This window comes from Pleuronectes platessa, chromosome 4 (genome assembly GCF_947347685.1).
Source record: "Pleuronectes platessa chromosome 4, fPlePla1.1, whole genome shotgun sequence".
In the NCBI taxonomy this organism is placed as follows: domain Eukaryota; kingdom Metazoa; phylum Chordata; class Actinopteri; order Pleuronectiformes; family Pleuronectidae; genus Pleuronectes; species Pleuronectes platessa.
The window spans coordinates 17292354-17509853 of record NC_070629.1 but is presented as its reverse complement, the minus strand read 5'-3'; the positions used below and the strand labels follow the sequence as shown (position 1 = coordinate 17509853).

The following is a 217500-nucleotide window of genomic DNA, read 5'->3' as shown; positions in this document are numbered from 1 at the left end:
ATATCCAACACACACACACACACACACGCTAACGCTCGCATGTGCCTGGTAGAAAACCGGTCTGTTTGGACGGGACACACAATGAGAGGGTTATGTTAGCCGTCCCCGATCCCTCGACCCCCCCCCCCCCCCACACACACACACACACACCAACAACAACAACAAAACAACACACAAACAAAAATTCTGAGGGGACGTTTGTCGACAGGCACGCCACTCTGGGACATAAAAAAGGCATTGTTAACAAACCCTCCCAGCTCCACAAACAAGAGCCACTGATTCCCTAACAATACAAGCCCCTGGATGCACTCACCCACCAGCTCTGCACAACCTCACACCAGCACAATAAATAACCTGCACAACAAAAGGCCATTGTCTGTAAAAGCCTACAGTTTAGGCATTATTGCCATGATATACAGTGTTGGAATAACATATTGGCAGCTGAGCCTTATATATACGATGCATCATGCCGGCGTTATTGGGGCTTATACAGACTCGCATGCAGTCATATTTATAAGAGCTTTCTGTGCAGATGGGAGGCATCTTGGCAAAAACACTCAGCTGTTAGCTTTCCATATTCCAGTCAGCTTCAATAGCTTCACCCATGGGATGAAGGGTGAGGAATGTCTGGCAGTCCAATAGCAGCGAGTCGTCTGTCATCTCTAATCAAAACATGCCTGCCTAGACTAATGTCAACCCTGTAATAGCAATAAGGACTAATTGACTTCACAGCCAACTGCTGCATCTTTGTGCCGGGCTAGGTTTCATCAATGGCAAATAACAGGCTAACAAAGCGCTGAGCCATTATGGCTATTTGGCAACCGCATGCAGAACGTGGAGAATGCAAAGAGCTGAGGTCAAGCAAATATAAAATTTTGATATAATGTTTTACCGAGGCAGGTCTGAGTTTAAACCTTGGATGGATGTGTTCCAAATGCTGGAATGAGGGGCGTTGAAGGTCTTATGAATACTTGAGGATATTATGCGGAATTAAACCATATGTTTTCAGCCACTACATGAGCTGCATACTACCAGTGAAGTTTGGATGGGCTGGAGATGACCTGTCAGGTAGAATTTAGTTAACGCTGTTAGATACAAGTGGTGGTTAAAGTGGCCACATTGACCATTTACAGGGTAATAACTTTGATTTGGGGATCTACAAGGATAAGCTTAGCTGCAATGTCATGTTCAAAATATGCATTTGTCTCACACAGTATGCTGCTTCTTCACCTCTTCACACCTTCTGGCTGAAATACTTTGTTTGGGTATTGGCCGGCCTCCCGAAGAGCCATTTCTGCTCTCATTAATAAGCTGGCCAAATCTTCTGTGATTGGTCAATTGCTTAGAGCATGTGTTACCTACAGGCTCCATGATCAGCTGTAAACACAGCTGTAGCCATGGTAGCAATGGCGTATGTGCTGATGCGCAAATTCTGGCCAAACTCTCCGGAAGGCTGGTGTGATAGGTGGTGACGCAGAATCTGCACGGAAAAAAGTCAGGAATGCAAAGAAGCCGTTTCAGGCAACTGGGAGGAGTAGGAGGGAAGGACTCCCTGTGCCTCTGACTTTGGCTTTTTTACGTGCACAAAAAGGTTCTGACACACTACAGAAAAGGACCAAACAGAATGAAATGGGCACTTTAAGGTGGATTGTGCCCTTAGGTGCATTTAGAGTCTGTGTTTGTCTATTCTGGTGAGAGAGACAGGATCGTTCCTGCAGTTCGGCTCTCACCTGGTTCTGCTCTTTGCACAAGCACCGGGGACTCATAACCCACTCTGCTCCCTTGTGAGATTTCGGAATAAAAGAAATGCCCTCAAATACTGTGGGAGGCGTGTAACTCTACTACCACGGCCACGCAGGTCAGTGAGGAAAACAATGCACCGTCCACTGCAGTTCTCGGAAACAACCAGAGCCTCCACTTCTCAGAAGCACTGGTTACGTAAGGTTCTAAATTCTGCTCTCTTTACACCTACACTACAGGTGAACAGTGCAGAGAGGCAACAGTGAGCTGAGGCCTGATTTCTGACTTTGACACCACCTGGTCACATGACATTTACATCTGATGTGGTATTTTAAATTAAATAAATGTTTCACTTATATCACAGAGCCTATCACAAATGGTGGTAGCAGAGGCTTTGAGTGCTGAGTTTATTGAAATGTAGCTGTAGCATGTTTAATTAAAAAGTAATTCAGATTTAATAGCAACACAACTATAGAGCAAGCTATCTGTGTGGCAACCACAAGTCTACAGCCCTTAACAGATAAGAACTCAGGAAAATGTCCAGACAATAGTGTCCAGACCTTCTCATGAATGAAGTGATGAAAGGATAAAGATGAATGCAGCAGGAGACTCTCCGGGTTACACGCGTTCACAACAACAAGACAGTTCCCGGGGCGGTCAGGTGAGAGGTGGCGTCTGGGTAGAGCATGCAGGAGGCAGGACGTACTGTATAAACCTTGTTGAGCGAAATTGTGTGTTTTTGTTTACAGCGCATTGACAAGGACGTCGACCCTTAGCCCCAAAAGCTCTCAAATCTTATCGTATTTCTAAGTTGGCATCTTCGTCTGCATTTCCTACATGCACGGCTCCTCTTCCTCAACCTCAGATATTTGTATTCTTTTTGGTTTTTGCAGTTTTGCGGTGGTTACATGTGCCTCCTGTGAACTAACCCGCAACCTGAAACCCATCTCATGCCTGCGTTCACACTCGGAGAATCCCTCGGCTCAATCTGTTTGTTTCCTGCACTGCACAACCAAGGTGCTCTTACAACACGCCTGAGTCTTTGTGCTCCCGCTGATGCCAGCGAGGGACTGTGAGCAATGAGAGCTTGGCTTAAGATTGTCAGACAAACCGCAGGGGAAACACATCCTCTCCTCCTCTTATTGCCACAGCCTTTGTTGTATTGTTTTGCACAGTAGCAGCATCAGTTGTCATCTAATACTTTCACACAGAAACCCCTGCGAACACTGTGACACGCTGAACAGATGTGACGGGTAGAGCTGTGGAGTTCATCCCAGATGTTGATCACAGATACGCAGCCGCATTAAAAACTAAATTCCGCTCTTTGAAAAAAACAACAACCATTTTCCGATTTTTTTCCCCCTGCAGCAGATGCCGCCTCGCCAGGCAGGACTTCGGAACATAAATCACAAACCCTCCAAACTCGCTTCAGCCAAATGTGAAAAATTAGCGGTACTTTCTTGGTTTTCATGCTAGGATTTATATTTTCTGAGTAAACCTTATTACACACCATTTGTTAAGCATTGTTGATATTGCAAAAATTTCTTATCCAAATGTGACACAATCCTTTATTGTCCTCGACAGGTCCATTCACAGCTTAACGCAACAACAATAAAACAAGGGCTCCTTTTTTCCTCTACCCATCCTGTGGTGGCTCACTTGAATATTCAAACAGTGTTCATTGTCTTTTTGTGTTTTGTTCATTGTTTGTTGTGCTGTCATTCCTCTGCTTGGCTCCTGAACTTCAAAGAAAGGCTTATGTCAATTTATGATGAAATGGAGTGAGCAGGCGAGGGAGGAAAGAGGGAGAGAGCGAGCAGCAGAAAACCTTCACGCTAAATGGCCCTGCCTCGAAATGTATGCTTATTAATGGGTGTTCAATAAATCAATGGAATATAATTAAATTCAAACAATGTGATTTCTTCTCTCACTTGCCGAAGCCCGACTCCGAGCATCGCTCTCTGCGGGGCCTAAGGTGACCCCAATTCCCATGGTCCAAAGGACAACGCTGCCGTCTCTCACTGGAGGGTGTCACAGATCCAATAGTCAGTCATGCATAACATTAGTGTGTTGTGAAGCCCACGAGGCAATCAAATAGTGCACCGTCGAAATGTTGACACTGATCTCATTTGATATATTTGAAGTGTGACAAAGTCATTTTTGCTCTGCTGGATGTTAAGAAGTATAAAAGGCGAGGATGACACAACTGCTCACAGCTAAGCTAGCTGGGGAGGAAGCAGACATTTTTCTCTGCATATTTTCCTCCTCGCTGCGGTTTCCATCGATGAGACTCGGCAGCCTCTCCTCTCCCTCGGTAATGTGTGCTATCCAGCTGTTGTCTTCCCGCTCCCTCTTGAAGCCGGCCCTGACCGTGCCAGCACAGGGACTCCAGTTGGACGGAGTGGGAGGTGAGCCTGCGGTTGGTAATCACCTGCTGGCTAAAGGCACAGATGGCACAAACACCGGCAAGATGTTTGTGCAGCAGCAATCCAAGAAGTCTTCCTGACAGGCTGACAGACAAAAACACAGAAACCTGAGAAGCCCACAGCGAGCTGAGGGATTACCGCGTGCAGATCTGGGATGCAGGAACCCTGGCAACCCGGCAGCGAGAGAGAGAGAGAGAGAGCTACCCAAAGTGCAAAGTGTTAAAGCATCGATCTCTTGTGTTCACGGGCAAGGTCTTGGTGTCACTCAACGATTGGTGAAAGTGAAAAAGTGGGCAGGCCGTAATGATTTCAAATGGTCGAGGCTTTCCATGACAAAAGCCAACCTGATAAGGGCTCCTGTTATCAGTCAGCCAGTCCAGCCATGGATAGAATTGAGAAGCGAGGTCATCGCGAAGATAACGGCGAATGCAGAGCTTTGATTATCTCCTTCCTCCCAAGGATTTTGGATACCTTTTCGTCGCTCCTATGATTTATTGGGTAGAACAAAGACTTGCATGCTGTTACAGGTCTCAGAACTACGCCTCAAGGAGAACACGGCTGGTGTGCACCTGTTAAGATTTATTCTTGAGCCGCCATGACTTTGAATCTCCCGACACACCGACGGAGCCAGTCGATTTAAGTTTCCACCAGGATTAACAGAAGATAGACGCTGATGTACATGTATTTATTAAGAAACAGTTTGAGTGAATGTGCAACTGTCACTGAAATCAGGTGCAAAGCCTGTTTGCTTTTCTCTCTGAGCTCCAGATGAAGGAAGTTTGGCGAAAGTCATTTAGTTTATTGATGTTGCTTGCTGATTTTTTTATTTATTTTTTATCCTCGCCAAGTCTACCGACACTTCAACCACATCAGAGTAAAAATACCCCGGAGACATCCCTCTTCCTGAAGACCCCCCCGACAGATGAGCTCCTTCTGCTCCGTGTTACTGCTCGGTGCCTTGGTTTGTCCTTCACAAGAGACAGGTAATACTGCCAAGACCCAGTAATTAGTGCAGATGGAGACTGTAATACTCTCTTCCCCTCCCTGCAGAAATGCCAAGAGAGGCAATCTATAAATTCCTGCATATTAATGCAATTTAAAACCACTCCAGACACCTTGCTGAAGGCAGGTGATAAAAAGGTGAAAGGCACACAGCTGCTGATATGTCAGTGACATCAGTCCTGTCTCAGCAAGTCGCTCATCAGACACACACACACCAAAATAACTTGATAATTTATCTCTTTTCCAGTAAATGCTTTCCCAAATCCATACCTTAGGCCGTACAACCGGGCCTCTATCAATAATTAAATGGTAATCTGAAATCCCATTTTAGTTGGGTCATCTTTCTGCGCCATTGTCCCTGCTTCTCCTCTTCCTCCATCTATTTTTTCCCCCTCTTTCTGTAAGATCTAGTTAGAGATTCCATTAGCATGAGAAAGCAGGCTGGTAATTGTCTTCACCCTACTGAGTGATCCCTGGATAGAGGATTAGGCGGAGAGAAAGCCCCGTTTCAACTCGGAGCACAGATGCTGCCCACAGCTATACCCACTCCAGATTAGATTAGACTGCACAGGGATGAAACTGACTGGAAACTTCAAGCCACGCTAAACATGAACTGTGGACAGGAGGTTAAAAACAATAAACTTTAGTTCACCTTTCACCGCCAACTGTGACCCCCTTTCTTTTCCTTTTTTCCAGGGAAAAATTATTTTAAATCTACTAATATGCTTTCCTGCTGAAATCAGGTCTTGGGGGAGGCAGCTTACATTCTCTCTCTCTCTCTCTCTCTCTCTCTCTCTCTGAAATACACAAAGTATTTAGAGCTGAATCTCCCTAAATCATCCCCCTGGGCCACCCTGTCCGTCACTAATCTGCACGCCACCGCCCCCTCATATGGAGGTGTCACATTTCTGGCACTCCTCGGTGGGATAAGCACTTCAAACACAACAGCTTCTCCTCTTGACCTTTCCATGATGATGATCGATTAAGCTCATTGGATTAATTCCATAAACACGCAACCATTACATCAAAAAGGCAAGGAATATACCTCCGAGGCAGAACTTGAAATCCACATAAGCTTCAAGAGGGTTTTGCTTTTTCAATCCCCTTCTTGCAGCGCATTAATAGGCACGGAGCCTTTTCCGAAGCTGTTTAGGTATCTGAATCACCTCAGTTCTCCCTTCCAGTAATTATCGAGGTGAATTGAAGTGAAGTGAAGTGAAGAGCAATGACAACAGAGAGAAATTCAACCGCTATCAGTACTCCATAAAACCTGCCATGCAGAAAAACTGTTTAGCTCGCTCCCCTGCCCGGGTGCAGCATTAAACTGGCAACAAAACAAGTGAAAAGTTTGCAAGTCAAACAAAGCAAATATGGTTGTTTATGCTTTAAAAAAAAAAAAATAGCAGAACACACTGCAGAGAGTCAGACAGGGACGACTCGACCCGGCTCTTCACCTGTTCAGGGAGCTCTGTGGGGTAGAGCAGGGAGCACTGAGGCCAAGGTCTGCGTCTTGCTTGCTGCATGAGCCATTAAGTTACAACACAGCAGGCTTTCTCTTTTCATGCTTGAACACCTTCTACATGCTTTCAGCAAGGACAAGACTAAATCATCTAAAGTGAAACACCAGGGAGCAGAAACCCAAGAGGACAGCAGAGCATTTCAACACCGGAATGCTTTTAAAACACAACAAATCGCGTGTCACTTCCAATCCCGTTTGTGGAAGTTTAAACAGGAAATCTAAAAACCAGTTTCATTTCAATGGGAAAAATGGGATATCTCCCTTCAGGGAGCCCAACTGGACTCCTCCTGTTTGTGATCACAGTGGCCAGCGAGCTCTGCTGCAGCTCTGAGGGACTCCTGCTCTATGGTAATCATATCCTATTTGAATAATGAGGCAGTACCACCACTCCTGCTGCCCGTTCCCCCAGCATCCTTGACTGGAGTCTTTGATAGACACTAATTCCAGCTCCATCTATAAAGCTCCTCTCATGCATTTTTAATAGATTCTATTACTTTAGGATTAAATTATAAAAGACTGTCCTCCTTAAATTTTTAATAGTTTGCATAATTGGTATCAGGGCCTGAATGCGAACCATAAAAACCCAGTTTGTAGTGGACTGAGCAAGACAAAAACCACAGGACAGCAAAACTGACACACGGGGAACGACACTATCGCAGGACAGCACGTATCCGTACATGCACATGCATTGCTCCGTTGCTCTGGAGAATAAGGTGGTGTGACCTCGGTGCTGTGAATGACGGGGACAATAAGGTCAGGGACCATGAGAGCTGCTTTTCACAGCTGAGCTACTGGAGGAGACAGAGGCAGGACGAGTCACCTGATGGAAACAGGAGACACGAACCAGGTGTCCACAGACACCTGCTGCCACTAATACCACAGCAGTCACCGGGGCAAACAGCAAAAACTACTTAGTGGATGTACAGCTTCCCTTTGTCCCCACAGTCACTGATAACTGTGTTCAGTCAGCTTAAATGGAAATGTATTTCCCCTCTGTGTTCGCACTTCCTGGCAGATCAGCCATGAGTTAAATGTCATCTGCACCCGCTCACTCTCTCTGCATCTCCCGCTCGGCTCTATCCAATAACAGACAGAGCGTACAGGAGAGCAAATGTGTCTGAGGCATCTCCTGTAAACTAGAACCCCCTTAGAAATCTATGCACGTCACCATCCCCCAAATTAGCACCGCAGGGACACCCCCCTCACCGCCCCCGCCTGCTGGCGGCAGCTCTTTGGCATATCTGTACCGGGGAAAATATTTCACACTGTATGAATTATTAAGTGTGGGGCCAGTGCTAAGCAGTGTGGAGATAGACCAGTTATTCACAGCTCTATTGGGACGGATGCGTCGGGAACCCGGGCCGCTCGCCTATCAGATCGTTTGTCATGAGCGATAGACAATTTACAATGAGAGAATTTTTCAATTTATTCATTCTGCTGTCACTGCAGTTTTCTACCTCCACTCATTCCACTCAACAACCCCCCTCCTCCTTTAACTCTGTCTCGTCTGGTGCGGGGGCTCCACGCCTGCACCCACCGCCTGCTTCTCTGTCTGATACCGACTGACTTTTCTTCAGCCTAAGGAGAAAGGTGGCAGTGAAATACATGTGCAGGAGACATGAGGAGAGCAATCCAGGAGCTTTAATCATCTTCACTTCTGGAAAGGTGCATGTGTTGGGGACAACCTGTCACAGCTGAGGGGTTCAGGCCCCAGAAGTGACTGTGGCTCTGCGATAAAGGAAAGGAACAGGAAACGAGGGGATGAGGGGGCTTGATTGTGCCTCTTCAGGACTAAGCTCCTGGCTAGAGTGTGACCCCCCATTACTTTCAAACAAAAGAACAATAACTGAATTAAACTGCAGCTGACTTTATACTGTCAGAGGCAGAGAGAAAAGAAGAGTCTAAAAGCCTAAACATGATCAATATCGTAAGTACAACTACTTCGACCTGCACTGGAATAAAATAATGGGTTTCAACAAGAAAAATCATCTTTTGGTTGATGGGAGTTTTATTCAAGAGAAAGAAAAGGGTCCCAGAGGGAATGGCTTATTTCCACCTGAGAGAAAATACTAAATAACAACAAGCATGTAGATAAAAACAATATCTGGCAGACTGGAATTTAGACATTAATGACTGAAGGCGAAGCAACTCTCAAAACAGCCACAGATTTAGGTTTTTCACCGTTTCCCTCTGTTTAATAGGACGATCCACAGAACAGACTGGCCTCAAAAACCCTGAAACAGAGCTCCACCATCAAGAGACCAAACGTGGATTGTGTCATAGGGATTTTTTTAATTATAAGCTATAAAATTACATCAGCAGCTTTGTTGATCTGAATCCTCAGCAGCAGCAGTTTGACCTGAACAGCAGCCCAGAGTGCTTCTCTATCGGTTGTGTCTTTTGAAAGCATGATGCAGAAGGATTGCACTGAATAGGCCTTGATTTGAAAGGCAGAGATGTTAGATAAATCCTGATGATGCATTCTTATACTCAAATACCCACAGCCCCTCCACACACACACACACACACACACACACACACACACATGAAAACACAGACACACAGTGCCAACAATCCCACTGAGGGCAGCATTTGTTTGGGGACAAGGTGACCCTGTTGCCTAGGGGCCTGTGAACAGGCACAATGAAAGCCTCTCATCCTGCACAAACCCAGCCGGCTGTGTTGGGCTGACGGCGGGTGGAGGGGAGAGGGGAGCAGGGTGGGCTGTGAGGGGCATCACAACGCCCTGCCACTGCAGTTTTTAAACCCTATTCAGGAAGCCCCCTGAGATAGCTCCTTTCACACCCTGCACAGACGGAGCAAAATCCCCGCTTGTAACCCAGAGTCACGCAGTCAACAGATGGAGCCGCTATTGAGTGAAGGATCGCGCCGACTGGGGCGGCTCCCCATCCATCCCCGCTGGAAACAATGGGGCAGCAGGTCAAGAGTGCTGTCTCTCAGAGGAGGGGTCAGGGAGGAGGGGCGTGCTCCGACACAGTCGAGCTATGCGAGCGCTTTGAAAGCAAAGGGACTGGGAGAGAATCTGCTTTGGATGATGGGCAGAGAGGGGGGGGGGGGGACTCATGGCTGGTTGCAGGGGATCACGCTCAGGTGGAGGGGTGTTAGCATGTGAATCTGGGGCAGAGGCGTTTGTGTTTAACCTGCAACCAAGATCAAAAACACATCCCAGCGCATACAGTACACACGTTGAGAGGAAACACAGAGCTGCAGTTTAGCACACGTTTAAAGGGCCAACTGAACTGAACTCACTCATCTTTGTGCACAGAAAAAACTGCATAAAGCACAGAGAACTTCACTGTGGATATAAAGCACTGCAGCGATGCTATACACACAGAGAGCAGAGAAAACCTTCACCACTGCAAAACACATGCAGCGCCCTGAGGACATTTTTTCATATAATACTGAAGTGGACAAACTTAAAACCGGTGTCAACTATCAGAAAACTAGGCCAAAATTCTGTCAAGTTAATGAATCACATGATTAAAATAACAAATGCGTCGCCTCGACATTTCTTTATTGTTCAAACTATCAATATTCTCCGAGCAGCAGAAGCAGCATGAGAGATTACAGTGAAGTGCCCGACTAAAGCCAATACAAAAAGTGGAGTTATATTGTTCTGAAGTCCTTATAAATGGATTGGCTACACAACTGTGAATAGCTCCGTGCACACATGGGTTGTGTGCTTGCACCGGGTGTGTGATCGCACAGATGAGCACAAAGCAGTCTTTGCTCCCAGTTGGAGAACCTATATCCATTTCCATTGACCAGAAGTCTTGCGATCATGTGACCCTGACCTGGTAGTCAATTAGTCATCGGAGTTGCCCGGCCTCACTGGGTTTCCATGACAGGAGAGCAGACAAAGACATGAGGAGGGTAATGCCCAGATCCCATAACTTCTATCTTTATATGGTGGGAACGCCCCTAGTGCTGAAACACAGAACACCGTCACCACGTGTTCCCCGTCCTTGAAAAGTTTGGTTTATGGAGCTGTTCTACACGGGAAGGCACTCATTACAAAGCAGGATGTGTCAGGAGCATTGCAGTAATTCTCTATTAACAACTACTTAAAAAAGGAAGTACAGAGACTGAAAAAAGACTTTCGGCCACTTGGGATATCTTCCCAAATCACACCTAATTAAAGGCAAAGGCTGAGTCCATGAAACCAGAGTTCAGAAAGCCATTTAAACACAGAGACGAGGCCGATACTCTTCTGGGTTGTAACAAACTTTGCGTCTCCTTCAAACAAATTGTCAGATAAGTACAAAGGGACAAAGGCTTGACTTGTTATTCTTCTTTATTCTACTGTTGTGCTGTCTGAGCCCAGAACTAGAAGGAAATAAAGCCTATGCTGAATCACGCCGAAAGGAATCAATAAGTGCAAAGAAAGGGAAAATGGCCATAAACACAGAGGCTTTTATTCAGAGTGCTGGGATGCAGATGAAAGCACCGAACGCACCTGCAGAGCAGAGCCGAGAGCGGAGGAAGACAAGAAGGCCCACAGCGTTAACAGGTGGGGCCAGAATCTGCTGGTTATATTCAGACCTCAGCACCATCCATCTCCACAGCCGCTGAAGCACAGCAGATTTATAACATTGTTGGTTTTACAGCGGCTCGACTTCCCTGCCACAACGAGAGGGATTCAGGCCCGGTCGCCCCCTTTTTTCTTTTCAGTGTGGTCTTACAAAGTCTTCTCACTTTTCTGCAAACAACACCGCTGGGCCGCAGCCCTTATTTAAAAGATTAATAGGATGCTGTCTGGGCAGAGGGGCAATCAGCGAGGTTTCTGTAGCCCCCATTAGAGGGAGAGCCCGCTATCTTGGCGTTAAGGAGACCCCTCGTTATGCCACCGTTGCTTATTTACACTGAAGCAGACAAGCCGGTATAAAGCGTTCCCCCATGTGTGATTGTACAGAGCAAGCCTGAGGCGCGACGCGGATCATAGTGGCGCTGGCATCACTCCCACTGTCCCTTGAACACATACATCGATTTAGCTGTGCGACGACCTCGCTGCCAGCAAAAAGGTGAAACATGCTTGTGCCCTTTTTTACAGAGCGGCAAAGAAGGATAAAGGCACAGCATTGAACAGGCGTAAGAGGAGCTTGTGACGGAGGAAACTGTGTGAAAACAAGGCGAAGAGGAGAAACCATTGTCACAGTTACCAACTGGCTCCGCAGCTCAGCTGAGATGTCTGTGGCTTTCAAGCCCAGCTGTCAATCACAGCGGCGAGCATCAATGGGGTAAATTTGAATGATAAAACGATAAGTCATGAGCAGGCGATTTCCCTGTCACCGGGGACAGAGGCTGTTTGAGAGTAACTCAATATGGGTGGAGGGATTTCACCGCAGCCATATGGAATTTGGTTTTTGCCTCGAGTTGTTGCTGGCTTCGCCCCTCAATCATGACAGAATGTGTAATCACCAAATGTCTTCCTCTCAAACCCTGTTACAATTGGCAGCACAGCGCTGTCACGGAAGACGGGGGAACAAAATGGAAAGCTGACTAAAAGACAAGCTTTAAGTGACACTTAATTTGAGATACCCAGGCATTCTCTCAGCTCCAGTAAACAGGATCCATCAAACTTTGCCCAGAGCCTGTGTAAGTCTGCAGCTGTCTGTGGGGAGCGGAGCAGTATGCCTGAGAGGCCCCTTAGTTATCAAGAGGACTGATGAAGAAATCACCTCCTTTAATAGTTCCCAAAAACATCGAAGAAGACGAGGCACAGGAATGATTTTAACAAGTGCAAATTTTCATCTCTCTACTGCTACACGGTAAAAGCGTTTCCTCCTTTAAAGACAAACCAGACCGGGAGGAAAAAAAAAAAGCACGACAGAAGCTAATGACGGCCTCAGAGAAGAGACGGAGAGAGAGAGAGAGAGAGAGAGAGAGAGAGAGAGAGAGAGAGAGAGAGAGAGAGAGAGAGAGAGAGAGAGAGAGAGAGAGAGAGAGAGAGAGTAAAAACAACACGAGTGAGCCGGTGAGGGAGTATATGAGGGAACTGTGAACAGCTGCTTTCTCCCCTCTTCTCTTTGCTCGTCCCAGGAGAGAGTCCCTTGCGATCTCCCTGATCCTAGTTTGTGGCTGACAGAGGGGACCGCAGCTCTGTTCATCTCCCCGCTCACACGGCTCTGTGCACCCCCCCCCCCACCCACGCCGCTGCCGCTCGCCTCACTGTCGCTCCAGTGCCAGGAGGAAAAGATGGTGGGGAGGGGGAGAGGGGGGGCTACATCAAGGAGAGACTCTCCCAGTGGGTTCTCGTCAGTTCCAGGCCATTGCACCTTGCTCGCTGGGATTTTGTTTACACACACACACACAACACACACACACACACACACACACACACACACACACACACACACACACACACACACACACACACAGACACACACACACTCATATCCATACAGAGGCAGATGGCTATTAATGGACACGATAATGTGCCGGAGGTTTTTTTTTGTTTCTTCGGGGCCGTACAGTCACGTGTTTTGATTTTTACGAACTGTTGTGATAGTGACAATCGCTTCAGTAACAGATCGCCGGGAGTTGGTGACAAAAAAGACAACACAAAGTAACAGTCCGTTACCTCTCGGAGTTTATTTGAGTGGCACAGGAGCAGATCACGATGGAGCTGGTTGATGTGGTCAGTGATAATGTGCAGCCAAAAGGCCTGACACACTTCCCCGGTCTTTGGGGACGGGAAGAGAGTGGCAGGCTGCCCTTGTGCATTCAGTCTGTACAGATGTTGCCTTGGAGAGCGGCTGACTGGCTGGCTGCGGTGACAGCTGGACAGCTGTTCCTATAGATGCAGCCACGGAAGCATGCCATGGAGATGGGGGAGGTGGGGGGGGGGATAGAGCTGTATGTTTAGTTTATCTGTATGAAGTTCCCAGGACGTGCAAAGCTGTCACTTTTTAGCGATGGTGCATGAGCCCGGATAAGGAAAGATGGCACTGAACAGGATACGGAGAGAGAGCACAGATGGGTAAATATCAAACGCGGCTGACGTTAGTTAAAGAAGCTCCAATAACAAAACTGATTTTCTGTAAACTGTAATTTGTCGATCTGAAAGTGAACAGTTATTGCAATAACCAATAGGCTACACTGGCAGGAGTCAAAACATTTATTTTTGATCCGTGAGCCCTGTGATGTTTTATCAGCAAAAGAAATAAAAGTTTAATATGAACTTCACAGGGAATTTCAAGTAAATTTTTTACTTCTTCCTTGAAAAGAAGGGGGGGGTTGTCTATTTTCAAAAGCAGAGAGGATAATTGGCTCAGAGTTAAAAACCACTCTGGACTTTGTGCCAACATCAGTGACTGCTGGTGATGAAAGGCAGTTTAAATTGGGGTCATGTTCCGATATCATACTTTTATTCTGCCACTTAAAAACACAGTTGCCTAAAATTATAGAGACCTGCAGGAGAAGAGTGTGATTAAAGACAGCGTATAGATTAACGTCTTAACTCAGGGCTGAGATTTGGAAAGACAAAAAAAAGAAACTACTGGGTTGGGGGGGGGGGGGGGGGGGGGGGGAACGAGTTTAAATGTTGGAAAACACTCAGCTGTATGAAATGTTTTTCACCTGCTGAATAAACAGGCAGCAAATCAGGAGTTAAACAGCTTGGATTGACGCCAGTCAATTCTGCCAAAACGCTCATTTTTCCTGAGCGAGCCAGGCTATTCATTATGCCACAAAAGGTCAGCAATTTGTTCAACTCAATAAAAATGTTAATAAAACTAAGAGCTCACAAAACCAAGCACTCAAAGGCTCTGCTTCACCCCAACATAAAGTGAATATGTGAATGTGTGCGGTTGTGAGGCTGCGTCTCTTTAAGCACGAGGTCGCCGCTGCAGCGTGACGTAGGTCAAAGGTTGAGCAGCAGCAGCGATCGAGCAGGAAGTATATCTTTGGCCTGGTCGTAATCCCGGTCAAACTCCACCAACTACTCAACGCAATACACACATGCTGACACACACACATCCACACACACAGTTCGGTAACCTACAATAACCTAGAGTTTGCACCCCCGCATCAAAATCTCCAATTCCAGCTCGTACCCTCAACCCACTCCTCTTAATAAATGAAAAGACCCATTAGGCAGATTTCAAAGGCCGCCAGTGAGCTTATAATTACGTACAAAGTCTTTTAGAGGAAAAAGTGATTACTCTGGATGCAAGTCTGGAAATAGGTGGGGGTGGGTTATTGCTAAGCAACCAGTCATTATCCTCCAGACTGGAGCACGGTGACCGGCCATCCGTCTAACTCCGGTGGCTCGCCTGGCTCCTGTGCAAAACCCCCCTCCCTCCTTCCCCTCCGCCACTCTCTCTCTTCCCTCTTCCTCGCTCCCTCTCTCTCTGCCGTCTCCCCGTCCAAATACAAACAGAGATAAAGAACGCTGCAATCGCTCTTGACACACAAATAGGTTAACACAATAAAGCCGGCTTTGCCTGGCTCACTCGAGGGAGGAAAGCAATTCCAGCAGCAGGCAGGAGGTAATAAAACAGGGCTAGGAGTGCGGGTGTATGTGTGTGTGTGTGTGTGCGCGTGTGTGTGTGTGTGTGTCCATACATGTCCTCATGTCAGTCTTCCTATGATTTTGTATGTGAGTGGAGGCAGGCGCACAGAAGCTCTTTGGCCTCGGGGCCTAATATCCCACGGATTTTCAACCTTTCCTTGACACAAATAATAACGGGCTAGAAAATGATGGAAATTCCAGGCTACTCCTCCATTTAGATTAAGGAAATGGTGGCTTTGCATTAACAATGTAGCTGACCCGCACCCTACACAAACACATAAACATCTCCCTATGGGTCACATATCCACCAGCTCCCTTGTAAACGGTCTACAGCGCGGTTAAAATTCAACAGGTAGATTTAATGAGTTTTATCTCTGCGCGCCTCGGCTTACGCTCCCTGATGCGGCTGCCAGTCCCGGCAATAAATGATCAAAATCTCCAGAGTTATATTAAATCGTGTTGCATTCACGCTGAAGTCGGGAAAATGGCAAAGTGGCTTTTGCAATTACAATCCGGACCAGACAACATTGTTTTCTCCAGTCAGTGGAAATTTCATTACCTTATACAGCAACCGCCTCAGAATTAGGTAATAGCGTCTTTTTGTCAGAGACACAATCCGTCTGTGGGAGGTGGGACACCCTGCGAGTCTTATCCATTTTACAACAATATGCAGCCACTGCCAGTCAGCGTCCAGATGCTGGTCAGCATAATGTGCCGTGTTATTCAGCGATATGGAGGAAGTGAATGAAGAAAAGAGCAGTCAATAGCTAATTCCTGGATTGACTGTAGTGTAATCAAAAGCATTGAACCTTGATACATCCATGCAGCCAACGTGTCTCTCCTCAGGCTATTATGGACTGATGACGTGGGTCACACGCGGCTCCATCGCTCGCATGTCAATAAACAGAGGGCGGGGCGAGGCGAGAACATTTTCCTGTGGAAGGACTGAACTCTGAAGAAACCCCAATTAAAGCTTCTGGGAAAGTTTGGCGTGTTCAGGTCGCGCAGGACGGCCATTTGTACGTGTCAATCAATTCTCCCTGCTTTTACCCGCTGTTCCTTCCACCAGGTAATCAAACAGCGCAGATGTAGAGTGGTGGCCATTGTCAACAGGGAATAAATTACCAAAGCATGAAGAGAAAACATCTTATCTGTCTGATGTATTTCCTGCTTCTGCAGAAAGCTCCAAAGCCCGAGGGAGAGCAGTCAACCAAAATGCAGGGGGATGGAGATTAGGATGATGTGCGGCTCCTTGTTCCATTAAAGTTTGATCTTCCTCAATAGCCGAGGAGAATCAGATATCTCCCATTCAAGATTAAAGTACACCAGCATAGAGGGAGAGATTAATCAGAGGCCTGCATGAGATAAAAACAGCCCCGCTTCTGGCATGGAAAACAGTGGCAATAAAGAGTTCAGCTGATAATGTGAAACATGGCGCGGCACAATAGCAAATCAAACAGCATGTAGGGGCCTGCAAAACAAATCAAAGCGCCGACTAGACTGCGCTACAGAGGCTGGAGGAGTGAAGCAGAGGCTGATCTGATAGTAACCCAGGCCTTCATTTTATTACTGGTTGAGGTTGGAGAGGGCGCGCTGAGAATTTCCCCATGTTGCTCACTGTCGCCAGGCTCTCATTCCCTCTCCTCCTCCTCTCCTTGAGATCAATGGCGCTGGGGTGATTTCACAGCAGCCTGCACTGTCACCCAGAACAAATCAATGTGACCATGAGGAAGGCAAGAGCGGCATTGTTTTTAAGGAGAGCAAATTCGCTGTTGGAGAGCTTGTCAGATTTGCTTTATTCTCTTTCTTCCCCCAAGAACACTTTGGAAGGAGCATGCCTCCACTCAGTTCTTTTTTTTTTGTTTGACTGCATGGGTTATGGAGCTGCGCAGCACTCAGGCTCCCCACACCTAGAGCACTCACTCGCCACACATGTCTGCAGACTATATTTCACTACATGCTCGAGAGCATTTTCAAACAATAAAGAAAAATGGACTAACGGCCGTAACCTTTCCAAATTATAGGCTGTACATTAACCTCGAGGCCTGGTGAGACGTGACTTCCATTCAACCTGACAGAGGGCGAGGGGGGGGCGGGCGCGGGAGGGGGGGGTCGGAGGATCGCCGCTGTCCGTCATGCACTAAGTAGCTGCAGATAACCCCGGTGAGGAGCTGCCAACGTCTGCCATCGCGGTGGATCAGATCACATGAGCAGAGCGGTGGTCAGGTAAACCTTTTACTGCAGCCAGAGGAAGAGGAAATCATCTGTGGATTAACCAGCGGACACACACACACACACACACAAATACACACACACACACAAATACACACACACACAAATACACACACACACACACACACACACACAGTCGTGCTACCGTAGAGCCGTCATCACACAAACTTAATTATTATATAGTATGAGTGGAATCTCATCCAGGCATCGCGCCACGAAACTTGTATTCATGAAAGTGCGGCGATTTAGCTGCAGTTTTCATTTCATATAGAAAATAACAAACTGAATCCTCAGAATCCATCTTGAGAGTGACCCTGAAACATTTGTGTTTGAGTATTTGACCCCAAAGTGGTCCAAAGATCAGGAAGCTGGGGAGAAGATGAGAGCTTTCCCTCTGACAGAGTCAGCACGGTTAGAAAGACGGAGGGTCAATGGTTCTCTGCTAAAATAGATATCATGTGCAGTTGGATGAATGGTAGCGTTGAGGTAGATAGCTAAAGCATTAAGTCCCGGTTGTGTTCCCTGTAAAAAGGAATAAAATCCACTCCCCCTGTACTAATGATGTCAGATCTCATCAACACCACCATCTTCACTGGAAACTAAACGTCTCCTTCGCTTCACTGAATTCCCACTGACTGTCTGAAGGCTGTGTTTGTTTCCCCACTATCGTCTGTGTGTGTTGCTTTTGTTTTATGTTGCTTTCTTCATGCTCCGTCTCCACATCCCGGACACTGATGTGCCAGACAAATCTCGCTGCAGGGACAAGGGTTTATACTAAATCATGTAGTATTGCAAAGTACAAGAAAGCCGGTGTCATTTTTGTTTGCCTGCACATGAAAAGTGTTGAAATAAAGACGCGATGAAGAGACTTTTTTCCTGACATGAGACACTTTGATCAGGTACCTAATGAGCCGCTGTTGACACGGCTTTGAGAGAAAACGATCCCGTTCGTTAAAAGTGTCCCATGAAATTTCCAAGTATAGGAATCTTTGAGTGCCTTTCTAGAATATCAGATAATCTAGAAAGGGTTGTCGGGAGAAGAAAAGTGCATTTCAGAATTATTTACAGCTGCAGTCTATCTTTCTATAAATGGAGTATGAACGGTAGATCTGTTCATTTGTGAATAAAAAGCAGAACTTTCAGTAAAAAAATTACTCTGGAACCGACCTGCATAGATAAGGCTTCTGACGTGGGGGTAGATCTTGAGTAACACACTCTCACACACACACACGCCCACACACACACACACATACACACATATACGTGTGTATCTACTATTTTAGTCATCTTAAGTGCCAAAATGAGTTTTGCTGCCTCTGGGTAAGTGTTGAGACAATCAAGCCATGCACGGATTAAAAAAGATTAATACTCAGCGCAGGAAATTAAACTTCAGTGACTTTAACGATATTCATGAGTCAAGCTCACTGATTCACTTCGGGCAGGCACTTTAATAAGCAAAGAATACAGTAAGGGGCCCAGACGCTATCAATCAATCACACTGATAGGCAATTTGAGTTGCAAATTGATAAAATGCCATGCTTCTCTTAGTGTATTACTTTTGTTAATGCGATGCTAAAATATGTTCCAACTGTTGGCAGTCTGAATGAGTCCATGCAGCAGCAGACTGGATTTTGACTTTAAGGTTTTTCTTAATTTTCATCAGTAAGGAGAGAAAGAGTGAAGCTAAACAGAAGTTTATAACAAACAAAGCTCGGGGAGGGATCCAGGGGCCAGTTGATCCTTCGGCACCCCAACTTAAATCTGATTGGGCCCCTGGCCTGTCAGCAGACTTTTAAAAAACTAGTCACTTAATAACAATATTAAATTAAGTTTTTTGTTTTTCTTAAGTACACAATGGACTTGAACAATTAGTTATTTTCTAAATACATTCAATGAGTTTAAAGCTATAGAGCTATCAAGGAATGATTTAAATGTGCACCTTACTGAATCAGGAATTGAGCTTGGATGTTGGACATATAGTTTGGTCACTCTGTGTAAATTGTGGCCCCTATATGCCCCGCCCCCCCCCCCCCCCGATTAAGAGAAAACCTTGATGCACCACTGAGTTAAGGTTAAGAAACATTTTTTCACAGTACACGGTGGACTTTTGTCAGTTTTGCCCAGCGCAACAGGAAACATGGTGAAAGTGAGAGGAAGGCAGGGGGAGTGGTGTTGAGCCTGCAGCGGGACACTTCCTGGGTCCAGAGTTGCAGAAAAAAAGAAGATCCAACATCTAAGCCAGAAAATAAAGAGGCAAACAAAAGCTACCAACTCCAAAAGGTAATTCAGTGACCTAGATATTAAAGCCTTTCTGCCGTTGCCTTCTCCCCTGCCTTGTCCAACCATCATGTTGAGTTAAGGGGAGCATTATGCTGGGGAGACTATTTGTTTAGGTGAGGAGCAGCCGCAGAGCTAATATGAGCACAATTTGCTCAGCAGGTCATAGGCGCAGAGTGGAGGAAGTAAATGAGGCAGTTCTGCCCCCTCGGGTGCAGCCCCTGCCTCATACATCACTGGATGTTTTATTCAATACAGCCAGGAAGGCTCCATGGCAGGTGCCCTGACTGTGGGGGCGCCTGCCCTGCTGCTGCTGGAGGGGCCCGGATTACATTCAGCCAGCAGCCTGTCTGAGCAGGACCCGGGCTGGCGAGGAAGATCAATTTTGAAGATGCTTGTAGTCTAATGATAAAACATTCCGTGTGCAGCTTTTTTCTCTCACTGCACAGTCAGCATAAGGTGCAGGGCTCATTTAGGTGCAGTGTCAGCGATGGAGCGCTGCAAAGCCAACCACAGCACAGGAGAGGTTCAAAGTTCACCGTGGTCGGGAAACAGCCCAAAGTTTTATGAGCTCGCATTTAAATAAAACATGAACTTTGCTTCTACTCAAAGATATTCCGACAGGGATGCATTTGCATTCACGGGAGATTCACGGGACAGTGACGAATTGCCTCCAGAGCTCAATGCAGCATCATCAACATGTCGCCGAGCGCAAAGTGAAAAGTTTTACAGCGTTACGCACACGTCCCCGTGAATTTTACGAGTCCTCTGATAAAAGCCACTCACGATATGTATGCACCATATAAAAGAGAATGTCTATCATTAACATCCGGGGTGGAAATAATCACTAATTGCAGCAGACACTGAAGTCACCTTCCCCGCACACACACGCACGCTGACGCACGGGGGCCCACTGAGGAGAAACTCGCACCTTCTGCTCTGACTCCTCCATCGGCACACATCCCTGTGTGCGGTGCCTGCGGTGCACTGCCCCTCACTATACACTTAATTGCCAGCCATACTTGAGAAGACCAGTATCACACATGAAAGCGGCTCCTGGAGCCATTCGGGAGCGCCTCCGTAACAACTCGGTTTTTTACAACACTTCCTTTATTGCGGGTCACGCATGGAAACAAAGGCTTTAAATCCTAGACGTCGTTCAGTGAGCAGCATCCCGGGAGAAGAAAACGGAGCATTTACAAACAGTCATTATTTTCCGCTGCGCCTCCGCTTACCATCCCACAGGATTCAGACCGCGGCCACGTTAATGGCCACAGAACCGACCCGACACATTCAACACATCTGCAGCACTCGGAGAAATGTAGATGGATATTTACCATAAATTGCTCCGTGGTGCAGACTAGAACTCCATGCAGATTGTAGTGTTCACTGAGCAATCTGCCTGACACCTCTCCGGTCCAAATTAAAAAGGATTCATTCTGTTCTCCAAAATCCAGCAGGCGCTTCGTCGATGTCAGACGCTGATTAAGTTTATCCTCCTCCGACGGGATGCAAATATGCCGGTAACCATGCGAATTAGATTCCACACTCTAGCTTCTGGCATGCAAAGTTAATAAGCTTCGCTTTCTCTCTCTCTCGACTCGGCTGCCAATTTTTGCCGAGTGCAAAAGCGCAGGTCGACAATTTCAGGAGCGTCCTCGGAAGGATTGCGCACCAGTAAGTGCGCTCCTGGGCTTCTCGGTGTATCCTCCGGAGCAGAATAAAAGGTCCTGTGGTTCCTCCTCTTTTATTTCCAAATAACAGAGGTGTCGGTAGAAGCACTGGCGGCTCGCACTGCTACGCAGTATTCCAAAATGCTCCGGCGTTACGCATGGGTTTAAAGTGGTCCACCCGCTCACCATACACGACCTTATGGGCACTGGATCATGCAAGTGTTAGTCATGTGTTGTTATATAGGCAATAGGTACCCTGAAGGAAATCAAGGCTGGGCCAAAGCAGCTGCCTGAAATATCCGAAACTGCTGCGATGCGATGTAAAGAAAAGCCCCGGCGTTCAGGCTCTGCTCCGTCCGTCACTTTCTCCGCGGTGTCGGCAGCCTCTCTGAGCTCTTTCCCCTCGATTCACACTCCGGTTCCCCGCTGAGGCAGTGGCCTGACCCTGGCAGCAGAGCTCGGGGACGCTCTCTTTGGTGTGCTGACCGAATAAGAAGTGGTTCAGTGTGGATAACGAGCTGGCTCCTGCGACCAGCTCCGGGATACGGTCCTGCCCTGGTGCCGAGCTGCCGAGACTGACAATAACCCGGAACGCTGCAGACTGTCAGGCAGCACAGACCGCCCACCGACCAATCACTGCACTCAGGGAATAGAAACATTCCCACGGGTTGGCCAATCATCGGTAATTGAGGACTGTTTCCATAGAGATGCGTCCAAGCGTCTGAAACCACGTTGTTTATTCGCGGAAGAAGAAAAGAAGCTGATCTGAATCTCGCTGGGAGGATGCAGATTGAGATCTTTAATCATTCTTTTATCCTTTACAGCGTCTCAGCCTCCCCCCCCCCCCCCCCCCCAGCTGCCTTGTTAAAGGTTAAAGACACCGTCCTTTAATGAGAAGACATGGGTTCGAAACCTGCAGGCGGAGCAGTGCCCTTGAGCAACGCGCGGAATCACACTCCAAGCTGCAGGAAATTCTGCTCCTGAGCCAGCTGCTCTGCGGGGAGAAATAAAGTATAATTATGCAACCTGAATAAAATTAAATGTGATTAGCATGTGGAATGAATCTACTGTTTATGAATTGGTGCCTTGAAAATGCCATTTAACTTAATTGGTTTGAAACTCCTATAGGACAAACATTCCGCTCGTATAATAAGCCTGGCAATAATCAGTTTATAATATCAGAAGTCAGAGAGCTGGGTGATCATCAGGGAGCCGTCTCGGAGACACACAGATCTATTCAGGGATCTATTAGGATGCATTAATGGCACGTTTGTCTTAAACTATGACGGGTGCAGTGTCTATATCAACAACCTCCAAAGGTAATTTACTAATATAGATGTGTAGGGTACGGGCTAGTAATTATTAGTTACCATCTAAACACACATTAAAAGCTCCCTTCAGAGGGCAGTTGTGCTAATGATCCCTGGTGACACCCACAGCCCTCTCTGTTGACTGGAAACACCACTAACTCACACCTTTATGGAGCAAGACAAAGGGGAGAGAACATTGCAGCAAGAGAATCTTTGAAGAAGTACGACATATCTGTGGCCACTTGACTCTGAAGGATTCCATCACTGAGGCCTTCAGCTTGTATAAGTCACAGGAAACCTTGCAAGACGTGCGTGCTCTTCTGCAAAATGTCATTACAACAGTGAGGAAGTGGAGGGTTCACTTTGACTGAGTCCTCTTCTTCTTCTTCTTCTTCTTCTTCTTCTTCTTCTTCTTCTTCTTCTTCTTCTTCCTCGTCTTCTTCTTCTCCTCCTTCTGGCCGACTGTGTCCGGCGCACCCAGCACACAGACCCCGCGCCACACAAAGGCGGTACAAGCAATCACACATCATGGACTCTCATAATAAGCTGACGCTGGGAAGTGGGTGATGCAGCACTCAGCTTATGCCAGTGCTGATAAGAGCCTGAAAGTATTACCTCAGTCTGGCAGCCCGCTCCAAGAAATCCATCCTGAGCCAGGTCATCAATTCTGCCCTATCTGATTGCTCACCAATCCCCGGCAGCTCCATGTCGCTGTCCTGGCTCCTGCCTTTGAAATACTCTCTATGACTTGCACTTTCATACTAGGCCCTTTCACAGAAATATAGTTACAATCTGTGTGTGCATGTAGGATCTTTTAGGAGGCCTCGCACCGACAAGACAAATAACAGTTGCTCTCAGAGACGTAACATTTCCAGAACAATGGAGCGCAGGGCTTAATCAATCGCTTAAATGTATTAGCTCCCTTCACATATCCCCCCCCCCCCCCCCCCCCCCCCCAGTGCTGCAGTGGACCTACAGAGCATACATTAAAGTCTCTGGAGTTCAATCATATCACCTACACCACGTGGCTGCATAGTCAATCACACAGATGAACAATTAATTGGAAAATACTCCACCAGAGCTGTGTTGTGCTCCTGTGAGGCAGGCAGGCGGGCAAATAAGCCATTTGATTAGCTGATAACCAGATGACTCAACAAACATTCAAGGCATGTTTACTGTGGTTTGATTAGAGCACGCCCAATACGCAGAAGATTGGACACAAATACTTTGTGAAAACACTCAGCTGTTCCAATCCCCAAGGCAGCGCGAGGGCACATAAAAACAATGAATTATTTATGGGGGAGACTAGCGAAATATCACAGTGGATAATTTTCTGTGGGCTATATTAAATGCAGTTTTCAAAATGATATGTCTGAGTCTGTGCATTTCCCAGGAATCATTCCCAGTGACAGGATCCAGAGGCTGGAGATTGGATATGAAATCATAGCAGATATTTCCCTGCCAATAAAGCTTTGAGCGTTTAACTGAAACACCAAAGCAAGGTTTATTCACATGGTAATTGAGCCTCCTTCTTTCTTCTTAAACATGATCAGAGGATATTTGCTTTGTCTCTGTTCAAGGTATTAGCTCTATTTCAAAATGAAAGACCTTGATATCAAGGCAAGCCTTCGGCATGTCTCATCTGAAAGAGGGTTCACAATACCAATAAATTGGTTTGGTTTCAGTGGCAAAAAAAAAACACTTCAGCCTCTGTTTGAATGGGGCACCTCGTAAATAAAGCTCTGGTTCTCCACCTCCAGAGTGACATTAGTGACTATTCTCCAAACTGAAAGCCCGATGCTGTTACAATTTGTTCCTGAAAGTGGACTCAGTTTAATTGAGCAAAGTTTAAGTCTCCACAAACAGCAAAGTAACAGGGGAAAAAAAATCAATGGCAGCAGAGGCATGGAAAAAAGAGATAGCATTGATTTATCTGCCATTGATCGGTGAGGATCGCTGCATTGTGCCCTCCGGGTGAAATGCACGCTGTCTGCCAAGTGATGGGGATGAATCTGAAAAGGTGTCAAGTGGTTAGAGGACACAGAGGTGGAGGATGAGATCGGGGGCAGCCAGAGGTGGCAGGGGAGGACGAGGAGGCTGGAGAAGGAGCGAGGGCACGAGGTATCAAACAGAAGAAACTCAGGAGACAAAAGGCTTGATAAGAGAGGATGATGTTACATGCATGACACCAGCACTATGCAGGGTTGAGTCTCTATAGCGTTCCGCTAACCGTATTTGACACAAGCGAGAACAGATCGACATGAAAGCAGAGAGCTTAGTGAAAGAGCAAAGGGCCCGAAGCGAAAAACCCTCATATCAACCAAGACATCCGGTAAAACCAAGAGCTTCTCTCTGCCGCTGACAATATCAGCATTCAAATGAAAATAACTCCGCTGACCCCTGTTTTAACTGCTGTGAGCACAACAGTGTGGACCATCCTCGATTTATTCGCTGTGAAGGCGAAGGCTGTTGGCTACAATAATACTGGGTGAGTAAGCATATATCAAATCCCACTGTTGCGAGCGCTTGACAAGACGAGCATCTTTTGCAATATTTTAAGTCTCAGCAATTGGCAAATGGATGTTTCCCCGGAGACGTTACACTGACAGCCAAATGTTGTGGAGGAGAGGGGAAGCCAGGACAGAGATCAGAGGCCACAACAGAGCCAGACGAAGAAGTGTTACTCCTGAACTTTGGTATCTTTACGACATCACCCCCCCCCCCCCCCCCCCCCCCCCCATCTCCTCTACGGCTGAAATCCGTTACTGTCTACCCTGTCTATACGTCTTTGACACCAGAGTTAGCAGCTATATGCAGGCTTCCAGACGTTGTTAAACTCACTACACAAAGGCGATTGACTCCTGTCCCGTTAAGTGTCAATTTTGACGTAATCTCTATAAACAGATTCAGGATGTGAATATATACAGAATCTGCTGATTGGGGATACGACTTTGGAGTTGCAAGACATCCGCAAATGCATCATCTGCTTTTAATATATCTACATTTATGGCTTGAGATAAAGATTAGCTAAAATGGCCTCCGGACTCGTCTAAATGTAAACAATGTACAGTGAAAGTGGAACTATACTACTAGAGTACTTGTCTGGAGCCTACACCACCAGAGGCTAATTCATTGTCAGACGATAAGTGTTAGGCTCCAAGATTGTGTTGGACGTAACCATCTCGCCATCCGGCCCTGTCATCCTTGTGTTGCATCTTACACAATAAATAGGGTAAAAATCGCGGTCGCACACTGTTTCCAAAATTACAAACTGTTTACGCACAAGTGCTGGAAAAGGTGCTGCGTCAATGTGTCGACAAAATAGAGAAAAAGAATAAGTGATTAACATCTTCACCCGGTTGTAATGATGGGAGTAAGCACTGATAGAAGTCCACTGCAGAGTCATTTGACTGGGGAGTGAATGCAGATTGTTCCCATTGCAGGCAAAAGATCTTAGTGAATTGGTTTCAGTGGGTTTTTTGACCACTGAACAACATTTTGCTGTGCAGAAACCTTCAAAAAAGAAGAGTGAGTGGTTTGGTTTTTAGAGACAGTGAGACATGTTTTCTATCCCGTGACCTTGCTATTGTGAAAAATTTCACTTTTTCTTTGTCGTCTATTTTTTGAGATTTTTATTCCTTCTTTACTTTAACTTTCTTGTGTTCTTTATACGAGTGTTTTGTGTTCAAGGTGTAATTAAATGTAGTGACTGTCACTTGTTTTTTTGCGCTTCAAAAGGACAAGCTGTTCCTTCACAGCTTTGGTTGAGAGCGACTCTCTGTGCTTTGTAACCTTGTTTTTTTTTTCAAGGTGCCGTTTGAGGGAAGCTGACTTGACTCCACACTAAGATCGTCACTTGTTTATGTCTTAGAAGGCTCTTTTTTTTTTCTTGTTTTGGTTCAGCCCTCCGAAGCATCTGGTTTCCTGCGCGTGACCAGTCACAGACGTCTTCATGAGACACACATGAGTTCACACAGAAAGCTGTTTGCACACAGGTTGAGTTGAGTTTATGTTGTGAACACAAATGTTTGGGACGAATTTGCTTTTAGGTGGTGACTGTTGTTTGTCATCACAGACTTTAATAAGGCATAAAAAGAACAGCAAATTGTAATTACAGAAATAGCACAAGGGTGTGAAAAAGCAGAAGTTGAGCTGGTAACTTGATGTTACAATGTCGGTTTCCACATTTTGGAAGTTAAAGCAAATATTTCCGACAAACGTTTTTTATTTCACATTGTCAGACACGGCTTCAACACCTTGTAAACCTCATGGAAGCCCTTCCTCCACAGAAAACCTATTTGAATTTGTAGCATCTAATGTGAGGAATCACATTTCAGCAAAAAACATAATAACACTTTAAGACACCTTTCATGATGTGTGTTGTGTGAGCAGCTGCTCCCAGCAGCATATTGAAAAGACACTCAACCATATTCTTTTATTTATTCAAGACACATGTATAAAAATAAAAATTAAATCTAAAATCAACTCGACCTATATTGTATATTTTGTTGATTTGAGTACTTACATTATCCAAAATGTATCCAACAATGTTCCAACCCAGAGAAATCCACAATATTATGTGATGTAACAGGAAGTGTTTTTTTTACTCCCACCATTTATATTGGTTACTCGTAATGGATCCAATTGTTGTTCGTAGCGTATTGTGAATAAAACATTAAGACATTACCTCATCGGTGAACATGATTTGCGCGTCCCATCATTCTTCATTAATTGATTTTCCACACACGTGCTACAGATAAATCATATATTACACAGAATTAAAGTGTTTGCATTATAATCTAACGACAAAATAAAGCACAAGATATTATCAGCGGAGGTCTATCAGAGAGGCCTTCTGGTGACAACGCACCTACAGCTCACATTGTGTATTGATGCTCCGAGCAGCAGCTGCTTCAGGCAGGTCTGCCAAGAACACAGGTATCCTTCCTGTTGTCTGAGAGCTTCACATGTTGCATCTCCGCCCTCTCCACACAATGCAGCCTCAGCTCAGCACTGGTGTCCGTGACAGGCGAGGGGCCACTCCGTTAAGTTAAGACCTACTTTAAAAATAACTGCCAGGCTATCAGATATAATCAATATGTGTGAAACAACTGTGACGTGTAAAGGAAAACCGTTTTAGGTGAGTTTTTACCTCTGCTCTGCTCAGCGATGATGATCTCGGCTCTAATTAGAACTTAATCTTCTTAAAAAGTGACTGCAATTTCAATAGACCTTGATTAAAGCCCTTCGCTGTGTCCTAATTCCATAGCCTACTGCATACTAACCACATTTCAAGTGTGTAGCGTGCTCACAAAAGTATGCATAAGCAAATAGCTAAGCATACAGCTCATACACAAAATGAATACCAGGATTTTGTAGCTCTGAAGGACACTTTGTCCCACAATGTAACACAAACTGGAGGCACTGAGAAGAAGAACAGTGAGAGAGCTGCAGGAGTGTTTGTAAAGAAATATTAAAACTGAAGGAAAATAGTAATAGAGTGAACCGCCTAACTCAAATCCCATTTGAGAATTTACAAACATATCAGTTTGACAAGGTAATCCCAAATCAAGATACAGCTACTAGCTTCTGTTGTTTGTTTGCTTTTACATCATAGATCAATGTATATTTCATAAAATCATATTACACTATCATTTAACAATATTAATGTAAGTTTTATTCCACCAAAATCTTTGTTTGTATTGGGTACATTGCTTGAAATCTGAAATTACCACCTGATTGCCAATAATCCATTTTAAAAGAAAAGTTAGACTTTTTGGGAATAGCGTTTGTGTTAGTTAGTTGAAAAACTCTATATCACTTAAAGTTCTATTCAGAAGTTGTACATGTGTACCCAGGAAATTGGACCTGGTTGTGTTTCCTATGTACACTTGTACAACTTCTGAAGAGACCAGGTTGACGGAGAATCTTCACAGACACTCAAATGTCCGTCTGTTCGGTAACAAGTGAAAGACAGAAAACCAGGAAACAAAACCTGACCTGTGCCTCTTTGAAGTTCACCTTTTGACGCATTATATCAGGTATAAAAACAAATGAGGTGTAAAAACAAGCGGTGGTTTTATGGGGGGGTGGGTGGAGTCGTCTGGCACGTGGTCTGTTATGTCTGTGATGTGTCAGTCTTTTAATGTGCGACACCTTCCAGCGAAATAGTCAGCGTTATGATGTGAGAGCAGAATCTATCCAACAAAAAAAAACAAGATTTCTAAATACTGTTTAAATGTAAAAGGCCCATTTGTAAAGTAATGGAGGAGACATTCTTTCACCCTTCATTCACTCTGACGGTGGCTGTGTTACTTCTGTCGAGGTTATGTTTTCAGCTGTATTTGTTTGTTAGTTGTTAGCAGGATTACGCAAAAACTACTGAAAGTATTTTCATGGCATTTTGTGAAGAGGTGGAGCATGACCCGACCGATGACATTTCCTGGCAGATTTGGCGAAATGAGTGGATCCTGGATTTTTTTTAAACCTTCTTTAACATCTAAAGATAGGGTGTGAGTATTGGTGGAGGCAAACACTCTCCTAGCCTCCTTGTAGTTTCTAAGCACATTACAAAGAGACGTGACGAAGCCAGTATATTAAACTTGGTCAGTTTGTACTGATCCTTCCATAACTGATGGAAATGAGGACAACAGGTCAACATAGCCTATAGCGTATTTGATGAGCTCGGCCTTTGCCTGAATTGCAACTTTTTGCTAATTTTGTATGAAGCTTCAGTTTATTTACCTATATTGCTAAATGTTTCATTACAATCCACTACATCCATGGTAGTGTATAGATATGTGACTGTTTCATAATATTCTCAACGGGATGAAAACGTCATAAAGTCGTGATAGGTGGACGTAAAACCTGATTAAGTCAAACTGTTGATCATCAGCTTGGTTATAATTGTACAAAACAAAGGGAAACCTTAACGATAACCTTTTAAAATGAAGCACAGTTCAAACATGTGTCCCATAGTTGGCCTTTGGTACTGAAACAAAGAGCACTGCATGTCTGGATAAACATTTGAGAAAATTCAGTGAGATTTAGTCGTCCATGTTGTCAGTTACTGTAATTTGAATTCCTCTTGTTGCATTCCAAATTGATTCCGCTTGTTCATTTCAACTTGTGAAGGCAGCTGGTTGAACACTTTCCATGTCTCCCCATCTCAGCCAGTCAGGCTCCAGTGGACAGAGGGACGATCATCCTCTGCTTTGCGCCGAGCTCGGCTCTGCCCAATTCTGCACCTCCGTTCGCGAGTGATAGAGCACTATCAATTCTGACAGCTCCCCAGAGCCACTGAGAGTTGAGTGATCCCTCCTTTCACCCACCCTGCAACCCCAAAGCGCACACGAACATGCACACACACACACAAGTACAGTACACAATCACACACATCCACCTCTTCCCTACTGTCTGTCTCTTAAAAGCACGAGGGCTGGAAATGAAAGGCGGAACAAAAGCTGTCAAAGTAAAGAAAGAAGGGCAGAAGTGAGGATATCTGCAGGGATGCTGAGGACAAAGAGACACTTTGTGCCTCGCTACATCACTGGCTTGTGTTTAATTTGAAACAGACAGCTAATCACATTACAGACAACACTTGAGCGCCGCTGTCTACTGTAAACAATCACCACTCTGAAACTCTCATTGAATACTCCGTCCAATTACTTAACGCCATACAAATCGTCCTCCATGCAACTGAATTAAGAGGCTGAAATGATTACAGCATTAATTTAAAATGAGGAGTCTTAACTACAGGAGGTAATGACAATGATGACAATAACAAACAACATTTATGATGATAATGATGACAGTGATGACATCTCAGCTTGTTAGTTTTAGTCTTTATTTAAACATTTGCCATTTTTACAATAATTCTGGACCTCTCATTGAGAAAATATAAAAAAAAAAAAAAAAATTATCATTAACATGAGTGAGAAGAAATAACATAGTTTAACCATTAAACACAATCTAGCTCATCTTCCTTTTGTCCGGTATGACCAGAAGTTTAAGGTAACTAATGTTTATATTAGCAATCTGAATACATTGCTGACAATACAAAGGCTCATGCCTGTTAACCCATGCAGCCGTTACTTAAAGGCCAAGTTCTGTTTCTTTCCACTTTTGCAGGTCAGAGCAGGTCCAGCATTTTCTCTCCTTTTAGCTCTGGTTCGGTTTCCACCAACTCCTCCAGTGATATCTGGCTCTTCAGCTGCTGGATGCTCGGCTATGTTCACCAGCTGGCTGCTAAGTCTGTCTGCTGCGTGGTGCTGGGCATGGTAGTGCAAAGTAGGCTTTTAGAGGTTTCTAGGTCCTTTTGCCTGCTGCTGAGAGTGCTGAGTGAAATAAATCAGTAAAGTTGTGCGTTTAAAAAATCCATTTGTTAAGTAAACTCAAAACAAAGAGTTGAAAGACACAAAAACAACGTATATATTTTAAGTAACAGCAGATTTTTGTTTAAAAGAATCAAAGGTCTCATCACCACGATCAACGCCTTTCATAAACAAAAGATATTAGAAAAATAGTGATGCTTTGCAGTTTTGTAGAGGTGGCGCATCACAGAGAGCGAAGACTGCCATTGCTGTTTGATGAAATTAATCTGAGAGAAAATAAACTGTAGAAAAATGAAGGGTTTGAAAAGTACGACTGACAGAGCAGGTTAAAAGTCTTTGTTGGAAACTTGTTCACAATTCAAGCAGGACATCTTCGGTCCAAACACAGAGAATGAATGAGATCAGAGAAAAACCTCAAACCGAGGTCCCGGGTACAGGAAGGTGCAGCGAGTGAAAGAAACATGCAGTCAACTCACGAGTGAGGGGAAACCAACCGAAATAAGCAGCACGCAATTAGATCAGAGATGGAGGCTGTTTTGTAAAAATTAAATAGTCAATTTCTCATTTCCCCGTGATATAATTGACTCGTGAAGTGCTGCGTGTTTGTTCAGCTAAAATCCCTGTGTAAGAATCTGGATCCAAAGCAGCTCACGGGAATGCAGGTGTTCATTTACATGTGCGTTTACAGCTTGGTGCCTGCGTGCCAGCGGCGGGTTAAGAGGTGCTCACACAGAGGTGAACGCCCAGGCCTGATGGCTGGTGCCGGATGTGGATTAGAATAACACCTTGACCCCGGCCCAGCAGCGCACACTCCTCATTCTCCAGCTGTTCTGTCTCCACCACGCTTCACTTCCCTCACAGATTCTTTTTTTTTTTTTTCCACACCCACCTGACTCCTTTTCATTCGTTCTCCACAACTGCTTCTAGCCTTTGACTCCTTCTACCACTCTTAATTCTTTTTTTTTTGTTTCAGGGAAGGATGTCGGCTGCATTATTCAGCGTTCATATTTCCATCTTCATCATTCCTCCTCACTCAACTCTGACCTCAGAAAGGCTGCCTTTCTTTGGCTCGGTGAATTATTACCCCATCTTCTGTGAGACCTTGCCAATCTATTAATCTAACTTGCCATTTACTGTCTTTTCTCTCCAGCTCTGCTAAAGGTTGGCTGCCTCTCCTCTCACTCTATCTGTCAGTCAGTCTTTGTGTGCAAATCCCACATCTTTCTCCCCCAGACTGAATTATTCAATTTAGATGCCATTTGTTTCACAGTTGGCAATGGGGACTGCGTGCACTCTCCCCTACACAAACTGTGGCTCTAATCACCAACTGCACGCGCCTGCCTCGCCCCTCCGACTGTTAATATTCTCTCGCAAGGCAACCCCATTTCTATTTCACTTTCATTTTCTGTCCTTTTCCTCTGAATTAGCTACATAGGCAGTAGGTGTGAAGAGGGTTTTAGGAGCTGTTGTCACCTGGGACAACTCTCTGTTTCACACGAGGAAATCAATTGGTCGAGACGCACGTTTCACTGGAAGGTGCCATTAGGATTAATTAATTTCAGCAGGGAGGAGGTTGAGGTGTCTGCATCCATGACCTTACGCTACGTAAATGGTTTCCTCTAAAGAGTGAATTTTTGATGATGAACGGAATGACTTATAATTCATGACCGACAAAATAAAATACTACTTTTATATTATTCTTGATAGAAGAAAAGAGATTTAAAACTAAATGAATTAGAACCTCCACCAATGCTCCATTGTCCTCCTGAATTCATCAAGCTGCACTGAATTAGACACAATCATCAGTTCTCTTATTGTGCCTGATTATCAAGATCCATGAATTGTTCTCTGGGAAATCAGGAAAAATGTAAAAAAAAATAATGTAAGCCACATGTCACAATATAATAGAGAATGAATAAATCTATTCAATTGGTTCGTCATAATCCTAATGAATAAATAAACAAATGTAGATAAAAAACATGGTGAAGGTAATGAATAAGGTCCAGTGAAAGAACAGAGGCGATAAACTGAATGCAAATGTGATAAATACATATATCATTCATTACTATTCATAACTCGGACAATCAGATATCCCCTTATTTTCTTCTCAGATATATTTATTAATCGATAAATCAGTTCAAAGTTGGACATGTTCTTGCTCAGGTTTTTTTTTTTGGTAAAAAGTGTAAATGTCCGCAGGATAAATTGGTCAAAAGTGCAAATGCAACAGCAACACTTCAAAGATTTACTCCACCAAAGTTCAGATAAGATAAAATTATCTTCTACTTTGCGAATTTGCAATATTACAGCAACAAGAGTCAAAAGTAGGCACAATAATAAGCAACTTAACAAAACTTAATTTTAAGGCTAAGTGTAGTGAAATGTAAAAAATATAGAAAATTCGGTCAGAATCACTGACAGTGGCTCTTTCTGGTGACTGTAATGCACTCGACTACCGGAGCTCTGACACACGTGTGTCCTTTGGGCCGATCTGATCTCCAGCAGTAACACCTCTGCTCCAGCTGCAAATGGAGGCAATCCGTTGCCTGGGCAACAAACTTCTCCCCTGGCTTCTGTCATGCAAATCCCCCCCGCCCGAAGAAAGGGCAGAAAGTTAAGGAAGCCGATCCAGCCACTTTGCAGAGTGGTATTACAGAGACGGGATTCAGTGCAGGTGGAGAGACTCCTCTCTCGACAGAGCTGCAGGGTTATGTCTCGCTCTCATGTTCTTTCTCTCATGTTTCTTTCAATGTTCCCTTCTCTTCTGGAAACACAGTCAATATGGGATGGAAATATCACCAGTCTAAATTGCTTATTGGCTAACACAGACGCATGAATTCAAATATTCTCTTTTGTAGGGAAAATTTGACATTTTCAAAAACCAAACTGCATTGTCCTTTCATTTAAAAAAAGAGAATTACAAAGAGGAAGACGGTAACAACATTCAAAGCTGTGATAATAAACACAGTTAAAAGGAATGACTAGTCTGGCAAATTAAATCTTTGAGAGCGCCTGTGTACCCAGAGACCCTCGCAGGGGCATTTTCTTCTCGGTGGCCTTAGAGCACCCTGCCTCCTAATGGAAGGGAAGCAGAACAGATGGGACACAAATTGCACTTTCATACACCTCAAGGTTCAAGGCAATTTCCCCTCTGTGCCTGTGAAGTTCTCGGATTGCCTCTCCATCCTTTGAGCCTTTCACTCTTCAAAGGGGTTTGAGTTTGTTCAGTGCCATGACTCATACACACACACACACACACACACCCACACAAACACACACACTAAAACATAGCCTCCTGTAACACGGACATCCGAACTAACACCCACCCACACAGACATAAAGCTACTTATCCCACTGGACACCTCGTATGTTTCATCATCACACAGTCATTTGTGTGAGCCGTTTTAATGACCCCACTGATTCTATCAAGGACGTTGACTAAATAAATAGTAAGATCACTGATCAGAGTACACGCCGACATCATTTAAAATGTAGCTGACATTTTTTTGAAGTCATTACACATGGCAGGGGGTTTTGCGATGTGTGATGGCTTTGATATTGGGCTTTGATATTGTTATGTGTGTTACGATATCATCATGTTAGGTCGCCACCAGCAACCAAGAGAGATGCAGTAGACTTCCTGTCTCTCATGTGATGTTGTGCGTACAGTGTGCAGGGCTGAATGGCCCAGGTGCTGGCGGAGCCGCTGAGGAGGTAATAAAAGACTTCAAGCAGTATTGTTTACTGCCCCATTAACAAACAAACATTAGGGCCCATTTGGCTAAATACTGCTGACAGAGAATATGGTGATCAATCACCATGGCAACCATCCCCATTAATTAATATTGCACTGGGAGATTTAGCAACGCTTGGAGGAGGAGGACAGTGCATGTGCACAGATTTTTGATTGCGTTTTTTTTTGTCTTTCAGGGCGAGGGTGGGGACGGGGGTTTTGGGGGGGGTTGGATTTTTCGTTGACTGGGTTTCCACGGCACCATCTTTCATTTCTGGCCTTTGTCCGACGCCGCCGGCAGAAGTAGCCTTGCTCTGCATACCAACCAAGGGGTTAACCCTGTCCCCAAAGCAATTACAGCCAATTGTGGAGCTAGTTACCAATTAGTGGATTAAACATAATGAGTCTGCCGTCGCCATGGTGACGGAATTTTTCAATGATACTTGTCAAAATGAAGAGCCCTTTAAAAAAAACATCGGCAGTGGTTTTAACAGATGGAGGCAGAGAGGTCCAGTCCATTTAGTACAATCATCACTTTAGTTTGTTATTGAATGTAATTAGTTGGTTTCATGTGAACTTTGAAATGGAACAAAAAATCAAAAAATATGTCAATTAACCTGCAGAAACAAAGCAACCGGTACAGGAGGCAAAGCCTGAGAGGAACCTGAGTGTTTTTAAAGCAACTGCAAACTCACTCACGAGGTCTCCACCTGTTTTATTGTGTTTTTAGCTTTGATTTTAAGATTCGCTGCACTAAGGCAAACTTTGGCTTATATTCAGTAAGACTAATATGGAGGCAGGCTTGTATTCTGAACAAGTTGTGTACCCTCAGCTCGCATGTTGTTCACTCAGCTGTCAGCCATAGTTATTAGACTGTTCAGTCATATGCATATTGCACATATACAGTACCATCTGTGCTTTTGTCCCTTCAGGGCCAGAGCTGACATATTACAGTGGGAAGACTCTTATTGAGTAGTATAATGGATTCCAAACTACAACATTTCATATCCAGTGTAATTTGATCGCTATTTAGTCTGGATATTTGATGCCCGTTCCTCTCCCTTTATGAAACCGTCTGTGCAAACGGGGCCAGAATCCAAAAATGATTTATGACAGATTCATGAAGAGGGGCCAAGGGGAGAGAAACAGATTAGGTAGAAATCTGGAGAGATAAAGATGAGACGTCTGTCTGCTGCTGAGGGCAGCGAGACAAGCCCTGTCTGTATCAAGCTCAGGGAAATGTGCTCAGGGCCCTGACAGACAGCATCGAACCATCTCAGAGCTGACACAGACATCATCTCTCTTTTCTTTTCCTAGGGCAAGGGGAGAACTGTGACATTGCCAATTATAGTCCTTAGGCGGCCATCTTGTACTTTATTAAGCTGTTCCTGTGAATGTATACAACCCTGATGAAGGATCATGGAGACTTTTCTTCTCTATAAACATGTCATCATATTTCCACACAGGTAGGGACACAGGGGACAGGTTTATTGTGCCCAGAAGTGCTGGCAGTTGAAGCTTCTGATAGCAGCTGGAGAAAAGAGGTCTGATCCTCATAAGGAGTTAGAAGGACAGTCTGATTTTCCCAGTGTTTTCCCCGGCAAGACTCAGACCCCCCTTACAGACGGCCCTTTTAAAACAGCAAACATCCAAAAACCCAGCAACTGTCTGTTGGAGTCATACCAACATTACATCACCCAGGGCACGGGGGTCGGGCGGACTTTGACATGTGATCACAGAGAAAGTGTTGATGTCTTCTCACTGCGTAAACTGGCGTTTGTGCTGACAAATCAACAGCCGAACTGGGCTGATTCAGCCCATTTCTACAGTTTTCAGCTTCCATCTCCTTTTCATTTCTCCCCCCCCCCCCCCCCCCCCGTCGCAGGTATGATGACTGTCAGCCATAATGCTGGTCAGCGTGAGCCCGGCTGCAGTTGAGCAGAGTGCTGGAAAGGCTGTGCGATTACCTCTGCCCCCCTGCTGTGAGCACTGCCGCGGCGGAGGGACTGAGAGGTAAGAGTGGTGAGCTTTTAATACCAAGCACAATAGGGCACCTCAACCCCAGACAGGCACCATATTTACACTGGGCTAAGGCTCTCCCTGAGCCTTATGACAGAGCAGGCGGAATGATCACCCCTCGCCTTGCAGCCAGGGATCCATAATTCATGAGAAGAGGTGGATGGGGTGCAAACAGGGCATGCTTACAGAGAGAGGGGGGCCGCCGCCTGAGGAGTGTGTCCTGAGCCCTGTGTGTCTAAGTAATTAAATGGGATTAGGTATGCGCTGAACCCATTTTCAGAGAGATTGGCTGGCAATGCCATTATTATTGGAAAGGATCAGAGGAGCTTATAGGCATTGGGGAGAAAGGTAAGTGAAGAGAGAGGTTTGAGGAGATTTATTAAAAGAAAAACTACTCTCTCAAATGCGGGTGGCAGATTGAAGGCAAACCATTTTTTACATTGCTTTTCCCCCTTTAAGAGACGAAAGGGGGAGAGAGATGGGGTCTCATGGTTGAGCTTCCTGTGGAGAGAGACGCAGATACGTCAAAGAAACCAGGGCTAACTATGTCCACAGACTCTGCACCTCTGCTCTACCCAAAACATCCGTTTCTAATTTGTGTGACAATGCCACTGCGGATGGCACCTGATTTGCAAGAGGGTGCCCGGAGCAGAATTCATTTGAATAAGCACACATCCGAGTTATCAGGGATCAGGAGGAACAGCTCACAGACAGACAGGGTGCTACCTCTTCCCTCAGACACTCAACACCTCGACGCGCTCGGCTAACAATGTGTCTCCATGTGCACCTGGATGGTAATCCCACCAACACAGCTAACAGAAAGGTCCATACACAGCCGAGCATTGTAACCCAAACATCTTATTCCCAATCTGAATGGATGGTAAATCCCAGCTAGTGTGCCCTACCGACGGTTGATTTCTTCTCGCCAGAAGAGCCGAAGCTCCTTCTTGTTTGTGCCTCCTTTTCCCTTAACAGAGAGAACCTTTTGGCGACAGCAACCCTGGGAGATATGCAGAAAGCATGTCCCCTGGGGAGAAAAGCTGCCTCAGGCTTCAGAGAGCCTATTTACAACAAGCTGTGCTTGTTACTTTCATCAAAATAGAGCACTGAGCTTTCTCCTGCCTTGTTTTTTTGTGCTTTTGGCAGGAGGTTGTTATTGTAAAGCACTGACTCCATTGTGCTCAGCAGTGCGTTGAGAGTCTAGCTGTCCACTACCATGGAGAAGACAAGAGAGAAGAGATGGTTGAACGAAAGGAAGACACCTTTTTTTCTTTCTCCCGGAGCTGCCGGTGTGTTTTAAAGACTGAGGAAGAGTCTCTGGGAGGTTTACAGAAACCTGCTCAGTCACCGAATTTTCCCAACCTTTGAACCTCAGCTGTACTCCATCAAGTTCAATTAGAGGATCGGTGGTCTCTGGCGGGCACGTTTGTCATAATCTATTGGGTACGGTGCATTCCAGATATTGAAGGAGAGGACAGAAAATCAATAAACTGGATTGGGCTGCCAGGCCCAGAGGGAGGTCTCCTTACCCTGGCGTGTGTGGCTCAGGCTCAACTCTCCTCCATCAAGCCTCTCTTTTTTACTGCTGTTTGGGCCATCAAATTGAATTTCATCAAAAGGTCTCAACAAAAAAGGGAAGATATATGGCATACGGCCTTTGTTATCCACAGACTCTCCATTTGTCCTCCAGACAAATATGCAATCACACACAGCCGATGGTCAGGAAGGGCTGATGTTTGCTTTGGATTTTATAAAGAAAAACAAACACTGTCCGATTCATCAATCCTGTAGACTTTACACAGACTCACACGTTTGTTAGTCATCAGAGATTTCATGCATTTGTAAAATTCTGAAATATTTCAAACGTGTGTGACGTGTCGGCTGTGTGTAATGAGCCGAGTCGATCTGACGGATCTTTTGATCCCGCGTGTTTCTGTTTGCTCTTATCAACCATGAGCAGAGAACAGAAAGGAACTCAGGCAGGAATCAAGGTCAACGACTCCTTGACAACCGTTCCATCTGTGAGGTATTATCATTTCATTACCTGCCCCCATCAATAGCCACTGCTGTTTTCTTTTTGACTCCATTTCCATAGTAACTACAGATTTATTGTTTGTAAGGGGCCAATCATTCTTGGACAATTGCCTCCTAATGGTGCGATATCAGTGGCAGTGTTCAGCTGTGTGTACGTGCGTGTGTGTGTTTGTGTATGTGTGTGTGTGTATGTGCGTGTGTGTGTTCGGAGGACTGGGCTAAAGGTGATGCATGCTGTGTATTGTTCCTGAGAGGTAATAATCATTGAAGCTGTGTGCCGTTGTCCCACCAGGCCAGAGATTTTCATATACATGACCGTGGAGCTGATCTGGGTATTGTCACTGTCACCGTCTGCCCCTGCGCTCACAGCCACTCTTACATCTCTCCACCCGTTCCCTCCTTTACCTCAAGTATGTAGAACAAAAGAGAAAAGAATTATCACCCAAAGGAGGAGGTCCACCTAAAAAATCTATAAAGTCCTCCATCAAAATCAGCTCCCTCGTTTTATGAGGACATTAATCTGCTGCTGCAGAGCTCTGCTCTTCAAAGCACCTTGACAGTGTGATTGCCCCTTCTTTTTTTTCCTCGTGGCTGCTGTTTCTTGTGTGCTTTGTTATACAAAATCTCAAAAGTTTATCAAACGGAGGGGAGGCTGTAAGGAAGCGACAGTGCCTCAGAGAGAAATAAAGGATGGAGATGAAGAGAGGACAGAGATAGATAGAGAGGAAGAGAGGAGGGAGGAAAGAGCAGCACTTCTGAGTAACAGACCTGCCAAAATAAATTCTCCACGGGAAAAACAAAACATCCTGTGAAATAAAACTCTAGCATCCCCTTCCAAAAATGCTGCAACCTTCATCTATTACTCTCAAGTGTCAGATAAATGTCTGGGAGAGATGGAGAAGTCGTCCTTGCAGCTGTGCCTTCTCCAACTAAACTCTGCATCTGCCCTCTCCACCACCAACACGCCACAAACACACACATCGTACACACACACATCGTACACACACACACACACATTCACCTGCATCATACGAGCTGGGTCAGTCCAGGGAGAGCATCTAGGTTAGACTGTACACCAATTTAATTGGCTGTCTGTAGGTGGGGAATGAGTGATATCTGTCAAAGTAGTGAGCACGAAGAAAAGGAGACAAAGTTAAAGATCCATCTGTCCTGCAGGACTGTAGTGTGTTCCTGTAGGTCATGATAAATGCAGCTCACGGACGCTCCCCATCCGATATTACAATCTGATTCATCCCTGGCTGTGCTCAGTGGGTCCTGGAAAGTCTGCCGTGGAGATTATTTACGACACTGCTCTGTTCTTTAACAGCACTGTAGTGTGGAGAGTGTTACCAGGGACATGAGCGACACTGCTCTGCTTAGTGAATGAATTAAAAGAGTAAACGAGGGCAGTAAGCAGAGAGCGTCACGAGCGGGACTCCACTCCACTTAATTATGACCTATTGGCCGTAGGGCCAGGACTACTGAGCTAACAGGTGGGGTGAGCTGTTTTCAACTCTGGACCATTTCCGGAGTGTATCTTTTACGTATGAAGAACGCAGCAGGAGATTGTCCTTTCACAGGTACAGAACATTTTTGGGAAGATTCAGGTGAGGGAGGACGTCTGGGTAGAGCACGCAGGAGGCATCAAAATCCAAATGCCTTTGCGCACAGCACATTGACACAGGCGTCGGCCTCTAACGCCAAAACCTCGCAAATGTCATTGTCTTTCCAAGTCAACATCTTCGTCAGCGTCTTCCATGTAAGGACCTCTTCTTCATCCTGAAATATTTGTTTTCCTCCGGTTCCATCACGTATTAGAATCCTCATCAACAAGCTGTGACTTTCCCCGAAAATGTTCATGCTGGGATTCTGACATTTTACAAGGGGGGCCGGCATGAAAAGTTCCAGAAAATATCCAGAGCAACTGAGTCGGACGTTTCAATTCTCACACACAGCCCCTCCAGGAAATTTCCCAAAATGTCCAGACTTTAGTACGTGTGAGAGCAGCTAGAGGGACGCTTCCAGGTGGTGTCTGCTGTACAGGGAGTGTGCGGAAAGGATCTCAGGCTCAAGTTATGTGCTGTTGATGGAGAGAAGGCAAATAAAATGTGTGCAGAATAATCTTCGCTAAGGAGGCTCCACTCCAGTCGTTTCATTTAATAGCCTGTGCTTTTTTTTTAAGATTCACTTCGTAATCACAGATGAGAGATGTGCACATCAAACAAGACGAGCGACTTTGGTCTACACAGCTGCCTTATAAAAAGCAAACAAGCTATAAATAAAAGAGAATTTTATAGAGGGCCGTCTGTCGGGCATGTGGGGTTGAAATAGGGAGAGAGGAGTAGAAAGGAGGAGGAGAGGAGACGAGAAGAAAGGGAGAGGAAAGGAAAGGGAAGGAAAGGGAAGGGAAGGTAAGGAGAGGGAAAGGAGGAAGTGGTAGGGAGAGGAAACGGGAAATCTGGGATCCGAGACATCACAGAGCACAGTGCATGACATTACCTATTATGAACACAACGTCATGCTATTTAAATGTGATGGCAGGAACAGGTTGGCTCAGGGTGGGGCTGGTTTTACTGCTGTAATGAGATCTTTTGATGTGGCTGATAAGGGGGGGACTGAATTGGGGAGAGGGCCCTCTGGGGGGAAGGGAGAGGACACCCGACCAGCGCAGCCACAGCACCGGAGAGGAAGAGGGGTATAAAGGAGAGACGTGTGGGTGGAAGCAGGAAGCAGACAGGACACAAAGGGGTTTTATAAAGCCTGTTTCTTACTAGTTTCACACCAGAATTAGCAGCTGTTTGTGGATAAACCCACTAAAGAAGTCAAACGACTCCTTTCCCATTCCAAGTAGAGACATTTTCTGTTCTTTGGGGTTGTTTTCTGCCAGTCAGACAGTTTTGACGTCATGAACGTGCTGCATATTGTTCCCGAGAAACAAAGTACGCGTTCGTGGCTATTTGTGCGGCAACATCTGCAAGTTCAATGCCGTGCCGTGGAAAAGGTTCAGCATCAGCGTCTAGACTGACAAAACGCCGGTTTCCACCAATGCCAATCAGAGCCGGATAAATACTTGTGTCTACTGCAGATTTAAAGTCTATTTCCACAGGTCAAAAAAAACGCTAACGCCAGCTAACATCTGTTTTTTGTCTACAATGGGAATGGATTCAATCGGCATTCCGGCTCAGATCAGCGGTAATTTAGCGTCAAGCAAGGTGAGAGAGAGCCTCTGTTTTGGGCGTGTTTGTGATGTCGATCATGACGCAAAGAGAAAAAAAAAACAGAAAGGCCAACGCCTGTACTGGCGGCTGAGTTTGCCCGCTTCTAAAAATCCCATGTATACCTGCTAATTTCACCTTAAAAAACTTGTACCTTGACCTTGGAGTTAATACTGATTGTATCCATTCCCATTGGCGGAACAAAAAACAGATGGTATTGGATGTTTTTTGTCCAGTGTAAAAGAAGCTTTATATTTCTGTGTTCAAGGTGTTTAAAGAACGCTCAGACATCTTAATTTTATTCAACAAATGTGAATAAAGAAACACATCCTGTATCAAACATCATGCTGTGCTGCTTTAGCAACTGTTGTGTGTGTGTGTGTGTGTGTGTGCGTGTGTCCGTGTGTGTGTTCAACATTTAAAATACACACACATGCGCACACTGTGTCGCTGACCTTAGGAGTGCTACACTCACTCCAGGTGTCTGTGTGGAGTCTCGCTGGGCCACTCTGCCATTAACAGAAACCTCCACCTGCTGTCTCTGTGCTGCCTTGGCTCTCTGGATTTCAGACAGAAATCAATCAGGGCGTCCCGTCAGCCATCATCGGCTTTACAGTGTGTCTGAGTGCACACCCCCCTGTGCACGTGAAACGCACACGCTCACACAGTCGCATATACCGACACAAACTAAAGCTTGAAAACAGCAAACAGGCGCCGCTTGATGTTTCAGTTATTTATTTATTTCGACGGAAAAAACAAAGTGCAAAGGCAGAGAGGAATAATTTGACAGAAAGCAGGAACGCGGCGGCGTGTGTTCCGAGGCCTTGTACTTTTGACACCTGCGAGCGAGGCGGTGTTATTGAAGCTTACTTTGAAGGCAAGGCCAGAACAATAATCAAGGCCTGTTTCTGAAAACACAGAGGAATCTCGGCGCAAGATGTTCTTTCTGATTGAAAACAAATTGGTTTTATTAGCGATGTCACCTCACATGATCTTACATACCGGGAGGCAGAGGTGGTCTTTGATTTTTTTTTGGGGGAGGGAACGCACAGAGATAGACCACTTTCATCTCTAAGAAGTTTGTTGATTTTAAGCGGGGGAATCTTGAGCTGATCAAGGCTCCTTTTGTTTTGTATCTCCCCATCAGGCCAGGTGTGGGGTTATCGTGGAGCCGGGTGCCCAGCACAGCTCGTAATCTACTGGGCCGCTGAAGACGAAGCTCCAATATCCTAATCAATTATCAGCGCCCTCGAAATAATCTGGGACGATCTCCTCCTCCCACTGTTCCCCACAGACGCTCCAGAGTGCACAGAACAAAGGATAATAATCTACTGAGCTGTTGCTTTGAAAAAAGCAGCAGCAGCACGGAAAGTTCTCAGGAAGAAGCTGCGAATAACACATAAGGTGAAATAAAGACGAAGGGCGTGAAGGGAAAGTCAAACCCGTACTCGTGTGGTGTTGACAACACGAGGATATTTACAGTCAACGTCTGGGACAAGGAGCTGCGTTCCACCTGGAGACCCATAAGCTCGCAGGATCATCAAAGCAACAACTGCCTCAACCTGGCGTGTGTGGGCCCGTGTGTTACACCTCATTTCCCCCGAGTCCTCGTGTCTGTAGGCAGGAAAATGACTCGGGGCAAACATTCACATTTACACAGCAGAGGTGACGTGTCTTCCCTTAGTTCACATCAGCAGCCCTCCACATGGAAATCTGACTGACACTGGTAGGAAATCTGGTAGTTAGTGCTGCGGCTCTGATTTACAAATTGTATTGATGACATCATCATAATAAATATGATTTTTAAATCAATCAATCAATCACATTTTATTTGTATAGCCCATATTCACAAAATGAAAGCGATGTTAATGTTTACCATAGAGCTTTGTTTCTCTTGTTGTAATAATCATTATTTAAGGATTTCATTGTGCTTGTTCATAAAACGACACAGTCCTTGTTTGGCTTGTAAAATAAAAGAGCTTTTTGTGAAACATGCTTATTTGCCCCCACTGAGATGTGACCCTTGATACCAGTGTCATGTTTGTGCCTCAACTATAAAGCTACATCCTGCAGGCGATAAGCAGAGTTTATCAGAAAGGCTGTAAATAAACTGATTCTTAAAGTTTGGCTCATTAATAATAATTTATGACATCTTTATTTATTCTTTTTATCAAAGTTAAATGGAAAATAAGGTTATTTGGCTGAGCTTTGACTTTGTGTTTACACAGGGGGATTGAACAATTGTGATATACACTCAAAAAAAGAATTCCTTGAATTTACTTAAAAAAATCATGGAAAGAATTTCCACATGATTAAATTGGTTTCTTTCAGTATAAAGCAATTATGTTGGTCTAACGTAATTTTCTTAGGTTGGGTTAGTGTAATATCTTAGAGTTGATTCAACTTAGTTAGTTGAATTAGATCCCACTTGATTTAATAGTTAGTCTAATTAGGACTAACTTAATTCAATAGAGTTTATCCAACTGATTTCAAATTAATACAATTTAAACTATTAAATAGAGTTAATCTATCCCAAAAAAATTAAGTTGGCCCAACATAATTGCTTTATACTGAAATAAACCCATTTAATCATGTGGAAATTCTTTCCATGATTTTTTTAAGTAAAATCAAACCATAGCTTTTAAGTGCAAACAATGTGAACAGTAACAAAACCAAATTAAATGTTTAAATGGCTGGAAACAAGACAAGACAAACTGTGGATGAGGCAATCAAATTGTATTTCTTAAAAAACACAAAGTTCAACACTTTCAGGTGCTTGTAAACAACATTAAAAAAAATACTTTCTCTTAATATCAACACATTGCTTCCCTTATTATTCAAAGTGCAAAAAGTAAGATAATGTTAACACTTTCAGGTGCTTGTAAATATAAAAAATAGACTCCCATTTTTGAGAAATTGAAAAAACAGCACATTGCAAGTCCAAACAGAATGGATCTTAATATTCACACACACACACCAAATCCAAAACAGAATGGATCCTAATATTCACACACACACACCAAATCCAAACAGAATGGATCTTAGTATTAACAAAATAAAGAAAATTTACAAAAGTATAGTGATTTAGTGAACAGTAAAGTGCTGTTAAGAAATGGGGCACTGTCAAGTAGCCATCACATATGACAGGATTCCATTAGAATTATCGCGGCCAAGGGAATGGTCAGAGATGGAAAGTTTTGGAGAAGTCTGATTCAACAAATTTCTAAATTGTTTTACATTATCGGGGAACCCCGACCCTATATGAGCTGATCAAGGCTTACGATTAATCTGTACCACACTCAATCAAGACTGACAATGTCGCAGACCAGATTTTTCTGTTGATTGTTTGGAGGGGCCAGGGCATAAATTTGACGAGAACCTTGCAGTGTGAGGCCAGCATTAGACTCACATTTCCCTTGAAACATTTCACATTCCACATCAGTACAACATATTTAGAATGTAACAGTGAACATAACATCAGAAACTGAGGGTCAATGAATTCTAGAGCCTGCTCAATGTCAAGACTTGAACATTATAAACAAAACACTGCTTAAATTATTTTAAATTTTTTTGTGCCAACAAAAACATTTCACAGTTAGGGACATTTGACATAAAAGCCAACAGTGGTAAATCTAAAACATTGTGGAAGACAGTTTTTTTTAGTATTTTAACTTCACTTATGTTAGGATCGAACAAGAGTTTAACTGATTTTTAGTCACAAGGTGTTTTTCCTAAGGTGAGGATGAGCTCAGTCATGTACTTGATCTTCTGCAGAGCTTCAAAGGTGTATTTTAGCTCTCTGGGGTAGCTACGGTTTAGAGCATACACAAGCGCAAGCAACTCTGCCACTGCAATAGGCACATACCTCAACTCATGCAACACCTTTACACCCTCCAGAAGAATTCTGACATCCTCTGGGTTCTCACTGGGCCCTGCACCGTTGTGTCGAATGACAAAGACTCCAAAGACCGTCTCTGCCATAGCCTCCAGACTGCTTTTATCATCGCTCTGTAATTAAGAAAAAAAATAATGAATAAGATAAATTATTTTTAAATTTATGTGCATTATATTTCATATCTTATAGCACGAGTCATTTTTACACTATTAATGTAAAACAGCTTTCACCAACTATCTTCAAATAATCAAAGTACATACATTCCAATGTTTTTGGAGCTGATGTTTCAAAAGTTTTAAGGGCTATGTGAATTCAAAGGAAAATTAACAATGATCATCCCCAGTGAAGATTAAGTTAAATCAACATACCAGGTATTCTTTCACCAGCTTCTCTGGATCTTCATCAATCCAAGGTCACAGATTAGAGAGAATATGTGAAAGAAAGAAAAACACATTAGGAAAAACATCTTGACCAACCAGCAGTTGTTTTCACACACCTGATGCTAGATTCACAGGTCATCACAACATGAGACGGCTTTAGAAGCTAGAGTAGATGTGAAGATTAAGTTAAATCAACATACCAGGTATTCTTTCACCAGCTTCTCTGGATCTTCATCAGTGTAAGGTTGCAGATTAGAGAGAATATGTGAAAAAAATAAAAACACATTAGGAAAAACATCTTGACCAACCAGCAGAGTTGTTTTCACACACCTGATGCTAGATTCACAGGTCATCACAACACAAGACGGCTTCTGAAGCTAGAGTAGATGTGTTTGCAGGAATTATTATAAATATGAGTATATAACATGAGTCACTTTTCCATTATCATACCTCAGTCATGGCTACCATGATGCTTCTGATCCGCCCCCCTTGAACTCTGCCTGTCTTGGCAAACAACTGGATTAGGTCTGCAGAGTGAGCATCCAGCTCAGAGAAGAACGTTAACTCTAAATGGATTGTTGTGATTCTCTTGAGTTCCACACACACCTACAAATTGAGAAAAAGACAACAAAAAAAAAAGACAAAATTAAGTTTGGCTATTTTGATTTCAGTGGTCTCATCTCATCATCTCATCAGTGGTACATATCAATATTAGTTTTCTCCATACAAATTCCACTGTCAGAGCCAGTGAATCCTTAACAGTTTATGAATTACATCAGAGTCTGTAAAAGGTAAAAGGGGATGTTCCTTAACACAGTCATTTACTTACCTCATGCACATGGAAGAGAGCAGGCCACCTTGTTTTGAAATCAGCTATCATTGGTGCCTCCCGAACTACTTGTTGCCTCCTGTAAGCAAAGGTCTTGTCCATCATTTGCCACATTCTCCTCATCGTTTCTTTTCTTCACTTCTGAGAGGAGGGCCACTCTTGGTCCTTCTAGTGTCCCGGCTGTTTCACCAGACGGGTAGGCAGGGCAGTAATTCACTTCTGCTGGACTGGTTGTAACTACACCTGGCTTGAAGTTTTTCATGGTATGTGGTTTGTGCTTTCTGTTTTTGTGAGAGTGAAAGGTTCCATATACATTTGTTTTAAAACTGCAACCCATAAACATACAATAGACAGTTTCATTACTCTTCAAATGAGTGCCAATGTGTATGAAATAATCCTTTTCAGTAGACAGACCTCTGCAAGTGCATAACGTACATCTGAATGTTGACAGTTCCAGCAGCTCCTGGGAATTTTGTTTAGGATGGACTCTACTTAAATGAATATGCATAGCATTCCATGTCTTAAAAGTACATGGGCAGTTTGTGTGTGGGCACGGGTAGCGCTGCCTTTGACGGTGTTGTAGTCTCAGATGTTTCAGTAGGTCATATCTAGAAGATGTAGATTTGCTACACAGCTTACAATTCCACATTGCCCCACCCCAAAAAAAAACACATCAAAGTTTTGATGATGGACTTGCAGTCTAAATGACCTAGAAATGGACAAAGGTTTCTGCTGCTCTAGCCAACAAAAAAACCAAGGGAATTTGGTAGATATACTTATATAAAGAAACTTTATGATGGCCCCCTTTACCTGCATTCACAGACAGGTTGGACAACAGACATAGGTGCAGTCAGATAGGAGACTCTTGTGGTCGGACAGCAGTCACAGCACACTTTGGCATTCACAAATTTCTGTAATAGATTTAGAGAGATTGATCAGTTAACATGAAGTTATCATTAAATAATTAGAAAACACAGCCACATGGGCACAGACACACACAGGAAAGAGCTAGATGCAGAGGTAGAAAAGGGTGAGTGTATGGGGAGAAATTGAAACAGACGAAGGGAGGAAGAGACAGACAGAAAGGCTAATGCAAAGCTGAAAAAAATATAAATACTTAAACATACTACATAGACATTTTATTTACCAGGCAAGAAACTGTTCCTGTATAGTTATTATAATTCTATGGGAAGGTTGAGTAACACAGCAGGAGCTGGAAACAATGATCAATCTGATTCACCATTCAAATAGAGAAGAAAAAGAGCTGATGTTTAGTTTTACTGACAACATTTAGCAATGTCATATTCTCTGGTTTAACGTGTTCAGATGCATTAGCTCATTTTTTCCCCTAATGGATCATCGAGGCTGGAAAGACAAAAACGGGAAAACGTGACATTATACAGATGTAGACAAATTCCAATTAATAGAACACAATATTGCTAGGACACGCAGCGTTCGTGGACGGGACGTTTCACGTGTCTGCATGCATGAGTCACGTGCTACGCCATGCTCGACTCGTTTTTACTTCAACTCGTTACTCGTCACACTGTCCCCATGCGCTGACGTTACTCACTATTTCTGCCAGCAAATGTTCCCTCGTGATAAAGTAAGCCGAGTGTAGCCGTAATGGCGCTCTGCTCCCCGGAACCGGAGTTCACACACGCCGCGTCTTCTCTGATGTAGCCGCTGACTCATCAAGTGTCTTGTGTGTCCTTCTCACACGATGTAACGTTATTCTTCAGTTCAATGCTTATATGAAAGTCTTTGAGTAACTATCTTTCAAGTTATAGAGGCACAACTAGCAACACAAAACACCGTGTTAACTCGCCATGTGTGACGGACGACTTTCTAAGTTTGATAAAAACAAATAAACCGCTGCGTTCTAATACCGTGGAAAATGAACCGACTAACAGCTGATGAGATTTCTGAACAATATTTCGCTCGCATATGATTGGATGGAAATTGATTTTCCCTTACCTTCTCCGTGTGCCTGATGTACACATCCGGTAACGTACCTGACTTCCGGTATTTTTTTTCTCGCGATGTCTCATCGAGGTGTGTTCTCGCGACGAGTGCCGTGCTTCTTGCGCGGAAACTCGAACATATCAATTCATATCAACGTGATTTAATCGTGTTAAAGCGAAGTTGTTGAATATTTAGCGAATCCAACGCAATTGTATCACGTTCATCTTGCAAACAGGAATTATTTAATTCAAAATACTCTTTTAATTCAAGTAAATAGGACAGCCAGCCAATATCCTTTTTTTGAGTGTATACACAATGTCCACTGGTGGGTGTATTTCATATTTCTTCTATCTAACTGTTGACCTCTTGCTGTCTTCAGTCCTTATGATAAGCTTTAGATTGAATGTGGAGATGAGACGATGGTATTTATCATCTAATCTACGTCTCATTTGTGAAACATGTTATTTTTGTATTTTCCAAAAATGTGAAACAACTCCTTTTGTTTGAGCATACAGACTGGAAGCTGTGGGAATGTAGCCTGGCTCTCGTCGAAGTTACCAAAACAAAACACAGATAATCTCAAATGAACCTGCATCGGGCTCATTTAATCTGTGCACAAACAGAAACTTCGATGCATTGTACTGGTTGGTTCCCAGTCTTGATGCTAACATACGCTATAGACCAGAGTCCGTCATTTATGCATCACTCTATGTATGCTACATATATATATTATCTTTACATCTCACTGTCAAGATGCAGAAACATATTTTTCACAATTGTAAAGCCAGGTGAAAAACCTTCATCCCAAATGTTCTATCTTTGTCAGGCACTATGCTAACACTACCAGTATCTCTTTACAGAACCTTTTCCACTGGTTTCCATCTCAGTAATTTGCTGCTCATGCAAGTTGTTTTCATGCTTTGTGAACACCACAGAAACCTGCAGCAGGAGTCAGTGGGTCACAGAGGGGGAGGGCGGGGTCCTCCAGCTGTGAAGCTCAATTTACCCACAGGCCTCTGCCATGGCCTCTGCTTTGGTACACGTTTCACTTCCTGCCCTCCACCATGACAGCAGGAGAGATTCTTCAAATCTTCCTTTCTACAAAAACCCTTCTCTCAGGCCCAGGTTTCCACCCGGCCTGCCCTGACATCCCCCGCATGCACGCTGCAGCTGTGACCTCAGAGCTCTCTGCACCACATGGTGGGAGGAGGTTACAGCGAATGGAGAGCATGGCATGCGGGGCTGGTTTGTAACTAGTGAAGACTATTTTTGTACATTCACTCTGTGTTTTACCGAAATGTCACTGATATGATCCTCTGATGTTTATGAAACTTAGGAAAGTTCAAATCCAACTTGTTCTGTATATGGTTTTGTGGAATGCAATGTGATGTATGGAAGTGGTTATCCACACATCGACATAACTGCAATAAATCAGATGACGTATGTGGCTAAAAGGAGGCGAGTTTCCAGTATGAGCTGTAGGACTAACTCAGAGTTAGTGACTAAAAACGTGCATAACTGTTTAACATCGTGAACAAATCTAAAAGTGATGAAATTCAGATGATACCACTATCATCTGTTTTCTCTTTATACGGCAAACATCGATATTTCAGCTTTGGCCAATGCTTGACAGCACCTTTCATTTCAGTGCAGTGTAGTTTATCTGCCATAAGTGTACAGTACAGGTTTATGTCTTCTTTTATTACTTAATTTTTTTCAAGGAATGATTAAATACACTTAGCATAATTCATAGTAACAGAAATGTTCAAGGCGTTGTTTCTTCGGACACGTGTAACCAGTGCAGTGAGTCAGAGGTTTAGAGGTAGAAAGTAGAAACCTGTCTGCTCCTCCCTCCGTGACAGTGTTTCTCGAGTTGATGACCTCTGCTTCTTAATTTACTGTGGTGAGGTGAAAACAAGCTCCTCCAATTCCCAGTAAACACCCGAGGGCAGCGCTCGCTCCTCTCTGGCCCGCGGGGTCATGACCTCTGTATTTTTGAGGTAAACACGTGGAAGAGCACAGAGGAAAAAAAAACAAAAAACATTTAATCAAAATTAGGTTTTTGAGGTTTTGCATGCAGGACGAAGGGCTCTGTAAATCATTACCAATCAGACACCGGGAAGAAAATTAAATCGGCGGAGGAATCAATGGACTCAGATCGATCAGTGCAAAGGACAACTGATTTGGCCCCGGAGAGCTGTGGAATTCCAGAGGCCGTGCAGAGGGCCACAGATCGGTTTCCACTTTATAGCCACAGCTGCCAGAGCTCATTCCCATCAAGACGGACCACCGTTTCTGAAGGTAGCTCAGCTGGGCTTAACTAAAACAAAACCTTAGAGGGCAGAGTAATCTGGGGCAGAAAGCCGTCTGATGGAATCTGACTGGATAGACAGGAGATTAAGGTGAGCCCCCCCGTCTGTCTCAGCCTCAGCGCTCTGCTCCTCCTCTGGACATGGATGGATCCACAGTCTGCAGATGTGCAACAGATGGCTTCAACTTCACTTATGGCTCATTTCCACATCTTTAAAGGTCACGGGCAACCGCTCTAGCAACACCAAGTGAAAACATTTATCACCACGAACGATCCCATAATGGTGATAAAACCTAATTTAGATCGACTGGTCTGCTTTTTCTGGCCGTGCACAAGCATAACATTATGATTATAGTAAAGATCCAACCAAATGAAAAATATATAAACACCCATTTGCCAAATTTAATGTAGGTCCCTGTGTTAGTTGTTTTTTTTTTAAATATATATATGTTAGATATATTCAAAAATAATGTAAAATGTCAAAACCTGTCTTTTCAGCTGTTTGACGACTCATCGTCCACTCATGGGTGTTTACCACCACTCCTCCCTCCCCCTGACTGTAAATTATCCCAGTTACTGACTGGAACACGTGAAACTTTACAGTCCAATTCATGTGTTGTGATAGCTTTACTGTACATGTTAAGCCCTTCCCTATTAGCTACTGTGTTTTTACCACAAACACATAAATACTTTGAAATTAAAAAACGCCCTGTCACACGTTAGATTTGTTCATCCATCCATTCCTGTTTCTCTTCATCCATCTGTACATCCAGCCATACCCTCCTTTAGCCTATAGACCAGGGGTCTCCAACACGTCGATCGCGAGCTACCGGTAGCTCGCGGGCAGGTTTTCAGTAGCTCGCCTGATAGGTTGACCGAAAAAAATAAAAAAATAAAATATATTCCGACGACAGTAAATGCACCTCATCTCACTTACGTTCACATATATGTCACATTGGTGTCCGGTGTAAATGTAGCCAAAGTGACGTTGTGACGTTGAGTGACGTTGTACGCTCGCTAAGCTAAAGTGAGGAGTTTGGTGGTATTAGCAGAACTTTACACAAACAACAAAGATGGAAAACCAAGGTGGCCAAGTCAAGAAAAAGCAGAAAACATACAATTTCCATTTGGAGTGGGAATGCGAGTTCTTCTTTACTAGCGTGAAGGACAAGTGTGTGTGCCTCATATGCGGGAGCAGTGTTTCGGTCGGCAAAAGAGGTAACGTGGAGCGCCACCACACTCAAGTCCACGGTAACTTTGCACGGGATTTTCCAGCAGGCAGCACTCTACGGACTGAGAAAGTGAACCAGCTGAAAACAAACCTTAAAAAACAGCAATGTTTATTCATCGGACCGACGAAGAAAGCCAACGCGGCCAAGGAGGCATCATTTAAAGTGGCGCACATTTTGACAAAGCACAAGAAGCCATACACCGATGGCGGGATGGTGAAGGAAGCAATGACAGCGGTGGCCGACACATTATTCAAGGACCATAAAAGTAAGACTGAAATCATGTCCGCTATCGCTGATGTACAGCTTGGCGCAAACACAGTGGCACGGCGAGTGTCTGCGCTCTCTGCCGATGCAGTGGGTCAGTTGGAGCGGGACATGATTAAATGCAAATGGTTTTCAATTCAATGTGACGAGTCGGTGGATGCGGCTGATACCGCTCAGATGGCTGTGTTTGTCCGGATGGTTTTCGAAGACGCTTCCACCAGAGAGGAGTTTTTGACGTTGCTTCCACTAAAAACCACAACCAGAGGAGTCGATATTTACAACGTTGTGAAAAAGTACTTCGTTGAAAATAACGTGCCTATTGAAAAGCTGGTGTCTATTACAACAGACGGCGCACCAGCTATGACAGGACGCCACTCAGGATTTATTGCACTGTGCAAGGCCGACCCGGACTTTCCTAAAATTGTGAACTATCACTGCATCATTCACCAGCAGGCTATATGCGCCAAAGTCATGAGATTTGATCATGTGATGGCACCTGTCATTAAGATCATCAACTCCATTCGCGCAAAGGCCAAGCAGCACAGAAGCTTCAAACTGCTCCTCCAGGAACTGTCTGCTGAACACAGTGATCTCCTTCTCCACACTGAGGTGAGGTGGCTGAGCCGAGGAAAAATACTGCATCGCTTCTGCTCATTGCTGAACGAAATCAAGGCTTTCATGGAGTCAAGAGAGGAGGACACTACACTTTTGTCTGATGCTGAGTGGCTGCTTGATCTTGCGTTCCTGACAGACATGACAGAGAAACTCAATCAGCTCAACACCCAGTTACAAGGTAAAGACAGAACAATTTCTGACATGATCAGTGCTGTTAAGGCTTTTAAAGCAAAACTGTCATTCTACCTCCAGCAACTGAAAAACAAAAGACTGCAACACTTCCCAACAGTAGTTAAGATGTTAGATAGCCATGCAGGGGCTGACTTTGTTTTGGATGTCAATAAATATTGTGACCTCATGTCAAAGCTAGGCCAGGAGTTTGAGGATAGGTTCAATGATTTTGATAAGCTGGAGCCATGTGTGGCATTCATTGCCAACCCATTCATGGAGGTAGACATCACAGAGATTTCAGAAAAGATGGCTGAACTGTTCACTGTCAATCCTGTGGAGATGGAGATGGAGGTTATAAATCTCCAGAATCATGTTCAGCTTAAGTCTCAGCAACACTCACAACATTTCTGGAGCCTTGTAGACCCAGAAAACTACAAGAACATTCACCAAGCAGCACTTAAAATTTCTGCTTTATTTGGTTCGACATACCTTTGTGAAGCTGCTTTTTCTGACATGAATGTCATCAAATCTAAATTCAGAACAAGACTGACAGATGAACATTTAAATGACTGTATTAGAGTGAACCTGAGTGCATACACTCCAGCATACACCTCTTTGGTGGACTCCATGCAGTGCCAGTCATCTCACTAAGTTTTAAAAAGAGTGAGTGTACTAATGTTTTCTTGGACCTTTGATGTTGGGTTATTAAGTTATTGTATTAGAGTTGAGTTATTTTTGATAAGCATTGTGTATTGCAATTTCACACGTGTACAAACAGAAGCTTAAGTCAGTTGATTAATAAATATGTGCGATGTGATGCAAGTAGCTCTTGGCCACTTAATTTTTTTCTAAGTAGCTCTCAGTTGAAAAAAGGTTGGAGACCCCTGCTATAGACGCTCTGTCTTTTGGTTGGTCCAATGGTTAATTCACAGACAGAAATATGTCATATATAAGTATACAATTAGAGAAGACTTTCCATCAAATATGGTTTGAGCATTCATGGTCCCTTAAGGATGAAAACTAATGATTTTGGAGAACAGTTAACTTTTTATTTAGTGCTATGAAAAGGTTGACAGGTTCATCTTTTTGCTAATCATCTTATTAATATTGGTTGAAAGGACTTCAAACTTGTTACAAATATCCATGCTCCCCAGAGGATGACTTTAATTATTATCAGATTTCTATTCTGAAGCTATTATGCTTTACATTTTTAATTTGTGCAAAACTACTCAGTTGTAATTTGTTCATTTTAACAAATATTACCTTTTTACAGTTGATCAATGGGACATCTTATATTTTGTATATGTAATGTCCACGATATGTTAAGAAAATGATTCACTTTATGAACATGCACATTTTATGCTACAATAGCTTTTAGCAGCAATAGCAATAAAATGAACATGTCCATACTTTCCGGTGTTAACTGTAGAGCGTGTGTTTACCCTCACATCTCGTACAGTGCTGCCCTCTTTGCATGTTTTGTAGAAAACATGGCTGTGAATTCCACTAATGTTTCACCTTGTTAGAAGTTTACAATTACTGCACAGACCCCAGAGGCAAACCTAATCTCAAAGTGAGGGGAAATCTTCTATCATATCAAGTGAAATTACTGTGAGCTTTTCTCAGCCTATTCCGATAAGATACCGATCAGCCAAATAGATTGGCTTTTCCATTATCTGCACAGAGATCTTGGAAGGCATCGGGTAGATAATTTGCTAATGTTTCCTGTGACCTCCCCGGATTTAAATTATGTCTTTGGCTACATGTCAACTCAATCCTTCTGTTTACCAGGGAGCAAGCTCTCAAAGAGCCATTAATATTCACTGCAACATATCTGTCTTTTCACATCTTTCTTTGCGGTGTTTACTGACTCAAAAGGAGAGTGGTGTCCGTGCTACTCGGAGGGTATGGATTGAGCCGGCCGAGTGCTTAACAGACCATGTGGGTGTTCAGGAAAAAAATGACGGGGCCGGAGAAAAGAGGGAAAATAGGAAGAGCAGAGAGGTTGGCAACAGGGAAATGATAACATAATTTAAAACGTGGAAAATCACCTTTAGCTGCCTCAGATGTTGAGGGAAACTAGGCTACTGAAGTCCAATCCACATTTCAATGAACAACAGAAATCTGCTCTCGTATTCCTGCATTTTGAAGTAAGATTCAATTATTCTAGGTCTAATTAACAAAATGTAATGAGCTGCTTTGATGTGGGAATTTACCGAAATGAACGTGGTACAATAAATGTAATAATAGAGTTACATTGTCTTTTCTCATTAAAACAGTCACTTAATTCCGTCCCGTCCCGTTTTTATCATGAATACACGGCAGCGCTCCGTGAGCAGGGAGAGAGGTTAGCAGCTTAAATGTTGCTCATAAACAATTCAGCCCCATTTAAATATATGCAAACATGTACACATAAAAAGCCTGGATTTCTTGTTTTGTCGTGTTTAATTGCTGCACCACACCTCCCTCAATATCAGACTGCAAATGATTAAATTAAACTCAGCGCGCAGTTGAAAATATTTACACCACATGGACATTTTGTATCGGATCAGTTGTCGGTTGTCAGAACAGTGTGACCTGCTCATTGTTATGAGTTGCAAACAGTGTTGCAGCAGCTCAGCACCACTGGGAGTGAATGTCCCGGCCCTGCAGAGCATGTTCTCTGCTCCTGGAAAGACACATTTTCTACCTCCAAACAAATCAGCCTTGATTATAACAAAACCCCCCCGGGTGGAAACTTGTCAGAAACATCAGTGTGGTCATTAAAAGAGGACTTGAATTCCCATCGGCCCCGGCAGGAGAAAAGAAAGTGCTGCATTGTCACAAACCTTATCAAAACTGGCCTGACAATGACGGAGTGACAGCTCGGACTACGCTGACTTGTATTACACAGCACAGAACAGGAACACCAGAACCAGAGAGAAATGAGGGCAGCCGTTATTTCATTCTGCAATCATATATTCTAAAAAACCTCGCTCAAATTTTCATTTAGCCCAGCGCCACCCCCTCCTTCTGGAGTTATTAAATCAGCTGGAAGCAGTGCGGCTCTGTCACACACAGTATTAGAACGCCATCCCCCCCTCCTATTACCAGGTGCAGCCCTGTGATTTAAAGCTTTGATTCTGTTCAAATGACAACAAAGGTGAGCCCAGAGCTGACACTCCTAATTCATCATTCTCTGCTTGATAAGAGCGGGATTAATGCTTTTAATGCGACGGTCGCAGGCAATCATCCATTTTAAAGCTCGCTCCCTGGAGGATGCAGCTAAAAAGGGAAAACACCTGAAACACAGGGTGGGGAGAGGGCACATCACAGGGATGTGCTGACTTCCACGAGGCCTCTTTATAGATGGTGCTGCCTGGCTTCCTCCTCGCTACCAGAACCCTGCCCTGTGGCCTTGGCCCGCATCCCAGGAGCAGATGGTTGCAAGACCCATGGTAAAGTTTGACCTAAATGCTGGAATCCAAAATTCAAAAAGCGACCAGAATTGCCCTCCTCACAAGCCGTCCTCTCCCATATCCTCTCTCTTGCCAGGACCACCGCAGGGGCGAGGCTTTCAGATACACTCCTGTGACCATTTGGGATGTGTGTGCAGAATTCAGCCATATTTAGTACAGGTTTTCCTGCCTTAATAGCTCATTATGTATTCACTCCACGCCTAATTTAACATCTGCTGACTTCCACACCCTTGTTCCATACCCCCTAACTTGTGCAAACACATGGGAGTGGGAATGAAAATGATCCATTATCCACATGTGTCTGGACAGAGTGAACCTTAGCCCAGCTGCTTCCTGCTGTAGCTGCAAGCTTGGCCTTAATATGATCTGAGCTGTTTCCAAACCAAAGCACTCGTGGTTCAGGCAACTGTTGATCCCGACAGAAATATATTCGATGAAACCTGCCACTGTCTCTCACCTGCCATCCCCCTTTTACACTCTTTAAGCACGTGGAAACCAAAGTGAGATGTTTTGAGAAAGGTCTGGTTGGGTCTGCCTGAAAAATCATCTTTGCAAAACCTGGTAACACCCACATTGACTTAATATTACTGTCGGTGTAATACATGTTGAGTTGTCTGGTTCGGGGTGGGACAATATATTAATTGTCCTGACTCATGATACACAATTAATAACATGCTGGCGCCAAATATCTACAGTATATTTAGACTTTTGCCAGTTTATAGTTGTTCTACGTTGGAATGAAGGCACATGTCGACATTGACAAGTCACTGTGCTTGTTAAAGACTAAAAGACTCTAAGACAAGACATTGTTTCATCTCCGTTTGTGTAAATACATAAATCCTATACTTTAACTCTTCAGGGGTATTTTGTATTCTTCATCAGTTTGACAGATATTGTGATGTATTGCTATATGATTGTCTTGCAGCCTATTGGTGTATCAGGATATTATTGTTATCACCGTGGGCCGTGTATCGTGTATCGTTGGTTACCTTGCAATTCCCACCTCTATTTCTAGGGGCTGTAATGTTCCTATGGGTTTGGATAAAGTTTCCAGAGGAGGACCCACAGATTATGTGACCTACAGTGACCTGCAGAGACAGAAGTGAGCAGAGCTTTGGTCGACACACTACAACTCAGAGCCTGGACACTATGTGTAAGTCAGCCACCCATTGTACTCTACTCTGTGTCCAAGATACTCTCTTTTGAGCACTTCCCACTGGCTTGCTTCAAGACGCAAGTTGGGGGTTACCAGATAGTTATACGAGACGATGAGAGGAGTCAGGAGATGAGGATGACTCACAGATTCAACGCAGTTTTGTACGTAACTGGCCGGTGAGGAAATCGTGACCTTGGATTCCTGCGATAGTCCATTTCAACTAATGTCCTTTCAGCTTAGACGTAATTGGATGAGCCAGCCAGCCAGAGCCGGAGGCATTTTCTGATCAAAAATGCAAATGTAACGAGAATAAATAGCAGAACAAGAGCCACTCCATCTACTTTTGATTAGAAATAATTCACCGCAAACCCATAATTAAAACCTCTGAAAAGCAGTTGCACATTAGTTCGTGCCTGAGTATTAAGTATTTGAGTCAAGGAACAACCTACATAGTGAGTCTACTCCTATAAGCCAATGTTAGGTGCTGCAGGCCCCGACTCCGTGAGTTTTGATGTTTCATTATTATCCCCCTTTAGCTACATCGACAACACAGTAGGCCGCTTTAATTACTCTCCATCAGTAGGGGAGTCAAAGCCACTTCAGAGACACACTCTAATCCCCCCCCTCCCTTCTTTTTTTCTCTGCAGGGCACTCATTGTCTCCTAAATATCATTTCCCTGAGCTCTGTGCACACTATTGGATTAAAAATGTGGAAGTTTTGCTGAAGGGGTGAGGGGGAGGGGATGGGTGGGTGGGTGGTTAGAGTAGGGGGGGGGGGGGGTTTGGCATTTGGGTATTTGAGCTCAGCCCCGAGGACCAGGCTTTCTCTGTGTTTGCAGCGTTTCTAGTTGCATCTGCTCAGGAGCCACACACAGGGGGCCGCTGACCTGCGTCACCGCTCCTCAGTCAGCCACACAAACACAGATAATGGCCCTTTGCAACACTCCAACGCTACTCACATTTTCACCTCAGTGAAGTCTCGATCAATAGTGTATTTCACCCAGTATAATCAGTACGGATATAACACACACCAGTATTTATATGCATGCGCATGGATAAACTGTTAAGAAAAATTTGGAAATATCAGGCTGTGTTGTGACATCAAAATTCACAGAAGAGAGGCAGCCACCTAGTGTGTGAATTTTGTCGAGCTCGATGTGCGGGAATAAATGTTGGTGTAGCAGGATATTATAAATGTGCATGACAAACAGTTCACTCACATCTCAGCCAAGTTTTACAGGTAAATTAGTTTGTAGGATGGTACAGTTACGTTAGCGCCAATTATCAACATGTCCCGCATCATCAAGCCCTTAAGCTTCACAAGTGAATCTTGGAGAATTAAAAAAATTACTCAGTCCAAACACTGATCCCCCTCTGGGTTTTGAAAGGTGGCTCTAAAAATTGTGTTTGCTCCTTCAAAGATTACTGCCACCTTTCAAACCTGCAGGGGGTGAGTGTTTGATACCAAAAAAAAAAAACTCAGACACATTTAAGGCGGATTATCTCTTCAGTTTTGCATCAAATTCTGCTGTTAATGCTCAAACTTAGTAGGGCCGTTAAGGCACTAAATACAGTAACTATGAACTGTACATTAACAACTCTATACAAGGAGATCCTATTAAAAGGCGAACCATGTGCTTCAGATCTGGACTCGTTGTCTGTCGAGGCACCACCAGCCCCGAGATTAGAGGAGAACCCACTCTTCCTCCTGAACTGGAGCCGCCCACTGAGTAGCTGCACGCTCTCCATGCACAGGGTCTCTCGTTTCGGTTAAAGTGCTCCATTCTGCAGGGTGAGGCTCCATGCACACATCTCATCATGCACTTTTCTGTATGGGTTGAAGAGGGATGAAAAAACATATAACAAAAGTACATGTTTCCATACAGGGCAGGAGGAGTAACCGACTGGTTTTTCTAAATACGACAATTGTGAAAATCCTACGCTGCACCCTGTAGAGTCGTTAGGGCTCAACCCAATCGAAGAGCTATGGATGATTTCATAAAAACACAGAGTGAGATAGTATCCTTCTCAAAGAATGGTGTCCATGGATGCAATAACTGGTTCCTAGCACTCAGTCATCATATTACTTTGGAATACAAATATACGTGGACAGTCTTTGGAGTCGCCAAAGAGTTAAAAGAAAGTTAAAAACTGTTTAAAACGTTCGATGCTGGAAGGCTGAAGACATTTTGACATGTCACCATTGGAAAAGCACAGGTAAATAATACCAAATGAAATGACTGATGTCTGAATTCCATTTAGCTGCCACAGATTCAAGGCCCTGGCATTGTTTGTGCAGTCTTACTGTCACACTGCCATGCCAACTGAGTCATAGGAATATTATAAGAAACACCTCAGAATGTTGGAAGTGAAATTTTGCATAAAAGGATTAATAAGGTGAAAATTGACATTTAGAATGTTTAGTAGAGAGTAATTGGCACCTGCGTAAAAGTGTGAGAGATCATTTTCATCTTGATAAAGTGTGACTGTTGTATGGCACGTCTCGGGGTAACACAAAACATTGCGCCGCTCCACTGACTGATTTCCACTGGAGCTATCAGAGCTGGAACACATACACTAAGCATTCATGCCATCGAAAACCACTTTGGAAAGAAGAAAAAAAGTCTCCTCTCTGTGAAATGACTTACAGGGAGTGTCTCTCTGCAGAAGATAGGGGATGCAAGTGTTCACTATAAGCCAGTTCGGAGGGGACAGCTTGTATTGTCTCCTTTTACTGCCCATGATAAAGCAGTATTAGGATTCCCACTTCCTGCTCCTGTATGCATGCCAAGGCTCTTTGTTAGGCTGAATGCGGAGCCTATTCATCTCCGGGCTCACAACAGAACACAGTAATAACACAGTCATGAGTTGTGACTGATGTCAGTGAGGCGCGGGGCTGCTTCTGTAAGCAGGAACCAGAGCTGGCGTGCAGGCCCCCTCACCTTCTCCTCCTCGCTCGGTTGACCACTGAGGCCCGCTGACCTCTCCGTGGCCCCACTCGAGCCCCACGCTTCTGCGTCTTCCACAGACTCAGAGGGCCCAACAATAACAGGCAGGCTGTTTAATGCCAAAGCCAGGTTAACCTCCTGGCCCCCTTTGGCCCCAGCCTTCTGAGGCCTAAAGAAGACCAGGGTGGATGTTTCTTGGAGCTTTTCTTCACAGTTAATGAGGTGGAATAATATTAGGATAAGTAGCTGTGTGAGGAATTAGCAAATTCCTTTTTCATTTGGTAGTGTTGATCGTTGATTGCCATGCGCAAATAGAGAAATTACTGTTGCCCCAATTCCTCCCCATATACCCGGCACTGCAGTGCATTGTATTCTACTGTGTTTTGTTGCATAAATATGATTGTATGGCTGCTCGGTAGCAGATGCTGTGAGCATCAAACAATGCAGAATGGGTTTGGAGCTGTCATTACATGGGAACTAGGTCACCATTCAAGCCCACTCGCTTGCATTGACTGTTTCGAGTGACTATTGATTTTCTGACTAAAGCAATGACTTCATTAATATCACCATTAGTCTGCCATCTGACACAAATGGGTAGCTTGGCTGCTGGGTCAGACAATAATTCAAGTGGATCACAGATTGGATGAATTAAACATACAGCGCATTTCACAGCAAATGTGCATTACACATTGTAAAATTGGAAAAGGTTGTCGGGCGCGTCCACTCAACCGTGTTTAAACATAAACACCAGAGAAAGAAAAAAGAGGAGAAACAAAGTCAACGTTAGCTCTGCTTCAGTCTGCACGGACTTGAACACGCATTACCGGCAAATTCTCCTTTCATCGTTCAATTTAAACTTAATCTGTCGAAGATGAGAAAAAATCAACAGATCGCTTTTCAGCAGTTTTTCAAAACAAATAACAAAAAGAAAACAACGAAAGAAGGATTATTTCCCCTTTAATCCGAAGGGCACCGGCTTAGCTAAAACAAAAGCAAAGACCATGGGAACACATGGAGGAATGAGACGGCGCGCTCTACACACACCAAAACCCAGCTCTCCAGCAAAACCACAAAAGAAGAACAATGAGCGAGTGTCTGTGTACGAGAGGAAGAGAGGACGAGAGACGGGATTTGAGATCTATATTAAAACTGCAAATAGCTTTTAAAGATTAGTGACGGGCAGAAGGAGGTGACGGCAATGGGATATGTGAAAAGTGGATTGCCCCTCCCCACTGTGACTATTTTGATAGCGGTGGCGTTGACAAGCATCGACTTGATTGTGAGGAGGCAACGTGCGCTGAAAAGCCCTGACAAGTTTCTTTGAGGCATGTACAGATCTTTTGGCGACTGGAAGGAACACAAATCAGGATTATGTATTACATAGCCATATTCAAACAGCTGGCATTAGGAGCACTGAAGTGTCTGGCAAGATACTGTTGCTCAAGGATGTGCCTCCCTCTCTGTGTGCACTGTAATTACCCAGATCTGAGCTTTTACAAAACCATTTCTCATGAAACCAGGCAAACGTGGCTCGGATAGTACAACCTCAACGCTTTGCTGACCGTTTAGTGAGTCAAATATCGTGTTTTTAGCCATTTTCATTCGATTAATTTTGACATTTTCATTTAATTCTATGTTGCGGATATATGAGAGTACATCCCGTCCCCTACATGTATTTAAACCGATCCACCATGGTCATCGCAGGCTGTGCAGTCGCTCTGTTGTCAGAGATGTGTCTCACTCTGCAGCATTTGTCAGGATTAGACAGGAGTAATCCCCAACCAAACTCCAGAGGATGTAATTTGGAGATATGTGCTAGAACTGAAGCTGTGTCAGCTTACTCCCACAAACCCCATCTTCCACCCGATCTGAGCCATTTCACTCCTTCTTGCCAGGCCTCAACCACATAGTTTTAAAATGGTAGAAAATGTAAAATATGGACAAGTGAAAAATAAACAACATCTGGAAGAAGAGGAGCCGCCATGTGCCCTTCAACTCACTTTCTTTCCACTCCTGCAGAAAGCCTCCTCCAGGCAGGTGGGCTGCTCTTAATGCCCGGCCCCATTGCTGTTATCTGTCCTAATATTCCTTTAACACTTGGCTGTCGCATGACCACCCACCATTAAGTCATCGCTTGTGTCCGACACAGGGGGCAATCCGTGCGCGGTGGCCCACTCCCGGCCCTGTGCCTTTATCACACCCCAACCTCTCTGTGACAGACAGGACTGATCTCCCCTGCAGCAGCCCTCCACCCGGCCAGTAAAAGGACAGCAGTGGAAAAGGCCCCCCAGGGCCCACTGAGGATGGACTCATGAATCAAACATGCGCCCGAAGCTTCCTTCTTATCACCGAGGTCAGCCCGGGCATTAATACGCCATGGCTCGAGGGAGCTACCTACTGTGACCTCCCCCGGTTTCCCTGCACAGAAGGGCACAGTCCTCAGGAGCCGGTCCAGTGAGAGAGGACCTCTCTCAAACACAGTCACTTCACATTACGTCCACACACTGAGAGAGAGGGAGCGACAGAGAACAAAAAGAGGTGCAGAAATGAAGCATGAAAGATCAAATAGACAAAGAAGGAGGGGAGAAGAAAAACAATATTCCTCTGTGCAATGCTGGGCAGGGAGTAACATGTGGATAAAATCGACTGTGTATACAGAGCCTTTCAAACACCACCAATCTTCATTGGCCAGACGGGGGTGTGATATATGTGACTGTCTGCCAGCGTAAATTAGGCAGTCCAGCCCGCTGTGTGGTAAAGCATGACGGGGCCGGACAGTGCACTAACTCAGGCGGCCTGGTGCCATGCACACCAGCTTCTCTCTGCTTTGCCGTGCCATAAATCACCAGCTGGGGGAAATGAATCGCTGTCCGTCCGAGCTGGATGCACCAGCTGGCACCGCCATCACCTGACCAGCAGGAGCCCATGCCGACACTGGAGCGGCTGAAATCAAGAAAAATGAGGCATGGAGGCAGACGGAGCCATACCCCTGCGCTCTCTCATTAGTCTCCTCTGGGCTTCCTCCACACTGAGCTCGTCTGAAGTGAAAGGGCAGACAAAATATATTTCAGAGTGTCACCTGAGGGGAGGAAAAAGGGGGAAGAAATGATCACCCATGGTCTCCTCACAAATCTATGTAGAACTGAACTGGCAGACAGTATTAGTGCCTCTGAACCCAGAGCGGCAGGAGCCAGTAGGAGGGACGGCGGCTCGGGAGGAGAGGCTGCATGTGAGTTATTTTACTGAAAGTAATGACTCAACTCAATTGGGGATTCCACTCTGCATTCAGATGTAGTTAACGGAAAAACATGTTGATGAATAGATTTTCACTTTTCAATAGTGCTGAGTTGCTGGTGGAGAGCCCACTTATATGCTGACCGCTGTGATTATGAGAAGCTGTGTGGGCGTCAGAACTGAGGCACTCATCAGGAAAATGGGTCGAAACTCCATCAATACAGTGACACAGAGAGCTGGAGAGATCTGAAATAATATAAACTTGATCTTCTACTGTGGACACAGGGCTGCTGTTTACCTCCGGTGCCCCGAATTGTGGATTCAAAACATTTTCTGCATTCGTCTCAACATCACTTGGGGAGAGCAACAACCCAGCAGCGAGAGGCCAATCTAAACTAGAGATGGATATATTTGTATTATGGAAATAAGGCAGTGTAAATGAACAGATGCGGGTCTGGATTGACATTAAATTTAAAGCCTGAGCTACCACACTGGTGGTGCTGCGTGTGATTGGCAAGGCCAATTTCCTGTGAACCCCCCCCCCCCCACACACACACACACACACACAGCAATTCCATTGGTCCTGCAGCCGTCCTGTGAGGCAGCGAGTCCATCACTGTCTCACATACAGAGGATCAGCTCCTCTTTCCTGCTCAGATGAATTTGCCTGTCATGGTGCGGTGATGAATGACAGGAAGGCTGAGGAAATGTACTGTGGGCTCATTGGAGGTGGCAAGGTGAAGTCTGGCCTGGCAGCCTGCCCCGGGCTCGTGCCCCATCGCGGCCGTGACCCCCCCCCCCCCCCCCCCACCTCCCGCAGATGTCCAGGTGTACGTTCACATATCTGCAGCCAGCTCATCAGTCGACTGGCCGGTCAGTAATAGACCACAGCATCAGTTTGACATCTGTTTTGACAGGGAATCCGATTGCATCAGTGTGTATCAAGGTCCCTGGATACAGGAGATAGTGTCCACTGCTTCTCCTCCATCCATATGAAAAGGGTATGTTTAAAGGTCACACATAGTTAAAGCTCCTGCACCTGCCTCCAGCCTAAAACCCACGCTTTGGATTTCATGGCAGATTACAATCTATTAAAATAAAGTTCAGTTCAAATTCATATTTATTAAAACTGAGCCTTAATGAGGAGCAAAGAGGTTACAAGTTATGGAAATGTAATTACATCAGTCCCAGCTTTATTTCATGCACACTGGTATCAGCTCTGTCTCATCAAAACATTCCCATCATGCCTCTGTGGATGTGGCTCGATGGCAACACAAACAACCGCTCTCCATTTCCTGTCCCCTTCTCTGCAGCTGTTACTGTCACCACCTTCCACCCCCAGCCCGACCCTCACCACACCTCCTCCATTTCAGCTGTAATCATGTAGCCATGCAAATGCTGTGCACTGAGAGGTTCACGCCGCTCTCTCCGGGACATCATTCCCAGCTGCCTGAGCCCTTGAGTTGACCACCCAGGGGAGGGAGAAGAGGAAGTCATTACTGCTATCACAGGCCCAGTCCCTCCACTGCCAGACAGCCCCTCCAACTCAAGGTCCTTGACGACTTCACTAAAACATCCAATTTCAGTCGGACCCCATTTATAATGACAAATAGAAATCAATCACTCCAACCACTGCACACTCCTCCTGAATCTGTCTTCTTATTTGGCTGCACAAAATGGCACAGAGAGAGAGAGAGAGAGAGAGAGAGAGAGAGAGAGAGAGAAAAAAAGATTGAAATCCTTTCCCCCTTACGCTGGTATCCTATCCACATCTCCGGGATATTCATAATTCATCATCTTCGATTCCTGACATCTGCCACTGATTGTGCCGACGGGCAGGCTGGAATTAGCCACTCCTGGGAGCGGCGTTAATGTGCTGGTGGGCCAGCACATGCACCCCGGCTGGGGGGGGGGTGGGGGATTGAGGCCAGAGCGGCAGGAGCCTTTCACACTCCTAATGTGTAATTAGGAGCCATTTTGGAGCGCTGCCTTCCTCCACTGAAATTAGCTGCCTTTTATTAATCAGGCAGACCAGTTAAATGTCACAATGGGTCTCCCTATAATCTAACACAAAATGTTGTTCTTAATTACGGAAAGGGGGGGGGGGGCACAAAGAGGGGCCACAGCTCCCCCCTCGGGTTCAATTTCTGAGCAGCAGGGCAGAGGCAAAATTCAACATCTACTGTAGCGTGACGGTCCACACGCTGGCTTCACAATAAAAGTCAAACATTGTGTCAATCATTCCTCAAAGCTGAGCATTACCGCCTGAGCTAAGCGCGCTCTACACAGAGGCTGTATACTGTACATCATATCAAGTACGCAGAGAGCAAAACCCTCACACAGTCCATGAAATCCATTTGCATTTGCCAAATGTCAGCTCCACTTGAATGAGAGATCATACATATTATGTGATTACAAGCACTGGTCCTCCTTTAGAGAGTTAAGTGCTGTGACCCTGACCACGCTCATCAGCGCTGATGCCCTCATGACTACAGATGAGGACTAAATAGTTTAGTGTTCATCCTCAGTGGTTGTGATTTATTTTTTTTCCCTTCCCTCCCTTCTTCTCACTTCACATTTAATAGAAAAAAATCACAAGTACATGAAAAGCAGAGCAGGCAGGGAAATGTAATCACTGGATGCCTGTTATGTATAATGTACGCTTGGTTACAACACGCTACTTTAAAATGTATTCAGCCGGCGTTAAATCAGTGACAATCTCCTGAAAGCTTGAAGGGATTTTGGATTCATTATTACTTCCTCAAAAATGGATGTTTAACTGCAAAATACATAACAGAGAAAGAAACGTAGAATAGGACATTTCAATGTGGTGCATTTAAACATTTTAAGATACAGCGGTGACATATTGAATGAGGTGGTTATGCTGGTTCGTTTGTGACGAGATTTAAAAAAAAATATCTGACAGATTTTCACAAAACCTAGTGGAAGGATGGGACATTGGTCAAGATGGAACCCATTCAATTTTGGCACGGATCCGTCCATCTTTTTTTTTGACATTTTCTCCAATAATTCATGGAGCTTGATGAAAACAATCAGGCACATGTGAGGAGCTTAAATGAGTGTGTGCAACTTGGTGCAGCTTGACCAGTTTATTAGTGGGTGTTTACACTGTATTGATAATTAACAGGGCATTTATTATCATCACAATGAAAATGCTTCTTGCTTTCAGGAAAAAATCATCAGTTGGAAAATCATCAGATTTTCTTTTGACTGCCATCATTTGATAAACATTTTATAATCACATTACTATTTGCATATAATCCATACACTATAATCTGAACACACAACTTCATATCTTTCCTCCGCAATGATAAACATCCTCTGTCAGTGGCGGTCTGGTATGTTTGCTGCATCAAAAAGTGTCTTGTTTGTTTACAGTCCAACAGAAATCCTCTCTTCCACAACAGTCACAGATTTTGTTTGCGAATCAAAGAGCTTTAAAGCTGCTTCTCCCACAATATGATCCTCCTGTAAGTCAAAGTCATCATGCAGAATGGTCACTTCTCTGCTACTGGTGATTAACAAAGCCCGATGCATATTTATGAATATTGCTGTTGTGCCATCTATCCCTGTAATCCTCAAGACATGTAGGGAAAGAAAACATAATATCACAACATTATCTTGAAAATAAAGTTTGTTTGACGACCAATGAAAAACAGCTGAATAACAAATGACCATCACGGTTGATGATCGACTCCTCCTCGACCTCCTGATGACAGTGCAACAGGACAAGCCCAACCCTGAGGTCAGTCCACTTTAACGTTCAACAGAGCCGCGGTACGAGGGGTTAACCTGCCACTCAAGTGTTATAGATGGAATAAAACAAATTGGATAATGGGTCAGTGAGTGAAAGCCTATATCTGGTCTCCACTGGTGGAACAGCCGCTGTCACAACGTGCTCACACAAGCACAGAAGTTCATAGAAACGGGAAAATGTCAACACAATTTGTAGATATGCAAAACCTGAAGGCCAAACTGTGTCTGATTCATAAATCATTCTTCTGATCATAAGTAAACACGCACAGGGAGACCGACTCTAGAACATGTCCAAGAGTAAACAAGAATACATAATTAACAAAACTACTAATTACTTATAATCAACATAAATTCAGTTTTAACAATGGGCCTTTTTTCCTAATGGATGTCATTAGGACTGAGTGATAGGGTTGTAACTATTTCAGACATGTAAAATAATTAAACTGATTAAAATCAGAGCACTACTATGAGCAAGTCTCATCCTTTTATTAAATAAAAGTATTAACACCACATATTATCACACATGTAAGTCATGACAGTATATCAGAGGAGAGTTATCACTGATCATGAGTAGCATATAGATTTGATGGAGAATTGACTATAAATCAATTACAAATATTTTATAGCAAAGCATCAAATCTTATATAATTTTATTTCTGCGAAAAATTCTAGTAACTATAACAGTTTGGAAGTACATGTAATGACATTAAAAGTACGATATTAATATCTGAAGGTACCTGTGTCAATGTACTTTACACCACTGTGATGCATGAGACTGGGCTCCTAGTACGTGGGACATGTAATAATAACTATTTTCTTTTTCTACTCTGTAAACTATTTAGACTGAATACACGTGTAAAATAGTATCATAATAAGATCATTGTCAGTAAAGGTTAGAAGAGACTTTTCACTCAGCTTTGGATCCTTAAGTTTCTCACTCATCTAAGATTAAGAAAAGTTGCCCGTCTTTTGAAATGACAATCTCACTGACATTAGGTTTTTCTAGACCAACTTCCCAGGCTGATGCTTAAACCTGCAATAGCAGATTTGTTTCACAAGCATCTTTCATGAGTAAGTCTAACATTCAGTCACCTTTTAGATCTGCTTTCCGTCTCCTCTAACTCATGAAGGAAATGTCTGCTAACACTCAACCATGTTTATTAGTTAACCACTAACTGTCTGTCAGCTGTTGCAGGTAAACAACGTTCTCAGGGTGATGAGAGAGAACAGAATCTGTGGAGCTGGGGACCCTGAAGCCAAAACACTGAGTTATTTGATCCACTGTCGTTGGAAGATATCGATCAGTGCAGCTTTAACTTCCTTCACCCCTAATGATCTTACCAACACCATTTCAATTCTCAACCACAGAATTCAACTTTCACTCTCTTATGCTAATATCTTTTGACCTCCCCAGCAGCACCAATCACTGAATCGATCTCTTGTTCATTCAGAGAGAAGCAGCAGAAACAGTTTGAATAGTGGCGGAAGTAGCTTCACTAATTAGCATTCAGAGTGAAAGGAGGATCATGTGACCGTTGGCAGAGTTCCTTAAGTTCTGGCCCAATGGACAGGGAGTAAACTCCACAGGGGATTCCCCCGGGGAGCGAGACATGCTGGGTTATTGGACTGTGCTGTCTCCCTGACTGTGAGCCACCGGGGACCAGAGCCGAGGTGCCTGATGGTGCACTGGAGCCTGAGTGTGACACCTGGGCTGCCTGTCACGGCCACAAACACAGACAATGTGACACTTGACGGGATAGGAGTCGAGGCAGCAACACCACAAGTCAAGACCCGGCTGACAGTAGGGATGAGAGGCGTGCAGTTCAACTCAATAATTTCCCTGACACACTTAAATCCGAGGCCTGTTTGTCTCCGTTCTCTTTCCTCTCCTCTCTCCGGTGTTCATGGCCCTTTAAATAAATGAGGGTCCTGAGGAGGCTGAACCCATCAATTAGAGTCGTCTGATGAGACTGTGTGTGTATTAATCAACAGTGTGAGGCGTGTGACAGGCTGAGAGGAGACAGGATGAAGGCTGCGGTGCCAGGGAGCTTTAAGAGGCGCTCTGACGAACAGGCTCTTAAGATGAATTTCCTAGTCTGCATCGCTAAACTGAACTGATATCCAATTATGTTCCCCACATCGACAAGCTAAGGGAGCAGCTGTGAGCAGCACAGGCTCGCAGTGTCAGACTTGGCCTGGCGCGCGGCAGAGAAACCCAGGACCTTGAAGGAGATGTCACAAGGAGGCCGGAGTCAGCCGCCTGAGTGAGCGATGGTCCACACGCTTGCCTGAAAGCATGACATTGCCGAAGGGGGAAAAACACCATTTTATCATTCAGTGCGATTCGCACCCTCTCTCCCTGTCAAACATGCCATATGTCCTCGTCACAGGTCGTCTTGCTGGCTTATCGAGTGTGACAGGGCTATTCACACACTGCTCCCAATCAGACACCATCTCCTGTGGAAAAAAATTCTCCACCACGGTACAGTGACAGGCTGTCAGGCAGAGGGCACCAACCTCCACAGGGCCTTGGCTGAGAGTCTGTCCATCTGGGGGAGGGGGCAAAGGCCAGGGGTTAGGATGGGAGACACAGCGCAGGCAGCCACACATGCACACACCTCAGTCACACTCATACTTTTCCTCCGTTGTTCAATCAAGTCAGTCCATAAGCATCAGGGCATCAGATAAAAGCTTTAACTACAAAAACATCTTCTATGTGTGAGAACCCTTTAGGTTCGTGATCTCAAGTGGAGTCTATAGGCTCTCACTGTTTACAGAACTCTCTGAGACACGCATGTGACTTGACAATGATGTGAAACAGGTTATTTGCCTGACAGGAACCAAAAGTGATATGTAAACCTCACACAGGGACCCAGCCACCGGCCTATTTTCCTAACCACCAGACCATACGAGCCCTTTACGTGTTGTGCCGGTCTGCGGCTGCAAGTCAGGACAAGCAGAGGTCACGGAAACCCTAATGTAGGGCACACAGTCTGAGAGCTTTGTAGATTTACTTTTCTCACCGCACCTCTGAGTCTGCTAATGTTTACTTTGACAACAGAGAAACTCAGTGGTTTTTAACCACTTGGCTCCAAACACAATAACACTGCAGATGCACAATATATGTGCGAAGTGAGCAATCATTAGTTAAGTCAGGCTGAAATTTAAACCCCCTCCCCACCCATGATAATATACATGTGGAGAAATAAATCAGAGTAAGAAAGTAGCAGAGGAGCAAAAGGGGGAGGGGGGGGGGGGGGCGTGGTATCACCTGATCTGTCTTATCTTAAGAAGCGGCAGGATGTGTCACCTCGACTCTTCAGAAAAAGAGATAGAAGCCTCTTGGCACATTTTTATATGAAAGATTTCTGCGAAATGATTGCTAATCTATGCAAAAAGCAATCAGTGACTCATTCATAATGCATGAGCGACGAGATACCAATTTTGCAATGCTTTCAGATTATTAGATGTTATCGTGAATTCAGTAGATGAAATATGAACACTCCTACCTGTCCCACTGTAATTACATGACTGCAGTGGTCCAGAGATACACTGGCAGAGGAAAACGGGAGAAACAAACACACAGAGAGACGGACGAGCAGATAGAACATCCATTACTATCTGACTGCAGATAGGTCGACATGGGAATATTTGTTTCTAACAGCTTTATGTATCCATTTGTACCCTAATTTATCAACCTAAAAGCTGTGGTTTTAAGTACATCTGGCTGACGTTTTAATGGTCCATCAATCACACTGTGTCATGTGATAACATTTTGAGATCATCCTCCTCCCCGAGCCTCGGAGCAAAAGGAAAAAAGACAGAATCCAATAAATTGGCTGCAATCCCAGAGAAATGATGAGAACCTATTTCTAATTCAAAGCAAGTTCAAAGAATGAACGTTAGATAAGCTGCTTTTCAAATTAATGCAAATCAAGTTTCTTTTAGGATATTTTTGTTCTAATGTGCTTAATATTTTTTGTGTCGCGGTTTCTAAACTGCATTTTAAAGCCTGACGGAAAGAATTAACGATCCTATTTGGATTATTGGTTTCAGATTATTTCGTGTAATGTATTTAATTCATCATCAACTGTCGTTTGTCTCTTCAAAACAAACTCTGCTCAGATCGATCCCAAAATATTGGAAGGACCTTTTTTTCATCTAAGGTTTTCCTCCTTTAGCAGAGCTGAAGTGATGAACTTTAAACCTACCAGTCTAATCAGGGTGTTTCCAGTACAACCTCACACTATACTGGTCCCATATGACAGAGAGGGAGACAGATCGTAACACATCCTCTCCTCTTCCGTATTCTTCCTCTTCCGTGTAAATTTGAGTCAAATTAACAAGACTAACAAAAACAGAAATCAGACTTTTTAAACTTCAGTGTTAACGTGTCTGAGTTGCACCTGGAAGCTGTGGAACGAGCTGACAGATTTCATACTTTCACATTCTGGGCAACTTGGACGCGAGGGATTTGCTCTTAAAACGGAGCACAGCGAGGATGAAGGGTGGTATAAAAATCAATGAGGCTTTTCAAAGGCAACAAGAAAAACCAGCACCTTAGCCTGCAATTAAATAAGAGCGCTCCTGGCACTGAGGGATGACAGAGTATGTTGCAGGTGCCCTCGACTTCACAGGATCAATTACAGGATCAATACAATGACATGATACAAATCCATGATGGGAAATGGGAAGAGGGTGGGAGCCGCCGTGTTCCAGATGTTTACAGTAACGCAGTTCAAGCAGGTCCAGTCACTGTGGGCCTGTTTCATAAACATGAAAGGGGCCCAGTTCTAGACCAAACACTTTCCTCCAGGTGGAAACCTCATTTGAAATATTTTGTCTAGGACTTAGAAAGACGTGGGGAGCCCCAGGGAGGGGTTGTAAAATAAATCGGAGGTGTCGAAAGATGATCAACAGAGAAGGAAAAACTAACAAAATTCTCAGACACAAAAGTCTTTTTTTTTGATGCACCCCCCACACAAACTACTAGGATTCAGTCAGTCCAAAACTGTGATCTATACTGAAATATCTCAACTGACATTTATGTTTCCCTGAGGCTGAACACTGTGACCTTTACCATTTGTATATTTAAATTCTTACTTTGTGTTAATGCAAATTAGCATATGTTAGCATTGTGAGATGCTAAGCTAGGATCGTATAATACCATAGACTCCTATATAAAGATGGACAACGTATCGCTTTATCCCTCCCACTGTCCAGAAATGATGCCAAACAATCCCTGACACAGACACTGCCATTTTGCACATTTGCAGCCAGAGTATGCTCAGAAGTGATCAGGGGGTGGAGCCGGGGTGGCAAGGTCCCGCCGATACATACACTCAACCAACTGTGACTTAGTGTCAGCTGTCAATCATGACATGTCAGCTTGTTTTGTTTGCATTAAATTGAAACCAAACTTACCGGGAAAAAATTACATTTGACCATCACCATTGTTATAAGCCCCCCCCCAAAAAAAACGACAGGATACAAACGAGAAAAGTGTATTTTACATTTCTCGATGTCCCATCCACTAATATGGAGGAGAAAGGAGTTATGATCAATACTGCACGCAGCCATCGAGGGGCAGTAAAGACGCTTTAACTGGGGGGCAGTAGCATGTCGTCCAACACTTCCCTGTGTTATTAAAGCCTCACAAAACCACCAGCATTATTATTCTTTGTAAACCATTAGATCATTTAATCTCGTCAGCTCACAAAAAATGTTTTATTCCAATAAAACAAAGAAAAAGGATAAATACATTTTTAACTCTCAGACGTGGGCAACCAGTTTTGAGGATTCACAAGCTATTGATCGAGCTCATTTAATCAATGCAGTGAATGCCGAAATTCTAAGTATATATACAAAGACAACTTTTACTGTAAAGCATATGGACACAACTACAGGATGCTCGTAAATGCTAAAGGAGCAAACAGAACAATACGACATTTCTCCCAAAAACTAATTCCTCTGAGTTCTTTGGCAGCCCCTCTGTACCCGGCCGGATGAATCGGACCCCCGCTACTAACACCAGTCCCACTTATCGAAAGGGCAAACACCCCCAGCCCATCGTGACAGAGAGGAGCTCATGATGTTGATGCTGCCTCTGTCAGTGTGTCTATACGAATGCTGGGAGGGAACGCTCGCACAACTCCTCCCCGCTGAGGCCAATTCCACATCCCCCTCTGACACAGATATCACGACATAAAACACAATCAACACACAAGTCATTTTCCATAATAACGACCGACGACGCACTGTGACCCAGAGATCCCATCTATGTAAATGCAAAGGCTCGCTGCAGGAAGCCGTACGTGCACTGAACCTCTGTAAGTAAAACCAGTGGCCACGAGCAACATGATATCTCGTCAGTCAGGTCTAATTCTGTATTCAAACTTAATGGATCCTGACAAGCATTTCAAAAGTTGAGTGACGGACCACAGGGAATGAGCCACAGCGGGCATGACCACTCAGCAAATTCACGTTTAACATTTCCTTCCTCCTGCTTGGAGAAGATGAATTATACATCCCTAGTTCTCTCACATTGATCCATCCGGACAAAACTGCCTAAATGTTAAATGTTAGAGGATTTGTCCGCCTCTGGACTCCCGGGACGGAGCACTGTCTCCACTGTATCTCTCTAATTCTGACATTCTCCCTCTATCCTTGACCCCCTTTCCTCACTCCCTCTGTTATCTGAAATAATCTCAGGGCCTCCTTAGATTCTATTCATCAGAGCAGAAAGAAGCAGGCGCTGACACTGAAGGGGGAAAAAATACCATCTGTGCCTGGCAGGGGTAAAAAGGAGTGAGAGAGAATAAGATAGAAAAGAAAGAGAGGGGCTTCAGATAAAACAGGCTCTGTTGTCTCCCTCTTGTCCCCCCTCGTCAATGCCATTTCAATTGAAAAGCGTAGTGGTAATTAAATTCCAGCAGGGGTTAGGGGCAACTGTGCCGTGCGCTGACGGGGGGCTGCCCTGACATAAAGATGACACAATTCAAGGGGACAGAGGGGGCGCCAGGCGGACAAGGAGGGAGGGTGACGAATGTCATTTATTCCCGTACACTGCCAGATTTGTATTACTCAATCTTCATGACATTTGAAAAATATAAAATGAAATGGATATTCAGACTCGACTGAATGCCACAATGACCTTTTCCCCAAATCAGGGATATTCTAAACAGATCTTTCTTCTGTATCTGCGGCATTTGCAGAATATTTTGTAATGCTTAGGAGGATGAGTGATTAGAGGAGAATTAGGGAAAGCTGGTGTTCGGGTTTGTGTGTGTGTGTGTGTCAGCACAAATGTGTGACTCACAGAAGGATGCTGGTTGTTGTTGATTCACATTATGGTGGTGCTAATCCAGAGGCCCCAGAGAGGCCACACACTCCTGCTGTCCCCCTGTCCTCATCCTCCATTAGCACAACACAGCCTACTACTCTTCAACTGTAGAATTGAACAGCGAATTAAACCAAGGAACGTTTCTTGTGCTTATGATTCAACATTTATGTTAAATGTATAAATTAAGAGCAATGGATGTATAAACAGCAGTGTGTAAAAGTCATGTTTGAAGTGGTCTTAATAATAATTCATAACATGTATAATGCTGCCCTCAGTATAAATAATAGTCTGAATGAATGGGTGGCTTTACCATTTCCTTTGTAGAACTGTGAAGATTTAAGAGCTAAACAAACGTCACTGGTTTTGTTATTGCCCCCCCCCCCCCCCCCCCAAAAAAAACATTTGCAAACCTTTTCTCCAGTTTTATTTTTTGTAAAACAAATCCTAGATAATTATAAATGAGAACTTTCATTTATTATAGCTGTTAACCAACAACACTGTGTTATAATGCAGGAAGTAAGTAATTTATGGCTGATGGTCATCTAATCCATTAAAATAAGTTGGCCCTGCTGCATTAACATTTGGATGAAGATAAAAAAATGAATCCTGCCAGAGCTTCACTTACATATTAATTAAATTCATCACAGCCTCTTACCAGGAATCATTTCATTATAAGCATTTGTGCAGCTCTGATGCCATCTAGTGGCTGAAGAGCTCAGTACACAAACGTGTACCCCTGAGCTCGTTGACAAGCTAACGCTCCATAAAGAAGCTTCACCGAAAAAACACCACACACACACAGTTCATTTGTAGTTAGTTTGTAAACTTAAGACAACATTAGAAAATCTATATTGTAATTAATTAATATAATTAACAGCTTTTTCCAGCTCTGCTCAGTGTGAAATGTCTCTCGAATGATGGGTTCAGCTCCAGGTCCTGAGGTAACGACAACAGACACGTGTCCTCCTGTTCATCCACGAACAGCTGGTTGTCAGTACTGGTTCAGCACCTCCAGAACCTCGTCCTTAACAGACAAAGGAGAGTGCTGCTGGACACCGGGCCCGCCAATACTGGTTTCCCAGCAGTCAAAGCCGCAGTCTCTTAAGTCCTGCACTGTGCCCTGGACCACAGCCGAGTCCGTCTCTACAAAATAAACAGGCATTAGGAAGATGGGCTGCGGTTTCACATCAAAACATCTCATACAGAGGGAAAGGTGCTGCAGAATGTTTAGAGGTGCTGAAGGACAGTGCACAAGGGTGTGAGGAGTCCACCTGTAGCCTCTCCATCAAGGAAAACTAATCTCTTTGATCATTTAACTCAAAGAGTCTTATTCTAGAGACTAAAAACATCACAAAAGACAGGGACTAGATGATTTATTTGAGAAAAGCAGCAATTCACATGCAGGGGGAAACACCTGCTAAGAAAACAAATAGAGAGCTTTTGGAAATCTATTTGGAGGATTTCAAACGTGTTAAAATTCCGCCTCCTGCAGGCTGCAGGCATAAACAAAGATTCATCTCGCAACTTCTTGATTTGTTTGTTTTGTCAAATGGGGAGAAATGATAGAAAGTTTCCTCATAACTGCACATTAGTACCCACACAGCCAAAGCCCCTTCTCATCACTTCCTGCCACTCAAGTAGATTGTTTCAGAAAGGAAGAGCGAGGGAGCATTTGATGGGAGCAGAACATTTGTTGCCAACAGGAATCTGAATCAAACCTCCCTCAGAAGATTTAATTCACTTGAGGCAAACTGCAGTTGCAGTACGGCCTTGACTAGGTGATTTATTTTAATTGTGTGCATTATTTAAACTGAAAATTGACAAAGATTGAAGACACACACGAAACCCTTGAGTTTATTCTAATACATTCTAAAATGCTATGTTATGACACACACAGCACAACAGTTGGGCCACAGTACCTGGTCTCAGCAGTGTGATGCCACAGCCTCCTCCCCCTGCACCGGTCAACTTGCTGTGGAGCCCTCTGGTCAGCGTGACCCGGCACAGCGTGTCCAGGTCAGGATGCCCCACCCCCATCGCATTCAGATGGTGCTGGTTGATGTCGATTAGGTCCTATAAAGGATATAAATGACCTTTTATTATCCTCTCCACCAAGGAGGTTTGCGTTTTCAGCCCTCTCTGTTTGTGAGTCAGCAGGAACACACAAAAACAACTGAACAGATTTTCCAACACTGTTTTCCAAGGAAAAAATGTAAGAGTGTGTGAAATTTGGTGTCGCTTGGTTGAATTTGAGGGAGCTGTTGGGCCTTGGCGGAGGTGTGTGCTCTACTGAGTGGCATAGTTCTTATTACTATGTTGGGATATAAGAATGGGACATGGAACTATTCAAATTTGGTGGATCCAGAATTTGTTATGTCTTTAAGTTGTTATTTGAATCCAACTAAAAATTCAGATCATGTGAATTTAATATTAGTTTCATAAAGGGACTGTCGGGCCAAAGGAGGAGATTGTTGTACAGATATGAATATATGTCTTTAAACAGCAATTACATTTCACCATCGCAATATATTTAAAATGTAATGTGCTTTACATAATGTATTTAATACATAATATTTATACCTCCAGGATATTGTAGTGCTCGCCTGTGATTGGCTCGGACGTCATGTCTGAGAGGACTTTCTCACAAGTGGAGGAAATGGCATCAACTGAGTCGAGCACAGGATTCAGGACGGAGGGGAACTACAGGAGGGAAACAAGAAGAGGTGGAGTCAGCATCTTTAACACAAGGTTTCACAAAGCCATTACTGCAGGTCACAAGCAACACTACTTTGTCTTCCTTTATAAAAATCGGAACAGCTTTGTGACACACTCTGTACAAACACAGATTGTTAAAAGTCAGGTTTGACTCTCAGTTGCGCTATTGCCTGATCACAACACTGCCACAACACAATCCAGGCCCGTCACTGACTGAGGCAGAGAGCTGCACACCTGCTGGTGTCACCAAGGCAACGGCACACGGGGGTGCTGGCTAAGAGTTTAATTTCAATATTTTATGAAGGCACTCAACACCAGACTCTGGAGTGTCTGCCATGCAAAAGCACCGCCTATCATATTAATTACAGAGCCGACATGTAACACACGGGGGAGGGAGAAAACATTTAGTACCTTGTTAATTTTGTCCTTCACCCCGGCAACAAGTACCTTGGTGCTACGTGGTACTTTTGTGTTAGTGAGGAGGATTCTTAATAACGGCACCCTGGAAATAGAGCAGAGGGATCACAGAGTTCACACATTATTCACATGCACTTACTTCACCAAGACTATATTTGTTTTCTGTGAGGAAAAAAAAAAACATATTATAAATGGTATTAATCCATTCAGGACTCACTTTAAATGATATTAGATTTAGAAATGTTAATAAATGCCAGTACCTGCTCAGTGGCATTATCTTCCCAGCCAAGAATCTCAGCATGCCTCCTACGCAAAAGGGAACTCAAATTCATTAAACAGATAAGGATCAGGCGATAATGAAAGGTGGAGGTACGACACTCTGATGATTCCATTACAGAGAGCCCAGTGTCCACGGAGACATAGGGAGGTGGGACACCACATTGAATGGCAGCAGATTTCAGGCCTCACCCCATGTTCCTACAGCGTTGTCCACTCCTGAAGGATTACCATGGATGATGGTTTCTCCTTGGAAAGCCCAGCTGTTGATCAGCTCCAGATCCTCCTGGCGCCACCTGTAACCATTTTTAAATGAGGAGAACAACGTTAAAGCCCAACAGACTCTCGGACCCAAACTCTAATACCAGTTTATCTCCACACCAGACACTGGTGTAAGGGCAGGACAGACCAATGAATGTTCAGGTAATGGTTATACAAATGTTTGGGATGAAGGAGTTTTATTCTACACAAGATCATAGGATTTTCTGCATGAAAAAATCCAACTGGCAATACATCTGAATCTTAATGTGTATATTTGATTTTCAAAGAGAAAGACTAAGATTATGTTTTTGTCATTAAATATTCAATTGCAATTTCGGAGATAAACCTAGATGGTAAGGATAAGAAGAGATGATCTAAAATGTAACAAATTGCGTGGTACAAATACCATTAACATATATAATCTAACTTGAAAAGAACATTAGAGTGGAGTTCACAAAATAAAATAATATTTGTATTAAATCTGATTTACTGTGATTCCTGTTATCATAATTTCTCTTGGTTCTTTTTAGATACTGTGTTGGTTTGTTACATAATTATGCTTATTTTTTTGAACAAAAAAAACAACAACCTGGTTAGATAGAGAACAAATATACATCGTACTTGACACATTCATCAAAAACGTGACAGGTACTGTAAGCAACCAAATATTTATTGACCAACAACCCTGTATAAATTTGTATACTTGAGATATATTATCTGATTTAAAGTCTTAAACACCTGTTAAAACTTAAAGCCGAAGAAGTTCTTGGCCAACTGTGATTTGAGTCACTTATTTATCAGAGCATGTTCATTAGGCCTCATTATTCTGTGTACATACAACTGTCCCTGAAGTCTGTAAACATGGCATCAAATCTGGATGGGGTTTTTCTTGCATTACTTTTTACCTGGCAGTGTGATCCCACTCTTTGAGCGGACTGGGAATGGCTCCACTTGCACAGAGCAGAGCTGCAGCTAAACACACTGTGAAGGCAGCACTCGATCCCAGTCCAGCTCCAGTCGGCAGCTCCGACCACACAGACACCGTCAGGCTGGGCAGCTCGCTGAGAAAGAGAAACATGATAGAATTGAGCTTCTATGACTTAAATACTGCAGACAGGACTAATAACCATTATTAACATTATCAAGAGATGATTACAGATGATTCTTTTTAAAGTGACAGAATAAAAGCATTTACTGCACAGGCCATAGAAACTTGTGGAACCCCCTCAGATTAAAAAAAAGAAAAAGAAAAGACAATTGATAATTTCTCTTAAGAATTTAAACTAGTTACTACTCAATAACAATCACTTTTGGTAACTTTTTACAAACAAAATCTTAAGTTAAATAAATAAATAACTTATTATATCACCTTGTTACTATTCACATTAACTGCTACATTAACCCTATGTACAACCCTTACATAACTGTACAGTACAGCATCCATACACTATTATATATGCAACAGAAGCTTGCTTAAGACTGCTGTCGATGTCTGTCAGGGAAGCTGCTTTTGGGCAGACAGGAGAATACTCTTAACTAATTGTCTGGCTCTTTCTCTCAAGGGAAAACACATCCAGACTTGTTAAAGGCTGCAGTGTGGCCCCATGCCAGACTCTCATTAGTGGCCATACTGTCAGAACCCATCACCTCTCTCAGACACGCCAGCACCGTGTCAGTTCTGATCAAACCTCCCAACAACCTGCAGCTCTAATGTTCCTGAGCATCTTCCTTGTTTGCAGCTGCCGCAGCCGCTAGAGCTAACATCCATCCTTCCTGTCTGTCTCTCTTTACTAACTTAATTTCACAGCAAAGGGATTTTCTTACAGCTTCTTTCTTCAATAGGTCCTCACCAAGAAGAAGAACATTATTACAGATACAGCATTTTCCATTGACTTGTAAAGAGTTACGAGATGAAAACTACACTGGAACAGTGCAGGAGAGCAGTGAGGCGGAAACAGCACTGTAATCAAACTTAAAGACATCTGACCTTTGTTGTGTCGCGCTAATGTTGTTTACATTGTTTATAATGTTGTTCACAGCATTTAGTCGACACAAAAGCGAGAACATATACTATTGTTTTATTTTAAAGTGCAGAGCACAAAATGTAATAAAGCCCACTATGATACACAGCAGTTCACTTCACAGTACACCATCTCTACACAAAGAATAACCTGCTGCAGTCTTTACAGCTTTCAACCTGCTGCAGAGTGGTACAGCTGCAGCTTGTCTTTTTCACAGCTGTATTTTCTACTTTTTTATGATTTGTTTTAAATTAAACAGTTGCACAACTTAGTTAAACTAAACGATCAATAAAAAATATAAGAGATAAGAAACATTTTTCAGCTTCTGTGCATGTGTTACAACAAATGTAGGCTTTTCTACATTTCAGTAAGTATTTTGTGCATATTCAATATTTAGCAAGAAAAATATCTACGTGACAAACATGTAATATTTGTCACCTCAAATTCTCTGACACACACAATAATTATCCATTGTAAAAGAATTGCTATTGCTTTTCATTGCCTGTAGGTGTAGTACATTAACATGTCGATCTCCTTTTGTACAGAAAGTCTGCAATGTGTAATTGTGATTTTTGGAGCCATTGTACTAACAAGCTGTAGAAACTAAACCAAACCAACGCTTAGAAGAACTGTACTATTGTCTCACCCTGATCCAAACACTGAGAGGTAGATGTAGAGGAAGGCTATGGTGGCCATGTTGGAAGTATCCAGTTTTCCATTAGTAACACCGACAAATTCCCGTAGTCGCCTCACAAGCTCAGGATTCAGACATTTCAGCTCCTCCCTGTTAGCTGTTTTTAATGACACAGCAAACATCAGACATGTACAATATCACAACACTGCACACTTTGATATGTAGGTTTATTGAATAAATGTGAATAACATGTTAGTGCAGCCTGTTGAGCTGTCATTACTCTATTAATTAAAAAAAGCTATTATTAATTTCACAAATAACACTATGACACAATTAACTCAATAAATGATTACTCTAAAGTTGGGGAAAGCTGTATCAGTCGTAAGTATTACACAGGACACTCATTTTATTGTCTAGAGGTGGGTGGACAAGAAGGGACAGAAGAGAGAGAGACTCCATTCATGATCAAGTGATCATGTCTGCAGTAAAGGTTAGGAAAGTCCAGTTTAATTAGCTGAGGATAGATAATAAATAGTTAATAAATCAACCTGGGCGCTCTCACAGCTCCTTATACTGCACTGAGCATCAAGGTGATAGCACAGTTTTGTAGTTAAATGTTCTGATGAGCAAATAAAACTCAAGCATGGTCTCGACATGGAAGTTTATCTGCATGTATATAGCTAAGGGAAATGTGATTATAACAACTTGCAGAGTGTGTATATGCAGCATCATTTCTTACCACAGGAATAAGGTTTAAACTGCTGCAGCTCAGAGACGTCCCAGCAGAGGAATGTGTCAATATTTGGGAGATTGATGCAAACTTTGCCAGAAGCGGTGACCTTCAGCCGCAGAAACGTCCTCAGGTTCAAACTGACAGCGAGAGCCACCTGTGGAGGAGCAACGACTCAGGTCAGGGGGTGCACAGGTCAGCCTACTTCTTTTCAAATCTACTTGATATCTCTAAGGTATAGCAGGATTTGGGGATTAGGGCAATATGATGTTTTGCAAACAGTCCCAGAAATATATGCAGAACTAAATATAAGGCACATCAGTTTGGGGGGTGATCAGGAACATTGCCCTGGAAGCCCTCACTTCTACAATTAGAGTAATATGATTTTTTCTGTTGACTTACAGAGTGAAAAACCTAAAGTCATCACTCATAAACTCATAAAGTCACAACCATCACAGTTAGATCCACTCTCATCCTCGCGTGTTACCTTCCCGTGCACCACTGCGTGCTCTCCGTGCAGGATCGCCTTCCCGGGAGCGGACACGAAGCAGTCACTGACCTGCATCTCTGAGGCAAGACACGTGAAGGAGAAACAAGGAATCCCAAAACGAGCCTGGAGATCAATGTGTCACTGGCAGTGGTGTTATTATTAGCTAGCTTAGCCACCTTTAGCTTCTGCTAATCCTCTGGAGCAGCAACCAGCAGTCGACAGCTCAGCCCCTCAGCTCCGAGCTCTACCTCAATGAATATAAAGAGCTTGGAGACGCATTTAAGAATCTAACGAGATGTTAGGATGAGATGCTGAAAGAAGAGGGAGCGACATAGAAATACCATGATGAGAACACGTCTGACACACGGACGGGGTTTTGGTCTGTAGCATCCAATCAGCAGCGGCTACTACTCGAACCTGTATACTTCTAGCCAATCAGCGTCCAGTACCCTCCCACCACCCGGTGAGTTGACCAACCGTGCGACCAAAAATGAAACGCCCACAGGCTACGGGCTTCACGGAGGGACAAAAGTCACCCCCCATGATCGTTCACCCTTAGCTGTTAGCAGGTAGCTTGAACTATGGCTTCGTTTATCATCAAACCTGCCCAGCTGCGCTGTGTGGTCCGGACAGGAAGACTCCTGGCTGAGTCCCGGACCAGGAGGACACTGTGTCCACACAGGAGGTAGTTCTACATCCCGGCTCTTTGTCCAAATGCTTGTGCGAAGTGTTGAAGCCCCTGATGTAACTGTCTGTGATGAAGCTAAGTGCTGGCTAGCTGCTACACAAGGACACATGTGTATGTAAACATTAGATCCTCGTGTAGAAGTCTCAGTGGCTGAGGACACTATGTACATGTACTTGTCATTAAGAAAAATAAAACTTTATATAAACATTATAATTTGTGTATTTTTAACTGCAATATAATTGTAGCAGATGATATAACCTGCACGGTTTGTATATACTATTAAACAGATTGTTTACAGTAGGTCATTAAGATTTGCACCATTCTTGCACAAATAGCATGATTCTTTATATCGAGCTGGGGTACTGAATGACACATAAATATACACTGTCATGATCCTGTGCAGCTGTTAAATCGTTTGCTATACATCAAATACATGGGGAATATAATTTGATCTCTGTCCCTCTGTTTATTCTCCATACCGACCTTTTCCCAAACAGTTATTCCACTGAAGGAGACACGAAGATACCCAAAATATACACCAAGACTGGAGACAAAGGTTTGCTTTCAAATGTATTACTACAAAATAAAGTGCGGATTATTGTGCTGTTATAGTAAATGGCTCTTTAATGAGTTGACCTCTTCTTGCTGTGAAGGTTTCTCAAGCACATATACCGGAGAGAGGAGGCCAAAGGAAGATCATATTTTTCAAGCCTTAGGAAATGCAGATGAGCTGTCATCAGCTATAGGGTAAATGTTCCACTTTTCAAATGTCACATGTGATTTTAAAACCTGTAGTTTGCATCACTTGAGTTTACTGTATTGAATTGTGCATTACAGCCTGGCCAGAGAATTTTGCCTGGACAAAGGCCACACGTTCACATATCAACTGGACAAGGTTTGATTTTCATGTTGTATTTATTTAATTGCTCCAGTGCTGAAATTTTACATTTTGAGAAAATATATTTATGAAATTGTTTCCTTTGATTGCAGATACAGTGCATTTTACAAGACGTGGGCTCAAATATCGCCACCCCACGATCATCTGCCAGAGAGAGTCACACAAGTATGCACATGTGGGCCAATCTAATCCAGGAAACACTATAATTTCATTGTGTCTTTCGTCCTCATAATTTGCATTTTTTTCTTTCCTCTTTTCGAAAGAGAAAACACAATTTTCTGCTCAGCCAATTACAGACCTGGAAACATGGATCGATAACTTTACAAAAGAACTCCCTCCACTGACCAACTTCATTTTACCTGTAAGCCCACTTGTGCATCTGTTTCACATGTCATTATTTTGAATCCAGATTTTCCTGTTGTGCCAACACACATGCTTTCCATTTCACAGTCTGGAGGCAAGAGCAGCGCAGCTTTGCACTTGGCTCGGACGGTCTGTCGGCGAGCGGAGCGAAGGTCAGTTTCAGTTGTAACGTCATCTGAATGACTTGAATTATTCTTTTTTTCATTTCTGCCTCTGACAGCTCTGTGTTCTTGTTGTAGCGTTGCTCCAATCGTGCGCTCAGGCGAGGCAGATCCAGATGTAGCCAAGTTTTTGAACAGGTCAGTCAATTTGTGCTTTACAATTAATATAACAACATGGCTCCTTCATCACTAGATTAATAAAATGTCCCATCATTTGCACTCAGATTGAGCGACTACCTGTTCACCTTGGCCAGATATGCAGCCATGAAAGAAGGCAGTGAGGAGACAATCTACAAAAGACCTGAATGACCGGTGTCACATGAGGATGAGGGGAAATGTGTTTTTTTTGGATGGTTGATGCAGACACTTTGTATTTACTTATGTAAATATGTTAATAAATATGCTCAAGGTATCAAATAGTTTTTCTTTTTTGGATGCAAATCATTTTAACTGGACATAATAATTTAGGTCATAACAGTGGGAAAATATTAAACTATTCAGCCAAAATTTACAAAGTGACCATGTCCTCAAATATGAGCCTTCAGTGGATGTACAGTATTGAAGATCTACAAAGAATAATTCAATAATTTAGACACCTTTTCTTGTCGCTTACAATTGTCATTCCACACCGGGATTAAACTACAATGCCGATTTTTCTCATTCATTTTAATACATTAGCCTAGAGGGCACTTGCTTGTCTTTCAACACGGTTGTGTCAGCGCCCTCCCACAGAGTCACAGGATCTGGCACCAGCCCTGGCTCTTCTGGGACAAGGTGCTGGCCCATGTCATTAGAGACAGATTGCGGTCCTCGTAGGGCGGATAACGCAGATAGGTGACACACTCAAACCGTGTGCTTCGGAGCAGGCATGATTTCCTGTGGGAGAAGGTATCAAAGCTGTAGCGGCCATGGCAGGATCCCATTCCACTGGCACCTGTCAACATTTTTTTTTTATTAGAGTGGATAGATTGCAGGGCAACATTATCCAACAATTCAATATGTGATGCAACAGACTTACCTACTCCACCAAAAGGCAGAGCCACCATCAGACTCTGCAGGACACTGTCATTGGAGCAAAAGCTTCCACTGGAAGTCTCACTCATTAGCCTCGAAATAACCTGCACCGCCAGGAAGGTCGGCACATGGTCAGAATGCATGCTGGCCATTCAATGCAGAGCTTTAGTTTCAATTGTTGCCATGTACCTTAGTGTTGGTGGAATATGCATAAACACAGAGGGGTTTCTCTTGCTTATTAATGAAGGTTATTGCCTCATCCACATCGTTTACAGCCAGAACAGGGAGAACTGGACCAAAAACATCCTGTTGCATGATGGAGTCGGTTTCCGCCACCTCTGTCAAAATTGTCGGGGCTTCAGGTGGAACAAAGGAGAGGATCAGATACATTGCAAGGATTTATTTTTGAAGAATTCTATTTAAGAGGACTCCTACCAATATATTTCTCTGCTTCTATCACCTGCCCACCCACAGCCACCTTGCCCGACCTCCACAGCACGTCTCTTGTACGGTTAAAGATCTCCAGATTGACCATGCGGCCAAAGCTGCGGGACTCTTTGGGATCAGTACCGTAGAATTGCATCAGGCAGCACTTCAGGGCCTGCACCAGCCGTGCCTTGACATCTGCGTGGCACAGGATGTAGTCCGGAGCCACAAGGCTCTGCCCAGCATTGTGAAAACGTGCCCAAGCAACACGCTGTGCCGTGGTGGCGATGTCACAGTGTTGGTCCACATAACACGGATTCTTGCCTCCCAAAATCAGGGTGACAGGGGTGAGAGTGCGAGCTGCAGCCTGGGCTATTCTGCTCCCCTCCTCTCTGCTTCCTATAGGGATTAAAAAACATCTTTTACACTTTGAGAATAATTCATAAAATGTGGATGAAATTTCTAGGGTCATTTCCTCTTTACCTGTAAAGAAGACATGGTCAAATTTAAGTTCCACAACTTCAGGCAACTCGTTTGTGCCTGCAAGAATCACGTGGAAGCATTCCTTGAGGAAACAAGAATTTTAGATCAGATCATTACTCTTTGACTGGAGTATTGTAGCACATCTGCTAAATTATCATGTGTGAGTCAGCATCTCAGTCAGTTTCTGGACAGAGGGAAATCATAAATAATGATAAAATACATTTTATTTAAATATTACTTGTCAAGCTTGAGCATAAAGGACCTTATTGAAAACCCCCACATACACATTTGGAACACGACAGCATATACATCAAACAGCACTGAGCCCATCAATAAATGAATAGGTGTACAAATAGAAAAGAAAATACACACCCAACCTCTATAAATCTCATCTGAAAAATATGTAAACAAATCCCCCCTTTGTAAATCACACAGTACAATCTTGAGATTTATTCAAATTAGTCAGTAAGCCACGTTGATGTTGGCAAAAGTGAGAGAAGGGTTTTATTCTGACTGCGTCCACCAAAGCTGGTAGTACTTGGTTTGTCTGACCTCATTACCTGTCATGGGTGGATAACAATACAAAACATCATAATCCATCATTTTATCTACCAAGTACTGACTCAAGACTCAGCATTAGATTAATAAACGGTACTCTTAGAGACATAAAGACTTTACTGTAACTTCGGCTGCCCATCCTCACAGCTCAATTGAATTTACTCACATTGTCTAAGTAAAAAGGGAAGAGACGATGGAGGAGCTCTGATGTGTGAGTGGTGCACTCAGACGGACTGATGACTGCACAGTTTCCTGCACAAATGGATGGAGATGATCAGTCAGACCTTCTGCTTGTGTGAAGAAAAACAGACTTTAAGAACCGCACCTGCTGCGATGGCCCCGACCAGCGGCACCAGACACATCTGGACAGGACTGCACCAGGTCCCCACGATGAGCACCACCCCCAGCGGCTCACTGACCACCAGACACTCGTCCAACGTGGTGAACTAAACCAATCACACAACATGAGGTGGAAACAGAACTTGGCAGAGTTTCAATGCACAGAGAGGAAAAGACACCAGCCCATTTTACTTTTTCAAAAAGGTCAAAGCAACTTAGTTTTTAATCTGCTTTGTTGAGCTCAGCACAATACAGTTCTTTGTTGAGGGGAGACGGAATGTTCTCTCGAAATAGGTTGTGCAAGTCGTGAATAATCCCGATAATAGAATGAAAATGTTTTTGTACCAGGTTTCTCTCCACGTGCTGCGGCTGCATCCACTTCTTCAGGTTGCTGATGGCGTGAAGGGCCTCGTTCTTGACGAGCATCAGTTCTGACACAACCGTCTCAAACCTCGGCTGGTTAAAAATGCCAATGTATTACTTTTGGGACCATTATATCAACACTTAACAGGGGACTGCTTCTTCCTCCTCTCACCTTATGAAGGTCCCTTCCAAGAGCTTCCACAAAGTCACACTCATGCTCTTCCAGCATCTGCACCACAGCCTCCAGCTGGGCCAGTCTGAAGTTCTCCTTGAGGCTGCGTCCAGCTTGAAAAGCCACTCTGGCGCGTCTCAGCAGAGCCACACACTCCAGAGGGTACGTCTTTAAACAGGGCTCCCCCAGCCTGGTCCTGGAACCGCAGCCGAGTAATTCGTTTTAATACTACAGAGCAATTAAACACTTTGGATAATCCATGTCATCACAGTACCTTCTGCATGTTAACCGTCCATTCCTCTGACAAGCATCGCACGCCCTCGCTTTCCCACTCATGCTTATTCCTCTCAATATTTCTCCACTGCAGGTCTTTGTGAAAGTGTTTACTGTGCATTTAAGCCTCCCACCAATAGGGAGGATAGTGGAAATCCGGACTTGAGCCAATCAGCTGATTCACATTATGAACCCAAGAAAGTTGGAGTCTGATTTTAGCCCAACCCAATAGTTTTCCTGTAGAGGATAATGGAGTTGTGTACAATGCATTGTGGAGAGGACATTATTAGGACTTTGACATATATTGTGTGTATGGGCTAATGCATGTATACGGCAATCAAGTTTTCTTTCGGATCTTAATTTGATCTCAATAATCTCATTATATGAGACGGATTAATATTATTGGAGGGAGGCCGATATATGACAATTTAAAAATCTTGAATAAGAACAAGAGGCAGAAGCTAAGTGTAAAAAGTTTGAGGATATTGTCTAAACTCATATTAATCCTATATTTAGCTCAGTTAAAAATGCACATTCACACACACACCTGAAAATAAAAAATCTTGCTTGCTTGTTTTCTAAATTGACATGATCCCATAAAAAAATCCCTGGTCCTACCTGTGCAGAACCTTGAACCACCTGGCAGGAGAAGGGCTGGGCCGGCTGCTCATGGTGCTTGATTCCGCAGCTTCAGGTTGACACAGCTCAGACTGTTGTTGTGGAAATCCTCACGACGCCGTTCACCTTGAGGACTCTTGCACGGTGCAGGGACCGAGCACAATGCAGATTATGACTCGGGAGCAAAACTCCTGATTCGGAAAGGTGCACACTAAAGTCAGAGCCAAAGCATTTTATTTTATTTTTGATTTATTTCTTGTTGGAGCAAATTGTCTACTTCAAAAAGGTTAGACTTTTTTTTGTTTTAAAACAAATTGTCAAATTCATTGTTAGTATTGTTGGTGAGTGACAGAACAGGGGCTCTCTAGGGGCCAATCAGATTTCAGCTGGGCCCAGTAACTCCAGTCCCCACCCCTGGATCTGTCCCTGACACTCCCACACCACATTTTTAAGTTGAGTTAAGGAATTTTCAGAGTGTTCAGAGAAAGAAAGAAACACCCATTATGTTTAAATGATTTAAAGAAATGATTTATATAATACTGTTGTACATGATTTAACATTACAGGGGGAAAAAAGTATTTTACACATGGACAAATACATGGAAATCTCTTTTGCAGCAACACACTTCATACAGTGCAGCCAGATTCAAAGACACTGAAAAAGAGATGGAAACTTTCACAGGCAGGGGGTGGACATTTCAGGATCATTTATTTTTTTTGTACTAAAAATGTTGGATGACCAAAAATCTTCTTCAGCAGTCCACACTGGTACAATTTAAGCATAGCCTACTCTTGACATCATTTAAAACAGATGAGCGATCTCATCAGACGAGACACACAAGCTTGTGAGGTATCTTTCATCTTTTCTACAAAACACCACACTCTGTCGTTGTAAATCCATTCATAGTGTTTCCACTTTTTTTGCATGAACAGAATAAAATCAGGAAAGCTGATGTAAGATCCTCCCGACTCAGTCGGATTGAAAATAGCTTAATCGCATAAGTAGACTGAATTTTTGTTTAAATAGAACCAGCTTTTATATATGTAATGGTTGTAATTATAATCTTTTTTATAATATTGTTGTTAGTGGCCTTCATCTTACTTGTTAGAAACATGGCTTCAATGACAGAGTATGTTTTATAGCTTGTTACTTATTGACAAATATGATTTATGCTCATTAATGACAGAAAACGTTATTTGCATAATAAAGAACTTTTGTTATTTTCTTAATTAATTTTTTTTAAGTTGCCATTGTCTTTTGACGACCAAAAAGTTTTTTCCTTGACTTTGTGTTGGAACTGAACCCTGTGTAAAGTGATTTTTAGGCTTATTAGGTAACATTCACCCTCATGTCCCTTTTTCAAATAACAGACGTGTGTGCACGATTTCCAGCTAAAGGGAGCATCACATCGAGCAGTCACATTTGGTTGATGAACAGTCCATGACATCATGTTGAGAGGTTGTTTTTTTTAACACCTCAAATTCTTTTAGCATGGCTTACAAAGTCCACAGAGATAGGAAAGCATTGTGGTGCACCCTCCTCGGTTGATGTTGTCGTGGTTGCAGTGGTAGTTAGTACAGTGGTTGGGTTTCTGCGTGTGTCAGTAGGAGCAGAGAAGAAGTCCAGGTACATAGCCCCTGATTCTATGGCTTGTTTCCAATATACGTGGTTACTGGTTACAGCTGAAATACAGAATTGACGGCGAGAGACCGGAGGGGGGGGCAAAACATGAGGCACTCAGCATTATTGAAAGGTGTAGTGATAAATCTTCTTCTTTACATAACGTACAAAGACGAGCATCTTCGATTGACGTAACTCTTCGTGGTTTCGGACTGTAGGTCAAGAACACATGTGACATAAACATTTCTCGGCTGCGTCCTGCTCCACTGAGCAGAGACAGAAAGACAACAATATTTCCAGTTCCAGATGATCTTATCTCAATCAAGCAACAGCTGACCAGATCTTTTTCTTTCGTGACGAGAGATCCTCTTACTGCTTCACCACAACTGAGGCAGATGTTTGGTTTTCAAAAGTACTAAGGACGAACAGACCAGCGGGTCCACAGTCCTCTCAGGTGCCTGCAGCGTCTTTTGGTGGGGGAGGAATGGAATGATGGGATTTTCTTGGAAAAGGGACATAATGTAATCGACACACGGTTGCTCACGGGGAGCCCCTCCTCTTTCCTGGAGGTTGAACGTGTGACATTGATTTGTCTTCCATTTATAAAAGATGCATTATGTTCCGCAAAACATTTTAAGACTACATCCTACATCAGTTTAAGGTTGCTTGGATAATGGAGTCCAAACATGTAAGTATATTAACAATACATCGCTTGGTTTCACTCGAGGGAGTCCACCATGTGTCTAATGGCTTGCACTGCATCTGTATTGCTTTCCAGTTCACTTAAAATGGGAGTGTTAGTTCCGAGAATGATTCTGTTAAGCCTGAGAAACAGAGATCTCGCCACTATATATCCGGATTTTATCAAGTTAAATATACAACATATTGAATTTCTGGAGTGGCAGGGGAGATGCTCAAAATTGGATTGTGCTGCAGAAACACCCTCCCCTTAGATGTGAGCTGTACTAGAGCTGAGCTCGTCCAGTTTTAAAAAGACAAAAGGAGACTTTGTGGGTCCTTCATGAGTCCCCTTTTGTTTAGGTGATGACCCTTTGACGAGACAGGCTCCAGTCCAGGTAAGCCGAGCCTCTTGCGTGGTTCACACCATTGAACCCAAGCCTCCTGTGCAGATTGTCCTGATGCAGCGGAGTTAGGACAGCTCAAAGCCTGTATTCATACTGATAGCATAGCGCAGCTTGTCACGCAGGATGCTCTTCTTGCTGTAGTTAGGCAGCTTGAGCAGGTTGAAGCATGTTGACGAAGTGGGAAGCCGACCACCGGGCTCCTTCTTGCGGATAGTGAAAAACCCCCTAAGAACACTGCCAAGGGTGTCTCCAGTGTCCTAGTCACAGGAAATGTTCTGTTAGTACAAACGTAGCACACTGAAGCCAGCTACGACACAAACTGTTTGTAAGTGGAGTCACCTGATCATCTGAAACTTCCACACAACGGATGGAGAAGGGTGGTTTGAGGTAGGCAAAACCTAGAAGAGGAGGCCTTGAACAGCTGGTAACAAACTGTCAAAACACAAAGAATAAGAGACAAGACTTGAACCAACTTATTGTGTTAGAAATAAAAATGCTTTTGACTGTGACAAAGGACGGCTTACTTTAAGGAACATAGCCCTCTCGTCAGAGTTGAAGTCACTGGACAGGATGTCCCACAGCCAGATGATGACACGATGGCTGCTGTGAAATCCTCCATAATAGACTGTGTGTTTCCTGTGGAAGAGGAGAAAACAATGAGCCTTTCCAGCTGTTTCTACACACAGAAAGCAGAGATGAACAGATACCCCTATTTGGTTTGAGACCAAGCTAAAGTGCATCGATCGAATCAGTATAGCGTGGGCCTAAATCCATTAAATGACAGCCTCCATGTTAAGAGACACGATGAAAGAAGACAGTGACGAAATGTTACATACTTGAGGTCATCTAGATCAATCTCTGCATTGTCTCCCGAGACAAGGCGCTGAACCTCAGGCGTGGAGAACACGTGCAGCCACTCGGGGTTGATGATGCTGCGGAAGCCCCGAATGAAAGCTGCGGTTTGCTCTTTAATCTGCGTGTGCATCCGGAAGTGAGCCATGAGGTGGATGTAGCTGATCCTGCAGGATATGGTGGAGTTGAGGGCAGAATTAGATGGTGATTTCATACATGGCAGCAAAAGGTCACAGTTTTAAACTCAACATGGATCAGTGTCCAACTAGTCAATTCAACTAAATCCGTATGTACATACTTGTTTTCATTGGTAACGATCATGGACTTCCCCCCGGGTATCAGCTCATGACAAACAAGCTGTAAGAGAACACGAAAAGTAACTTTCCAACCTTTAACTTATTTATTCATTTATTTAAGTATATTTCCCATGTTTTCCATCTTTACCTGCCCCATGACATCCTCATCATAGGATAATGTCAGGCCTAGATCCCCTACATCTCCATCATAGCGCTGAGAAATCAAATTTGAAATGTCACTTGATATTAGGAAACAAAATACGACGATGTTGAGACGAGCAACTTCAAGTGTAATGTTTCTCTGACCTTGATGGAAGTGAGGTTCTTGTAAAACTCTGAGTCCAGAGAAGGAAGCTCATCAATGGAGCTATAGAAAGTGCTGTGGTGGTGACCCAAGACTTGACTGAGGAAGAAGGAGGCAAACGGGACGTCCACTACAATGCCCTGAATACACAGAGGTAAAAAAGATGCAATCATTCACAAATCAGCTAAACCACCACGTTCAGAGCAAGAACAAGAAAAGAGAAATTTCATAAGAGATTCAATGTACCTCATAGACAGCTTTTCCGAGCATCTTTCCCACAAACTCAAACAGCTGCAAATGGTTCTCGTGGATGTAAGATGTGGGCGAAGGATAGAGCCTTTCATTTCCACTGGTTGTCTATGGATGAATAAATATCATATCGTATGAAACACTGTAATCAGAGTCAGCAGCCGATGTGTGGTGGTTTGATATCAGCCCACTGATTTACCTTGAACAGGTTCAGAGCAGGATTGAACACTTTCTTAATGATCTCCTCTAGAAATTCTTTGAAGACACCATCCTGGTCGATACCAGCCTCATCCACTCCCAAGTCATTCACAAACTTCACGCGAATGACGCCTTTTATAGAATTCGGTGGCAGCCGACGGAGCTGATCATATCCATCCTAAGAAGAAGGAAATGAGCATTGTTTCTGGTTCGATTGATTTATTTATACTCTTTTACTGTTTGCTTTCAAAATATATTTTAAAATTGGTTTGTTACCTCTAACATCCGCGAGCGACGGATGGTAATATGGGTGACGTGTGGAGAAGCGGAGCTTGTTTCCACCAGTCCTAAACTTTCTTTTTCCTTTGTTACGATGTTCCTGAACAGCAGCACTCTCTAAAATGCAGAGGAAGAGCATTGACACAAGTGAAAAAAGAAAATGACACCAGCTCAAATTCAAAGAATCCTGCTTACTCACGTTTTTATGTGGAACAACGTGTGGGATGTACTGCAGTAACAGCTGGGCTCTTTTCTTTCCCTTTTCCAGCTCTTGGAACAACAGGCTGGGCTTTAGGTCCCTAACGCAACAGCAAAAGAGATGTAGCATTGATTCAAAGCATTGATCCCAAAGCAGCCTGTCCTGAAACAGAAGGCTGATGTGTTCAGTACATCTGTCAACAGCGGACCAGTGGTTCAGTGTTTGTATTTACTTGCGTAGCCAGTGGTCATCGGGGGTAAACTTTCGCCTGCAGTCTCGTTCGTAAAGCACCATCAGCCAGCCGTGAACACTGTGGAACAACTCCAGTTTCTCTCCCTTCGCATTTTCTATTAAAAACAAAACAGCTTTTCAGTAAAACAAAAAATACCTGTAGCTGTTACGCTCCAGTGAGGTCACACACTTACCTAAGATCCCATCCCACACCATCTTGAACACAAATGTGTTGAGAAATGAGGAGATCGTGATGAGTTCCTCGATCTTGAAAGATGTTTGTTCTTCATAGACTTCAATGTCATCCAGAATTCTGTAACATGTGACAGTACGTTAGAGAATGACACAACATAACAGGGCAGGTTATGCAGAGTAAGAAAACAGTGAAATTACGTGATGAGGTGCCGCGAACAGTCACAGAACAGCATGAGCATAGCTAAGAGCTGCTTGGACTCTTCTGTGTCGTTGTTCAGACACTCCATGAAGAGCTTGAGGCCTCCTTGAGGACCCAGCTCACAGATGAAGGCCCACAGTTTGGGCAAAAGGTCATCAAGATGTGTCAGACCTGCAGAAAAAACAAAGGAATCTGCCATTAAAAACTCCATAATGAACATTCCAGGGACTTTCAAAATACTGTGTTTGCATATATAAAAGGAATCAAGTGTTGGATACTGACCAGTGAGTATCTGGAGGCGTATTTGTGTGAGTGTAGACAGAGCCGTCTGGTAGAGCACACAGATACTGCACACTTTCTGAACTTCAGCCGAGTCGACTCGCTTCCCTCCGACTGGTTTAAGGATGTTTCTCACAGAGGCCGACTTCTGAAACGCTCGCTTGAAGAGGTCTGTCAACACAGGACACGCACAACAGATGAACAACCTTCAAGAAACTTTAAACCTTGTTTATATTAACTTATCCGATTGTACTTATTTTTCAAATATTAAAATAGCTTTGGGTTTATAACTCACTTTTAACTGGTAGATTGTTTTGCGATGTGCTCGGCTGCTGAGGCGGGGGGGTGGGCTCCTGACTCTCTAGCTTTTTAGAGAGGACGTCACTAAAGAGTGTTCGAATGACGGCAACACCCCACAGGTACTGAAGCTGTTTGGTGACCAGCGGCATTGACTCGTTCAGGCTATGGAGAACGGAAGACGTAGAGAGGAGACATCAGGTATTTTTGACATTATTCTTTTAACAAAGAAAAAAATGTATTCCTCCTAAGGAACCAATAGGCAGCTTGAGTAGGTCTATTAAATCATCTTTATAATCTGCACCTTGAAATGTTTTATTTGTGCAATATCGGAGAAGTTATAAGGGGGTCCAACATGTTAAAAAAAAATTAGTTTTACTGACCCGTAATCTACAGTTTGTGAGAACCAGCCCAGGACGGGGTGCCAGTGGGTGAGGTTGGACTTCTTTTGGGACACATATCTCTGGCAGTAAGACAACATGTCAGTCAGGTCCTTCACGAAATGACCGGCCTCCTCTTCAAGGACTTTCTCATTGAGGAAACCCAAGTGAATTAGGTTGCCTACCAAACATGAGACAGATACAGTCACAAGGGTCAAATTAGAAGACCAGAGATGAAATCAATGAAAGAGCATGTCCATATTATCCAAATTACTTTACCAAGTAAGCAGAGCGTGTGGCTCCCCTCCAGACACACACAGATGTCTGAACACTGCTCTTCTCGGCTGAGAAACAAGATGAACTTCCGCAGGAGCTCGTGCGTCTGGATAGATACCATGCACTGCAGAAAAGAGAAGATTTTAAAGCGTACACTCTCATAGTTCAAATTATTATCAATGTTATATTTACGATAGGGCTTTTACCTCTGGAGTGAGCACATTGAGGTGAGTCACGACAGCTGGAACTGACATGATGTGGATGAGGAATGATCTCAGCAGGTTATCTGAGAAGTGAGCCGCAATCACTGGCCTAAAAGTATTAAGAGTTAGTTAAAAGGAGAGCATGGAAAGAATAGATATTGTATATATTCTGCAAAGTATGCATTAACCCTGGAATATTCAGTTTTTGTAAATGTATTTCCATCCATGAAATCATCAGCTTACCTTAATGATAAAGTGAAGATAGCTGTTAGAGTGCCTTTGGAGAGAGACGGTTTAGAACGAGCTAAGCCATTGGTCAGCAAGATCTAAACATGAAAAGTCAAAATGACATTCAATGCGTGTTTTTATAAAATGACAGATGAACTGGAAAATGGGTTAAAAAATATCGTTATTGACTTTCTCGATCAAACTGATGAGTTGTGTTACCTGAAGAATTGAATAAAATCCCTTCTGATTCAGATGCCCCATGATATTTTCACAGATCCTCATTAAAGCAGGTCTGAGAGCTTCTCCTAAAATAATGAGGGAAAATATTGTGTTATTCTCTGCAGAAACCATGTCCCACAATAACAAAACATCAACCTCATCTTGACTCGAGACATACCCTTTCCTCGGACTATCCGCCAGGTGGAAGTGTCCGTAAAGGTCACCAGCATGGCGAGGTACAGTGTTACCAGTTTATTGTCCTGAAGAATGTCAGGCTGCAAATCAGAAAAAAATACAGAGTAATGTCATGTCCGCTGTATGAGTAGAGGAACACATTTTTCCAGTTTGAAGTCAAGACTGACCTTTAAGTTTTTCAGTAGCTGACAGCAGGTCCACAGCACATCTTTGACCTGCTTGATCCAGGGGATGGTGAGGTCTTTGGAAAGAGCCAAGGACACATACCAGACCTGAGAGACAAGTGTGAAAATAGTCTCTGAGAAACTCATTACATATAAGAGGGGTTACAATGTGGAGGGGAAACACACACTCACTTTAGGTTCATTTTCAACCTCCATGCTGGCAAGAATAGCACGACAAAGCTTCTCGAACCTCTGTGTGATGTAGAAAAATAGAGTGAATAAGGTCAAACAGGAAAATAAGTCAATTCAGGCCTGTCCCCAAATTAGATTAAGGTTAACAGGCAATCAACTTTTATTATAAATGTGGACTAACTTGAACTTGTTACTGAACACAGCTGGTAACTCACCATCTTATCCTCCAGGCGATATACAAAAAGTAGTTTCCGGGAAATTTTGAAAATTGAAAGTGCATTTCGCTTCGACGTCCCGGTTTCAGAAGCTAGAAAATAGTCATCAACCTCTTTCCTGGGGAGTCACAGGAACACAGATCCAACGATCATGCAAAGAGAATAATAATAGTTCCACTTGACACGTTCTCAACAAACTCAAAGCTCTTCACACCAGAAAAGACGCTACCTTATTTGCTTCTGGAGTCTGCAGCGACAGAGAAACCTCCTGACCAGAGCCTGGATGTTGGTGGCCGCCTTCTCCTTGTCCTTCTGCCCCCTCCTGTCCTCCCTGGCCTGCCTGGCTTTGTCCAGGAACTCGGACTTGGAGATTTGAGGTACACTAAACATCATGCACCCTAGAGAATAAGAATCGAAACCTCTTAGAAACTCATGATCCGCCTGCTTGTACTGATAACATTTGGAGAGATAGTCCAGCCTGTGGTAAAACATCATCCTCACACTGTTTTGATTGAACACTAGGGTGAATTACCTTCGATGATCCTCTAGTGAAGACTCGGTCCGGCCTTTAGCCTCACCTGCAGCTATTCCCCCTCATACGTCTGCTTGTCTTGGAGAACCGAGCTGCTTGGACAGCGGCTGAATCCTGGAGACTAACTTGTCATCTCTCTGGAAGCAGCGACGTAGTAGCGATGGAGCTGGGTCAGCTAGCTCACGGGGCTAGCTCCACTTCGTCACTGGTCGGCTCGGGGCTTCCTCCAGGAGAATCTTTACAAACTCATTTGATGAAACATGTCACCCCCGCGGGGTTAGAGTCCGTCCTGTATCGGTGACAGCCGGAAAAACAGAGGGGACACACCGTTTCGGAATGTAAACAATGAGAGGGGCTCCGTACATTGACTGCAGCCATTAATCCCGTGTGTCACATTAAATGATTCCGGGTAGTGTTTTTCCTTCATGTACTAACCTTTAAATTAGAATATACATCTTTAAATTCTACAATAACCGACAGGCGGTCTGTACCTGTGTCTTCTCTGCAGCAAATGTCAATTTTATATTTTGTATTAAGCTCAGAATGTGTGTGTTTTCGGAGAGGGACTGTTTTCACTGTTGCTCCGTCGGCAGCGGAAACGTGCAGGCTGAGGCTAAAAATAATTCAAGCTAATGTTTAAACGCGTGAACTAAAAACATTATTACAGAAAGTGAACTGAAGTAAAGTGCTATGTCGGTACTTTAGTCTCGTTTCACTCATCTTCATCACTGTCAAACTCTCTGGAGCCTTTAACACAATGCTGTGAAATGTCCCTTTAAACGGCGCACAGGAAAGGTGACGTGATTTTCATAACTGCGCAGCGGCGGACCGGAAGGAAGTGGGTGTTAGCTGACTGACGTTAGCGAGACATATTTACGAAGTCGGCTGCGGCTTCTATGGTAAATATACTTGTGTTTTTATCAAAAAACTAGCGACAAAACACCACCGACGACACACACAGACAGCTACTGTAACAGCCGGCGACGCAATATATGTATTTTCTGCCAAATGTGTAATAATACAGCTAACTTTAGTCAATGCTAACTAGATAGCTCGCTAATTAGCCGTGCTAGGGACTATTGAATTATTATTGACTGGGTGTTGATGGACTGGTGAACTTTACACAGAGAAATAAAAGCTGTAAACAGTAGCAGATGTGTCGTCACGCTCATTATTAGCGCTTTGAATTAGAACGCAGCCTTATAATAAGTGTGAAGCGGTGTTTTTGAATGGTGTCTCTTATTTTAAAGCTTTATCACGACAAGCTGAGCAGGAATAACATCGTCAGGAGACATAGCAGACATAACAGCAATGAAGTTAAAACCCCTCAAAGAACATACAACTGTTTTTACCGCGTTGATTTGTGTCAACAGTAGCATCCGCTTTCATGTCGCTCATGGAGTTGGGAAAGTCTCTATAATGAAATGCACGCGTCACTTCGTGTTTTCATTATTTTGTCTTTCACAGTATTTTTTATTTATATATGATCTTACTTGTTGTAACTGTTGAGCAACACTGGAGAATGTTTCATTATCAGAGCATGGACACACACCATTATAGAAATACTTTGTTTGTTAGCTTACTTTGAAAAGTTAGTTGGTGAGTAAAAACAAATGGGTTCTTGGCTGAGATTCAAAGACAGTTCTGGAAAGCCTCAAAATGCTGAGCCAACAATGGGTCAGATTTGTTTTGTTTACTTTAAAATAAAAGTTACACTTATCTAAATAAGTTTTGTAACCAGCTAGTCCATTGAGATATTCGCCCTGAGCCAGGTGTGGGTTCATCCTCTTTATATTTTCTGTTCCAGGAAGAGATGTCAGGAGAGAGTGTGGTGAGCTCGGCCATGCCTGCAGCTACAACCCGGACTACATCCTTCAAGGGCTCCAGCCCCAGCTCGAAGTATGTGAAGTTAAATGTGGGCGGGGCCCTGTACTACACTACAATGCAGACACTGACCAAACAGGACACGATGCTCAAAGCCATGTTCAGTGGCAGGATGGAGGTCCTCACAGACAGTGAAGGTGAGCTGTTGCTGAAAATGATCTCATCTTAAGCACGGTTCATGTCATCCCTTCTCTCGCTGTGACCTATTACTAAGTAATTCTCCGCTGTTATGTGTTTATAGGTTGGATCTTGATTGATCGCTGTGGGAAACATTTTGGAACGATCCTCAACTATCTTAGAGACGGAGCCGTGCCGCTCCCGGACAGCCGGCGGGAAACAGAGGAACTGCTGGCTGAGGCCAAGTATTACCTTGTCCAGGGCTTAGCTGACGAATGCACGGCCGCCTTGCAGGTATCAACACTTAGGAGGGCTCTCAGTTGGGCAGAGAAATATATCAATATATTGTTTAATAAATTGTTTGGTTTTTTTAAACTGAGTTTCAAAGTCAGTTTATTTTGAATATAAAAAAATTGTAATGAACCAATAAGAGCATATCATGATGGGCATAAAATAAGTGCAAACGTTGTTTTTTTAAGTCAGCCTATGTAAGATTTCGTAGCGACAGTTGATAACTACAATGATGAGAGTTGCATATCCTTCATTACTTTGTGCCACCAGGTGGCTTCCTTTCTCTTATGACTGCAGTTTGCCAAGTGGAAACTTGTTTAATGGTGATTTTTTGTTTGTTTCCCAGAACAAAGAATCTTATGAACCTCTTTGTAAAGTGCCTCTGATGACATCATCTAAGGAAGAGCAGAAGCTTATTGCGACATCAAATAAGGTATAATATGTTGTTTACATTTTGTATTTAATTTCTAGTTTTTCAATTTCAAGGAAAGTCTCATTTCTATTAAAAAACTCAAAATTCCTTGTCTTCGCAGCCTACTGTCAAACTTCTGTATAACAGAAGCAACAACAAATATTCATATACCAGGTGAGTTTTCTTGAACTGATATCAGGAACTAATATGTCTGATTTCTGAAGGCACATCGTGAAATCCTGCAGGTTTTGTTAATGACTGTCCTCTATCTCCAACCCCTTCCAGCAACTCCGATGACAACATGCTGAAAAATATTGAGCTATTTGACAAGCTGTCCTTACGTTTCAACGGGCGAGTCCTTTTCATCAAAGATGTGATTGGAGATGAGATCTGTTGTTGGTCCTTTTATGGCCAGGGGCGTAAGATTGCTGAAGTTTGCTGCACGTCCATTGTTTATGCCACAGAAAAGAAGCAGACAAAGGTGAGTGTATATCCATCAATTTGTTAATATGTCCACTCTTTGAGGTCGTTTCTCTCTTATCTCTCATGTAATAACCTCCCTCTTAGGTTGAGTTCCCTGAGGCGCGCATCTATGAGGAGACCCTGAACATCCTTCTGTATGAGTCCCACGACGGGAGGGGTCCAGACAATGCCCTGCTGGAGGCCACAGGAGGTGCTGCAGGACGATCTAATCATCTGGATGAGGACGAGGAGCGAGACCGAATTGAACGAGTTCGTAGGATTCATGTCAAACGACCTGATGACCGCACACACCACCACCAGTGACCCACCTCCTCTGACCCGTCAGCCTGTGTCTCGGACCCTGGACAGTCTTTGCACCACGCTTGTGCCTTACAACATCCAGCGCCTATCGCTCGCTCTCTCATGCTCACTCTCACGCTCTTATTTTATCAAATTTCTCTAGGAGACTACTATGAGATGAGTCATACAACAGAGTGCAGTGGTGAAGTGATTTTGTGTTTGTGTGTCCACTTGTCCTATTTGTTGAGTGGTCGACAGGCTGTTGTGATCGTTATGATCACTCCTATCATTGTTTTTTTGCTCATGTGCAATGAAAACAAAAAATATATTGTCAGTATACATTTGTTAATTGAGGTGTGAACTAGATTACATCTAGGAGAACAATAATTATATGGAGTAAACAGCAAAAAATTAGTGTATATAATTTTTTCTTTCCTTGTGGTCCTGACGGGTCCACTGCAACAGCAGTGGATGAAGATGTTGAACACAATGAGGCCACATGGTGGCACTGTTTTACTCTTAGAAGATGTTTTCAAGGCTATTTTGTAGCCTGCAGATATTAGCAATTAAACCTTTTTAAAATATAATTTTTTTGATATATGTAAGATATCACAGGTGGATGCAACATTTTACTGTAGTGCTTCTGCCACATTTACTTTAACAATATGCATTTCCCCTTCACTAAATGATTATTATTCTCAGTGGAGGAAACCCGAGCTGTGTCCTGAGGTGTTAAATGTACTGGGTTGATTGAATGATGGATGCTGAGGTTGAAGTGAATGTTACCAGAGACCTACCTGGGAGGAAGGGAATCCTGTCTACAAGCTTTTAACAGGGAGAGAAATTAGACCTGTCCTTCGTCGCTGCATTCATCGCAGAATGTCCGGTTTGCACACAATAGGTTTAAGTTGAAATATGTCTAACAATCACCGACTTGTAGTTCTCTTGCACAGAAGTGACCATATATGTATGTTTTATATTTATATCTACTTTATCACAAATAAATTTTTACAACCATTCTGTTTTACATTCTCAAATTATGACACGTATGGCGACAGTTTCAACACCATAATGAGACGATCTTTTCAAGCTGTTTATGAGTAAAGCCTCATACAAGAGTTTTTTGTGAGACTTTTTGCATTGTGTTGATTTACACTCCAGTGTCGACCCTTGTTTTCAACTTAAGTGCAAAAAACCACGAAGATAAAAAGATGGTGAAACTAACATTTCATTGCATTTGAATATTCTTTAGTGCAAAATTACTTTTAGTTCTTCGCTGCTGTGAGTGGATGAAAGACAAAGATGTATTGTCAAACAAATGAGTTTATCCAGGGTTTGTAAAGTGCAGCTCTTTCTGCTCAGGCGCAGACATGTCTTCCCTTCAGGGGTCTCCTGATGAAATATGCAGAGGCTTCTTGTGTGTCTCCTCCTCCTCACACGTTACCGTACCCGAGCCCGAGTGGTAACCTGCGGAGAAACACAGTTTGTTTCAAAGGGATGTCTCCTCATCTGCAGATTCAATTCAGATCAGAGCGCATCAGTCCATAAATTCTTCATCATCACCGGACTCAACTCACCACCATGAGGTGTCCGTTCTTGGCCTTGTACACCATGGGCTCCGGTCCAGTGCTGAAGTCCACTGCACTCTCTCTCCCTGGCTGGGTTTCAATCTTGATACTAAGAATCAGGGCAAACAAGTGGAGAGAGTCACATATCAAATTTAATTCAATTGAGATTCCTGTCTGACTAACATCCACACTCACCTGCCCTGAACCACTTTGACCACGTCTTGTTTGTTAGCAATGACAGCGAGTTTGGTCAAACACTCAAACAAGTGGTCACACTGCATCACCAGGTCCCCCTGAAACAACCACAGAATAAAAGAATAAATAGAAGCTCAAAGTCTCAGAGGGAAAATGTCTCTATGTATCTGAACTCTACAATTTAGGCATCTATTTCTTCTCTGTTAATTAGTTAACAAGTTTGATTTGATCCACACAGATCGGATCACTCAGATTTACAATATAAATACTTTTTTACTATGAATAATAATTATTTTCTGAAATATATGGTATATGGTATATAACACATACCTTCTGTTTGGGGTCCTCACATGTTATGTGGAAAACAACGGTGCCATCAGTCAGATTACTGACTGAAATACCTGCAGTGAGTGAAGAACAAGTTTAATCAGAGCTCCAAGCCTCCCTGATGGTGAAGGGTAACGTGTGGAGCCTCGTGTTGATGTGACCTTTGAGGAAGCTGTAGACGACTCTCTGAGTGACCTTGGCCTCATCCACCACGTAGGCAGCCGTCTGGGTGAGGATGAGCTGTCGAGGCTTCGGTTTGAAACCGTTCCTGTGATACTTTACTACCGGGACCGTGTACTGCACAAACACAGGATGCAACTCAGTGAGGCGTGTTGGACGTGATGCTGTTTTTCTCACTGGGTGTAAGATGAGAGTTTATTACCTTGATGCGCTCATTACGAATCAACTGCAGGACCTTCGGGTTTATGTCTTGTTCACCTGGAGATGTTAAATGATGCAAAAACAATAGTTGAAAACGCATCACTTATAAAGTAATAAAGGGCCTCGCTCCGACTCAGCGACTAATTAACCCTCTATGTGCCAGGCGTTAGCTTAGATCTATAGATCTGTTGGTTATTTCCGGGCCTTTGCCCCAAAACTGTGCAGCAGTTTACCGATTGAGATCAGACAGGCAACATCATTTGTGTCTTTAAAATCTGCTCTCGAAGCATTTTAGGCTTTTATGAATGTTTGACATAATATTTTATTTCCCTCTGTTTTACGATCTGTTTATCTTTCCCTTGGTTTGATTTCTGTTCTTTTAATCTCCATTTTTCCTTTGTATCTGTGTAATATGGAAAAATGCTGTATAAATAAAGGATATCATTATATTAATATTATTTATAGAATCAAATGGAATTGTGACTACAGAATATCTGATACTTACTGATTCTGGTGTCTGAGAAAGGTAAAGCAACACTCTGTGGATAGCCGTCCTTTTTCCCCTTGAAGAGGGAGCTGGTGACAAGTTTCATTTGAATCTGAGGGGATGAAAAAAAAAAGTTAATTCTCTCTAGAAACAGAACATGTGATGATCCAGTTTCATACAGCACGTTCACCATGGGAGATACCTGTGCTTTCTTCTGGGGTGTGATTCCCCTCACATACTTCCGCACCATGAGGCGGTAGTGAAGCGTACGCAGGGTCTCTGATGCCTGGCAAGAACAGAAACGTGCACAAAATAAAATGTCAGCATGTCTTTTGTCTGTTTCGCCATGAGAGTGATGAACCAGTTCACCTCTTTGACCACAGCTGGTGGAGTCAACCAGGTGGTTTTATCCAAAACGGTCTTTGGCAGATTGAGTTTGAGTCGGTTCAAGTAACTCTGTCTCACAAAGACCAGGTACTCGGAGTTGTCCGTGTTCTTAGCCTCTCCTCGGGTCATGTAGCCTTTAATGAATCTGACACAGGATGTTCAATATTAGTTTATCAAATGACAGTGTGTGGAGGGGGGGGGGGGGGGGGGGCTGCGGGATGATGATCTTTCTTCTTTCTTACTTCTTGATGACTTTCACAGCCCAGGCTCTCTTCTCTCTCTCCTTCCGAGCCTGCACTCCTCTCCAACAAGTTTCAATCTTAGTGGCTGAGGATGTGAGGAAGATGACAGAGGGTGTGTGATTGCAGAATGGTACGTCCCCTGTTGACATCATGTGCTGTGAGACTCACCAGCTTCTTTTTGTTTCCTGAATTCTCCTTTCGCCCTGTAACCTCTGTATTTGGCCTGGAGTCTTGTCGCTGCGGATTCAGAGCGTTAGGCTGGATCATTGTGCAGATATAGGGATGAGCTATGATGAAATCGTTGTAGATCTGATTTGCACTCACCTAGTTCATGTTTACATCTCTCATAAGCATCCTCTGTGGCATAAAGTGTCCTCGGGTGGCGGATGAATATTTTTGTTCTAAAACAAATGAGCGTTGAAAAAAGGCTCTCGGTTACTCCTGGATTAAAGTGCATTTGCTCTGTTGTAATTAGGAAGTGTCCTCACCGCCCCATTTTGTATTCGTTTGGCAGGTAGCCCAGATGTTGAATCAGCACTTCCACTCCGTCCGCGGGCATTCCTCTCCAGTGAGGCCAGGTGGCCGGGCACAGAGGTTTGTATCTGTGAGAAGATGTCTATGAGGATGTTTTAAAGGAAGAACTCAATTCAACAGGTTCTTTAATTTAAAAAGACAAAGTCCTGTGCTCCATCGTACCTCTTCAAGAACACCTCATATTTGCGTCTGTAAGCGAAACCCGCTCGTCGGACCCTGAGGTGCTCCATCAGGCCCAGGTACTTCACCTGATGTCTGATCAGGGCTTCGTCAAACTGACCTGTGAGATTGTTAGTGAAACCAGGATCAAATTCACTCCTTTATGGAAACAAAACATCTAAATTATCTTCTCCATCAATTCAAGTACCTGGCTGTTTGGACTCATTGGATTTAAGACAGCGTATGTACCAGGCCTCCTTAGCCATCAGGATCTCTGTCAGCTTCAGCAGGCTGCTCTTAAACTGGGTCGCCACCTACAGACACAACACCAGGGAGGTAATCCCCAACAGTTCATCTGTCAGATCCATATGGCTCCATGATGACACAGGCCCTCTGCCACTGACTTGTTAATGAAAGAATGACTGGTCTTTGTCTCATAGGTCACTCTACATAATCCAGACCACTTACTAATTTGTTTCTTCTCATTTATAATCTCTACAGTGTACTAGACCAATATAGATTTTGGGGGCCTATGCCAAAACTGATATTAGTTAGTACAAATTACTGATACTGATGTGTTGGCTGATTTATTTAAAAAATTGGCAATGATTCCTAAAAATGTAATTTTCAATCCTTCAATAAAAAAAAAGAAATGTAATTGCAGCTTGATATTTTACAGTCTAAACATAAATATATATCCTAATTAACTATAAATAAAAAGATCTGAATACTTGAATTAAGAAAATAAACATAATTTTTACGTAAAGCGTATCGTAAAAACTTTATATCAGCCACATATTATGTTAATATTATATATTATATTCTCTCTGAATAAATCGCAGTGTGTATCACATGTGTGCTGTGTTGGCTCCAGACCTTTCTTCAAGGTGAAGGTAATTTGTAAGCTTGCAAATTAATCTGAGCTATAGCAAAGTATTGCGAATAATATATTACATTGGAAGATATGGAGAGAGAAATCGAATTATGACTCACTGTTTCTGGTCTCCGCCTGCTGTCTAGAGCCATGGTGGAGAAGCACTCTCTGACTATGGCATTTTTAGACTGACACATCAGCTATGAGAAGGTGTATAACACACACACACACACACACACACACACACACACACACACACACACACACACACACACACACACAAAGCAGCATATTAGTTTAAAGTTCATTTGCCATTTCCCTCTTGCTTCATTTTCACTTCAGGAGCTACATCTCAGCTTATTTGCTGTCTCACATGTTATCAAGTAGAAAACCGTCGACTCACATCTTTTATGTTTCTGTATAACAGGTCGTTATTTTTGTCCAGGAAACCTAGAACATCGCAGCGGAAATAAAAACAAATACATCAGGAGTCATGGACTGTTTCTGAGCCGAAGCTGAAAAAAGATTTAGATGTTTGGGGCCTCAGATTGTGAATCCTTTTTACCCACAACACAGTAGGTGACCTCCCCGGCATAATGCAGGAGACGGAAATCTCCCCTCTCCAGAGTCTTACGTGTCACTTTGTCGGCCAGTTTGTGCCTGAAAAGAGGTGGAGAGAGACGGAGGGATGAAGAGGGAGAGGCGAATCCTAATCCTCCATCTCTATCGGCTCACTGTCGGCTCACTCACCAGTCGCACGGTGAGCAGGGCCATGATACTCACTCTGTATCATTTAGATGGATTTAATTAAACAAACGCTTCTTTATCAAATTTGAATGTGACGTGATACATGGGATTCCAATGCAACTCTGTTTACGATTTAGTTTATCCAAAGACAATGTCAATACTCTCTTGTAAATTGAAGTCGACTCACGTGACAAAGTGCGGGTGATTTCCCATCTTATCCTCCAGTCTGTCCAGGAAGGTGAGATCTGTGGCTTCTCCTGGTCTCAGACACTCCTCATCCTGCAGGAGAGTTATTTCACACGTTTTAGAGTGTATTTGAAAAGCGGCTTTTGTCCAGCGAGTACATACCAGTATGGATATGATTCCTCTGTGTTTCTCCTCAACCAGATCGCAGATGATCTTGTTATTGAAGAATTGTACGGGCTCCCACTGGGGAAAGGTCCCAAAAACAGAAAGTGAATTAAAATCTATATAATGCAAATGATGTGAACACATCTTTTTTCCGGGTCGTCACGATTACCTCGATATCCTCCGCTTCGTATTCCTCCTGCTCAGACTTGAGGGTCAACTGGATAAAAAGTTGCTGCAGCTTCTCGTTGCAATAGTTTATACAGAACTGCTCAAAACTACAGACACAAAAAACATCTCAGTTTGAGTATCCAGAAGTGGAACCCTTTTTCTTTAAGAATTCGTAAAACCATAACGAATTGTGCTAAAATGTATGAAAATGGCTGAAATACCTGTTAACGTAGAACACCTCAAAGCCATAAATGTCCAGAAGCCCTATGACAGTCTTTCTTGTAGAGTCCTGGCAGAAAAAAAGTTAGGATACAAAGTCATCTTCGTCGGCTCAGTTTGTCATCTGTCGCCTTCTCCTCTTCCTCTCACCTTGTTCTCCATGGACTCGTTGATCCTGTTGACCAGCCAGGTGAAGGTCTGTCCGTACATGGCCTTAGCCAGGGCATCTCTGGCGTAGATGGCGTGATCGATTGAGAACGGGCTGAGGACCTTTCCACAGATACAGAATCGTTTTAAATAGAACTTGAGGTTTAAGAATTTTAAATATAAACACTTTCTTCTGATGAATGAAACCAAAGGACCACCTGGTCTTTATAGGCCTCGATCTTCCTGGAGGTCAGTCCCTCTTGCAGAGTGTGAGCATCGACCCCGAGTAGCTGTGAGGAACAAAAAACATTAAATGAGTTTCTTCTTTGACTTTTTGTGACGCTGCCACACATCGTGATGTCTTCTTACATTTGAGACCCAGCGCAGCGCTGCCTTGTTGGTCAGGAGGGCACGGCCTTTACTGTCAGGGTCAAACTCAATGTTCCCCAAATGGAGGACACTCGCAACTATTCCAAACAAGTGCTGCACAGACAAAAAAAACACATTTCAAACATGATGCAAAAACTGCAGGGTCCCAGTGAGCAACGGCCTCCAACTCACATTAGTGTCAATCTCGTCGATGCTGATGACCTGCAGTGCATTTTTGACCGTTTTCCATTCGTTCTTGTCATTAATGGAGGACACAATGGCACACTCTCCCTGTGAAAGAGAGTAAACAACACAATGACAAAGTGTACGAGTGTCTCATCTAATTCATCACACCACGATCACTGTGATGTTAACACCTGGGTTAGATACTTGTAGTGCTGGCAGTCTCTCTCCAGGCCCAGCTGGTGGAGCAGGTCGTCCTCTCCTCCCTGCACCAGCTGGTAGAAGATGTGGAAGTTTCTCTCCCCGTGATTCTGGTGCACCACCCTCGACTTCTCCAACAGGTAGTTCAGGATGTGGCCTCCGACTGCTTCCCCCTAGAGGCATCATCATCCTAAAGACAGCAGCTCTACAACTTGCAAAAAAACACACAGCCTATGGTACAGTGCCCCGATTGAAAAGAGTTTTCGAGGATAAAGTATGATCTTTTTTAAGACTAGTTTTCCAGGACTATAAAAAGAAAGTTGTTACTCATATTGTATTTTGAGATAAATTTCTATTGGATTAACAAATTGATCCTTTGATTTCTACAATTTAACCCTAAATTAATTTTAGGCTTCTTATTTGAAGTTAAACCATTTTTTTTTATAAGCTTAGATTCTCATTTTAATTTTGCACATTTCAACCATCGACACTTTTGCAAAAGTAGCCAAAGTATTATTTCTCCTTATTTTATATTATTTTAATATCAGAATATTCTTCAATTTTTATTTTCTTATTTGTAGTATACTGAAATTGTTCTCGAAGGCACTTGTGTGAATCTGCCACCTGATTTTTACCTCACTGTCAAACTGAATGTCCATATACTTCCCAAACCGACTTGAGTTGTCGTTTTTCAGTGTTTTGGCGTTCCCAAAAGCCTGCAGAAAAACACACACACACACACACACACACAACCATATCACACAGAATCATTAATGTCAGCATGTCCTGCTTCTTGGTTTGTCTTTACAATGACGTCACAGGAAGTGGTCAGACCTCGAGGACAGGGTTGGACATGAGCATTTTGTCCCGGACTGTGTTGAGCAGAGCGGTGCTCGGGCAGCTGACGGCATAATACTGCAGGATCTTCTTGGAGGCCTCAGTCTTTCCAGCTCCGCTCTCCCCAGAGATGAGGATGAAGTGATTGTTGAACTCTGTCAGCATGGTGTGGTAAGCGTTGTCTGCCAAGGCGTAGCTGCAGGGCGGCAAAACAAATCATATTCCTTATATCAACCTCGGTTCAATGCACATGCACTCTCATATTGACATTATAGATAATACTCACATGTGTGGTGGAAGCTCAAAAAAGTTGACACCCATGTAGAGATCCATCTGTTTGCTATTGTACATGTCCAGCTCTTTGTAAGGATTAACAGACACTAACAAAGTGCCGATGTACGTCTAAAAGAAAGAGTTAAAAGTTATTTATATACTGTGAAAGTGCACATCAGGGTTTTACTACACACTCACATATATGAGATCCTTGTTGAAGCGTTTCTTCAGGTTGCTTAGGAAGGCCTCCTCTGTGGTTTCATCCAGGAGGACAAAATCCTGGATTCCCACCCGGCCCCTGGCAGTCAGGGCGCCCTCCATGTCCAGCTGACCCTGAGCAACAGGTCGAATCAACCATTAGTGACCTAGATCCACAGCCTCATAGCAGCAGGAGTGAGTTTAAAGTGCTGGTATTTAGCAGCATTATCTGCAGATTTATATATTTCTAAAACACATGTATGCAACCATTTCTTCATAGTTGTAAGTTTGAGATTGTCAGAGTTAAAGCTTTATAATTGTGGGGTTTATCACTGAGAGTTATTCAGAATTTAAGAGGAAGTAGCCTCTGCCAAAGTTACTATAACAAGTGCAACACATCTTCGCATGCATAACAATGAAGTCCACATTTTGACGTGAATTTTGGCAAATGCAGCTGGATGAATAAATGTTTGAATAAATGTCTCTGGGGGGGGGGGGGGGGGGGGTGCGCTGGAAAACGCCCCAGGAAAAGCACAAACATGGTCCCTGTTAGTTCAATTGAAACGAGAGGTCCAGAGGTCCCGTGCGTCTTTGAAGCAAAGCTCTGTGATTGTGCAGACGAACAGACAGAAGCTAATGATCACTACACAGCACACAGAGACCTTGGCCGGCAGCCCACGGTTCACCAGAGCTGACGCCTACATAACACACTGTGCAAATGGACTCAGGGAGCCCGAAACAGCGGCACATTTGAAAAGCATAGTGGGAAAAATTCCACCAATCTGTTTTGCATTCTCAGCACCAACACTTAGACCAAAGGGTTTCACAGCTTTTGTTGGTTTTGTATTTTTCTCTCTCTCTCTCTCTCTCTCTCTCTCTCCCTCCTTTGGAAGCAGAAGTCCTTTGATTCTCAACTCTCTCTGTAAAAACATTAAAAAAGATAATCCATTGGATCTAATTGACACAAAGCCCTCCGTTCCCCCTCCTCCCCCGCCTCTACCCTCCGCCTATGGCCCTCGTTTCTTCTGAGAAAGGCCGAGTGTTTTTGTCCTGTAAATACCACGGAGCAGAGACAAAAAAGACGTCTTTAAAATGCAGTCTACAATCCATTACACATATTCCCCCTGCATATCCATTCAGTAATTATTCATTAGAAAACATTTAACGTCACAGTGAATTTCACACTAGGCAGTCGAAACACAATGGAGGAGATTTGGCCTATTTTGGGGTGAGGAGTTGGGGAGGGGTTGGCTGTACAGAGGAAGGGTGAGGGCGAAGGAGGGGGGGGCGGGAGGGGGGCAGCATTTGTCTGATCTGAGAACCTCTGAAACGGGGCCATCTTGAGACAACGGGGCAGACTAAATGGTGCAGTAACGGTCTGTGCCCCGCTGCTTGCTGTGACACTCATTTAGTTTGCCCCGGGGGCGAACAATAGAGGCTTGTTCTTAGCAATCCTGTGCTGTAATTTGGACTTCATTACTCTGCTCACACGGGGCCCCATGGAAGGAGAGAGGAGGCTAGTCAGATGAGAGTTTTTTTTCCACCTGTCAGCCCCACATCCCCAGTGCTCACCCCTCTACCCAACAATACCCCTTCACCCCGTGTCCCCAGCTATAACCCTTACCCGACCCCCTTCCCACCCACTTTAAGCCAATGAGACAGGTGAACAATATCATTGAAGGAACTCTTTTTTGCACGTCAGAAGCAATCTGCCGATGTAATGGTAGTGGTGCTGGTGTGGGCTATCCGTGACACCCCCTTTGCTTCATGGGAACAAACTTCTCTCGGGGCAGCGCAGGCAGACAATATGCTGGGACAGCGTGACTTAGGGATCTGCCATACAGTATTACAAGTAATAACATGAACAGATAAGCCCCTGTCAAGAGGAGGGATAATGAATTCAGTGGGGATAATAACGCCTACATTTCTAGGTTTTCATTCGGCGGCCCGACAAAGTCGGGCCCTGCAGGTATTTCTTTTAAAGAGATCTGTCCGCAGCACGCACAAGTGTTTCCAATGACACTGCGCTGGAAAGGCCGAACACTGAGTGGGCGTTCAGGATTTCTTGTCCAGAGAGGACAGATAGAAGAAGTTTTCCTCATGCATTTGTTATTAGAAGCTTTGTATGAATACGACCCAAGCGGACTGGACGGTAACACCAGTTATAATTAACAATCGACGACCCAATATGATGCACAGCGGAAAGAATGATTATGTAATGAATCCACCCAGCCTTTGTCAGATCAGGTGAATTGCCTCGCTACCTCAGAGCACCACCAATTGTATTTTAATTAAGAGATGGTCCCTCAACTTGGTCTAGAGTGTCAGTGTTGCCTGAGACAGAGTGACCTCATCCGTGTAAGGAGCAGGGGGAGGGGAGGAGGGAGGGAGCGAGGGAGCTATAGGACACAGGACACAGGATATAGGACACAGCAACTTACCAACTAATAGGAAGGTTTATCTCTACTCGTAACAAGGATTATGCACGATTATCTAGTTTGTAAGTGAAGTCTCCACTTGAGCTCAAAGGTCATCATATGTCAGGACAACTAAAAGCTACCTCCTTACCTCTTGGTTCGGCATAGTTTCTATGGATCAGGTGGTTGTTACCAAACCCCTCTTGAAGCAAAAATGACAAAATATTTGCAAATACCAACATGATACCACTCTGAACACTGAATGTGGAGCTACAGCCAGCAGACAGTCAGCTGAGCTTATCACAAATACTGCAAACATGCAGATTGTGTGAAATTAAACAAAATTAACTTGGCTATGAACGCCTACATCTTGCACAGTGGGATCCAGAGTCAGTGCTGTTGCGATCCGCTGATGGGTCCAGAGAGGTCCCATCAGTACACACACTCGACCAATCAAAATTAAGCCTCAGCTGACAATCATTTCACCCTGTTTTAACAGCATCAGATAAAAAATCAATACCAAACTTACTGCAAACTTGAACAATTTCAGCAAACATCAGTGAGATATTTATTTAAAATGACAGAGACCATGTTTATAATTATTTGACATGTACTTTGACTTTTTAATTCATTCCCTGTCCCGAGATTTACATGGAGCAGGCAGGATTTGTTGCTATTCTGCAACCAGCCACCAGGGGAAGATCCAGACCCTTTGGCTTCACTTTAAGGGAGCCGTCACTAACAAACTAAGGCTCCAGGAAGTCATTGCTTCCAGACAGGAAATAGTCCAGCACATAAACGTCTTTAAAATTGTGAGAATTATTTTATTGTCAATCAAACAAGTTTTTTGTTATTAAGTTAAATTCGTTGTTAGAGGTTTTTGTTGCCTTTGGACAGAGCCCCGTTATCTGATCTTTTATTCTGACCTAATCAAACTGGCTGCTGGTCGTAGCTTTCCGCCGAACAGGCAGATGTGACGGTGTCGTTCACCATCTCATCTACCTGAGTCAGGGTGGAGAACATTTCTAGACTATAAGCCTATTAGTGACATTTGCAAGTAGAACGGGACTAAAACAACACATGATAAGACAAAAGAAAACCCAAACCTGCATCTCTGAAGCTATTCTCCCGCCAGGTGCAGAATCTCAGTGAGGATACACACCAGAACAAATCTCCTTTGGACCAGAGAAGTTAGACAAGAAGAGCGAGTCCTCCTGTGTCTCTCTGCATGGAGACAATCAGTGGACCTGTAGACGCTAGATTATGCACTATCATCCAGATTAAATTAAAAACCACTGTCCTCTCTGTTCTGTCTTGTGGCTCATTCATCCAGAATGCAGGAGTGGTAGTACATTGATGGTGATGTTGCGTCGAGGCCTCTGAGCACACATGCTTCTCCACGCCATCCTGACCCAGGCTCAGGCCACCGTGGGCCGGGTGCTTAATCATTTATGCTGTAGGAGGAGGAGAGACAGAGATCTTATTCAGTACTTACCTGGGTATCTACTGCTCTACTGAGTGTAACATAACGATTCAGAAACAAGATCCAAACCACACCAATCCAACCATCCCCCTTTCCCTCTCTCCTTGGTTCTCCGTCTCGCCTTCTCTTTACGTCTGAGCTCCATCACTTCGCTACCAGCAGAAAGAAAAGCCCGGAGTCTCTTTCTCCCTGCTTTCCAAGTCTAGGTCTGGTTACTGATCTTTGATTGGATGATTACATTACCAACTAATCATCAGCTGCTTTTATTACTCAGCATAACAATGCTCGCCAGGGGAGTGACATTGTTTAGAGCTGCCAATGCGATGTGGCTTCTGTGAAATGGCACTGGGTTGGTGCCCAAATGCAATTAGCAAATTTTTTGCTTGGGTGACAGCAATTAGCAGATAACAGCTCCTCTAATTAAAGTTTCAGTGACAGCATTCAAATGTCAGAGTATTTATATTGTATGAGAGTTTACAGTGTGACATTGCAAGAAATTTGGGAATGAAGCCAAACATTCTTTGACTGACCTGACCTGGGAACGTGTAGATTTGTAGAGCTTGAACTGAGAGACTAAGATTCCCCCTGTTAAGTCCTAATGGCCCTTCAACTCCAGCTTAGCTGTGCTCATGTGAAAATTTGTCTCACAGTTATAAGATTAGATAATGTTAGAAAAGATTTGTACTGATATCAAGCCAGGGAAAATCACTTGTTATAGCAGCACAGAGTCAAAATGTGGTATACACCACGTGAAAGAGTAACATAGAATAAAATATACAAATTAGAAATCAAATGCAAAATGTTGTTAAAATACATAGGATATGTATCTTTTCCACAGATGTAAGTTTATTTGTTGAGAAATGTACTTGAGAACACACAGACATAAATATAAAAAGATGCAATAATGGAGTAAATACATATACATATGAAATATAAAAAACAAAAGCTTGCTTGGCTAAAATTGTCACTATAGTGGCATGCAATATTTTTTTAATTAAATTAAGCTAAACTAAAATATTCAATTTTATTGAATTGTTTTTATTGTTTTTGGAAAGCACTTTGTAATATGTTTTAACATTTGTTTTATTTACATCACATATATTAATGAGTGTAATACAAGTAGAGGCTTATGTCTCTGACTCAGTTGACTGACTTGCTGAAGTTAATGAGCCACTTAGTTTTAAGGCTCCCAACAAGAAAACATCAATTGATCTATCACTATTAAATTAGAGGTTGATTTGATACAGGAACATACATTTTTTATGAATATTAACAGTCACCTTTCTTCTGTGTATGAAAAAAAAGTGTCTTACGTAAAGTAGCTACACCCTGTGGTTAGAACCTGGGTGGGAGTAATACTATGTTTACCTGTGTAACCTGGCAACCACCATCAGAAAACACAGCCACACAAACACACACAATGCGAGGTAACACAGGTGTCTGTTTGCTCTGCTCTAGTGACCTAAGTGTGAGAAAAGCTCAGGTTTCACTCAATTTCTGGATTGTTTCATATTTGGAAAGCTCTCAGTCAATTGGGCCATAGATGGAGACCACTTGAGCGTTGAACATATTTGAATTATTCACTTGCTGCTCCAGAAAAGTTGTCAAGGTTACCTCTGCTGTCGACCCACCTCTCCCCCGGCCCAGCGGCCCGGCAATGCTTGTCCGATCTTAACAAGCTTTGTGCTACCCACTGGGCTCTGATTCAGCACGAGACCCGGCAAATCCAATTACACAGGAGTCAGAGAGGTTGATTTTCCCATTATAGATTCCATGCTGAGAATGAGAGCTGATGATAACACTCACATCACACCACACCCGGCCCAACCCCTCCTTCTGCTCTCCTCCTTATTTTGTCTCCATTTCACTGTGTCCCTCCTTTTATTTCTGCACCTCTTCCTCTTTCTTCCCCCTGTCCCTTTCTTTGGATCTCTCCCTCTTTCATAGTCCATTATTCTAATTTGTCAGAGCAGCGTAACGAAGGCCAGGCCCTGTCATCATTTCAGTCCCAAAATGCTGGGTCAGTAAGGTTAGTTCATACCCCACATTGAGTATATTTTTACTTAAAAACACAAATCATGTGAATACATATAGCATCATTAACCGTGATTTTATTCTGCCCCATTTTAATGTACTGTAGCCTTAAAGATAATTGGTTTACGCTTGATTTGACACCAATAATACAAATATTTGTCAGTCTGGGTAACCTTTGAAAGGTCACTGCAAAAACTAAATGCAAAAGTATTTAGACAACTTGACTTCGGGGTGTGTGACTGCCATCCTTAGTGGACCCCATGAGCCTGCTGTGCCACATGAAAAGCAAATAGAAGCTCTTTTGGAAGTGAGGTTCTTTTACACTCAATCGGCTCTGACTAAAGCAAAGGACTTTTGGTCCATCTTTAGCCTTAAGAGCACTAAAAAGGACTGACCTGGCCTCAGACCAGAGGCTTTGGTGCTGACACAGGCCACTGAGAGGTTAGTACCATTGACCCCTCTAAACCCAGAAGACAGGGTCCTCTGTGATCCTCGGGACAATAAGATTGGGGAGTCCGACAGTCGTGGAGGAGAAGACAATGTGATGGGACCTGTAGTGACATCTGTTAATAACCATTGACCAATACGGACCAATACTCTGTCAGTGCATTCAAAATCCAGCACAGCTCAACCTCTCCCTTCTTCAGCACAGACAGAAGGCTCAAAGGGAAAAAGTACTCAGATCCTTAAATTAAGTGAAACCAGCAATAAAATACTGTTTAAAAACTGTATTACAAAACAAAATGGGCATGAGAATGTTTCTTTAATGAAAATATTAAACATTATTTAAAAGCATATTCAAAGTAGAGGTCAGTGGCTTTGTATATTTTGTATGTCCTATGTTTCTTTGCATAAAGATTTGATAAATATTTTAATTATAGAAATCATACATTGATATATTCTTCTTTTATGGCTGGATAATATTATCTATATAGTATTTGATATATATATATATATATATATGATCGATGATAACTACACTTAAAAAGTAGTGAAGGGGCATTTAGTGGCAAATATCTCAACAGTTTTCAAATCTGACCAGATAGAAGTAAAACTCATTGTTAAATACCACAATGGATTAAGTGGTCTGTCTTTGGTGGTCTGGTTGAACTGATCTTTGACCCTGCTTGAGGCACATTTAGTTTACTCGATAATAACGAAGGCTGTGTTTAACTGCACTGCAAGGTTTGAATCTTCAGTCTCAAGTGAAAATGAATGAATAATTCCTCTAAGATATAAGAGATATCTATAAGAAAAATGTAAAGAAACCACAAACTGGTAACATACACACAACTTGTAAATGGTGCTGCCATTCCATCTTAAGCGCTTTTTTCCGGACCCAAAATTCAGGAGCAGCAACAGGAACATTTCCAGAACATTCATTTGAGGGGTAGTGTAGAGCATGAAGGAGGCAGGACATAATGCATAAATTGTGCATTAAGTGTTTTTGTTTACAACTCATCAACACTGGCGTCTTCCCTTTCTCCTAAAAGCTCTCGAATCTAGTTTTCTTTCCAAAGTCTATATCCTCCTCAGCATCTTCCATGTTTATGGCACCTCTTTTTGATCTTATGGGATAAATCACGCCCACTTGCAATTTCCCGGGCATTTCCTCGCTGTATTCTCACATGAGCACAACTCAGATCTTCTCCAGACATTTTACTTTGGGGTCTGGCAGGATATCTTCCAGAGAATGTCCAGCACAACAGACATTTATGTTCTCACTAACACCTCCCTTTGGGAAATCCAGACTTCTACTAATGTCTGAAATGTCTGCTGTTAGCCAGACTCACTCTGTGGAGGTGCGACTTCACTGAAACCTGTCGTGAGTCGTCCCTGCCTGTCTGACCTCTGACAGGACAACCCCGAGTCTGACAGTCTGGACACTCTGCTCCCTTCAGGTTGAAGCTGCAGTGAGCAAACACAGTTTTTGGCAAGGCAGTGGTGCTGGTGCTGCTCCTGGGCTAAACATGGCTGACAGCAGCTTCCTCTGTGTGGCGAGGGGGTCACATTGGGTGACAGGCTGTTCATGGGGGACACTGTGTCTCTGCCTGCGGAGGAGATTAGAGGGGTGAGCTGACCCCGTTCTCAGAGGGGCTGGTGTGTTTTGAGTAAACACTTGGTGCAAGACAAAAACACAGGCTACAAACACAGGCCAATCCTGGGGCGGTGAGCCCATTGTTTCCCCATTACTCCCGAACAGGCATGAGAGAGGAGAGCAGTCAGCCCGAGCCGCGGGGAGTCCTCGTGTCTCTCCTGAATGCATCACGGATGTTAATACCAGGTCTGATCAGGGCCTGTCAAACACAGCCAGGTCCAGCTGAAGAGCTGCCCACAGGTCGTTGCCATTACCTTCACAGTCCTGCATGTCACTACCTGGAGCGATCAATATTTTACTGATATCATTATTCATTTTTGGGCTAAAAAGAGCAAACACGGCAGATATGTTGCAGAGGGAGTGAGTTCAAAGTGAGCGTTTACTATTTTGCATGTCTATTTATAATGGGTTTCTTTTGTTAGTCCAGTTTCCGCAGGGAACGGGCGGGAGCCAATCCCAGCTGATGAGAGGCGGGGTATACCCTGGACAGGTTTCCTTGCATGGCTGACATAAAGAAAAATAAATTTTAGAGGGTCTAAAATTTAGATTTAAAGTTCTCAAATGCTTTTCCTAACCTAACCCTAGTCTGCATGTTAATCATCATGCAAACCCTCGGCCAAACCGCGATTCAAACCAAGAACCACCATGCCACCCCTCTTCTGGTTTCCTTGTGTTTTTATGATACCTCAACACTGCTAAAGTATGAAATATAGCTCATATTACATACTGTAAATTGTAAATCAAAACTACAGAGAGCTACAGCTTAGTTATAGCAGTAGCATATGTTTTGAAAGAAGCATGACAAGCACATGACAGCCAGTGGTCAGTCACTGATGCATGATGTGTAAAACACTGTAATCCAACGAAGCTGCCTGTACTGAAACGATCACTGGATATTATGATACGATTCATTAAAGCACTGCAAACTGAGCTGACTATTGAATTTATACAGCTTTTTCATCTACTACAACATTTAAACGTATAATAAGATGAAGTGCTGCAACCAATAATTAAATGGGGGAAAAAAGAAATAAAAAATACTGATTTAATGAAAAACTTAAATGAAATGATGAATCTAATCAGTTCAGCTCTAGGAAGGTGTCCAACTGCTGTCCCTGATCCTCATCCTCATTAACATCATCATCATCATCATCATCATCATCATCATCATAACCCTCAGTATTTGTATAAACACACCCCCTCCCCACGGTGTCCCCCTTGTTTCCAGATCACAACCCTGCGGGCGTTAGGACCTGCCGGCCGGGCTCTCTGAGTGAGGATGGTCTTGTTTTTGTCCGTTACGTTCATGCATGTAATCATTGATTGTGCCCATTGTGACAGACCGATTTACCATCTGTATGCTCCCATGGGCCCGATGCTGCTGTCACTGCAGTCTCCCTGCAGACTTTTGGGGGAATTCCTCTTTAATTTCCGGTTTAAATTTCATTTCTACAACCAAACCTGGAGGATTAAAAAACCCACAGTCATCACACCTAACTCCTTCAAGCGCCACTCTTCTTCTGGAGCATTTTCACTCGTGTCCCCTCTGCAGCTGCAGCTTGTCATTCTGAGTGCCTTGTCAAGTGGTACAAATTGTTTAAAGTGAGACATATGGTGGAAAACCAACCATTTTTAAATAGATAAGGCTGTAATGGAACTTCCCCTTGCTGGAGACCCCCTGGAGCTCACTTAAATGCCAGAGATTAGTCCTATTCAAATTCTTCTTCTTTTTTATTCAGAAACGGTGAAAGAATTATAAATAAACAAAGCTGCTTTTTTCAAATTCAAATGTGAATGCATCCTCCAATACTGAGAAAAGAAAAGACGAGCTCCACTTCACAAACAGTCACTATGGGCCTATTTTCCTCAACACAAATAGACAGGCTTCTAATTAATTTCCCTTTTGCGTAAAACAACTTCAGCAACATTGTGCACACAGCTCTGAGACCTGCCTTACAGCCTTGTGGCCATGGGCAGTTGGAATGGAGCCTTTATATTTCAGCTTGAGTGAGGAGTAGGTGACTCTCTTTATTTTATTTGGACTGGATGCCACGTTTCTTTCTCCCTCCTCTGAAGTGTCAGGCTCTTCTCTTCCAGCCCAGAGTGTGTATGTGTGTGTCTGTGTGTGTGTTTGCCGCCTCCTGCTGCAGCCCACCCGGCGCTCTGCCCTCCTCCCTGTACGCGCCTCCCCGGCTCCTTTTCCCACTGCTGAGAGGAGCAGGACGCGGCCACAGCGGCGGGAAGCAAATTATCTACAAGCACTTCCCTAAAAAAAAAAAAAAAGTTCCCACTCACATACACAGATGCCACCACAAGTAGAGACTCACATCGTCTTAGAGCTGCCCGAGGGAACTCACTGGGAATAACCTGGCAGGAGGGTGGATACTTAATGGTTTCTTCCTCTTTTTTAATTGCTTAATTCGGGTGACTTTTTCTTCTTCTGTTGCTTTCATTGAGCACAGTGTGGTTCATTTGTTTTTAAACTACAGAACATTTTTGTCGTATTAGTTTTAAAAGTTTGAAGAGGAGTTTGGCCTGAGCTCGTGTTTTCTGTGTTTAAGACGCACTGTGCGCACCTGTTGTGCCACTGGTGGAAACAAGCGCAGAGGACGGTGTAAGAATCTCATATCAATATTTCCCCACAAGCTCAACTCTTCAGTGATTGTCATAAGAGGAACTTCAACGTGTGGATGGAGTAGGACCTGACTTTTGGTGCAACTGAAGTTTGTCTGGCAGCTTGAGGACGCATGTGCCGGAGCGCACCAAGGGAAGCTGTGAAGAAACCACAACCTCGTCCTCGCTTCTACTTCTGCACTTTGCTGTGTGAAGTGTGGATGTCATCGGGACTGCTGAGTTAAGAGCCACCGTGTTAACAGCAGCTGTCAAACTCATGGGACCCTCCTGCCCCTGCCCCCCGGGCCACTGGGAGCTGTGCTGAGGTCTCCACTGCGCATGTCCGAGCGCTGGACAGCTCCAGAGAGGGAAATTTAAAAACGGTTTTTTGGATAATCAAGTGCAGCACAGAGAAAATACAGTACAGGGGCTCGCGACCGGCTCTCACCACCTCCAGTATCATCCAAAACAGGTGACTCCTCTTTATTCCTCTCTTTCTGCATCGTAGCCTTTTTAACAGATTGTTGTCTTTATAACGTTTGAATGATTTTTACACTTGAAACAGGATTTCTCTCTAAGCTGGCGGAATGATAAACCATACAAGTGTTGGTTGAGTTGATGTGACAGAAGTCTTGTGTAAACATTTGAACTTGATGTTTATTACATTCAAGCTATATTACTATTTAAATTCAGTGTTTATTTAATTAAATCTCAAATAGGGAGAGATAAGAGGAACACATTTTATATAATGTAGGGAAATGGGATTGAGCTACAACAAAGGCATAGTGATGACAGAATGGAATTATTATTTGCTGCTGCTATGGATTCACAATTTGCTTAACTTGCAAAAGGAGACACTATTTGAATATTCTATATATTGCACTTTGTACCTCTACAGAGCTTGTTTGTTTCAGCTTGAATACTCACACAGGGAATAAATAATGTGATGTTTTTTATGACTTTACAGAGGCTCCACATATCCCAGGAAATGATAGAAGGCGGAATTACATCCATGATGTCAGGAATAATTGAGAATGCTGGGCATCATCCATCGCCACAGGACTACAGGTAGAGACTACTGACTGAAAACATGCTCCCTTATACCAGGAATCTATTAAGATCTAAACAGCGCATGTATACGTTTTGTTGCATTCTGTCAAAAACACTCGAAGATGCCTCAATACGAAAAAAGCCATATTTATATACATCAAATCCCTCAAGGTGTTTTGCGAGGAGTCATGGAACAAATTGTCTGACCCTACTATGTTTAATCTCAAGGTGGATGGACAGCTCTTTTTGTGCAAGGTGGTGGTGGGGGGGTTGCATGAAAAAGGCGAGAGGGAGAAAAAAAATCCTGAAGAATAAATAATTTTCGGTCTGAATGGATCTGTCAGAAACCATCAGCTCTGTTTACACTCCCGCTGTCGGCACACGGAGAGCCTGAGCCCCTTGGCCTGCCGACTCAGGGGGAGACGGGGCGCTCTGGGTCACCACCGTGCAAAAGTGGCTCCCAATTAGAGAAGGAGGGCGGGGGGGAGGAGGAGGTGCAATATTTAGTGTTGTTGAACCTCTGGGAAGGCTCGGATGATACATGGAGACACCAGCTAAACATGTTTTGCCTCAGTGAGCAATTTTCATGCTGCTGGTCGAGGGTGAGGGAGAGAGAGACAGAGAGAGGAGGGGAGGTGGGGTTGAATCCCCATGTGTTGTCTATTCTGCACTGCTCTATCAATGTGTATTATTCTTTTATCCCAAGTAGATCAATAGATTAGAGTAGCAGCAAAAGTGTAAAAGACCAGCTATTGCATTTATTGTATACTTTTTATACCAATACATCCAAAAGTCCACCAGTTGAAGTTTCTGTGCTCGCTATGCTTGAATACCAATCCTTCATTTTTGTCAGAAGTAAAAGAAAACACCCAGAAAAAGAAAAAGAAAGAGCGTCAGACTCACAAAGGCACAAGCTGTGATAACTTGATACTTTGCAGGGTGTTGGGTTCACATCCCCTCCTGCCTCAACAGCACAACCCCTCAACATCTTTTCCCGGCGCATGCAACGTGTGCTGCTGATTCCCGGCTGCCATCATGTCACGCACTCAGACGGCAGACACACAGAGCCCTGACCTCGAACTACATTCTGCGACCCCCACCCCTCTCTGGCCTGAGGCTCTGCTGATTTCCCCGTTGAGGGAAGATTGGGGTGGGGGGCGGTGGGTGGTGTTGTTGGGGGGGGGTTGCAGAGGGTTGATGGAGGGGGGGTAGAGGCTGGAAAGGGACAGGGAAGCAGATGGCATCCTATTTGTCCCTCTTATGTGTGAGGGCTGTCATTCCAACAGATTAATGCGAGGGCCGGGCGGAGAAAAGAAACGACAGAGACAATCAAGGAAGGGTCTGGGGGGAGACAATAGAGCCACGTGCCACTGGGCAGATTTGTCGTTTGGGACACAATAGGTGATCATTTTTCAATGGGCAAGGCCAACTGTTTCAGGCAACATGTGCTGCCGTCCCATGTTTCAAACCATCTCGCGGGTTGTTTACTTATGATTCAGCCAATGGTGACAGCGAGAGCGTGGTCACCTGACACAGGGTTTATTTTTTTATTAGGAGATTTTGTGTGTGTGTGCGTGTGTAGGGGGATTGGGGGGGGGGGGGGGGGGGGGGGGGGCTGATGTCCTCCTACACTGTCCACAGACCCACAAAGTAACTGAATAGTATGTGTTGTCATAGCGACCCCAATTACTAAACCCTTTGCCCAGTGAGTGTGTGTGTGTGTGCTGAGGAGTCTGGAGAGGATTGAAGAGGAGTCCTCTCTTTTCTTTCTGTTTGCCGAGGCGCTCCCTGTAAAGTGACAGAAAGCTGATTTGTGCTGGAGGCGCGCTTTTTAAACAGAAATCCTGTCCCTGGATGAAAATGTATTTTAAATGTATTTAACCTGCGATATTAAATTGACTAGCTATCACTAATAATTATTTTATTTTTCATTAGTTTGTATTTATAAGTTTAAAAAAAAGGAATTAGATAATAAGATAATAAAAAAGAAATTATGGGAAAAACAAAGATCAGTGTGTGGCCCTCCTGGAAAAAAAACAAAAAAAACAATCATCAATCATTTGCTCTGAATGGAAAGATTGTTTAACCCCTTCATTGTTGATTAAAACTGTCACTGCTAAATAACAGTGCTAGTTAATCTCCTTATGTTAAATCCTGGATGCAGCAGCTAATACACGGCTTCGCGGAGCAGCTTTCATCTCTGTTTGCCCACATTAACACTTAGTACACTGGTTTTGACTTTGCGGGACAAAATGTTCTGTCAAGTGTTTAGATTTAAATTCCACTTATACTTACCCCCCCACCCGCCAACCTCTCCCCTCCCCCTCCTCTCTTCAAGGCTTCTGACCACGGACCCCTCCCAGCTGAGGGAGGAGGACCTCCCCGGGGACCTGCAGTCTCTGTCATGGCTCACCTCTGTGGATGTGCCCCGACTGCAGCAGATGGCTGATAGCCGGGGCCACAGCAACGGGCCCTCCCAGGGCAGCCTGCTGGAGCAACAGACAGGTGAGGGGACAGGGAGGGGACAGGGAGGGGACAGTGCAACATTCAAAATCCGCAGCATCTCTCTGATTGGATAAACTGATGGATTCTTCTGGGTATCTGGCCGTGTAGATACAAACACTGTTTGAAAGAATACACTGACAGATAAATGTGGATGTGATGTTCTATAGGCACTAGGACAGTTTCTACACTAACAACACAGAGACGGTTAAACTCAGAAACAAATCAACTTGGATTGTTTTGGTTGGATTTGCTTATGCTCACCTTAATTTGTGAATAACAGATGACAATTCTAGAGATCCCATGAGTTTGAAGCTACATGTGTAAACAGACATGTTCTACTAACTGCTCACATTAAACTCTGGAAAATCCAAATTCTCTGATATAATTGAAATTAGTATTTGTTACCTTACAGTAACTGAATAAAGATCCACCCCCTAAAAATACTTCTTTTGAATTTCAAAATCCAGATCATTAACAGGAAACGCACCAAATTTATTTTGGTTTATAAACATTAGCACACTATATAGAATTATAAGCATAATTTCTTAAGAAATTCAAAACAATGAAACAATCTAATCCACGCCACTAGTCCATTACATCAAGTTTCAACACAATTACTTCAGTTTAGTTTACACAATCCAGCAGTTAAAACATGACTTCCTTGGCAGAAGTAACAATATCCACCGTGCCAAAATAGGAGATATTCAATTGTTTAGTTGAGAACCACATTGAACTCTGTCAAGGTGCAGAGGAACTAAACATCTAAGTACATAAATGTCATACGCAGCCACGTCATCCTGTTTTGAAGAGAGGTTCTGTTTCAAAGATTCTTAAAAGTAGGTTTTTGTTTCCATGAGCAAGATATATAGGTTTGTTTAAATGTAACTAAGATTATTGCGTCCGCTCACAGCTCAGCTGAGCAGCCTGGCGATGACGGCTGGACAAGGCGCCATGCTCCAGCTCCAGAGCAACATGCAGCACAGCCCTCTGGGAATCAGCATCATCAACACCCACAGTGGAAGTGTGAGTGTCCGCAGCACTGATAGAAAAAAAGTATTTTTATGTTGTATGTGGTGTCAACAGTAAAACATATGACACCCTTGCATTTGTTTCACAGATGTCTCCATTCTCCATGAATGGGATGCCTTCTCCAGTATACCAGTGCCCTACCTCAGTCTACCAGCCTACACCCCAGCACGTGTACTCTCTAACCCAAACTGGACAACAGGTAACACAATTTAACCTCAAGCCAATGGAGTGTCCGATTTTATCAACAGAGGAAATGTAATAGATAAGGTCCTCATTGTTCTCTCTTGTTTCTAGTGTTCAACAACTGGGCTTTATAGCAATGTCTCTTTCAACGACCAAAGTCTATTCACGCAACCTCGTCTGGCTCCGCAGGACCAGGAGCTGCAGCCCAAGTCTTTCCCCAAGCCCATCTACTCCTACAGGTCGGTACACAGACGTTTGGATTTCTGACTGAATTCTACTTCATCCCATTTCCCCTAATCTGCTTTAATCTGAAATCCAATAATGATTTAATCCGTTTTTTTCTCCCAGCTGTTTGATTGCCATGGCTCTGAAGAACAGCAAAACTGGCAGCCTCCCAGTCAGTGAGATCTATAGCTTTATGAAGGAACACTTTCCTTATTTTAAGGTATGAATCTCTATTAATATAACATGGAGGGCTAAAATGTATAGGTTTATGTAAATGAGAACGAAATTAAAATGTTACACTACCTCGTTCCCTGCAGACTGCACCCGATGGATGGAAGAACTCCGTCAGACACAACCTGTCCTTAAACAAATGCTTTGAGAAAGTGGAGAACAAGACGAGCAGCTCGTCTCGTAAGGGCTGTCTATGGGCACTGAACCCTGCCAAAATTGACAAGATGGAGGAGGAGATGCAGAAGTGGAAACGCAAGGACCTGCCGGCCATTCGCCGCAGCATGGCTAACCCTGGTCAGAAACTTCTTTTATTTCAAATTCAAATGTCGAATGCTCCCTCCGGTCTGCATGAGCCACCAAGGAACGACAAAGTCTTATAACCTGTTTTGTTCCCTGCAGATGAGCTGGACAGACTGATCACAGACCGCCCAGAGAACTGCAGACGCAAGATGTTAGAGTCCGGCATGACCCGGCTGCCCGGCTGTCAGACGGGCCTCCCGCTGACCGTCTCCAACCAGATGCAGCCTCAGCCCATAGTCACGCTGTCCCTCCCGTGTTTACCCATGCACCAGCACCACCAGTTTCAGGCCCAGCTCCAGGCTCAGGCCCGACTGGCCCCCATGTCCCCCGCCCCGGCCCAGACACCACCCCTCCACATTGTCCCCGACCACTGCCACAGTCCTCTCACTCAGCAGTCCAGCAAGCCCCATGAGGATTTCTACATCGTGCACGGGGACACGCACACAGAGGTGGATGCACTAGACCCCAGCATCATGGACTTTGCCTTTCAAGGTAAATACACATTCTAAGTGTCAGGCCTGTTTTTATTTAGATTTGCAGGATATCTGACGTGTTGCTGCATCAGTACATTAACCCTCTCCTTTCACCTGCTCAGGTAATCTGTGGGAGGAAATGAAAGATGACAGCTTTAACCTGGACGCTTTGGGCACCTTCAGTAACTCGCCCCTGCGACTATCAGACTGTGACTTGGGATCAGCCGGCCTCCCTCCCACCTCCTCCGGGGTGAACATGCCGCTGTCAGATATGCAGGTGACAGGCCTCTACACCACCTACACCACCCAGGAACCCCTGTCATCCCAGTACATGGGCTCCGCAGCCAACAGCAAGCCCATCATCCTGCTTTGAAGCAACTCTAACAGGGTCAACACGATTTTATCTCATCTGCGGAAATCTATGAACACGGTCTGAAGAAGTCGCTGGTTTCTTCTTTGCTACTAAACAAACAAATCACACTGCTTCACCTAAGGAACCTACCTGGGGAAAGGATGTTTGAAAATCATGTCACGTACAGTCTACCATTAAACTGCTCATAAGAGATGACACTAATAATAAATTAAGGTTTTAAGAAGGACGTACGTAAGACTTAAAATATCTAGCTCTGCCAAGCAACGCCTCCCAGCCTGTATGAGTATGAGGACTCTGCCTGGAGAAGTGTGTGTAAGTTAGCATCTACCGGTTTTTCTACTGTTCACTCTGCGTTTTAAAGTCCTACCATACTGTAGCTCTCCATCTCTTGTCTGTTGTATTGTGCTAGACATTATTACTGTGACGTTTTATTTATATTTATAAAAAGAAAGCTGGAGAAGGGGATGACTCTGTCAGTCTTTTTGCTGTATATATTTGAATGTTTTAAAATTGCTATTGCCACAGAAAAGCTTTGTTTTTGACTGTATTTACACACTTAAGTTCCAAAATGCAAACGTGTGCCAACACCTTTTGAGTAATCCAGATGTTGCACGTTATTCTTCTACACACTGTGATTAACATGTCTGAAAGTTAGGTGTACATTATGTTCATTTGTGTGACCATAATAAAAATCAAAAGGGTGAATAAAAATACATTTGTTTTTTTGCCAAAAATATATCAACGATATTTATTAACAACAGCCTTTTGGTGGAAAACAAGACAAAGGAAAGAGTTTATGTACACTCAGAGGAAATGTCACGGTTGATATTTCTGATCGGAGGCAAATCAAGACCTCAGCTGGCGAGACCACTTAATGTCGTTAATAATCGTTAATGTCCATCTTTCACCAAACCTGAGTCTGAAGAAATGTGTCCCAGAGATGCACAGAGAGAAATGAAAGAAACTCAGAAGTATCACATACAGTGTCACAGCATCTTCTGTCATTCAAACCATTGTCTTTAGCACATAAACAGCAGAGACTGAAAGAAACATTGAAAAGAATGGACCACTGAGTCCAGTGTCAACAGTGAAATGATGAACACAGCTGAACTCATGAAACTGCTTCTTAATTTGCATTTCTGCATCACAATACTGATAAAATAATTGCCCAAAAATATATCTGAAACGTCAATTCACTATTTCACTGCCTCAGGACTTTGGCTTCATTTTATTTTATTTTATTTTTGAAGTTCACTATTCACTATTTACCTGGATCAGGAACTTGGCTTCTATTTCTTTGATTGTGTAACCCTGACCTCAATAGACCACACAGAGCTTATTGGGATACATTTGTAACACTGACACACCATCAGGTGCAAACAACTCGACAAATGTAAAAGACAATTATTGGAGCAGATTATAAAAGAAAGGGCTTTGTAGTGGTTCTGTAATAACTTAGGAGTATGTCACATTCAGCATGTGTGTAGTGCAAAGAATTGCCCCAACAATAATCCTGTACAATCACTTTTTTGTTATCTTTAAATGCCCCCCCCTCTTTACTTATACAGCACAATCAGGTGGATCCGACCCTTCGCTCTCTTTAATATCACAACCTGGTAAAAGCCCCTCAGTTTAACTGGCACTGGTGTTGTCCATAGTTGAGAACAGATGCAAGAGCTTGACCCTCTGGGACGGAGTGATGCTCTGGCTCATGTGGATGATGCAGTCCATGGCCACATCAGGGTTTGCCTGCACCAGGCTGGAACACAGGTGGAAGATCACCATCACAAACATCCTAATGAAAATGTATAGACACTTTTTCTGCTTTTGCTTGAGGTTAAAAAAAATTAATATATTATGTTATAATGTTATATCTGTACAATATATCTCTAAAAATATTAATAACCTTAAAAACCAGGTGAAGTTGCAGTTATAAGTCAGACTAAGCAATGAGTAATGTATGAAATCCTTGGTTATTTATTTCCCCTAAATGCTTCAGTGTGAACATATAAGGAAATGCTACAGGCAACTCCAGGTAAACATTAGTGAAGTTATTAATGTTTTCTGACTGAGTCAACAATAAAGCGAATAAAGCTCCTTCACTGAGTCTGAAATGCATGAATATCACATGGGAGCGACCCATTGGCCGAACGGTTAGGTTCCGTGCCACATGGACGCACACGACAGTGACCAGCTGATCCCCGTCCAACTGGACTTTGTGTCAAGCACCATTACATCAATGTTGTTATTCCTGTGTGTGTGTGTGTGTGTGTGTGTGTGTGTGTGTGTGTGTGTGTGTGTGTGTGTGTGTGTGTGTGTGTGTGTGTGTGTGTGTGTGTGTGTGTGTGTGTGTATGTGTGTGTGTGTGTCTCTGCATACCTTTGGATGTGTTTCAAAGTGTTTTCTCGTTTCAAGTACTTGATGTTCTCTCTGATGGCGGACTGGGTGCCGCTGTCCTCCATGGACAAATGCTTCTCAAGCCACTCAACTACAGCTTGGTTATTGTCCCAGAGGTAAGCCTGGCAACGCAAACAGACACACCTTTACATTACCAATAAACAATGGAGTGCTCATAAATACAGGACAGATCATGATTTGTACCAGTGACAGATTAGGGCTGGGTATTGAGAAGACATGAAACAAACAGACATTGTTTTTTAAGTCTTTAAGGACGTTGTGATTGCAGCTCATATTCTCAGTCACTTTCAGGGGTTAAAGTAAAATGAGAATGATTTAAAAAGTGTCATGCTTAATAAAAATACAGCATCAGACAGAAAAACTAAAATACACCAAAAAAAAAGACTCTCCACTTGGCCAAATATTGACCAATGAACTCTGCCTGAGTTAATCTGCTTTATTTACTTTTATTCAAAATATTTAACTTGCATGTGCATCAGAGAGAGAATCCCTTTGTGTGGTCACACACCTTGACGGTTCCCTCTGTTTCAGCAAACCAGCGTCGCAGCATGGACTGCACGTGTCCGTCACTGAGGTCCTTGTTGGCCTGCAGAATCTCACATTTCACCACCTGCTCCAACAAGAGGCGACGGAGACGCCAGTAGAAGAACGTCCGCACGTTCTTCCACTCCAGAATATCCTGTCAACCCAGATTTGTAAAACATGTTACAGCAGCGTGCAGCTCCACTGAGCACAGTTTTATTTCCTGCACCTAATGCTACACACACTACATCAGCATGATTGTGAAGTGCTCACTCACAGTGATGACACCCTTCTCCTGCATCCTCCCTGGGGTGTCGTGCAGGTCTACAAACTGCACTGCCACCTGGTGGTAGATGGGCAACAGGAATTCTTCCCTGGCTTTGAGCTTTGACTCCAGCGCTCTGCACCGGGTGTCAGACGGCTCCAGGGAAGCTGGTGAAAACAGAACAGCTCTGAATCACGGTAAGGTTACGAAGATCTCTGCAATATTGTGGCAAACATAAGAAACTACGAGTGCTTGTATGAGTTGAGATAAGGAGCTTTTTACCAAGCTGCTCAACCAGACTGGCATAGACTGAATCTAGTCTTGTCATGGTCTTCAGCAGGTCCTTCCTCCTGAATTTGATCTCCACTGTGCCCTCGGCCTCTAGCACACCCCCTCTGCACAGAGAGAAAAAAAACAGGGAGACAAAACAAACATGTAATCACGCACACATCTGTTGTTTTATATAGAAATAAAAAAAATAATTCCACTACATTTACGTACCTGCTCTCCTTGTCAGCATAGAGCTCCATACACAGCGGGTTGATGGTGGGGTCAATCACCACCCAGGATCCTCCCCTCAGCTCAGCATGTGGTGGGATGTACACCAGCACCGGCTGATGGAAACCATGCAGGGCATCCACAATGTAGGCTCCGAACTTCAGTACCTGGTCATACATATCTGACAGAGAAGAGAAGAAGTTATTTTACAATCACAACAAAGCACTGTATGAGATTCAGAAATGTTTATTATCCCTCAAGTACCCTTCATTCCCCCGGAGAAGCCCCTCCAGTTGGCGAACACCATGAGAGGCAGACGTTCACGGTTGAAGTCACAAATGGCCTGAGCTGTTTTAAAGGCTGAGTCTGGGAACCACACCTGACCAGCCTGCTGCAGAACCTGACATCAACACACAAACACATGAAGGTGAAATACTCCTCTTATTATTGTCACCGTCTATTGTTGGACATTAACACTGTGTGTGAAGAGATTTGCTCACTTTGGATTCTGAGTCCAGGTTGGCTGGATCGGCTGGGACGGTGAACTCTACTGTGCGAGTTTCAACAGCAATGACACCGAGAGGTATTCCTCCTAACCTGCATTGATTCAACAGTATTAATAATATCCCTTTAAGAGTGAGGCTGAATGACCTTACATACCTTTCATATGAAGTATTCTGCGAGTGTGCAAACTTATTTACCGAGCTCTTCCTACCACCACCGTCTTAGCCCAGGACTCCATGATCTCCATGAAAGAGCCGTGGTCGAAGAATCCGCTCTGCCAGGCGCCTCTCACCGCTGATGACACCCATGAAGAATGTTCAAATCATGGAAATGTATTTGCTTTACGACTGAAAGGGACATTTTATTTAGAGGAACTCACTGGGGTGAGGTCGACCAGCCAGCATCCAGCGGGGGTCATACGGAGCTTTAGTAGGAGTGAACTCTATCTCTCTGTCCACTGGATCTTTAGCTGCTATGACAGGCACAGGAGAGTGTTTGTCCTGTGAGGAGAGAAGAACCAGAGTTAGTGATCTGGTTCTGTTATTGTGTGCAGGTCTCACTTCACACATTCATCCGAACCTTTGGCATGTAGGAGAGCCACTGCAGGATGGTGAAGACGCCCTCAAAGTCATCTGGCACCGTGGTGTGAGTCACTCCATTGTTGTGCATGATCTGGATTCCTCCCAGCTGGTTGTTGGAGGTGTAGACCTCTCTGCCCAGAACCTGTACACAAGCAGGGATTCAAGCTTCCAACTTTCTATTTGAGATGCTTGAGTATTAGCAGTAATTTATATTAAACAACTTCAGATGAGTACTTGCCAGATTCCTTTTCCGATTACATTCCATTTTTGTGCCTCATTTTCACATTTAGTCAGTTTTTTGTTATGTGCACACGAAACATAAGAGAGGAGAAGAGGAGACCAACAGACCTTGTTCAGAGCACTTGCTCCAGTCAGGATGATGTGGGAGTTCTCCACCTGAATCACTCGCTGTCCCAAACGGACCAGATAGGCTCCGATCCCAATAGCACGACACGTCACCTGCAAGAGCAAAAAGTGGCTCAAATAGAAAAAATAAAAGCCCAAGAGGGAATGACTGCTGAGGGAGGTCAGATCCACATTCTCACCATGCTGATTGTAATAATCTCCTCATAGGCCTGAGAAGTTTCCCCAGCGATGGTGCCAGATCCTCTCAGGTTCTCGACACCGAGACCTTCGTCCTTCCCGATGATGTCCATGATGATGTACCTGGCAAACCAACACATCTCTGTCATCCCACAGAGAAAAGTTCAGGGTGCCATGTATTTCCATGAGGTGACATTGTTTACTTCACTGTACCTGGACTCTCCTCCTTCCTCTACGTGGTGACAGTGAACAGAGTTGGTGGAGCTGATACGTGTGTAGTCCTGAGGTGTCAGGTAAAGGTACTTGAAACCCTGAGGAAAGACACGGGAAAAAACGTATAATGAGACACGTAAAACTACACATGTCTTTCCATTACCTGTGCTCATTTCCTCAGAGGTCACCTTGTAGGGGTCAGCAGGGTCGATCCATGCCACCTGGAACATGTGTTTGATTTCTTCAGCGAGGCCGATGCGCGCTCCGCTGTTGGCCGAGATGTAAATGCGGGGGATGCCCTCGGCCCGAGCCAGCTCCGACGCCCGGAGGAACAGCTCGTCCTCCTGAGGACCGAACGAGCCGATCATGTGAGTGATGTCGTTGCAGATGACAATGATGTCTCTGCCCGCGGGGTACTCTGGAGTCTTCATCTTCAGCCTGAAGGCGACCATCCCCACCTAGTGAAGAGTGGTGATCAGAATCATCACACTGGGAAAGAATACATGAAAAGTGTAATAGTTCATGTGAATGTCTTCAAATGGATCCCTACATCGTTGTCACCAGGTAGGCGGTTCATCTGCACCAGTCGACCTTGTGGGTCCAGAACCAGCTCAGCACAAATCAGCACGTCTTTAGGATACTTTTCCCCTGGACCCCAGAGCTTAAACAGAGCCTACAAGAAGATTTCCAGTCGAATCAGACACATCAAGAACATCAGAGAAAGAAAATGAGTCTAATTCAGTGAGTCCACGTTACCTGTCTGAACATCTCAGGGAAGTCGTAGACGTATGTGGTGCCCAGAGTTTGAGCCTGGAAGCGTTTGGCCTGCAGCAGATCCTTGGTCACATAAGGAGTGTTGATCAGCATGCCGTGCAGAGGACCGTGCTTGTCTCCATATGACTGGAACATGATCTGCAGAGATGACGAGTTGAGCAAGTTATTTATGTTGTGTAAAATACAAAAGAAAAGACACAACATAGCACAAGTCGCTTCGAGGAGGCGACCTCAGTCCACTGCCCTCACCTGTCCAGAACTTAGGTCATTGACCTCCTTGTACAGGCTGATGTCCAAATAGTAGCCAGATTCATTCGTGAGAAACAGACGGACAGGAACAGCATTTCCTGTTGGCGTCAGGCGGATGTTGATCTTCAGTTCTGCCTGAAGGACCCGCAGCTTCCACAGGCGGCTGCCATAGCGCATCACCATGGAGCGGACAGACTCCTCTATCTGTTGGTCCAAGAGAAAAGAACAAAGATGTTAAAGAGACTGAATGTGTAATCTTATTTATTTATTTAGGTTTAGTTTATAAACAAATATATTATATCTACTCTTACCAACCCTAACCCAAAATTCATACGCTTAAATTTTCTTCTTATAGATTGACCTAAGATATCCTACTTTCTGATCACTCCAAAATAAACAATTTAAATACCATATTAACACAAACACCAACCCCAGTGTGGTAGTGTTTACTGTATGTGCTGGACACTGACCTTCGAGGGGTCCATGATAACAGTTGGGACAAAGTTGAGGAAGATGTGGTTGCAGTCTGTTCGGATGCTGGTGTTACTGAAGGCCACCTCCAGCTCATCCATGGCCTCCAGGAGAAGACGTTCTCCCTCATTTTGAAGGTATTCAAAGGAGGCTTCCTGGATGTGTGTACAGAATCATTTAGAGACTGCTCGAAACACCACTTCAAGCTTATCCCCTCAGTATTCAGTTTCCCCTCATACCTTGGTAATGAGGTCCGAGTGGCGGATGATGGCTCGGATGAAGTAGCGGTAGTCTGTGACCTCAGCTCCCTCCTGAACACGAGCAGCGCCCAGGTAGAGGTGCATCTTGTGGTTGGAACAGGGAACAGCTTTCAGGCCGAAGTTCCTCATACGGTTGAGCTCCAGCTGAAACGCCAACGCTGGCTCCAGATTCCTGTAAATACGATCCTCCTGGAACTGAGAGGAAGCACAGGCAGAGGAGGGGGGGTCATCATACAGGAGAGGATTGGATTATAATTCAGGTTATTATATTCAAGTTATTAAAAACTTACCCCGTCTCTAGCTCTGAACGTGAAGAACTTGGGAAATTCTCTCTGTCGGAATGAACATTTTTAAAGAATGATATTGAGAGAGCAAACAAATTAATATCTACACCAATATAAAAAAAATGAAATGTAATATCACACATTCTCCACAATTCAAACTAAGTTGTATGTGTTTCCATACGAAGATAATCATTAAAAACACAAGTTGAACTTTTGACATAAACACTAAAAAAGAAAGGAGCCATTATTGGCTTCATCAAGTTATTTATAAAATTATATACACAGATGCATATGAATGCTAAAAGTGGGTCTAATGAAAACAATTCACAGTCTGGGATTATTGTTGCAGAATTACCTTCTGTGCGATCAAAAACGTGATTCTCCTGATTCCATACTCGAAGAGGATCGCTCTCTGTGAAAGAAAATGCACCATTTTCACTTCAACAATAAAACTAAAAAACTAAAACACTATACCTTCACTTATATGAATCACTCCTGTGCTGTGTAAGATTCGGAAACTGACCTTTGACTGGGTGAAGGCAGTCAACTCTGTGACCAAGGCATTGTCATCCTCCGTATCTGCTGATTTGATGGACACATTAATGATGTGGATTGGGTTCTCCCTCGTATTCTGTACAGGGTGGAGGAGAAACAGATGGCTTCATGAAAACAGCGGTTTTCTTATTGAAAGACAGCAGCCCTTTCACGGCCCTCACCTTAAAACTCTCCTCATCATAGAGACTGGAGCAGGACTCCAAGAACGGAGAAGTCTCCGCGAGTGGTTCTGCAAAGCTGGAAAGAACTTCATCGAAATTCCTGCAAAGAAAAACAAGCAACTAGAACGATCACCTCGTGGTTGTATGCCTCCACCAAACAGTGCAGTTCAAATCTAAATAGATTATTTCCCCAGACCCATGTGAGTTCACGGTGACCTTTCACCTTTCACCACTAAAGTCGAATAATTAATCAGAGTTTGAGGAAATGTCCTAAAGGCAAACTTGAGATATCACGTGCCAGGCACAAGGACACGTTCTGTTAGGTCACAGTGATTTTGCCCTTTGACCCCCCCAAATCGAATCAGTTAAACAGTGAGTCTAACATTGTGTTTGTGAGGTCATAGCAACCTTAACCTTACTCAACCTTTAATGCATAAAAAGTACTGGACCTTCTGAAGTCGTCGAAACACTGGAAGGCCACCATGGCACCCATGCGCTGGCAGGGTGGAGACCAGGCTCCCTCCAGGAAGAGCTCACTGCTCTGACGCCTCATGTTAAACTGTCCTGATCCATGCATCGGCACAGGAAGTCTGAAGAAGAAACACACAGACACACACACACACACAAACAGGCAGTGACAACAAAATACAACCACTGAATGATCACAGTCAGCTTCGCGTCTGCAAAAAATAAATGACTGAACAGGCAGGAGAACAAATACTGAGAGCAATTAATGCAAGTGTGGATATTCTCGTCTATATATACAACAATAACATTCAGTCTACAGGTACATTTCATGTAATTGAATGGACAGAGGTTATGAATTGTGGTTATAATATATCATTGTTACCATGTCTGATTGAGAGGTTGCAAATCAAGAATCAAATCAAATGCTGGAGAATGCAGGCTCCCCTAGTTCTAAATAAAATATTAGGCTAGAAGATTTCAAGAGGGACACAAACTAAATAAAGGATGCACCTCTCAAAAAGTACAGTACTGTTTTACGAGTCGAAAGAAGCAACAGAAATATGGAGACGCTCAGCTCAACAGTCAATTAGGAAGGACATGTTAGGAGTCCTTTAGCGGATGTTTCTGCTTTCACAGAACGAAAGGGGAAAAGAAGCAGCACGGTGCATCCAGCATGCATTGCTCTGGGACATTCTGTACACACAGTCAGGAGGTTTGTCTGGCTGGGAGGAGCTTTACTCTACCTGTTCAGAGTAGGGCTGCTCCCTCTGAAATAAGATGATTGACAGGTGAGATTAGCGGTGGAGGGTCAGACTGCACCACAACCTCCAGGCATTATGATTAGATTCAAAGCAGATTCACATTCAGGCATGGAGGGAGAGCCCCGTCTGCATTAGAGTCAGCTATAAGCAGTAGCAGCAGCATAGTCGATTTGTGGCTATGTGATCAATCAGGGGCCAGTATTGTGGCATAATAACAGTGTGTATGTTTGTCCGTGGAGAGTTGTGTAGCTGTATATAAATTTGTGTGTGCGTACATGAATCTGCCACCATGCATTCAGAATGGGTGGGAGAAATCAGCTTTTTAAACTTGTATATAAATCTGTGAACGTGTATTTAGATTTGTACATGTGTAAACAAATTGTGATCATAGATCGGGAAAATTCATTTAATGTAATAATAATGAATGGCTGAAAGGGCTAATGTAACTTCCCCACTGATTTTTGGAAGAGGCCGTCTCATCGACAGCTGCCATCATGTCCGGTTTAGTTGTGCACTTTCAACACCATCTTTTTGTTGTGTTAGTTTTTTTTACCAAAACGAAAAAAAATGCCTTCACTTACTAACGTTAAGTCTGTGGATGAAGTCCAGTGAGTAAATATGTTACCTGTTGGGATGTGATGACGGCAACATAAACTGGAAGTCCACAGCACATGTTCCGTCCTGCAGCTGGTGATGCTGGATGCTGTTTAGCTCATAGGCGATATAAGCTCTGCGCACATACACCTGCAAGTCAACACAGTAGTAAGTAAGTAAGTCGTTGACATAGGAAAAATAAAAACGCATTGGAAGGAAATCCTCCAGAGTGTTTCCACTTACCTCAAGTGCAGCCATGCATACCACTTGATTGGAGTGATAGAAGAAATTGGGTAAAACATCAAATATGGAGGTTTCAGAGAGGATGAGTTTCTGTGAGAAATGAAGACAAAAACAAATCATGTGACTTTAAATATATAAAAAAAAAAAAAATGAATGTAATTTCTCCACACGAGGATTACCTTCAGGTTTTCCGGACAGAACTGGTGTCCGTACATGTCAATGGCCGACAGGAAGATGGACTCCACCTGGTTGTGTCTCAGCTCATATGATGGTAGATGTGAGGCAATCAAGACCTATGAGACATGTACAAATACGATATCAAATAAGCTGTTGGGGACAAAAAGCTAAATTTTCTCAAATCTGAAGAAAGTATACATTTTGATAGTTTTGAAAAGACCATTTCAATCCAACTTGAGATCATTGTGCTTGAACTATATATTCCACATGTGTCCGTAAGATGCAGGTGGTCTGACCTGTCGGGCTCTCAGTGCCACCCGGGAGTTCTCCGTCTTACTGAGCTGTGTGAGTTCATTCAGAATCGCCATCAGCTCATCGGCCAGTGTGGAATCCCGTCCGCACAGTTGGTCCTACACAAAGTCAAGGAGGCACATCACACTGTGTCACATCAGGCAGATATCCTGAAGGAGGAATTATTCACGCGTCGGTGTGGGGGAAAGTCTTACGATGAGCATTGTGACCAGGATGTTCTTCTTGGGGACCTGAGCATGAGAGAAGATGTACTCCAGCACCGGACTCATGTCGGGTTTGTGCTGTTCTCTCAAGTTGATGACACACTTGTCATAGTGAGCTGTTTCAGAGGAAAAGGACGACGCCTGTTACACAGAAGAAATGTAAAAAAACTGCTGCACAAATGACCATGAAACTAAGTGGAAGGAAGAAGACATTCTAATTTGGTGTGGATCCAGATCAGGGGGCGGATCCAGGAATTTATTTAGATGGGGGATGTGGCTTTTTCAGCAGCTGTATGGTAACAAATAGGACAATAAACTTGTATCTATCTCTTTTAATTTAAGGGAACTGTTGGGCCTTGATGGAGGGAAGCCCTTCTCCTGTGTTAAACTCTAGTTTTAATTCAAGTTCAACTGCAGTTACAATAAAGAAAACCCCTCATTTAGAGTTTTTAAATTATTTTCTTGTTTTCTTGTTGTTCTTTTATCTGTTTTGTTTACTTACATTCCTGAGGATGATCTGTCTTTTCTATGATTTGCTAACTTTGCAATCATATTTAATGAAGCACCTTGGAAATTTAGAAAGGTACAATGCAAATAAAGTGGATTATGATATTCCTATGATGTCACCTTGCTGAAACTGCATCTCGACCTGCAGATAGCGCTTCAGCAGATCTAGAACCACAGACTTCATATACCCCCGGATTCCACTGCGGTACCTGAATAGAACATGATCGAACATCAGTCCAACAACGAAACACCAATATCACTTATCTGTGTTATAACTGATCACATCTGCATTTGACAAATATGGAATAAACCCACCTTTGTACCAGCTGTACGATGCTCTGAGTGTTCATGAAGAAAACCTCCCGGTCAGCTTTCCTCTGCAGGGTCGCTGCATGGCTGTCTAGAATATTTGCAATCTGGAGTAATTGAAAAGAAATACCATTATCATATACTGAGTGTGGTCGCTTGTACTCACAGAACTCGCTGTGTGACGCTGACACAATAACAGCACTTTGTCTTTTACCCTTTGACTGGGGAACTGGCAGAGGACGGACGTGATGTTGCTGGCGTACTGGGCTATGACTTTACGGATGTTTTTCTCAACGCTGGGTGGAACGCGTCCCGCCACACTGGTCATGATCTCCTGGAGCTCCAGCAGCGGCAGGGAGGGGTCTCTTAGAGTCTTCATCATGGTGGCCACCCACTTTTTCAGCTGCAGACATGAATAAGCAACAAAATCATGCACTCAAATGTATAAGAACTGACTCAGGACTGTGACGGGGCGGAGGGACTGCTGTGTACCTTGGTGCTGAAGTAGGGCTCTTCAAGGCAGTACCCTTCCATGACCTTAGTCAGGTTCTCGAGGACACTGTGAAACACCTGGTGAAGCTTCTCCCCGACCATGGGCAGCGGCTGCTGGGGCGGCAACATGGCTGTGTTGAGCTCCACCTACAACAGAGGACAGAATGAGAAAAGTACAGTGTCCATTATTATCTGCAGTTACAGTTACAACATTGTTGGGTAAATTTTACCCGATATAATATACCCGATAAAAAATACTTCTCATAAAAATATATTGATGTACAACAATACATGGCAATTTGAAGTACTCTTCTTTTATTTCCCCCTACACAACATCCAATAAAACGAAAAAAAAAACGGTATCATGGGGGGACCCTATAAAAAGGCTCTAATATTAGTGAAAGATTAGGGGGTCGTTAAAGAAAAATTCCTAAAAATAATAAAAATAGAGCTGAGAACTTGTTCTTTGGTCCAGCCGTTCCTGGGACAAGTCTGGTGAAGGCACAGTCTCCCTGCATCATTTACAACTTATATCATATTAAAAAAAAATGTACCCTCTAACACTAACGTCGGGTGAAAATTACCCGAACACGTGTCTACTGAAAAAAACAGGGGTGGCAGCAGGGAAACTAGCCGACCTTCTATGACGTGAGTGAGCGGACTGAAGCTACCCAGGGACCCACGCCACTCAGACAGCAGCAACATAATGAAAATCCCATTACCACACTCGCTCGGGGAAAAAACACCTGACGTTAGCATCCTAGGGTTAAGGACTAAAACACCTAAATTATATAATATTTGAATAAGATCTTAAAAGTCAAAACATTATTAGAAAGTGCTTAAAATGTACAATATGTCGTATTTATCCTACGACATACTGGATGTCAATTTCTTTTGAAGTTACAGCAGAGATGATCGAAGCGGATATGACGGAATTAAAAGGAGACCAAAATGAAACGTTCTGTTCCCTGGAAGGAGCTGTGGATTTCTCTGGTTGTTTGGAAACATTTTGTACAATGTAAGCACATTATTTTATTCTATTTTAAGTAGGGTTTTTGTGTATTATATTTTTAAATTACAAGGTTTGATTAAGAGATTCAGATTATGTGCTGTAAACAGTTATGTGGAATAATCTACCCGGTGTATACTGCTGGGGTCGTCGAGTTCGATATGTGCCACCACGCAGCCAAGCACCAGCACGGCTCCAGGTCTCTTAACAAAGTGGATACAACCAGACTGCTGCACAGTCAGGGTCATCACCATCTTCATCACCTGAATCCACAGCACAAACACAGTCAGTGAAAATACAGAAAGACATGCCTCGATATTAAAATCACAGGCATTGAACATTTCATCAGAATCCGTCACCTCCATCTCAGCGTAGACGTCCCCCGCATTAACATGTCCTCCGTCCTCCACCATGTACTGCAGCAGCTTGCCAGCGGAGGGCGACCTCAGCACAGTGGGATCTTTCTCTTTCTCAAACACACAGGTCTTGTTGCCAACAGTGATGCGGTAACTGTGCGGTTAAATAATGATGATCATATTAGAAATGAGTAAACAGATAAAACCAGTAGGAAAACAAGCACCAGTGATTGATCCGGATGGAACAGTCACAGTTTTACCTGTCGACCTCCTCCTTCATGTAGGTGGTGTGACTGCTGCCATCGTAGGACAGCAGGAGGCCTCCATCACTTAGCCTGTGGACGTCTATTTCAATGTTGGAGCTGTTCATCACAATGAAGTATGTTGTCGGGGACTGGCGCGCCACCTGCAGGTGTCAACCGGAATCATTTGTTGATTAAACTGGAAATAACCACAGTGCGATTGTATTTCCCTCGAACCAGTACAGTTTCACAATGACCTTTAACCTTAGAAATCTTATCTTATAATTTTTGAGTCCAAGTAACAACTAGTTAAAACAAAATTGAAATTCCTTAATGCAAAATTTAAAAGGATTATCTCAAGGCCTTCTTAAGATAATGTATTAACGAGGCAAAAGAGTTTTGTGACCTTGACCTTTGACCTCCATATTCAAATCAGTTCATCCTTGAGTCCAAGTTAATGTTTGTATCAGATGGGTGTTTCTGATATATCATATTCCAAAGAACAGGAGGTCATGTGATTTTGACCTTTGCCCGTTGAACACCAAAATCGAAATGGTTCATTTTTGAGTCCAACTGAACATTTCCATCAAATTTGAAGATATTGTTTCAGAAGAATGGGACGGGTAACTCAAAAACACAAAGCTGTTGCATCACAGAGCCATAAGGAAGAGTTTGAGTGAAACAAGGAACATTTAAAGAGAGTGAAACAGGTTAAATACCTTGAGACAGAACTTGACTCCTTCGTATACAAGGTCGAGACTGACGGAGTTGAGGAGACTGGCTGCAGGCAGCACCTGTCCTCTGAGGAAGCAGCAGGTCATGTCTTTTAAAAGTCAGTTAAACGAGTAAGAACTATGGTGAGACATTGACAAAAAGAGACTGAGTCTACCGACCTTTCCAGGGAATGTAGGTAATCAGACATGCTCTTTCTGAAGCTCGCATCGGCGACGTGCAAACCCCCACAGACAACACCCAGCATGGTGTCTGGTCTCTCTGCCTGCAGACAGAACACGTGGATGAAATGATTCAAACCAAAAGGAAGCGACTCAAAGGTCTGACATCAGGTCGTCAGTCGGTTACCTGCACTTTCTCTGCAATGAGATGATCCAGCCAGCCAGTGTCGATGTCATTGTTTCTGAAGTTTTCCGTCTCCAGCAGCTTAATGAGATACTCGACAGTTGTCCTGAAGTCGCCTCTGATGGACAGCTCCTTCATCGCCACCACCATGTTCCTGAAGCAAATGATAAACATCACACCTGCTAAAAAAACATGTAACCTGCAAAGGATACATTTCCTATCCTTGAATTATAAATAATAATGGTGTATCCTGACGAATAAGAATATTGCATTTAACTCTTCTTATCTTTAAGATTGGGTTATTAGCAGGTCATTACATTTTGTATCATATTACAGACTGTTGCCTCAGAGTTAAAACCGTAAAGCTGAGATTGTCAATATTGTGGCCTCATCAAAAATAGAACAACTTACGAAATGGCTTCTTCTCGGTTCTCGCCCCACGAGAAACAGTGTCCGAACTGCGAGTCCGCAAATTCATGCAGGCCACCGGTCGCTCCCACGCTGAAGTAGCCCCACACATTTTTACTGCTGCGGAAGTTCAGCTCCTGCACGGTGCCAGAACTGGGCTTGAACCCCTGTGGGGCCGAGGGCACATGGACGAGATGTGAGTGAGGCAAATTTAAAAGCATGACACAGAACAGTTGAGCCGCGTTTTGAATATTGGTCAAATGACCTCGTCAGGGTTCTCGCTGGTGATGCGAGCAGCTATGACGTGGCCTCTTGGACTCGGGATGACGTCTGGATTCACAAAGTTTATGATGGTGTCGCCCCACGGAGTTTCTCCATAAAGCAGGCGGATGTCCTTGATTCTATCCAGCGGGATTCCCATGGCAATCTATCACAGATGAGACTCAGTGTTATAATGGCAGGATTTCAGTTGGAGATATATTCTTCTTATGTTTACACATTAATAATTTTGTTCAGGTGCTTTAATGCGGTTTACCTGAAGCTGGGCAGCGGGCAGGTTTACATCTCCGATCATCTCTGTGCACGGATGCTCAACCTGCAGACGTGGATTCAGCTCCAGGAAGTGGAAACTTCCATCTTCAGAGAAGAGATACTCCACAGTACCTGCACTCACATAACCCACCATCTTGGCAAGCCGCACAGCAAACTGGCCCAGAAAGAGAGAGGAGACAATTTGTAATATTCTCAGCAAGATTGACTCAAAACTGGAAAATAGACACATACAGAGACAGAAACTAACCTGTTCCATCTGCTCAAACGTGGAGGGAAGAGCTATGGTGGCAGGAGCCTCCTCTATGATCTTCTGGTGCCTCCTCTGGATGGAGCAGTCTCGTCCAAACAGAGAGATGGCATTCCCGTATTCATCGGCCAGTATCTGCACCTCGAGGTGCCTCGCATGCTGAGCCAGCTGCATGACGAAGATGGGTGAGCCGGGTACCTCTGTCTGAACCTGAAATAAAAAACTATAACATGTCAGCAGAGGGAATTCAAAGTACTCTTGGATAAAGTCGTAAAAATGCATTTACACAGACCTGTCTAAATGAACTGGCAAAGTCCTCAGAACTTTCTACTTTACGGATTCCCTTTCCACCTCCACCCTCAGAGGCCTTGATGACAACCGGATAACCGATCCTCTCAGCTCCCTGCACAGAAACAGAACATAAAAAAGATAGTTTAGCAAAAGATAAATCCTTGAAGCTTTTGATTGATTGAAGGGTTGATGAATTGTTTGAAAGATGAATTATGCTTACTGCCAGGCCGTCGTCTACATCGAGGACGCAGCCCTTCACGTAGATCTCTTGAGGAACACTGATCACATTTTCTCCAGCTTGGTCCTCCTCTGTCCAGTCCACTCTCAGACCTGGAGCACAACATCACACCAGGTGAGCACATGAAGACACTTTGCACTCACAGTTTGACCCATCAGTTAATCTGTACCCTGTAAAGAAAACACAGCATGTCCGTCACCACTTTCTGTGACCTGACACAGTGTGTGTGGAGGAGGTGCATCACCTGATCCGCTCCATGGGAGTGTGGGGATGTCAGCAGTCTGGGCCACAATAGACGAAGCCACTTTATCCCCTAGAGCCCACATGGCCTTACTGGACGGCCCTGGTGGAAATCATCATTAAACAATGAGATGTGAGAAACACCCATGGTCCACATAAAAAGATTATGAGTTTTCAAACTTATTTCATCAATAAGTTATTTATATATACCTAAAAAGGATATCCCTGCTTTGCTCAGGAGGTCGGGCAGTTTGGGATTTTCTGACGCATGTCCCCAGCCGGCCCACACAGCCTGTGATGAGTGATACACAAACACATTGTGTTGTCATTTGGATTTCTTTGTAGAAGAAGAGGCCAGAGAACACAGCTGTGCAGATAAACACTGAAATGTACCTGCACTGGGATTCTTTTTGCAATGTCCACTATCAGCTCTACGTTGGCATAGTTGTTATTGTTGGGCCCGCCAGGTACAGGCACATAATGATCCGCCATTTTAATGTATTCTGCAGGTGGAAAAAGAACAACACATAGCAGTGAGTATTTAATAACAGGGATTAATTTGCTTTGGCAGCTTAGACAAACACTCTCAGCTAAGACACAGTTTCCAGAACCGCCTGGTGGTATCTGCTGCATAATGAAATATGATGAGTTCACAATAACCTGCATTAGCCTTCAAGTCTTCAGGCGTCACCATGACAACAAAGCGGATGGTCCTCTCGTTGCGGAACATTTCGTAGGACCATCGACGGATAGAGCGCATACACTTGACTGCGGCGATGCCATTGTTGGCAATCAGCACCTGCAACACAAACATAAACCAGTTATTTACTGCTTGTTTTGTACAGCAGCTCGTAACCTCTGTGCTTTATTAATACAACATTTTGTTTAGCTTCCTCTATAAATCATGAATCCTGCAAAAAAATTGTAAGTGGACAGATAATGATGCATATGTGGAATTTGGTGCAGATCCAAATAGAAATCTAGATCTAGTGAATGTGGTTCCATAAGGGGACTGTTGGACCTTGGCAGAGATATGCGTTCCACCGAGTACCACTCAAGTCCTTACTTTTTCGATGACACGGTTTCCACCGAATCGGGTGACAAACTCAGCCGGAGAGGCCACAGTGAAGTCCCTCTGTAGATCCATCTTTCTGTGTTCACGTCCTTTTTTCACCAAATGAAGCCCGGACATGCTAGGCCTGGAGTGGAAAGCACATTGTTAGTTGTTCTGCTCAGTAACTCAGAAAAACGACGTTACCTGGGTGTATTTTAGTTTTGTAGATTGGCTACAACATTTGTTCAAAAACTCAGCGATCGCGGTCGGACCCAAGCAGGTCAAATCCAAAACGGATCAGTGCTTAACAACAACCATGGTGGGAACAGCTCCAGAACAGGACATGCTCACACACTACAGTCAAAGTTCAACCTGCCTCAAACAAACCATTAATTTCTGGCCTTATCTTCACAATCACACTCAACCACTGCTCTCCACAGAAACGTGTAATCTCTAAAAACAATACGTTTCAGGAAATCGAGCTGCGCTATCAGTCTCGCTGAGGCCTTTTATCAGCTGTTCACCGGAGCAGAGCCAATAAAAGTAGATGTATCATCCCCATATATTACAGCATACATTCAGATCTATATTTCTAATGCACCAGCCAGGCTACAACTGGTGATAGTCGGGTGTTCAAGTGAGTTTGTTGACAGAGCTTCAGTTTAGTATCTTCACACTTTATGACTTAAGTTAAAAACCGGATTAATCCGTTATCAGATTTGAAGTTCATTTTGAATCTGGTTGAATAATGAATCATGAGATTTTGTGGAACTGACCAACAGCGTTTAATGTTTATTGTGATTTTAACACATACCTATATTCATATATTACTATTAAGTTGTTTCTACATAGTAGTCAGTGATAATATTGAATGAATTTATAAGAGAGTTTAGGCCTTTTCGTACTCTAACAATCATATTAACAATGAAATATGCCTCCTTGCTTAATCATGTTAAATAATAGTAATACTAACAACAACAATAATAATAATAATAATAATGATAATATCCATGGCACCTTTCAAAACCAGAGTTACAAGGTGATTCACAAAATAAAATACAAGTGCAAAGAAATAAATAGAAACAATAAAAGAACAGCATTAAAACAATTGGAAGAGTCTACACAGGTGAGTTTTGAACTGTATTTTAATCTGATGCATTGATTCTGCTGATCTGATGTTGAGGGCGAGTACTTTGATCCACAGTGTGGCAGCTAAGACCATAAAAACACGATCTCTATTGTTTTAAACCTGGATCGTGGGACTTCTAGCAGCATTTGATTCTCTGATCTCAGGGGTCTCGGAGCAGAGGCAGATGTCAGAAGCTCTGAAATATAAAGCAGAGCCCGACTAGGTAGTGAACAGCGATCGATAGGATCTGGAACTGAATTCTGTAGCAGATGGGCAGTCAGGGTAGTTAATCAACGTAATCATCTCATCACAAAAAAGATTCTGCTCAGGTAAGTACTAAAGTTTCGCTTTAGGATCAAAAACTTTTTACGCTACAAAACGGATCATCTCCCTTGGTTTAATGTTTGACTAAGTGAGATTAAAAGAGCAGCGATGTCGTTAAATAGAAGAGTAGTAAAACCGGACTTACTGCCGTGGTTCCTTCTTGAAATGAATAAGAAACAACACAAATTGACATGAAGTTTCTAAAAGAGATCACGCCTTTGGATCATTTTACATACCATGATCATCGGTTTGCTCATGTCGTGCTCACTCCAAAGTCTCACTGCAGGTGCTCCCACAAGGCAAAGCGTAACTCCACAGAAATTCAGTCTGTCCCCGGGAACCTGAGTCACATCAGCTATATCCTGGAGCTGGAGGGCAATTCTCCCTGGGGTTGATACAGCATGAACTTTAAACCGAACTCCAGCTTTGTACTGTTCGCCGGTAGAAAATACTGATTGCACTTGGTCATTGAGCTTGACTTTGATAAACTTTTACAGCTCCTGTGTCTCTGTGCACTGCTCATCCCCTCTCTGACCTTTTTCCAGCACATGTTGCACGATACACGACAGGGTTGCAGAGCGCACACATTCACAAGCAGGACTGGCACGAAAACATGTCAGTGTGTTACTGCATTGCTTCAAGATGACAGACTTCCCTCCTCTTGAGAGCACCAATTGTTAAAGTGTGTTTTTTTTTTTTTTATTTCCTCACAACTCACAGGATCTAACACAGGCTCTGTTTAGGTTACATAACAACTACACGGCTGCAAGAGATTCTTCCTGTTAAGAAAAACCTTTCTGCAGAAGTTGCTGCGCCATTTGCTGAACTTAAGGACAAGTTTATTTGCTCTGTCTTTCATTGTTCCTGCAGCTCCAACATAAACCAGTTGATAATTGTCTAAAAAAACACACACTGCAGCTTTAAGTATCAGATTACTACACAACAGCTTCAAACCTCTGAACGGCACTTTGCTTCTGAGATACGGAAACAGGTTGAGACTCCTACAGCCGTTTCCCTCCATCACACCACGTTATTCACTTAGTCGCAGAAATCAAATTTTTAAAATGTGACCAAAACCGAGAGACAACTTCCTCGCAAGTGCTCCCTCCCCTCTCCACTCCCACATGGGCAGCCAAATATCTGGAGATCCCCCGAGACACATCACAGGCTGCTCATTATCACTATAAACACAGACGAGGCCGACAACACAACACTAAGGGTTTGATTCTACTTATAAATATAATGAGAATCCAGACTAGAATAATGGCGCCAGTGTTGCGGACATGAAAAGACTGAAACCTCCATGCAGCCACACAGAAACAGATCTGAACCGATTAGGTCCGCACTCCTTTAAACTGCAGGAAACATTCTTACCTTTCATGATGATTTCCACAAGTCCCACTTCAACACATAACTTAATGCATGAGTCTATCCAAATGTGCATGTCAAGTCCAACACATAGCTGTGTGTATTACAGCTCCTTTGACCCTCCATCATGTATCACTGAGAATACAAAATAACTGATAATAAAAAAGGAACAATATATAAGAATGTGTAAGTTGTTTTAGCTTGCTGTTTAACAAAAGTGAGTTTGCTGTGTTGGCTGTGTTTGCTGTGCTGCGACCTCGAGTCACATGCAGGTTTCAAAGTCACTGGCCGAGGCCCTTGTTCCAATAATAGAGTCGAGTTGTTTGGCATGCGACAATAACACAGGTCGGCTCGATGCAGTCAGGTGGTGACGCGCAGCTTGTGGACACAGGACGAGCGGATGCATTGCTGCACGTCACTAATGGGACACAGTCTTAAAGCGGCATCCATCCTCTGTCTAACCTTTAAAACAACATGTCAGACAGATTCGTTCACCTCTGTATGGTCACATAATGGAGGCCTGACCCTGGACAGTTGACACTTTACTTTATTTATTATTTTAAAAGTCTTACTTGATGCCTGAGTAGCTGGGCTGCCTGGGTGCACAGGATGCCTGCTGAGGGGCCGATTTCCTGGTGGAGGTCGAAGGCTGAGCTGCACCACTCGGAGGTTTGGTGACCAGGGGCTCCTCGTCTGAGGAGTTATCCTCTGATGCTCCCAGAATGAATTTGAGGCGCTCCCTCGCCTCCGGCCCGGAGCTGAACATTGGCACTTTGGTTTTGTGAGGTTTCTGAGAGGTCGGAGGCAACGATGGCGCCTTTGAATTTACCTCAGAGGACGACTGTGGAGGCTCAGAGTCCAATGTTTTGACGTCAAGGCCTGAGGAGGCTCCGTCGGCTGGAGAACTGTTATTCTCTTTGCATGCGGAGGTGGTGGGAACTGTTGAGAGGGAATGCTCCCCTGTATGTGGGGTGTGAGGAGCGGACATGTGCTCCTCAGCTGGAGACGGAGATTCCTCTCCTTTCACGGGCATTGCCACTTTCTTGGTGTTAATCCTCCACAGCAGCAACAATATCCATAGGATTAATCCCAAAGCGGCTAACACGAACATTGACAGACATTCTTCCTGCACCTGAAACACAAATATGTGAGAAAACTTAAAGGTGTGGCTCAAATCATTTCATTGTATGTTCACATATTCTGCTGCATATGTGATAGATGTTGAATAAAGACGTTTGTAGCTCCAGAGCGAGATATGCGAAATCTGATAAATTGTCTAAAGTGATGTCACTTAAGTAATTGGTTGGGACTACAAGTTTTGAAATAACAAATAGCAGGAGATGAATCTCTGTTGCTTTCTCCTCATCGCTACATGATAGAAATAAATCTATATAACACTTAAATCGGAAGTGTCCAAGCAGAGGACAAAGAAAATATTAAATACAAAAATAAAGATATCTTTGCTATCAATTTGGCTTGTTTTGTGTAAATTGTCATTAATGAGGCCCACACTGCTACCATGGGAAACAGCTAAATATTTAGTTATAAATTTAACTTATTAAAAATAATGTCATGGTGTCCCTCTAGACATATTTCAATTCATCATTAATTAACACATGAATGAAGTAGAAACCAAGTGTTTAAGTCAGATTAGTAAGTTGTTGTTATTTTATGGTAACCGGCTGATACCAGTGGAACTGTAATCAAGAGGCTCAGTGGGTTCCTCTTCTACGTCCTTGGCACTTGATCTCAAGTGACCTGAGAAAACATTACACTATAGCTGCGTACTATTCTAGAGCACGGACATGTTTTAGAGGTGGTCGGACATCAGAGGACCTCCAAGGACAAGGACACCCGTGGTACTGTGGGATAAGGTCTGTGACTTCAAAACACAGAGTAAATCGATAGACATTCCTACTTTTATACCAGCCTTCATTCCAACCCTAACAAAACAGCAAGTACACAAATTAAATGCAGAAAGTTGCTATGTCAGGTAAATCAATTAAAATAATTTTATTAGCACTTATTAAAATGTACAAGGTTATTTGCACACTCTTCTTGACTCTGAACGTACACATCAATAAACAATCTGTTGACCAGTTGAAGCTGCTCGGGTCTCTAACAGCTGACGTGAGAGCTAAGTGTGGCAGCTCCATGTGGGGGAAAGGTCAACGCTGAGGAAGTAAAGGCTAATGCAGGCAACACATCCACACACATGCACAGCACATTCATGAGCATCTATAAGAGACAACGAGGGGAAAGGGATATGGGACGTGTGGATGTGTGAGCCATGTGAAGCGAACAGGGCTTCAAACTCACCGCACAGGAGACAAAGATGAAATAATGTGATTCACGTGAAAGAGGCTCACAAGGAGGGATTTGTGCTCTGCAGACACTTTGCCTCTGAGGCTGCACAGAAACAAAGAGAGAGAGAGGCTGATCCATCACTTTACAAATGAAACAAGCTGTGTTTGCTGTGTCACACGGTTACTTATTATGACATATAACAAACTACTGCAAATATTATTTTCCAACAATTAACAAGGCAAATTCGAATCAAAAGTTATGGCACTGCTAAATTAATGGAAATGATCATTTAGGTCACAGAGTGATGTCTTTGTCTCTACACTGCTGTCAGCTGCACAGGAGATGTCCACAGGCTTTATCAGCTGCAACCTGAACTCAATACTTCGATCCACGTCCGTTTCTAACACATGCTATCAACATGCATGACTGAGGAAGAGACTTTGAGGAGGTGGAGCAAAGCAGGAGGAATAGAAAAAAGTCAAACCTGAGTTCAGTCCATGTTCCACTCAACAGGAAAACTCCGCTAAGATAAATAGGTCCACTTGAGTCTGTGAGAAACACCTGCAGACGCACGACCGTGTGGAAAAATGCAGCTTCTCTGTGGTAGTGATCTGTCGGTGTTGTTGTTGTTGATGCTGCTGATGCTGCTGCTAGCGTGCTAACTGGGAGCAGAGGCTATTTCCACTACTCTACTCTGATCTGGATGGATTCTTGTGAATGAGGAACACTTCTTCACGTTCTACTCGACTCCATCGAGAACTCGTAGTGTGTCCTGCATGCAGCGGGCTGAGTCATTTCCATGTCAACAACAGTGAATGTCAAAGAGACACCTACCACCACCGGTCCAGTCTGTGTCAGCCCCTCCACCAGCAGCAGCAGCACACACTCACACACACACACACACACATACACACGTTCACACCTACACACTCACACACATTCACACAAACTCCTCCTTCTGCTCCTCCTCCTTTGAGGATGTAAACATGTGCTGCAGGAGCCACGCTCCTCCCAGGAAGAAGGAAACCTGCCAAAGATCGTGTGTGAAGGAAATAGGATGTCTCAGTTTGTGTTTAAAAAGGGGAAATGGAAACAAATGTTATGATGTCACTGCACTTGTGTTACTATGGACAACATTTGTATTCCTTTTTATTTAAAAATTACAACTTCTCCACAATGCTGGGTTACAGGCGGTGTCTTTTTTTGCAAACGTCACCACATACGTCATCAACACGAGCCTCGATACATGCTTATACATATATAAGCATATTAAAGCTATATATATACATATATATTTAATTAAATAACATTTTCACCACTTTCTAATTTTCTGCAAACTTTGGTAAGAATTTGAGCATGTTAAAGCCCTCAAAGCCTGAAAAATTATAATAGTAATCCTTACAATTTCAATAGGGCCTCACTGTCTGTCGGTGGCTGTCAGTGCTCGGGCCCTAATAATAATAATGCGGAAGTCTAAATGATATTTTCCTGGAAATGCCGAGGATTTTTAAGTTGGAGTGATTCTCTTGTTCATCAAACGATCTTTGTGGTTCCTCCTCTCGGCGCTGCGCTCGCGGGAACTGCAGGAACGCGCCAAAATAGGAAAACAGACGCGTCAGTGACAGGGACGAAAGATAAACAACTTTAACTAGTTCTACTGATGCGGCTCCTTTCACGGACCAACTGAGCGGCCGTGTGAATATCATCTGACCGTGTGTGCGTCGTCCTCTCACGATACAGGATGGTTTTCTTTAAAAACAGGGGGGGATACGGAGCGAATCGAGGACAAGGCGGAGGAGACCAGGACCAGTAAGTGAATTCCCTTGTTCTGTCATTGCTCCTGCCTCCTGCAGTGAGCTGTAGATACCCCTCACCGAGAGGCTGACGGGAGAAACCCATGTGTTTGAACCAGGGACGATGGATCGTCGGCTCTCAAGCGGCTGGAGCGCAGCCAGTTCACCGACGAGATGGACGCCCGCTTCGACTTCGACAGGCTGAAGGAGCCGGGGGAGAAAACCGGCTGGCTGATCAACATGCACCCCGTAGGTTCCACCGGCTGATGTGTCTGACACGTGGGAGGTCACCAGGAGGAGAAGTGACACTGAGCATGACACTGTTTTGATTCTTGTATTACCAGGCAGAGATCCTGGATGAAGACAAGAGGATGATCAGTGCTGTGGACTTTTACTTCATTCAGGAGGATGGAAGCAGGTTTAAGGTGCGATGTGATTCACCAGCTTTAATATTTAAAAATAATCTGTTATTATTATGTAAAAATAGTCATGCTTAATCTGCATGCTCCCTTGTGCCCCCTGATACTCTTCCTGTAGGTGGCCTTACCCTTCAAGCCATATTTCTACATAGCTACAAAAAGGGTAAGTCAGCATCAGTCGGTTTTTACACGTCACGTCAACATGTTTAATAAACTCGTGACTCAAAGACGTCTGTGTCTTTAGAACTGCGAGAGAGAGGTCGTCTCATACGTGTCGAAGAAGTTCCAGGGAAAGGTGGCGAAGCTGGAGATTCTCCCGAAGGAGGATCTAGACCTGGTGAGAGCATTAACGTCCATCAATGTTTTTAATTGAATATTTATCAAAATACAGACACGATGACATTTATATATGTGTAAAACCAACATAAAAAACAGTTGTGTTGTATGAACTAGAGCCTTTTCCATTAGAAATAGTGAAAACTCTTGCTGACAAACAAACATATGGACAGAGGTGAAGACTTGACCTCCTTGGGGTTATGAATATTACCATGAGTTGCAGCCTTTAAATTCAAAAGCATTTGGCCTTCAGCGTTGTTTTAGTATTGTCCTGTTCTCCTCAGCCGAACCATCTAGTCGGCCTGAAGAGAAGCTACATCAAGCTGTCGTTCAACTCCATGGACGACCTCCTCAAGGTGAAGCGCGAGATCTCTCCAGCAGTGCGCAAGAACCGGGAGAGGGAGCAGTCCAATGACGCCTACACGTCCATGTTGTCCAGGTACCACCAAAACCACAGATCGCCTCAGCTCCGCTCATGTCCGCTCACGTAGGGGAGAGCGGGGTAATGTGGGACATTTTGTACATTTGCTCCCCTCTAGGCGAGCTATAATTATATTTCAGTAAAATTTACACATTTCCCATTAATTCAGGATGTTTTCTAGCAATGGAAATGATCAGAATGTCTTCAGGACAAAGGGCAGTGAAAATATGATTGTTTTTAAAAAAGTGGTCTCACTTTACCAGCTACGGGGTAAAGTGAGACAGACCAGAGAGATCAAAGGGGTAAATTGATCCACTTACTTATTCCACTTTAAAATCAATCAATTTGTTTTGACACAACAGTTGAATAAGTTCAAAGCAAGAAAGTTTACTTTTACATGCAATAAACACATCTTTGTGAAAAGACATACTAACCACAGCACCAGCACCAACTTTCCTTCATGGTAAGGGGAGAATGGGAGGGGCTTGAAAACATTATGGTCAAATGACCACAAATGTGATCCGTTGCCTAGATACAGGGGGTGTCTCACATTACCCAATGTCTCACATTACCCCGCTCTCCCCTACTGATCTGTGGACGCCTGTGTTTTTTTTCAGTGCCTTGTCAGGAGGCCATGTGACCTCCAATGATGATGACGCGAGGTCAAAGAGCATCTCCGACCAGTTGGACAACATCGTGGACATGAGAGAGTACGACGTCCCCTATCACGTGCGAGTGTCCATCGACCTCAAGATCCACGTGGTAAGAGCAGGTTTCTGCTGGAGGTGTACGCACTGTGCACGAGGATGCACGTGTTCGCTGTTCTGATCTTCACCGTCTGTGCTCCTCAGGCTCACTGGTACAACGTGCGGTACAGAGGCAGCGCTTTCCCACCAGAGATCGTACGGAGAGACGACCTTGTGGAGAGACCAGTACGAGGATTTAGTTATTTACTGGTTATTGAGGACAATGTTATCTTGACATCTTCGTCCATGTCAGTGTGTCTTCGTTAAAACTTTGCCCCCTGCTCCTGTAGGATCCTGTTGTTTTGGCTTTCGACATCGAGACGACCAAACTTCCACTGAAGTTTCCAGATGCTGAGTCAGACCAGATCATGATGATCTCCTACATGATAGACGGACAGGTGAGTTTTTATTTACATGTTTATATTACACATTAATATTCTCCTGTGTGTGTGTGTGTGTGTGTGTGTGTGTGTGTGTGTGTGTGTGTGTGTGTCGGACTGAGTTCTCTCAACTTTCTTTTTAAAGGGGTTTCTAATAACAAACAGAGAGATCGTCTCTGAGAACATTGAGGATTTCGAGTTCACTCCCAAACCTGAGTATGAAGGGCCGTTCACTGTCTTCAATGAGGATGACGAGGTGCGTAGCTGCGTCGCACTCAATATTCTACAGTGGAAATAATGTAGAATCACTTGAGAGTTTGTTTGTTCCTATAAATGTGCTGCACTGGTTTTTGCATCCGTGAAATAACATGTGGTAAATTGACCTTGGCTGCAGGCGGCCATGATTCAGAGGTGGTTCGATCACGTTCAAGAAACGAAGCCAAACATCTTTGTAACATACAACGGAGACTTCTTCGATTGGTGAGCTGTGGACCGAGTTGTTTCTGTAGAATGTCTACTACATGTGTTACTCATCTACTATGATGTCTGCCTTCCACCTCCCTGACTTTGTTTACTTTCTTTAAGGCCTTTCATTGAGACTCGGGCCGGCCTCCACGGGCTGAGCATGCACAGGGAGATCGGTTTCCAGAAGGACAACCAGGGAGAGTACAAGTCCACTCAGGCCATCCACATGGACTGCTTGAGGTTCGCACTCCTCTAACACAGTCACCATGACACCATTGTGGTTAATGTAAACTAGACCATGACCAGTTTATCGGTTAGCAGATGATATCAGTGTTAAAGTTTGCAGATTTTAAATTGTTTGTATCGGACACACTCTTAGGGTTCAGAGCTGGATCTAGATGAATACATTTCTAACATCCCTCCCACCCGTGTGTCCTGCGCCAGGTGGGTGAGAAGAGACAGCTACCTTCCAGTGGGAAGTCACAACCTGAAGGCAGCGGCGAAGGCTAAACTGAGCTACGACCCGGTGGAGCTGGATCCAGAGGAGATGTGCCGCATGGCCACGGAGGAGCCACAGGTACACGGAGGGAATTCAGTTTCGACAGCTCCGAAAAATCAAGAGTCTTCAATCTCATGGACGTTTTCTCTCTTTCTCTCTCTCTCTTTCTGTCAGACTTTGGCCACCTACTCCGTGTCAGATGCTGTGGCCACGTATTACCTGTACATGAAATATGTTCATCCCTTCATCTTTGCTCTGTGCACCATCATCCCCATGGAGCCTGATGAGGTTTGTCTGTTGTGTGTCTTGTAAATGAGGATTAATCCCCCCCCCAGGAATAGCACACATTTTCACAGTTAATCATTTCCTTTCTTGCATTGTTACCAGGTGCTGCGTAAAGGTTCTGGGACCCTGTGTGAGGCCTTGCTCATGGTGCAGGCCTTTCACGCCAACATCGTGTTCCCCAACAAGCAGGAGCAGGTCTTCAACAAACAGACGGAGGACGGCCACGTCATGGACTCTGAGACGTACGTGGGCGGCCACGTGGAGGCGCTGGAGTCCGGCGTGTTTCGCAGTGACATCCCCTGCCGCTTCAAAATGGTCAGTCACTTGATCACAGCTCTACTTGATGCTGGCTCCTTACTTTCCTGTTTTTTTACTGTGATGGTTTTGTTTGTTGACAGAACCCGGCTGCATTCGACTTCCTGCTTCAAAGGGTCGAGAGAACGATGCGTCACGCTATTGAGGAAGAGGAGCAAATCCCTCTGGAGCAGATCACAAACTTCAATGAGGTGTGATTTGTCATTGTTTCTTTCCTTTTTTTATGTTGCGTCTCAGATTTCTCTTTTTACTTTCCAAAAGTCCCCTACTGTCAGGTTTCTCAGCTTGAAGTTTTAAAACGTCACTGATGTTTCCCCAGGTCTGCGACGAGATCAAGAAGAAGCTGATTTCACTGAAGGAGGTTCCAAACAGGATCGAGTGCCCCCTCATCTACCATCTGGACGTCGGGGCGATGTACCCCAACATCATTCTCACCAACCGGCTGCAGGTAAGAAAAAAGGAAATGCATGAAAGTGGGCAAAGTTATAGAAAAGCCTGAAACTCAATTCTTTATTTTTTTGTCTTTTGCAGCCATCTGCTATGGTTGACGAGGCCACGTGTGCTGCCTGTGACTTTAACAAACCTGGAGCCACCTGTCAGAGGAGGATGGCCTGGCAGTGGAGAGGAGAAATCAGTGGGTTCAAGTGCTTATTGTGTGTTAGGGCTGTCACAACAATCAATAGCAATTTACAGTAATCCAAATTATCATTGGAAAGAGGTTGTTGTTGGACAAATAAACTTTTATTTTAATTCAATGCTATGACTATGAGTTTAATTAAATATAATTTGTATTGCTATAATTTATGTATCAATTTTTCTCAAGCTTTCTATAGACATTGAGATGATATCATTTTGTATATTCTTTTGAATCTGTTGATAATTGTAGTGGCTCTGTTTGTGGAAATAGTCAACGCAACCTTTATTAAGCATCAACACGTGTAGTAAAGTGAGCGTCTGGTTGCAGTGCCAGCCAGTCGCAGTGAGTTTCACCGGATCCAGCAGCAACTGGAGTCAGAGAAGTTCCCGTCGCTGTTTCCCAACGGTCCACCTCGCGCGTTCCACAACCTCAACAGAGAGGAGCAAGCCAAGCACGAGAAGAAACGTTTGGCCGGTACTTTGTTTTTAACAGTCTTTGTTTAGTAATTCCACTAAGCCAGTCCTGCTCATTTTGTTATAAACTTTGATAATAAGTGTTCATGTTTACTGATAAACAAAACATGATGTTTATGTTCCCTGTGCCAGACTACTGTAAGAGAGCCTATAAGAAGACACATGTCACCAAAAAGGAGGAACGCGTCACCACCATCTGTCAGAGAGAGAACTCCTTCTATGTGGACACTGTGAGAGCTTTCAGAGATCGACGCTACGAGTTCAAAGGACTCCACAAGGTACACTTTGGGATCCATATGAATGAAAACTGGAATAGCTCTCAGCAGAGTTCATATCTTTGCCACGGCCCAACAGTCCCCATCAAGCTGCACGATTTTCACACACCTGCATATTAGTTCCCTAAACAGACCTGTTGTTTTTTTTTAGCTAGGGAAATGTTGGAAGACATTTAGCTATGTTAAAGAAAGCGATTTAGAGAAAAAACAACCTGGATCCACACTCAAATTGTATGAGGTTTTCCCTGAGACGTACTGCATCCTTCTACCAAGTATTGTGGTAATCCACTCTGCTGTTATTGTGTAATCTTGCTTTCAAACCAAGCAATGACCAAATGGTCAGGGGTGAATGTTTAACTTATAAACACACTCATATCTAAAGACACTTAAGATCGTCTTGTGTTGCTCATTCAAACCCGTGTTATTTTCATGCTTCTCTGTTAAAGGTGTGGAAGAAGAAACTGTCGTCAGCTCAGGACTGTGGAGACGCTGCCGAGGTGAAGCGCTGCAAGAACATGGAGATCCTGTACGAGTCCCTTCAGCTCGCTCACAAGTGTATTCTCAACTCTTTCTACGGCTACGTCATGAGGAAAGGGTGAGAGTCAGTCACTGCACAGTGTTCAGCAGAAGATCTCTTTTTTTGTTGTCTTGTTGTTGTCTTGTTGTTGTTGTTGTGGACCTGACGTTGTTTGTGTTGCCACCAGGGCGCGCTGGTATTCCATGGAGATGGCTGGCATTGTGTGCTTCACTGGAGCCAACATCATCACTCAAGCCCGAGAGCTGATCGAACAGATAGGGTGAGTATCACATGGATGATGTGATGGTTATTTACAGGAATGATGTACCTGATCAGGGAGAGTGCTGCAGGGATCCACTGACTCGTCTCATCAGCATCATGTTGATGTCTGTTTGAATCGGGCACCTGCTGTGTGGTCTTTATTTCTTGTGTGATTTTGTTTTCATCAAACATACATAAACGTGACTTTTATTTTTGTTGACATGTTCTCGAGCGAAATCAACAATATGCTCATCACGTTTTTTCCCCTCCACTCCCGTGTCTCAGGAGACCACTCGAGCTGGACACTGACGGTATCTGGTGTGTCCTACCCAACACCTTTCCTGAGAATTTTGTGGTGAAGACGAGTAATGAGAAGAAGCCCAAGGTGACCATCTCCTACCCGGGGGCCATGCTGAACATCATGGTGAAGGAGGGATTCACCAACGACCAGTACCACGAGCTGGTCGACCCCGGGTCCCTCACCTACAACACCCGGTCAGAGAACAGCATCTTCTTTGAGGTGGACGGACCGTACCTGGCCATGATCCTGCCCGCCTCAAAAGAGGAAGGAAAGAAGCTGAAGAAGAGGTCAGAGGCAGCGGATTTCTTTGTAATTCATATTTTTGTGGATGAATATATCATATAAGTTGCGTGGTCAATGGATTCTTTGTACCAAACATTAAGGGAATGGGCTGTCTGCTTAAGATCGTATTAAACTGTAGAGCGACCATGATGATCACTGGCTTCTCTCCTTGTTTAAGGTACGCTGTGTTTAATGAGGACGGCTCTCTAGCTGAGCTCAAGGGTTTTGAAGTGAAGAGGAGAGGAGAGCTCCAGCTCATCAAGATTTTTCAATCCTCAGTGTTTGAGGCTTTCCTGAAAGGCACCACTCTGGAGGAGGTCTACGCATCGGTGGCCAAAGTGGCCGACTACTGGCTGGACGTTCTGTACAGCAAGGTGAACATAGCATTGTGATATCAAAAGATATTTCCATCATACTATCAGCTGTGTTTTGAGTAACTTGGATTAACTCCCCGTGTTTTTAATTTGTAAAATTCAGTATTGTTTGCTGAGAAAGTTCAGTCAAATTGTTGAGTCCAGTCCTTGTTATCCTCACACAAATCTTTACTTCCCTGGTTTTTCCAGGCTGCCAACATGCCAGATGCGGAGCTGTTTGAACTGATTTCCGAGAACCGCTCCATGTCCCGGAGGCTGGAGGACTACGGAGAGCAGAAGTCCCTGTCGATCAGCACCGCTAAGAGACTCGCTGAGTTCCTGGGAGACCAGATGGTGAAAGACGCTGGTCTGAGCTGTCGCTACATCATCTCCCGAAAACCAGAGGGTTCACCTGTCACAGAAAGGTGGGCCAGCAGCTCTTCTAATAGACATTGTTCATGTTCATGTTCATGTTCATGTCCATCCTTCTGCATCAAAAATGGTAGCTTTAGCAGGAAAACTATGGAAAACAAGTGGGACCTCTTCAGCAGAGGATGCAGCTTTAACCATTTTAGTGAAGGTTTACATTAGGAGGATAAGATTAGATGAATTAGAATAAATATTGTTTATCCCAATGTCACAGCAGGATAATTAAAAACTCTTTATTCAATATGAGCATCGACTATATTCATGCGAAGAATGGAAAAAATCTAAATTCAATTTATTAAATACTATATATCACCAAAATAAATGGTAACTAGTTTAGAGTTCATTTAATTGTATGAACCCCAATCTAATGTTTTTATATTGTTATAATGCCATTATATTCATAATGACTTCATCATGAGGTCTAACCGATCAAAGTGCCATCATACAGTAACACACAAACACAGGCGACAACAGTTCTCAGCTTTTAATGAAGCTGGCACACGGGTCATGAACACGGAGGTGGCAAAAGAAATCTTGAAAAATATGGAATTAAATGACAAAGCATAGCAGACAGTGCAAGTTGTCCAATGAATACACAACTTGCCCCCAAACTGACTCTGTTTTGTAAGTCAAACTGTTCAGTCATGAACCATCTTCTGTTGTTATCACCACTAAATAACATTGTCTCAGGATGTTTGTGGAGAACGGGCACTTTATGACTTTTGCAGAAGTAAAAGCTTTTAGTTTCACATTTGTGTCACTGGGTTTGTCTCCATTAGAGCCATTCCACTGGCCATCTTCCAGGCAGAGCCCAGCGTGAAGAAACACTTCCTCCGTAAGTGGTTGAAGATGTCCAGCCTGCACGATTTGGACATCCGCTCTGTGAGTTTTTTTTAGATGCATATTTTACAAGCTTCTGTCTGAATCTTCCTCTGTTCTCCCAATGACATGAACATTTCTCTTGTGGGCCGTCCCAGATCCTGGATTGGAGTTATTACATAGAGAGGTTGGGTAGTGCCATTCAGAAAATCATCACCATCCCTGCAGCTCTGCAACAGGTCAAATAAAAAAAAGAGTGCCTTCAATTTATTTGAGTAAATCAAAAATGATGTGCAGATTAATTGATCTTATTTGTTAAATTGCATCATCAGGTGAAGAACCCAGTGCCCAGAGTGAGACATCCCGACTGGCTTCATAAGAAACTCCTGGAGAAAAACGACATTTTCAAGCAAAAGAAAATCAGTGAACTGTTCACCAGTGAGGGCAAGAGACAGGTGGGTTCACCTCACAGCAGAATGTCAGGGAGTCACTGCTTTGTTTGTTTCGAAAAATGTTTTAAATACCTACGTCTGAATTAAGCTGATCAAACTCACTCCGATGAGCCATTATTCATTTAATTATCAGGGATTTCCGGTGTGGGGGGGGGGGGGTCATTCCCCTCCTGTTGTTTGATAGGTGTGTTTTAAATGTGCTCGTTCTCTTACATGCAGAGCAATAACTCAGTCTGGTGGCAGTTTAATGAACGTTCTTATTGAACTCCCACACAGTCAATCATGGCCAAGAGTACAAATCAAATGTAGAATGACAATTAAAGTTATAATAAACTAATAACCCTCTAAGCTTCATTGAATTGAAAGCACTAATTTACATTTGATTCTAATTAGCTGAATGTTCCTGGTCCCTCTCAGGTGGCCCATCAGCCTCTTGAAGCAGGCCAGGCTGCGGACATAGAGGACTTCGGGCGGCCAGCCAGACCCCTGCAGCCGGCCATCCTCATCAGCACCAAGCGGAAGCGAGCGTCCCAGGGAGAGGACAGCCAGGTGGAGTCTCAGGTCCTGGAGCTCACCCAGTCCTGGCGAGAGATCCTGGGACCACCCCCACCCATGGGAGAGGAACAGGTAGGAAGCAAGAACCACTAGGTCCTGCTTTTTGTGTCAGTGTTTAGATACCTGCTTCTTTCAGGCCATTTCTAATGCTTTCTGAATTCGTTTGAAATTACGGGTACTTTGAGACCTCTGTGTCATCATTACCTGAAAGAGGTCACATTTACATTGGCTATTTTTTTTTTTCGAATGCTCCTGTGCACAGGAGGAGCTATTGGTGTGGCTGCGCTACCACAAGAAGAAGTGGGAGCTGCAGCTGAGGCAGAGGAAGGAGAGAAAGAAGAGGAGGAGGATGCTGGACGGTGAAGCTCAGCCTGTAGGTGGAGGAGTGATCAGAGACGGCCCCACCACCGGCCTTGGCAGCTTCCTGCGCAAAACTGCCCGCAGCATTCTGGACATGCCCTGGCAGATTGTGCAGGTGGAGTAAATTTACCCTTAGGTCATCACCTTCAATACAATCCATAGAAGATTGTCTAATATAATTCATACAACACTGAATCATGGTTTAACATGATATCCTGTTACCCACCACACAGATTGCAGAGACGAGTCACCCTGGCCTGTACAAGCTGTGGGCTGTGATTGGTAATGACCTCCACTGCATGAAGCTCAACATCCCCCGGGTCTTCTACGTCAATCAGAAAGTCCCCAAACAGGAGGAGGGAGCCATGTACAAGAAGGCAAGAGGAATGAAAGACGCTGGGAAATATGTTTGTTTGAAAATTTTGATTTCGTGTAAGTTCTGACATGAACTCGTGGCTTCAGGTGAACCGGCTGCTGCCTCGCTCCAACATTGTGTACTACCTCTATGAGTACTGTGTACCAGAGGACATGTACCAGGAGCACATCAACCAGATCAACGCAGACATGTCTGCACCAGACATCGAAGGAGTCTACGAAACACAGGTGAACACGCACGTTTACTCACCTCCAGTGTTCTCATAAGCTGCAATAACATATTCTAGTCTACATCATGGATTAAGAGTTGGTTATATTTTTCCACGTGTCTTTTATAAACAGATTAAACAGTGTGATCGCCGTCCTTTCTCTCTCTCAGGTCCCCTTGCTGTTTCGGGCCCTGGTGCAGCTTGGATGCGTGTGTATGGTCAATAAACACGTGGTGAGGGATCTGGCCGGCAGGGAGGCGGACACCTTTGATCTGGAGCATCTAGAGATGAGGTCTCTGGCCCAGTTCAGCTACCTGGAGCCAGGTAAGACCCATCTCACACACTGGTCGTCTGGAATTGATGTTATAATGGATCCTGCAGGGTTTATTGTTTTGTTGTCATTTTACTTTCTCACTAACATAGTTCTTGTCATGGTTACATTTATATCTATTTATCTATAGTTGTAGCTAAACACATGGTGGGCAGGGGATTCTTCTGAGGTGGTGGTCTTGGGATACCACAGCTTGTTTTGAAGCTTATTAAACAAACTTCTTTGATTGAAGGTGTTTATAATGTCATTTTTAACAATAAACTGGCTTTTACAAGTTTACATGACTGTGTTATGTTTTCTTTCTTTTCAGGGAGTGTTCGTCATATGTACTTCTATCATCACAGCCAGGGACACAAGGCTCTGTTTGGACTTTTCATCCCCTCTCAGCGCAAAGCCAGCATCTTCATCTTGGACACGGTAAGAAAAATACAAACCTTTATTTATTTTACTCTCTCCGTAATGGAGATGCATTTCCATCAAGCTACAGAGAGTTATACTCAATTGCATTTTTTTTCTTTTAGGTGCGGAGCAACCAGATGCCCAACCTGAATAACCTTTACACTGCAGAACGCACCGCCCTCCTGGAGAAGACCACCGAGGAGCTCCTGCCTCCAGAGAAACACAACTTCGAGGTTCGAGCTGAAAACGACCCAAAGGCTATTTACCGCGCACTGCAGCGGATTTTGCTCAACTACAAGGTGAAATACACTGTTCATGTTTCACACTTTACATTCATGAATATCACTAGTCATGTGCATGTGGATTAACAGATTACCTGCTTCGTCTGTCGCTGTTTACAGGAGGAGCGTCGGGGCCCCACCCTCATCGCTGTGCAGTCAAACTGGGAGCTGCGTCGGTTGTCAGCGGGGATGCCGGTGCTTGAGGAGTTTCCTGTCGTTCCAGTGCACGTGCTCGACGAGATCAGCTATAACGTGCTGGATTGGCAACGGCACGGTGCCCGGCGCATGATCCGTCACTACCTCAACCTGGACAGCTGCCTGTCGCAAGCTTTCGACATGGCCAGGTACAAACTGCACACTTTAGACTCTGTGACTCCCCTTTATTTGTTGTTTTAGTCAAGAGCTTTTGTCACAGGTTTGTCTAAAATACTCTCTATGAAACTCACATGATATCTCTGGCTTCCAGGTATTACCACTTGCCTGTGGGGAACTTGCCTCAGGATGTGTCCATCTTCGGTTCAGACTTGTTCCTGGCGAGACATCTTCGGAAACACAACCACCTGCTGTGGCTGTCACCTACAGCCAGACCTGACCTCGGGGGAAAGGAGGCTGATGACAGCCGTCTGGTCATGGAGAGCGACGACAGAGGTTCTGTGGAGATCAACTCTCAAGGATGCTATTCCACCGGTACATAAACACCAGGAGCATGCACGTGTACAGGAAAAACAAAAATCATAAAGCAAACTAAATCAAAACACAAAAACATTTCCCTGCATTTATGTATTATCTTGCTTTTTCTAGTTTGTGTGGAGATGGACCTGCAGAGCCTGGCAGTGAACACCCTCCTCCAGTCGCAGCATGTCAACGACATGGAGGGTGGAGCCAGTCTGGGCGTCAGTTTCGATGTGATCCAGCAGGCCTCGCTGGAGGACATGATGTCAGGAAATCAAGGAGCAAGCGCTCATGCTAGCTATGATGAGACTGCTCTCTGCTCCAACACCTTCAGGTGTGTCAATGTGAATCACCTACATATAAACAGCATAGTCTCACTGGTTGTGGATTTGTTCCTCATTGATAAAGGAAGCAGGTCGTGTTTGGTGTTTTGCTCATCCCACTGTTTCCTCTGTCGTATGAGCAGGATCTTGAAGAGCATGGTGGTGGGATGGGTCAGGGAGATCACCCAGTACCACAACGTGTACGCCGACAACCAGGTGATGCACTTCTACCGCTGGCTGCACTCCCCGAGTTCTCTGCTCTACGACCCTGCTCTGCATCGCACCCTGCACAACATGATGAAGAAGGTGTTTCTACAGTGAGTGACACCGCCACAACTTCCTCTACACATATATATAACCAGCTGACTTGGAGTCATTCATGTTTAATCTTTTTTTTTTAAAAACATGCTCGGGTTTTTTGGGAAATCCGTGCAGTGATATTTAATATGAGTAATATATCTCTCCCAGTGTATCTGGGGGCGGTTGATGTGACATTTTATGTTTTGTATTGATTATTTAATAAGTATGTTGGGGCTCTGAGGGTAACAAATTGAGGCAGCGTTATTTAAGTTTTTTTATTTGCGTGGCTCAAAACATCCGCTCTGCCAGGTCAGCTCTGTCCGGTTTACTCGTCTTTTTTCCTTCTCTTATTATTCCCATCCTTCTCTTAAATGCTGCAGTGTTCTGTTCTTCCATAAATCATTCTTATGTCGTTCTGTTCTCAGGTTGGTTGCAGAGTTTAAACGTCTTGGCTCAACTGTGGTGTACGGAAACTTCAACAGGATCATCCTGTGTACTAAAAAACGGAGGACAGATGATGCAATCGGCTACGTGGGGTATATCACTAACAGGTCAGATATTTCTCTTCTGCAGTTACGTCTTTATAAGTCCTGCATCTTGCATTGTTAAGTGACATCATCGCTTAATCTCTGCATATATCCATTCCCCAACCCCTACATCACTATTTGATATAAATACATGTATATAATATATTACTGTTGTTAAATACATACATACCTGCATTAAATGTTTAAAAGACTATACATTAAACAGGCTGCTCAGTAAGAAACTGAGTCAATTAAAAGGGTTTGTATTCAGTTGCCTGGAGCCAGAACACATTAATCAGAAAAAGCACAATAACCATTTAGACCACTGAAATGTTTTCTCCATATGGTGTTGTGGTCTCCATCACGGGAAGTCTACTATAAAGGTCATTTAAAAGCGAGTTGCCCATTATACTAATGGGACCAATACATAATGGGGAAGTTAAGCCAATGATTCAATACTTCAATGTGAAATGAAAAATATCTCGGACCTAGGACGACCTCCAAATGTTTTCCTGATGTTCCAAGCAGCATCACAGCAGTATCATTGACATTTAAAAGTTCGGTTGTTTCTCAATATTACTTACAGAACATTTTCTTTCATTTTCTTCTCTTTCTTCCCCTAAATATCGTTAATATCAGGGTATTTGACACTTCACCTCTTCTTCTCTTCCAGCATCCACTCCAGAGAAATCTTCCACTCTTTGTCCTTGTCCTTCTCCCGCTGCTGGGAGTTCCTGATGTGGATGGACCCGGCCAACTACGGCGGCGTGAAGGGGAAGCTGCCCTCCAACCTCTTGCAGGGAGAGGTACGTCAAACTGAAACTTCTCCAGAACAGTTTATTTAATTTAATTGATGTTATCTGAGCTGAATCCAGAGGTCATTCCCCCTCCGTTGATTGTTCTTTAGGAAGGAGCCAAACAGAAGAAGAATAAACAAGGGGAGGGTGAAGAGGACGGCAGCGAGGATGAAGATGAGGCGGAAGCAGAAGTTGAGGAAGATGAAGAGACGGATGAGGTGGAGGAGCTGATTGAGAGCAACTGGAACATCATGCAGTACCTGCCTCAAACGGCCTCCTGTCAGAAATACTTCCTCATGATCGTCTCAGGTATCAAATAAAACGAGTCTGCACACAACAGACATTTGTTCTTTGCTTTTTCTCTCTGCTAACGAACACACACCCATCTGTTCCACCCCAGCCTACATTGCAGCTGTGTACCAAAGTATGAAAGAGGAGCTGAGACGTAATGCTCCTGGAGCAACGCCAGTAAAGAGACGTGGAGGCAGCCAGGCTTCTCAACAGGCAGTGGGAGACCTGAGTGCTCTTCCTGGTAAGAAGCTGTTTGAGAAGCTGCTTCGGTTACTAAACACTTTGCTTGTCTTTAAAGGACTCCACATTACACTCATTAGTTACCATGGAATAGTTTCTGTTACACCATTAATGGGAGGTTTCAATCACATTTGGGCTGATTTCCTCACAGATGTTGTGATCTTTCTCCTGCAGGAATGATCTCCTTCTCCCAGGAATACGTGTCCAGTGAGCTGACACAGAACTTCTTCACCATCACTCAAAAGATCCAGAAGAAAGTTGCGGGCACCAGGAGTGTGACGCAGCCCTCAGAGCTGTTCCCTGTCCTGCCTGGATCCCACCTGCCACTCAAAAACCCAGCACTGGAGTTCATCAAATATGTCTGCCAGGTATGCACCTCGAGATTTGGTAAATGCCAAAAGCGGAACAGAACACAAAAAAAGTCTTGCTAACCAAGTCTTTGTGTTTCATGTTGTCATAATTATTTCCTTTGCAACATTGAGCAGTGTTGGAGGATTGGTAATTGATGGAACATCTTTGCTCCCTGCAGGTCCTCTCACTGGACGCCAACATAGCGAACCAGGTGAACAAGCTGAAGAGAGACCTCCTGCGTCTTGTGGACGTCGGCGAGTTTTCAGACGACGCTCAGTTCCGTGATCCCTGCAACTCCTACGTCCTACCAGAGGTCATCTGCCACCAGTGCAATTTCTGTCGTGACCTCGACCTCTGCAAGGACCCATCTGTGGCGCAGGTGAGAGCTTAGACAAAATAAAAATAAAAACACTTAAAATCGTTCAAAATTGTATTAAAATTCCAGAGACATTGTCATTTGATTCACCAATTACTCCTCCTGCATATGGCCGTGGCTCAGGAAGTAGTGTGGTTTGTCAAAATGGTCAAATACCGAAACCCACATTTTCCCTGACAGCTTTGCTTTTTCTATAGTGATAGAGAAAGTGCAGCATTTAGTAGCAATTGTACTGTAGAGTTCTTTAGATAAAATAACACAAGAAAAGTGCAATACTGAAACAGTCCTTTTACCATTTATACATTCAGACATCCAAACGGAATGAACCCTTGTTTTCTTCTCCTCAGGACGGGTCGGTCTTGCCTCAGTGGTTCTGCTCCAACTGCCAGGCCCAGTACGAGACCGAGTCTGTAGAGATGGCTCTGGTAGAAGCTCTGCAGAAGAAGCTGATGAGCTACACCCTGCAGGACCTGGTGAGTCACAAATGTTGATTTTCATACACATTACAGGAAACGACCTCGTCCTAATAGGTAATGCATGTACCATCAACCATATATATCACCCCCCTCCCTGTTTCCTTATACATGTCTAGACAATTTACCTTTAAAGAAGCAACAGTCTTAAACAAAGCAAAATATTTCCTCTGTGAGCCCATTAGTGTCCCCCAAAAAAAGAGAAGAAGAATTTCAAATGTGTGAAACTGTTGTTCAAACATGTGTGTCTCCTGTGTGATTTCAGGTGTGTAACAAATGTAAAGGGGTGAAGGACGCCAACATGCCCCTCTACTGCCGATGTGCTGGAGACTTTGACCTCACTTTCTCAATCAAGGTTTCTGCTCTCTCATACTTTACTCCATTCATTTTAGTGATGAAAGCATGCATCTTACAGCTGTTTATGTTTCCTCTCTTCCATTTTAAAGAGCTTCTCTGAGCAGATCACGGTGTTTCAGAACATAGCTTCCCACTACAACATGAGCTTCCTGGAGGAGACCATTGACTGGCTGCTCCTGATGAATCCACAGGTCCGACAGAGCTCTCGCTGACCGGGACCCCGGCTCTCTTTGCCAGATGATGAACTTGACGTTTGTTTCAATTCTGTTTGATTGTGTGTCGTGCAGGTTGGAAGAGAAATATATGGACTGTAAATATGTTTGAACTCCTGATTATGTCATAGAATATTTTATGAAATGAGTTGATTACTGCGTTTGATGGTTAATAAATGTTTTCCAAGTATTTGTATCTGTTTGTTTTTACTGCTCGGTAATTTGAGACAGGGCTGTAGCTTCCACTGCTCTTCTGCCACAATGGAAAAAAACCTAAACCTCCTGATTGCACCTCTCTCCGGGGACCTTCATCGATCAGCACACTCACTAATTGACTGAGCTTCCTCCTCGTGAGGCTGATCCTGCACAGCCAGTAACCTGAGTTGCCCCCACCCTCAGTGGTGGGACGTAAAAAAAGTACATTTACTTTATTTACTTAAGTACATTTCTCATGTATCTGTAATATTACTGAAGTAGATTTATTTTCAGGTACCTTTTACTCCACAGATCTGCAAATATGTTTACATTTCATTGCATCACATGTTCACATTTTCATTTAATTGTTTAGTTTTTTTAAAGAATCAATTAATTGGAGTGGAAGTGCTCCATTGAACCTATGGGAGAAGGGCAGGGAACATTAGACTCCACCTCCTGCAGCAGCAGCAGCAGCATCACTGGTGAAGAAAAAAATGGCCAAACAGAGACTCGACTATAAATTTATATGACAATGCAAATGTTTTCAGTATCCTCATCTGCAGCTTTCTCTGTTAATATGTGAGCCTGTATTAATTCTAGTGTTAAACAGTGTATACAGTGAGTAGGCCCCGTTAATGATGTGAAAGACTTGCAGTCTCTACTTTTAGTAAGTGAATGAAGTGGAGTATTCCTCCACCACTTCCTTTTCACCTCATCAGATCTGTCGGCTTGCAGTGAAATGAATAAGACATGTCTATCAAGTGTTTTATTGTGGTGTTGAAGATTAGACCATAATTAAGATCCTTTTCATTCTTTGTCTTAGAGTCTTTATCTGCACAGTGTTAGCATTTGCAGGCAGATGTGTATCTCCATAGTGATGTCTAAAAAGAAAAGGTTTTCCTGGCTTTTGAAAATGTTTATTTATGTGGGGAAAACATTTGGTGGCTGGAGACGACTGCAAGCGAAGCTGGATTATAATGATCTTTACTGGGGCACCTCCATCTCTTTAACCTCATTGCTCCACAGCTGACTCACTTGCCTGCAGATGGGTTTATCCCAGACAAGTAATCACATTTCACAAGAAACAATTAGATTCACTCTTTGGAGCTTCTCACAAGCACAAACCGTGCAGGTCGGTTTACAAATGAAGGCCTAAGAAAAATATTGGAGACACAGCGACTGAGCTCTTTACATTTCCAGTTTTCCTCCTTTAAATACATCTTTAAACGAAAGCTTTTCTGAGCCTATTATTGTAATAGATCACCCAAACCCCTACCCGCTTCAAGTCATAACCTTTTACTGATAATTCAGATCTCTACATGTCATGAGCATGTTTTTCTAACTGACATGTCGCTGTACGTTGTGCTCCTCCATCCATCATGGTGAATATTGATCCATTAGTCTTGAGTCATAAGTATTTTTTTTTCACCACTGACCTTTTGCTCTCAGGCGCTCAGATGGATTCATACTTCACCGGAATCTTGTTAAAGAAACCCTTTTATGGGAAATGCTGGTGTTATTTGATTACCACTCATCGCTCTCCTTGTGCGTCTCGTGGCCATTTCCTCCTCATGTATCTTCTCATTACACCAAACTGGTCAGGTTGGAAGATGAAGGGAATGAATAAGTGCTTCACATTATAGGGTATTCTTTAATGAGATGATATCATAATGACGATGATTGTCTGTAACAAGTTAGCAGAGGACTTTTATTATTGGGATGAGTGTCTGAAATACATGAACATACAGTTTGTACGGTTTGTGAATCTGCTTTTCATGACTGAATTCTCAAATATCTTCTGCTCTGAAATATTTTTAGAAAATAAACATCCTCCAGGTGGTTTTACAGTCGTCTAAGAAACAGGTTTATTGACACAGTTCAACAGTGGAGGTGCATCGAGGTGTGAGACGATAGATGAACCCACTGCGCAGGCAGAGACTCACTTTTTCTCTGTCAGTTTATCCAGCCAACAGAAGCCCGTCACTGAGCTGTCAAAGACTCCTCACTCAGAAGTTCTGTCATTGCCAGTCAGGTGGTTTTGGGAAAGTACCCACACGTGGCCCGGTGAGGACAGAGGGAACTGTGATGACCTCACAGTTGCACACCTTCTGAAAGGTCTGAGTGGATGGAGCCGAAACTGTTGATGTAGCTGAGTTCTGTGGGAATGGGAGCTGTGGGTTCATTGATAACCTGCACGGGACGATTAGAGAGGAAGGTGTTATTGAAATAGAGGTAAATACCTTTCACACCCTGCTTATTTTTACACCATGGCTTATTTAAAAAAAATCTATATATAATGCTGCAGAAGCAATGCTTTGGTTTTTTTTCACCTAATTACAAATGGATTTCTATGGGGGGTTTGAAGGCACAATGCAGCCAAATACATTATGCTTTTAACATGAATCACAGTTTGACCTTCTGAAAATAAAGACAAGAAAAGCTCAATTTCAAGCTCATGTGTTTGGCATTAGGATCCGAGTGCCCCGTGTTACCCAGATTCTGGGTTCCTTTCCAATCCATTCATTAATGGGCAAGACAAGAGGTAATGGTGATGAGACTAATTAGTAATAAATCAAGTAACATAGTACACAACATATTGAGTATATTTCAAAGAAGTTGTTCCATCGATTGTTATCAATCAAGTAGGTTATTAAAAACTCAGTAGCTACTTGTCAATTTATAAAATGAGAGTAATGTTATTCTTTTCTAAATCAAAAATAAATTAAATTAAATTAAATAGCAAACTACACATTAACATAGATCTGTATGTATTTTTCAAATCATGTGGGTGAAAATGTTTGTTTATTAGCTCTTTGAGAGATATAATGACCAGTCAACTGCCACAAACACAAATGGATTTATACAGTGCTGAGTAATAAATGAATATTTGATGCCTCCGCTCACTTCATCAAACTTTCTATCACTGTAGACTTCGTTCTTGTCAATAAACGTCAGCATGATCCAGTCACAGAAGATGGTACACTGGAGGGTTGAAATGAGAAGTGGTAACAGTTTGCAAAGGACATTACAGAAGCTGTCACTTTTAAAATCTGATAAGATTAGAAAGAAGAGAAGAAATCGCTCACAATCCCAACTGAGGTCAAGGCAGTCACTGTGCTGATGATGGTCGGGATGGGACTCAATTTACCAGCCTGCAAAGAAATGACTTGTGAATGATACGAATATAGAGTATTTAATACTGCAGAGGTGATGGAGGGTCCGCTCACATGTCCATGAACAATGATGTCCAGTCGGATGCCGTAGGCCTTGATCAGTGTCCGAGAGTTGACCCCGTTCTTACTGTAATATTTGGCAAATCTGGACAAATGCACACAAAGGACAAAGACAGGAAGATTTAACACAAGCTGAAGTAAAGACCACAGTTTCATATGTTAGACCTAAATAGGTTTATTATGTCAGTGTTTGGGGTTGGAGCTCACCTGTAATAGTATCCACTGCTGTCCTGATCCTTTCGGAGATCAAGACGACGGAAGGAGTACGTAGGTTTACAGTGTGAAACATCCAGGTCCAGGTTACACCTCCAGTTTATGAAAACCCCTATCACGCCTCCCTGAGCAAAAACAACAGCAGTGACCAATCACATCCTCCCATCTCCAGGTAATTCTTAAAACCTCTGTGTGCCATTGAAAATACATGATTCAAACATTTATATATTCCTAAAATCTGAAATCTACGACACAGATGTCGAACTCACAGTCTTGCAGAGCTCAGTGAAATTCTCCTTCGCTTTTTCTGCGATGTATCCCAGACGGAACCTTGGACAGTAGGGCGCTTTCTCCTCATGGTAGTGACACTTACTGAGGTACTTCTTGTCCCTTTGGTCTTGCATGTTTCCCCTGCCAAAGATAAGAAGAGGTCTGACTTTCCTCGCCAGTGTGTGTGTGTGTATGTGTGTGTATGTGTGTGTGAGGATGTACTTTACTTCCGTGCTTTTAATTTAGGGAAGTGAATGGAGTTCCTGATGAGCACTGTGAAGTCGATCGCCTCCACTAATGGTTGTTCACTGTTGAAAACACCAAATAATCATGACACCATGATCTTATCAAATTCAATCTTATAATCTCTAATCACAATAGACATTTTTTCGTCCGTCGTTTTGTCAGATCTATGACCGAGCAAACACTTACCCACGTCTTTTATCTACTCCCCACATTACTCTTTATGTTTACTCCCATGTGTATGTTTATGATTGGTTGCTATGTCTATGTTATATTGATCTTTATCATTGATACTGGGCATTGCTACTATTTTCAAGGCTACTTCACACTTTTATGAATTTCCCTTATTTTTTACACAAAAGTAATTTTACACAAAAGTAATTTAGTGATAACCTGAATACTGAAGGTGGTGGGGATGTAAAGGTTTGGCCCAGTCTTCACTGGTCTCCCTGTTGTTTGTGGCTCCTAAACACTTGCAACCCCCTTAAAACCAAGTTCTGTCGGCTTGTGACCGCTCCCATTGGGTGGACAGTTAAACCAAGGGGGGATTTTTCCTTCTCAAAGCAAAGACTAGGGGGAAAAATGGTAAAAAGAAATGTCATTAATTCACTGGTCTGTGTTGTATATTATTTCTTTAGATTTGTTGAAGTTGGTGCACGTTGCTTATGATGAAAAAAATAAAAAGCTGAAACATTATAGTTAATTCGACCAAGTCATATTTACTAACTGTGACTTTTTTTCTCCCAATTATCTTATATTTTAAGATATAGCCAGCTGCCTCTAGTTTTTTTAATATTGTTTATGCATCAACAAATTTGGTTTCTTTGTCGTCCAGGTCCTCTGACACCTTATATTCGATTATTGACGGATCCAAATAAACCTGACTAAAATTTGCCTCATCCACTTGGTGGTGATTGTGCCTCCCCTGTCTTACCGTACTACAGCGTACTCTTCAACAGGACACCAGGTTTCGATCTCGCAGGTTTTGAAAGTGTGGTTATAGTACTGAATACATCTGCCCGTCCTCCTGCCTGTAAGAAATTGTTTAAAACAAAGGAAAACTGAGGCAAATATAAACCAACAAGACACAAGGGAATATTTAATGAGTAATAAAATCGGAAACCATGGCCTTTAAAGTCAACCTCCCCTCGGACACAGTCAGAATTTGTTGTACAGTTGGCCCTGGGAACCTTGAAATGCTAAAATGAAAGGAGACAAATAAGAAAAATAAATAAAACACATGTCTGTGAAACTCATACATTAAATTGTCTTTTGCTGCATACTAGCTTCAGTTGACCTCTCACCTCTGCGCAGGTCCCATGCCTCTGATCATATGTGACCTCTCGTCTCAATATTGCACTAATCACATCACCTCCCTACAAAGAAAAATGCAAAAAGTACTCAGAGGTATTCACACTAACATGAAGCGTTACTGTGATTATGCCAGTGGGGTATATTTGGTGGGAGTGTATTGACTGGGCTGCAGCATTTACTCCGGCCTCACCTCTGAGGGTCGAACGTACTCCACAGTATCCAGAACATCGTCTCCATGAACCGCTGTGCCTGTCATGAGAGTGTAAACAGAGCTCTCCGGATGGGTCTCACTCGCTTGGTACGCTTTCTCAATTATAAACACGTACCTTCAGGGCGATAGAACAGACGGAGGCAATATCACATTTTCTGTTCTTATAAATACATTTTTACAGGAGGTGTCGAGTTACCATGGATCTGTTAAAGCCCTCATTACTGACACCAAGGGAAGATGACGCACTTCAACCACACAATTGAAGACATCTCATCTAAGAGATCATTTAAGATCTGAAACAATATGAGGAGTAATTAAATTATCTCAAACTCTTCATCTATTAGAACTGCTCTGCAGATAGGCAATTTCTGTCGTATTTATACTGATACGAGTTCATACTTTACTGCAATTCCTAAAAGATGCATTCACACAAATATTATATATAATTCTGACCACAAAATATGAAGAGAAATCAATAAATTGAAGTTACCAAAGCTTTTGAATTTCACAGATTGTCCCTATATCACATGAAGAGAACAGGCAAATACACAAAAATGATGCTTACCAGATAAAATAGGTCATCACGAGAAACTGAACGCTCCTGTAAATGATTCCAAGAGTTCTGTTTCTAATCACCATCACCTTTGGTGTCTCATAGTCCAAGAAACCAACAAAATAGTCCTTTATAAACTCATGGAGTTGCATGATGAAAGTATGAAATACTTCCCCCATCTCCTGATTTGTTGTTGAGATCCAATTTCTTAATGTTTCTGTCTGAATCTGCCTTTTTATTTCTCCCACTGTTTCTTTTTGTCACCCTCTGCTCTGGTCTGCATCTCTCCAGCATCCCTGGTACCAGTGAGGGAGGGGGGAGCAGAGAATGGGGTGGGGTTTCAGTTGTGGTTGAATCATCCATTTTATTTCCTATTTATACTAGCACTGATGTTCTTGGGCATAAAATCGCAATAACGTGCTTTTAGCGCTGCATTGGGACATATCTTTTTAGGCAATTCAAACATTTTCTTGTCTCAAATATAATGAGTGTGTCCAGGCACGTGCACAGACATTTGGGGGGGGCAGGTGCTCAAACCAAAAAAAGGGCAAACTAACTCAAATTATCAATTTGAATAAATAAATGAATAACAGGCAAAAACAGACAAATCAAGGCCATATTGAATAACCAAATAACATGTTCTCCCTCATCTGTTTTACAAGTTGATGGCCTGATCCAAGATAAAAGAGAGCTGCTACCCTGGGCTGCTTGCTGCAGTTCCCTGTCCTTCTGCTTTTGGAGTCTCTCTTTTCTTGGCATTATGCTGCAAATTTTGTAAATGAGATAAATCAATGTTGTGCATAATAATATCCATAAAGCTGACAGCACATACACACACATTTTTTTTACTGTTTTCTGACAGAGTTGAAGCATAAGCAGCCTTACACTAGTAATATAACACAATATACCTCACCAGACTGTCATGTAGCTCAACTTAGGACCTACCTTTCATTTCAATAATTACGATTTTAAATTAAACAAAAGTAGTGAACTTGTCTAATATGTGGAACAGTAAAACTGCCTTTAAATGATCTGTCTGTCTGTCTGTCTGCCTGTCTGTCTGCCTGTCTGTAACTCTCTCCCTCTCTCTCTTCATTAAACATGACAAAGGTCAGTAAACAGCTGGACAAGGCTTTGAAATCAAGGAGTTTTTTTGTTTGTTTATTTTTTAGGAAACGTCGGACCAGTTGCGACGTAACGTTTTCAGCGGCGCTAATGTTGTGGTTCATTTATCACCAAACAACGTCGGGGGATCGCACAAACACCATCATTACCTGTTTGTCTGATGCTGCGGGCATTGTTGTGCAAGTTCACACCTCTCATAACTGAACTATGAACTAGTGTTCATAGTTCAGTTCATGTCATAGTTTTAAGGTGGAAAGTGAGAATGAAAGACGTAACTTGTTAAAGAAAACCTTATCCATCACTACCCCTTGCCTTTACTGTTGGAATCTTTATCAGACAGTGTGTAAAAATCCCTCTCTGCTTTCTCTTGCCATCTGTATATGAGACCGAGAGCTGTTGTGTTGCAGGTATGGCCTGCCCCTTTAAGAAAAGTCTGTAGTGTGTGACGTAGTGCACCTGGGTATTGTGGGAAAAGACGCTAAAAGTGTGTTTATAAGGAGAAGTGACGGAGCACCTAGAGGTGATGCGAGTGTTGCTCCTGCTGTATATCCAAGAAATAAAGTGGCCGCATTCCAAGTAAAGAAACATCTCCTCCTCCTTCTTCACGGAGCGGTCCGGACGGCTGGTTACTTCTTCACAGGTCAGTAACCTGTGAAGACCAGCATCATTAACCCCTGAACCAGCGAGAGAAATGATGATGATGATGATGAAAAAACTTCCTGCACAGAACCCTACTGCGCACCTCCTGCACAGAAGCCCATTGCGCACGCAGTTTTTTTTTTTTATAATAATTTTTTTTCCTGTTTTTATATTTATTTAATTTGAATTTACATAGTGTAATATATTTTGCAAGTAATAGGAGAAATCTTGCCAACTTTAAGAACTCAGTATATTGCCAGCTAGAAGGTGGGAAAGAGTGGGAATCATACCCTGGTCTCTCTGGTTGTAAAGCAGACACCCTGCCGACTAGGCCACACCGCCTGATAATTGCGACGTGGAATTAAGCACATTAATAAAATTGACAAATTATTACTAAAACTTCAGAGAAAATATTTTCTACTTTACTACATATATTTGACAGACTTACTTAAAAGTTACTTTTAGATTTTTGGCTTTTAGATACTGGATGATTTAACATACTATAAAAACCTATTGTTAGAGAATAATCCAGTACTTTTCCAACTTTGTCTTCGGACGCCTTACAAGAATCACAGTCTGCTGTAATGTCCTGAGGCTGCCCCCTGCTGGCTGCTGGGTTCCTCTGCTGCTCTAGCTTGGTTTGTGCAGCTTGTGATTAACCAAAGTTGTCCATAAAAGAAAATCTTGAATATCCTTCAAGGGCAATTTGATGTACAACCAGCAATCATCAATTGATGACAATTTTTATTCTTAAATATTGATGAATGAAGAAAAAATTGGGCTCCAGCAGAAGGGCACTTTTCTCATCCAGGGCAAAAGGGCCAGTGCTTGAGCACCACTAGGGGTCTAACTGTGCACGTGCCTGAGTGTGTCATTATATTTGAGATATAATGAAAAACTCATTCTGCTTATTCCACTCCACATATTCATCTTCCACTATAAATTTGATATACAGCAATAGGTATAGGAAAATATATAACAACTTGGTACTTGTTAACAATGTTTTTTTTCATTTGTAAGTGAATTAATTTAGAATTTAGGATTAAGTGACCTTTTGAACATAGATTTTGTTCTCATGAATGTGGCCACACTTTTAGATTCCACAACCCTCACCTGACTAACCTGACTTCATTATTTTTTCAAATATAATATTAACAAGCTGTGGTGGATGGTTCAGGATCATGTTAAAAAACAAACAAGATAATAATAGAAACCACAGCTCATATACGACTATAGTTTGTGCATCCTAACCATTCAGCTATCAGGTCACCACCTAACCAAATTCATTTCAGATCATATACATTTTCAAAGTAGCAAGACCTGAGCACAGAACATCAACAGAATTAATTTAGTAAAAGTATATGTTATTCAATTCATAATACAAGTTACGGAGGCAAAACAAAGTTCGGTAGCAAAACAAAAGAGTTCTTAAATTAAGGCTAAGGTTTCTACAAAACAAAACAAACGTGTGAAATACATATATTAGATTTTCTAGTGTTTCTCAGTTTTTTCGGTTTAGCCTTTTTGCAATCTTTTCTAGTTTCCTGTATTTTGCACGTTTGTATTTTTTGAAGGAAACTTATCCTTAATTTAAGGACTCTTTTGTTTTGCTACTGAGTTGTTTTGCTTCCGTAACTTGTATTATCAATTGAATGACATATACTTTTACTTTCACACAGGGACGTTTTTTACCTTATTTGATTTCTTTTTTTAAACAGGCGGACAAACGGAACCATCTCAGGGTCCTGTTTCCTGCTCGCACGTCAAAGCACACGTGCATCGACTACGTGGGGCCGCTGCTAACGTTGTGTACACACGTGAATTGTGTGTTTCGTTAGGAATTGCCTTTTCTAAACTTGTGTAGAGATTCAGATACAGTTCAGTAATGGGAGGTCTTCAGAAGAAAAAGGTAAGAGTCGCTTTGGGGCTAATGTCAGGCGCGGGGATATGAAATATCAGGATAGCAGCCTGGTTAGCTAGTTAGCTAACAGAGCTAGCTGAAGTTTGTTTTTCTACAATCGTGGTGGTGCATTTGAGCATTTGAAGACGTAGATGTTCTGTTGTTCACTCGACTATTCAATGATTTAAGATGGTTTGTGGGAGTTTGATGTGAGCCCATGTTCTTGTTGTGCAGTATGAGAGGGGATCTGCCACCAACTACATCACCAGAAACAAAGCTCGCAAGAAGTTACAGCTGAGCCTCCCGGATTTCAGGTAACATCACAATGCTCAGAGTTATTAATCCGAATTTTTTACATCGACGTCATCTCAGTTGATCTATGAGAGACATACACCTAACATTTTTGAAGTATGGTAAAAAAAAATGGCCCTACTATAAATTCTTCCTCAATAACTGTTATTGTTATGTAATATAGAGAACAATTGAGTCAATTTGGAGATATTCTTGGAATTGTAGTTTTGATGCCGATAAATTGTGTTGCATTATTCTTGTAGATGTTGTGTATATTTCAATCGTAACAGTAGCACACTAGAGAATTTGGATGCCTGGCTGGAGAGATGTTCTCAGTAAACAGCCATGAAAAAGACTCCTGATTCCTGTTTTCAGGCGACTGTGCATCCTCAAAGGAATCTACCCTCATGAGCCCAAGCACAAGAAGAAGGTGAACAAGGGCTCCACAGCCCCCAGGACCTTCTACCTGCTCAAAGACATCCGCTTCCTCCTGCATGAGCCCATCGTTGGCAGGTTCAGAGACTACAAGGTATTACAGACATATTTATCACTGGTTTTATGTGAAATATCCACACCAATGCAACAGTTTTGAAAGTAAAAGTTGATTTCTGTTATTTGCGAAAAGTTTTTAACTTTATTGCTTCCTCCCTTGCATACTAGATAGTATTTCCTCCCCTCTCTAGCAGTTCCTTGATTTGAATTTTTCAGTCACGGTATTGAGCATGGGAACTTATTCTTTTGTCAATAGGTGTTTGTACGCAAACTTAAGAGGGCTTATGGAAAAACCGAGTGGTCTGCAGTTGAGAGACTGAAGGAGAACAAGCCCACCTATAAACTGGACCACATCATCAAAGAAAGGTGAGTCTCCGCAGTCCACATAGGATTTTCACTGGATAATCAAATTGAAGAACTGCTAATTGTAGTCTTTTGTAATCAAAGAGATTAAAAATAAATAATTATTTATCAAGTTGAATTGCCTCACATGTGCTCCTCTATCCGACAGGTACCCCAGCTTCATCGACGCCCTCCGTGATATTGACGACTCCCTCTGCATGTGCTTCCTCTTCTCCACCTTCGCCCGGACAGGAAAATGCCACGTGCAGACCATCCAGCTGTGTCGACGCCTCACTGTGGAGTGGATGAACTATGTGGTGGCAGCTCGTGCTCTCAAAAAGGTACTTATGCATAATATTTTTTTTGGGGCGGGGTGGGTGTATTGATATGAACTGAGTTCATTGACCTCTGATTAACAATGCATTTAACACTTTCCTCTTCATGACAGGTTTTCATCTCCATCAAGGGAATATATTACCAGGCTGAGGTGATGGGACAGCTCACTACGTGGCTGGTGCCATACCAGTTCTCCCATGATGTAAGTGCAGAATGATGAAATGTAGTCCATAGTAATTATGCAATTAATAATCACCAAAATAACTTTTTGCGCATTGTGGGCTTCGTTAAGTAATTTAACCATTGAGACTTAGATGAACCTTCTTTTTTTTTTGCCTTTTTAGCACCCAACAGATGTCGACTACAGAGTAATGGCAACATTCACAGAGTTGTACACCACTCTCCTGGGATTCATCAACTTCAGACTGTACCATTCCCTCAACCTGCTCTACCCACCAAAGGTATATTGGATTTTGAGAACGAGGACCAATGTCAATCTTGGGGAATAAAAGCTCTTCATATTAATCCAACACATCTTTCCTTGTAAAATGTTTGGTATAATCAGTAAAACTAGTTTTGTCACACAGTTGGAATATATGTAAACTTGATCATTCCTGTATAAATAAATTAGGGCTCCAGAAGTACATCAACATAAGTAAAAACAAGTTTGAAGATTTTCTCCACTTTGGTGATCGCTCCCTCAAATCTTCAGGAATCATTGATCTCACTTGTTTTCTGCCTCAATACGACATATGATATGACAAAATACCCTTTTATTCAATTGCTTTAAAGTCTCCACCATAAATATTACTTCATACGTCTGGATGGATGTAAACTGCAACTTGCCTTGTTTGCATCTGTGCTCTGTTGACGTCATCCCTCTTTTTGCAGCTGGACAGTAAAGCAGAGTCAGAGCTGAAGGAGGAGAATGAGGAGGACTATGCCATGAATTCAGAATGCTACTTGGAGGTGAGGCTTTTTATCTTGAATGTTTTAACAGAGTAATTACTCTTATCCTTTTTTTTGTATCTATTAAATAATATCCATTAAATATGTTTATATATATTTTCTTTATGTATTTATTGTACATCTGTCTTGAATTAGGCAGATTTTTAACAAGTCCCTCAATGAACGAAGGGACTTTTTGTCTGAATGCATTTAGTTTGTCACTATAATTCCTTGTGTCAGGTAGAACATTCATCCAACCTGATGCAAAGCAGGGTTTCTAAACCCATTTTGTTAGCAGCAGAGTAAAAATACATTAACTAAGAACAATGGTACACACTTTCTTAATTTTTAGGTCATAATTTTAAGTTGGCAGTATGCAAGTTATTTATGCAGTGCACATGTAAATAATTACCTTTTAGTACTGTTGCTCTAATTCTGCTGTTTTTGTCTGAGCAGAAACTGTCAGCTCTGAGCGCAAGTCTAGCGCGGGTAGTTTCTACTGCCGAGGAGGAAGATGCTGAACTTGACCAGTTTCCTGTTGAAGGGGTAAGAAACCCAGTTCAAAACATACGATTCGTTTTTTTTTGTGTTTTTAAATATACTAAGAACAAAACATAGATATCAAACCTATGACACTGAGGTGTGTCATTTGAACATGCAGAATAACAAGAGCCAATGCTGAACATGCCCCAAAACAGTTACATGCATAGAGTGTGTAGTAGTAGAGCAAACTTGGTTCTAAAGTTTTGCCCGAAGACTGAACCAAACCTCCGCCAGAGCTGAGAAGCAAGAAGGATGGATCGGCTCATCTCCCATCATGGGATGGTGACCTGGACTGAAGCAGACATGACAGGGGAGCAGAACAGAACTTGGTGGCACAACCTGGCTCTCCAAGGTTAGAAAGGTGGAGCCTTGGCTGTTGACAGGAGTACATGCAAAGTTAGCTTAGCCACCAGGTGAACGCAAGTGATACAGTAGGTGGACTGTACACCAAAATGCAAAGAGCTGGCGTTAAATATGGATCAGTTAAGTTAGCCCAGAAGATCGTCCAACTCGATCAGTTAAGCATTGATTCTCAAATGCTGGTTGATCAACCGAACAGCTGCTAATATTGGCTCAACTTCTTTCTCTAATAACTTATTATCCAGACGTTCAAATGATTTGTCTCTGGGGTCATAGGTTAGAGGTTATATCTTTTCAGAGGAGTTCAAACTTTTGGAGGTGTGAGTCTTGGGATTACATATTCATGTTTGGTTGGTAAGGACAAGGTAACCACCACCAGGTAGAGCTATTTTTGCTCAACTGGACTGAGCTCCACTTCAGGGACTGTTCTGGAACCCAGGAACCTTTTTAGGGACCTGCAGCTCAGTTCCAGTTTGGGTTCTTGGATTGGAAACAAAATAAGTCATACTGCACTTTTAAGCATTTACACAAAAATGTGGGTTGGGGGTGTCTGCGCTGATCCTCCCTGATAGGTCCAATACAATCATGGTGACTGCTGTAAAACTGTCTCAAGGAGTTTATAGAACCCCTCAACTGTACCAACAAAAAATTGACATTTAAAAATCCCTCAATGATCTTATTTTCACTTTTTATGATTGAACCAAAAAAACAGGGAACAGACTTTAAGTGCCTGATTTTAGCTTCTAGCGTCGTAGTCTCTGGGATTGGATGAATGGCCACACCATTTTTGGGTCATTGTTATTAAAGGAATTTCTTTTATTGAGATTATGCAACACAGTTTGGAAAGTGAAATCCATTTATACAGTAGTACAATGTCTTGGCTTCTTGTGGCACTGCATCAATTTTCCCTTTCTCCTGTTCTGCAGGAAGAAATGGAAAATTTGGAGGCAAAAGAAAAGGAACAGAAACAGCAGGAGGCCCAGAAAAAGCTCTTTGAGGGCGTCAAGTTCTTCGTCAACAGAGAAGTTCCTCGAGAGTCTTTGGCTTTTGTCATCAGGTGAGTGAGATCTGCTGCAGTGAAGACGTTTATAAGCAGAAATAATGAATCTTCATAACTGATGCAAAGCCTATTTTTAAATGATCTGTTTGCTGCTGCCCTCTTCCAGGTGTTTTGGTGGCGAGGTGTCCTGGGACAAGTCTGTTTGCATTGGTAGCACATATGAGGTGTCCGAAGAAACCATCACACATCAAATTGTTGACAGACCCAATGTCGACAAACAATATATCAACAGGTAAAATAATGTTTTGGTTCAATGCCTCCTTTCACATTGGCTCTCTTGCCTCAAACACATTCATGGTTTTTGACCGACCCTGTCCCTGTTCTTTGCCAACTCACATTGGCTTTGTAAGAGGCTTATGTCATATCCTTGTTGTTTCAGGTACTACATCCAGCCCCAGTGGGTGTATGATTGCATCAACGCCAAGATCCTCCTGCCTGTGGAGGACTACTTCATCGGAGTGACGTTGCCTCCTCACCTCTCTCCGTTTGTGGAGGAGAAGGAGGGCGACTACGTGCCCCCTGAGAAAGTGAAGATCTTGGCCTTACAACGTGGAGAAAAACCTGGTATGACCTGAGACATTCCTCTGCTATCTCAGCTTTTATCCTCTATAAAAAAACTTTTTAAACACTTGTTCATGTGCATTCAATCAGTGTTTTAAATCAGGATTTAGATTTTCTTAGCCTGAAATCCATGGACACACAGATGATGGCTATTAAGTTCAGGCAAAGTCTAAAAGCAATTGACTGCAGCAGTAATGACTGAGAAGATGCATGAGAGTTGTGTTAAATCGGTAGTAGTCAGGTTTGATACTAATTAATGATCTTTCTGTACATTTCTTCCTTCATAGCCCATGAACAGGAGGATGAGGAGGAAGATGAAGAGGAGGAGGAGGATGAAGAAGAAGAAGATGACGAGGAAGAGGGTGACATTGATGATGGAGATGATGACCTAGAGGCAGAAGAGAAGAAGCTTAAGAAGATGGAAGAACAAAGAGCTCAGGGCAAGGTAAAAGATCCGCATCTCTTGCCACTTTATTTATTTTTTTATAAATGTGTGCAGTCGTTATTGACTTGTCTTCTTCCTTTTAGTCTCTGCAAGTCAAAGTGACGCCTGGAAAAATGAAGGTAGAAAACCCAGTGCGTTTGGAGGAGGAGGAGAAAGCAGAGGAGAAGCGACTCGCCATTATGATGATGAAGAAAAAGGAGAAGTACCTCTACGACAAGATCATGTTCGGAAAGAAAAGAAAAATCCGAGAGGTTCGATTCATTTTTCCTATTGATTATGGTTTCACATGAAGATAAGACTGATTGTGCAGCTTTGTGAAAAGATAAAATTCTCACATTCCTTTTTTTCAGTATGTCCCACTTATCTCTGCTTGACAATGTTTGACAGTATTGTGTGGATGGGAAGAGAACACTGTGACCCCAGGGATGAACCTTCTGAGTTCACTGGCCGCTGAGGATTGTGTGACCTGTGTTAAGCATCTCTTCATTGACTGCATTCATTCTCTTTCTACAGGCTAACAAGCTGACCGCCAAGAGGAAGGCCCATGATGATTCAGAGAAAGCAAAGAAGAAGAAGACTCGCAAATGACTCGTCTGACTGCATCCTCTTCAGACTGACCCATGTATTTATGTTAATGGGGTAGCGTGCATTAGAGGTGGACATGTCATAAAACCTACAAGTGCATTCGACATGTCTGACTGAGTTAGTGCTCATGATGTTTGTGTGATAACTTTCAAGCTGAAATGCAGGAAATGGTTTATTCTAATTGTGTTATAAGTCGTGTAAATGTTTGAATTCATTTTGTTTGTATGAACTCTGTTCTGCTATTCTACATTACACAAGATATTCCACTTTATTTTAAAATCTGTACTTGAATGAGTGTCTTTTAAAGTAAAAACACCATCTATTAAACCTGTCTCCTGTGATCTTACGACAATAAGATAAAAGTTGTATAGCTGTTGTTTAGCTGCTGTGTTTTTCTTCACAATGAACCACTGGCTGGTCAATTCGGGGGTTGTTTATTCCTTAAGCAGGACTGTTGATGATGGATGAGCAGCTCATGGTGTCACTACCCACAGAAGCTAATAAAACAAAAGAGATTCAAGGAATTGCACTGGTGGTGGGTCGTCTGGACTGGTCCACACGATTGGCGGGCGTTGATGACGAAGGAGCGTAAGCCCTTCTGCCCCCTGAGTTGCTGCTTTGATCTCGGTGGGCTGAAGGCCAGGCCAGTCATGTTGCGCACATCTCAATCTTCCTCATTCAGACTGAGACACTCGCTGCACCTCCCCACCACCACCTCGCACCCTGATCTGCATTCCACGCAGTCCAGATCTCAGCCTGGCACACCCTGCCCCACAAAGGCCGCAGTGTCGTGCCTGAGCATGATGACTGTGGGATGATGCGCAGCACAGCTCTAGTGTGTCCTCCAGAGACCGGGGGCCACGAGTAGAGATAGAGCTCCAGGGTTCTGTAATGGGAGAGGCTTTATGACCACATATTGCTACATCCTGGATCACAGAGCGAAATAGACTCATCACCCGTAGTCGAATGTTCATTTAATTCTCTATTCAAGTCTGGGCTGTGTTGCACAAGAGAAGTTACTGAAATTGGTGATTACACAAGCACAAAATACTTTATACTAGATCATTATTTACACATCTGAGCTCAACAGGTTTGATGCACAAACTGCAGTCAATAATACTTTAATCACAACCATTTCTAGCGTAAGCTGTTGCATGACAGTGTACGCTCTATACTCCCCTCAATTCGTTAAGATAATTGGGATAACATTTTTATTCAAATTGTTCCAATTCATGCTGGAAAATGTCATGTGCTGTGTACATTTTGTCCTTGGCACATAGAGACATAGCGTGCTAAATACGGCTTTCAAACAATACAGAGAACAGTTTTGATCAAGTGGTACAATCAGAGCCTTTGTGATTGGGCTTTCTGCATTTTTTCATTTTATGCCGTTTTGCACCCCTCCTATCAGCTTGCAGTTCAGACTTCTGTGTCTGCACTCAATAGCCCTCTGTATGTCCACACAGAAGAGGGACTATACAGCTTCACTCCCCCCCCCCACCCCACCCCATCTCTCCCATCCTCCCCTCCTCTTTCTTTGTTTTTTGCAATCACTGGCAACTGAACATCCCCTGACACGGAGCCTGACGTCACAATTGGCTAGATGCGCCTCCCTCAAGGGCTTTATCCAGCAAGATTGGTTTCGGAATTGAAAGTTGAGGTAGTGAGGAGGGGGTGGATAAGTGCCAGGTGTAGCCTGAGGCATCAGGTGTGCATGCAGAGACTGAGGCAGAGCAAAAGAGGAGAAGAGGAGCTGCAACCAGATGAATGAGATCCGAAGCAGCGGACATGTGATAAGGGGAGCGTAGGACAGTGCTGGTTCTATTACAGCATGTGTATGTTGAGATCAGACATGAGGACGACCGGAGGGAGAACCAACCTGTGTCTGCAAGTGGATGGAATGATAGAAGACAATGTGTCTGGAGAAGAAATGCTCACATTAGTTTTTCTTTGGATTTATGTATGAGGGTAAGAACTCCTTGTGTATTCTTCCTCTTTTTATTTTGTGCTTTGTAATATTGATGATTTTTATGACCATTTGAGGTTAATATTTACTCTTTAAACAATATTTCTTTGTTCCTGTAAATATGTTATACAGCAAATGAATCTGTCTCTAGTGTTGGTGTGCAGCCAGATAAGGATCAGGGTAAACATACTAATGGTTGATCCTGCAAGGACACAGAGTTCCTGAAGGTTACATGGCACCTCTGGGGGGAAATCTAGCAAATACTGATATCAGTAAGCCTCAAATATAACACTGACTTTTATTTGACCTAAAGGATCTCAGGCTTCAGGTTACTTATGGAATATAATAACTTATAATTAAATTAGCATAGTCCAGACAAAGAGCAGAAATAGCCCTTTTAGCTGTGTTTGAAGAGGGATGTTTGTGTAATGCTCTGATAAGACTGAACATGAGATGCAACTCTAGATCAGAGGAACCAAGGCACACATAGTAACTCCGGCCGGCCCGAGGGCTTGTTGTCAACCTTGAGCCGAAACCCCAAAGCTGCACTGACACCAAAAATGAATAATAAATGACATGGGACTCCAGGCTGGAATTAAGGCTGTGTCTTTCTAAAGGTAAAGCAATTATAATTTTAAAAACTGGTATGTGGTGAGTTTTACAAACTTGATCACAGCCATATGTATAGTACCTTAAGACATCTCAAAAAAGGAGGGAAATGTCCCAAATATCCAATTCAGATGTTGGACAACACAGACATAAAAAGGAAAAAGGACAGACTAGTTTGATTTGAATTCTGTACCTCAGATATTTTGTCTATGACTTTAAATTAATAACAGTGTGAGTACCACAACTGTTCAAAAGCCATAGTGATGGAAAGTAAGTACATCTACTAAGGTATATTGCTTCATTTGTACACCTCTAAGTTTTGTGGGGTAAATTATGTTTTTTTTCCTGCACTTCATTAGAGTTGTAGGTGCTTGTTACATGCACGCTAACGTTTAATCAAAATGTATGTTTAAAAAGTCTACACAATAGAGTGAATAGTTTATGAATCAATCAGTGGTTGTTATGAACCATTGTTGCTTGATTGAATTGCAGGACTGTTGGGCCTTTGCAGAGGTTTACCTGTGATAATGACACTGTTATTTAAGTAAAGGTTCTAAATACTTCTTCCACTTCTGGCTGTTCCAGATAACAACAAGTCCTCAAACAAAATGTAACAAAGACTATTGTTTTTCGAAAACATCAACTGATTTGAACACATCGTCTTGCTTGCCTGCTGCAAACAGAAACCAGGATCCTCTGACAATGATGTGAGTTTAGAATATGATTGTGTAGATCGTTAGATCACTAACACAAAGAGAAAATTCTGTGGATTTGCTGATTATGTTGCCGATCAGTCACTGCTAAAGCAAAATTAAGTGAAGTTGGATTTAAAATACAGTTTGAAAAATTCTGGGATTTTTTCTATGAGAAAAGGCTGAAATGATTGTTCAATATATGTGTATATATCGCCTCACCCTCCACTCCCTATCAGGGGTCACTGTGAGTCACATCCTCCTAAAAATTTCAGCTGGTGATTGTCACCTAGTCGTTTGTATCGCTGAGTCGTCAGGTGACTCATCTTACGGTCTGCGGGGGGGAGGCGTGCAATATCACCTGGCACAGTGATGCATTATTAATTGAATGGGCCTGCTGAGGAACACAGGGTTGGTAATGTCCTGTTGCAGGTATGTCCTTTTGTGGACCTCACTCGGACACGTAAACATTACTGTATTTGGAGCTACAACTAATTTTACCAAAATAACTGTTTACATGAAAGAAATGACTTTAACATGTTTGTGTTTGGTAGCGAGCATCTCTGCCACCAGAACTACAGGTGCAGGATACAATTACATGAATACTAAAATAAAACAGGATCCAATACCAAAGCTTTAGATTGAAAACTAACTTTTGAGAATTATAAAGAAATATACAAATATAGGGATAAAATATAGCTAAGTAAAAAAAGCTGTCAGTTTTGTTTATATTTTGAAAATAATCCTGAAAACTGAGTCACTTTACACTTAATATCCCAGTAACTATCTAAATAAATGATTCATGGTGTTGTTATTGTGTCTGTGAAGCAGAGACCAATGGATAAATAGTAACCTTCTCCTATTTATCTATCTCTGTAGATGATAAAAGAAAAGTAGAAAATGCTTAACATGATGTTGATAATGATGACGACGATGATGACGATGATGACAATAATGACGATGATGATGATGATGGGTTTTTTAGGGTGATCCTCGACGCTGCTGGACCATGACTGTCAAGCAGGGAAGGCAGTGGAGGTCCATGTGCAAAGGCCTGGTGCTGGGCACCCTGCTGACCAGCTGCATGATCCTGCTCTACTGCCTCTCCACTCCACAGATCCACTTCAATCTGCCCGAGTAAGACTCATCACACCGGTTTACATCTGTTCAGTAGAAAACAGCGCGAATCATGTCATCACATCAGATTTCTTAAGCACTCACTGGATTTTAAAGGTCCTTTAAGTCTTTTAAAAAAACAACATCTCTCTGGTTACAGCTTTTCAAATATGTTTTTATTAATTTTTTGGAGACTAAAACAAAAAAACATCTGGCTAATATAGATGAGTGATAATTTGGTCCGGTTTAATGAATGTATAGGGACTGTTGCACCTTGGCAGAGGTATGTGCTCTACTGAATGCCTTTCTATTTAATTTATTCTTCTTTTCTCTCTGTAGAGTTCCAGTGCCCTACTCCTGCGCCCACCGTCCGTCCCAGCTCCAGACCAAACCAACCACAAACAGCTCACACCAGGCCCATGGCCCGGCCTGCGCTCCTAAAGTGGATATCATGTTCATGAAGACCCACAAAACCGCCAGCAGCACCTTCCTCAACATCCTGTTCCGCTTTGGGGAGAAACACCGGCTCAAGTTTGCCTTCCCTGACAGCAGGAATGACTTCTTCTACCCGTCTCTCTTTGAGCGCTCCCATGTAAAAGACTACAGACCTGGGATGTGTTTCAACGTTATCTGTAATCATTTGCGCTTCAATGCAGCCGAGGTGGCCAAGTTGCTGCCCACGGACACTTCGTACATCACTATCCTGCGAGACCCTGCAGAGCTGTTTGAGTCGTCCTTCCACTACTTTGGCCGGCTGGTGCCTTTTACCTGGAGGATACCGGGTGATGACAAGCTGACTGAGTTCCTACGTGACCCGCTCTACTACTTTGATCCAGAGGGCTTCAACTCTTTCTACCTCAAGAACCTGCTGTTCTTTGACTTTGGCCAGGACAACACTCTGCAGCCGGACGATCCGCGGGTCGAAGAAGGAATCAAGTTCATCACTGACCGTTTTCAGCTGGTCATGTTGGTGGAACACTTTGAGGAATCACTCATCCTCCTCAAGGAAACCCTCTGCTGGGAGATGGATGATTTGCTCTTCTTCAAGCTCAACGCCCGCAAGGGATCCACGGTGTCGAAACTGACCCCTGAGCTGAGGGTCAGGGCCCTTGAGTGGAACGCTATTGACTGGAAGCTGTACCAGCATTTCAACCAGACTTTTTGGAAGAAAGCAGATGCATATGGACGGCGGCGGATGGCTGAGGAGGTGGCAGAGCTCAGGAGGAGGAACGCAGCGATGACTTCTATCTGCATTGAGGGGGGCCATGCTGTGGAAGCTGGCAGCATCCAGGAGACAGACATGCAGCCCTGGCAACCCATCGGAGAGAAGTCGATCATGGGCTATAACCTGAAGAAGAATGTGGATAAGGCTCATCAGAAACTGTGTCGTAAGATGTTGATGCCAGAGCTTCAATACTTGACAGAGCTAGGGGTGAACCTGTGGATCACCAGGCTGTGGGGCCATGTACGAGATGTCATTAACTGGTGAGTGGACGAGAGTGAGAGGGGCCCACTGAACTTTGACAGACCGGATAGCAAAAAAAAAGAGATCTGCTACGCTCTCTGTCTCACTTCATTGTAAATGAATTTGCATTTCACACGATTGTGCACTGTAATAGTATCTGATTGGTGCTTGAGAACAAAATACTGGTGACCACACAATCTATATTTACAGAGCCGGTTTGTTTCTTGTATTGTCCGCTGTGTCGACTCAAACATTAGAATGTTCTTCTTCTCACAAGTGAGCTTGTTCTACGGTTTTGGTTGAGTGAACTGTGATGTTCAAAAGCCCTTTGATTGAATGAAGACCCATTGTTACCATCTAAGTAGAAAGTTATTTGAAGACATGAACAAAACTAAGGGCTGAAAAATACAGATGTGAAAATAGTGAATGTAAGTATTCTATCCCACTTTACTGCCCATGGAGGACAAAATCAGCCATCATTTAAATTGTAGATGAGCAAACCTAACCCTTTCTAATAGCACTTGTCACTTGTTATAACAACAGCGAAATCAGAGGTGCAACTTTATGTCATGTTATGTTATTAAATATATTATTACAAAATATAATAAGCCATGAAAGGTAAATCTTATTTAGAAAGCCACTGGGATGATGAAAGTGTTAAACACCATGTACATGTTTTGACACAGCCTCCTAATCAGTGTCTGTGAAATTAAGGAATTCAAGTGAGATATAAATAGATGTTCTTTCCTGATAAAGCGCTGCATTGGTCATATATCTCTTGATTCGTGTCCACTCACCTACATAGTTTTTTCTTTATTTAATATTTTGTTTAAACAGTTTATTTAATAATGAATTAAACTGTTGATTTATTTACCTGTATTTTACTGATTTTGTTCTCCATTGCTACCGGTAATACAGTATATGATAATCTTTGTATCCTCAAAATAAATGGATTACTACATGTAATACTGTATGTCTCAAATGTCTGATTCATTAAAATCGACAGCTTCCTCTCTTTCTGTGACTGTTTATTCAATTCTTTGTTATATTTACTGTGTGTATAACAACTTGCATGGTTATTATAGGTTTATTGTGAATGAATGTAAATGACTCCCAACATCTTATCCAGCATTTCATATTGGGGTTATGGATAGCCGCTACATGACTTCACTCCCAGAGACGCAAGAAGAAATCAAATATATATTTTACTATTAATTACAAAATAGTAACGCACAGTGACTTGGACAAGTAACTTTAATCTGATTACTGGTTTGGAAATAGTAACGCGTTAGATTACTCTTTACTGAAAAAAGTGGTCAGATTAGAGTAGCGCGTTACTGGCATCACTGGTCTGGATCTCATTTAAGTATAGAAACAGATTGAAGAATGATAATTAGGTCTATTAAGATGGAATTGCCCTAACTATGTCAAACAGCAGCAGCATCACAGGGTTGCTTTTAAAGGGCTTCTGGTCAAATGTAACCAAACGTATGCATGCACACGAACAAACACACACACTCACACAAATGGATATATAAGGTTACATGAGACCTATGACAACCACTATTATTTTCTTCATCATAAAATGTAAATATTTATGTTGTTTCTGTAGGATATCGTGCCTACTAATTCCAATCTGTAAATAGTTCAAAGTTTTATGAAAATATGTTTATTTGTGATCTCGCTGAGAGTTATATGAGAACCTGGTTGTGTTCAAATGCAACAAAATCCACAAGGACATCAGGACCTCACTGTTCCTGGACAAACATACCCTGACCACAGTGCGGTTGGAGTTTGTAAACAAGATCTCAAGTGGTATTAAATTGCTTTTAGTGATGCTATTAAATAGGTTTTATTAGCTTCTGAGTCTTTGTTAGCAAACCTCGACACAACAACAGAGGAAACAGTGAGTCTCACAGGCATTTAATCAAACTGCAACAAATTTCACACACGCATAGATATCAGTTCCCTGAACTCATCAAGATCAATGAAGTATTTCCGGGGAATATTCTCTCAATGTTAAAGACCGTGAAAAAAAAATTCCTGGATCTGAATCGGCCCCCAAATAAATTGGGTTCTTCTCTAACACACCATTTTTTTTGCACCCCATTGCACAGCATTCTTAAAAGCAAGACACCGCAGGGAATTGAACCCCGTCCTGACAAAGTCAGGAGTGCCACCACCGGGATCTTTTGCTTTTTTGTTTTTGCTGTAATAAGGGCAAAAGCAAAACCTGGAGGAACAAAACCAAGGCTTTGTTCCCCCAGTAAAAGAAAACCACTCAGCACCAGGCTGCTATATTATTCTGTCACCACATTGGGATTTATCTAAAAAAAGCCTCTCCTCACAATACCCTTCCCCGAATACAAGCAGTACAACACTACAAGACAATCACTGGAATAACAGTTACCAAAAACCAAGTCATTCTAATAACGAGGCAGTTGAATAAAAATGCCCCTTTAAAATACTTGAGGATTCTGATATTGGGATTAAGGGCCTCTGGCTCTAGCTCCATAGCAGTTAAATAAATATGCTCAAAATACCAATTACTGATTGTGTCCAATTTGATTTGAGGTAATATATTTAATAAACTAAAATGTTGGAGGTTTCATGTAGACTTGCCGTTAAATTGGTTGGCTGATGATATTGGCCGATATGAGCCGTTCACACAAATATGTATCTGTATAAATATTTTCAGATATGAAAATCTAAAGAAGAAAATCTATTTGTGTTTTCTTATCTTTCATTAAGTTTTATGGTAAAACATCAAGCCCGAATTATTTCTTTATACGATCGTTTGACCACCAGATTCCGGGATTACTGTTGTGTTCTTTTTAAATATAAGCCACTGCCAGTGTTTAGAAATCTGAACAATGTTAGCATCCATTTATCAATTATTCTAGTTTTATATTATTTGAAAAAAGGTACGTTTAGCCACATTCATACCAATTTTAAATGCATGCGAGTTAGCTGTAAGGTTAATTTTCATCAGCAGTCACTTTGCCAGATGATATGAGTTATCCTGCACTTTCAAAATATCGTGGAATAGTAGAATATAATTTGCATCACCCGCGGATAAGTTTTACTTTTCAGAAATTTTAATTGAAATTGAGTGACCTTACGTGATGCTTGATTCACAAGGGAACTTGTACAAACAATGAGTTAGGAGTTCCTGGTGATCTTGGGTATTGGAAAGCGCACAGGACACAGCACACTGAAAAATGCAAAGGAAAAAGCCTCTCCCCACAATACACTTCACCAAATACAAGCAGTACAACACTACAAGACAATCACTGGAATGACAGTTATCCTAATTACAACTGCCTTCAGAGGGCCGACTGTTTGACTGAATACAATTCAAAGTGGAAACCTGTTTCCAGAAGAAGCTTTTAAATACCATAGGCCTGAACGTGAAGGATTCCTCCTTTATGAACCGTAGGTGTAGACTTGAATGTAGATTTTGGAATGGCGGCCCATATGACTTAATCTGCAAGAGTCACAAACACACAGTTCCCCTCCGAACCCAACACAGCAACTTGAAGCCTGTACAGAATTACAATGACTTCTAGTAAAGAGACTTGTTACCGCACTAATCACATCATTGATTTATGGCTATACTGACAAACAGAAAAGAAAAGAATAAATGAACAGAAGGTTTTTATGTACTCTTTTATTCACAGCTGTCATTGTGCTATGTAAGACATCTGCCATCATGTGCAGTTAACTGATTTAAAAAAAGCAATTTTACCCATGGTAAAATCTGTCATCTTTGATTCACACAGTGAAATGCAAACAAGTAGTAAATAATGTGAAAAATTCTAAGACATTTTTGACAGTTTTCTCAACCATGGCAGCTTGGAGGACACCAGGAGCACTGTGGCAGACTGTGCACCAGGTTTCTGTCAATTTAAAGATGGTCCTGACACGGAGCTGCAGGAGGATGGCTCTGCTGCTGCGTGAAATGTTGAACAGCAGAGCAGGTAGTTCAGGTGCCGGAAGACGTCATAAATCAGATGCTGACATTGATGAAGAGGTGCCCAACATCTGGCTGTACCTCTCTTAGGTGATCCGCCCTCTGCCTTCGGAGGCGTCTCCGTTGATCAGCTTATTCAAATATCTTGTAAAAAACATTCTAGAAATAAAAGTTTAACATTCCAGATCCCTTCTCTGCTAGGCCACATCATTCATCCAGCTATGAGGACAATAGAAGGAAACCTATGAAGAGTATAGAGGATCTAGAATTTTACATCACAACAGTATCTTCGGTACCAATATTTCCATAGACATGACAAAACCTAAGTTACATAGTAACGCGTTACTGGCTTCACTGAATATGAGCCATGACAAAATAAAGTGGCCGAATATTCCCTTCATATTCTCAGAGATTCTACAGTAAAATCTCCTGAAACTTGACAGACTGACAGTGAGAGTCACCTTGAACCAGAGGGAGGTGAACTATCTGTGGATCAATCGTCAAGAATAAGTGTCATTAAACTTTGACTTGTACCGTAGGTCCACAAAAAGACGCGCATCACTTTTCAAACATCGGCTGTTGTGACTGGGTTTTTCACAATCGACCACATGACCGCAGTGTTTCGGGGGCGTGGCTGAACAACTAAGCTCTTTACTATTAGCACTGATACTATCTCATAATACACACTAAAGCAAATAATTTGCAGCAAATGTTCCCCTCCCCCCAGAATCATCTAATGATGTGGCAACTTCATTTCACACTTTCAAGCTCCATCGCAAACATCAAATATGAACAGACCCACAAATTATCAATGAGAAAGGCTGCGGGCAATTTATCATTTTGAGAATTTGTGTCTACGTTATATGTAGATGTATATTGCTTTGATTATTAGGGTATCAATGGGGAAATTGGTACAGAATATTACAGTAAATCTAGATGATTTGAACTTGCTACAGCTCCTGCTGAGGTGCTCATGGGCAAGGCATTGAACCATCAACTGCTGCATAGACTGTGGTTGCACTGTTTCTAAGAATGTGTATACATGTGGGCATGTGAAGAAATTACTTGGAAACAGGTAATGTGAACAGTGATCTTTCTTTGTAAGATTAATGTTAGCTTTAGTTTAAGTAAAATTTTGATTCTTCTAAAACTTTGTTTTTATTAAGATAAAATACAAAGAAGTGTTATCACAAGACACATATTAAACAACTCTGCAGGTTTGGGAGAATATCTCAGTGACTATATAGGTTTTACAAAATTATAAATATTAAATCTAAAATGAAGTCTTACTCAACACCAATGATGTGATGTTTCTTTATTAAGTTGCTATAAAGTTACCTTTATAAAACACAATAATAATTGCTTTTATATTTGGAGTTGATGTGACTCATAACTTTGGTTTTATTTACTAAATACACGTATGAATTGTGACTCTTTGTCACACTGACATTGTTGTACCTAAATGAATAAACACATGAAACACCATCGTTTTTCTTTATGCCTCAAAGCTCAGCTTGTATAATAGTTATATTTAAGTGATGGATTTATTTCCATATCTTTAGAAACATAAATTCCAGCTAACTGACAACAAAGAGACAACTGAGACAGTAAACATGGCCTCCTCTGCAGAGACAGTCAATTAGTGAGAAAACGTGGTCCTGTTGGAATATATTGAGCAGGTGTGTTAATGTTGCTTCACCACGTTCTGCTGTGAACTGAGCTTCAATGTGTGGGCTGAGCTCGTCCGTAACTTCCTGTGTTTACACCGCTCAGGGCGGCTCCAGTGATTACAATTAAGCAGCTCTTATCCCTGGACATAATCAAGGCAGGCCAGAATATGGAGGGTGGAGTTAATCCTTCTCGACTCATGTCTGGGAGTGGGGCAGGGAGGAGGAGGTAAAGAGTTAAGATAATCAGACACATACAAGTTCTGTTTGGTCAAAATCTCTAGTCACCAAGAATGAGGATGAGGAATGACCTAAGTATAAATACATAAATAAGTAAATAGACACAGTTTGCGTGGAAAAAAAGGCTATTTATTTATTTTTAAATGTATGTATTTCTACATTTATGATGGATAAAATAAGTACATAAATAAATGTAGAAATACATAAATTAATAAATGTAGTAATGGATAAATAAAAAAACCTCTAAATAAATATAGAATTACACAAAAAGCCATCTGTGTATTTAATTTAATTATATTTATGTTATTTTTTTGTCTTTCATATTTATAAACATGTGTGTGTATGTGTGTGTTGAGGGAAAATAAAGATGTAAGGCCAGGTTAATCCACTGACACAGGAGGAGAGGTTGGAATAAAGGAGGTAGACAGGTTTGGGAAAGAAGGATTTCAATCAGAGCTCTATGATAATGCAGAGTCCACGACACAGTGAGGGCGTGAGACAGGGGATTGGATTATCAGTGAGTCAACATGTTACAGAGCACAGGCTGGCTGATGCTCTAATAACAATGACAACCGAGTGCCCAACAATTGGGTGGAGAGATGACGCCACGGAAATCTGATTTAAAACCAATTTTGACACATGGGTCATCGTGTCTGGCAGCACTGAGCTACTTGCACTGACCCCAGCATTAAAGGACAAGGTACAGCATCAGACTAAAAAATAAAACCTGCGGATAATATGACTCATAATGATTCCTCTGTTGACTGAAAATACCTCTGCTGGGATTAAAAGAAAAGGTTGTGATGGGGGAAACTGAGGAATTATAGTCTAGCTCTTTATAATCGTGCATTTTTTAATTATAAATTGGGTTTGTATTGACCAAATCTAAATAATAATGAGATGTGAAAGCTATGGTTGGATGATAAAGGTGGAGTTATGGCGGCCAAGTAGGTAGAGGCATTCATTCTTCATTCCGCTCACTTGCAACTGACAAACCTTTCACTTAACTGGGACGTAATCTTCTTCAGGAAAATAAACTGTTAAATATCATGGTTGAAAAATAAATAACAGACCCAATCAGGATGTGATCATGTTGTGGTGAAGCTGTGGTTAGCGTTTAGGCACAAAAGATTAGATTTGGAGGAAGGTCATGGTTTTAGTTAGACTATGTACAGTGAATAAGCTAACAACGTTGAAAAGTTTGAGGACCTATGTTGTCTTGGTTAAAACAATAAAACAGAGAACAGGATCAGACGAATGCAGACTGATAAATACACAAACCTGGATGTCAATGGGTAACATGAAAGTAATGCCACCGTGTTGGAGATGCTAAATTATATCTTAAAAAATATAAACACTAATAAATCTAACAACATTTTTAAATCCTGTGTTGTCACCTATGCCTTTTATTGAATCACTGTCTGATGCAAAGGCCTTTTTAATGATAAACTGCAGGTATTTCTGTGCAGAGCCTCCATCTTACATCATTTCAGTGGTTTGATGTTGGGGCACAGCACCACACCTGCTGAAACTAAAAATCCTGTATCAGCTTTAGATTAAAAAAAAACACTGTGCAGCACTTTGTGTTGACTTATCCACATCTAATACCATAAACCACTGTCTTCTCCTGCAGAGGCTGCAGCAATATTGGATCTACTATCAATAAATGTAATTTGTTCAGGAAATACTAATCGGTCTGAAATGATCTGTTAAATTAAGCAAGACGTGATTCTGAGATTGTGTCAATAACCAGTGTAAAAGTTTTTTTTTGTTGTTATTTTAGGTCCAGTTTTCACTACTCGTTTCAATACTGTCTCATCATTGACAGGCTGTATATGTGAGAGGATCACACAGTTTTGTATTATAGTTGCTGACTCTGTTTCATCTAAGTAGAGGACTTCAAGTTTTCTTTTAACGCTGTGCCGGATGGTCTTTAAAATAAAGCCTTAAACTGAATCCTGATCAAAACAAAGTTCATACTCTTTATCAGAATATTGAATATGGACATATGATTGAGAGTCACAGCATTCATTATGTAAAATCCCCTGCTCAAACAGAGCCACACCGTCTACCTCACACAAGCGTGAACATTTTAACCCATCGACAGAGGCGATTGGCAGGGGTGGACTGGGACAAAAATTCAGCCCTGGCATTGTCTGTCCAGACCAGCCCACTACATTATCAACGGACACCACATAGAAGTCCACAAATTTCGCGGCGTCTTCTCTCATGCATACTACTGTTACCACCTATCTCAAAGATGGCAACAAGAAGGGAGGCCACACACAAACCTCTCAAGCCAAAAGTAAATTTATTTAACTCCAAATCAAGATAGCTCTAACTACGTAGTGGGATGTGTAAAATATGTTACGCGTCAGTGGTGTTAACAGTGTTTGGATGGGTGAAAATAAGGTGTGATGTATGTTGTAAGGTGCAGAAGCAAAGAAAAACTGAGGCTGAGGGCCCCATGCCCCTGGAAGCAGCCTTTAGATCTGCAGCTGAAGCCCAGTCCAAAAGGGCAGGCCCAGGGTGACGCCTCTGCCAGCTCTACCTGTGTCTGGAAAACAACTCCTCAGGCTCTCACATGTCAAGTGGTCAACCTGAGAAGGACATGGATACATTATAATGTCTCTAATCATCACAAATTAAGTATGATTTCATAAAACAAAAAAATGATAAACTCACCACACTAGAGGAGACTCAACAGACAAACTTTGGTACAGTGAAGGCAGAGAGTGGAGGCAGACAGAGAGCAAGTCCTCGAACATGGACAGAGAGCGAACAACTCCTCAGGCTCTCACATGTCAAGTGGTCAACCTGAGAAGGACATGGATACATTATAATGTCTGAAAAATAAAGAAAAAATTTTCCTCTGTCCTGAACCTAGAGTTGAGAACTTTTTTGATGTGTGTTTCTTTTAAAACCTTTTGAAAATTATTATAATTATGAAGTATGAATTTATACATTAAAAAATACATGATAAACTTACCAAATTCTAACAGTGGTCCCAAATGTCCACATATAAAACAGAGGGAGAACGACTTCTCAAATATATCACAACAACCTGTAATAATTGATCATTTAGTGTACATGATCACACCATTAAGGATCAACACATAAGCACTCTCATCTCTATTTACAGCTCAGAAAGTTTACTGTTGCTATGGCAACAGTAAACGACGTTAGCAGCTCTTAGCTAGCTTAGCTAAATCATCTGAACAATAATAACCCATAATATCACAATTCGGCATATTAAAACAAAATCAAAAACGTTTTCTACTTTGTTTTGGACATGTCTAAAAAATGTTACTTACCATGTTTGCCTCCACTCGCTCATCATTGTCGAGTCCTCCTCGCTCGTCTCCCGGCGCACCTGCTGCTGCTGGGCTGGTGAACCCGGCACCAAACAGGTCCGTCAGTTTGGCACATGTAGCAGCCTCCACCTCCAGAGACTTCAGCTTTTTTTCCCGATGCTTCTCAGCGCCACCCGGGCGTTTTTTACTCTTATTATCCATTTTAAGTTTCTGTCTCAGCAGCAGCCCGTCCCGCGACTCCCCCCGCCAATGCCGTGAGGTCCCGCCCCACCCTGGTTTGTGTTGTGATTGACAGCACTGTCAGGGCTCTCTGAGCCTGTCAGCCCATGATTGATTGACAATGACAAACAATAGACCAATAATATGTGTCGATGCTGGCAACACACTGCCAGCCCTCTGTAGCCAATTGGCCGGCCCAATTGGAGGGAATTTAGAGAGGAAGAAGAGAAAGAAAAAAAAAAAAATATATATATATAGCGGACCAGACCGGCCCACATTGGGTCAACGGCCCACCGGGACGATGCTCGGTATGCCAGATGGCCAGTCCACCCCTGGCGATTGGTAATCCAAACACAATTCTGTAGTCACGCTGTGTTATCTCAGCCCAGACAAAGACAAGAGTTATAGCCTTTGCAGGATGGGCCATGTAGAACAGGTGCCAAGACAACAGAGCAGTGCCAGGGTGGGTGTGCAGGGAGGGAGTGGGCAGTGGGAAGGCCGGGGAGGTTGGAGGTGCATGTTAATCACTTCAGGAGCAGGAGGCAGAGCTCTGCAGGTGTCTGTCCCACAAAGGACCATTCACTTTAGGTCCAGACTGGCTTTACTCTGACCACTCGCTATTAGAGAGCGCTTCAGTCAGCTAACAACAGCCACAAAACACAGCTCCTGCATGATCCATCACAGCCGGGACGGAATCGCAACCATTACAGTCTCTGCAAGCGTACGTGAAAAACCTCTGTCACTTGTAATAATTAATGGCCATTTCATTTTGACTCAGTGACAGCATACATTTTGAACATGACTTCAACTTTGCATTAAGCACCAAAGATCGTGTTGCAGTCTTTGTGAATTCATGCGCTCCTCAGAGGGTCCTATTTCCCGAGTTGTGAAATAGTTGTTCCGACACATGGACAAGTGCACATGTAGACAATATGTGTCTGTTTACGGCGTGTAAACAACAGCTTGACCTCGTTCTAACATTGCCATGATAACAAAGAGCAAAGACAAAGCCAAGCGAGTGAAACATTTGACAAGTTCACATTAAAAGCTACTAATTAAAGTTGATTGAAAAATGATATTCATTGGTTTATAAGTGATGACGTCAGCAACTCATGTTCCAGGATATTTGCCGACTACCTAAGCTATTCTGACTTGAGAAACCATGTGAACGCACAACCTACCTGACCTGACAAACCCATTACACAATATGTACATAAGACCTATACTATCCTCTTTACTGTTGGTTCTGAAAGTGTAGTAGAAAGAGGGGGTACAGGGTCATAACTGACAAATGCATCTAAACCGCTTAGAAATTTAGAAAGTCTACTTTCTGTCTAGTGAATGTGTGAAATACTGATCGCCACAGGTTTTTTCTCTCACCTAGCTGCTGATTAGATCTCTTATGAACGCTGTGAGGGCAAGTGCACAATGTGCTTGATTCCAATTGCTCTGACGCTCTGAGTCTAGTTTTTGCTGTTAAGTTTGTTTTTTGTTAATTGTTACTGATTTGTGCGGTTTGGTGACAAAGTGTAACTCCAACAGAGTTACTCCCCAACTTCAGCATGAGCAGAAGTCTAATCAGCTAGGACAGGGGTTCTCAAACTTTTGCAAGCTGGGCCCCCCCAAAGCTGGTTAGGGGTAGTTGGGGCCTCCCCACCCACCCGCCGCCCGCCACCGCCACCCTCAACTACACCACCATATATAGATAGATAGATAGCATATTGTTATTGATAGGCCTGACATGTCAAGGTTAGGCTATTGTTAGGCCCATACAGACAATTATTATTACTTTTTTAACTATTTATTAGGGCCCGAGCACTGACAGTTTTCAAATTGAGATGAGTGTCATCACAACAAGATGGAGATAAAAAGTTATTAAAAGATTGATTTTTCGTCACACGTTGTGTCCGTGGCATGGCGTCAAAGTTTGATTAAAAAAAATGATGTTCTGGACCATGAATCCTTTGATGCTGAGCCGTAAACAATCAACTAAACTCCTGCAGTGTCAGTGTTCAAAGATCACAGGAGTATTTATTTCTTGCAAAGGTGACGTATCTCTCTCTCTCTTTCTCTATCTCAGAATTGAACATTTCCCCAAACCGTAAACATTGATGTACGGCGAAGGTTCATCCTTCGCTAAAGGAGACGATGTTGTCATAACTCCACTGTGCATTGTCCTATCATTACCAAACTTCTGTCTCATGATCAGAGTCCAAGCCTGAACAGCTCTATGTGTCAATATTTCCTCAGTCATTATTTATTTATTTTTTGGCAAAACGATGCAACGCTTCAAAAATTTAAGAAATTGTATTTATATTTATTTATTATTCAATAATGGTTCTTTCTCAACCCAGGTTCCATGGCTTCTTTGAGGAGCAGGAAGCCTCCAAGAACACAACCGGTTCAGTGTCACGGGGCCACCGGAACATCTTCCTCTTCTCTCCTAGCACAAGAGGAGCTGGCTTGGAAGTTAATTCCACCTGCGGCAGATCCTCGTAGGAGGCAGCGCCAAAGGTGATGTCCACCTGCGGCTGATCCTCGTAGGAGGCAGCGCCAAAGGTGATGTCCACCTGCGGCTGATCCTCGTAGGAGGCAGCGCCGAGAAAGACCACGGGCTTGGATGGAATACGTCGCCTCTTCTGGTCCCTCTGATCAGCTGGGTTCCATGGCTTCTTTGAGGAGCAGGAAGCCTCCAAGAACACAACCGGTTCAGTGTCACGGGGCCACCGGAACATCTTCCTCTTCTCTCCTAGCACAAGAGGAGCTGGCTTGGAAGTTAATTCCACCAGCGGCAGATCCTCGTAGGAGGCAGCGCCAAAGGTGATGTCCACCTGCGGCTGATCCTCGTAGGAGGCAGCGCCGAGAAAGACCACGGGCTTGGATGGAATGCGTCGCCTCTTCTGGTCCTTCTGATCAGCTGGGTTCCATGGCTTCTTTGAAGAGCAGGAAGCCTCCAAGAACACAACCGGTTCAGTGTCACGGGGCCACCGGAACATCTTCCTCTTCTCTCCTAGCACAAGAGGAGCTGGCTTGGAAGTTAATTCCACCTGCGGCAGATCCTCGTAGGAGGCAGCGCCAAAGGTGATGTCCACCTGCGGCTGATCCTCGTAGGAGGCAGCGCCAAAGGTGATGTCCACCTGCGGCTGATCCTCGTAGGAGGCAGCGCCGAGAAAGACCACGGGCTTGGATGGAATACGTCGCCTCTTCTGGTCCTTCTGATCAGCTGGGTTCCATGGCTTCTTTGAGGAGCAGGAAGCCTCCAAGAACACAACCGGTTCAGTGTCACGGGGCCACCGGAACATCTTCCTCTTCTCTCCTAGCACAAGAGGAGCTGGCTTGGAAGTTAATTCCACCTGCGGCAGATCCTCGTAGGAGGCAGCGCCAAAGGTGATGTCCACCTGCGGCAGATCCTCGTAGGAGGCAGCGCCAAAGGTGATGTCCACCTGCGGCTGATCCTCGTAGGAGGCAGCGCCGAGAAAGACCACGGGCTTGGATGGAATGCGTCGCCTCTTCTGGTCCTTCTGATCAGCTGGGTTCCATGGCTTCTTTGAAGAGCAGGAAGCCTCCAAGAACACAACCGGTTCAGTGTCACGGGGCCACCGGAACATCTTCCTCTTCTCTCCTAGCACAAGAGGAGCTGGCTTGGAAGTTAATTCCACCTGCGGCAGATCCTCGTAGGAGGCAGCGCCAAAGGTGATGTCCACCTGCGGCAGATCCTCGTAGGAGGCAGCGCCAAAGGTGATGTCCACCTGCGGCTGATCCTCGTAGGAGGCAGCGCCGAGAAAGACCACGGGCTTGGATGGAATACGTCGCCTCTTCTGGTCCCTCTGATCAGCTGGGTTCCATGGCTTTTTTGAGGAGAAGGAAGCCTCCAAGAACACAACCGGTTCAGTGTCACGGGGCCACCGGAACATCTTCCTCTTCTCTCCCAGCACAAGAGGAGCTGGCTTCGAAGTTAATTCCACGCTTTTCTTTTGTTTTGGGATCATGTTGATTCAAATATATCGTAGTTGTCTTCAGGGCAAATCCAAAGAAACGAGTTCAGGTGCAAGCAACGAGTTCAGGTGCAACCAGCCAAGTAGTCCGAAGAGAACTGAGTGAAAACTGAGTGAAAACTGACGCTTAAGTAACGACAGTCTTCAAAGTTCTGTTGTATCCTTTGATATGAGATTGCTCAGATTAAAGGAAAAACAAGATTGCTCAGATTAAAGGAAAAACAGAACATTGAAGTCAGTCACTTAACCTGACAACTGACTTCAACGTGCTGTTTTTCCTTTGATATGAGATGCTCAGATTAAAGGAAAACAGAACGTTGAAGTCAGTCGTCAATTAACCGTCAGTACGTCAAACTTCACAATGCTGTGATTCTTCTTATTAAAGTTTTAACACATGTAAATGAACTGCATTCTTCGGATCTGTAAAGTGTTTTACATTACAGGTCATCATTCAACCATACATGTACATTCATATTGTGCATTGTGTAACGCTCACACCGCAACTTGGGGCTCGGCGTCATGCATAAGGTCACACAGGGATCGAACCACCGACCTTTGGATTAATAGATGACCAACCTCCTCGCCATACCCAACCCTACTTAAAACTACTGCAAATTGAATATGGTGCTATTTAAAACTGATCTGTTCTCTCTGGCCCATCCAGCAGTTTATTCAAGCATCATCATTAAAACATCCACAAACACACACCACAAACCAGCAATGGCAGTGTGGCTACTCCAAGTAATAAACTGCACAATAGGCCTTAGGTAAAGTAAGAAACAAGATTTGTTTTTAAAGTAGTGAGGAGGAGAGATTCCTGTGGCTGGTTAAACACTACTCTTACAGGAAGAGACAGGATACACCTTAAGCAAGATGCCAGGCTCATGACTTTGGACGGATTATGAGATACTTGGGATTATGAAAGGATGCACCCCACACCTACACATGAACCAGAGCCACAGATTCAGAGACGGTGTTCTGTTTTGTTTTGTCTCTTTTTGAGTTGTATTATGTCTCTTTGTTTGTCTCTTTGTGGTTTTCTTTTAATCGTTGTGGTTTGGCTCAAACACACTTGTATGAATCTATTCACCCTCTGTCTTTTGACCCTGACCAGAGGATATCAGGGCCGTCACAAAGACAACAAGACAATCTATTGTATCCTGTTCTATTATTTTGTAATTGTATTTTGAATATTTATTTATATTTCCTTGCATTCGTAGTAAGTATTACATGTACTTATTATTACTGTTCTGGTTATTATTATTGTTATTATTATTATGATTATGATCAGTAGTAGTAGGCCTGTTAATAGGCTATTAATATTAGCAGCTATGTGAGCCTACATGTTTTCTTATTATAATAATCATAATTATTATCACCATCATTATATTATTATTATTATCATAATAATAATAAGTGTTATTATTGCTATCATTAGGATACTGTTATTATTATGGGCCTCTTGTGATCTTTAGAAAAAAACTTGCAGGTCTGTCAATGTGAGACATGAGCCTGCTTTGCCTTGCAAAGGTCCTCAAATCTTGAGGCAATGTTTGACAAACATATCCTCAGGTCATCCTCGATCTGTGAGTGGTTGCGATATTTAGTTTTGAGCACAGTCAGTCTTGAAAAGCCTGCCTCGCACAAATAAGTCGACGCGAAAAGGAGGATCATTTTTAAGGCTATGTTGCAAAGCTGAGGGTATTCCTGCATCACTGCTACTCAGAATGAAGAAAGAGGGGAGTTGGTAAGCAGATGCTTTAGTCTACTGTCACTCTTCAGCTCAATAAGCTGCTCTTGCATGTCTATTGACAGCTCGTCTGCTGAGCAGAGAAATGGACCCCGAACCCAGGCGAATTTCTACTTTCCATTTACATTTTTCATCAAAATCACAATTTTGATTGTCGGCCAATTTCAAAGTCCTATAACCCTGTTCCCGTGTACTGCAAGAGGAATAATTCCGTGGGCGAGATAATAAATCTGAGGAAACCACCAAATTACTTGAGACTCCACATCACTGAGCTACACATTCACGTTGTATGTTGTAAATTAACAGCTAGATCAAATCTCTGTGAAGCAACATCCACTTCTAATGTTCACAGACACATGTATTGCATTTTATGATCTAGAGACTAAAATAATGTGGGAAAAACTAAATATTAAATCCCTGGATGTTTCTGCCTTTAAACACCCTGTTGCAATAAATTGCAACTAATATTGCAGAGTATTGCAAACCCAATTAATCCATGCAGACATTTTTCCTCTTGTTTACCACACTACGTTTTCCAGTGCCATGAAGACTTCTGACGTAAACAATAATAAGCTTCAGGCAATTAATGTTTAGACACAGACATATACAGTAGATATCAGCCTTCAAATACATGCATCTGTGAAAAATGCAGAGCTTTTTAACCCTCATAACATTTAACCACCTTCTCTAGAAGTTTCTGTCTTGCATGTCCCTCTGACTCAGTCAGGGAAATTTCACAAAAGAGAGCCAGACCAGTATCTGCAGACAGTCCTGAATAAGCTGTGTACCATGTCCGTGGATACAGTGAAGAGATGATGTTCAAACCAGGGACTTGTAATCAGACATTTAAAGTCACAGCCTGCAGATTTGAGACAAAGCCACAATCTGACAGTAACCACCATCTCCGTTTATATATCCAGATTGCCAACGTGCTGCAGGGCAGACGATAAGGAATGTGTCTTCTTCAGACATCGTACTTCCTAATAAATTAGTTCATCAGAGCATGAACTGCTCCTGAGACTAAAGCTGACCTCAGATCTTGTCAAGTCCATTAGCAAAATTTCATGTTAACCTTTAAGATCTTCAGGTGGTGCTACAAGAGTTTGTTCTATTTTAAAGCCAGGATCAAAACTGCAGCTGTTTTTTTCTCCTGCAACCTTCAAATATATAAACCCCAAATTCTCCAGAAGAATTTTTTTTGTATCACTAATTTGCCTGTTCACTGATGATTATGATAAGACAAGAAAAGGATAACAAAATCCTTCATTAGTCCCACAACAGGGAAATGTATGTATTATAGCAGCATAACGCAAAGTCAAAAAGTAGACATCAGTAAAGTAATAAGTAAGCAAATGGCAGTAAGAGAAACAGAATCTATTGGACACAGCAAAGCTGATCTATTATATTGTGTCAGCATACGTCTGATAATTTATGCAGGAAACCAATGCAATTATTTTTTTAGTATTTTCTATCAACTGCATTAATCTAAAGTGTTCTTGTTTTCCCCCGTTACTGGGTGTGTTTCAGCACAATCACAGGTGGTGTGCAGATGCTCGTCCTGTCCAGAGACTGCACTGTTTTTGTGTTGCAAATATTTTGTTTTCCAAAAAGCCACAACCTGGATGTGCCAACACCGTATTATTATTATTACATTACACCACTTCAGATTTGACTGGTCTTTCAGATGAGCAGGATCCTCCAAACTTGTACAACAAAATAAAAGCTGCACTTAGAGTGAAGTATTCATTCTGCTGTGGGCAAGACAGAATTTAAAATATGTTTGTCCATTTTGAGCAGTACAGCATGAGCTACAGTGACACCTTGAAACATGAATTAAACTTCCCATCAGCTTCTGAAAGTAATGTGGCCCTAAGGCACCCTAAGGCAATTAACAAAACAATGAAGTAATGTGGATTCACTTTTTTTCTTTGACAATGCCTTGGCTGCCTGAATGGTTAAAACTCTCAGGTTTCTATGTGGTCCTGATCGCAAATCCTAGGCAGAGAGCTCTACATCAGAACTGTTTCCTCATTAAACGACCACATTACCTCAAACATATGTGTTTCATGGAGTCCCCTCATTTAATCAGCCGACAAAATCCTGAGCACCTGGCCTAAACGTTCACTACCACATAGGGATATGTGGATCCCTTTCCTGCACCTACAATATTTTTTCTAGGTTTGCTTAGCTGCTTTGTTCCGTACTTCACAACAGCTTGCACATACACACAGGTACACTACACCACTGGCCAACACACATAAAACAAATTTGCACTCCAGGGTCTCGCAAGCAGGGTTTCAACATCATGTGAATATACTACTTGCGAATATGCTAATGTGGCTGCGCTCTTGTTCCTGTACCCCCCCCCCCCCCCCCGCCTCACAGTTCACCTGCATTTGAAGATCCTTTTCCAGCGCCTGAGCCCCACCCACAGGATTGGTTTCTTATGTTTGTGACATCACAAACGCTGGCTGTCAGAATCTGTTTGTTTTTTCAGACTGCAATTTGTTTACTGCAGTGGTAAGGTGGGAAATACTCAGTCATGGGGCTGAAGGCTTATTTCGCTCAAAATGTTTTATAATAAAAAGGGCACAGGAGGACATGTTACCGGCTCTAGAAAAAGCAATTGTTAAATATACAAATGTAAATTAAATATATTGTCTCATTAATGTCAATGAAGTTGTTTACTGCACAGTTGGGTCATTGCCCAGTATGTGCCACTTCCCTCCTCTAAGTACAGTTGCCACAGTGGATACATAAACTAAATTAAATGTAATGTAACAAGATGGCTCTAAAAGCAAAAGTGTGTGAGTGAGGGATTTCAGTCGCTTTGATGGATTCAATACCCCTCCCAAGAAAATGCTAATTATTGGCACAAGCTCGCAATTAATTGCTTTAATTGCGTGCGACCATGTCCAGAGACCTTTACAGCGCCAGCTGGGTGTGAGAACCTCATCTGAGGCCTCTTTAATGGCCTGAGCTCAGGTCGTTGCTTTGAGGCACTCAGTCATTCTGGCGGCTGCTCCTCACATGGGACGTGGAACACTGACACAGACCAATTAGACATGTGGGGTGGGCACCTTTTCACAGAGTGGAATTAGCGTTTTTCCAAGTTTTAAAGAACACGTCACAAAAGGAAATTCAACCAAGCTGTGGTATAATAATAACACTTATAACCCAAACAATCAGTCTAGAATCACTGCCACACAGACATCCCCATTCTCCAAATAAGGCCAGGGACACCGGAAGACTCTCCATGGCAACTCGCTCACAAACAGGCGGGGCAGAGACAATGGACGTGACACGCCACTCCGGCTCCTCATAGCCTATTTCTGGCGGACAAATCGGCCAGTCAGTGACGGGTTATGCAAGTGGTCATACTTTCGGATCTCTTCTGCCAAGTGCTCTTCTATTTGGTCCATATTCGTTCTTCTAAATCTTCCGTGATTTCCGCGTATTGTGGGGCATGAAACCGGAAACTAGACTCTGGACGGGATGTAGTAAGCAGACCAATCACAAGCCTTGCGGGCTGCGTGAGGCTCGCGTCGCTTTGTCGTGTAGTTAGAAAAATTGGCGGACACACGCAAGCCCGCAGAGGGGACGAAAGGGGCGTGTTGCGTGTCTTGCGTGCATGCGTGCAACCCGATTATAATTTGGCCTTTAGGCAACGCGTCACTGCGAACTTGTTCCGTCATAGCGCAAACAAACTGGACATTAAACCAGTTAGACTCAAATTCGCATCGTACACTAGCAGCCGTAACTTTCCATTCGCTGCCGTCGCTGCTTGTTTTGTTGCTTAGCAGTAACACAAGCTAGCTAGAGCTAGCTTGGATAGTTTTTAGCATGGCTAGTTGCTAACTGTTAGCTCGCGTGGCACAGTCGTCTGACGTGGAACGGGACAGCTCGTAGTCACACCCGAGCCAGTCGCTCAAACCCAACACTGTAACTAGAGGTGGCAGAGACAGTAGCTCTCACTGTGGAGGACCCGCATCGACGATGGCATCACCCGTGGACGTCCTTGCAGATGAGTGGCCCTGAGAAGTGAGTTAGCCCGATGAGTTAGCAACAATGTCCTGCAAATCCACGAAAGTCGCCCCGAGTGTTGATTTCGACCACAGTTGCTCCGACAGTGTGGAATATTTGACCCTCAACTTTGGCCCCTTTGAGACCGTCCATCGCTGGAGGAGACTCCCTCCGTGTGATGAGTTTGTCGGTGCAAGGTAACATGTTGACAGATGAGTGAAGGAAGCCTCCACCTGGACACTCGCTGTCTTTTCTCGTCATTGTCACGTTCTATTTGTCATCACACTCATCCTGAACTTCATGTGCTTTTACACAGGCGCAGCAAACACACCGTGGTGGCATACAGAGATGCCATATACGTGTTTGGGGGAGACAATGGGTGAGTATCACTGGAGAGGGACGAGCGTATCCGCCTTTTCCTCTTTATCCACCACACACTGTATAATCCTGTGTCCCCCAACAGGAAGAACATGCTGAATGATCTGCTCCGCTTCGATGTGAAGGACTGCTCATGGTGCAGGTACAGATACTCTGTCCCCCAGTGATCACTAGAAATATACACGTTCTCCGTAGAATATGATCTGATGCCTGTTTATGATGTGTTTTGCAGAGCGTTCACCACTGGAACTCCACCTGCTCCCAGATATCACCATTCAGCTGTGGTCTATGGCAGCAGCATGTTTGTCTTTGGTGAGTTATTAAGCTCACCATCTTCAAAAATCAAATTTTCAGTCTCAATGGGAGGGGGATGCTGTGACGCTGGGCTTCAATGTGTTTCAGGGGGCTACACCGGAGACATCTACTCAAACTCAAACCTGAAAAACAAAAATGACCTCTTTGAGTATAAGTTCGCCACAGGGCAGTGGACTGAATGGAAGGTGGAGGGGAGGTAATGTGTTTTTATATCAATGTTTGAATTGTTGTTTCAAACCCCGAGTGTGATTTTTTTTCAAATGTTTCTTTTCCAACAACAATAATGAGAATTCAAAAACAAATAATGGGAACGTTTTCTGTTGTCCGTAGTGTAAACAGAAGTTTTAAAAAGAAGTTTGTCCTCATTGTTGTGTGAAAATATTTATCTGTCTTCCCTCTGTATTAGTTTGCCAGTGGCGAGATCTGCACATGGAGCCACAGTCTACAATGACAAACTGTGGATATTTGCTGGCTATGATGGGAATGCCAGGTATGTTTAATTCAGCTTCATCATGTTTATCTTTTGATCCATCCACACTTAGATTTTTAACACAATATTGAAACATATTTTCCTTCCTGTGCAGGCTGAATGACATGTGGACCATCAATCTGCAGGATCGAGAACATGCATGTTGGGAAGAGGCTAGTAAATTTAATTCCATTGTCCATGAGAAGCTCATTCAGAGTGAGTAGCCCAGATTTCCTTATGTAATTATATGAATGTCTCTGTCTCTGCCTTTGTGTTCATCAGATTGAACAGAGTGGGGAGATTCCTCCGTCTTGCTGCAACTTTCCTGTCGCCGTATGCAGGGATAAGATGTTTGTGTTTTCTGGTCAGAGTGGAGCCAAGATCACTAATAACCTCTTCCAGTTTGAGTTCAAGGGCCACATGTGAGCAAAGTGCTTCATCACACATCTCCGACTCTCATCCCTGTAGTAGCCAGTGTTATTTGGCACTAATTGTTCCCATTACGCTTTCCTCTCAGGTGGACACGTATCCCGACTGAGCACTTACTACGGGGCTCCCCTCCACCTCCTCAGAGACGCTATGGCCACACCATGGTGGCCTTCGACCGCCACCTCTATGTGTTTGGTGGTGCAGCTGACAACACGCTGCCCAACGAGCTGCACTGCTACGATGTGGACTCTCAGACCTGGGAGGTCATCCAACCCAGCCTGGACAGTGAGGTATGAAACAAATACATTTTATACACGTTGCAAGAACTGTGTCAGTATATAATGAGTCTTAATTTGTACTTTCTGCCTGTGCTGTGCTATCCCTTTGGATGACTGCAGTTGTTTACTCAGAGAAAGTACTAAGCACTGGTTTATGTATAAAACAGTTTGAAATGTAAATAAAATGTTCTCTTTTTTATGTTTGAGCTTAGGCACTTTTCATTCAACATGATAGGGAACATGTTATTGTTAAAACCTATTTAGAAAGCCTAAGCTAAAGTACCTGGCAGCAGAATATGTGCCGATCACAAAAATATGGATATTCCTAAATTACAATCCTCGATATTGAAGCAATGATGTTCTCCTTGCTCTTACTAATAAATGCTGAATTTCCCCTGTATGTCACCTCAGATGCCAAGTGGGAGACTGTTTCATGCTGCTGCTGTGATTCAAGATGCCATGTACATATTTGGAGGGACAGTGGACAACAATGTTCGCAGTGGAGAGATGTACAGATTCCAGGTTAGTGTCTAAATGTTTTATGGCTGAAGTATATTAATATTTGCACTGCATTTTTAGCCAGATTTAAGCATTGTTGTCAAAGGCCTCTACTGCTAAAAGAAAATATTGCCTGCTTGACATTTGTGATACAATAGTGACTCAACTACCTCCTAAAGCAATTGTTTTCTTCTTCTTTCAGTTCTCATGCTATCCTCAGTGCACTCTCCATGAGGACTATGGCAAACTGTGGGAGAACCGTCAGTTCTGTGATGTGGTGTTTATTCTGGGAGAGGTAGGTTTTATAGCTGGTTCTGGAGGAAAATAACAAGACTTTTACATACGTAACCCTGGGCATTTGTTTTCATCCACATACTGTATGTCTGCCTCCTTCTTTTGTTTACAGAGGGAGGAGAGAGTCTTGGGGCACATTGCCATTGTGACGGCAAGATGTCAGTGGTTGCGGAAGAAAATCCTGCAGGCTCGGGATAGGCAGCGACAGGTTAGAGATTATATTCATACTCATTTGATAGAAATTCAGACAGATGTATTTGTAGATTATTAATTATATTCCCAGATTATCTCTACTCGAATGTGACGATACCAGTAAGGCACTGATAAAACTCCCACACCTTATGTCATCATTGAAATTTAAACTGACATAAGGTTCAACTGGTAGAAAGAAGAGATGTTCAGTCCAAATGCATAGACTTCTGTAGCAGAATTATGATATTATATTATGATATAAAAAATAATACTAAGCAATTGGTAATGTCAAAATATCACTACCATATTGATTATTTTTCCAACCAGGCAAAATTGAGTGGGCACGTAAAGAAAATGTCATTTTTTGCTGTTTCATTGTCAGTTTCTACAACCACACTTCTAGAAAATTAACCAACACAACACTGAGATGAGGTGCAAGTTGAAGTCACAAACACAATATGAAACAACAGTCGGGCTTCTTCTCCAGTGAAGTTTAAACAACAACTTTAGCACAATCACTTTTACTGCAAAATGCCAGGAATTATGACTTTCAGTTTAAGCTTTGTATTGACACACAAAGTACATGGACAAAACATGTCAGTGTTGAATTTAGCATTATAAATAAGAATCATTTGCATGTAAACAATTGTAACAGTAAGAGATCAATAGCATATAGCTGAGTTGAATCAGGAAGTTTAGCTTAACTTGCTGTCTCTGTGTGCAGAAGGCTAAACAGGAAAGCAGTGAGGAGAGTGAGGATGGTGCAGGGGGCGGTCCGAGGGATATCCCAGCAGGCAACAGGCCATCAGGCACACAGCCAATGCTAGAGGTGGCCATCAGGGAGGCGGAGGCCCAGCCTTTTGAAGTCTTAATGCAGTTCCTCTACACAGACAAGATCCAGTATCCACGCAGAGGTTGGTCTCTCCTCCTGTTCGTCATGTTTTGATGGTGCTAGTAGTAATCTTGAATAGACATAAGACATACTGATTATTATTATTGATCATCTGTTCTTGTCTTTCACCCGTCTACAAAGGTCACGTCCAGGATGTGCTTCTCATCATGGATGTTTACAAACTCGCTCTAAGTTTTCAGCTTTCCCGCCTGGAGCAGCTGTGTGTGCAGTACATTGAGGCATCCGTCGACCTGCAGAATGTTCTCAGTGTTTGTGAAAATGCCAACAAGCTGCAACTGGACCAGCTCAAGGTAAAGTACATCCATGGAACCGGATTGCTTCTAGTTCCAAAATGTGATCATTCACTGCCATCTAGTGGTGGAACTCCATGTTTTGATATACTATAGAAGTATTCATTCATTTCATTATTAATTCAAACTGACTATTTTCTTCTCCAGGAGCATTGCCTTAATTTTGTGGTGAAGGAGTCGCACTTCAACCAGGTGATCATGACCAAGGAGTTTGAACATCTGTCCACTGCACTGATCGTGGAGATAGTGCGACGAAAGCAGCAGCCTCCTCTCAGGTTGTACTCAGACCAGCCGGTGGACATTGGTACCTCCCTGGTACAGGACATGAAGGCTTGCCTGGAGGGAGGCGGCCTGGAGTTCTGTGACATTATTCTGCTGTTAGATGGACATCCACGACCCGCACATAAAGCCATACTGGCAGCCAGATCCAGGTAGAGATAGCAAATGTTTTTTGATCTGTTTTTTGCACATTTGTAATGATGGTAATCTCAAACCTACGATTTGACTCTTATTTGCAAAGCATGTCACATTTTCAATCTTCATGTTTTAATATGACACATCTCAGAAATTTAGAAAGTTGTTGAAACCTGATTCTCTTTTGTGTTTTGATCCAAGGGTTTATACAAATATTTTATCTGTGCTAGTTTAATTAAACTGATGTGTACATGGCCTAAAATGAGAACCAGAGATCTCCTGAGAGTTGATTGTATGATTCTGACACTTTTTGTACACTTTCTTTCTTCAGTTACTTTGAGGCGATGTTCCGCTCCTTCATGCCAGAGGACGGTCAGGTTAATATCTCCATTGGTGAGATGGTTCCGAGTAAGCAGGCCTTTGAGTCCATGCTGCGGTATATCTACTATGGAGATGTCGACATGCCTCCAGAAGATTCCCTGTATCCTTCTCAAATTCAGCCACCTTTTATTTTAATCTCAATATTTAAAGGCATAGTATCATAAACACATTATATTTATTTTTAAAACTTGAAACAAATATGTTTTTGAAATTTGGCTCACCACAGGTTTATTCTTAAAAGTTTTAACAGTTGCCATCATGTGGCCATTATTAGAGTGCAGCCAAATGCACCGTCACTTTGGCTTCAACTTTCAGCCACTGGCTGCTGTTCATACAGAATGCAACACAGGGAACAAATATACAATTAGTCATTTTTTTTATCATTATTAACACTATCGTTAAATTGTACAAGCTCCATTTATTAAGGAAGTACAACACTTTCTTAATTCAAATAGAAGTTCTATAAACATACAGGTGTCAAAACTCACAAAAGCATTTAATTGGAGAGTTGCATATAGTGAAATTAATTAGTTTTATTCCTTGACCTGTGATACCCAGCTACCTGTTTGCTGCACCATATTACTATGGGTTTTCCAATAACAGGCTACAGGCTTACTGCAAGCAGAATCTGGAGATGAACGTCACTGTGGAAAATGTCTTGCAGGTACACATGATTCTTAAGTGAAATTATTTTCAATGCAATGTGGATGAATAATGTCTTCATTCACTTTTCCGTTATATCCCCTGCCCCCTTTTTTCAGATTCTGGAGGCGGCAGATAAGACCCAGGCTCTGGACATGAAGAAGCACTGCCTGCACATTATCGTCCACCAGTTCATCAAGGTGGGTGGCCTGGTATCCGGAGCGCTGGGAGTTTGCTGCCCACTCACTGCAGCTGAGCTAACCCTGTAGCCCTTTCGTCTTAGCGGGAGACCGACACTTTTGGCCTCCTAGTGGATCATCCTCAGCCCAGCCGGCTGTACAAGCACCTCATCACATACCGATGAGGCTCATAGTACCACTCCGGTTATTGTTGTTGTTATTCAAAGAAAAGGCAAAGCATGGAATTCTTCAGTTTCACAGTAGTTTTTTCCCTGTTTACGTTTCTGTTAAGCTTCTTTATGTTTTTCTTTTTCATTTGTACATGAGCAATCAAGTGCTGCTTCTTCCTCTGTTTGAGGATTGTCGTCTTTTCTTAATTTATTGCTCATTATTTTCTTTTGTTTGCTCTCCCCTCCTAAAGGTTTCCAAGCTCCCCAACCTGCGGTCTCTCAGCCAGCTGCTGCTGTTGGACATCATTGAGTCTCTAGCTACACACATATCAGACAAACAGTGTGCTGAGATGGGCTCCGACATTTAAGGATGACGCAGAGAGCCGAGAGGCTCCTCTCACAGAAGCCATATAACTAAGCTCCTCCTACTCCCAGTCACTCCCTCCTCCCCAACACAATACTATGTTGGACCTCAAACAACTCAACTCAAACAGTTGATGTCCGCAGCATCAATCTGCATCATTCTAGCTCTATTGCAAATGTTAAATTATCTAAGAATCCCTCCTTATTTTTAGTTTGTAATTTATTTTCCTCACACGCAACAAAGCTTTTAATTTGTTTTTTATCTGCTCAGTATTGCTACTGCTTTAGATTGTTTGGATATCTGCTCCAACTCAGTCTAAACACAACTTAATCAAAAAGTATATCATTCTATGGATTATTTATCTAAACATCTATTCATCACTTGTATTATTCTCAGCTCTGACACACGCCTCTTGTAAGGAATCAAGACCATTATATGAAAGAAATAAGAATGTATGTATGTCTCTCATAAAGCGGTTTGTTTCATCTTCCTGTCATTGGCACACGTCTTCTTATCACGTCTCATTACTAACAGACCAGCTCTCTGTATCCACAAAGTATAGCAGTGTGTGTTTAGTGACACCAGAATGCTGTTGTTGCATATTTACCCTTGAGTTTTATGTATTTAAGGTCTTAATAAATCTTCTCATATAAAACAAGTTGTTTTAAACTGAGTCTCTTTCCCACCCATGCCCTACTTTCATCGAGAATTAGTTTCTGCAGATTAACAAACAGTGAATAATAGTAAAGTTCTAAACACTATTAAAAAATATTTTATACATAATAACACAAGTCTGAGATCCTTATATAGACCCTTGGCTTCAAGTAAACCATCGTAACCTATACATTCATGTGAAGAAGATGAAGGTTATTTCTTGACCTTAAGTCACGTCCCTGAAGGGTTTCAGTTTCCACAGATCAGTGGATGATAAGTTCAGACAATGCTCCATCGTATGACACAGTGAATTCCTTCAGCCACTAGGTATCTTTACTCAAGAGAGATCAATTCAACCTTATTGGATTATATGAGCAATATGACTATAAACTGTATTGCATCTTTTTGAAACACCTTTTTTTTAACATTTTATGTGAAGTTATGGTAAAATTAGGGCTGTTGCATTATGATAAAAGATGAGGCACTAGATTGGGTTTGCTGTCGTGTCAGGATGTGTAGAGACCCACAGTGGAATTCATGAAGTGTTGGACTCTGTAGTAAGTAACATTGCAGTGAGCACAAAGTGCCATTCATAGAGCAGATACCTGAGACACTTGGCAAATCTAAAGCTCTGCCTTTGAGTATAGAGGTAAAAACACTTCCTGTCTCATCAATAACGTTCATGTGAAATAATTGCAACTTTGAAAGGTGACTGAGTTTAATAGCCAAACACAAAAACATTGCAGTCATGGCTGACATAACATTTGATTATTCTTCGTTTTAATTGTACCCTTCATTACCGAGCTTCCTCATGTTTCATTCGCTTGAGTCCACTTTTGTCTGCACACACACGGCCCAGAATCCCGCTGAACATATCCAGTTTCCTGTTAAAACAGAGTTCATTGTGCACTGATGACATTGA

At 43.1% G+C, this 217500-nt stretch overlaps 15 protein-coding genes across 26 annotated transcripts in view; 8 read left to right on the top strand and 7 right to left on the bottom strand.

Moving 5' to 3' along the window:
• Window positions 1-21965, bottom strand: part of fam222aa (family with sequence similarity 222 member Aa) — a 47282-nt gene extending 25317 nt beyond the window's left edge. Inside the window, exon 1 of the mRNA XM_053421409.1 lies at window positions 21067-21965. The gene's annotated coding sequence lies outside the window, so the exon portion shown is untranslated. The remainder of the gene's footprint in view (window positions 1-21066) is intronic.
• Window positions 21966-52818: 30853 nt separating this feature from the next.
• LOC128438659 (general transcription factor II-I repeat domain-containing protein 2A-like) lies at window positions 52819-54563 on the top strand. Its single transcript, XM_053421281.1, has one exon. It carries the CDS (start codon window positions 52869-52871, stop codon window positions 54357-54359), a length of 1491 nt encoding a protein of 496 aa, XP_053277256.1. The 5' UTR covers window positions 52819-52868; the 3' UTR covers window positions 54360-54563.
• A 21467-nt stretch (window positions 54564-76030) lies between these two features.
• Window positions 76031-83948, bottom strand: mvk (mevalonate kinase). Its single transcript, XM_053420770.1, has 11 exons — window positions 83344-83948; window positions 83165-83244; window positions 82687-82834; window positions 81960-82104; window positions 80198-80353; window positions 79224-79327; window positions 79016-79061; window positions 78750-78840; window positions 78204-78323; window positions 77543-77696; window positions 76031-76766 (listed from the first exon to the last, which is right to left on the bottom strand). The coding sequence occupies exons 2-11, from the start codon at window positions 83240-83242 to the stop codon at window positions 76615-76617; spliced, it is 1194 nt and encodes a 397-aa protein (XP_053276745.1). The 5' UTR covers window positions 83243-83244; window positions 83344-83948; the 3' UTR covers window positions 76031-76614.
• Window positions 83666-85696, top strand: mmab (metabolism of cobalamin associated B). The gene is made up of 9 exons (XM_053420771.1): window positions 83666-83852; window positions 84353-84411; window positions 84509-84602; window positions 84693-84750; window positions 84846-84918; window positions 85017-85114; window positions 85204-85268; window positions 85356-85415; window positions 85502-85696. Exons 1-9 carry the CDS (start codon window positions 83749-83751, stop codon window positions 85584-85586), a joined length of 696 nt encoding a protein of 231 aa, XP_053276746.1. The 5' UTR covers window positions 83666-83748; the 3' UTR covers window positions 85587-85696.
• aldh3b2 (aldehyde dehydrogenase 3 family, member B2) lies at window positions 84840-89576 on the bottom strand. Its single transcript, XM_053420768.1, has 10 exons — window positions 89524-89576; window positions 88633-88828; window positions 88443-88553; window positions 88084-88204; window positions 87925-88010; window positions 87201-87282; window positions 86727-87116; window positions 86481-86647; window positions 86296-86395; window positions 84840-86211 (listed from the first exon to the last, which is right to left on the bottom strand). Exons 1-10 carry the CDS (start codon window positions 89574-89576, stop codon window positions 86012-86014), a joined length of 1506 nt encoding a protein of 501 aa, XP_053276743.1. The 3' UTR covers window positions 84840-86011.
• A 459-nt stretch (window positions 89577-90035) lies between these two features.
• ube3b (ubiquitin protein ligase E3B) lies at window positions 90036-98800 on the bottom strand. The gene is made up of 27 exons (XM_053420767.1): window positions 98411-98800; window positions 98108-98276; window positions 97879-97996; window positions 97664-97723; window positions 97475-97579; window positions 97291-97387; window positions 97113-97198; window positions 96909-96991; window positions 96669-96774; window positions 96466-96586; window positions 96190-96367; window positions 95805-95971; window positions 95513-95680; window positions 95230-95401; window positions 95031-95149; window positions 94838-94952; window positions 94606-94705; window positions 94404-94523; window positions 94129-94305; window positions 93927-94037; window positions 93683-93820; window positions 93525-93590; window positions 93379-93437; window positions 93065-93247; window positions 92753-92864; window positions 92568-92660; window positions 90036-92485 (listed from the first exon to the last, which is right to left on the bottom strand). The coding sequence occupies exons 2-27, from the start codon at window positions 98269-98271 to the stop codon at window positions 92294-92296; spliced, it is 3210 nt and encodes a 1069-aa protein (XP_053276742.1). The 5' UTR covers window positions 98272-98276; window positions 98411-98800; the 3' UTR covers window positions 90036-92293.
• A 380-nt stretch (window positions 98801-99180) lies between these two features.
• Window positions 99181-102893, top strand: kctd10 (potassium channel tetramerization domain containing 10). The gene is made up of 7 exons (XM_053421303.1): window positions 99181-99309; window positions 100218-100431; window positions 100536-100705; window positions 101049-101135; window positions 101236-101288; window positions 101400-101595; window positions 101682-102893. The coding sequence occupies exons 1-7, from the start codon at window positions 99307-99309 to the stop codon at window positions 101898-101900; spliced, it is 942 nt and encodes a 313-aa protein (XP_053277278.1). The 5' UTR covers window positions 99181-99306; the 3' UTR covers window positions 101901-102893.
• Window positions 102894-103050: 157 nt separating this feature from the next.
• myo1ha (myosin IHa) lies at window positions 103051-110870 on the bottom strand. The gene is made up of 31 exons (XM_053421302.1): window positions 110724-110870; window positions 110539-110654; window positions 110250-110448; window positions 110051-110131; window positions 109409-109588; window positions 109224-109322; window positions 109032-109145; window positions 108881-108952; window positions 108666-108785; window positions 108518-108585; window positions 108298-108403; window positions 108126-108206; window positions 107965-108056; window positions 107596-107690; window positions 107434-107480; window positions 107150-107230; window positions 106365-106470; window positions 106160-106277; window positions 105952-106065; window positions 105788-105864; window positions 105632-105700; window positions 105464-105548; window positions 105204-105366; window positions 105037-105120; window positions 104853-104946; window positions 104349-104404; window positions 104128-104263; window positions 103970-104040; window positions 103640-103737; window positions 103454-103553; window positions 103051-103343 (listed from the first exon to the last, which is right to left on the bottom strand). The coding sequence occupies exons 1-31, from the start codon at window positions 110844-110846 to the stop codon at window positions 103317-103319; spliced, it is 3072 nt and encodes a 1023-aa protein (XP_053277277.1). The 5' UTR covers window positions 110847-110870; the 3' UTR covers window positions 103051-103316.
• Window positions 110871-122356: 11486 nt separating this feature from the next.
• foxn4 (forkhead box N4) lies at window positions 122357-127737 on the top strand. Its single transcript, XM_053421574.1, has 9 exons — window positions 122357-122436; window positions 124757-124923; window positions 125834-125946; window positions 126041-126151; window positions 126247-126374; window positions 126484-126580; window positions 126678-126885; window positions 126991-127383; window positions 127487-127737. The coding sequence occupies exons 1-9, from the start codon at window positions 122357-122359 to the stop codon at window positions 127735-127737; spliced, it is 1548 nt and encodes a 515-aa protein (XP_053277549.1).
• A 715-nt stretch (window positions 127738-128452) lies between these two features.
• Window positions 128453-151903, bottom strand: acacb (acetyl-CoA carboxylase beta). Of its 11 annotated transcripts, XM_053420242.1 has the most exons (56): window positions 151778-151849; window positions 151428-151504; window positions 150956-151045; window positions 149209-149768; window positions 145828-145960; window positions 145422-145560; window positions 145155-145264; window positions 144972-145053; window positions 144766-144864; window positions 144504-144613; window positions 144285-144395; window positions 143993-144202; window positions 143729-143899; window positions 143459-143620; window positions 143197-143360; window positions 142789-142939; window positions 142602-142705; window positions 142428-142509; window positions 141727-141872; window positions 141470-141620; window positions 141239-141373; window positions 140102-140248; window positions 139824-140012; window positions 139616-139716; window positions 139421-139509; window positions 138785-138909; window positions 138575-138688; window positions 138281-138394; window positions 138102-138191; window positions 137890-138008; window positions 137247-137270; window positions 136485-136625; window positions 136036-136135; window positions 135843-135950; window positions 135675-135731; window positions 135326-135367; window positions 135015-135230; window positions 134775-134930; window positions 134305-134508; window positions 134038-134193; window positions 133832-133954; window positions 133470-133739; window positions 133282-133379; window positions 133071-133191; window positions 132874-132984; window positions 132524-132667; window positions 132324-132444; window positions 132142-132238; window positions 131941-132037; window positions 131705-131840; window positions 131444-131621; window positions 131225-131337; window positions 130955-131109; window positions 130664-130834; window positions 130117-130256; window positions 128453-129496 (listed from the first exon to the last, which is right to left on the bottom strand). In XM_053420242.1, the coding sequence occupies exons 4-56, from the start codon at window positions 149745-149747 to the stop codon at window positions 129370-129372; spliced, it is 7293 nt and encodes a 2430-aa protein (XP_053276217.1). In that variant the 5' UTR covers window positions 149748-149768; window positions 150956-151045; window positions 151428-151504; window positions 151778-151849; the 3' UTR covers window positions 128453-129369. The 11 variants fall into 11 exon arrangements, with proteins under 11 accessions (XP_053276217.1, XP_053276218.1, XP_053276219.1 ...); XM_053420243.1 differs by lacking the exon at window positions 151428-151504 and having other exon boundaries at window positions 151778-151903; XM_053420244.1 differs by lacking the exons at window positions 150956-151045; window positions 151428-151504 and having other exon boundaries at window positions 151778-151888.
• pole (polymerase (DNA directed), epsilon) lies at window positions 151863-169020 on the top strand. Its single transcript, XM_053420253.1, has 48 exons — window positions 151863-152752; window positions 152856-152985; window positions 153081-153161; window positions 153274-153318; window positions 153400-153492; window positions 153776-153930; window positions 154530-154674; window positions 154764-154844; window positions 154949-155056; window positions 155184-155294; window positions 155433-155518; window positions 155624-155743; window positions 155948-156080; window positions 156177-156290; window positions 156390-156602; window positions 156686-156793; window positions 156922-157050; window positions 157134-157236; window positions 157567-157713; window positions 157845-157990; window positions 158434-158582; window positions 158692-158784; window positions 159051-159353; window positions 159527-159722; window positions 159912-160126; window positions 160910-161012; window positions 161108-161188; window positions 161282-161404; window positions 161819-162028; window positions 162219-162431; window positions 162550-162693; window positions 162779-162919; window positions 163071-163224; window positions 163542-163648; window positions 163753-163929; window positions 164032-164255; window positions 164378-164598; window positions 164713-164917; window positions 165050-165223; window positions 165632-165757; window positions 166407-166539; window positions 166641-166839; window positions 166931-167062; window positions 167236-167429; window positions 167591-167791; window positions 168136-168261; window positions 168527-168616; window positions 168708-169020. The coding sequence occupies exons 1-48, from the start codon at window positions 152685-152687 to the stop codon at window positions 168828-168830; spliced, it is 6873 nt and encodes a 2290-aa protein (XP_053276228.1). The 5' UTR covers window positions 151863-152684; the 3' UTR covers window positions 168831-169020.
• A 1731-nt stretch (window positions 169021-170751) lies between these two features.
• Window positions 170752-175241, bottom strand: p2rx2 (purinergic receptor P2X, ligand-gated ion channel, 2). Its single transcript, XM_053421240.1, has 12 exons — window positions 175075-175241; window positions 174489-174624; window positions 174289-174360; window positions 174108-174183; window positions 173919-174015; window positions 172969-173049; window positions 172741-172882; window positions 172466-172596; window positions 172253-172343; window positions 172112-172177; window positions 171930-172007; window positions 170752-171215 (listed from the first exon to the last, which is right to left on the bottom strand). The coding sequence occupies exons 1-12, from the start codon at window positions 175239-175241 to the stop codon at window positions 171117-171119; spliced, it is 1236 nt and encodes a 411-aa protein (XP_053277215.1). The 3' UTR covers window positions 170752-171116.
• Window positions 175242-178578: 3337 nt separating this feature from the next.
• On the top strand, window positions 178579-185016 carry pes (pescadillo). The gene is made up of 15 exons (XM_053420417.1): window positions 178579-178735; window positions 178961-179040; window positions 179393-179546; window positions 179766-179875; window positions 180021-180192; window positions 180300-180389; window positions 180532-180648; window positions 181079-181156; window positions 181592-181681; window positions 182965-183095; window positions 183205-183330; window positions 183478-183662; window positions 183947-184104; window positions 184188-184355; window positions 184618-185016. The coding sequence occupies exons 1-15, from the start codon at window positions 178712-178714 to the stop codon at window positions 184690-184692; spliced, it is 1758 nt and encodes a 585-aa protein (XP_053276392.1). The 5' UTR covers window positions 178579-178711; the 3' UTR covers window positions 184693-185016.
• Window positions 185017-186337: 1321 nt separating this feature from the next.
• On the top strand, window positions 186338-191554 carry gal3st1a (galactose-3-O-sulfotransferase 1a). The gene is made up of 3 exons (XM_053421175.1): window positions 186338-186657; window positions 188942-189093; window positions 189412-191554. Exons 1-3 carry the CDS (start codon window positions 186652-186654, stop codon window positions 190559-190561), a joined length of 1308 nt encoding a protein of 435 aa, XP_053277150.1. The 5' UTR covers window positions 186338-186651; the 3' UTR covers window positions 190562-191554.
• Window positions 191555-208966: 17412 nt separating this feature from the next.
• Window positions 208967-216582, top strand: lztr1 (leucine-zipper-like transcription regulator 1). 2 transcript variants are annotated; one of them, XM_053421265.1, is made up of 19 exons: window positions 208967-209915; window positions 210035-210097; window positions 210182-210238; window positions 210329-210408; window positions 210499-210607; window positions 210818-210901; window positions 210996-211053; window positions 211163-211302; window positions 211398-211599; window positions 211999-212109; window positions 212288-212380; window positions 212492-212587; window positions 213299-213485; window positions 213605-213774; window positions 213922-214205; window positions 214520-214669; window positions 215128-215233; window positions 215331-215411; window positions 215812-216582. In XM_053421265.1, exons 1-19 carry the CDS (start codon window positions 209764-209766, stop codon window positions 215926-215928), a joined length of 2340 nt encoding a protein of 779 aa, XP_053277240.1. In that variant the 5' UTR covers window positions 208967-209763; the 3' UTR covers window positions 215929-216582. The 2 variants fall into 2 exon arrangements, with proteins under 2 accessions (XP_053277240.1, XP_053277239.1); XM_053421264.1 differs by having other exon boundaries at window positions 213296-213485.
• Window positions 216583-217500: the final 918 nt, after the last annotated feature.

Bases quoted from the DNA above. Each gene is read 5' to 3' on its own strand.
- kctd10 (XM_053421303.1), top strand. The intron at 100,706-101,048 runs GTATCAACACTT...TTTGTTTCCCAG, and splicing joins AATGCACGGCCGCCTTGCAG to AACAAAGAATCTTATGAACC. The intron at 101,596-101,681 runs GTGAGTGTATAT...CCTCCCTCTTAG, and splicing joins CAGAAAAGAAGCAGACAAAG to GTTGAGTTCCCTGAGGCGCG.
- mmab (XM_053420771.1), top strand. From the start codon at position 83,749: ATGGCTTCGTTTATCATCAAACCTGCCCAGCTGCGCTGTGTGGTCCGG. The intron at 85,115-85,203 runs GTAAGCCCACTT...TCCATTTCACAG, and splicing joins TGACCAACTTCATTTTACCT to TCTGGAGGCAAGAGCAGCGC. The intron at 85,269-85,355 runs GTCAGTTTCAGT...TTCTTGTTGTAG, and splicing joins TGTCGGCGAGCGGAGCGAAG to CGTTGCTCCAATCGTGCGCT.
- aldh3b2 (XM_053420768.1), bottom strand. From the start codon at position 89,576: ATGAGCAGCCGGCCCAGCCCTTCTCCTGCCAGGTGGTTCAAGGTTCTG. The intron at 88,554-88,632 runs GTGAGAGGAGGA...ATTTTTAACCAG, and splicing joins TTGGAAGGGACCTTCATAAG to CCGAGGTTTGAGACGGTTGT. The intron at 87,117-87,200 runs GTAAAGAGGAAA...TAATCCCTATAG, and splicing joins TGACCATGTCTTCTTTACAG to GAAGCAGAGAGGAGGGGAGC.
- pes (XM_053420417.1), top strand. From the start codon at position 178,712: ATGGGAGGTCTTCAGAAGAAAAAG. The intron at 180,390-180,531 runs GTAAGTGCAGAA...TTGCCTTTTTAG, and splicing joins CATACCAGTTCTCCCATGAT to CACCCAACAGATGTCGACTA. The intron at 183,331-183,477 runs GTAAAATAATGT...TTGTTGTTTCAG, and splicing joins GACAAACAATATATCAACAG to GTACTACATCCAGCCCCAGT.
- ube3b (XM_053420767.1), bottom strand. From the start codon at position 98,271: ATGATGTTTAGTGTACCTCAAATCTCCAAGTCCGAGTTCCTGGACAAA. The intron at 96,992-97,112 runs GTAACACAACTC...TTTCATGTTTAG, and splicing joins GATTTTATTCAATTCTTCAG to ATCTTGCTGACCAATGGCTT. The intron at 94,038-94,128 runs GTAAATCAGTGG...ATTCATCCATAG, and splicing joins CTGCTCTGAACCTGTTCAAG to ACAACCAGTGGAAATGAAAG.
- p2rx2 (XM_053421240.1), bottom strand. From the start codon at position 175,241: ATGGGGGAAGTATTTCATACTTTCATCATGCAACTCCATGAGTTTATA. The intron at 174,361-174,488 runs GTGAGGCCGGAG...TTTTCTTTGTAG, and splicing joins AGTACGTTCGACCCTCAGAG to GGAGGTGATGTGATTAGTGC. The intron at 174,016-174,107 runs GTTTCCGATTTT...AATTTCTTACAG, and splicing joins GGTTGACTTTAAAGGCCATG to GCAGGAGGACGGGCAGATGT.
- lztr1 (XM_053421264.1), top strand. From the start codon at position 209,764: ATGTCCTGCAAATCCACGAAAGTCGCCCCGAGTGTTGATTTCGACCAC. The intron at 210,239-210,328 runs GTACAGATACTC...TGTGTTTTGCAG, and splicing joins AAGGACTGCTCATGGTGCAG to AGCGTTCACCACTGGAACTC. The intron at 212,588-213,295 runs GTTAGAGATTAT...CTCTGTGTGCAG, and splicing joins CTCGGGATAGGCAGCGACAG to AAGGCTAAACAGGAAAGCAG.
- foxn4 (XM_053421574.1), top strand. From the start codon at position 122,357: ATGATAGAAGGCGGAATTACATCCATGATGTCAGGAATAATTGAGAAT. The intron at 124,924-125,833 runs GTGAGGGGACAG...GTCCGCTCACAG, and splicing joins CCTGCTGGAGCAACAGACAG to CTCAGCTGAGCAGCCTGGCG. The intron at 126,886-126,990 runs GTCAGAAACTTC...TGTTCCCTGCAG, and splicing joins CCGCAGCATGGCTAACCCTG to ATGAGCTGGACAGACTGATC.
- mvk (XM_053420770.1), bottom strand. From the start codon at position 83,242: ATGCAGGTCAGTGACTGCTTCGTGTCCGCTCCCGGGAAGGCGATCCTG. The intron at 82,105-82,686 runs GTAAGAAATGAT...CATTAAAAACAG, and splicing joins GTTTAAACCTTATTCCTGTG to CTAACAGGGAGGAGCTGAAA. The intron at 78,324-78,749 runs GTACTAAATGTT...TCCCTCCTGTAG, and splicing joins TGAAGGACAAAATTAACAAG to TTCCCCTCCGTCCTGAATCC.
- myo1ha (XM_053421302.1), bottom strand. From the start codon at position 110,846: ATGGAGGGCGCCCTGACTGCCAGGGGCCGGGTGGGAATCCAGGATTTT. The intron at 104,041-104,127 runs GTCACATCAACA...CACTCACTGCAG, and splicing joins CGTCTACAGCTTCCTCAAAG to GTATTTCAGTCAGTAATCTG. The intron at 103,554-103,639 runs GTGAGTGTGGAT...CCTGATTCTTAG, and splicing joins GTCAAAGTGGTTCAGGGCAG to TATCAAGATTGAAACCCAGC.
- gal3st1a (XM_053421175.1), top strand. The intron at 189,094-189,411 runs GTAAGACTCATC...TTCTCTCTGTAG, and splicing joins ATCCACTTCAATCTGCCCGA to AGTTCCAGTGCCCTACTCCT.
- LOC128438659 (XM_053421281.1), top strand. From the start codon at position 52,869: ATGGTGAAGGAAGCAATGACAGCGGTGGCCGACACATTATTCAAGGAC.
- pole (XM_053420253.1), top strand. From the start codon at position 152,685: ATGGTTTTCTTTAAAAACAGGGGGGGATACGGAGCGAATCGAGGACAA. The intron at 163,930-164,031 runs GTGAAATACACT...CGCTGTTTACAG, and splicing joins GGATTTTGCTCAACTACAAG to GAGGAGCGTCGGGGCCCCAC. The intron at 164,918-165,049 runs GTGTGTCAATGT...TCGTATGAGCAG, and splicing joins CTCTGCTCCAACACCTTCAG to GATCTTGAAGAGCATGGTGG.
- acacb (XM_053420243.1), bottom strand. From the start codon at position 149,747: ATGTTCGTGTTAGCCGCTTTGGGATTAATCCTATGGATATTGTTGCTG. The intron at 138,910-139,420 runs GTGACATCATAG...CCTCTGAAACAG, and splicing joins CGAGATGCAGTTTCAGCAAG to CTCACTATGACAAGTGTGTC. The intron at 133,380-133,469 runs GTGACCTCTGAG...GTCTTTCCTCAG, and splicing joins ACCCTGCTGACCCCTACAAG to GGTTTCAAGTACCTTTACCT.